We start from the raw sequence: 288,358 nt of genomic DNA on the forward strand, positions 1-288,358 counted from the left end.
TATCTCAGTCTTTTTTGAATGGAATCAAGGAAACAAACTCTGATGCTTATTAAAAACTAGGCTGAAAATAGAAATAAACTATCACTTGTTAATTTCTTTTATGTAACACCACCTGATGTTGGTCCCCAAACCTGGCAAAAAGTATTAGTTTAGTTCTATTTTAGATAATCAGTCAATTATTGATTTAACTGGTCATTAAAAGCATTTTTTTTATTTATTTACACAGCAATTTGTACAAGTCAATTTTAACAGTAATTTTGAGGAAATGGGTCAGGAAAGAGCAAACACATTAAGACGACAAGCTGATCTCATCTAAGATCACACAGATAAACAAACGATAGCACAAAAGCGAAAAAAACAAACAAAAAACTAAAGACAGCGTTGTCGAAATGAAATTCAGTGTTTGTTAATCATATAAAGAGCATACAAATATCAGAAACAGTCCCTGAGGTGTTCATTGACAAAGACCAGAGAATGCTTAAACGTTTATCCCAGATTAGGTGTTTCAAAGTTTGCCCACTGAATAAAGGAACTGGTTAAAAAATAAACACAGATTTCAGTCAAACATTATAAAAACGACTCTGAGAGGGACAGTCACAGGCTGAAGGCGCACTCCATAAGATCTGAGTGGAAAAATCTATAAACCACATATACCTGAAGGATAAGACGATTCTCACCTTAACATGACTGATGGATTTTGTAAAATCCTTTCAGCCATAACCTCCTCTCAGGTTCTGACCTTTGCTGCTTTGTAGATGGGGTCAGCATTAAAGTAAAACCAATACTTTTAAATGTCTTATTCTGGGAACTAGCTGAGCAACGACAGTCTCATCGACTCATAAATTTAAAAACAAAAACACAAGTAGTTAGGGGCAGGCTACTGTTAAGTGCAGCAGTATTCATTATTTCTATTTTCAGCTTGGTCTTCCCGTTGCATACTCAGTATACAAATATGACTTCTCTCTAAAGTGAGGCATTCATCATTCCCAACAATTAACATCATCCAGGAATTCTTGACAATCTCATGATGTTCTTAACAATTTCTCCCAGTACCGGAGCCTTTTTCATTTTTACTTCTCAGGGCCAAGGAAATTCTGGACATTGCTCAAAAACATGATAAAGAAAATCAAAACCCGCAGAATAAAGCCTGGGCCATAAGATGATCACATGGGCAGGAAATGAAAAAAAGATTGTATATGAGAGAAGATGTCTAAAAGGTAAAGAACAAAAAATATGAACCTAAAGCTTAAAACGAGTTGCACTACTGAGGGAAAAACAAAGTCATTAAAAATGCTCCATGGTGGATGTTGGATGATGGTCTTTGTTCACTTGTAAATACAGAATCACAAGACAAGGTTGTAGGTGAGTAATTGGGGCAGGGTGATGATTGTGCTCGATGGAGCCCTCAGCTGTCAATCATGTCTGACAGTTCCTGTAACAGGTCGTCCTCTCCGATACCAGGGTCCACATCTTCCTCCAGATGGTCATCAGTGAACTCGTTTATCAGGTCCTCAAAGTCGTCCACAGCCGAGGTGGAGGGAGCAGCGCTGGAGGTGGAGGTGGTGCGGCTCACAACCGCGCTCTGTCTCCGTGCCTTTGGCTGAGTGGGAGACTTCAGGATTGGGCTGACATACGCAAAGAGACTTGTTATTTATTTAGTGACTGACAATGCTGGATTTATGTCACATGCAAAAAAAGAAAAAGGAACCACAAAAAAAGATCACACCGGAACAACTTCCATCATCTTTTACTGGGATTATCCTTTGTAAAGTCTGACATTACCAATAAGTCAGTGTTCATGTCTAAATTTTATGTTTAAGTTTTAAACTATCTGTTGACCTTTACCTTTGGGGGACAGCACAGGCCTCTCTGGAAGTAGCAACACTGATGGTCGGCTTGGTTTCCTGGCTCAGACTCTGTTTAAAGACAGGGACAGTCTGGAGCTCCTCTCTCAGTGGGCTAGAGCTGGAGCTTGAGTCCATTAGGGTGCTGGGACTGCAGGGAACAGCAGAGCTCAGCTGAGCCTCTGCACTGGAGGATGGGAACACCTGAAATCAAAAGTCATTGAAAGTCATTTACAGTACTAGATTGTTTAGAATCTCCACCAGACTTTGCTGCTTTTGCATTTTGCTTAAATTGACATGACAATTCAATTAAGTGTAGGCTGATAAAAAAGGGACCAGATACATCGGGGAACAGGATAAAAAAACAGGGGTACACACAGGATAAAGGAGTGTATTAAAAAAATTTCACCAAAAATGTCAACATTAAGTACTTGTTGAGTAGAAATGTGTAAACAGAATGTTAAGAATACAAAAAAAATTAAAAAAAACAAAAAAAAAACAAACTACAAACCCTATAAAGGTGAACATAAAGATGAATGAAGAAATGGTCTTGGCTTCTGTTCTGGACAGAGATTAAAAATTTCACCACTACTGGCCCAGAGTGTCCTGCCTACCTGTCCATCTCTGCATACTGTCTCCTGCAGTGGCTCTTCCAAGTCTGTGGAGGTGCTGTTCAGAGGTTTCACAGCAGCAACAGCAGATCGCTCTGTTCCCCTCCTCTTCTGTCCTGGTTTCACCTGCACTGCAGGCTTCATGACAGATGGCTTCACATTCAGTTTGGGCCTCACTGAAAGGGAAGCAAAGTTTTAAGGATATGGAATGAAGAGAATGAGTGCTTCATCTTTCCTGTGCTGAGGACTCGATACAAACTTCAAAGAAACCTTGTTTGAATCCCAGTTATGTCTATACACAGCCAATCAGCTTTCTCTAAATCCCATGCCCCAAAAAAGGAAAACTGAGTTTCTCATTTACATGACACTTAAGACATCATGTGTCTGCAGTATGCTAACAATTGTAAGGTCACTCAAGTGCATGTAAATGCAGAGATGGTACTATGTGGAATAAGCGCTAAGTATTCCCTGCTTACCTGAGGCCAAGGTGGGTTGCCTTAGCACTCAGATAGAAATGTGGGTTGCAAAATGAACTATGTATTACAAGCATTAGAGGTGAGGTACCTTTGGTGTCTGTAGTGTGTTCTGGAGATTTCTTCTGATTATTGTTCAGTGTTTTATCAGCAGTAGGAGCCTCTTCAGTGGGACCCTGAGGAGCTGCTCTGGACTGCTTGGCTGGTGACAGTGCAGTGGAGTTTCTTGTGTTTTTGTCTGGGACCTCACTGGAGCTGCTGGCACTCTGTGAGTGGGACTCAGTTTCACCTTCACTTTGAGAAGAGCTCTGCTTCACAGGAACTGAGGTCACAGCTGTAATGGCAGCAACTGTTGTACCGGGAGTAGTAGTGCTGTTCAGAGATGAAGCAGCCTTGGAATTGAGGGGGATCAGTTTACGAACAGAGAGCTTTTGAGTGTCAGGGGTCAGAGTGGTGGAGGAAGGTGATGAAGAGCCTGGTGATGTAAGACTGTCTTTAGCAGGAGCCTTCCTGTTCAGGGTCCAATCAGCAGTCTGTTTCTGAGAAGGGTCTGCTTCAGCTGAGGTTTTATCCTGCTCCTCCATTTCCTGCTTGCGAAGGCGTTTCTCACGCATGATCTCCTCGAACGTTTTGACCTTGACATTGTTACTTGTGGCAGGGCTGGTCTAAAAAGACACAGGAAAATTACCATCACCTATAGTCAACAGAAGAACAAGCGACAACGGCCAATACTGCGGTGTATTCAGGGCCATACCCCAGGAGCAGCACTTTGAGTTTTCAGTGGCTTCGCTGTCACTTCAGCACTCTTCTCTGTTGTGACGTTGCCTGCTGCAGTCAACATAAAATGTATATTTTAAACTCTAAAACATTGTATGTAAGATGAGGATTAGCAAATTCAAAACCGTTTTACATTCTTAGTGGACATTTACAACAGTAGAGCTAACAAAAATTCTGCACACATTCCTTGTGTCAACACACAGGGACCTACATAAATTATAATGCTGTCTTACTTTGTGAAGCCAATTTGTTGATGCGCAGTAGGCGAGGCTTCTTAGCACCATTCTCTTCAGTATCAGAGCTCTTCTTGTTTTCAGGCTCCAAGGTCTGTTGAGCCTGTATCCTCGCTGCCTTCTCCTTGCGGATCTCCTCCAGGGTCTTTACTCTAACCTTCCCCACATTTTTGGTGTCAGGAACAGGCTCCACCATGATGGAATCTGCTTGGCTCTTGTCTGGAGCTTTCTCCACAGTGTGTTTCATCTTTTTAGGGCTGGGGTTCCACTCCTGCTGCTCTTCCTGCCCTTTCTTCTTGGCTCGAAGAATCTCAGAGAAGTTTTTGACGTGGCCAATTGAGTCATCTCTGACAGCGATGGCTTGCTTATCACCCTTGGTGGCTTTAGTGGTGATGGCTTTTGTGCTTTCTGGACACACAACCGAAAGGCCATCATTTTCGCTCTGAGACTTTGCTGCCTTCTCCTGTCTGATCTCCTCTAGAGTTTTGATGCGGATCTGCTCATGAGCTTTCTTTGACTCCATTTTTGTCTCAGCTATTCAGAAAGTAGGGGCACAACAATAAACAATATTTTACTAAATGTGCATGATTATTCTTTCCAGACGAAATAATGGACAATGTCAAGGTAACCTCTCATATTTTTCAGGCGTCTTACCTGGTTGAGTGGGTGCAACATGAACAGCAGGCAATCCGAGTCTTTCCTTAATAGGCTTCAAAACTAAAGAAGCAGAAGAAAGAAACAGTTCAGACATATTAATTCTAGACTTCTATGACCAGCATGATTTTGACTAAAAGGCGGCAGATGATGCATGGTGAATACCTGTGAGCTAGTTTTGATATTTCACAATGCTCACCTTTCTGGGGGGGTGTTAATGGCTCCTGCTCATCCACAACTCTGCCCAGACGCTCAGCCAGTCTCCTTTTTAGCTGGAAACCTTTCCCACTTTTTACATCTATAGCAAGGATAAGTCATTAGCTTCTGTACTGTTACCATTATTATAATGATTATCATTATTATTATGATTCCTGCCATAACGGTCCTTTGGGGTGTTCTTTCTCGAGATCACAGCACTGCCAAGGGAATCAAGACAATGAAAAGCATTTTTCTAGAGGCAGTGAATAGACACTTTAGCCAGGTTGAGGCCGAGCCACTTTACTGCATTGCCAATTTAGTGGATCCCAGATACAAAGACAGGGAAGTTAAGTAAATGTACCTTTTAAATGCTATGATATATTTTGCGTTATAATTAATTGAATGTAAGTCACCAGTATCAATCATTTAAGCTAATTTCCTTTTTTATTCATAGTTATTTTTAATGTAGATTTAGTTATGTTAATGATTGGATGATGTTTTAAATTAAGTACACATTATTTATCTATTTTTTAGCCAGGACAACTGGTGTGAGAGCAGCACCAACACTTTGCTGGTATAGAACCAAGAACTGTGCTTATGCTGTGTTTTCCCTGCCGTTCCCTCTAGAAGGGGCTTAGACCCTCCCCACACTTATGGAGCGAAGCGGAGCAGAGGAGAGACAGTTTGATGGTTAAAGCTTTCCAACAAGTGTTATAAATCTCTTTACAATCAAAGATGGACAGATGTCAACCACAAACATCTGAAAGACAGGCCAAAATATCAGTCTTTCTGAAACACGCATCTGGCATCAGTGGAGAGGATGCCTGCAGCTCTGCTGCTGATGGCAGGGAAACTACTCCTGCTAGTCCTGGCCAGAGTACCCTGCTTGGCTCCAGCGGTGTTGGGAAAGCGGAGACGTATAAAGACGTTAACCATGACAAAGCTCTATGGTGGCTCTCTAGCCCGTGGAAAAGCAAACTGCTTCTTGGAAGGTTCGCAAGTTGAAGGAACTCCGGATCAGCACTAGCACCAGCCCAGAACTAGCAGTAGGTTTTCGTTCGTGGAGAGAAGGTATGCGAGCACCTCGCAGTTACCTCACAGTGCAAACCATCCCAACATCAGATAATCCACAACAGTACTGGAGGGCACATGCTACACAATTTCCCTCACTGGCTGTTACTGCAACTAAGTTTCTTTGTGCCCCCTACACAAGTGTGGACAACAAGAGACTCTTAAGTGCAGTCTCAAATGTCATTGATGAGAAGAGGAGCCAGGTTTCCCCTAACACAGCAAATACGCCAATTTTCCTAAAAAGAACCTTCACTTCATTTTTAAGTGAGACTAATAGTTTATATGAATGAATGAACTGAATGAGAGAGAGGAAAAACCCCTGTAGCAGCACTAATAAAAGCACTTTAAGAACTGGAATTCCTTGACAACAAAAGAGTGCCTTGCCATTTTATTATTTTGATATTCAGGTTTTGCTGTAATGCTGCTTCTACAATAGGTAAAAAAACTGATTTTTTTTTTTTTTTTTAAACCATGTTCAAGTTAAGCTGCTACATGACTTAAGTGGAATTCGAGATTTCTGTTGTTCATTTTTAGTATATTAGTTTCACTATAATGCTGCACTATTGTGATTTTGTGTGAATTGTGATTTTTATTTGTTATGAGTGTGAATGTTAAAAGTTAAGTTGTTACACAACTTCCAAGTGGAATTGTGATATGAGCCGTACAAAAAATATTTTTAGTTTGTTTACTTTGTTATTTTGTAAAATAAATAAATAAATAAATAAATAAACATTAAGAGCTTGGATGCAGGCATTTTTTCTTCTTAATGCATTGCAGAGCTATTCAATTGTCAAGAATATACATTGGATTACTTTTAATAACTTTAATGTGATTGAAGTGTGCAATGTGCTACTGTAGGAAAATACAAGTATCGGATCATGACTCATATCAGCAGATACTCAGTATTAAATGACTCAGATCAGGATCAGAGGTAAAAAAAAAAAGAAAAAAGAAGAAAAAAAAAAAAAGCCACTTGATCGGGACATACCCAATTAAAATGAATGTTGTGGTGTAACAAGAGTGGAAATTTACCAGTGTTGGGCATTTTCCTTCCAAGCCTTTCAGTCACACTGCCTCTTGGTCTCCCAGTTTCTTCAAAGACAAGTGCGCCTAGGTTCAAAGAGGAACCACATACTGGTTGAGAACAGGATAATAATGATTTTACTTCTCTTTTATGAGTGAACCACATACTGGTTGAGAACAGGATAATAATGATTTTACTTCTCTTTTATGAGTGAAAGTAATGATTACTATGCTATCTATTATTTTTTAAATTTTTTATAAGTTAAATTTTAACATTCATGTTTTGTTTTCAAGCAGGGAACATCCACACCAGATATCTTTGCTTGTAAACCCATCTTTCACCTCATCATCTGATGGGAAACAGCAATTTAAGATTCTGCTTCCAAGATTTTTAGGCACTGACATTTCGTCAGTCATACATGCAATGTTTATGATAGCATTATTTATTTTGGGCAAATTCATCAATTGACAAAATTTCTCAAAATCAAATTCCATCAGACCAAAAGATATGTGAAATTAGTAAATAAGCAGAAATTGGGAGGAATGATACAGGCTTGTGTATCCGATTCCCGAAATTCAAACCCTCAGAAGTTCTTGCTTTTTACCATCTCTGGCCTCAGATAGGCCTGGTCGAAAAAATGACTGGATATTTTCTTTCTCTCCGTTGGCCGAGGTATCAGCACTCTGGATGGGGTAACCAGCTCTCTTCATGCTGGCCTTCAGTGCCTTCCTCAGCCGGATCTCCTCCAGGGTGCTCACTCCAAAATTCAGTGAGTCATCTGCCGAGACACAACATTATCCCATTATCCCACAGTCAATCCATAAAGGTCACGCAGAATTTGGAATTATAACAGCTTTGGCCACAAATTATGACAAATTTTTATTCAAATGTTCCGTGTCTGGCTCCAGTCTCACCTGATTTGGGTAGCTTTCTAGGAGAAGGACCAACCTTGCCATCCTCTCCCTCCTCTGAGAACTGGTCTGGAAACATAAAGACACAACTGGTAAAGACCTCAGGGTATAATGTGTTTCAATTTGAGGCAGGGATATTTAAACAATATTTTAAGAAGAGAGAGAAAGGTTAGAAGACACAAATAAGTAATTTTGAGATAAACTCCAGCTCACCATCTTCATCCTCATCATCATCTGCTGGATTAATTACCACTGGTGGGTGCGTGGGGCTTGGTACTGGCTCCTGAGTTTCTGTCTTAATGACCCCTCTGAGCTGGGGATTGGCTGCAGTGGGGAGAGGGGCAGTTGTTGGGGGAGCTGGCTCCTCAAGTAGCTGTTCCTCATTCTTGCTCAGACCTGGGAGAATTACAGTGATTATCATTACAGCCTTTCACAAGTGAATGTAAAATGGTCTTAAACTACATTTCAGTTTTCTACATTTGTGCAAACAAAGTCCACTCACTTTTATCAGGTGGGACGAAGATGCCATCAATGTGGCGGCCCTTTTCATGGAGAAAGGCACAGTGTGGCTTCTGGCAGCCAGCTGGCTGGTTTTCCCAATAACAAGGTATCTCCTTTCGGTTTTTCTGTTTTGATGCACAGGGTAAACAACATGTAACAGCATGAATGGTGGAGATGGCCTGATCACATCTCAATCAGATCTATGTCCATAAAATCTGCCATAATACATCCACGCCGTATAAATTTCTGTTTTCACTCTTGCTTACAAATCACGTTATAGTTTTTCCTGGCAAGATATAGCATGATGACTGAACAGAAAATATTGAAGTCTCATATTAATGCGGACCTGTATGAACGGTGTTCATCGTAATGCAGCGTACTGATAGGCTTGCTGTGCGATTGCCGTTTACAGTGCATTAAGTGTTCCTCCCAACAGCTCCAGAGGCAGGAGTGGAACTCCGATTGAGCAAACTTTGAAGGAGCTTTCGAAACTTCCTTCAGTTTAAAACTAAAGCTGAAATTTTGCTTACTGTGATTTCCATGTGACGAAACTTGCAGATGGTCCGAAAGCAGCGTCCTTCCTGCCACAGGTTGCAGACTGTCTCATTGCCCATTGCTGCTTCACAGTGTCTGAATGGGCAGCTATCTCCCTGCAGAATAAATGAAAAGCAATAAGACCATACTCTTCCTTCTGGTCACCAGTCACTATCCGTCTGGTTACATTTTGCATGTATGTGGGAGCTTTGTGCTCAGACTTTGCTTACTTTAGTGCAGGTGGAATAGTAAAAGAAGTAGCAGTCATCTCCATGGTTGGTCATGGTAATGCTGGTATATGCCTTGAGTGGCGGAGGTGATGAGGCTACGAACTTTAAACCCAGCCGATGGTTCTCTTCAGGACCAACAGGAATCTCCCTGAAAACACAGAACACAGCCATATATCAAAAAGAAAAACCTTATTCCGTTAAATCAATTCTCGATGAAATCAAACATGTCTGCACACATAAAGTTATTAGAAGAGGCCTGTGTTTTTTTCTACACAGAATAGGCTGATATGTAAACATGACTTGCTCCAATTTGTACATTTGGGATTATTAATCAAATTAAGTATAATCTTGTATCACACAAGAACAAGAGAAGCCACTGAGTTTTTAAAACAAGTTTTACAGTAATCTGATTAAAAAAACTGAACTATTTCTGTGACTTGAATGCAATCATCAGTACAAAAGTCTCATAAAAACAATGGTGTGACTTAATGTCTGTTTGTTTGATGACACACAGCACCAGATTGTGGAACTTGCAAATCACTAGTAGCATCATATGCTTTATTTGACAGGCACTTGCCTGTATTTATATGTGGAGGAGCAAAAATATTGGTGAGAGAATCTTATTTTGTTGCTTTTTTTGTCAGATGACTTTAAGTTAAATATTTCTTTCAGCACAGTCCTTATTTTTTAAAGTCCGTCCTATCAAATAGTAAAAATCTCTATACTTCAGAAAGTCTTACTTAATAGTAAGATTCAACTGAAAAATAAGTAGAGAGAAAGAAAAAAATGTCTGAAATGAGATGTAAACAAAGAAATAAAACAGGGAAATGTGTTGACCTATCAGTGATGGTATTTTTCTTTGAATTAAATACACACTTCAAGAAATTTCCATTCAGATGGCCCGTAAGATTTCAGGTCTTAAACCAGGTAGTTTCACCTGTACTACCAAACTATTAAGCAATGTTTTAGCATAACTCCACCTTTACCTGAGGTGGCTGTGTTGTCGTCTCCCTCTTGAGCGCACTGCTGGTAGGGTGTCTCCGTGGTGGTATGGAGTCCTGAAGGAACACTTGATCCATGAGATAAGAAGAAAAGGGGGCTGGGTCGCCCAGAGACACTTGTCTTCCTACGACATCCCTTCTCTGAGACATCTTTATCTCCGCCAGACTGCTAAATATTACTGATGGTGGATGCAATCAAGTCCTTTGGGGATATTTTTTTTAACATAGTTTTTTTATTAATCGGTGTAACTAATGAAAGAATAAAGAAGGGAACATAAACAGCCACAAAATAAAAAATAGATCCAAAAAAGCTTAAACTGATGTGGCAAAAAGGGGAGAAATGTGGGTAGGTAGAAAAAATCCTCAGCTTCTTCTTGGGCTTGGTAGCATTTTCACCACTTGGTGACATTTGGGGTGATGGCAGTAGAAAAAAATGGGCAGGATATTCAAGCTTCTAGAGATTTTCAGCTGTTGATTACCAATGCTTAAGAGAAAAAAAATCTTCTGCCAATGTATTCTCATGGGGGGCAAGCTATCCGTATCCAGGTATCCCACAAAGGGCCAAGAGGATGATTTTAAACCTACAAACCAATCAAAAACACTCCCCAGGGAACTGAAAAAGGGGTTATTAAGAAACAGACAATTGTGCACAAATACAAAGGAGACAATGGGACATTTCCATACAGAGGTACAGCATCACGATACAAATATGCTTCCAATAATGACTCTGGGCCAAACTGGAATTTGGTTTTAACAAGGATCCAGTTTGTTGGACAGACTCGCTGTCCCTACTCTGCATTATCAATCCGTGTTTCAAGTAACTAATCCAGAATAAAGTACAGCTAAAACTGGAATAACCCGGAGTCCATACCCGTTGGGTTGTTTATTTACTCTTGGCATGGAGGCCCTTGTTCGAGTATGACGATCAGCTTGAGGAACAACTCTGCCGTCCATCTTAAGTAACAGGAAAAATGCAGTCTAAAGTTACAAAATAGCACTGACACGGAAATAAAAAGATAGAACGGCTCACAAACTTACTAACCCTCATTACAAGTAAAACAAACACTTTAATGTGGCCTCAACCACAACTGTCGTTATTATTAGCGCAAGTTTCAGGTAACATGTCAGAAGGAACTAACTACATTCGACGTTTCCTGGCCAATAACACAACTCACTGGTCACCTTCTGTGTTGGTTCAAAATATGTATGGTCAAGAATTAAAAACCAAGACAGTCAAGAAAACAATCACATACTTACTCTTGAATAATAAATAGTAGCCAAACGCTAGCTGGGACGAACTACGACCGATTCCCAGCAGTGATGGAAAGATACTACTCGGGAAACGTTAGAAAAATGTTGATGTGACTCTAGATTTTTTTTAGTTAGCCTGGCTATCTAGTTTCAATTGCCAGAATGCTGTAACAATCTATTTAGTGTTTCATTCTCAACTCCAGGCACACTACGCTCGTGCGGTTTAGGGTTATTTAAGATTATGCTAAACAACAGAGGCCTACCTAAACCACCAATTTCTCCCGACCTTACCGTTAGCATTAGCTCAATGTTAAAACGGCTAATATTTTGTAATTACCCTAATATTCGCCTTTGTATTTTAACACTACAATACAGCTATATATATTGTGTAAACAAAGTATGCGGTGTTAATTACCAGTTTTAGATTTTAAAAGATTATAACAATTGTGTAATGTAGGAAAAACCTCGTTCCACTTCGTTGACTGCCGCAGCCGGACTCGGACTAAGGCAAAATGGCGGCAGCAGGATAAAAATCGACGAGGGTGGGCCACCCAGTTTGCTGCGTTTGGGTCGAATCAAAAGATTGTAATTTCTAGTACTCTACTGTGCTTCAAATAGAGAGCTCCCGTGATGACTTGCTTACTACTCTACTACAATTCAGAGATAATATTGTATTTTTTAATTTAAGTCAACCAACTACAATATGATACTTAAACATTATTGCATCAATAATAATAATCCATCAATATAATATATCGTGTTATACCACGCTATCTGGTGTCTCTTTTCTGCATGATTAATACCTTTACTTTTAATAGGCTACTTGAAGTACAAATTGCTAATGAAAATTCATACGTTTACACAAATGAGATGCTGGATGCAAGAGTCTATGAATATTTCTTCCACTGCTGGTTTTGTTTTGTTATTAGAGTTTGTTGGTTCAATTAAGCGAACTAATTATGAACAATGAGAGTTAAACCGTTGCCTTAAATCAACTCATAAATAATAATCCCGCAGGAGAGCAGTGTGAGCCTCTTTTTTATGTTGCTGACATGTCTGAATGACACTTTTCATGTGATGTGGAAATGATGTGTAGTTTACTTATATGGAGAAGCCTTGTTTACGTATAAGCCTCGATGGTTGAAATTATTGGTATAATTTATCAGTTACCGTGGCACTCTGGAAGATTTCAGTCCTGGTTGATTTGGCGACACCTGTAGTTACTGGTGGTAACAGCAAATGCTGTGCTACAGATCACATAATTCCGAGCGTCGCAAAACAAACCATTGTCGGTTGAATAAAGTAGTCAGGGGATAATTGTCCTTTTTCCATCACTCTGTGAGCAACCGTGATCTGATTTTCTCCTGCACACGGCCCGAGTGTGACTGAGACGTTGGAGGTGTGCAGCCTGTCGCCTGCAGCTCTTCACTTAACTGATTACTATGGTTACTCCTTCTTGTTCCATTACTCCCGGCAATATTTCAAACTGATCCACTGTCCATAAAAGGCTTAAATTGACCCTTGTTTTGTTTTGTAGATGCAGTCTTGATGAATGATAGCGATAATGGCTTAGCTCACTAACAAACACACTGCATTTGCTGTGAGTACTTTTTAATAAAAGTCAACTCGTGTTTCACCAGTTAAATGCTTTTAATGCGAAGCTTTAGCAGTTGGAAATGTTCAGTTTGCATTAGCAGTAACTTAATACAACATTTTTAGGGGAATGTCGCCACAGACAACCAGTTAATAATACTGCAAATATGGGAATATTGCAGTACTTTCATCATTGGGCCATTGGCTCAATCACCATTGTGTTACCTCATTCGGCAACAGATAGTGACTTAACGGACATTTATTTGTAGGAGAATCCAGATTGCCACTTTAAAATTATGATTTAAAAAGTATGCTAAGTTAGGTCAGGCCAATCTCATTTATACTATAAAAAAAAGGTATAGAAACATTGATATTATTAATATTTACATCTATGATTATGAATCAGAACTATTAAGTAATGAGGGTTATTAGATGAAATACATTATCATCTTTCTGGTTGTCATAAAAACTAATAACCATATTTTCTCATCTAAACGAGAACTTGTTGGAAATTCAAAGAGGGAACAGTGCTTCCAACATATAATACAGCATTCACAATTCCCAGAAAGGGAAATGCAACTGTTTAAGCATATTCTCCACAACAAACACAGTTACCCTGTATTATCTTAACAAATCTTTAAAATTAGTGGGATAAAAAAAATGCAATAAGGTGACATCCTTTATTGATCAAAATTGCGTGATAACAATAACAACAGAAATAAGAATAATACATTCAATAATAATCGTACCTCCAATAGTCGCCCACACACTGTCTCGCTTACTGCTGGTATACAAATTTCATAATTAATTTTCTTTTTAAAAATGATGTTGAAAGACGTGCTTTCCACCTGTTACATATTCAGATGTGCTGACAAAACAGATGTTTTTTTTGTATTTATTTTAATTTTGTTTTGTTTTCATTTTTGAAGCTGTTACAGTAAACATAACGTGATAACTTGGGGCAGTAAATCCGATATGAAGAGCGCACAGACTGTTCTGTTATTCACCGCGCTGACAGGTAGATGAGACCTATTACATCCAGATGGACTAAATCTAAACAAATAAAAGAAGTAATTTTCTCTGGTTGAAATGAACCAACTGAAGTTTCATGTGTCCATGAATACACACGTTCATTATTCTAAAAGTAACCGGAAGTGTTATTTATTTTATTTTGGTGAGTTTGACAGGGGTTCAGTTGTACAGGCTTTGACAGTAAGCTTAAGAGTTACTTGCCTGGCTGTTGCTCTGCCGCCTGCTGACAGTCAGTAGCCGTTGTATCGCATGCCACCGTTCGAATGTAAACGGAGTGTCTTTAAGTTAGCTTTACAACCAAACTGACAACTTCAGGAGTGACAACAAACTACTTTTCAACTATTTCACGTCTCAATGGATTCTATTCAGGTATGTTAGTTAAGCTAAATACCTAGGTTGACGTGAGTTAGCGTTAGCATGTCGCTAGCTGGGGTGGGTTACCATGGGCAGGGCTAGTTAGCCGCAAGGTGACAAACAGGTAACGATAGTTGTTTGGGTGCTATTATTAACGTTAATTCGTTTACAACTGGCTACTGTTATGTTTGTGTATCTTTGTTTGTCTTTTTTACACACCTTGTTTGTTATACCCAGAAATGGGTGTCTGGATTCTCTCTGGATCTGGGACCACTGAAAGAACCTCTTGGATTTATTCGTGTCCTAGAATGGGTGAGTAAAGCATTTAAAATGTCTCAGAATTAGATACGAAATAAGGCTAACGTTAGCGATAAGTTATCCATATCTGCGTACAGCCACCATATCTACTCAGCACTCTTCTCATTTGATCCTCGTGATCTTAATGTTTCCTTCTCCAGAAGTCCATTTCACAAATTCCGCCTACCGGACACTGTTTGCCGTGTTGTACACGGTCTTGTACATAGACTGAAGTGTGAAGGCCGAAGAGAACTTTAACAACTGTTGCAGGTTCCTCTGTCTCTGCTTTGTTCTTTTGTAACTTTGAAGTCCTCTCTTTTGACCTGAATTAAATAAATTATATTATGCCATATCTTGTGGATTTACGGATTTACTTGGAGCTAATGATTTCCCAAATGAAATGTTAACCTACATGAGGATGTCAAGTTTCTGCTAAAAACCCTTACACTTTTTCCATACTAAAACCTAATTAGGTGTTGCAGTGGACCAAACTGGAAGTTCCAGAAAATTCCCAGACATTGCGACTTTTCTATTGAAATAGTCCAGCTAAGATAACAGTTGTTGCATAAATTAATACAATTAAGCAGTACCACTCAGAACAGGATTTTTGTTGATGCCATGTTTTACTGCAGAAAAAAAACATTCACAGTAAAGCAGATGATTATTTGAGTTTTGTAAAATGGAAAGCAGCATCTGATTTTGTGTGCCTGTGAACCAGCTCAACAGTGGCATGAAAAAGTTTGGGTACCCCTGGTGAAAAATTTCTGTTGCTGTGAATAGCTAAGTGAGAAAAAAAGACCTGATTTCCCAAAGGAAATCCATCTTCTAAAATTTCAAAACAACAAAAAAGGAAAAGGGCCCGAAACAAAGGTTTGGACACCCTACATGGTCAGTCCTTAGTAACACCCCTTTTGGTAAGTATCACAGCTTGTAAATGCTTTTTTGAGCAGCTAAGAGTCTTTCAGTTCTTGTTTGGGGGGTTTTTCATCCATTCTTCCTTGCAAAGGGCTTCTACTTCTGTGAGATTTTTCGTGCCACTATATGTGCCTGTTGTGAGGAATGCCAGCTGTTGAGAATCAAATAGGTTGGATATATGTGCTACTGCTCAGTAGAACATGCTCTGAAATATTACTACCCTGTGAGTCTGTGCAATTAACTTCATAATGAGTAATCTGAATGGACTGTGTACTAAAAAAGAAAACGGTTCAGAAATGACCCCTCTATGTGGCTACTGTGCAAACTGCTATATTACAGTAGGTAGTGCTGTGTGTATTTAAGGCGTAAGCTTGTGGAGGAGGCATGTCCTGTTGGCAATTAACATATACAGCAGATATTATCTGTTCTACTGTGGAGTTTCACACCAGGAAGGCAAGTTTAAAAAGTCTGGCTTTATTGCACAATTTTTACTGTCCGGGTTGGATATCAAACTGCAATACTTCAATACTGAAGCGTATTATTTTCTTAGTTTTGCACTGTTCTTCAGCAGTCATTGTTGTTCTGACTGTGAACCTTGTTATTTCCAATTTCTAAAGGCAGTTCAGCAAGTTAAATTTGTTACTCCAGTCTTCTCCAGTTTCAAGGCTGAAATAGACAGACTTCTTCCAGAGTGAGGCCATCCAGCTCTGGGCGAAACAGCTTGCTCCCTCTTCTACATACTCTGGGAAGATGTTTATGATTGATATTAGTGAATGTCAAAGAGGTCTGAATGCCACAGCCTGCAAACATGGACATTAGCCAGTAACAGCAGTTTTTCACAGCTTCGGAGGGTGTTCATCGCTATTGGAGGCAGTGGTCTGGCTATTTTTGCAAACATGATCCGCTGGGTCTGTTTTTGGCTCATTATTGCCTTATGTTCACCTAATGTGATACATACAAATACAGGTTGTTGTATAAAATGTTAAATTGCAAGATTCAGAACCTTGTGACTGGCTGCTGTCTCTTATTTGTTCTGCCGCTCCCTGACCAGGAGAGGAAGTGACGAATGCTTCATTTGGTCTGTGGGAGGCTCAGTGGGCACTGGAGTTTGGACAGGGAATCCACGCTCTGTCTGAAGGGTTTATTTGGGGTACTGGCAGATTGGGCTGGGTGGGTCAAATAGGGCTGAGATGAAAGCTGAGAAATGTTGTGGAGATCCAGAGATTCCTGAAAGATGAAACCCACTTCTGAAAATCCTCACTGGGCCTGAAGCTTGCTAAATACTGCACTCAGTTTCTCTGTGTGTTTCTGTTGTTTATCTCTCTGTCTTTACTACACTCCTACAGCCTGCAGGCTGTTCCCCTCAGTGTTTTGTCCTGTGCTTTGGCCCACTGTATACAACTATTAAGTAGTTGAAAAGGTTTGGGAATGTGCTTTGGTAGATGTGGGTGTAAATGAACAAATGACATTATTCTTGAGAGAAAGTATTGAAGCAAGAATTACATGCCTTAATCAGAAGCTTTTCATCGTACGAAGGATCTCCTGGGAGGGGGAGAGATGTGTGGATGTGTTTCTAGATACTGCAGTGTTCACTCATACATACTTTACACAATTATCACTGCAACACTGCCATTTGGTTATGAGAATAGAGCTTTTTTTTTTTTTTTTGTTGGCATTTTTATCTTATCATAGATATGCTGTATAAGCATATATGTTGGCTGATAATTTATAAGAGATTGCAGTACAAGATATGTTTGAAGTAATTTAGTGACAAGGGTTTGTTTTGTTGTTGTTTTCAACTGTAAAATGTAGAGCTGCAATGATTAATCATTAAGTCAATCGACAGAAAGTTAATCGGCAACTATTTTGATAATTGATAAATTGTCTCAGTCATTATTCTCTGGTTTCAGAGTAAGTATTTAAACATTTTATAGATGTAACAATAAATTGATTAATCAAGAAATTGATTAATCATTACTTGCAGCCCTAATAAAATGTACTATTCAGTACATGTCTTGGTCACAATTTTTTAAGAACCAAATTCAGCAGATCCTTATCAAAATTGTTTTTCTGTGTTATTTGTTTCTTTGACATGCAATGAGTAGGGCTGGATATCAGCTCTGATCTCCCAATTTGATTTGATTTCCTTTCACAAAGTCCAGGATTGACTCATTTTGATATGATTTGACTCTTGATGATTCAGTTAAATCAGATAAATATCAATGTTTATTAAAGAATTAATCTCAGAATTCATCAATTTTTCCTTGAATATGAAATTTTGTGAAGTACACATTATAGGCTCAACTATAAACATTTATAACCATTATTGTGGTTGTACAATTGTGGACCAAGGACTTATTTTTCCTAGCAAATGCAAAACCACTAAAACATGATCCATCTATATTATTTTAGGTCTACGTGTGCAAAACAAATGAGCAAGAATTTAAAAACAAAGCCTACACCCACTTACAAGGGCATCTTTAGACCAATGTGCAATCTTTTTCAGTCAATCCCTCTGTAAAATGTGATCCTCAGTCCCGTAAACTGCGGCAGGTCCGCATACACTGTGATTATTCACGTCAAAGTTGCCAAGATTGTAGTGACTAGAGGCAGCTCATATAGCAGCTATCATCTACATTACTTATGAATTCAAACTCTATTAACTTGTAATAACTCGATTTTCAAAAAGTAAACATTTTATACATCATGCAGCTGTAACTGAACCCCTTATAACAAGTAACCACTGCATACACATAACATTTAATTCAGATGTACAGTAAATGTTAAATGAGAGAGGGTACAAATGCAAAGATCGAACATGCGATTTTAAGAAATGACATTGGATCAATCAAATAAAAATCGCAATTAATCGAAAAATCAATTTTTTTCCTCCGGCCTTAGCAGTGAACCGGCAAGATCGCAGCTATCATACCTCTACATACAGCTACATCTTACAGCCACACTGGGCTGACATACTATATTGACCTGAGTAACTTTTAATTGTGCTTTATGTAAGCGGTGTAACAATGTAGAGAAAGCTTGCTACACTATCATGTTTTTTCCCAAAAAGTAGTCATTAGTGAATCCCAGCCTTAATGAAACACTTTACATATTTACATCATAACTTTCCACATATTAGTTACAGGGGTGGTATTAATATAATGTGTGCCAGTACTGGCTCTACGACAGAATGCTGCTGTATGAAATCCCACTCTACTCTGTTCCTAGTTTGCGTTTCTATTTTAACACTTTAATGTCTTGCATTTAAAAATAGGATGAAATGGCAGCAGTGAGGATCTCAACAACATTACAGTCGAGTAAGACAGATGTACTCTGCTTACTGCCTTAACAAGGTTTTTCCTGGCTCAGAATGGACCTCTGGTGCTACCCCACGGTGTAAGAGGTTTTTGAGGGGGCTTGGTTAACCTCTATCAATAGTATTTGTTCAGGGGTTTGTTTTATAAATCTTTTCGTACAATGCGGATTGCACAGTATCTGCACAGTTCCCAGAAGAGTGCTGCATGGGCCTAAAATTTTGGCCTGTCTGCTCCGTTCAGGTCAGAGCCCAGTCCAGGTCCTACAGCTAGCAACATTTTTTAGCCTGACCCAAATGTCAGCGTGGATTTAGTCATGCTGCAGATGAAGAGAAGCTGTTCAAATCTTGTCCATACGTTACAGCTTAATTCATGGCCCACCAGAGAAATTTGGCTGAAATTGATGCAAACTGGCCATATACTCGAGCCTGTTTTGCTACTAAACTGCAGTTACTGACTGCAGTTTATCATAATCATAGTTTTTCTGCACAGTCGGTTCATTTTAAAGGTTAGAGGAAATGGTCTGGGTTCACCTCTGCTTTCCATTGTTCCTGCTTGTGTCTGTTCTTTGTCAGTATAGTTGAAGATATCTTCTCCCTTGAGAAGAAACGTTTTGCTGACATTCATTCTTATATGAAAACAACTTCTACAGAGTTAAATATTCATTCACAACATTCAGTTAATGTACAGAATTTTTAAAATTTTCTTTATCCTTTGTTTTGCACAAGTATAGTGTTGACCTATCAGTGCTGCATAACACGTATGTTACACTTACAGCCAGGGTTTTCCCTACCATTATAAGATTTAGACACAGCGCCTAAGCATTTTTGTGCAACGCCTAAACCGAATGAACTAAAAAAACTATGCAGAGTTCTACTGCTCTGGAGAGAGAGGATACCATTTTGGTCCTAATATAAGAAAAGAAGAGACTTAGGTTTGAAAAAGTCGAGGTTGTCTTATACTTCAGGACTAGACAATTACGTGTTCATTTATTACAACAGATATTCTTTTTGAATGAAGAGAGTACCAGAGTAACTATGGTCTTTTACAGTGTTGCATTATGGGTTATTTGCACCCTTATTATATTGCTAGGATAGTGAGTGTTTTGGAGTCTGTCTATAGTGAGCCTTTGAGAGTTAAAGAACCTTAAAAGTGTTTGGTTAGTCCAATTTAACCTGCACAAGTTTCTGATGGCTGGTGTAACATGTTGTGCTGCCACAGAATTAAATAAATTCATGATGAATGAAAACGAGCTCTTCGCGTCTCCCGCCATCTTTACTGCAGAAATAAACCAGGGAGAAAATCTGTCTAGCAGCCAAGAATTAAGTTTGTCACAGATAATGAGCTCAAAAAGACTGAAGCCTGAACAACGCTAACTGCCAGAGAACATGATTCTGAGAGAGGAAACGACTTGCTACAGTAACTCAGATAGCTGACTATTTTCCACTGGGAGTGTGAGCTGTCTACAGACGTCCAACTAAACAAAAGTTTTGGTAGGGAGCCAAACGCTGTTAGATTGTCAGACGACCGTTCACTACAAGTTTTGTCTTACCAGTGTTATTTTGTAAAACAGTGTCATCACTCACAAAAATGTGAAGGATTACTTCAGGACATTTGCTTTGCTTTTTTTCTTGCTAATGTCTGAGTTACTGTGAAAAACAACAACCCGACTTGTGGTTTTATAATATTTTAATGATAATAGTCCAAAATGATGTGAAAATGCATATTTTAATAATAATGAACAATTCCAGGGCTGAATAAATATCAGGGCTTAAAATTCATTAAATTGGTTTTGATTTAATTTCAGTAAAAACTTTTATTCAGATTTAAATATTATTTCTTTTGGGCAGAATTACAGCAGCAGAGTCGGGTTTCATTTACTTTAAAATCAAAAGTCTGATAGCTTGAGGCACCTGTCAGTCAAACAAACCTGCCTCTCTTTTAAAACCTCTTACTCTCCCATATTTCTCTGCCACTACAGGTCTTCACCATCTTTGCCTTTGCCACCACTGGAGGTTACTCCGGGACAACCAACTTCAAAGTCAAATGTCAAGGAGCCCAGGAGATGAAGGATGTAAAGCCTATTTTTGGATACCCATTCAGGTACTGTAGAACAATATAGCGTTCCTTTGCTCTTTATTTCTTACTGAGTCAGTGTCCACATTACTGCCAATAAACTCTGAAATGCAGTTAACATGTGAAAGCTCTAGCTAACATTCTGAAAGTTTTCTACCCACACTAAACATTCTAAAATGCCAGGACAAAAACTTGTTTGATCCTTCTCCTCTTTCAGTGGGCAAAAAAACCGAATGGTGGATTACTGCCATCATTTGGCCATCCTCTTTCCCTTGCAACTTTCTCTTTACTTACTGTCAGGTGACTGCAGAGGCAGAAAATAACGATTTGATTGCAGGTCTGAATACTTCCAGGTAACTAGTCTCAACAGTATTTGCTGGACAGCTGCATTTAGATCCACTATCAAATAGGACTGGGCCATATTGTTGAACTCAATACCACAAAACAATACATCTTTCAAATAGCAATATACAGTATATGATGATATGAAAAATGTATGCAGAACCATGTAATTGATGTTTTCCAATATTATAAATAGATGAGGCAAATCTTATTACTCACGAAAAAACAAGTTCAGTCTCAATAGTTTTTATCACACCGAACAGCGATAGAGGAAATGGTACCAACATTAAATTTATCTGTGATTTAGTCGACTTCAAACAAGGTTGAAGAAACAGAATGTCTGTGGTGCTGCTTGTTACCCTCTCTTTTTCCATTACCTTTACTTTGCAATTAGGTCATTTTGAGACTTGGGGGTAAGGATTGCTGCCTTTTTTTTTTTTTTTTTTTTTTTAGGCGCTCCACAGTAAAATCATATTTTTTTTCTTATTAACTAAAGGACTGTACTGAGGTTTTGTAAAGGTAAAATAAAAAATGTAATGTCTAGGGAAAAGCACGTGTAGACCCTTGTGTAGCACATTTCATACATAAGGGCAATTAATAGTGCTTTACATAATGCATTAAAAACATAAAAAGGCATAAAAGCAGGAACAGCATAAAACTTTAAAATGCAAATTAAAAGAATAGAAACATTTTTAAGGAAAATTAAAAAATTTAAGAACAGAGACATAAATACAAGAAATGAGGGCAAGATGGTTCATTATTTTTTTGAGTATTTACACCTCACTCAAAGGCAGTGCATAAAAGTTTTTAACCTGGTTTAAAGATGGTCAAAGTTGGAGCAAGTCTAATCTCCTTTGGAAGTTTGTTCCAGTTCTGTGGTACACTAACTAAATGCTGCTTCTGCATGTTTAGTTTGTACTCTGGGTTAGGGTTAGCTAGGGTTAGGGTTATCTACCTGATGACCTGAGAGGTTGAGAGGGTTCATATGGTAAAAGACAGTCAGATGTATTTTGGTCTAAGCCATTAGGAGATATATAGACAAGCTACAGTACTTTAAACTTAATTCTCTGACACTCTGGGAAGGCAGTGCAGAGACCTGAGAACTGGTTTTATATGTTCACTTTTCTTGGTCTTTCTTAAGACTCTAACACCAGTATTCTGAATGAGCTGAAGTTGTCTGAAAGTTGTTTTTTGGGAGACCTGATAGAACACCATTAAAGTAATCTAACCTGAACATGAATCCTCTGACTCTTGTTTTTAAGCAGGTAGAATGCAGACTTTTTAATGGATTTGACATGGCTTTTAAAAATTAACGCTGAGTCAAAGATAACACCAAGATTTCCGACTTTGTTCTTGTTTTTCAAAGACAGAGAGTCAAGCTGATCACTAACTCTCCACCAAAGACATCTCAGTTTTGTCTGCATTTAGCTTGAGGAAGTTAAGGAACAGTATGACTTGAACCACTTACCAGTGTGCCTGAGAGTGCAACCTAGTTTTCCAGTCTGTCTGGTAGTATGGTCAACTGTGTCAAAGGCAGCACTTAGATCTGACAAAGCTAGCACTTAAATCTTGCCAGAATCAGTTTTTAAGTGAATATCATTCATAATTTTAATGAGAGCTGTCTCAGTAATGTGGTGGGGCCGAAATCCAAATTGAAGTAACATTTGAGGCAAAAAAAAATTACTGAGATGCTGATATAGAATTTATTAAAATCATTTTACTTAGATTCAAGGTTTGATATTGGTCTGTAGTTTGTCAAGACAGATGTATCCACACTAATCTTTTTGTAGGAGTGGCTTGAAGACTGCAGTTTTCATGGGGAAATAATCTGACTGGAAAGAGTTATGACTATCTGCAGTAAATCTCCCACCAAACAGCTGATAATTAATTATGTATTAATTCATCAGTTCAGAAAAAACATTATTTTAATGAGCAGAAAATAAAAAAATGTATTATAAAGTCACTTTATTGTAGATCTCTTTTCAGCACTATATATAAAGATTTTATTTGTAAGATTTTACCTTTCTGTGTCCCTTGGTGACATCTTGCTTGAATATGTGTTGTTTCTGACATTTATTGCTCATAGCAGTTCCAGTGCACTGTAGTTTGATTGAAACAGCCAGAAAAACTTAGGAAACAGGCTGTTTTTTTGTTTTTGTTTTTTTGTTTTTTTTTTCCCCCAGTCTGTTTTATAATGCAATAATCTAGTCAAACGGATATGAAATGACAAAACATACCACACTCATTTTTCATAGCTCCTTCAATTACATATAGCCAATATTCTAAAACTAAACAGTTTTAAGCCAGTGAGTTTTACCTCTCACTATTATGTGGTGCAGTGTGATTAATATCAGTTAGAAAATTAAAAAGGGGCTTTTCTTACCTAAAGAAACATTTTGATCTTCTGATATCAGGAACAGAGTCTTCTGCTTATAATCATAGCTAATAATATACGAAATGATTGGATGAATATATCAAAATAGCAATCTCTGTAAAATTGCTTTACAATGGAGCTGATCTACAATCATGCAGATCAGTTGAAGGTTTCTGTTTAGTTTGTGTAGTCTTTGTAAAATCTGTGAAGTCTCGCTTAATCCTTTCATATTCTCTCTTCTTGCATTCCTTGGATAAAAGAATAACGGAGGTGAGGACTTTTTTCTCTGAAATGACAGAGTAAAAAAACAAGTCATCAGAGCGACTGTTGAAAGTGAGTTCTCCCTCTGTACTTTTCTTCAGGTTGTCAGCTCACCCATATACGATACCGTTGTGTAACAGCAGTTCATTCAATGAGACCTACCTGCAGGGCGACTTCTCCTCCTCAGCAGAGTTCTTTGTGTGTGTCGGCGTATTTGGGTTTCTTTATTGCACCGCCACACTGATCCTCTACCTGGGCTACCAGAATGTCTACCGCCAGACCAGCCGCGGTCCCATTGTAGTGAGTACACATCCTCTTTTTTTTTTTTCTTTTTTTTTTTCCTTTTTTTTTTTTTTTTTTTTTTTAAATTATTATACCTACTAACCCTTTTTACACTTCAGGATTGTTGTGTGTAGTATGTACCCCACTCAAGTGGCTGCGTTGTTGGGGGCATGTTATTTGTCCAGTTAGGCATGTAATATCATAATACTGTGAGACAGGATTTTACAACTCTGGAAAGTTATCACAGCAGCAGTCATTTTTTCTTTCGTAGCGACAATTGCAGGTAGACAGGCTAAGAGATTGCCTAACGCAGCACCTCGCCAGAGAATGTCTTGGTCCAGTGTGAAAATGACTTGCATCCACACAGCATTTCCCGGTCATTTTTTGTTGATGTCTGCCAACAGGGAAACGCTCCAAAAACAAAACAACCCCAAATACCATCCTGGTGCTTCCCCTTGACTCCGATCTCTCCCTGCAGCATCACATGGAAAAGTGGAGAAACTTTCAGCTTTATGCAGATAATCTTTTAAGAAATGTCTGAAAAGCCAACCGTTGGAATTTTAAAACGATGTGTAGAAACACTTCGCTTGGGAAATAAACAGCCTCCTTAGTTAGTACAGTGGCAATTAGAGAAAATAACCGTAAAGCCAGAGTTGAGTATGAGAAAAGAGAGAGCCTGCTACATTGAATCTGCACACTCACTTAGCACTTTGTTAGGAATACCTGTACACCTGTTTATTCATGTATATATTCATGTGCATATCCATCCAATCAGGCAATCATGTGGCAGCAGTGCAGTGCATGGAATCCTGCAGATCCATGTCAGGAACTTCAGTTAATGTTCACATCAAACATCAGAATGGGGAAGAAATGCGATCTCAGTGACTTTTACCATGACATGATTGTTGGTGCCAGGCGGTCTGGTTTGAGTCTTTCTGAAACTGCTGATCTCCTGGGATTTTCACACATAAAAGTCTCTAGAGTTTTTACTCAGAATGGTGTCAAAAAGAAAATTATCCAGTGAGCAGCAGTTCTGTGGACGAAAAAGCCTTGTTGATAAGAGAGGTCAGAGGGGAATGGCCAGACTGTTTGGAGCTGACAGAAAGGCTTCAGTAACTCAGATAATCACTCTTTACAACTGTGGTGAGCAGAATGAACAACATGTCCAACCTTGAGGTGGATGGTCTACAACAGCAGGAGACCACGTCAGGTTCCAGTCCTCTCAGCCAAGAACAGAAATCTGATGCTGCAGCAGGCACAGGCTCACCAACACTGGACAGTTGAAGACTGGAAAAATGTAGCCTTGTCTGATGAATCTGGATTTGTGCTGAGGCAGCAGATGGTAGGGTCAGGATTTGGTATCAACAGCATGAATCCATGGATCCAACCTGCCTTGTGTCAAGAGTCCAGACTGGAGGTGGTGGTGTAATGGTATGGGGAATGTTTTCATGGCTCAATTTGGACCCCTTAATACCAGTCAAATGTGGTTTGAATGCCACAGCCTATATGAGTATTGTTGACCATGTGCATCCCTTTATGGCCACACTTTAACCACCTTCAAATGGCTACTTCCAGCAGGATAATGCTCCATGTCACAAAGCAAAAGTCTTCTCAAACTGGTTTCATGAACATAAAAATGAATTCAGTGAACTTCAGGTGCCCCCCCCCCCCCAAGTCCTTAGAGTGTACACACCTTTGGAATGTGTTAGAACAGGAGATTGGCAGATGAATGTGCATCTGACAAATCTGCTGAAATGATGTGATTCAGTCATGTCAACATGGAGCAGAATCTCAGAAGAAATTTTCCAAATTCTTGTTGAATCTATGTCAGGAAAAACAGAGGCTGTTTTGAGAGCAAAGGTAGGATTGACCCAGTGTTGTTAGTATGGTGTTCCTAATAAAGTGCTTGGTGACTGTATGTGTGAACAGCTTGTTATCACACATCTTTGTGGCATTATTTGGAACCACTTGATTTCAAATGGAATTCTTCCCATCTGGTCTAAGGTGAAGCAGGAGTGAACGGTCCTTGTTTAAGAAAAATACAGTACTCTAAACATACGTGTTGTGTGCATTTTCTTTGTATCTAAATATTTCTGAGATTTAATTCTTTGTCTCTGTTTTATTTTGTAGCATGTGCATAAAAAAAATCCAGGGACCATCATAAAAATGTTCAGATTTTATTTATGAAGGACTCTAGCTCCCGTGCAACCCTGCGGATCAGATCAGTAGCCTGGAGGAACAATATGGAGAATGGATGGATGGCAAGATCTAAAATCGTACACAGATTATCCAATACAGTTTTATTGTGAAATTATAAATTATATGATAATTTACGAATTATTAATGTAGCCTGCAGATGAAGGCAGCAAATATGAATTCCAAAAGGTTTGAAAACTGAACTTTGTTCTTGGTATGAGATCATACTAATTTTTTTTTTTTTAATATTTACATTTCGACAGGAACTAAGAACCTTTTTGAGTATTGATGTGGTATTGATGTGTATGTAAACAAGCTCGGTGTTTACTGTTTATTCCTTGACAGGACCTTTTGGTGACCGCTGCTTTTGCCTTCCTGTGGCTTGTGTCCTCCTCGGCCTGGGGCAAAGGCCTGACTGACGTCAAATGGGCCACTAACCCTGAGCACCTGGTGGAGTCATGCAAGGAAGTCTGTCAACCAGGAGAGTTTCCCTCCATGGGCCGCCTCAATGCCTCTGTGGTAAGTCATGTTAAAGCGGTGCATCTGCTGCAGACCTTATTACCTCCTTCTTAAGGGATCCAAAATTCTCAGTGGTCATATTGGTTTTACAAGGGAAAGAGTATTTTATCAGCGTTTATGACCTTAGAAAACTCATCCTATCTTCCTCAGGATTCAGAAGAGCTGCAAGCCATGCCAAACATACAAGATTGTTCATGAATAAATGCACCTGATGTTCTGGCCAAATAGTTTGACTGCACAGTCTACATAGACACACCCAGACCATGACAGCAGAGTCGACTGATATGGTTTTTCAGGGATAATGCTGAATATTAGTATTCAAGAGAATCAATAATTAATATTTGGAACCGATATACATTTGCAGTAAAAATTAAAATCTTGGTATCCAAATTTACAATCACACAAACTCCAGCACAAAACTCAATCGAAATGCCTTTAAGCATACACATATGGACAGTTTTTTGCAATTTTGTCTCTACACCGTAACAGTGGAATTGAAACAAAGCCATCAAGATGTGATTGAAGTATAGACTTTCAGCTTCAGGAATTACAGCCAGTTCTATACATAGTTCATCATTTTCAGAGGCTCAGAAGTAATTGGACAATTGACTGAGAGGCAGTTTCATGGACAGATGTTGTCTGTCCCCTCCTTATTTCAAGACAAATGAAGCAGATAAAAGGTCTGGATCTTATGTCAAGTGTTGAAATTGCATTTGGTAGCTGTGCATGGGAACTCTCAATATGTGGCCCAAAGAGGTGTCGATGCAAATGAAGGAGGCCATCATTAGGCTGAGAAAACAAAACAAACCTATGAGATGGCAGAAACTAAGAAGTGGCCAAATCAACAGTTTGGTACATTCTTAAAAAAGGAGGAATGCACTGGCGAGCTCAGATACAGAAAAAGGCCCGGAAGACCATGGAAGACAACTAAAGTGGATGATCACAGTATTCTTTCCTTGGTGAAGAAAAACCCGTCACAACATCAAGCCAGGTCAAGAACATTCTGGAGGATGTAGGTGTATCATTGTCAAAGACTACAATCAAGAAATGCCTTCATGAATGTAAATACAGAAGGTTCCCTGTTGGTTGAGTGTAATACTCCCATACTGCACTTCCAGACCTTTTCTTTAGTGTATCTGCAATGAGGGTTTACAGAAAGAGAGAGTTTTAAAAGTGCTTGACCGCTTCAGGACACACTTCGGAAACGTTTCTAGCAGTGGTGAGTTGAGATTGAGTGTATGACTGGCTCTGATAAGTGATAGGCTATAATCGTATTTCTTGCCCATCATTTTTTTTTTTTTTGCGAGTCCGCTGGATAAATTATAGATCAACAAATGAACTTGTTGACATTGACTCTCTCATCTGAGTTAGCTCTACAAGACTTAACATTAGCTTAAGTTTTTATGAGACTGCAAATGTGTTCCTTTGTGCCCGTCTGTGGTTTCAGCAGCCTTCAGTGTTTATAAGCTATTACTCGTGACGTGTAGCCCATCAGATAGTGCTGTATGCGGGAGATTGCTCAAGACCACAAACTGGTGACTACAGACAGAGAGAGGCAGCTGCATCAGAGCCAAAGTAGCGCATTTTTAAATTATTTTATTTTATCAGCAATCAGATAAAATAATGATTCAGATAATCATACAAATGCTGCATATCGGATCCGATATAGATCCGATATGCAGCTAGGCCAATAATTGGTCAACGCCCAATACAGTAAATACCAAATATAAACTAACTTGCTGGTATAAACCCTTCTTGAAAGATGATGCCACTTATGTTATATTATGTTTACTGCTTGGAATTGTGTATATCAACTTGTCAGTTGTTTTTAATAGGTTGAATCCAAAGCATAGCAACTGAAAGAAATCTAAAGGACATCATTAATTTCATTTTATTGTTACTTTAATGTTACTTTCTGATAGGAGAACTTTAGTTCATTGCTGATAGTGATGATGAGTGAGAGAGTACACGGTACAGCTGCCCCTTTGGGCAGACTTTACTGATGCCCACCTTTCAGCCAACATGCTTCACCCTGACTCTTTCGCCAACCTTTCAGAAGAGTCACAGTTATAAACTAACTACAGTTTGCATTTTGCAAAGGATTAACACTTACCACCTCCCTCAGTACCACTACGTTTTCCATTTTCAACACAGTATTTCACATACTACAGGAGGGTGGCTGTCTAATTATTGTTGTATATAAGCGCTCCAGTAGCAGAGAACTACCACTTCCACCTGGTGTTCAAAATAAAGAGACATTCCCTGCCAGTGTTGGGATTGCATCACTATTTGCAGCACCAGTGTAGAGTTAACTGTATGAAAATGTAGTTTTACAATAGCTTTTTTTATTTTCCATTTCTGGATGCAGTGTGTGAGTGAAAGCAAATTTGTTAATGCAATAATTGCTTGAATTTAAATATCCCACATTTATAGACAACAATGTAAGTCTTGATGTACAGGTCAAACTTATTTTGAAGCTTTACTTCAAGATCACCGTGATTGAAATTTCAGTGTGTTTACAACAAAACATTATAATGTGTTTCATGGTACAGTATCATGAATATAATGCAGTCCAGTGCAATTCCACCACAGACTGACCCCAGAAATTGCAAGTTTAAATGAGCACCACTTAAACACTTTTTCAACAAAAACTGAACAATATGAGCTTTACCAGCGGTAGACATTATTCATGTGTCACCAGTCATCTCTAATCATCACCAATCATCATCTGTTCTCCTGTCTTTCCACAGATTTTTGGCTTTTTGAACTTGATCCTGTGGGCAGGTAACTGCTGGTTCATTTACAAGGAGACCCCTTTCCATAAGGATCCCAACCCACCAGCCACCATGGAGGAAGGAGCGGCCCCTGGGCCCTAGCCACATCACTGAGGGTCCTCCAGCATAGCCCTGTACCCAGAGTAAAATGCTTTGTGCCCAACACTGGTCTTCAAGAAATAGGAAAGAAAAGCAGTTGTCCTAAATACCCCCCCCCCCCCGAAACATGTCAGAACTATTTTTCATTTACGGGTCTTTAACTGAAATTAACCCAGTCCCCAATGTATGAAAAACCCTTAATCTTTTTCTTTCTTTTTTTTTTTTTTTTTAAATCTGTCATCAACTCCCAGTTCCCATGTGCCTTGAAAACACTTAAGTGCAAATACAAACGAAAATACTTTAACAAGAAAACGAAAACTGTATGTATGTGGTGTTCAGAACAGCAGACCTGCAGTGCATTTGCTTCCACATTCGCACATTTTCCTGCCTTGATGTCTGCCCTTCAGGAAGCCTTCTAGTGATGAAATTGTGATGTAAGAAATCCAGAATCTCTGCTGGTCCTTAGCCAGAGAGAAAAGTAAAGGACTAACAGAAATTGAAATTAAAACCCTCACATCCACTAAAATCAATTGTTGCCCTAAAAAACAACATCCAGAAGCAAACGTTTAAAGGGGAGCTAATGGACACCTGGGCTTCTCTCTTGAGCAGGAGTCCAGTGGGCCATGCTCGTCCTCCATTAAGTAATCTGTAAGCGGAAGTGCTACAGTACAGTGTCCAAGTACTGTAGTTCTAAACATGTCAGTCACTTCAGTTTCAGTAGATGAGTAATATCCTGAAGGTCAAAATATGCTGAATGCTCATTTTCCTCCAGTTAAAGAAACAGCTGATAGCGCAGGCCTGGTATGTAATCAGACTAAGGCATGTGTTGACAGAAGGCTTTCTGAGGCATTAAACCAATGTAACGATCAAATTAACAGCCATACCATTCTCCCACCAATGTTCTAGTCCACTGAGAAACACTGTAATATATTACATAGCCACATGGCTGTTGCAGTTTCAACCCACTTTGGTTTTCTTGCACTTAACTATTTATGGCAAACAGAATACACAGTGTAAGAAAAAATAGAAATCACACTACAATCTACTGTACCTCAAGTGGGGAAGCAGTGACTTTAATTTTGTGTCATTTTCAGTGATGTTTCAGGTTCTGACAGCGTTTGCCACACTTGTTTATAGTTCAGCCTGTATCCAGACCAAGGAAGGCTCTCTACATGTTTACTCTAGTGGCTGTTTTACATGACCTCGCAGTAGAAGTGCCTGATGTCTAGTCAAAGCTTGTTTAGTTCCTGTTTGATCAAAATGTTACATTTAGACTACTCAATAACACTAAGACTCATCCTTGTTAGAACTCTTTTGCAAAATTTATTTATATACAGTTCATATGTATTTTTATCTACTTTAATTGGTCTTTTGCATATTTTTAAAACCAATGTTGGGTTTCTGTTTGTATTTCCCAATGGAAAATATGTCAGTGTGCAGCTTCTCTTTGATTTTTTTTTTTTTTGTTTTTTTTTTTTTAAATAATTTGTTTGTTTTAGGTTTTTTTTTTTTTTTTTTCTGGTAATGTCAAATTGTCAAGTTTATTGTACCACTGAGTAGCTTTATGTTTAATCTTTAGATGACAAATAGTTCAAGTCTCAAAAGGGGCAAAATGTGTTTGCCAGATTGATGTAATCCTGCTGTATTTCTTTGTTGCCTGCCCATAGTTTTGCTCTACATGTAACTTGACAGCAATGCCACACATTAGAATGTTTTGTATTGAATGCCTATAGTTGTTCTGAGTCACTGTTAATAGCTTTTTTCAACACACTGACATTGACTAGTTGCATTGCACTTGGAGGGATCTAATTATCTCTATGAAGTATACGTGCATTAATACATTGCCCAATCACTCAAATCAAAACAATCTGTGCAGCTGTTTTATTTCATTGCCATAGCCTAGGGAATGTATGAGGGACTGTTTGAGTCACTATAAGTAAAGTAATATATTTTCCACATCATATTGAAATTAGACATAAAGTATACTATAGGGTTGCTTTATCAATTTTAAAAGATAAATCTTAGTTTAAATAGAGCACAATGATATCTGGATGTTTATGTAATGGTTTATTGACATTGGACGTATTGTATTTTTTGCCTTATTTGTCCAAATGGAAAACAATTGTTTATCTGTATTGATGTGTAAAACATGAGAGCTGCAACTGCTGGATTCTGTTTCCTTTCTTAAACTCATTTTGCAACGTAATTATCAGTTAGTGCCTCTGTAGTTGTTGACCACCCACCAACTTGGTTTACATACATTTAAAGCCACTATGTGTAGAGTTTGATTATAGCGTCTTTCAAATTAGTGTAATAGCATATGATAATCCGTTTTAAAATTGATCCTATCTACATAGACTATGTGTTCCTTTCAGATCCAATCAGTGTTTTGGGGTCAGATCCCTGGGGTCAGGCAGGGCTGTCTGCCAAAGGGTCTTCTGTATACTAACACTGGGCAGCATCAAAATTCCTACTTTCTGCAGTTCCGTACATGGTGATTTACATTTCCCGACTGCATTATGAATCAATTTAAAGTACTAATCAGCCAGATGTGTACGGTGGTAAATTAAATCATCCAGCAAACCAGCCAACTGGGTTCCAATTAGCATAAAAAGTGCCAGTGTAATCCTTCCTTGCCCACCCCCACTCCTCTCTTCCAAAAGCTAGAAACTTGGATGGCATGAGGGAAGGACTGTTTAGAGTGGGTTGTAACCATGGTAAATACGCTGCAAACACCACAGAGAAGTCACCAACCTTGCTTGCTGGAGTAAGTTTTGTGATACTTTGCGGTTTTTACATTCACATGCAACTGCAATTTCAAAGCTGCCCTGGCCTTGCACATGAACCAGTTCATGGACTCTGTAGCAGCTGTACTTTTTTCAGAGAGGCCTGTAGAAGTGAAGTAGCCAACACTAACGTAAACAGACGGCTGTTCACTGTGACATAAAACACTAAAACAATGTGCGGCGATAGCTGTTAGCATTAGACGGCTAAGGAGCAGGTGGTGGTGTGTCGTAGTCTGTTTCTCCATTGGTATGTGGTTCCACATGTCCAAATCTGAAACTAACGTCATCGCTATCCCAAACCAGTTGTCTCTAATGAGGCTTAACCTTACCCCCACCTTACCTTAACCCATAGGTTCTATTTCGTACATGCTCCGCCGTCTAATGGACTTTGCTATTGTTAACCCCTTTGAAGCTCTGCCTCAGCACCCTGAGATAAATCCTCGCGCTCACCAAAACCCCAACGCATTTGCTGCTCGTCTCCCTTTTTTAATCAGCCACTCTGAAGATGGATTTTCTCCTGCAAAGATTTTGCCATTTTGCCATTCTGGTGTCATGGGATGTCTACAATGAGGACCTGCCTGGCCTGCGCCTTGCCACTGGCAACCTCTAATGGCCACAACGACTGGTTTTGCTGTTTCAGCTGGTGCTACCAGGCCAAAACTGACTCCTGTCTTGCCTTAACCACACACCATCGGGAGGAGTGCAAACAGCAGCAGCAGTTAACAGAGTCTCTCTGCTCCCTCCACACCAGCCCAGCTCAGGTGAAGGAGGCGGCAGCGGCCCTGGGATGTGTACGACAAGGAGGACCTACCAGCCCACCACTACCCCCTCAACAACCCTATCCCTGGCCCTGCCCAGGGGATGGACACTACTCTCCCTCCAACCCTGCCACAGAGAGCCCACCAAGATGGTTTGACTGCAGGACTTGACGCCCAGCAATGTGTCAGAGAGAGGCTGAGGGTGTCCCAATGAGTCCATACTTCAATATGCCAAGCGGGAGTGGGACACTCCTCTGTCTGCCATACTGCACCATCGACAGCTGACATGGGACAGGGGTGTCCCCATAATAGAGCATGCAGTCAGGGTCTGCCCACTCCCCTTGATATCCTTGTGGCCATTACACCCATCCGAGAGAGACAGAGTGATGGCCATCATGCTTGACCACTGCTACGCCGGCGCTGCACAGGTGGTGGTGCTGGCTAGTAATATGGCTTTCCTGACTGGCTCTCTGGACAAGCTCAACCACCAACGCACCAAGCTGTCAGCAGCAGAGGTTCTGGAGTTCCAAACGACACCAGCTGGAGACAGCAAAAAAGGCATCGGAATAGTTGAGTGCCCACCTTCACCCCCAGCAGCCTCCCCCTCAACAGCAGCAGCAGCCACGGTTCCCAGACCCCAAGCATTGACAGCGACTGGCTGCCCCCCCACGTCTCCTCTCCTGCCCCCTCCTAGAGCTGAGAGCCAGGGTGGCAGGGGCAATAGCCTTGTCCAAGCCTCCATCTCAGGCCAGCATCATGCCAAGTTTTTTACAGTCAGTAAAGGGCATTGCCCAAAACCTTTCATTTCCCCTAAGCAACATTCCTATCATGATTGCACTGCACAGGTATCAGATGCTAGCTTCATTACAGAGGAGAGGCACCCTGTCAGAGAATGGACGTCTCTCTCTTTTCCCAGCCTGCGTCGAACTGATGTTGAGGGAGTGGTGCATGAAAGCTGCTCGTCTCCACCCACCCCACATGCCGGCAATGCAAACATAACTGAGACAGGTAGGGCAGGAACGATGCATGTGCAGGTGCGTCCCCCACAGGAGGGTTAGGGCTTCGACTGCCCTTATTTGGGGCATGTCAGTGGATGATATCTGCTTGGCTGCGTCATGGTCTTCCACTTCCACCATTGTACAGTGAGAGAGATGACTACTGGTTCAGCAGTTACTAACAATTGGCTAAATGACACTGCAGAGGTTATCGGGGACATTAAACCTCATCACCCTGAACACGAAAACTACTACTACTACGAAATCTACTCACCAGTCCACCTTTACAGCCTTGTTGTTTTTATACTAGCACTCTTGCACACTATTACTAACTACTTGCTGAACAAAATGTACAAGTTTCAAAAACCTTTATCGTAAACTTTTGTTTGTCACAGATCATATTTTCTGCAACAATCGAAAAAACAATGGAAAAATCCCATTGTCTTTTTGTTGAGGGAACCACTGTGACGCTAACTTCTGGGTTTGGCCTACAAAAATACATCATCCCTGCAGCAGTCTATAGGGGGCTGCAGTGTGCAGTCTGACCCATTGATTGAGCAGTGCGATGATCTATCTCAGGGTGCCGAGGTGGAGCCTCGAAACAGTTAACCAATAGCAAAGCCCATTAGAGGGCTACGCACGTACTCATGGAACTGGAGTTATGTCCAGTAACCACTATTTACCACTGCCTACTCCTGATCCTTGGAATCTGATGTGTACCAAAACATGAAAACATTACCCCATAAATGAACAGTAAACACAGGCCTATATACAAGTTACAACACAGCAAAATGATGAAGATTTGGTGTTGCAGAGATAAAAAGTCTCGTGAAATGTCATTAAAGGTTACATCTACAGCAGGGCCACAGAAATTACCTGATTGCCTTTCATACCTACAGTAAGCACCAGTTACGTTAGTTTGTCATTGTGTCCCTCACCAACACCTTTTGCTGTGTTTCAGTCCTGTATGTGCACTTGAGTAATACGTCTGTCATGTCATTATTAGTGCCTCTGTAAACTACTAATTACAATTCTCTCTCAGTGTTGGACAAGATCCAGAATTACAAAGTCTTTGACATCTTCTCACAAGCTTGGTTATAGTTCCCGGCCCACTTATGAACTGGGGAAGACTGTATTTTGTTGTATGTACTTAACTACTTAAATGAGTAGACACTCATTCTTCTGAGGATCTTTAAACCTTTACTTATGATTTATATTTTTAATACATACCATTGTTTTAAGGATTGTTCATCTGTGTTTGTAACATTGTTATGTGTGACTGACTTGCCTTATCTATCTTGTGTATATGTAATGTGTTCTGAGTTCTGTCTGGCAAATAAAATATAATTTCTCTGTGTAACCAACTTCATGCTTCATTCAGCTTTATATAGACATGGATATATAAAACATGAGGAGTTTCTGAGGTCAAGAAATGTTGCAGAAGAAGATATAAACCAAATGGAAATGGACAAGGTAACTATTTCACTATATTGGAGAATTATTTTTGCAAACAAATAACTATTGCAGTCTATACTGAACACATTTTCAGTATATATATATATATATATATATATATACATATGTATGTGTGTATATATATATGTGTGTATATATATATATGTATATATATATATATATATGTATGTATATATATATATGTATATATACATATATATATATATATATATATATATGTATATATATGTATATATGTGTATATGTGTATATATGTATATATATATATGTATATATGTATATATATGTATATGTATATGTATATATGTATATATATGTATAACAAACCAAAGATTCACACATAGCATGCACAACAAACTGATTAAACTCAGTAAACATTGCATTATTATTGAATGTTCCTATATTTTGATATTATTGAATGGTTATAATGTAGCCTTTAAAATGGACTTGTAAAGTGGGTGTGTAGCACAGTTTAAATAAAAAGACATTAAAAATGTTCTTAACATGTATTGGTAGGATATTGTAGTTTAAATTTTTCCAACACAGTATCTACACCAAAGTATGCAGTGACAGTGTTAATGTATTTTCATAAATATTGTTTGAATGTTAACATTCTTGTTAAATGTTGCAACTAATGGTTTTTGCTCTGTTTTTTAATGCTCCCAGATGTAATGTCTGGACACACAAGGTAGGGACTCATAATGCACAACTCAGAGGCAGAATGAGGTTTCCAAACATCACAGCCTTTATTTAGCAAAATGGTTTGGTACACAGGTGATCAGGCAGAGAGGCAAGCAAATCCAAAAAGGGCTAGGCAGAGGCACGGTTAAAAAAACTATGAAAAAAGTCACACACACAAGAGAGCTAGATGCTAGGAAAAATGGCTGGAACACTTGTCACAGGGGAACAAAGATGAACTTGCACAGAGGGAAGGGAACATAGAGACTAAATACACTAGGAGAGGGGAGACAATGAGACAAAGGTTCAACACACCAAGGCGAGGCCAGACAATCACAAAGGTGGGAAACACACAAGGGCAGGATGTGGGGATCTGAAATGAGAGGGAAAGGTAAGTGACAGCGAAATAAAACAGGAAATACTGCAAACTGACAGAAAAAACAGAAAACATGACCTAGGATGTGACACGGGACATGACACCAGAAATGAATGTCACACTGGTCCATGAGCCTTCAACAGCTGGAGGTATTTCTCTTCCACTCTCTTCAGTAGAGGGATCGCATAATCCCAAAGAGACAAGGAATGGACACATTGGCTAAATTATGGTTGTGGATGATCATCTGGAAGTTTTCATGGACAGAACTGTGATGAATATGGAATAGGGGACAGCGCCCTCAATGGCAAGCACTGAGAAGGATTTGGGAAAAGGGACTCATAGACCATGGTGTGATCCCAGTGAGATTGTCAAAGGCTCATTTTGGTCTGTATCCTTGGTTTCGATTCAGTTGATAATGCAGTATTAATGTCATCTTTCTCACTGCTTGTCTGATGGTGAGCGGTTAACTGCTGCGAAGGCAATTCCGGGCACAATGGGGGAGAGTGAAAAAGATGACTTACTTACTTGACTTGTTCTCAAGAATGGACTCACATTGCCTCCCTTCAGAGCAAACCACAAAGGAAGTCATTAAAACAATGGCTCATAAAGCCGTATCGCAAGAACCCAGATACATAATAGACTGTTTTTCTCATAGCTTGAAAGATGTGCAGTTGAATCCTCCTCATAAAGCTAATGCGCTGTGTTTGTGTGAGCAGACAACATTGTTTCCCTTTTTTGGAAGTGATAGGCTGTCGTGGACACTGTCCACACAGAGAATCAACTCCTCACTGTGTGAGGCAGACTCAGATCACGGTAGCATTGGAAATAATGATGTTTTAGGTAATGATATTTTGCCAAACATTCTGAGAGCAGTTAAGACTGTGGGTCCTCCTTTGCCAGCTGAGGCTCCGGCTCCAGTAGAGGGGGTTTCTCAACCATCAGCTTCTGTTCCAGCAGCTGCAGACTGTTTGCAAATGCTTAGAAAGGCATGGATTAACCCTATCCATGCACCATAATTTAATGTTGATGTCACATATTGTGACAAGGTCACAATATGGTCCTGAGAATGGTTCTAGCAGATATGCCACCGGTCAAAAATAAAATGGTGGCCCGTAACGTCACTGGGCCCAGTTGACCCAGCCAAGGAACTAACTTTGTTAGAACAGTTTCATCTTGGTAGGTAGCTGGAAATGGTTTAGTTTTAGATGTTGTCAAAAGATTACTCCCTAACAGGCTGGGGTACAGTCTATGAAGACAGGATGGTGCAGGGTGTGTGGAATCCCCCTTGGAGTGGTGAGCATATCATTGTATTGGAGTTGAGAGGAGCCCACCTAGTCCTGGTGGAACTTGTCCCCTTCATCAAAGGCAGACATGTCCTGGTGAAAAAGGACAACTGTGTACTCTACTGTGTACCACATAAATCACCAGAGGGGCACCAGATTTCTATGTTCTCTCCAGGTAACCAGGAAGTTCTTGCTGTGGGCTTTTCCCCATCTAGCAGGGCAGTGTATATTCCAGGGGTGGAGGATCAAGCAGCAGATCTCGGGCCCCCTCCCAGGCGAATAAAGGCATCCAGGGCTTGTAGCTTTACTGGGCTCCCAATTCAACAGAACTCAAACCGATCTGTTTGCATCAGTGGAAACGACTCATTGCAAGAGCTGGTTTTCATTGAGAGCTAAGGGAACTTCCTTGGTCGTAGATGCGCTGTCTAAAAATGGCCAACAGGCTCGTTGTACGCTTTTCCTCCACTGCCTCTGATTTCCCATGTACTCCGAAGGATTGCCACAGGTCACTACAAGGTACTGTTAATACCTCCCAGGTTGACAGGGACGCACTATCTTCACAGCCCCTCCCTCAGTAGATCATATGTAGTGCTAAGGCTCCTTCCACATGAGCTAGCTACAGCCAGAAATGGAGGGTGTTCTCTGACTGGTCTCACAGTCAGCAGCTAGACCCAGCCACATGCTCTATTAACATAATTTTACGCTTCCTTCAGTCACTCCTGGACTCAGGAAGAGCATCTAGCACTTTTAAAGTGAATGCAGTTACCATCTTCTATTTCTACTTTCGTGGCAGTAGGAGGAGTGTCATTTAAGAGACACCCCTTTGTATGTCAGTTCATAACGGCGCATATCGACTGCGGCCAGGCAGCATTCTAAGAGCTCCATCATGGGATCTCCCATTGGTATTGCAATCACTGACTCAAGCCCCTTATGAGGCTATTGAGCATGCAGACCCTAGGTTCCTCTCTCATAAAATGTTGTTCCTCTTGGCGATGTGCTCAGACAAGAGAGTCAGTGAGTTGGACGATTTGTCTGTCAGTGAACAGTGTTTGAGATGGAAGGCTGATGACACTGGTGTGTCGCTATGGCCAAATCCCGCTTTCTTCCCTAAGGTAGTAAACTCCCAGACAGTTAACCAAGTGATGAAATCAGCTCATTTTAGCTGGAGTCTGCCTCTGCTGTGGGTGACAGAGACATGCAGACATTGTGTCAAGTAAGTGTGTTAAAGGCTTACTTGACACGCACTTAGTCCCTGAGATGCTCACGCTCAACGTTGTTTGTTTGTTATGGTGATGACAAATTTGGCTTTCCTGTATCTAAACAGTGTCTGTCATACTGGCTGGTCAATACCATTTCTCTTGGCTAAGACAGGCAGAACCTTCCTGTCCCTGGTATTGTTGTGGCACACTCTACTAGAAGTATGGCCACTTCCTGGGCTGCTTTAAAAGGGGTAAATACTGCAGAGATCTGTGCAGGCAGGCTTATAAATCCATAGTTATAGCCATAATTAACGTTCTCCATCGCTACATTCTCCAATTTTGACTTTGCCTGTTTAGTTGTGTTGTATGTATTTCTGTGTTGTCAAATTGATCAAGATGTTTTTATAATTTGCTTGTGTTTTTTCTATTTGCACGTTTTCTTAAGTTGCAGTGCAGTGAGCTCTCTCAGCCACTGTACTTTATAGTCATTTGTTGGCTGGACAGCAACAGAGGGGGCCAAACATGTAAATGCAAATGTCCAATACTGACTGACTGACTGACTGACTGAGTGCTGACGTTACACCATTGGTCGGCTGGCCGAATGTTGGCGTTTCCCTGCTGGTCGTTGCTCTTTCAAAATGAATAGGCGCAAACAGTTTCTGTTACGTCATCGGGGCGGTGTTTACAGGCAGTTTTGCTGACTTAGTGACTTTTAGCTACTTTCTGTAGAAGAAAGTCACTAGTATACAGTGCAGCAGGAATTAGTCCTAAAACCTGGAAATAAGTTACCATTTTTGCACTTTGTGAAGATTATCTTGCTGAACAAAATGTATAAGTATCATAATCTTGTGTTTGTCACATATCTTTTTTTCTGCAATAATCCAAAAGCCAAAGGAAACATCCCATCGTGTTTTTGTCGAGGGAACCACAATGATGCTAACTTCTTGGTTGGCCTGAAAAAATACATCATCCCTGCTGCAATCTCTTGCCCCCCGAGCACAAGGTTAGGCTTTCCCTCCGCGGGCACACCTCTCTATCCATCTCATTCAACTGACCACACAGCAGCTTACATGAATGAGCTTCTAACGCTCTCTGAGTGACCATTTTACAAGTAACTATAGCTAAAATCACAGCAAAGTCGTTGTCTTTAACATCTGTGTATGGTAATTTTGTCAGACGACGTTGTGGTTATAAAATCAGGATTTTAGCATTGCAGAGCAGCAGCTTGGAAATGGCTTGGAAGTGACTGCTGGCTAACATTTAGCCTCAATGGGCTGTGTTTCACACACTGATTCATACTTGTTCTGTTTTCTGACAACATAAAACAGAAAACATGTACAGTAAATGAGAACAGCTTTATTGGGAATTCAGCTGCATTAAATTACTGTATATGTGAGCACAGACAGTAGGAGAGAAGCAGACAGATAAAGAGCGGCCCAGCCACAGACTAGGTTTTGACCTAGTTTTGTTTCAGAGTGAGTCAGCCGAGAAAGTGTTTCGTTAGCCCAGTTCAACAGGCAAGAATTTCTGAAGGCTGGTGTAACGTCTTTTGCTGCCACGGAGGAGATAATTTCATAATGAGTGAAATAAGTTCAGGGTGAAATTAACTGGAGAGAAAATCTGTCAACCACCCAAGAATTCCAAATTTCACATAAGATGAGCTCAAAAAGACTGAAGTTTGAAAAAGGCTAACTGTAAGAAAAAATTACTAACATTCAACAGTGAAAAGAGACAGTGTGAGTCTGTGATTGATGGACAAGATACATTACTGTGGGTTTTTACATAATACTGTATTTCATGTGTCACTTATACAAGAGAAAAGGCTTCAAAATGACCAGGTCTCTACTCTTTCCCAACAGGACACATGTAAAAGTTTCCTGTCCTCACTAAGTCTTCTCTCAAAACAGGCATTAGAACAGGGGATTCAGGGTCATGTAATTTCCAATACGAAGTTAGTCACGGTCTCACCTTGTTCCATGATATTGTAAATATTGGTAATTGGCATTGCTATTAGACAAGCTGTCTCAGGATACTGGCCTCAGCTGTATCAGATGAAGTGGAACACTAGCAGTACAGGGATGAAGCAGTTGTGTGTTCTTCTAGTGTCAAAATGTCTTGGGCCTGGGTGAATGTGCAATATGCGGAGGCAAGGGAGGTGATGAGGAGGATGAGAACAAATGAGACTAAAGCAGGCTAGACAAAGCAGTTGAGTCAGGGTGTATGATAAAAAACCTTTAGTTAGGAAGTGCATATGTAAATAAAGTAGACATGAAACAACTCATCCACATAGCATACCATAAAGCAGGGAACTTAATGTTGAGTATAACAGTCTTTACTCTGGAGTTACTATGTTAACCGATCCATTATCACCGTGCAGCACTTTGAATTTGTTTTGTTGTTCATTTTCCAGGTTTACCTTACCCTGTTGACTAAAAATCATCTGCAAGATGGGGCTGCAGGCAGGAATGAAACAGATGAAGACAGTAATGGTACTTAATTCTACTACATTCACACACAAGCACACAAACACACCAGGTCAGTTCTAATACCAATGCTTGCGGTCCTTAGCACTAATATACGCGTGCTTATACAATGAGTATCCCCCGGACTTAAATATGCCAACACTCAGTAAATTTAAGCCACACTGGATCCACATTTCTAATACTGCTCTGAAGTGGCATTCAGAGCCAAGCGTACCCCATGGTCCGCCATGGTCTAACACTCCAAACTAGTCCAGTTGTTGGAGGTAGTGTGTGTATAAGCTCATTTAAACTTGATCAGTTGATATAAACAATCTGTTCTCCATAATGAGATTGATAAGACTGATCAACGATTTGACATGGTAAACATAAACATGAAAATCATATCTTTTTTTAATAATTCCTTTTATCAATCATTTTGAAACATTCCTTCCTTGAAAATTATATCAGACAGAAATAATTCAAAATAATATGTTTGTGTCCTTTTCATTTACCATGTGCCTACATGCTTGATCCTGTAATTTATAAATGAAACAAACAAAATCTCTCTGTGCCACCAAAAAAACAGCTGCTCTGCGTATCCCTGCCCCCGTCTCAGACTAGGAGCAATGACACTACCATTTCGGCAGGAAACTCAAACACAAACATCTGCAAGAACTTAAAGAAGTGATACCAAAGGTTTCCCATGGCTTCTAGGATGCACTGAAACCTGAGCAACTCTCTTTGCCTTCAGTATGACTTCTACACCAAGCGCAAACACATAACGCTCCCTTGTTCTTAGCATGTTTTCATAAGGACACGTCAGAACGGTGTCAGCGATACTGGCCTTTTTAGGAAGATCAGGGGAGATCAGATGTGACTGATGTACCTTAAATATAGTTTCTTTGTCCGTGTCATTATAAAATTCAGTGTTTCTGCTGTCAGGTACATTCATTCAGTCACGCCGAGCCACTGACTCAGTTTTTCACCACAGTATTTCTGGCCTTGTGTTACATTACATAAAAAAGATCCCAGTGAATTTGGGAAAAAAGGAAAACCGACACCAAATGGTTACTTCCACTTCCACAGTCTGTAAGGTTAGCTTTTTACTTATTATGGACCCTTTACCTTGCAGGTGAGATGCTAGTTTGATTCTACAAATGGGTAACTGGAGAACATATTACTTACTGTACCGCAAATGAGCTGCCTAATCGCGGTTAAGGGCAATATTTTGCGGTACGAGTTTGGAGACGTAGAAAGTAAAAACACTTACAGTACATTTATTGGGTGTAAACAATTATGTAATGTATTTTCATCAGCACTCAGCTGTGGATATCTTCTTAAATCAGAAAAAATTACTCAAAAATATACAATTTTTCCCCTCATCATTATTCATTAGCAACAGAGTTCCCCTCAGAATGATCTAAAAACCTAATTTCTTTCTTAATCTACACCTCCACATACTGTACGTTTGACTGTCTTTTCGAATACAACAATGTGTCAGGTATCCATTGTACTTTGAGTAACTCATAATGATTTTCATAATTTAATTCCTACTTCACTGATACACTTTGAATGAACTCAGGGATGGATGCCAGGGTACTCGTGATAACAAACCACTGCACAGTGTTAATGACAGACATTGTCCTTGCTGTGTGCCTGGTTAAGTTCTTGGGAGTCTGGAAATAAAGTCCAGATTTGTGGGAGTGAGCATCCAGCATAGTTTGTCGTCCTTACCTAATATAGAGCCAGCCATGCTCATGGAACAGATCAACTTATAAAATCTCAGTAGCATAGCATAACATCACACGCATTCACAGCACACATCAGGAGGGTAACAACAGAACTTGAAGCACAGCAGCCAGCATGTTGGTAGTCTAGTGGTCTATAATTTGGACTGGTGCCTGAGAGTGTCAGAAAAAGGGCTGTTCTTTACTTTGAATATTATAATCAAATATTCTGTCATATCAATTTATTTTTATTTTTACAAGATGAATAAGGAGAGATTGATATAAGCGATACAGTACCACTAACATTAATTAATTTACTTAATTTAGATTTTTAGATGATCTAATTTTGATCCCCATGTTTATTTAGCTTAATTTTGTTGTATCTTCTGATTCCAAAAGTAGTCACTTGATTTATATTTATTTTAATTTGAAAAAGAGAAATAAGGAAAAAAAACAGAGGACCTCCTTATTCCGTAGTGACAGACTTCACCTCAGTTTTGTTATGAAAATCAACGTCTTTTTTATACTGCCTTTCATCCACCGACAGTACATTTGACAGGTCAAGTTCCATGGGTTTTCCACACTTTGATGACTAGAGGGCACTCTGACACTTCAGTGTGATGATTCCTGCTGAGTTAAGATGATTACAAGTGATCTTGATGGGGTCCTTGCAAAGGAGAATGACAAGAGGTAATCTATGGACTGTTTTAGGAATTTATACTGCATGTTTAAAAGGAGGTTAATCTTTATTCTTGACTGGGTTTTGTAGTGTTTAGAGGGCTGAGAATTTTGCACAGTGCATTTGTAATAAAACTTCAGCCCAAATGTATTTCTTCGTGCAGCACACAGTATTGTAATAGCTTAATGCCATTTTGGTGACTCAGAGTTTAATCCCATCTTCAAATTATTATTTTGACAGGATCATGACCCCATGACGACTCATTCAGAAGCCACAATAACAGGGAAGCAAACAATATCAAACGGGGCAGGTGAGCAGGAAAATGGAAAAGCAGTCAATTCTTAGATTTAAAGCATTTTTTTTGCTCAATTTAGTCATAGTCATTGTTTAATTTTGTAAAGATGTACGAGAGTGTGCTGATGATGTGCCATTCAGGAACAACACTGAGTAGGAAGTGAGATTATGAAATAAAACATATTCACTCAAACCTAATGTGGACATCACACTGGCATCATCTTTTGTTTGCAATATGAAATATTACACTTGCAACTTAAAGATAAGATAATCAATACTTTGCACTGGTGGGAGATGTACTCAGATCCTTAAGTAAAAGTTTCCGCTATAGCAATGTAAAAATATTAATATTAATCAATATTGCTTAAATGTTACTTCAATCAATACTAAAGTCCTGCCTTCAAAACCCTACTTAACTAAAAATACAGTAGGATAATCAGCAAAGTATCAAAAGTAAAAATGCTTGCTCCGCAGTAAAACATCCCCTGTCAATGATATTAAAAGTGACATTATTAGATTGTTAATACTAATGCAACAATTCTTAAACAGCATTTTACTGTTTCAGGGTTTCATCAAGGTAGAGCTAGTTTATCTACCGTAGATATGGTCAATAATTTAGTCCAGTCGGGTCAAGGTGTCAAGAGATGATTTAATGGGAGAGAAAAATCAGTAAGGCTTCACTTTAAATCCCCCATTTAGCATTTATAGGGCATATCTACACATCTAATAAATGGTTAATAACACACTATGATGTAATTACAAGCAGATCTACGTGTTTATTCATTTTTTTTGTCAACAACTCTTACTCCTCCTGTGGACACACATTAGCGGAGGCTGCTGTATAAACTGATATTGAACAACAACATAGTAAAACACAGCTGGAATAATATATGTCCTCATGGGAGAGTTTATGTTATTGCTAATAAATGCTAAATAGGGGCACTTAAAGTAAAAAAATTTAAGTTCTGATACTGAAATCTGTTTTCCTTTTATCTCATCTTTTTTTTTTTTTTTTTAACTTTTTTGCTTTTTTGTGAAATGCTACCTAGTTGGAGCTCAAACAATTATTTAGATGAAAATGAGAAGAGCAGAAATGAGAAGAGCAGAAAACAACTCACAGACACCTGAAATGTGGCAAAGGGCCCCACTTAACAATTTGTTGTATTTTAAAAGTTTATATTACGTTTTTAAATGTAAAATCTTAATCTGTAAACTAACTAGTTCAATGTCTCTCAATTAATGAAGTGGAATAAAAATTACAATAGTCCCCAATGAAATGTAGTACTCCCCCAGTGAATAATAGTGTGTTTTTGAATTTACAAAAATAGGCTGAACCGCAATCAATGTCCCACCCTTTAATTGTGTCACTGATGATGAATGACATGAGTCACATGAAGGTAAATATCAGTCCACTGACTCACATCTGCTGTGTGCAGGAAAGGGCAGTAGGAAAGATTCTATCTGCACCAGGAAAGAAGCTTACATAGGACTATTTGGACATAAATGGTTTACTTGCAGTGTTGTTAAGTAACGACTAATAGCATCACAGCTGCATCCATGCTCACCGTACATCACATTTGTGATTTGTGAGTGTTGTATTTGGTTGCATTACTGTATCGAAAGAGGTATTTCAAGTGTTTTATCTACCCTCGTTAACAGACATGAAGGGGACAAAATATTAGAAACATCTTTAATTTTAGTGCAGTCCCAACACCAATACTGAGAAAAAAAAAGAGCCAGCAGCTCTAAAGGTGGTGAGCAGAAGAAGCCCTCAACGTCTTCAAATCTAGTTCTTCTGGAGGCTCCACATGAGGCAATTTCCCCAGGACCCCAGACACCCAGAGGCCCGAAAATCACAGTTTTACTGTTTGTCAGTTCATTTTCAATCTGATTATTAGCTTATGTTAAGGCCCTGTCTCGTGTCACAATTTGGTTTTAGGACCTTAAACATTTTATTTCATATTGTGCTCATGTTGTGCATACTCCTAAATAAGTTTGTGTTTTTATTCTAATTATTAAAAATGAACCAAAACACAGCAAATCCGCAGCCAGGAATGATTCCAGGTGACAGCATGTATTTTTCCTTGCATGGAGTGTTACAGAAGTATTAGGGACAAGACTTCATAGGTTCAGCAGGCTTTCATATTTAAACATGTTTACCTCAGCTCTGGTGACAGAGACAACGGAGGGATGATATGGGTTGGCGACAGAGACTCTAGGAAACTTGTCTGGACAAACTATGTTAAGTCCAGGATAGTTTGCAGTATCCATATATGGTGACACTAAGAAGACTAATGGAAAAAGAGCTGCTCTGCTAATGCTCTTTTACAGTATATATTCTTTGTCATATTGTCTTCTTGTTACTGGTTCTGTCTTTAGCATGAATGAACCAAGCTCGTCATTAAACGCGTACGAGATTGTTTGTGGCCATCTGAAGGTTTCTTCAGCTACACAGACCCTCATCACTGCCATCCCACAGTCACACCAGAACAGGAGTACTGGTTGGTTTCTGGGTCCCTAGGTATATACTGCACTTCACAGTTTCTGGTCTGTGGATTGCACTGTACTCAATGTGAACTTGGAACCAACAGGGTACATATGCACAGTAGGTAGGAGTTGTGGGGAGTTGTTTTCTCCCTTTTTTTTTTTTTTTTTTTTGCAATGGTCTAACAGGTTAATTTACTAAATTATTTTATTGTTTATAAAGGATGGTAAATCCCTGTTAATTGAAATGGACCCTGACACTAATTTAGCCTGTGTTCCTCTCACTGTTTTGGTATTCACCTTGCTTGTATTTGCAAGTGTGCTATTGATTGATTGTTTCCATCTTTAATAGTGTTTTAATTGTTGTCCTAAAGGGTTTGCCTTATTTAAAACACTTTGAATTGACTCTGAGTTTGAAATTTGATATACAGATGAACTTTCATTTCTTCTTCACATTTTAGTAATTTAAGACTCGGAAAGAACGCAATAATGTTCTGAATTGGTTCGAAAAGAACTCAATGACATAATTTAGAGTCTTTCTGTATCAATCCCCTGCCTCTGTGTGTGGGTGTCCCTAGAACGCGCTCGCAGGAAGTTCCTATCCTGTCGAGAGCGCGAGATATGACGTAAGTTGCTTGCCGCGCAGTGATGATGGCGTCGCGTGAACGCGCAGTAAAAGTAATGGCTGCTCTGGATCGGCGGGTGCCTAGCCTCGATGATTTCGTGGGTCAAAGCTGGACTGCCTGGGCCGAATGGGCCGGTGTGACAGCGGCGGATGGTAAGGAGACACCTTGACGCAAACACTGGCAGCTACGAAGCCATTTAACCAAAGCACCGGGGTTTATTTTCGTGGAAACCGAGGACAGAGCTAACCGTGTTACCCAAACAAAGACCCTGCCGGGTCCTAGTGCTGGGTGGGTAACATGTTGCTCTCTCCCCGGTCCCACTGAAAATGCTCTCTTCAAGAAAAAATAAGTTTTAGTTATTAAGATATAGCCATTACGCTGTGTGTTGTATGGCTGTGGCCATGAAACAAGCTGCCAGCGCTTAAGGGATGCGTTTCATTTTGGTAGAACCAGCCGGGCAGCGTTGGCATCAGAGCGGAAGGAGGCTAGTGTGGATGGTTGGTCGAGCAACTTCTCGCCGTTGAAAGCTAGACTAGCTAGCTAGCAAGAGAGCCAGACTAGTCGTTGACGACGAGGTAGTTAGCGTTAGCATGCTAATGGTAGCAGCAGGAGGATTGAGAGTAGACACCGGTGACGGAGGCGGAGTCTGATGCTGTTGCCACCATGTAAATGCTGGCCCAGCCTTTGATGTTAGCAAACGTTACTCTGTGTTCTTTTCGCTTCATTTTAATATTCCCTGGAATTGCCAGCAACACCGCCTCCATTTAACGGATGTGAACATTTCTGTATGCGACAGGAAATCCCATATGTGTGACTTATGCCCAAAAAGTGCTTTTGCCCTTCCCAGCTTTAAGTATGTGCGCTCACTCATTGTTTGGCATCCCACCAAGTGCTACTCAGTCCATAACTATCAAATAAAGTCCTCCTCCACCACACAATACCATTAGCTACTTACTGTTAGCAAACTGTGAAAAAATGACTAGTAAAAAATTGAACGGCAGTCAGGGGAGAAGCAGTTGACCTGCATATCAGTCCTTTATATAACAGCTTAAGAGCCTGTTCACGTGCAGAATTTGTGAAGTAAGGTTATTCTTTGTCCCAATGATGAACCTGACATGCAACTTATGGAAAAAAAATCTTACCTCCTAAGTGGCTTATCAAACATGTATTTAAAATTTGATGTTTTAGGGCCTGATGTGGACGACTGCAGCAAGAATGGCAAAAAGGCTGCAGAGGCCATGTCTCTCAGTAAGGAGGGTAAGTCTGCACACTATCATCTACAAAAAATAGTCAAGGCAGTTGTTGTTTCAATTTGAGGGTCTATGGACAGATGGTGTTGTATGCTGTACAGATTGTAAAGGCCCTTGAGGCAAATTTGTGATATTGGGCTATATAAATTAAGTTTGACTTGACATCTGAAAACAAGGAAGCATGATCTGATAATCTTACTTGTGTGAACTTGCATTACTGTGCATGTACATTGACTTGTAAAGTCTCTGTGAATTGTGTCTTAGCTTCTCTTTGGCCTCCACTCTTGCCCAGAGAGAGTGAGTAAATGGAGCTTTTGGTTTGAAGAAACCAGGGCGAGTATAGGTAGTGTTGTGCTTTGACCGCTTCTGGCACCTACCCTGGGTGTATGAAGCTGCAGGTGTCCGACAGACGCTCCCCCTCTGTGTGTTCTTGTTAAAGCATGACTTGATAAATCAAAAGGAGTACCTTTATATTATTTCTGTGTAGAAGAAGAAGAATTTGCTGGGGGTGTACACATTTGTTTTGATTTGAAATGTGTAATTTTTTGCTTTTTCTCACTTAATTTGCACCTGCTTAGGGATTTGTTTCAGCTCATGTTTTACAGAAATCCAAACATTTCCTGATCAATATCCATTCATTGAATCCATTATCTATACCCTTTCATTCTGTTCTGGGACATGGGGGTTGAAGTTTATCTCAGCTAACACTGGGTTGGCTTCCAGTCTATCACAGGCTGACACATATATATATATACACACACTGTCTATAGACAGGCAGCTTTTCGCAGTTTCGTGCAAATTTGAGTCACTAATTCACCTAGTCTGCAGGTCTTTTGCTCGTGGGAGGAAACTATAGTACCCAAAGGAAACTCACTCAGACAGCACGGGATCATCCAAACTCCAAGACACACCATGGACTGGATCAACAATGCTGTCCTTGGTGCTAGATCAAAATAAACACCATTAAGCCAGCGTAGAGTTGTGTCCAACCATTGCATTTTATAACTACTTAAAAGGGTTACATAATGAAAATATTCAATTAGCATATTTTTTAAAAAGTGACTATATCATTGTCTGTAAATAACAACTGGTATTTCTTAGTTTAGTCAGAATGACACTGTAGGTTACCAAATGGCATTTACTAGTTGAAACTGTTGAACAGTTTAAACATTATTTTCTACCAGTGCTGTCCAATTCTGATGGTATGTTTTCAGTGAGAAGATCTGTCATCTTTCCGTAATCCAGCATGATCCCCAGCTGACTCACAAAGTGGCATTGTGATGTTTCTTCTTCTGCAGCCTGATATCTGGGTATCCATTGTATTCCTTCACCTCATCACTCCTCCTCTCAACTCTCCTCCTAGACATGTCCATCTTTGGTCTTTACCCTGGCCATGATGACTTCTTCCTGGTGGTGTGCAGCCATTGTGGCCAAGTAGTGAAGCCGCAGGCATTTGAAAAACATTGCGAGCGGAGACACGGCCCTGTGGCCAAGCTGTACGCCCGACTGCGCTCTCCAACTCCTGCACCCCAGCCCCAGCAGAGGCCCCACCATGGCCACTCTCCTTCTCATGCGACCAATTCTGCCTCTGGTTCATCCTGGGAGGGTCGAAGCCAGGGGGTTGGGCAGATGCGGGCAGCCCCACCTTCGCCTTCTACCCCACCCCAGTACAGACACTCCAAGAACTCCAAGGACGGAGTACGGTAAGAACAGACTGGGGCAAGCTGGGGAGAAACCCTAACCAGAGCTCAGTGGTCACAGGCTGAGTTCGGGTTTGAACTGTCTACTTTCTTTTGTTACCAGGAACTAGACAGTTCTAACCAGTAGACAGTAGACTATTGGTTAGAACTGTCTAGTGGGCTGGGGATGCTTCTTCACTTTCTTGCTGACAATTAGATGAGAAGATCAATACCACTTTCACATTTGTCTGGTAAATATAGGACTCAACCAGCAGCCAAGAGTAAATGTCAAAAGTAAAAATGACAAATTGCTGTTTCACAGGGGGTTATTTGCTGGACTATTTCTTGACTGGGAGCACTAACTTCCTGAAGTCTTCTCATTTTAATGATATCTTTGGTTGTTTCAGTTTGCAATCAAACAATCACGTGTCACCATTTGTTTGTTGAATTGTGTACAATTGCAATTTTCAAGATTTTGTACTATTGAATATAATAAAGAGAATGACAACAGGAAATGAGGACAAGAGAAGTAGTAAAGTGATGTGGAGTGAAAAGTCAACTGGAGAGAAAATTGGTATCCAAACAGATCACGTTTGGTCAAGGATGGTGATCTTGCAAAGCACCCTGAAAATTAAATATGCATCAAATTAGAGTCCAACCTCAAACGGCTTCACATGTTTTAATGCACTAAATTGGAATAGGGACAAGCCTTTACTCTAACCAACCTTAGACACTAAACTAACAGGGAAACCCCTTTTAAGAAAACATACGAGGAAAAGAAGATTATATACTGTTAACATGAACAGAGTGCACTGAACGAACAATTATTTTACCATTTTATGCTTTCTATGATTATCTGAACGATAGCCAATCAGATCAAAGCCAAACAATTACTCTAAACAAGTACTTTATTTTTGTAGCTCTACATACTACACTGTAGCTGTTACTTTGCTCAACATGTGGTATGTGATTCTATACACACACAAAAAAACACCAGTTTGCCAGTTGTTAAAATGTTAGCCAAAAAGTTAACTTTGCACTTGCCCTTTCTATCCCATCATTCAGACATTCCCCACTGGAGAAGTCGTCCTCATACAGCAGCCACACAGAGTCATCAGTATTCAAGCAGCCGCCGCCTTTGGATCCTCCGATGAGCTCTCCACCTCCGTCACTCAGAGATCCCCCATGGCCACATGGAAGCACCCCACCTGGTAGGCCTTTGCCCAGTGACAGGCCCCCCTCTCAGAGCCAGAGGAAGGACTCCTCTCTGGCCACTGCAGTGCCAGGCCACCGGATCCCCAGACCCTACAACAAAGTGGCCTCCAGTGAGTAAAGACAGAGAGATTAGGGTAATATTGAGTAAGAAGTTGAGGGATGGACGGATATCATATAGTCTGTTCTACTGATTATGCTTACTTGCCTAATAATCATGGTCGTATTTCTTAGATCCATGTTTAAAGTCTTTAAGAGGAAGTTGTAATTATATAATACTGCATAATATCATAAGATTATTGGATAATATATATAGCAATTGAAATTCAGTTTATACCCTGGAGAGTACTTAACTCTGATTTGCCAGAGGTTGTGTATTATTTTCAGACAATGTGTAGCTCTGAAGTAGTATCCTCACCAGAATTCCAAAGTATAACTGAAAGACTACTGGTTTCATATGTTTACTGAGCTGTTTACACTTATACTGAACCACCTGGCTCAGTATGAGGCCAAGATCCACAGCACATGACAAGGTTTTGTTTACCTTGATCACGTGTGAGTTTGAGTGCCACCCAGCAAAATGGGCCTCCACCAGCTTGGCTTGCCAGGTGTTCAGACCAAAAACAGCACTGTGGGAGCTGTGTTGGTCATGTTGTAGAGGTGTATTGATGAAAAACAATCCAGAAAAGCTAATTTGAGTATAATATCCATGAGTTTGAGGTCTTATCATATGCCAAAACGACACACAGTACTGTGGGTGCACAGTAGTTTATAATACTATGAGACAGGATTTACCATTCTGAAAAGTTATCATGGCGACAATCTTATTTTCCACTGACTCTGCAATTACTAGGTGGGATTAAGCTGAATTGGCATGGGCATGTATTTAATTGGCACAAAAGTAGAGTCAGGTTCAACTGACTCTGCATTTCTTTGGGGTTTTTTGGAGACCTAGGCATCTACCCTGTGCCAATGTTGTGTCTTTCTGGGCCTTGCTAATATCTAAACACTGCCTTACACTGTGTGTATACAGGTTGTGTATACAGCGTAGGGAAAGCATGTTAGCAGGCTGCAGCAGCTTCAGACTACTGTCAGTATCTACATGGGATGCATTTAGGGAGAGTACTGCTGTGTAGTCACCCATGTTTTGGAAACTCTCAGAGCCCGAAAACACAATCATTGAAGTTCCATGCGTGAAATTGAAGAAAATAGACTTGAACCTAAAAAGACGCGTTGGGTTGTGGTTACGCACGTAAAGTGTGACTGAAATGCAAGCTGTTCTGCAGCCTGTGCAAGACTGTTGATTAAAATAGAAGCATATCTATTCTGTCAGACGTGTGTGAAACAGATGACTGAAAAATGTATCTAAAACACCTCCTGTGTAGACAGTGTCAAGTGGTCAGAAACACCCAGGTAGTTGGAATTCATTTGATTGTTTAACACATTTTGGTGAGACTGTGTTAAATTTGTTTTTTGTCATTTTTAACAAATGTTGACATGGTTTTAATTGTCCGTTGATTGTGTGATGATGTAGCTGAGTTGCTATTTTTGTGTATGTAGAGAGGGAATGTGACTTGGACAAACACTGCGGCGTCCTTGACCCTGACAGGAAGAAAGTCTGCACTCGCCTCCTGACATGCAATGTAAGTTTCAAACACGCTCAGCCTTACCAGACTAATACCCTACTTCTTTTGCCTCAGATTCTGATGCCTTAGCAATTTGTCTTTATCATTTCTGTCTTTTTCTTGTCTTAAAATTTAATTTGTTTTTTTTTCTTTGTTGTTCAGTAAAAGGTTGAGAGGCTTAATTTCAGCATCCAGTCTTTTCACCTTTTAGTTTTGATTCGTACTCGTACTCAGCAGGAAAGTATGTTGTGAGTTTGTGGTCTCTCTATCACTCTAACAACAGCCAACAATTCAGATAATATTTTTGGTTGTGTGCCATTATCAGATAGTTGACAGCAAACAGAAATATGGCTATGGTAGAGAATGGAGTTTGATGGAGGCACTTAACAACAAAGGGACACCCCTAAAGCTTTTTTAAAATACATAAAATGCAGATGCTAAATGGCTAACTGTAATATACTTAAATGGCAAGCAAGACAAATAGCAGTGTTGGAATATATTGATGACTGGCCCACAATTTAAATAAATAATTTGGAATTCATTTTTGATTACTTTCAGGTCTCATTTTTAATGAGAAAGTTACATTTTGGGTGGACTTTAGGGATTTGGAGTATGTTTGAAAAAGTAATTCTTTTTTATCATTTACATTGACAACTAGTGCCCGTTTATTTCCATGCTAATGTATTTATTATTGTTAATCGTGCTTGTTAAGCCTCAAGGAAATACTGTTAGTATTTCTTCTGGGGATAAAGTGATGATTTCTTTCTAGGTCAATATTTGATATTTTCACTCATAGTGATTTTTTTTTTTTTAGTTTAGTAAAAAATTATTTGTAGTCTGTAACTAATTTCATAGTTGTATTAGGGTATATACAAATGTGTGGCAGATAATGGGGAAAAAAAACAAAGTGTGTTGGTAAGGTGTTGTTTCACCATGAGCTGCCAGAACAGCTTCAATGCTCCCTGGCACTACTTCCAAAAGACATTCCCTCATTTGGTGTTTTGATGATGATGATGATGATGATGATGGTGGTGGTGGTGGTGGTGGAGAGTGCTGTCAAACACGTCAGTCAAAAATCTCCCATAGCTGTCTATAACATTTCACATCATTTTCATATTCATCATTATGTGTTTCCCCTCATTAAGGATTTAATTTTTAAATTTGTTGTATGCCTTTATGAACAGACAGAAGTAATTGGCAGATACATGTAGTATATGACAGTATTACAATCCAAGCCAAATATTTCCACATTAGCAGTTATTCACAGACAAAAAAGGAGCTTTGGAGTAATGTGATGATGGAACAAGTGGAGTCAATATCTTTGACTCCACTTGTTCTCTTGCCTCTGTGTTTTAATTTCCCTGTTTTGTTGTGCATTAGTTACTGCACTAGGTGGATTCGTATAAGGTAGAAGTTAATTGTTCTTTTGAAGAAGAATTGATTATCAGTATAGCATTTCATCATATATGCGTTGTATTTGTGGAAGTGTTTCCACGAGTTGGATTTATTACACGTTCTACATTTCAGTGAAAGTTGCTATTGCACATTGGATGACTTGATAGTTGACATTCAGCGAATCACTGGATTCTTGTGTACCAATTTGCACATAACGCAGTGTGATCCTATTGTTAAAATTTCTTTAATTTTTTTTTTATTATTTCAGTAAAACATTTCAAATCATAAGACAGGATAAAATTACAGTCCAACATAGAACAAAGGACTGTATAATCACCATTGAAAGAGCAAAGTAGAAAAGAGTGTGAGAACAGAGTAGATACTTTCAAATAAATACAGTGGCAGTCACAGCTCCTTTTTACTGATCACCACTGACTGATACTGAGCAGTAAAAATGGTTCCCAGTAGAGGAAGAGTACTTATATGGTGGCTGGTGTCTGTAAAAGAGGAAGTGTGTGTGAGAGACCACATCCAGCTGGGTAGAGACAGGATGACCTGATTAACAGGAAATGACAGGAGTAACGGGAAACGCATGCAGGAAAACAGCCTGCATCTTATACCTGTTGTAGGTGAACAGGCTCTGTTGTAGGTGGCTGTATTTTCTCTTCCACCCCTTACTAGGGAAGAAAAAATGTGGTGTAGTCATTTAATCTTTAAAAGTAAGAAATTATAAAAATTAAAAATAGAAAATGAAAAAAAGATTTTATTGTCATTAAATATAGAATAAATCAATGATCAGTGAAAAATTAATGTTCATTAAACAGGGATGTTTAAATGGTACAAGATCAAAATAATAAATCATGATTCATTTCTGACCCTTTGCTTCATGTACAGCTTCATGTGCTCTGTTCTTCTAATGATATGATTCGCTTTTTAATAGCAGAAATCCAACATAAATTTTACAAATAATTATGATTATACGATAACAAATGATGAATGATAATGATGGCCCAGCACCATTTCCCATTGTGTAAGAAGAGCCATGGCGGGGTTGAAGAGATTAGTGTGAAACTGAGGTTCATTTTGTCATTCTAACTATTAAAAACTAATTAAAAATAAAGTTTATCCATGACTAGGTTGTAAAAACCAACATCAGACAAAACATAAAACATCAAGACAAAAATATACAACATGTGAAATGTATGGATTTGCTCCAGTACCTTGAGAAAGTGAAACCTTACACCCTAAAATAAACGTGGGAGCAAAAGTAACAGTGGGAGCAACTAGCTGAAGTCATCACCATAGGGGGCTTGCAAAGCTGTAACATGAAATGATGCTCCATAATAAAACTCTTTTCACAGTTGGTCAGGAAAATTTCTCCAGCAAAGTAGAAGTTGCAATGGACTTTAATTTAAAAAAAAAAAAAAAGAAACCCCTTATGTCTCCTGAATTTATGCTAGTTTGGAAGTAAGATTTGTTTGAGGTGAGAAATTAGACACTAAATTCTCAATAATCCCCACCACCCCACTACTGCTGCCTGGAGTAAACTCAAACACTGGAATCAAGCCATCATTGGGTGTAAGTGGCTTTTTACCTAATTAGAATCAGGTTCTTCTCATGCGTTGTAATGAATCCCACTACAATTACCCTTACTCTTACACTTATCCTTAATGACACTTGACCTTCAAACAGTGTTTATGATACTAGTTAGCAAAATTTTCTATATTCATTTTGTCATATTGCTAACCATCTCCTCTATTTTAAGCTACAACCCACTAAAATTGGCTACGTGATGATGCAGGTCAATAGTAGGTAGCTGGTGGGCCTGGCTGCAGCCTGTTCAAAGCACAGAACACTGACATGGCTGGGTGACTGATGCAGTAGTAACCACTCATAGCTGACATGCGCCTCCTAAAAATGTACCAACCTAACTACATGTCAGGCATACAGCGTCAACAGAGATACCACATGGGGACTGCAAGAACTGTGATCGACTACTTTTGTTTTCCCTACATGTTCCTGATGCTAGTGGCTAGTTTGTTGAGAATGAAGACAATATTAAGGAAGTTAAAGAAAGACTCAGTAGTCTTCTCCTTTTCAATAACAACCAACTAACAAAGCGATTACAAACCTTCTGCTCACCATGATCACCGCTCTGTATGAATGACTGAATGTAAACAGTGATTGCAGAGCTTTAGTCTCCTATTCCATAGTGAGACACAGTGAAATAATTGCACAACTTACCAGGATGTAACTACAGTTCTATAAATCGGCTGTACGTGTGTAGCTCACTATTACTCTGTATCACAAAGTAAATGAAACAAAGAAAACCGTCTTGGGAATATGAAGCATGATAAGGCCTCATCATACATAACACATGCGTCTAGTGGTGCAGAGGTGATATCAATGTTGAAATCCAACTCTCAGCATTGATCAAAACTTACGCCGTACGTACCTAGATTGGGACGCCCGTTAACCCCTTGTTTCGACTATTAATCCAGTTTAACTGACCGTATCCTTTGTCCTGGTCCTCAGATCCACTCCATCCACCAGCGGAGGAAGGTCGTGGGCCGAAGCAAGAACTTTGACCAACTGGTAGCAGAACTCAAGACCAAGGTTCGGGAGAAAGGGACCCAATCACTGGAGGGAGGCTCCTCCAGCGGACGCTCCCCCAGCCCAGAGGCCCCCAGGGAGCAGGCTGGGGCTCCGCACTGCAGGAGACCTCTGGCCAGCCTCCCTGCCTTCAGGTTGGTGAGCTTTAAGGAAGTTTAGGCATACACAAGTGTGCATGGAGGCAGCTAGGGCATTTCTAGATATTATAAACCTTAAACTTGTTATAAATGCAATCAAATAATTGTAAAAGCACAAAGTATATAGCTGCCTGTATTTAGATTAAGGCATACTCTTTTCCTCAGTTTTCAAACAGCCACACAGTTATGTTCCACTCATAAACAGTAATAACAGTTTCCTGTAACTATCATAGCTGGTCAAACAGATAATGACCGTCTAGGTTAAACAGTTAAGCAGTTGTCAGCATTCACAAACTCCAGTCTTCAGTTCCAATCACGTCACCGTTGAACACAGATTTACAAGGAATAACATTACACCAAATATAGCTACTTTCAGTGTCAGTTTTCTCTAGTTCACACACACACACACACACTCTCACTCACTCACTCACTCACTCACTCACTCACTCACTCACTCACTCACTCACTCACTCACTCACTCACTCACTCACTCATACTGTACTGAGCTTTGTTTCTCTCTTGCTCTTCCTTTTTATCTCTCTCTGACTCCTATTCTAGGGTAGGTGAAATGTCATTATTATTAAAATAACTAGTCTACACCTGCCACATAGCAAAAGTGAAATTCCACAAGACCACATGTTGACCAATTCAGATTGACTGGTGAAACATGATTAACCTGCTTTATCTGTCTAAACTGGGTATAACATTACATGGTTGAAGATAAGTAATTGCACTGTTGGTTTAGTCTTCAAGAAGAATCTGGTAATAACAGATTGCTTATTTCAAAACCCTTGCAGGTACACAACAAATTAAAGACAAGAAAAGAGAAAATAAAAAAGAGAAAGAAAAAAAGAAGTCACACTGACAATGAGAAGAAACTTAAGTGTTTATATGGAGCAAGTTAATGTAGAGGGTCTAACACAGCTAGTCACTGTAGACAACTGAGCCGTGTCACGTTGTGAAACAGTCAGCATCAGTATATTATTGTATAGCTGAAACCAACAGTGGAATTTGTTTTGTTTTACAGTCGGTCTACTGGTGTGTCAGAGTGCACCCAAGAGGAGGAGAAGCAGCGGCAGGATGAGGGAAGTCTCCGAGCCCCATCTCCTCTTGTCCATGGACGAATCTCCAGTGATGAAAGTGAGGGAGAAGGACCTGAGGAGCCCTTAGAATTCCCATCTTCTGATGCACATCCCAGACCAATAGCGGTGAGGAGTTTACTTGGGGTTAACGGGGAAAATAGCACAAGAGAATTCCTATGAAAATTATTTATTTACATGCACATACAGTATGTTTGAAAGCTGACCAGATTTTTAAAAATAATATGTAGGCCTGAGGACTTTGAAGGCCATTGCAAATCTTGACTTTTTTTTTTTTTCTTCTATTTAAAACTGCATCTTTTCATCAAGTCTTTAAATTATACTCATGAATATGGCCCTGGCATACTATGATTGTGTGACCTTGTCATGGTTTTTTTTGTTGGAAAACAAATGGTTTCCCCAAACAGACGATGCTAGTAAAGCAAGTAAATCCCACTGAACTTGTGTTTATGTCTTACGATATGCAAAAACATATACAATAACACACTTCACTGTGTGAACACTGAGCTATCGTAGGCACATTTTATCTCTATCCATGTCCAAAATACACATTTTTAAAATCAGATATTAACCCCCACCCCCGTCCTTTTTTAGTCAAATGCTATGTTTGCAGGTTTTACTTTCCAAAGCTATCTAAATTTTGTCATCAGTCTATAGCTCTCTTGTTTCTGAAAAGCCTCTGGCTTATACGCGTTTGTTACACACTGAAGACATTGTCTCTTGTGATGAGATCACAGATAACCTTTCCTTGTGAGGACTGATCATTGGAAATCATGTTTGTGCAAGCAACGTGCTCAGTGGGACGATGAACCACTATTCCAGTGCCAGCTAAACTTTCATTCATGTCCTTAGCAGAAAAAAGGGTTATTTTGAGCTATTCTATCCTGACTACCACTTATAGCTCTATCAGAGATTTATCTTGGTCTTCCAGATCTTGTCTTTATTTTAACACATCCTCATTACTTCCCAATCAAAGTGAAGGTGTGGACAGTAGACATTTTAAACTGGTAACTTGATTTACTATATATCTTTTTGCAGCAGTCTATTGCTTAGTATCTTAATTTTCAGATGCCCAGCAAGTGGATAAAAATGTAATAAAATTGTGGGTTGGAGTTTTTTCTAGAGCCACCACTGACCACCACTGTTACAAGGTAACCATAGGAACACTTACTTGTAACAGATTTACAACGAGTCTTCTTTCTTTAGGTTTGTTCATTTGGCAGCCATGCGTTGGGTCATGGCATCTACACGTTTGACAGAAGACTTCACCACCTGAGGTCGGCTCTCAGCAGTATGTTGGAACAGCACATCAGCACCCATCTTTGGAAGTAAGAAACCTGAGCTCACATTCCTGCCTTTCTGGCAAAGCTACTCAATATATCCTTTTCTAAAAGCTACTCTTATTGTAGTTTTCCGCTGTGGGTGACTGAGAATAAATCTGAATGTTTTCAGAACGTTTGGTATTGGTACCATACAGTACTGAGGGTTACTACTGATACCTAAACAGGGCATTTTTTCCTACTTCTCTTTGTTAATTATGAATATGTTTTCTACACAAATCTACACCATTCAGCCACAACATTGAAACCGGCAACTGGTTTTAATGTTGTGATTGATCGTTGTGTTTATCAATTGAACAAAATAATTAAAAAGTAATGTCACAAGGTTACCAAAGGTTTTCAGTGGGGCAGAACTGGCTTTGCATTCTGTGTTTGAAAAGTGTAGTGAAATGGTTGTGACAGTGGAAATGAGTGCGCCAATGAGCTACAGCCAATCAGAGTGCACGAAACAGTGGGAGGGCAACCCGGGGAGTTGTACAGCATCAACAAGCATGACTACAGGGAAATCCATTCTCTTACCAATATTCTTTTCTTTTTCTTCCTTGTTTTTTCGCTGCAAATCAGTACACAAACAACTTGAATTGCTCGTTTGTTGTGGTTATCCATTTGGAAGGGAAAAAAAATCCTGTCTCATGCGTCATGTTATTGCGTCAATTCTCGTGTGTTTTTGTGATAAAACCTAGTGTGCAAACCACAACGATTTCAAGATTCTCGATTACAAAAAAGTTGTGGTGTGAACAGTACAGCAATCTGATGACTTTCAAAGTCATGTAGTGCTTACATGACATAAGGCACAGTCAGAGACTTGTTTATATTCATCTACTTTATGTATGTATAATAATAATAATAATAATAATTAATAATAATAATAGTAACAATAACAATAACTTTATTTGTATAGCACTTTTCAAAACATAGTTACAGAGTGCTTTATAGAACAAGATAGAATACACAGTCACAATACAAAACAATAACACTAATATTAATAATAATAATAATAAAAAATGGAGCAAGGTAAAAACAACAGACATAAATAAATAAATAAAAACCTAGAACATATGACCTAATAAAACTGTGTATAATAAAAACAAGTAAAAATAGATAAGCATCAGATTTACTGTAGAAAGGCCTTTCTGTAAAAGTAAGTTTTGAGAATTGATTTAAACTAAATTTGCTAACCTAATTTCCTCAGGTAGCGAGTTCCATAGCAGCGGGCTTCGAATAGAAAACGCACAGTTTCCTTTAGTAACAAGGTGGGCTGTGGGAACAGTAAGAAGGGTCCTACCTGAGGAACACAGGGAGCGGCTAGCCTCATAGGGTACAAGTAAATCTGTAACATAAGTAGGAGAAAGCCCATGTAGGAAAGTAATTAGTAAAAATTTAAAATGAATTCTATACGTAACAGGTAGCCAATGTAGTGTTGCAAGTATGTGTGTGATAGGGTCTTGCCTCTTAAAATTTGTTAAGTCTGGCAGCTGAGTTCTGAACCAGCTGGAAATGAGACATGGCTTTTTGTCTGAGCCCTGAGTACAGAGAGCTACAATAATCAAGACAGGATGAAATAATAGCATGGGTGACTTTTTTTAAGGTCCACTTGAGATAAAAAAAAGAAAAGTTGAACTTTTGCAATATTCCTAAATTGGAGGATGACTGGTGGGATGATTGCACTAGCTTTATGATTTGGGGAGAGAGGGGGGCCACATAAAGGTGTATACTAATAATAAGACTAATTATAATAACAGGGCTAATAATAAGACTAATAATAATAATCATAATAATAATAATAATAATAATAATAATAGAAGCAACTTTATTCAGGGGGTTTAACAGAAATATTGCATTAACTGAATTAAAGCCATTTTTATACATAGTCCCTAATTTTGGCTCACAAGTAATTGGAAGCCAGCATAATTATAAATATAAAGTTTATTTTTTAATGCTTGGATGAAAATCTTTTGCAGTCAATGACTGCCTGAAGTCTGGAACCCATGGATAAAAAAACCAAATGCTGAGTTTCCTCCCTTGAGATGCTTTGCCAGGCTTTTCATGCAGCTGCCTTCAGTTGATGCTTGTTTGTGGGTAGTTCTGCCCTCAGTTCTCTCTTTAGTAAGTGAAAAGCATGCTCAGTTGGGTTGAACCAGTGACCCAGTTCCATTGGCAGCCAGACATGCCCATGCCATAACACTACCTCCACCATGTTTGACACATCATGTGGTATGCTCTGGGTCATGAGCTGTATCTTTCCTTCTCTGTACTCATCTCCTCCCATCATTCTGGTACAAGTTAATTTTGGTTTCATCTGTTCAAAGAATCTTGTTCCAGAACTGGGCAGGCTTTTTAGATGTTTTCTGGCAAAGTCCAATGTGGCCTTTCTGTTCTTGAGTGTTACCAGCGCTTAGCACCTTGTGGAAAACCCTCTGTATTTACATTCATGAAGGCTTTTCTTGATTGTAGACTTTGACAATGGTACGCCTACCTCTTCGAGAATGTTCTTGACCTGGCTTGATGTTGTGACGGGTTTTTCTTCACCAAGAAAAGAATTCTGCGATCATCCACTTTAGTTGCCTTCCGTGGTCTTCCAAGCCTTTTGGTGTAGCTGAGCTCGCCAGTGCATTCCTTCTTCTTATGAATGTACCAAATTGTTAATTTGGCCACTGCTAAAATTTCTTGTATCTATCTGATAGGTTTGTTTTGTTCTTTAAGCCTAAGAATGGCCTTTCATTTGCATCGACACCTCTTTGGACCACATATTGAGAGTTCCCATGCACAGCTATCAAATGCAAATTCAACACTTGACATCAGCGCCAGACCTTTTATCTGCTTAATTTATCATGAAATAAGGAGGGAACAGACGACATCTGTCCATGAAGCTGATTGTCAGTCAATTGTCCAATTACTTTTGAGCCTCAAAAAATTAGGGGCTATGTATAAAAATGGCTGTAATTCCTAAATTGTTGATGCAATATTTTTGTTGAACCCCTTGAGTTAAAGCTGAAATTCTACACTTTAATCACATCTTGATGGCTTTGTTTCAAATCCATTGTGGTGGTGTACAGAGGCAGAATTATGAAAATTGTGTGTGTTTATGCATGCGTGTGTGTGTTTATGCATGCGTGTGTGTGTTAATGCGTGCGTGTGGGTTTGTGTGTGTTTATGCGTGCGTGTGTGATTGTGTGTGTTTATGCGTGTGTGTCTTTTTGTGTGTGTGTATTTGTGTATACGTGTATGGTTGTAATATGTGTTTGTGTGTGTGTGTATATATAGCCACACATATATACATGTATGTATTTATCCAATTGTTCACTTAGTATACAGCTTATTGTAGTACTACTACTACAATAACAAAATACAATTTTAAAAAAATCAATAATAATAAAACTGAATAATTTAATTTATTAATAATAAAATTGTAATAACTATTATCCATCAATCCATCTATTATCTTGGACCTTAAGAGGAAGCCGGAGTACCTGGAGGAAACCCATGCAGGAACGGAGAGAACATGCAAACTCCACACTTAAAGGTTCTGGCAAAACTGGGGTTGGAACCCAGAATGTTCTTGCTGTGAGGTGACAGTGCTTACCACTGCACAACCATGCCACCAATAATAATAACAACAATAATAACAATAACAACAACAACAACAACAACAATGGGACAGTTCATCGGTGATTTGTACAGGTGGACAGTGCCAGATTGCATGGATGTAATGGAAGTTCTTTGAAGTGTACTAAGCTGAGAGGCTCATTTATTTTATTTCATTGCACTTGATATGTGGTCTTTGGTTTACTTAATACTGAACTAGTTTTAGAGATTTGGTTTATTTGTCACTCAGAATTCATTTGTGCAGATTTTTGTCAGAAGTGTTTGATACGGAAATATCTTCTTTCCCTTTCACATTCGAGAGTGATATCGTCAGTATTACTGGAAATGGGATGTGGAGGGCTTTACAATTCCCGCGGCTAGGAAAGACAGCTGAAGATCAGTTTGTTTGAGATTTATTTTATTTCCTGTTGTAGATATTGGCGAGTTTTGTGTAATGTGTTGAAGCTGTGTGATATCGTTACACTTCCAAGATGTGAATTTTTTATTTATTTTTTTCCCCCCAAAGAATTTAGGGTTGTTCCATAGATGGATGTATGTACAAGGTTCTTTACATTGTTGTTGTTCATTCTCTATCCAGCGGTGACATTGTTCCATTTATGCATAATTTGTAATTGGTTAGCTAGGAAATAGTTAAGAAGATGGGGGTCTCAATATCTCATAGATTTTTCTTTTTTGTTAGGTGCACAGGTGGATTCTTAGCTTTTTTTTTTTTTTTTTTTTTTTTTTTTTAACAAAATTTTGTAATTATTGAATCAAGAGAGATAAACCTTGTAGGTTACGTTGAAAATTAACTTTGGGTAGTATTGTCAACGTTGTGACTGTAATTCTTCCAATTTATGAGATCGGCAGTTTCATCCATCTGTTGGTGTCTTCGACTTCTATTTTTCTAATGTGGGTTGAGGTTTAAAGGTAGCTATTGACGGCTAGATATCTTATATTGCCTGTGGAAAGAGGTATAGGAGATGATAGGACTGCCAGGATCCACCTCTTTGTGGAAAGTGGTGATACTGTTGAGTTGGACCAATTGATGGAGTGGTTTGAGATTTTAGGAAAAGATTTCTTGTAAAGAGGCTTTGGGGTTCTGCAGGTAAAGTAAGATGTTGTCTGCATATAGACTTATTATGTGGCTTAAATATGTGGATTGTATACCTCTAGAGAGAAGGAAAGTGGGCACCTTTGCCTTGTCCCCCTGTGCAACGTGAGACTTGTTGACATTAGCCTGTTAGTTGTGACTGTGGCCCTTCGTGTGTTGTACAACGCTTTTTCCCAATTAATAAATGATTCCCCAAACCCAAATTTTTGTAAGTTGGCAAAGAAGAAATTCCAGTTAACTCGATCAAAAGCTTTTTCTGCATCTGACAAGATAACTATTGTTTCTTGTTACTCTGAGTAACCTGGTGGATTACAATATGTTTAATAATCTTTTTGTGTTATTATATGCGTGTCTGCCTTTGAATTGTGTTAGATTTAAGTATGAGTATTATTTATGGTATGACACTACCTATTTTAGCTGATAGTGCCTTACTGATAATTTTAATGTCTGTAATGATGACAGACAAACAACAGTAGCTGGGAGGAAGGGCAGAGTCTTTATTGGGTTTCAGTATTACTGTAATGTTAGCTGTGTTCATATGAGGTGGAATTCTGCGAATTTCTCAGGGTCATTCTGAAAAATAAGTGATGTGATTTGCTAAAAGTCCAAAAAAAAAAAAAAAAACTCATCAAAACTTTATTAGTAAAGAATTTGTGTAAGGGCTCTGAGGAATTCATCCTGTGTAAAAGGTTCATCTAGTGATTCTACTTGGTTTTTTGTTAAAAAAAATAGTTGATGGGTCATTGTGCGATGGGTACATGGTTTATTGAAGAAATTTTGAAAGGTGTTATTTATCTAATGGTGAGGTGATGGTTTTCCCCGATGATTTTTTTGATAGCTGGGATAACAGTTCTGGATAATGGTGCAAGATATTTACCTGATTTATTACTATATTCAAAGTAATTTTACTGTCCTTGCTGAACTTACTTTTTTTGTTTTAATTAATTCCTCAGTTCTAATTTGTATTTCCTCAGTTTGTTGAGATTTTTCTCTTTGGAAGCCTTTGCAGATGTATTTTCTAAATTTTTGATTTCCAGTTTCATGTTGTTTTCATATTGTTTTCATATTTTTTCTCTTTTTTTCTTTTTGTAAAATGAAAATGAGAGGATAATTCTCCAAAGTACTGTTTTTGGAGTTTTGGTGAAGTTTTCAGAGAGTCATTTGTGTCCATAAAGGATGCCCACTCTCTCCTTAAGAACCTGTCAAATTCTGGATCTCTGAGAAGTGAAAGATTTAAGGACTATCTGGAATGTTTTGTAAAATTGCTTACTTTGAATCACTAAGGAGATCGGGGCATGGTTGCTTATTAGGATTGAATGGATTAATGTCCTTTTATGTCCTGTATAATTGAGTTACTAGTGAGGAAGTTGTCAGTGTGGTAGAATGAGTGGTGTGACTTTAAAATATATGAATATTCGCTGAAAAGTCCATGATGTTGGCAGTAAGATGGTGATTGATTTCCCTGAATATCATGATGATGTTGAGTGCATTTACATGCACGTAAGAAAAAACTCAAGGAAAGAAACTGGGTTCAACTACATCATGAGAATGCTGCAGTAACCAGGTTACTTGCAAATCAGCGTTTCAGCACAGCTGCCTAGTAATTAGATTTTTCTCCTGACTGCTACTATATTTTTGAAACAAGACTTGCATATTGTATCTAAATTGTATTAAGAATATCAGACATATTGGGTGAAAAGTGTAGAACTGGCAGCCTTTTTTGAATTAATTTTGAAATCTTTATTATTTGTAAATCAAGTAAAAGAGTAACAAATTGAACTTAAGAAAAAAATGAAAAGAATAAGTACAAATGGTATGGCTCTGACCTCCAACTAGCCACAGTAGAGACAGCTATTCAGCCAAACCAATGAAATAGAAAGGTATAATAAAACAGAAAAATACCGGGAGAGGAACTAATAAACCACATTTTATTTTACAGTACATATTATTATGTATTTTATATAGATGGGTGATACCAATACTGTATCAATACATCCTGGGTGTCCTTGAGAAGCCTTAATTAGGGCAGATGTATCATGTTTCAAGTTATCTTAATATAAAACAAGAACTTGGAGTAAGAAGCAGTAATGTACAATAAGGAGTTTTAATATATGAAGATAGTGGACAATTCAAAGGTGAAGTTTGCCATTCTTCTCTGCCTTGTGCATTCTTTACTTCAGCCAAGTCCATTATTGTCTGAGAGCAAAAGGGAAGCTGTGTTCAAATCACTAACCATTCATTAAAAATTTCAGTCAGTTAAACTCATGGTTCTATCAGAGTTATTTGGTAATGTTGCATCAAGCAGAAGTACCATTGCTGTGGTACATGCAGCTTAAATTACACTGTGCCATGATTTAGAACAGTGGTTAAACTGTTAACAGGTATTAGGCTGGACGCGAACACAACCATCAGATAAATTGTGTTTTATATAATAAATTCATTTTAAATAAAAATGTATATAAAAACATTATATAATTAACAATATTATGATTTGATTCAGAAATTATACTGTCTGATCAGAATAAGTTAACAAGACTGTGCACTCTACTGTACATGCTGCTATGAACACAATTCAGTTGGTAGTCAAAAAGAATAGGTGTCCCATGCTCAATTCTAATACTTAAGTAACTTCTTGCAAAAATTGTTACATTGAAAGTATATTTGCTAAATTTTGTTATAAAATATCGGATACTAAAAAGTTTCAATGTAGGAACTGTGTCTTGGATAAACTTTATCTGAAAATTTGCATTAAAACAAAGCCCATTTTTAAATGAAGGGTTAGTCTTTGAGGTTGAACCGACAGCTCAATTTTTTTTCTGATCAAGGTATCTGTTTGATATATTGATTTATGTATTTAACTTCTTTCAATCCAGGAAAATACCTCAAGCCACAGACCTTCAAGCTCCGCCTCCTTCAGCCAAGACCATCACTTCCTCAACTCCATCCTCCATAACCACCATGTCCTCCTCTTCATTACATTCTAAGGTCCGCACAGGAAGTCATATCAGCTCCTCCCTCAAAAGTGCATCATCCAGTTCCTCTTCTTCCAGTCGTGGTCCAGGGAGACCCCCGACAACCATACAATCAGAGAACTCCGGGGTCAGTGGCAGCAGCATTGGTGGCGGTCATCTGGTGTCTCCAGGTAAGACTGTGGCAGTGCGTCAGATGGGACCCGGGCGACCCAAGAACCCAGTGGGGCGACCAAGCAAGCAGATGCTGAAGCTGCGAGAGGAGGCTGCTGCTGCCGCTGCCCTCCGCAAACGCAAAGCCCCGTCCCAGGAAGGGGAGCATTCAGGCCCTGACAGGAACTGCATCATCTTCCAGGACCGGGGCCGCCCACCCTCAGCCACCTCTTCAACCTCCTCATCTTCCTCTTCTAAAGCCTCCATTCCCTCACCTCTCCCACACGGACAGACCAATGGCACGCTTTCCCCCAGCAGTAAACCCCGCCCCCAGCCCTCCCCCTCAGAATCCCATTCACCAGCCGCCAAGGCAGTCTGGACCTACAGACGGACACACCCTCCTCTCAGCCATTCATCACCCCCAGACCTTTCCTCTGCCACCAACAACTCCCACAGCAGGGGCGTGGGGGACTCAGGACTGCACGGGCAGGGAAGTGGGAGGGGCTTCGAACACCAGGGGCTTGTAAAGAAACGCAAGGGGGGAAGCATGGAAGAGCACTCGCCCTCCTCCAAACCCTCAGCGCACCGCCTGCCCTCCTCCTCCTCTTCAAGCTCTGCCACCACCTCCTCTCCGCGCTCTAACTTCTACCCCTGGAAGGACAGTAAAGGCGGGGGGCTGGCTGGGGGTGTGGAGAAGAAACTCGGCACACAGAAGGTGAGTTTGGAGGAGAGAAAAACAGGGAACTGAGCAGCACATAGGGTGACAGGAAAAATTATTTGGAAGTTAAAATTACAATATGCAGTTTTTCTCCTTGAGGATGAGGCATACTTGTCCCTAAGTGATAAAAAAATTCCCAGCCACACACTTAAATGGAAGATTTGCAATCAGTTGTATGGCTGATGCAACAGTCTGTGTAAAGCTTCTACAGGCCTTGAAGAGACAGACAGGGAATACTGCTAATCTTTTTACTTACCATCACTTTATGTGACATAATAAGGTGGCTGAACATAGATTTTCTGTGGACCATTATATTTATGTGAAAAAGATACTTGTAGTAATTGTAAATTACATCATGTTGACAAAATGTTGAAATCATACTGTATACAGTCAGGAAATTAAGTATTTGGACAGTGACACAATTTTTGTCATTTTACCTCTGTACACCACCACAATGGATTTGAAACTAAGCCATCAAGATGTTACTGAAGTCTAGACTTTCAGTTTTAATTCAGGGGGTTTAAAAAAATTAGGAATTACAGCCATTTTATATATATGTATATGTATGTATGTATGTGTGTGTGTATATACAAATACACACACACACACACACATGTGTGTATGTATATGTGTATATATGTATGTATGTGTGTGTGTGTGTATATAGAGCTCTGGAAAAAATTAAGAGACTGCAAAATTATCAGTTTCTCTCATTTTACTATTTATAGGTACGTGTTTGAGTAAAATCAAAATTTTTGTTTTATTCTATGAACTACTGATATTTCTCCCAAATTCCAAATAAAAATATTGTCCTTTAGAGCATTTATTTGCAGAAAATGACAAATGGTCAAAATAACAAAAAAGATGCAGTGTTTTCAGACCTCAAATAATGCAAAGAAAACAAGTTCATATTCATTTTTAAACAACAGAAGACTAATGTTTTAACTAAGGAAGAGTTCAGAAATCAATATTTGGTGGAATAACCCTTATTTTCAATCACAGCTTTCATGCGTCTTGGCATGCTCGCCACCAGTCTTTCACATTGCTGTTGGGTGACATTATGCCATTCCTGGCGCAAAAATTCAAGCAGCTCAGCTTTGTTTGATGGCTTGTGACCATCCATCTTCCTCTTGATCACATTCCAGAGGTTTTCAATGGGTTCCAGGGCTGTTCTTCATCCACACATTGATTGATTTAGCGGTGTGGCATGGAGCTTGTGCTGCTGGAAAAACCAATCGTCAGAGTTGGGGAAAATTGTCGAAACAGAAGGAAGCAAGTTTTCTTCCAGGATAACCTTGTACGTGGCTTGATTCCTGCGTCCTTCGCAAAGACGCATCTGCCCTATTCCAGCCTTGCTGAAGCAACCCCCAGATCATCACCGATCCTCCCACAAATTTCACAGTAGGTGCCAGACACTGTGGCTTGTAAGCCTCTCCAGGGCTCCGTCTAACCATTAGACGACCAGGTGTTGGGCAAAGCTGAAAATTGGACTCATCAGAGAAGATGACCTTACTCCAGTCCTCTATGGTCAAATTCTTATGGTTTTTTGCGAACCTCAGCCTAGCTCTTCTTTGCTTCTCGTTGATGAAAGGCTTTTTTCTAGCTTTACACGACTTGAGCCCTGCCCCTAGGAGCCTGTTTCAAACCGTTCTCGCTGTGCACTTCACCCCAGCTGCCATTTGCAATTCTTTTTGTAGGTAAGTTGATGTCATCCCACGGTTACTGAGTGACATTCGAATGAGTTGACGGTCATCCTGGTCAGCGGAGAGTCGTTTTCGCCCTCTGCCGGTCTGTAGTTTTGTTGTCCCCAATGTCTGCTGCTTGACCTTGTTCTTATGAACCGCTGTCTTAAAAATTTTAAGGATGGAAGCAACCTGACGCTCACTGTATCCCTCCGCCAGTAAAGCCAGAATTGAACACTTCTTTTCCTCACCCAAAACATTTCGTTTGGCAATGTCAATAGTTATTTTTTGATTCCAATTACATTTGAGGTACTACTAGCACTGTTTTTGCCTTCCAGCTGGTCCTATTGCAAGAGGATAGTGATGACCACAGCAGTGGTTTTTATACTTTTCATCGTTAAATAAGATTTGGTTCAGGTGATCACCTAATCAGTAAGGCATTAAGTAGAATGAGGTGTGGTGGTGTTGGAATTCAACAGACACTGGATTGGAATGGCTGTCATACATGTTGAGATGCTGATTTCAGAAAAATTTGCTATGGTCTCTTAATTTTTTCCAGAGCTGTAGGTGTATGTGTGTGTGTGTGTGTGTGTGTGTGTGTGTGTGTGTGTGTATGTGTATATGTATATATATATATATGTATATGTGTATATATATAAATATATAATATGTATGTATGTATGTGTATATGTATGTATGTATGTATGTATGTATGTGTATATATATATTTGTGTGCGTGTATGTATGTGTGTATGTACGTATATAATATAGTCCATCCATTTTCAGAGGCTCAAAAGTAATTGGACAAACTAACGTAATTATTAAAATGATTATTTTTAATACTTGGATGAAAATTCTTTGCTGTAACAATTGCCTGAAGTCTTGAACCCATGAAAATCACTAAATGCTGAGCTGCCTCCCTCGAGATGCTGGTACAAGTAAATCTTGGTTTTGTCCTTCTAAAGAATCTTGTTCCGCAACTGGGCAGGCTTTTTTAGATGTTTTTTGGCAGAGTCTAATCTGGCCTTTCTGTTCTTCAGTGTTTCCTGTGGTTTGCACCTTGTGGTAAACACTATGTATTTGCATTCGTGAAGGCATCTCTTAATTGTAGGGCTGCATGACTATAGGTAAAATGTAGATTACAATTTTTTTTGAATCAGAATCCAGATTACAAATCTCTCACGATTCTTGAGCAACACATTCTCTCTTTAGTATTATAATTGCATTACATGTTTTCTTTAAGAATATGGAAAAACAATATGATTATTACTGAAATGTTACTCATATAAACTTTGCACAGCCAGGGTACCCACTTCTCACAATGGAAACGGCAAATGTAAACAAAACACATACTGTGCTCTATGATCTAAAATGGCAGTGCAGATCAAGGACATTGTAAACCTCAATCATAATCCTTTTTCTGTAGCCAACTGTCTTTTATAAATCAACCTTTTGAGGCTGCAAACAGGAGCGGATGCGTGTTTATTAATTCCTCCCCCAGACTACAAATACTGTGGTTGAACCAACAATATGTCGACAGTAAAACTTGAGTGACAAACTGTCACTATAAATTGCACACAGCAGCAGCATATCATAATCTATCTGACTCATTTTGCATTTTATTTCACCATGACACAAATTACATTTATTTTCAGATCTTCCCCATGTACAGATGTGTACAGATCATCATGTGCTTGTTTTGAAGCAACAGAATTCTTGTCATGTAAAAATGAGATTGAAGAGGGGCATGAATTGAGATTGCGATTCAAAAACAATTAATCGTGCGGCCCTACTTGATTGTAGACTTTGACAATGATAGGCCTACATCCTCAAGTATTCTTGGGTAAATGTTGTAAAGGATTTTTCTTCAACAAGATCTGTGTGTTGCTGAGCTTGCAAATGAATTCCTTCTTTTTGACCACAACAGTTGGACCAGCCCTGTAAACAAGTGAGTGCATGACTGCGTGCGTGCTGAAGTTACCCCATGGGTCGGCCAGCCCAGTGTTGGATTTTCCCCATTGACTGTTGCTCTGTCAAATGAGTTGGCATGAACGATTTCTATTATGTCATCAGGGACGTTTACAGGCAGTATTGCCAACTTAGCGCCTTTGTCGCTAGGTTTCGCAACTTTTCCCACCTCTTTAGTGACTTGTCTTCACAAAAGCACTAAGTGACAAATCTCGCAATTTTTTTGGACAAACCTTTGCTACTTTCCATAGAAGAGAGTTGCCAGTATTGCCCTGTGGGCACAAGGTTAGGCTTTTCCTCTGCAGGCACACCTCTCTATGCATCTCATTCAATTAACCACATGGCAGCTGATAAAGACATGAATGCTCTAACGCTCTCTCTGAGTGATCATATTACAAGTAAATATAGCTGAAATCACAGCACAGGTGTTGTCTTTAGGTTATATAAATATGGTAATTTTGTCAGACGACGTCATGGTTATAAAATCAGGATTTTTAGCATTGCAGAGCTGCAGCTTGGAAATTGCTTGGAAGTGACTGCTGGTTAACATGTAGCCTTAATGGGCTGTGTTTCAGTCACTATTTCATACTTGTTCCCTTGTCTGACAACAGAAACAGAAAACATGTAAATGAGAAGAGCTTTATTGGGAATTCAGCTGGATTAGATTACTGTATATGTGAGCACAGGGAGTGGGAGAAAAGAAAACCGATAAGAGCAGTCCAGCCATATACTATAAAGATCTGACCTGTTATTGTTAAGAAGGTACCAAATTGTTGATTTAGCCACCCCAAAAGTTTCTTTCATGCCACTTGCAATAAAATCCCGTTGGACAGCTTATTGAGAGTTCCCATGCACAGCTACCAAATGCGAATTCAACACTTGGAATCAACTCCAGACCTTTTAACTACTTAATTTGTTGTGAAATAAGGAGGGAACAGACAACATCTGTCCATGAAGCTGGAGTACAGAGGCAAAAAAGACAAACTTAAAAACCAAAATGAAGTGTCTCAGTAAGGTGTTGGGACACCATGAGCAGCCAGAAAAGCTTCATTGTGCCTTGGCATTGATTCTACAAGTCTCTGAAACTCTGTTGGATGTATGGAACACCATTCTTCCAAAAGATGTTCCCTCATTTGGTGTTTTGATGATGATGATGTTGGAGAGGGCCTTCTAACACATTTGTCCATTGTAGGTGTTCAGTTGGGTTGAGATCTGGTGACTGTGAAGGCCATAGTATATATTGGGGCATTGTCATCCTGTTTCTCCACTTATTTTTCAGGTTTTTCCTTTTAATTTGTCACCAGTCTGTTTATATTCTAGGCATTCAGAAAGTATTCAGAACCATTCACTTTTTCACATTTTGTTTTGGGGCAGCTTTATGCTAAAATCTTTCAAATTCATTTCCACTGTATCAATCTATACTCAATACCCCATAATGACATAGGAAAAACAGAATTTTAGAAATTCTTGCAAATTTATTGAAAGGAAAAACTGAAATATCATATTGACATAAGTATTCAGACTCTTTGCTACGACACTTGAAATTTAGCTAAGGTGCCTACCGTGTCTCTTGATCATCTTTGAGATGTTTTCTAAGCCTTGATTGTAGTCCAACTGTGTTCAATTCAGTTGATTGGACATGGTTTGGAAAATGGAAGACATTTGAAACAACCAGGACTCTTCCTAGAGCTGGCTGCCCGGCCAAACTGAGTAATTCAGGGGAGAAGGGCCCTGTTAAGAGAGGTGACCAGGAAACCCGATGGTTGCTCTGGCTGAGCTCCAGAGATCCTGTGTGGACATTGGAGAAACTTCCAGAAGGACAACCATCACTGCAACACTGATCTGGGCTTTATGGCAGAGTGGCCGGACTGAAGCATCTCTTTCGTGAACGTTTGCAAAAAAGCACCTAAAGGACTCTCGCACTGTGAGAAACAAGATTCTCCAGTCTCACGAAACCGATATTAAACTGTTTGGCCTCAATTCTAAGCGTCATGCCTGGAGGAAACCAGGCACCACTCATCATTTTCCCAATTCCATCCCACGGTGAAGCATGGGTTGTGTGTTTTTCAACGGCAGAGACAGGTTGATTGGTTAGGGTTTAGGGAAAGTTGAATGGAGCAAAGTACAGAGATATCCTAAATGAAAACCTGGTCCAGAGCTCTCAGGACCTCAGACTTGGGCGAAGGTTCACCTTCCAACAGGACAACCACCCTAAGCACACAGCCAAGACAGCGTAGGAGTGGCTTAGGGACAAGTCTTTGAGTAGCCCACTTAGAGCCCTGACTTGAGCCCAATCGAACATCTCTGGAGAGCCTTGAAAATGGCTGTCCACCAATGGTCCCCATCCAACCTGACAGAGCTTGAGAGGATCTGAAGAGAAGAAAGGCAGAGACTCCCCAGATCCAGGTGTGCAAAGCTTGTCGCCTCGTACCCAAGAAGACTCGAGGCTTTACTCGCTGCCAAAGGTACTTCTATTAAATACTGAGTAAAGGGTCTGAATACTTCTGTCAATGTGATAATTCGCTTTTTCCATCTTCATAAATTTGCAAAAAGTTCTAAAATTCTGTTTTGGCATTGTCATTATGGGGTATTGACTGATGAGGGAGAAAATTAATTTAAACGATTTTAGCATAAATGTGAAGAAAATGAATGTCTGAATACTTTCAGAATGCACTTTATATATGTACACCGACTAGCAACAACATTAAAACTGATAACTGGTTTCAATGTTGTAGCTGATCTGTGTATCTGATTAAAGAGATTGGTGGAGTTAACAGACTTTAGAAGCTTAAAGTTGAAGCCTAATCAGCTTTGTATTTTAAATTGAAAAATACCAAGAACAACTTAGTCATATTTCAAGGTATACTATACAGGATTTATTTAAAAAAACAATTTATAGACTCGTAAAAAAGGAATTCCTCTCAGTCATCACTTATGACCCACTAATAGTGTGTGGCAGTGTCTTTATCTGCAGAGATCCTGCCCTCTGCCTGTATTTTCTTATTTTATTTTTATTTTTTGGTGTACGGGACGTTTCTGGCATCAACTTTTGGGCAGTGGGTGTGTAGCCCCCAGCCAATAACAGCACGCGGGGTGAGAGGGCGGAATTCTGGAAAAACGTAGCGACCAGGTTACATCGCTGTCTCCGTCTCTCTCCACTGCTCTCATTATGTGTCATGGATGTATAAAGAGCTGTGTGTCTGTTTTGACCAAGGGTGTGGCTGAGCCACACAGACACACAGGCAGAGCAGAGAGGCCACACGGGATGACAGGAAGAAGCATGCACTTTGGCTGCTTACACATAAAATCAGCAATGCGGCACCCTCCCGCAGGTCGTGCAAGGGTGTGGGTGTGTTTATTTTAGCATTTAGAACATAACCGGCAACAAACAGTCAGAAAATAACGTTTTATTTCTCTGATTCCCTGCTTTGTCCTCGCTGCCGCTCCCTCTCTTCTTTCACTCTCTAGCTCCCTCAACCGCTGCTGCTCTCTCTCACTCACTCCCTCTTGCTCGTGCTTCTTGAGCTGGAGAGGAGGGGCCAACTTTAAAAGGGTGTGTTTACAAACAGCATCCAACAAATCCTGCATATTATACCTTTAAAGACATACTCCTTGTTTTTGTACCATTCCCAGCAATGTCCCCAAATCCCCCAAAAACCTCTATTGAGGTATTGAAGGAAGGGTCTTATCCAGCCATCTGATTCTTACTTTTCTGACACTCTGTATATCAATTTTTTGTGTCCCATTTTGATGTTTTAAACTGAATATACAAATCAGTTGACAAAATGAAAGTATTAATTTCAAATGTTTCTTTTCTCCCACAGCCAAAACTGCACCATTAAGTGTGCCTGCCTTACAAGCCACTATGAGGGTGCCAGCTCTGCGGCCTCTGAGGCAACAGGACTCAAGTGTGTGTGTGCGTGTATGTGTGCGTCTGTCTTTTGTCTATTGAGCATATGCTGAAGTATGAGTGTGTCAGGTTGTTCGTATGTGCAGAGTTAGTGCAGTATGGTGAGAATTGCAGCTGGGTGTGTGGGTCTGTGTGTTTGCTGTTGTTTGGATGAATGTCTGAGGGAGAACTGGGAGTGGGAGGGTGGGATGAAATTCAGAGTATGGATTTAGAAATACCTCAAGACCATCCGGTTATGCTGCTAAATTAAATATGTTGGTTTATAAAAATGGATTAAAAATGTCCTTTACACTTGGTTTCTGTGACTTATTTTTTTAAGGCTATATATGCTGTATTAAAGCACTTGATTTTCCACTTGATCTTCCTCTGTAGAGTTTACTTAATGTAAATAAAATACATTAAGTAAACTACAGAGTATGACAGTATCCCATTAAGGTAGCTGCTTTTTTCAGCACTTCACTAAAACTATATGTTGCTCACAGTAAGTGCAATGTCTGGAGGATCATTTTATTTCAAGTGTCCCAAAAGTCAGTCTTTGAGTGGAGCAGCTGATTTCTTCAGCAAATGTCTAGGATGTTAGGGTAGTTACTGTATTACTGTTATATTACAGATCAGCCCAGAGGCTTTGATTTTGTAGATTAATTTATTTCCATTAAAATTGTCAAACTTTTTGGTACCATATATTCCCAAACTAGCTGGTAGATTTTTTATTTTTTTTAAACTAAAATTCAGTTACAGTGTCTGTATACAGTTTACTGTAAAGAGGGACTGCTTTGCTGTTTGTGAAAGGTGTCAAAAGGTGAATTTTTTTTTTTCAACCAAGATGGGCTCTTTAAACCATATTTATTACAGAAATGATAATTGATTAATGAATTAATGAATTACAAAAATGGTATTAGCTAAACAGATGAGCAATACAGAACTGCCCAGGTCATTGATAATTATAATATAAAGGAATATAATTTAAAATAAAGGAACAAAATTCATTGAAGGGGGTAATAAATGTGACATGGACCATTTTTATTAAAGTCTACAACAATTTTGACTTTAAAATACCCTTTACTTTCCACACAACTTGAAGATCAGTACACTTTTATTTGTGCCCACATAAATTTGTGTCTCCTCAGAATCCAAATTCGCTAAAGTGACGAGTTAACAGTGAGTTTTCTATTTCCCCAGCCCAACGGTTTTTGTTTTTTTTTGTTTTTTTTTGGGGGGGGGTCTACGTTAATTCTGGACTTTCCTCTATAGATTAAAATGTATCCGTGTTTCTGAGATGAAGCTAGGTACTTTCACAATTGTTGTACAGTGTTCAAGGAGTTATCACCTCCGCCAGGGAGGTTCTGTTTTTACCCGTGTCTGTCCGTTGCTTTGTCCGTTGCTTGCTTGTTTGTCAGCAGGATTTCGCCGAGAGAACTGAACTGATTTGCACCGAATTTGGTGGAGGGATGGGGCATGGCCCAGGGAAGAACCCTTTAAATTTAAATGCAGATTCAGGATTTTTTTTTTTTTAATCACTTACCTTAATATTGCGATATAGGGCAATTTCGACATTTTCGTCAGTATTCGGCCTATGTGCCCTGCTGAGTGCCATTATAGTTTTATTGTACTGTATTGGTATGGTGCCTCACCGGCAGTTCTCAGCGTGCTGCTATACTGTAGCCAGCGAGACTACGTTGAAAAGTGAAGTGAAGCATCTCATTTCTGACGTTCTCTTCGGTGTTGACAAAGACCCAAACCAGGAAGTCTAACCAAAAAACGAACCGCCAGCGGAGAAAGCTTGAGCTTCACAATCTTTATTTTTTGGTACCCAGTTGCAATATGTGGACGACTGCCTTATCAGACAGCTGAAACTTTGGTTTCCAAAGCTGCGGGAGCTACACGGGAGATGTTCAAATAACTAGCCTGCTGACAGTGAGAGAACCCGTGTAAAGCCTGAGTGGTAGTGAATGAAACCGGAGGAGACGCCGCACAGTTTCCACTCTTGACGGTGACGTTTTGGCATCTGATCCACTGGCCAACCTAGTTCTTTAATCCTTGGTTGGAAAGCATTTGGCTCGGAGGGATTACATCGTCAGCTTTATTTGTTTCGTGAAGTGGGCGAAAACTAGACTACGACTTGAAAGTTAATCGGTTTTGCCTTCAAACAATCCCTTTAAAACGAATACTTTAACGCCTTGGGTCTTCCTTTCAAAATGGGGGGAGATAAAGTGTGAAGATATGTGACTATCTGAGGATTGCCACAGGATCATAGAAACCACAGTCGAATATTTTTCAGATCCCATTTTCTTTGTTTTCTTTTATACCCATTGCACATTTATACAGTTTACGTTATTAAAATGCTTTAGCTGGACGCATAATTTTGAAAAACGATATACCGGAAGTAGCGTGTGTAGGAATTGTTGTGTAGCCGAGCCTGACTGAGGTCGTGTTTATCGGATCTCCTGTCGACCCTGTTCTTCGGGTTTGCCTGCTTCGTAACGACATGATTATGAATGTCACGCTGTGTCTCGGCAGCACACGCGCCGCGTGTTTCCGTTTCGACGCAACGTTTCCACGCGCCGGAGCCAGCGGGTAGCAGTTGGGTCAGCGGCATGCGGTCCGATGTGGAGTACAGCCCGGTAGGAGAGGGGCTGGGGATGCGCGACTTCTGGCTGTACGTGTGGCTGCGGAGGGCGGCGCTTTTAGCGGCTCATGTCACCGGCCTGGGCCTGACCCTCATCATCTCCCTGCTGTCCAGACCTGGAACCAGTGAGTGAATATATGGATGTTTGGACCGACTTTTTTCATTAGAAACTGCCATAGTTTTTGCTTTAAATATGCTTCTGTAGCAATTAACTACTTTATGTTTGGTTTATGGGTTATTAATCTGAATAAAATAATTAAATGTACTACATTTTATAATTAATTTCAAAAACCGTGAGCCCTTTCATATAGCCTAACGGTTTTTTCCAGAAACATGCACTTTTATTTCAAGTTCCTGTCTCCCAGAAACTAATGCACAAATGAATGTATTCTCCTCTTTTCATAAAAATACCTCAACAAATTGTAGGGATCACTGCTTATGCATTGAATGCTTTATAGGATATTTTTGAAAAGGCAAATAACGATTGTATTCATTATCAGTCAAACTATGGGTTTTTCAAACAGAACGATGTTTCATCTCTAAAATGTCTAATGATAAATGCCAACTGTCAAATTCACAGTGGGATTGGACAACTTCTGAAACTTCACATTTGTGAATGGTAGCACAATTAAAAAACAAAAACAAAAAAAACAACAAAAAACTGATCAGCAAAAGTGTCATCAAGTTCATTTCCGTCTCCCAATTAAGATGATCAGAGCACAAAGTGATATAGTGTGCTGTCAGTGTGAAACCTGCTCCCACTGATTCGAACATTGGAATTCGGTAATCACTTTAGTAATCAATTTGTATGCAGGCAGTAGAAGCTAGATAGAAACAAAGGTTAGAGGGAACCCACTGAGGCCCTATTAATATGGAAGCACAATTAGTTTTGTGACCAGTCAACAGTTTTGTCATTAATGAACTTCCAACTTCCATGAGCTTTCTGGTAGATAGTTTTGGACTATAAGATGCTTACTGGTGTTTCTCTGTGTTCCAGGTCTGTTTTCTTGGCATCCAGTGTGTATGTCTGTTGCAGTAAGTTTACACTCTATATATGACTTCACCTTCTCACCTCTCTCTCTCTGATACAAACACACACAGCGAAGTGTCCACTATTCTCTTCAGTAGTCTGATCTGATCATGAGTTCAGTTTGTGAAAGCTTGCAGGCTATTGACTGCCCCCTCATTCTTTACTTTGACTAAACCTGACAGTGTTTTGATGTTAGTGTGTAGCTTAAATCAGTCTCTCTTACAGTTCCCATTCAACCAAACACTTTGGGGCTGTGCACTTCTTTCCTGACAAGCTCCAGCCAACTTTGTAGTGTACTCTGCAGTACAGCATTATTTAAAAAAAAAAAAAAAACCCAAGTAGTAGCAAATACCATCATCACACTTAAGGAACATTCATTTGGTCATCTTGAGTACAGTGTCTTCAAATACTTTGTTTTTTAGGTAATTTACATAAATATAGTTCTTTGATACACCTTATGGTGCAAACTGGTCACATTGCCAGTGATGAACCCAGGGTCATCAGGTGTTTCGGGTTGTAACATCAGACAACCTCACCCGGGTGACCAAGCCAGGGGTTATCAAGCCCCGACTTGTGACCAGGTAGAGCATTACATCACGCGTCACCCCTTTTCATTCAGAGCCAATGGGAAGCCTATTCAGTGGCTTCCAAGATGTTTCTAATGACTCTTCTTCTTTGCAGCCCTAATATCCCCAAGAGTCCCAGGACCTGGTGCAGAGACTGTCCTGCAAATCCCCTGCAGCCCACTCCAACGAGCTCACAGCAGGTCTTCCACCAATTCCTCAGTAACTCAGCTACAAGATCTGCATACCTGGCTCTCCTCCTTTCTTGTGCCACCTCCATCAGCTCTTCCCCGGGAAAAGTTAGCTCTAGCAAAACCTCCTTGCTTGATTTCCCATAGAGATCAGGAACATTGTCTGGCCTGAGTATGGAACTGCAGCAGTGTCCGGGAACCTCAATTGTCTCCCTAGGTTGACCAGGAACTGCCAGTCTCTTGCTGTTGTGAGCAGCCCAGCCTGGGTCTTTCGCTGCAGCTGAGGCTTTTCCTCTGCTCGAACGAAGGTGATGGTGCACTTCGTTAGGTGCTGCAGCTAATTCAAGTGCAAATGGTGTCTGCTACTGCTCGCAGAACTTGGTCATGACACCAACAATACCGCCCCTCTCCAAAAGCCATTGAACAGCAGCCGAGGATTTGCTCCAAGGATCCCCTTTTCTGGCAGAGTTGGCAAACAGATGATTCTGCCCCCTGCTTGCACATACCCACCATTCTTCTGCAGCAAACTTCCTCCACCTCTGTGCGTACCCCCCTCCTGGATTAGCTATTGCCTCTCCTTTCCTCAGGCTTTACCGTAGCAAGGTCTTACCAGTTGTCACAGTACCCATCAGGATGCTGTGCTGCAACCTTGCCTCAGCTCACTCCACTGCCTCCTGCATGCACCACTTCCTTCCTGTCCTGACCTCGATACCCAAAGAGGAGACCTCGATGTCGGCAAATCATGGTAGAGCAGGTTTTCTCTGGCTGGGGTGACCTTGAACTCCTCTGCGAGACTGCTTAAAAGTAGCGGCCGGCCCAGCTACCTGTGCAGGAGCTGGCTGATCTCCTTTCGAAGCCCACCGCGATGGTGATTGGGACTTTGTAAATTAGCAGTGACCAGAGGAGTCAAGGCAGGTTTCCATGTTGTATATCCAGGCCTGGAATTTTCCAGGGAGCCATAATTTTCTTCTACTGTGGAGAGCCAAGTGTTTAGGTCAACTTTGCTTGCGTTCTCAGGCCTTCTGCATATCTCCACTGCTGAGGATATTTTTCCTCCCCTCCAGATCACCCTGTAGATCTTCCAAAGGCACTCCAGAAGGAACTTGTATTGCACTGCACTCGAGCCTGGGACTGAGGATGTTCTAGCCAACTTGATGACCTCCTTGACCTCTTTCAGTGTGGGTTTGTTGATGTTGAACAGGGGGCTGGGTTTGGGTGCGTATATAAGGGCTGCACAATGGCCAAGGTCTTGCTCCCTCATGCTGTCACTGTAGGTGTTTCTAATGTGGCAGTTTATCTCCTCCTGCCCCAGCGGCTTTTTCGTAAATCCAAATGGATTTACAATAAATGCACTGCGCTTGCAGGTCTTCTCCTTGCCCCTCTTCCTGTGCCACTCCGCATGCTGAAGGGGGATTAGCCTTCGGCATGTGAGGGGGATTAGCCTTTCCCTTACCGTACATCGAAGTTCTGCCAAGGCTGCCTTCTCTTCCTCACTCTCCTTTGAGTGGTGAATGGTAAATGGACTGCACCTATATAGCGTTTATTTAGTCATATCGACCACTCAAAGCGCTTTACACTACATGCTACATTCACCCATTCACACACACATTCATACAGCACTTTTCTATACATACAGCACTTTTATATACACACACACTCACACACCAATGATACATCGGGGGCAATTTTGGGGTCCACATCACTGGGCTGTTAGTTCAAGGACTGCAACCACATCTGTGTCGAACTGGCGCAACTCTGACTTTTTGAAGCAGGCCACAAAACCTGGCAACGTTCTGATGGTCTACTTTCGGGTAGAGATAGTGGTGCTTGGAAGTTCTGGGCACTGTGGGGTGTCGCCCCGCCTAGATCCTCCTCCGTCTCACCACGTGTTGTTATCAGGTACTGGCACAATGTGTTGAACCACTTGCTCTTTCCTCAAGCAGCCCATCTTGGTCCTGTGGATCTTAAGACCTCTTGGGTTTTTGCAGACTTTGCTGCATCTGCAGACTGCACTCATAGGTTTTGGTGTTACCAGTATGTCCTGTATATTCTTAAATATAGAATAATTAAAAATATATCTTAACGTCTTTATTATTAGTTTTTTTTTTTTTTCATACTCGTGAGAGAATCATGATAGAAAATACTTAACATCTGAAAATAAATTGTCAGGGATCTACACTAAATAAAGCTAATGCACACCTACAGGCAGGTCTTTCAGTAAGGATGTATATAAAGCTGATTCAATTTAGATTAGAAAGTAATCATGTGATATCCGGTCCTTTGTTTTAATATAAGCAAATCAAATGTAAACTAATAAAAGAATACAGTAAATGATTCCATTAATCTTTGGTCATCAGTTTAATATGACCTGCACTGTAGGTTCTCAACATACCTTTACCTTTACACCCTCTGGTCTTTGTGTTTCCATTTTCTTTCCACTGTGAATAATAGATAGGAAAGGTTGGGAGGAGGGAATGCTAACACTAACGACTGTGCTGCATCACTATGATCGACGTGTCTGGTTTTCTTCCACAGAAATGAATTCAAACCATATACAGTAGGAGCCTATTTGTGACTCATTGCTCACTTTGTTAACACAGAAACACACAAACACTGTGGGGTTAGACTAATTTATGATATATTGATCATTTATGAAAAAAATAAAAAGGATCATCAAAACCTAGTTTTGCTTAGTCTAATCTTTGACTGTCTGTATAATGTCTTGTCCGTAGGGATTATATTTTAAAAACATTTTTTATTCAACAGCTGCCCTTTTTAATATGAAGTTAGAATATGAAGTTTTTTTAAATTTGATATTCAAAGAGAACAACCACAGACTGTCGCTTTGTCAAGAAGTTATGCAGCAGTCAATTCTGAAACTGTGCAACCAATAAAACGGACCTAATGTATGTGAAACTAGTCGATATAGTTCAATGCTCAACTGTACCCCCAAAACCAAAAAAGGACAAGTTCAAACATTATATACAGTGGCATGAAAAAGTTTGGGCACCCCGGGACACAATATCTGTTACTGTGCATAGTAGAGAGAGTAAAATATGAACTGATCTCCAAAAGGCACATAAGTTAATTTAAAAAAAAAATTTTTAGGGGTTTGTTTTTGTGTTGTTTTGTGTTGTAAGCTTGGGCGGGAGGTAGAGTGGAGGTAGAGCGGGTCGTCCACTAACCGGAAAGGTGGTGGTTCGATCCCCAGCTCCTCTAGTCTGCGCATTGAAGTGTCCGTGGGCAAGGTACTGAACCCCAAATAGCCCCCGATGTATCATCAGTTTGTGTGTGTAGAAAGTGCAGTATGTATAGAAAAGAGTACTGTTTGAATGTGTGTGTGAATGGGTGAATGTGGCAGTAGTGTAAAGCGCCTTGAGTGGTCGATAAGACTAGAAAAGTCCTATATAAGTGCAGTCCATTTAGCATTTACTTTCTTCACTTTTCATGCCGTATTACAATTAAAGGACAATAGGGATTTATTACATCTTGTGTATTATTTAAGTTTGATACTTGTGTAGTATTTTAATTATGGCCATCATTTCTATCTAAAATGTTTTGATTGCTGAGCTCTGGAATGCAGCAGTATCACTGCATTTTAGTCTGACATGTCAGACTTTAAACAAACCTTCAGGTAAGACAAATTTATTTTGAAGAGAAAACAAAAGCAGGTGGTGAAATTATTACCCAAACTGTCTGTTTGAACCCTCTTGGTTTAACTCTGATCTTATGTATGTATCATAGTTGTGTGCAATCTGGGATTATTATTGACATTTCAGGTGAGTTCACCTTCGGTTTGACCCTCAAATAAAGTGGGGTAGATCGTTTGAATAAACAACATGTCTGATGGTCTCACTGCTTGTGTTTCTTGTGTTGTCAGACTTTGTTGCGACAATGTCACCCTGATCATTATTTTCCATGAGTGTTATCATAACCAATAGAAATGATGGCCAAAACAACAAAAACACGAGCTGAGTTGTAATAAACTGGAGTAATTCATAATTTCACACTAGTGAAACTAACCTTGTAACGAGCTTTAGGGACCACAAACAACAATATAAAAACGCATGATGATTTAAATACCTTTGTTCCTTTGGTAAGTGGCCGTGGTAGAAGACCCATAATGCACAGGAGATGTACTGACATGATGATCTCCACCTCATCCTTTATTTTCTTACATCAGAACACCTTTTTTTTTCTTACACACACGGTCTCTAGTTGTACTTGCTAAAGAAGAATGACACCCTTTATTAATGCAGTTCTTTCTTTTCTCTCCTCCTGCAGTACTGCCTGTGTATGACTGAAGGCATCCTCCTCTTCTCAGCCGAGGGATCTGCCTTCTGCTTCAAATCTCGGAAAAGTAAAGTCCGTCTACACTGGTTCTGTCAAGCTCTGGTCCTGATAGCTTCAGCCACTGGACTGGGCTTCATGGTGGCCAGCAAGAATGTCTCAGAGCGCCAACACCTCGTCACCTGGCACAGTCTGCTGGGCATCGGCACCCTGGCCGCCACTGTGCTCCAAGCGGCTTGCGGTATCTGCATAGTCTTCCCTAAGCTGCTTCGCCTCTCCCCCTCTCTGCCCAAACTGCAGCTGTACCATGCCACCTGTGGCCTGGTGGTCTACCTGCTGGCCACAGTGACTGTGGTGTTGGCCATGTTCTCAGACTGGTTCCAGGCCACAGTGAAAGGGGTGGCCTGGTGGGCCTTCCTCCTGCTGCCCCTCTTCCCTGCCCTGGTGGTGATGAACCAGATCACTAATGCCTTCCTGCCCCGCAAGAAGATCACCAGCTAGGAAGTGCAGAGGAAACAGATGAGAGATTCACTTTATTCACTCAGTGGCCGTATTGGATTGACATTGTGGTGGAATCATGAGTCTTCAGCCAAAACAGCCTTTGAAGATAAAACGGCTAAAGCAAAATACTTCAGATACTGGTAGTTGCATAGACAGTAAAAGAACATAAAAACATGGGTGACTGCCTTAAACCACAGGTTTCTGAAAGGTATTTTTGTTTGTTACTGGAGCTAGAAAATCCTCCTGAGGCAAAGGGGCAGAGGGAGGGTGGAGCTCAGATTAGACATAGAAATCTCAGACACCACATTTGATTTTGATCATTTGTGCTCATTAATGATGAATTTGTACTTTCCAATTGAGAATTTGTCTTCAGAAATTTGAAAGTACAAATTTCTGCACACAGATTATTCAATTTCTCCACTCAGTTGAATGTAGAAAGTCATTGTAGCAGTTGCAGTTTGTTGTGTCTACTGCAAAAATCAGAACGTTAGCAGCAGCTTTGCTTTAGTGTGGAGAGTTAACACTTTTATTCCATTTGCTAAATGAATTGAGTAATTAGTAGAATGAAAGAAGTAATTTTAGGGGAACAAAACAAATGTTTTGAGCAGAAGTTCTGACCTCAAGAGTATGGATATAGTGTGTGCACAGGTCTTTAGAAATGTTACCCCTACCCAGCTTACATGTTCCCGTACACCAGCTTAAAACAGTTCAACTTTGACACCTTCAGCTTCCTAAAGCTCTCTCTCCTGCTTCAAATAAGACACAGAGGAATTTTCAAAGAATTCAATGACACTATGCACAATATGTGGGGTTCCTTGCCAAATGTATACACACATGAAAGCCAGGACACCATAGAGGATGGTTATCCTGACACATTCCTGGAGGCGACCCCATAGCTGGAGCTGGTGAACCCCCTGAGCAACTTTTGTCCGTTGCCTCTTTAGAGGAATATTTGCACTACATATGCAGTGAAAGCAAAACTCTCAAAGACACTGTAGTGTATGTAGACTGGTTTCTGAAGGGATATGAAGCACCTGCTGCTGTTTGATTGAGCTAGAGTGATGAAGGTGCTGTGGATGATTCTATACCAGCCTGTAAATTCTATTTATTTATTCATTTATGATATTTTTTAATTGTGTCTGTTCTGGCTGCTTACAGGTGCTACATGAAGCATTTTAGCATTAAAGCTCCATCAATCAGTATTTGTTTATATACTTACACTGAATCGAATGATGACATAATGTGAAGCAGTCACTTGCAGCAACAAACCGGTAAAGAATGATCACCCAGCCCTGCAGCTTTACAAAGCCTCTTTTAGCTGATTGTTTTGATTTTATGACATGTCTACCGTTGGTTCAGTCTCACGGCTCTCATTAAGACAAAAAATAAAAAAAACGAACATAATTGAACATTTAACAGCTAAAGAGACAGATATTTTTCTCAGGAGTTGGTGGAGAGCAAACCACAGCTAAAAGAAGACTGAATATTGAACTAACAGTGCACTTTAAGTATTCAGACACCCTTGACTTTCTTCACATTTATGCTGAAATCCTTTAAATTAATTTTCTCCCTCATCAGTCAATACCCAATAATGACAAAGCCAAAACAGAATTTTAGAACTTTTTGCAAATTTATGAAGATGGAAAAAGCGAATTATCACATTGACAGAAGTATTCAGACCCTTAACTCAGTATTTAATTGAAGCACCTTTGGCAGCGAGTAAAGCCTCGAGTCTTCTTGGGTACGAGGCGACAAGCTTTGCACACCTGGATCTGGGGAGTCTCTGCCTTTCTTCTCTACAGATCCTCTCGAGCTCTGCCAGGTTGGATGGGGACCATTGGTGGACGGCCATTTTCAGGTCTCTCCAGAGATGTTTAATTCAATTTACTTTCTAAAGCACCGAATCATAACAGAGGTTATCTCAGGGCACTTTTCACATAGAGCAGGTCTAGACCTGTATAGTCATATTTACAGAGACCCAAACCCCACATGAGCAAGCACTTGGTGACAGCGGCAAGGAAAAACTCCCTTTTTACAGGTAGAAACCTTGAACAGAACCTGGCTCATGGTGAGGGCGGGGTCCACCGGGACTGGCTTGGTTGGGGGGGGCAGGAGGTTGGAAAGAGAACATAGCACCATACAGGTACTACATAAAGTGTATGTATAATAATACTGAGACTAATAATAAAACTAATAATTATAATTATAATAACAGGGCAGATAATCCTGTCTCTGAGCTCTACAAGCAGTTCCTTTAATCACCTGGCTTGGTTTTTGCTCTGATATGCATTGTCAGCTGTGGCACCTTATATAGACAGGTGTGTGACTTTCCAAACCATGTCCAATCAGTTGAATTTACTACAGGTGGACTCCAGTCAAAGTGTAGAAACATCTCAGAAACGATCGAGAGAAATGGGAGGCAGCTGAGCGAAATTTCAAGTGTCAGAACAAAGGGTCTGAATACTTATGTCAATGTGATATTTCAGTTTTTCCTTTGTAATACATTTGCAAAAGTTTCTAAAATTCTGTTTTCATTTTGTCATTAAGGTATATTGAGTGTAGATTGATGAGGGAAAAAATGAATTTAAACAATTTTTGCATGAGGCTGCGACATAACAAAATTAGGAACCAACAGGTTTGGGGCTGAGAGCTACACACAGAGTGGGGAAGTCAGAAAGTGTCGGGAGACAAACAAAAACATTGTTGGCTTTGGTCTTTTCATGGGTTTAGTTCAGAATAAGAAAAATATGAAATTATGCAAACTTCATGACTGGTTTGACCAAAACAAACAAAGGAACTGGACAAACACATCTCTTGGTCACCAACAGTGAATTGAGTTTGCTCAGTTGTGGTTGAAAGCTGAGAAAAAGCTAGTAAGAGTGTTTCCGCAGTCAGCAACGTTCACCCACTACTCATTGTCATTGTCTCCTGGGGGGTTGTTGTCTGCGGAGTGTAGATACTGAAATAAAAACAGACGAGGCAGCCTCAGAGGTCAGATATCTCTTTCTGCTTTTGTGTTTGCTGTTTGACTTTCCATGCTGATTGGGGGCGACCCTTATAAGCCAGCCTGGGGTTCTGTATGTAAAACTAAAGAGAAACACACATTTTACCACATTTATTTAAAACAGAAAAACAGCTGTACCGGAAAAAAAAAGGCTTTGGTGGACTAAACATGAACATACTACACATACAGTCCTTGGCCTTTCAATGTGTTGCAGTTGTGTTAATGATCAGAGGAGACAATAAAACCATAAATCTGCTCAGTGTCCAGAGTGATCCTCCAGCGGGCAAAGTTCATGGTAGAGAGTTAGGACCTGATGGTTTGTCTTCACAGATGAAGGTGACCGAGCTGTTCAGAAGGTCGTACATGTTGACCTCCACCACCTCTGCTGATGAGCCGCCCTCTCGTCCACCTGCCAGAGCCACGAAAACCTGCTGAGCAGCTGCCAGCTGTGCCTGCTCCTCAGAGACGACCGATTCCGCCCCCTCCTCACCTGCTGAAATCACCTGATTGGACAGAGGAGTTGTATATGAAATATTTGAAAAGGTAACACTGCACTGCTCTGTTGGTTGAAACTTTCAATGTTTCTGCTGTTTGGGGTGTGGCCAGCTGCTTGAAAGATTCAGTTACAGTTTTCTGCCCTGTTTGACTCAGGGCTGATTTAATATTTAAAAGAGCGCGGCACCAATCAGGCATTGCACTTCTACTCCAAAGGTTTCATATAAACTTTTTTCGCATATGCAGTAGTACTCCCCAACACCTGTAAAGAGACACTTCCCTATTCAGATTATTTTAAAAAGTCAGTTACTGTACCAACATAAACATGATTAAAGAACAGCCTCATTCCTGATGTAACAAGGAAATTATTTATCTGAAGGGAAATTATTGACCTGGAATGCCAGTTAGGAACCAGGTCTACCAGCTCCAGCTACCTAATTTGCATACTGTGATCTGATCAAAATGCGAGCAGAATGGATACAAGGCAAACACTTATTAATATAATGCGTAAATGCAAATGCCCCATCATCAGACGTCATCATCCAGATAACATAATCCAGCTCACATGTTAATACTGTGCGGATATGGGATATTACTCGACATGTACTTTAATTGGCGTCACACTCAAGGTCATATTTTGGACCAAGTCTAAGACTACACTGTCAACCACAGTCCAAAGGTTTCACTTTGGTTGTGCAGGTTCATGTACTCATTGGTGATGTGAAAAATTCAGGATTCTCTGTTTCCGAAGTGTGTTTTTAACATCTGTAATCAGGTAATTAACTCATCAATTCTGAGGTGACAATATTTTTCAGATTTAACAGCTGAGGGCTGACATGACAAGTGTGCTGGAAGTTGTGTGTACTTCATTTCCCATCCGACTTTGAGTACAGCAGCAGAACTGCTTACTGTGTGGGAGGTGGAGGCCTGCTCCTCCTCAGCCTCCTGCTCCTCCTGTGCCTCCATGTGGCAGGAGAGCAGGTGCTCCTGCAGCTCCAGCTGGGAGGTGCAAACCAGGGAGCAGAGGGGGCAGCTGAACACCTCGCTACTCTGGCTGATGTGCTGGCTGCTGATGTGCTCCTGCAACTCCTCCTCTCCGCCCAACACAGCTGGGCAGTACGGACACTGAACTGCAGACGCTGCTGAGCCTGGAGGATGCACAACCAGGATCAGTAAAGACAGCAAATCATGTAAAAAAAAAAAAAAAAAAAAATCAAAGAAAATCTTGACCCTTTGCTGTGCAGCTAGAACCAAGCTATACATTGCCCTCCTCTCTGAATACAACTACTCCGAAATACGAGGATAAGCCCCTTAGGATGAACAATCTTTTCTTAAAAATCTTCAAAAGCAGACACTTAGAAATGTTTTTCCTAATTTATAATTCATGTGGTGTGACCATGTGGTTATCAGCATTGATTCTACAGCTAGAGGATTAAAACTGAAAATAAAAACACTGGTATGTACAAAGAATCAGAAAAATCCCGTTGAAGGACCATAACAGTGTTTTTTAAAACTACATCACCAACAGAAACATGGACTTCAAATTGAGGAGACCTAAATCTTCAAGTTAGGCAACCAATCACAGTGAGCATTATGTCACTTTTAGTGTATAGCATTCATAATACAGCTGTAAATTCTAATTAGTTTGACGATGGATTTTCTAATTCACTACTTTAATTGCTGCAGTGACATGAACTGAAATCAGTTTTGGAAATTTTGGAATTGTTCTTTAAACACAAGACCACAACAAGACACTTAGTTTGCTCTTCACACTGGCCGCTGATTATTACAGCGGGTGACAGATTAAAGGAAAAACCGACATAAAGTGTCTCAGGAAGGTGTTAGGCTACCAGGAGCCTCCAGAGCAGCTTCAGTGCTCCTTGGCATAGATTCCAGAAGTCTCTGCTGGAGGGATGGACACCAGTCTTCCTAAAGATTTTCCCTCATTTGCTTTTTGATGATGGAGCGCCGTCTAACACATCGGTCCAAAATCTATCATTGGTGTTCAGTTGGGTTGAGATCAGGTGACTGTACATATTCATGTTATTGGTATTTAGATTGTTATGTCTACAGCTAAGTCCTGAAAGATATCTTGAAGTTGAGATGTAGCAAAAGATTTCTCTTGAGGCCAACTAATTTTGGTGGTTAGGGCCACATATTGGCCCAGGTGCCAATATCTACCTGACAATGTGAATCTGTGTAAAACCTTCTGTCCGGGCCTGTGTTGTTCTCACCTTGGTGCTCAGAAGCTTGATGTTTGGCCACACTGGCTGCACTGGGGAAGAACTTGAAGCAAACATCACACTGGACCAGGGTCTTGAGCTGCCGGGTGTGGTTAGCAAACACATCGGGGTGGTTGGTCCTGTTATGGTACCACAAGCCTGACAGTTGCTATGGCAACATAGAGAGACATACAGATGGTCACTAAGTACGTCACAGGGTTCCTCTAATATCCTTCAGGAACACACTGAATGACTGTGGCTGCGAACCTGAATACCATTGAAGCATTCAGACTGAACTGTGTCCATATCAGAGTACTGAAGAATAAAAACGTTCATGGCCCATGACCTCAAACTCAACATCACCTCAGAACTGTGAAGCTGTACAGGTTTGTCCTACCTGGTATGACTTGTTGCAGAGGTCACAGCTGAAGGGTTTGGCTCCGGTGTGTGTGCCCTTGTGTTTGTCCAGGAGGCCGGCGCTGGTGAACACTTTGTTGCAGGTGGGACACTTGTGGAACTCCTTTGGGTGGAACTCCTGGATGTGCTGCCGATGCTCCTCCAGCGAGGAGAAGCTGAGACAGCACTTCTGACAGTCATGGGGCTCTGACAAGTCTGACAGAGAGCAGCAGAAAGTACACAATATGATATCAAATCATATTCATTCATATAATATTATGGATGCTTTCATCACATCATTATTTATTCTACGAATGTGTGTCTGTTGCTATTAAAGTCTTCTTAAAATATGGAATTTATGGAAACTACAACATTTCTCCTCTAACTAAAGGGGACAGTACATGATGCATACTTGAATATTTCCCTTAAAATGCAGAGAGCCAACACCTTAATGAATATGACCGATTTCCTGGTGTACTCTTACTGTGGAAGGTGTGCAGGTGGACGGTGAGCCCACTGGCCTGGCTGTAGCCTTTGCCACATTCCCGGCACACATACGGACGATCACCGGTGTGTGTTCGCACATGACGTGTCAGTTCAATGGACTGGGCAAAGACAGCCTTGCAATACTGACACACATACATCTTCCCTAAACACAAAAGAGACAAAAGTGAATCTGCACAGACGGGACCAACCGGTCATACAAAGACACCACTGAGAAGAGACCATGATGCTCAATGCAGAGATTAGATTTTTATCTGAAGGGATGGACAATCAGAATAACTTTAGAGGCTGCGTCATCATCAGTGTATCGCTCCAACAACACAACAAGATTTGAAGACATCGAGCTTTTGTGTTTTCTGGTTAAGTACAGGACTTGCGCAATTCAAGATATAAATATTTTATTAACAGGGATGATGGATTGCAGTCACAAGATAACACAACAGTTCAGTAAGATCACTTACCGATTTTTAGTGGCATAACATCATAAAGATATGATCATATCATGTTTGTTTAAATTAATCATTACAAGCTAATTGTAATTAAAAGCTTAAAACAGATCACCAACAGGCCTTTATACATTTTCCTTTCTGCTACTACACAGGCGTGTGTGTGTGTGTGTGTATATGTGTGTTTTACCCTCTGAATGTTTCTTTTTGGTGTGATATGCGAGTGCAGCAGCCACGCTGAAGCTCATATCACAGTGTTTGCAGTGGTAGGGTTTCTCTCCTGTGTGCAGCCGCATGTGATTCTTCAGAGATGAGTTGGCACCGAACTTTGCGCCACATTCCTCACAGGCAAATGGCTTTTCTTCAAAGTGCTCTGTTCGTTTGTGGTAAATCATACCTGAAATATGACAAGAGGGAGCAGAACCACGACACAGTTTGAATCTCTTGAAGTTTGCCTAACATCAACAAAAATCATGTGTCTTTTATAATGGCGTTTACAGAGCGACCTGCAAGTAAATACCAAACCGAACCAAATATTAAACTATACACAATATGCAGCAAATCCCATTGCCTCAGGCAGAGGACGAGCCAGACAGTGACAATGATGACGATGATGAGGATGACAACGATTGCAGAGTAGGAGTAGGGCTGCCTTCATTTTAAGTATGAAGCCCTTCACTATGTATCAAACATAAACTGAATATAAAGATTTCCATCTTTATATTCAAGATTATATTTTTAGATTGCTTTTTTTAAAGATATTTATATACAGTCTATGGTTTCAAACCATAATGTCCATGCAAGTCATTACGCAATGAAGTTATTCTTACACATTCATCTACTTAACAAAGAAGCTGGTGACAGTTTTATTGTTATTGTACGTTTTATTTTCGGCATAATATACCACTTGCAATTTAAGCACTGTCATCTGCATTTTTATTTTCTTTCTTTTTAGTTGACTGAGCATTTCTTCATCTCTGGAAGAGGTGGGTCTTGTGCATGAACCCTCCATCACTGCACTTGGACCAGGGATGGACTGGGGAAGTCTGGGAGGACAAAAACATATTGCAGGGCATTAAAAATAAACATTTATAATCCCAGTTGTGATTTTCAATTTTAATTCAAAATCTTTTAACCGTCCAGCAGAATTATACATTACCCTTCTTCTAGCTCCATCAACTGTAGGAGTGGGACACCAAGGCCAGGGACACCAAAGATGGAAATATTTTTTGAGCTCCAGTTCTGATGCACACACTCTGCTACAATGCTCAATTGTTTGTGAGAAGGGCCACCTCCTGCACAGTTAGTATAAATCACAGGTAATAAAAAATTGCAGCATACATCAAAAATGACTGGAATGAATGGAAATAGGCATATTACATGAAATTAGTATACACACCTGTTTTTTCAGATTCTTTTCTATATGCAAAAATTTCCGTTCGGCACTTTATTAAAATGGCGTACCACCGTTTTTCACAGTCTTCAGGGATACGAATCGCAATCTGTCAGGATACGTTTATAGTGTCAGAGATTGCCTTCAACACATTCTTCTTATCTTGTGTTGTAGAGTAGGGCTAAATTTACCTTTAAGACATTTTCTTTTTGTTTTACAACCTCCTCAGAAAGTAAAAGGGTCTTCTCTTTTCTCCAGTTTGGTCTCCTTTACAAAGTCATTTTTAACATTATTGTCACAATGCACACACACCGCTCTATTATTGGGATTGTGAAAAATTTGATTGGATAGGGCCGAAGAGCAACACAGCTGAGTCACATTATAAGTGGCTTTCCAATAAACTAACAGCCTAAGCAAGGAAATAAGTGGTACCTAGCCTTTTACTAAAACTTAATAACTGTGATATCTGTTACCTAGGTTTTTATATATACGCATAAAGCCTTCATTTGAAAAGTGGCGGTGATGGCTACATAACCTACACTAACCTACCAGAAACTACAAACCTCAACTGCTGGAAAATCTACAACACGTCCCTATAATTTGTACTTTGCGGCTCTGAGTGTTATAAAACAGTGACATCACACTTTCCTAGGAGTAGTCCTAAGTTAACCTTCAGCGCGATTCCTAGGAGTGATTCTGAGGCGCTTCATACAGTGGATTCAGAAAGTATTCAGACCCCTTCTCTTTTTGCTCACTTTATTGTCTTTATCGAGCCCAGACTTGAACCTCCCAGAACATCGGTGGAGAGACCTGAAGATGGCAGTTCACAAACACTTCCCTTCCAGGAAGAATGGGATAAACTGCCCAAGAAGACTGGAAGCTGCAACGGCTGGCAAAGGGGCTTCAACAAAGTACTGGTTTAAGGGTCTGAATGCTGATTTTTAATACATTTGCAAAAGTTTCTAAAAACATGTTTTCACTTTGTCATTGTTGGTTACTGATTGTAGATGATGGGCAAAATGTCAATTTCATCCATTTAAAATGAAATCTACAACGTAATAAAGTGTGCGAAAAATGAAGGGGTCTGAATGTTTTCTGAAGCCACTGTAAGTATGGGCCCATGTCAAGTTATTTGAAGTAGCGCTCTGCACTACCTGCCCGTCTCTCGCTGGCAGCTATTCCATTGTGCTCCTTACCAGGGATTTGAATGCAAGGTTTCACCTCTTTACCGTGACAGCGAGAGGTGTCGGGCTATAAAGGCCAGCTTTTACACCTATATATAAGTATGACTAGATATTAATAGTCACCTAGTAGCCAAGCAACCACTGATGGTGAAGCATGGATGAAGCACCTGTTGCCAATCAGCAATCAGCATGAATTTAGCGCTCTTACTGAGCTAACGCTATGCTCCATTAACAATTTATGGGCCATAGTGTGAATGCAACATAAAACCTAAAGTAAAGCAAACATGCAGCTTTTTACGCAAAGTTTTCAGTTTGTTTGTTGAGTTTGAAAATGTGTCAGTTGAAACTGTCTGTAGAATCATCTCATTCATCCAGGTACTACAATGTCAAGCTGAAACGAGCCTTTCCACTCGACAATTGTTGTAGAATGGAAAAGCTTTCCTGCCTCATCCAGTAGCTTTCCCTGTTCATACTGGCTGGCATTTCTCATCAGCTATTAGAGCCAATGAAACTTAATAATAATAATGGCAAAATGTTTTCAACTGTGCAACAGCTTGACATCGCATGAAATTCTTGACACGACACCAGCATGACCCGGAAGTTAAGGTGTCCCATCTCCCTGGACCAGCCAATTCTCACCTGATGGGTGGGCAAAAGTCCGTCCACAGAGGTCACAGGCCACCTTCTTCTTGACACGTGTGGTGTTGCGGTGAGCTTCGGCCCGATGGCGCTGAAGGGCCCGCTGGTTTGCCAGCTTCTTGGGGCACTGTGGGCACTGCTGCTCACACTCTTGGGACATGGGGCAGCGCTTCACGTGGGCCAGCATTCGACACTTGTAGGCAAAACCCTTCTTACACCAGCGACAGCAGTAGGGCTTGGAGGGGGAGGAAGTGGAAGATGGGAGAGGGGAGGAGGAGTCTGTGGTAGCTTTTATATCTTTGTCATCATCTTCAGTCTCTTCCTTACTGTTTTCTTCATCTCCCTCTTCCCCCTCCTTTTCTTCACTTATGGTGCCGTTCTGCTCTTCTGAGTTAGCTGTAAGAGACAGAAAAAATGTTAAACAACTTATTTGAACAGTTACCATTTCCCCACCAACAGGAGATAAACATGATGGCAGTGTAATGAATATAAATGGTTTTATCGGCAGTTAAAAGGTCAACTGAAGTCACAAAGTGCTTTAGTACTTCTTTACCTTTAGTTTGTCCTATGTTTGGCTCCTGTGTGTTCCTCTCTACCTCCTCCAGCAGAGAGACCAGTGATGGAGGGAAGGAGGAAGAAGCTTTATGTTGGACAGTCTGGAGCAGCCTGAAGAGCACTCCCTCACTGAGCTGCCCCTCCTTCACCCTGCTCATCAGTTTCTCCAACGCTGAGCTTGGATCTGCTTCCTCACAGCACTGACACACAACCTGGTAGGAGGAGAAATGTATCTTTATTCACCTCAACTGCAGAGAGAACCGGGCTTTAATTTGAAAAAAAGGCTTATATAGGAGATAGGCCTTTATTCCAATTTTATGTTTTATAAGAATATTTATCATATTTTAGTAAGATGTCTTCCTGTTTTTAGATCTGCTGTTTTAATTTGCCATTTTTCCTTTGAAGCAAACACTTCCTCGATGTTGTCACTAATTCTATCAGTACAACAGTCATTTACACACTCAACATACTGGTGCTCTGAATTTCTTTTTACAACAGATATACTGTTTACATTTACAATTTATTTTCAGTTACTTCCACATTTGTTTGTTTTTTTCGTTCAGTGTTGTTAAATTAAACACAATAATCCCTGCAGATTTTTCAAAATTAAAAGGCTTCCAGTCGTTTGAATCATTGCCAGCCAGTTTTTACTAGATCAGCTTTGCGAGCCAGCCGCTGTGTACTGTCTACTCAGGGTTAAAGCCTTTGGCTTACTTCACTGAACCGCTTGCTGGTTCATCCCTGTAGTGAACAGAAATTTGGTTTTGTTGATAACTGGCCTTCTTTCTGGGGCAGTCCTGACCTGCTGAAATTGGACGGCCTTCATTCTACTGGAAAAAGTGCTGCTATCATATCTAGGAATATAGACAGGTGTTTAAGTCAGGTTTGGCACTAAGGGGCTTGGCAGGTGATTAGAGACTCTGCTAGGTTTATAAGTAGTGTGGGTTTGGAGTCCACCAGCTTAATTCATATGTCCAGCCAGGGAAATCCTCACAGTGCAGACTATCAGCCTTATAGCCAGGTCTACAACATTGAGAATATATATGAATTAATATAAATCACAAAGAAGTAATTATCTTCCCCACCACTGGTGGTAGTGAAGTGTACCACAAATGTGTTTAAAGGGCTACGTCTCCCACAAAGTTCTTTTTATATTGATGTAAACCTCTTGAAATTAAAGCTGAGACTTGGCATCTAAATGTAGTATCTATTATTTAGTTGAAATGAAATAATAAATACCGCAAAAGAAAAAATACAAACACAAAATGTATCCCTGACACAATTATTGGCACCCCTCACTGATATTTGGTTGCCGAACCTTTGGCAACAATCACAGCCTCTAAACGTTTCTTGTAGCCATCTAGAAACTTCTTGCACCTGTCTGCTTGTAGTTTCTGCCATTCCACCATTGCTATGCATTTTTTTAAGTTTGTCCTTTTTTTAATGGCAGTTTTCAGCTCTCTCCAAAGGTTTTCAGTGGGATTTAGGTCAGGACTCATTGCTGGCCAGTTTAAAACAGTCCATCTTTTCCATTCTTTTGTGCTGCTGGATGTTTGCTTTGGGTTGTTGTCCTGCCAAAAGACCCAAGACTTTCGCCTCAAACCCAGTTTTCTGACACAGTGTAACACATTTCTTTCTAAAATGCCTTGGTAATCTTCTGACTTCATCCTTCCTTTGATACATTAAATGGCTCCAGTACCAGAGGCAGCAAAGCAGCTCCACAGCTCCACAGCATGGTAGAACCTCCACCATGTTTTACTCTAGGTGGGGTTGTCTTTTCCTTATGGGCTTCGTTTTGTTGCCTAAAATACACTGCATTCCCAAAGAACTCTACTTTGATTTCATCTGTCCATAGAACATTATCCCAGAAAGACTGTGGCTTTTCTGTGAAAGTTTTTGCAAACATTAGTCTTGTCTTTTTGTGACTTTCTCTCAATAGTGGTGTCCTACTTGGCCTTCACCACTCCAGATTGCTTCAGGTCAGCCCGAAGCTCTTTAGATGCCTTGCGTGGTGTTTTTTCCACAATCCACACCAACCTTCACAGATTTCTGTCACTGAGTTTCTTCTTAGCGTCACGTCCTGGAAGCGTCTCAACATTTTAATGACTGTGAAACTTCTTTACGACATTACGAACTGTTGAAACAGGGATATCAAGATCTTTGGCGATTGCCTTGTAGTCTTTGGAATTGTTATGTTTTTTGATAATAGCATTTCTGATGTTCTCAGACAGCTCTCGTCTTCTCCATGGTGAAAAAGAAACTAGAAACAATCGGCCCCCTTTTTATGCAATAAAACCATCATTCATTGTTTAATTCAGGCCATGTGAACACTGAAAATTAATAGCATTTATTACTTAAGGTATTCTAAATTCTGTACTTAAAATTCAGGGATGGCAATAATTTCAACTAGGACTGTATACATATATATGTATATATACAGTTAGGTCCATAAGTATTTGGACAGTGACAGAATTTTCATAATTTTGCCTCTATGCACCACCACAATGGATTTGAAACAAAGCCATCAAGATGTGAATAAAGTGTAGACTTTCAGCTTTAACTAAAAGGGGTTCAACAAAAATATTGCATTAACAATTTAGGAATTACTGCTATTTTTATACCTAGTCCCTAATTTTCAGAGGCTCAAAAGTAATTGGACAATTGAAATTGATCAGTTTCATGTCCAAGTGTGGCTTGTTCCCTCATTATTTCATGACAAGTTAAGCAGATAAAAGGTCTGGATTTGAAACCAATTGTTGAATTTGCACTTGGTAGCTGTACATGGGAACTCTCAATATGCGGTCCAAAGAGGTGTCGATGCAAATGAAGGAGGCCATCATCAGAATGAAAGAGGTTAAAAGGCCTGGAGGACGACGGAAGACAACTAAAGTGGATGATCACAGAATTCTTAACAACATCAAGCCAGGTCAAGAACATTCTCGAGGAAGTAGGCGTACCATTGTCAAAGTCTACAATCAAGAAAAGCCTTCATGTGTGTAAATACAGAGGGTTTTTCCAAAAGGTGCTAAGCGCTGGTAACACTCAAGAACAGAAAGGCCAGATTAGACTTTGTCAGAAAACCTAAAAAAGATTGTTTGGAAAGATGAAACCAAGATGAATTTGGATTAACTGGGTCACTGGTGTTTATTGATGATGTGACTGCTGATAGATGTAGCAGGATGAATTCTGAAGTATATAGTTCTATACTATCTGCTCAGATTCAGCCAAATGCTGCAAAACTGACAGGACGGTGTTCACAGTACAGATGGATAATGAACCAAAACATACTGCAAAAGCAACCCAAGATCTTCTCAATGCAAAGCAATGGAATATTCTTCAATGGCCAAGTCAGTCACCTGACCTCACCTCAACGGAACATGCCTTTCACTTACTGAAGACCAAACTGAGGGTGGAAAGACCCACAAACAAGCAGCAACTGAAGGTGACTGCATTAAAGGCCTGGCAAAGCATCTCAATGGAGAACACAGCATTTGGTGATGTCCATGGGTTCCAGACTTCAGGCAGTCATTGACTGCAAAGGATTTTCATCCAAGTATTAAAAATAATCCTTTTATTTGTAATTATGTTTGTCCAATTACTTTTGTGCCTCTATAAATCAGGGGCTATGTATGAAAATGGCTGTAATTCATTCTACAATCACATCTTGATGGCTTCGTTTCAGATCCACTGTGGTGGTGTACAGAGGCAAAATTACAAAAATTGTGTCACTTTTAAATACTTATTTATCTAACTGTGTCCCTCTCCTCTGGTCTCTCCAGTCCCTAACCTTAGTTGCACACTAATATTTCTCTTCTCTGGCCTTTCACAGCCCTCTAGCCTTCATCGCAAGCTAACATACATCTCTCTGATGCCGCCTTCAATGGCCCCTAGCCTTTGTCACACATTAACATCTATCTCTCTCCTGTGGCCTGTGATGGCTTGTAGCCTTCATTGCACGCTAACATCTATGTCTGTCCTCTAACCTTCATCAAAAACTAACTTGTCTCTCCTGTGGTCTGCTACAGCTTCTAGCCTACATTGCACAGCAACTCTCTTTCGCTGGTATTCAAGAGCCTCTAGCCATCTATCCTTCTCTGCCCCTTTTGCATCACACATCCCAATAAGTGGTTCCCATATAGGTGAAATGACTCCTTATTGCTCATTATGATTACTGTTTGATTTTCCTGTACATTATGTTTCACAATATGCTATTGTATCTCCTCTCAGAGATTAATGACCCATGCCACAGTAAGAATCATTTTATTTATTTTGAGGGATCCTTTCAAACCTTCTATCTTCATATGGGCCTACACTTAATGAAGATGCTTCACATCGATGGAGTATAATCTTAAAACCCTGTCGCTTACCTAAATAAACTTTGTTATTCACTTTCATTTGATATCTCCTTATATAACTCTTTGTAGGTAATAAAACCATCTCTATTAGCTGTGAATTGCTTTGTCCGGAACAACTGAGACCATTCCAACTTGTAGTACTCTACAGACCACCTGGTTCTTACTCACAATTTTTAGAAGAATTTGGAGAATTTATCTGAGACCTTTATAGTCATTCTGATGAGATTCTAATTATAGGTGATTTCAAGATTGAATAAACACGAATAAGGTATCTGATCCTCTAAGTAAGCCTTTCTGGAACTGGTTTCACTCAGTTTGCACATGAAGCTAATCACTACAGTGGTATCACCCTTGACCCGATTCTATCTCAGTGGTTTCTGATCTGAGTGTCTCTCCATCGCATCCATTGTGTCAGATCACTACCTTCTACAATCAGGAGCGATATTAGCCAGTCCCTGTATTGTTGGTGCGGATGTATTTACGACTCGATACACTGGTCCATCAACTTTTCACTGCTCTTGATGAGCTATGACCGGTGATCCTGGCTCCTTTCACTGCAGTGACAGGCCCTGTTGAAAATTGTACCAGTGACTTAAACACTGCTTTTTCTAGTCTCCTGGATTCAGTTGCACCTCTTACTACCAAAACTAGACGGTCAAAGGAGTCTACAGCCCGAGTTTACTGAAGAAACACATACCCTTAAGCAGGCCTGCAGGAGATGGGCCTGCAGGCCTTGAGCGCCCTTGAGCGTTATGTTGAATCCCACATAGTTTCTGTTTTCATGAAGTTTGAGACTGCATCTCTGGAATCATTGTCTCAGTTGACCCTCTACCAGCTAAACTTTCCAAAGACCTCTGGACAGTTTTCAGACCTACAATCCTAAATATTGTTAATTTATCACTTACATCAGGCACTGTCCCCAGTAACTTTAAAACTGCCGTGGTTAAAGCTTTACTTAAGAAACCACACCTCGATCCAGGGTCTCTTAACAATTGTCGACCAGTCTGTAATCTTCTAATCTTTTCAAAGGTACTAGAAAGAGTTGTGTCTCAGCAGCTTTCAGTCCATATATCTAACATTAATCTTTTTGAACCATCTGAATTTTCTTTTACGGCCTGTCAATCAACTGAAACTGCACTTGCTAAAGTGGTAAATGATGTTCTGCTAACACCTCTGTGCTTTTCTTACTTGATCTCAGTGCAGCTTTCCATACCATAGATCACAGCATACTCCTAGACTGACTAGAAAACCAATTTGGTGTCCTTGTCCTGCCTCTCACATGGTTGAAGTCTTACTTAACCTGAGTGTTTCCAAGATTAAATGTGTTTCCTACAATAATACTACATCAATATTTTCTGATGTGAAATATGGAGTAACCCCAGGGCTCTGTCCTTGGCCCTCTGCTTCTCTCTCTTTATATTTCTCCTCTTGGCCAAATTATACATAGTCACAGAATTTTCACTGTTACGCTGATAATACTCAACTGTATGTGCCTGTTAAAGTGGATGACACTTGTCAAATTATCATATTAGAGGCCTGCTTGTCTGCTGTGAAAGGCTGGATGTCACAAAATTCCCTGCTCCTAAATCCAGATAAAACTGAAATGCTGGTCACTGACCTGGCCCGACACAGACACCAGTTTGAACAAGTAACAGTAACCCTTTCTCAAAGCATGACAGACAAGAACCTTGGTGTTATGTTTCATCCTACCCTCTCTTTTGATCAGCACATTAAAGACATCACCAAGACCACCATTTTTCACCACGCAACATAGGTAAAATTTGGTCTCTTCTGTCCATGGCAGATGCTGAAACCCTGATTCATGCCTTTGTCTCGTCCAGACTAGATTATTGTAATGCTTTGTTTTCAGGACCGTCACGTGCTCGTAAAAAAAGTCTTGAAATGGTTAAGAATGCTGCAGCTACAATTTTAACTAAATAGAGAAAATCTGACCACAGTTTTAGCTTCCCTTCATTGTTTCCCTACCCATGTCAGATCAGACTTTAAGGTGCTTCTAATGACATATGAAATCCTAAATGGGCAGGCGTCTTCATACCTGTCTGATCTCCGAAAACCTTATATTAATTACCATGCACCTCGCTCTCAGGATACAGCATCCCCTCCTGCTGACATCAGACTGTCTGACTCTGTTGAGGCCTTTCGATCCAAACTTTAAGCTCGTCTTTATGCCTTAACTTTCAGTTGGTGGCTTATTCTTTGATTAACTCAGGTTTGGTACCTGTCATTCTCCTGCTGGTGGTTCGGTTTCAGTTTCAATTAATTCATTAAACCTAGTACGTAGAGTTGGTCGTGCTGAAGAGATTATTTTCTGAAAACCACTGCATTCCTCTGACCATCTGTTTGTTTATTCCGTCGAGCACTTGAGTGTCCAGGCTCTGAGCCTCTGTCTCTCTCCCTATTTTCTCTCCCTGTTCTCTCATTTCAGTCAGGCTCTCTGGACCATGAGCCATCCTGGGACCTCTCTCTCCTGGCTGTCGGTGCCTCATCTCAGATGTTTTGGATGTGTATCTTTGGCCTCCAGGATTCCGACCTCCTTCTTGTATCTGACGTGTGACTGATGAGCTTGGTTTTGCCTTTTGTGTGTTTGTGTAGTCTGTCCTCTTTCCAGTTCTTTCATGGGGGAGAGGAAGTAACGTGGCTCAGGTCCAATCTGTTTGTAGCACCTGGAAGCTGCACGATGTCCTCCCAGATCATATTCTTCATTAATGTTATAATCTATAATGTTGGCATAATGAGTTTTTCCTTATCCAATTCAAGGGTCAAAGGACAGAGGGCGTTGTATGCTTTACAGATTGTTAAGGCCCTTTCGGCAAATTTGTCATTTGTAATATTGGGCGATGCAAATAAAATCTGACTTGACTTGACCATAAGACTGCCTTTTCCTGGCAACTTTTATTTGGAATATCTGCAGTAAGTGTATTTACAATATGCTAAGTTCATTATGTGAACTATTATTAGTACAGGTAGTGCCATCCTGCCTCAATTGCTTTTATTTATCTGTTTTAAATATCAGTCTTTATTTGACTACGAGGGCTGTCGTACTGTAGCACAGTCTCTGTCTCATTATTTCTTTCTTCTAACTCTACCACTGTTGGCCTGGTGACGGTGTAGACATATGCGTCACATTATTGTTTTCATCCACTGTTCCATCCATGAAAGTGAAATTTATAGTATGGATTAATTGAAAAGCCACAGTGGAACAGAAAACATTTCTGAGATGAAACACCAGAGGGATATTTGTTTTAAATATAGCACCACGCAGGATTTTTTTCCTTTTTAAAACTTTTTTGTCACTTACCCTTACAAAAGTTTTTGCATCCACTACTATTTTTTCAAAATGTCTTAATGTTTTTTGGTTCAGTGCAAAAGATTTTGCTCTCCTTACAACATTTATGTATTACCACCATTACTTTTTGTATGTCTTCTAATTCATACTTCCGTGAATCACAATTTACCGAGTACTAACCTTTCCCACATTACAATAAAATCTACTCAAATTATCCTACTTTTAAAATAAGTACTGGAGTTAATTGGATGTGGTTAATCTGATCATGAATGGAGATGGAGCAGAAAGGCAGACACTAGGCAACTTCAGGGGAATACATAATTAGTTTAGAGGAGGTGTAAAAAACAACCTGAAAGAAACTAGAAAAGGTTAAAAAAGAAAAACTATTGTTTGAAAAAATGCTTTCTTGGAAAACCATGTTGAAGATATTTTAAGATTTAAGTTTTAACTGTAGGTAGAAAAACTTTTTCTGAGGCGACCTGTTCTACCTGTCTCTCCTGCTCATCCAGGCTGCTCTGTGCTGCCTGGCTCAGTAGCTTCAGGACAGAAGACATGTTGGTGAGGAGCTCCACAAGCTGAGAGGAATGTTCCAGAAGACCAATGGCAGACTCACTGGATACCTTGGCTGCCATGGTGTTGTTTTCCTCCACTACACTTTCTGAGATTTTGGCCTCTTCAGGCCCTGTATACACACATATGAAAACATGGAGTCCAGTCATAAAGTGCAGTCACGGAGTGTTAGGACAGTAATACATTGTTGTCGCGCTGTTTATTGTAAGGATGTTACATTGGATTGCATCAGGTTGTAAATTTGTGACTAATAAACTGCTAACTCAGCCTTCAACATGTTTGAACATTTTTCAAATCCTGACTTTGACACGGTAAGCAGCTGAAACTGACCTGAGGACTCAGCGAGCTTCACACAGACCCTTTTACATGGTAGTTCCTCTGCATCATCACTATCACCCTGACGATCTTCCTTCTTTAGCTCTGTCTTTAGCTCTGTCTTGTCTGAAGTAGAGTCATCCTTGTTGGATGAGGCTGAACCTTCAGGGTTCACGCTTTGGTCTTTGTGGATCGTGCTGAGGTTTGATGTCTGTGTTGAAAGCACTGGGACCGGGGGCTGCTGGTTCACAAGGCTGGTGAGGACATTTTTAAAGCCGACAGCCACGTCGAACATCTGCAGGTTGTCTGCAGCAGCGACGATGCGACTGACGTTGTGTTTTCCCAGAGGCAGCTTGCCGGTGTAGACCATGTCCAGCAGACAGCCAAACTCCTGCGAGGAAACCACGGCCGTGTCGATGGAGATGGTGTCGGAGCCATCCAGGAGAGACCTGACAGAGATGAAAACAATTTTATTTCTGTTTTAATCTCCAGTTAACATGAGTCAACAGTTCCATGGTGACTCTCCCACTTTAAAAAAAAATTATATCCCACTATTTTTTTTCTTTTTTATTGCAAGCATTTTGAAGATGATAATCTAGACTCTCACTCAGTCTCACTTACTGAGAAAATATTTGGCAAATAAATTAGTAATGAAAATAATCATTAGTAGCAGGCCTACATGAGGTTTGTTTGAACAAGGCTTGAGACTTGCTTTGACAAGACATATTCCAATTCACATTAAAACAGAAAAACAAGGGTCTTGTGCTGCACGTTGGTTGGTGCAGTATTTACCAGCATTTAACCACAACGGTCTGCGCATTGCAGGTCCCAGTTGAGCAAGTTTCAACTTTCATCGTACCCCCACTCCGCGCTGCACACCATAGAAGTGTGCAAAGCCCTCGCAACACACTATGTTGATAGTAATGGAGCAGGCACACACAAAAGCTGTTTTTCAGTGATAATGTGAATATCCCCTAAGACTTGCCCTAAAACACTACTACTACAGACAGCATGGAGATGCTAATTTAAACCTTTATATTGTTTTTTAAGTCTGGATTTTATAGCTAACGTACAAAGGGCTGGATAAAAAACAAGACAGTTTTGATAACTGCACCATATATTAAATATAAAAAGTCAAGTGAAAGGGATTATCAAAGGAATACTCTCATATTTTGTGAGAATTATTTTTATATTGTTAGATGAAAAAAAGATCAATGCCACTTTGATTACTGTGCAACATATTTAACCAGGCTTAGCAAGGGGGGCTGTGATCCTTCATTGGTTAGAAAAGGTCAAAATGGATGTCTTATTTACACATTCTATCTTGTAAGCTAGCAAGCTAATCAACAATACACCTTAGTGTCTGTTGGGTTCTGTTCAGAGTTCTCTATGCATGGACTTACTGTGTTTATACTGTGTCAATGAATGATAAAGTTTTATATGACGGATGATTTGAAAGTGTGTAACGCACACACTATTACGAGGTTACTGGTGTGATTTTGTACCAAAGTAAGATATAAAAGTTAAAAGAAACAACAAAAAATACTTGCATACAAAAAATTTCGTGATACAACAAGTGCTGTTATAGGTTTGGTCACCATTCAGTCACTTGAGAGACTTGCATATTGACTTGCAACTTGTTTATGAAGACATGAAACCCAATATCTTGCCTTCAAGTATTTATGAACTGACTTTGAACTTTGAGAAAATATTAACTTGAGGTCCACTTACCGTATTAGCTTTTTCTGGAGTTATCTACCGCATCCTACTGTCTTCATATGGGGCTGAAAACTCCAGAAAATAGCTAGTGAGTGAACCTTTAATTAAGATTTGACTATTTTGTTTCCAAGTTCAAGAATCATCTTTCATGCTCGACTTGAGACTTGCCTCTTATAGCTTTAGACCACACTTAAATCTATCTTGAATGACATAAAACCTGAGTTCCAACCCATCAAATATTTCACTTTAAGAAATCACCTGCAAACCAAATTTTACAGATCATCTTTTAAAGTCCATGCTCACACTACCTGAAGAGCATGCTGGAGGCAGCCAGCACCAGCTTATGTGCACGGTGAGGGCTGTCTCCCACCAGGATGGTGCAGTCACAGAAGTGGCCCTCCTTCCTCAGGGCCCATAGCTGCTGCATTAGTTGGCTGCTGTAGTTGGGTAGCTCCATCATTTTTGTTTGATGGTCTGGAGGGGCAGAATGTTCTGCTCTTTCTTTTATGGAGAGAACATAATGACTAACTCAGTTCAGAATTTGGCAGTTTTTTAATGTTCAGCAATCAGCAAACATGTACAGTATTGAAAGTAGCCAGAATACTGAGCTTACCATTATTTGGATGTACTGTTAGAATGGACGAAACACAGAGCAGCATATACTGCATTTATTAAAAAGTTCAGCGTTGTGAATTGGTTTAGGATGGTTCATGCTACCGGCCTCCGTATTCTATGGCTGATTATGGGAACAGGGAGGAAACAAAGTGCTTCAGTTGGAACTGTACTTGTGTAATGCGGACATTGAGTTATGTGCTTGTAACTACAGGCAATCCCGCGTCCATTTTTTTTATTGTAATGGAACTAGGCATATGAAAATGTGTCATGCCAGATACCATCTTGTAAGCTATTGTGTTTTCGCAGCGTTATAAAGTAAGTGGTTGACATTTCATTAGCAGCCGGCTGTTTGCTAAGGTTAACGTACACGTTTAGGATACTGATGTTCACTGGGTCTTCAGTCAATATTTACAAATAATACACAAGCTAGCCAGCTCTAGCAGGATATCCATCACTAGCTTTAGCTACGCGTGCTAATGTCATCTAGACAAGATAACTAATGTTAAGTCAGTGAAACTCTTTGGTATAAAAGAGCAGTTAAACTCTGAATAAACCCCTAACGGCCATCCGACATGCAGCTTCCAGTCAGTGGATGTCTTTACCTTGAGTAATTCAAACGATCCGTCTCTTTATTTAAACTTCTTTGCTGAACAAATCTGGTGTGCGCAATAAAGCTTAGCCGTTTTGAAAATGGCGACTAGCGGTACGGCGACTAAATGGGGACGGTTCCGGTTTCGGATCAGTCTGCCGTCATACCAAGGCGTTTGCTTTTTATTCTGTCCTAAAATAAATCTGTCCAGTGAAACTGTCACATTGATTAATTCGAGGTACATTAGGGAAATTACGCTATCTTGATTAACTTTATTCTAGCAATGACGGCAGACACTGGGTTCAACCAACACGTTGCCGTCACTGGTTCCTTAAGTGGTTGAGTATAATAATACAGCAGCTAATGGTAATTTTGCTATCTAAAAAATTCTCCAAAGCAAATATTAAAAACCTGTTCATACATATTTTAAAATAACAGAAAATCAATGTAGTCAAATTGAAGTACAAAAGTGTTATGTGTAGGTTGTCATATGACAAAATAAAACCAAACCAAATATGAGGTTCGAGACATAACAAATGAACACCTTAAGCTTAATGAAGAACTTCCTATTCATGTTGTCACTAATTTTCTCAGTGTTGGATGTCCTATAGACAATTTTATTGCAATTTGGAATTTAAAATATTTCAGGTAAACGTCAAAAATGACAACTGATCGTACTGTATCTACAGTAAACACCTTAGGGTCAGCAGATGGTACTAGGTAAGGAGAGAATTTCGATTGCACAGCTGTGCCTTTCCTTGTTGTTTGAAGAGGATGACAGTTATGCGTTTGGTTTGATTTTATCAAAACTACCAGCCTTTCCGGTCCTTTATCTAGACAGCTTAATACATGAAAATTAGTTTCAGCAAAGTCTGTTGTCACAGTGACTACTTCATGACTAAACCAAAAAAAGGCAACTAATCTTCACTAGATGTTGCATAAGGTTTTGATTTTCAAGTGACTGAAATAATCCTAACTCCAGTGAGTTACTCTAATAAACAATATACCACCAATCCCACATTTCAACTGGCAATTAGTTGAATCTATTAATTACAAGTATGTTAGGACAGTGTTTTGAAAATAACTTTATTGTCCATAAGAAATCACTGTGAAAAGAACAGGACATTACACTGCTTGCATTCTGTTTCTCACTTCCAACTCACAAGGTTTGCACTGCTGAAACGCCTGCAGGAGTCAGCCTCTATACATACCGTGTAGCTATGTATCTCTAAATGCCACATGGAGTATTATGGATATAGATTTGCTGTAGAGGTAATAAATGTTCTAACATTAAAGAGCAGTTATATTTGTAATACTTAACAGTTACTCGTGCATTCTTTTGACAAACCTGAAAAACTGTGCAGTGAGAACACAAGCTTCCACATAATGGAAAGAGAGAATGTTTTCTTTAATTTTTCTTCTGCCATAATTTAAAATAGTCAAAAACAAAGCCCGTTTTCATAAGTAACAGTAGGATTTAACTGAAGACAAGCCTCAGAATACAATAGATCCACTTAGCTTTCTCAATATGTTTCTATTAGTCAGGCAGAAGCACTACCACAGAGTCCTTCAGAATGATTAGGAACTTTAAATATCAAAGGCCAGCTAACCTTATGCAGAGAAAAACAGTGGCTTTGCAACATAGTCACAGTTTTATTAAAGAAAGCCTACTCAAAATGTAAAAAAAACAAAAACAAAAAAAAAAAACAAAAAACAAATTAAAGCACTTATTTATATATGGACACTTGACAAATTCAAGCTTTTTTTTTTTTTTTTAAATTTCTGTCATCTGTCCATTTCAAGCATAGCTGCAGCACAGCTTTCTTCAGTGCCCGAGAAGCCCAGTGCCTGCGGAGTGACACAAATTATTAGACTGAATCAGAAGTAAAACACGCTTACCACCAAAAAATAAAAAAAACGAAAACAAACAAAATAACAAAAAAAAATCAAAACAAAAAAATCCCCAACAAAGTGAAAAAAGATGGCCACCCAATACACTATCAAAACTCTGATTTACAGTTAGGTCCATATGTATTTGGAGAGTGACACAATTTGTGTAATTTTGCCTCTGTACACCACCACGATGGATTTGAAACAAAGCCATCGAGATGTGGTTGAAGTGTAGACTTTCAGCTCTAATTCAAGGGGTTTAACAAAAATATTGTATTAACAATTTAGGAATTACAGCCATTTTTATACATAGTCCCTCATTTTCAGAGGCTCAGAAGTAATTGGACAAACCAACATAATTATAAATATAGGGATTATTTTTAATACTTGGATGAAAGTCCTTCATAGGCAATACTTTGTTCTCCATTGAGATGCTTTGCCAGGCCTTTACTGCAGGTGCCCTCAGTTGCTGCTTGTTTGTGGGTCGTTCTGCACTCAGTTTTGTCTTCAGTAAGTGAAAGGCGTGTTCAGTTGGGTTGAGGTCAGGTGAGTGACTTGGCCATTGAAGAATATTCCATTGCTTTGCCTTGAGAATCTCTTGGGTTGCTTTTGCAGTATGTTTTGGGTCATTATCCATCTGTACTGTGCTTTTTTAGATGTTTTCTGGCAAAGTCTACTCTGGCCTTTCTGTTCTCGAGTGTTACCAGCAGTTAGCACCTGTTGGAAACCCTCTGTATTTACATTCATGAAGGCTTTTCTTGATTGTAGACTTTGACAATGGTACGCCTACCTCTTCGAGAATGTTCTTGACCTGGCTTGATGTTGTTGTGATGTTTTCTTCAACAAGGAAAGAATACTGTTATCATCCGCTGTAGTTGTCTTCCGTGGTCTTCTAGGCCTTTTGGTGTAGCTGAGCTCGCCAGTGCATTCCTTCTTTTTTTTTGTTTTGTTTTTTCAGCCTAATGATGGCCTCCTTCATTTGCATCGACACCTCTTTGGGCCGCATATTGAGAGTTCCCATGCACAGCTACCGAATGCATATTCAACACTTGGAATCAACTCCAGACCTTTTATCTGCTTAATTTGTCATGAAATAACGAGCGAACAGGCCACACCTGACCACTTAACTGATCAATGTCAATTGTCCAGTTACTTTTGAGCCTCTGAAAATGAGGGAATATGTATAAAAATGGCTGTAATTCCTAAACAGTTGATAAAGAAAAAGTAAACAAGATAGCAGTCTGGTCAAGCATTTGGTCTACTTTCAGTGCTTAACAGTTGTCAAAACTCAGCTATACCGACACAGTTCAGTCAGTACCCAAAAAGTATGTATCTTCAATACTAAGCTTTAAAAATAAAGTCAAATAAATGTAAGTGTTCATTGGAAATTTTACAATGATGCAAGATGCGTGTAACAATGCTATGCTAAAGGTGTAGTGCTCATTAGTTTCCTGCATTCTGTGTCCTAATTCCCGGTTCTCAGTTCTTTCACACATCGCTGTAGACATTTAAGAGATGTTTACTTCCTACATAATAAAGAAAATAAAATTCTTTTCAAAACAAATGAAGAAAAAGTCTACTCACCTTTAAATCCCTCTTCAGGCATTCTCACTTTGAAAGAAGGAGATGAGTCCATATAAGAACAGCATTATCATAATTTGGCTTTTTTAAATCAAGGTAAATTTAGCAGCTATAGTGGAGGGGAAGATAATGCCACTTACCCTGATAGACATCATCCATTGCAGCATAGTCTGCTATTGGCTCATCAGCCTGTGAGGAAACAATTGAATGAATGTTATGTATAATAAGGAAAATGCCTGTAATTACCATCAAGATGAATTCATGAGAAGTCAAGATTAAAGCTACTGTATGTAAGATTTCTATGCACAGATCCAGCCACCAGGACATCAAAGTAGGATGTACCTTTAGACAGATGATGCTCTCTGGAATGACGCCCAGACTGCCGAGTGTGGCTGAGTCGTCTGTCAGACTTTTTCCATCAATGGAAAGGTTCTGGTCAAAAGGAGCCACAGAGAAGGCGTGCATAATCTACAGGGTCACAAACACAGTGAAGTTAGTTTTATGTATACAGATTACTTATTACGTGCAGCATTTTATATTGCAATTTGGAGCCCTCACCTGTATTTTCAGCTCTTTAAGTGTCTGATTAGCTGAAACAATGAGTGCTTTCTCTCCTCTGAGTTTTCTGTGCCGGGTACTTCTCCTGATTCCACCTAATTTGGTCATGTTGGTCACGGAAACAGCAGCTGCTGATGCTGCGCTGTTGTCACACAGCTTTAGTCGCTTTGCACCATCTTGTGACTGAAAGAAAGCAATGTGATTATTTGCTGCTATGGCTATCAACAGATGATACCGCTATTCCTCAACTTTGCCAACACCAATAGGTGCCTAACTTTCATGGGTTAGCTAAAATCAATAATGACTGAACATCAAGGTAATTAGGGATGGGAATGAAGAACCGGTTCCAGCTGAGAACCAGTTCCAAATTGTCTGAACCATCGGGATCGTATGCCTCCAAGCTTATCAAATCCTTTTATCGATGCCAACATGTTTTTTTCTGACTGTCAGAGCCAGGTGGCCCTATACGCTCACAACACAATTTGCGTATGGGCCCGCAAAGGCCCTGCCTCCCCCTCATGTGAAACTGGGTGTCAAAGAGAGAAAAAGGCACCATGAGAGTGAACTACGGGAACAGCAATCAGGTAAACTTGTGTTCTCTCCTCTCAAGGTTTGATGTCAGCAAATAACAGTAACATTAAGTTGATGTGCTAGCTTGCAGTGCATCTCTCTCTAGTCTGTCTGTCTCGCTAACCTCGCTGGGCAGAGCATCTCCTGGTCTGTCTGTGTCTTGCTTGCTTGACAGCCACTTCCATGGCTGTGTTCTGGTACTTTGTGCCTGTCAAAAGTGAGAGTGAAATACAACTATTTATTACGTTTGATAAACGCCAACGGGCAAAGGTGTTTATACACTGCAGCTCAGAAAAGATAACTGCGTTGCGCATGAACATGCATTCATATGCATGAAATGAAACTCTCACCTTCCAGCGGCAACCTCTGTGGGGAGCAGTCCAGACACTATATGGGCATGATGGCACTCCTCATAGGCTTACATAATTTTAAAACAAGACAATGATTTTCTAGTCTCTCAGTCAAGGTTCAGTTACAACTCTTGACTAATACAAGATGGAAAGTAATGGATGGACATTGACCATTGGTTAAATACTGAATTTAAAATGTTTAGCTGGGCATATACTGGGCAATATGGATGCACATCTCTCAGTAAATAATAACCATGAAGTATTCAGCCAAGCATTAGTATAAATAGTATTTTATAGTATATTTGAAAATGTGTAAAAGGAAATCTGGGGGAGCCAGTTTGAATGTAGCTAATTAATAATAAAGCCATAGTCTCTGGGTTTATGCTTACATTGTATAGCTAAAGCTAATTGTATAATATTATAAGGACTGGATTAATTACCAGGTAGCAGAGCCAAACCTCAGTTTTATAATTAGTATTTTCTACATTTCATATTTTCTACAATTTCTTATTTATATTAATGTTAATATTCACTTATCTTAAGATTGTATAGAAAATATTCTTCAATAAATATTGTTTGTTTAAATCTCAATCTGTTCTGTATAGGTCTACTTATTCTTAAACCAACAGATGGACCAAACTGTTTTTAAAGGAGCGAGGATTGTAGTGTGAGCACTGGGTGTTCATTTAACGAAGAAAGATGACAGCAGTGCTAGTTGTAAAGTCTATAAAATGGTAATTTTTAATAAGGGCAGAAACATCAGCAATATGCTGAAACATCTGTCTATGCAACATGGGCTTAAATTCCAGGAATGCCATGTATGTGACCCTCTACGCACAAGCACCACTGCTTCCCAACCCAGAGGCACGTCCATTACCAAGGGTGAATATCTTAGGTTATAATAACATTAGCACCCCGCAGGCAGGCTTAGCACATTTTTCCTTTGACTAAGAAAACCTAAATGAATACAAATGCTGTACAAATGTTCTCTCATTTCATCCATTTTAGATGATGACAGACTCAGAGATAATAAAACTGTTGCGCTGACACTGAAAACCTGTGTAGGCCTACTTTTTTCCCCACACAGAAAATTGATGGGGAATCATTAAATGAACTGATAAAGAATCGGACCGATAAGCAGTATCGATGATGGCATTGGTAACAATAAAATCTTATCAATTCCCATCCCTAAAGGTAACTTTGGTGTACTGCTACTTTTCTTTTTTCTACCGCTTTTACTGTCTACTGGTAATCTTACTGTTAATGGACTACTGATACTCATCAGTCCTGCAAGTATTATTATTACTTAGCTTTGTTTTCATTTATTCACACTGCACACGTTAGCACATAAATGTAACCAAAGGAAACTACAAAAATTGTGATGAGAGAAAAAACAATGGCTGAAGTAAAACAGCAACAAAGATAGATGGAGAACATTGATGATTTAAGTTCTTTCACTCTATGTACTTCCAAAAAATATGTAAACAAAGGAAGTTAACCAGCAAGGAAAAGCAGATATTTCTCTGCGGAGCAACACAATCACTCATGTGATATTTTAGATAAATCACAGATAACCACATGGTGAACAGTCCCTGGACCCTCTACAGGGCTCAGTGTCTAGGTTTGATTTTCTTACAGGGAGTATTTGGGTGCCTTAACTACTGTTACAGTACCTCGCTCTGGTGCTCCTGTTAAAACTGCTGGTTGCAGTCAGTGGATACTGTCTGTGCGGTGTCACCCTTTAATTTACTGCCACAGCATGGTGAACTTACCTGGCTGAAGTCTGGGTCTTTCTCTCCATCCACCTTCAAATGTTCTTCTTTCTCCTCCTCTGCCTCGGAGCTGCTGGCATTCATCTCCGGAGCTGCCTCCTTTATCATCTATGCGGAGGACAATGTGAAAACACAAAGTTAAAGACAATGCCAACAACGAACAATCTGTGAATCACATTTTGACATTATGTGACAAATACAGTTGTCCTTTTTGTCATACCCTCTTGTCTTCGATGACTTTGCGGATATAGATGGTCGCTTGGGTATATTCTCTGAGGTCCCTCTGCTGCTGGAAAAGGAAGCTCTCTCTGCACTCCCAACATAAATCTGAACACATAAACACACGCCCACATTAATATCAAATGAATCAAGGGTGTTAAGAAGCCAAAGTAGGTCAACACAACATTCTATCCAATATTTTTGTAGTATCAAACCGTAGGAGTGTTACAAAGTGGCTTTAAAACTTCAAAACGCCCACATAAATTTATCAAACAATTCAACCTGTATAAATCAATTTATTCAAGTTCTATGGATATTTTGATACTTTCTGTCAATGTAAAACAGTCACTATTTGAATCCTTTATAAAAGCTGTTAATCCAAGGTCACTATAGCTGCTGGCCTTCACAAAGAAAGAGGAGACAAACTTTTTAAAGCCACCATTTAAGCCTACAGGAAGTGAGTGTTCTATTTTTTTTTTTTTTAAAGTGATTAAGACTGGAATATTACTTTTAAGTATATTAAAAAAGTGCATTGCAATATACATTGTAAAACTGAGCTGTAAATATTTGAGTTGAACCTTTTTTGATAACTTTGCAGTCTTACCAGGCTGAGTGGTGTACTGGGTGGTGGGACCACTTGGTGTGGTTTGTTTGAAGCAGTGGATGGAGATTGGCTGGTCCACAATGAAGAGTCTGCTGATCACTTCCCATTCGTTGGGCCAAAGCAGAGCTATACTGTGCAGGAAAAACAGCACAACATGAGACCACAGCAGCATCCAATCAGTAAGACTTCTGGTCAGGTCTTCATATAAATTCAATTTATTAATGCAACTTCCCTAGTTAAATTAAAAGCTGCTAATCTTTTTTCATTCAGATTTGACTTGACCATTGCTAAATTAACACAACAGCTGAGTTAGTCTGGTTGTTCCGATATGCGCAAGAGTAGCTAAAGAAAGTAAATGAATGGACTAAGTGTATGCATGAAGCATGAACACAAGGCCAATACTGCCTCACTGAGTTTAGGGTTTAGTATTAGTATTGGCAGTAATGGACAGAAGTATTTAACTGCTGTTCCAGTTTTTTCTTCCTGTCATAAGTGTAATGTGATGGCAAAATAATTTATCTAAAATGTTCTGGGGATTTTTTGAGGGTTAAAAACACATGCTTGTCACTTAAAGGGGCCCTGTGGAGTTTTGACCTCTAGTAGCGCTATGAAGCTGTTTTTCTATGAGTGAGTCCTTGTTTTGCTTTTCTTGAACATACGCACGAGGATGCTCATGCACGTGCACATACATGTGGGTGACACGATACACATTCCTGCCAATGGTTTGACACTACTCCAATGGGTAAGCTAGTACACATTGATGTGATAAATGAAGTATTTAAAATACATTTTAAAAATGGCATTGCAGATGTTTTATGAGGAAGTGAGTAACATGGACTGTATACATAACTTTTGTTTGTTTACAAGAAAACTCCACAAGGCACCTTTAAATAAGCCGAACTCACTGTTGTGCATCTCCATTGATCAGGGAGTCGTAGGTGAACATGAAGCCTCCATGGGGGCAGAGCAGCAGAGTGTTGCCCACATTAGACACTGGAGAGGATTTTGTGGGCCTCCTGGAAAACACACAAATGGGAGAAAAAAAATACCATTTGATGTATTGACATGCAATTTTACGGGCAGTCCTATTCAATATGATTAGGGACTGGCCAACTCAGAAATGAAAGGGTCAACCTTAAATGCAAACTATATAAATTACAATCAGTTTTAGTCATTACTAATGACGCACATCTAATATTCAGGGAAACTCTTTTTTTTATTACGGCTGCCCCTGTTCTTTAGTGCATAAATTCAGATTTTATTCTCATAATTTGATAACAAACACAGGAATATCATTTTGCTCATTTCACTGTTGAAACAAACATACCTGATGAATTTTCTCCACTCATCCACAAAAAACAGAGGGACTATGTAAAGTACATCTGTTCCCTAGAGAGACAAACCAGAGAAGATTTACTGTATTCACCCACCAGAATCATAGTGCTTTATTATCTGTCATGACAGCTTATTACACACACACACACACACACACACACACACACACACACACACACACACACACACACACACACACACACACACACACACACACACACACACTTTCTAGTTACTGAACCGTATTTGTTCCATTCTTTATGGAAATTCTGATGAATGTCATTTCCATTTTGCAGCTGCTGAATTACAACTTTCCCACAGGTATCATTCTCATCTAGTTTTTTTTCAATAAAGTTATTGATATGAGGAGGTTACTTGACTCGGGCAGATGACAATTTCGTGCTTGTCCTTGTGTCTACCTGAGGCCACTTGGTGAGTGTTGGCCGATTCTTCTCATGGAAGAGGTTGAGAAGCTGGTTCTTCTGGTCCAGTGCCATCATCTTACTGACCGCTTCATTGTCCTTTTCCTCCTGCTCTAAAGTCTAAACACAACAAGGAAATGTTTTAATTCAACAACTTACCACGTGGTTCAAATTAATTCAACATAGCAACTAACTGTGGATGCCATGACCCATTAGTGTGTCTTTTCGCTGTATGACTACAACTTTCAGTTCCACGTTACATCCATATTTAGGGCTTAAAGTGTAGCAAAAGAGCCTAAATACCTGTTGTAGTTAACCTAAAATAATGCAGATGAAGGGGTAATAACAAAAAAGAAAATTAAAAATGAAAGATCGTAAGCAATGGATCAGTTTAGTGCACCACTGGATAGTTTGTCAATGTCCACTCACCAGGCACTGCTGACAGGGTTCTTGGTTTTGGGTGAATTCTGGGGCTTTGGAGAAGTATGCCCTTAGCTTGGTCCAAACTTCAGAGGATACCAGCTTCCGTTCAGTCTCCAGAATACTCAGACCCCCTACAGCAGGAACAAACATAAATATTTAGACCAAGCGTATCAAAGATTGAACTATGGGTGCCTATGTAATGGCAATGGTAACAGTAAACATTAGCTTGTATAAAAATGATACAATGTCATTGTCAAAGGTTTTGCTCAGATCACTGTAGATGCTGATGAGTGGAAAGTACCATGACTGCAGACAATGTCTTCATTGAAAGTCTTCATCTCGTCCTCGTTGCCCTCTGAGAGCTCTGGGCCGAACTCTAAAATCAAAAAATTCACCAAGATGTTAACACTCAGGAGTTGTTTGTTAAATTTATAACTAAAATACAAGAACGCCAACCAGATTGATTCAGTGGGGCATAATGTTAAATCAGCTAGTGTCTGAATATCCTTAATAATATGAGAGATATGCACTCATGGAGCAATTTATTAGGAACACCTGTATACCTGTTTATTCATGCAATTAATCAATCAGCCAATCATTTGGCAGCAATGCAATGCATAAAATCCTGCAGATACAGGCCAGGAGCTTTAGTTAAAAGTTCACATCAAACATCAGAATAGGGGGAAAAACTGTAATCTCAGTAACTTTGACCGTGGCACGATTATTGGTGCCAGATGAGCTGGTTTGAGTGTTTCTGAAACTGCTGATCTCCTGGGATTTTCACACACACAACAGTATCTAGAGTTTACTCAGAATGATGTCGAAAACAAAAAACATCCAGTGAGCAACAGTTCTGCAGTCGGAAACGTCTTGTTGATAAGAGAGGTCAGAGGTGAATGGCCAGACTGGTTGGAGCTGACAGATAGACTACGGTAACTCAGAAACCACTCTTTACAACTGTGGTTAGCAAAAAAAGCATTTCAGAAAAAACAACTCGTCCGACCTTGAGACGGGTGGGCTACAACTGCAGAAGACCATGTCGGGTTCCACTCCTATCATCCAAGAACAGAAATCTGAGGCTGCAGCAGGCACAGGCTCACCAACACTGGACAGTTGAAGACTGGAAAAATGTAGCCTGGTCTGATGTATCTGGATTTATGCTGAGGCAGCAGATGGTAAGGACAGAATTTGGTATCATCAGCATGAATCCATGGATCCAGCCTGCCTTGTGTCAAGAGTCCAGACTGGTGTTGGTGGTGTAATGGTGTGGGGAATGTTTTCTTGACAAACTGTTGCCCTCTTAATACCAATCAATCATGGTTTGTCTGCCCCAGCCTATCTGAGTATTGTTGACCATGTGCATCCCTTTATGTCCACGATTTAACCACCTTCTATTAGCTACTTCCAGCAGGATAATGTACCATGTCTCAAAGCAAAACTCTTCTCAAACTAGTTTTATTATTGTATAATTGAATTTAGAATATTGTTTGACAGTCTTAGTAAAGACTAGAACAATATTCAATATGGCCACGACAACTTAGCTTAAAAAGAATGTGTCAAACAAAGATTTACTTATCAAAAAAAAAAAAAAAAGAAAACTTATTTCAGAAGCATATGTATTTGAATTGTTTTGTTGTTGTTGTTGTCGAACCTATTCTTCACTGTCTCCTTCACAGTCTCCTCCACATTGACACAGAGCTGTGTACCTTAAGGAGATGATTTTTCATTTGTAATGCCCCTGGCAGCCTTTCTTGCAGCCAGAAAACTTAGGAGTTCAATGATGGACTGGCTTGCCTGTGGAAGAGTTGTTGGCTTGCCTGTGGTCTCCAATTGCTGCGGTCCAACCAACCCCAGTCACTTTTGAAGTGCTGCACCAGTGCATCCTTAGTTGGTGGGATTTGCTCCATTCCTCTTCCTTTCTTTGTGAACAACTTAAGACGAGCTTGATCAATAGTGGATTGGCTTTTGGTACAATTGTAGAGGAGAACTGTGAAGCGCTCCGCAACAGAAATGATCTCTGGAATGCTTTTCGGAGTCTTTGGGAGAGCCATGAAGGCCTCTGTTGCCATGTCATCAGCATTCCATGCCGTCTTCTTGCTTGTTTGCAAATACAGATACTGTGTCAGTATCTGTAGTTCTTGCCAGTTCCAAATGCCACCCACAGCTCCTTAATGTCCAGCTCTGACACGTGTGCAATGGCTAGGACCACAACATCTGTGTGTACTGGGTGATCTTTTTAAATCCCTTTCCTTCAACATCCACCACATGTAGTATCATCCTTGTAATTGCCTCTTCGTGTGTGCTAGGGGCAATATGTTTCAAGTTATGCATTTCAAGTTTCTCTTTGCTATAAGGTGTGAAGATCTTGGCGGAAAAGTCACTGTTTAAGCTGCGCCTGGTTTCAGCATGTTGATGACTGCTGACTCATCTAGTATTTGCATCTCACTGTCTGGGGCACTGCTTATACTGTTTTCTAGGCAACTTAATAGATCAGCATTGTTTCCCAAGCATAGTCCACCATGAAGGGAGAGTGATTGGGGGTAGGCCTGATTTTTGTGTTTGAAGAAGTGTTCACCATTCCCATCATGGGTTTGACAAGCAACATGGAGTATGGAAAACAGTGCAGTGTCCATGTTTCAATGATTTTTCAGTAGGTTTTGTCTTGGACAGTCCTTTCATTGTAGCTTTTTCCTCTTTAAAAGGGGCAGTGATGGGTTCCGTGCCCTGCATCCTCTCTGCAAAAAAAAGAGTTTGTACTGCTCTTGGCCCATCCTCTCTGAGGATGCTATCCTGTTGCTGTCCTCTGTGAAAGGGTTGCCCATTTCCTTAATCACATCAACTAAAGCACATCACCAGTGGCAGTGTTGATAGTATGACGAATGTTAACTGACAATGCACGCTGCCCTCGAAGCTGTGGTGAATTCCATCTTTGTTAAAAAAGGACGTGCACCACCAGAAGGGGTTAAAATTTTCAATAAACACAAAGTTCTGTGAAGTGCAGGCTGACTGGAGCATGGAGACTGAGCAGTCGGCTAAAACGCCCAATGCCTCTGTTAAAAGAAGGGAGGGGACCAGAGATAAAACACACTTCCCAGAGTTTTTGAGTGAGTTCAGAAGACAGATAAAATCGGGTTTTAAAATTTCTGACTGTTTGAGTGAGGTGTCATTCATACCAACGTGAGTAATTTCTTTTTAGACATGATCGTAGGTTGTAAAAACACCCAGTAATTTTTCGAAATAATTAGAAACCTTGGCCCAACAGTCAAAAACAATGACAAATGCCCATTGTAAGTTACCAGTTTTTTGTTTTTTCCTAACCAATATTTCCAAAGCCTAATAAATTCAATTTACAATGATGCAATGAAAAGCAGAAAATCTCTTGTACACAATTTGTACATTTCCAGTTTTGTTGAAAGATAAGAACTGCAAGAGCCACCATGGCTTAACAGACACAGAAGGAGAAACAAAATTAGGTCCATTCCTCCTACCTTTGCTGTTGTTGATGTGTGGTCCCTGTCCATTGGTCTGGCCATTGCTGTATTTCGTTTCATGTTCATCCTCCTCCAGCTGTTCCAAAGCCAACTGCCTCCAGCTACGCAGAGATGCTTTGCCCACCCAGTAGCCCTCACCACTGAGACACACACATACATGTGCACACACAAAGTGATAAATACCCATAATTACATTAGAGTACAATTGTGTATCGCCCCCTTGAGGGCTTAGGTTTTGTCTTATAGAGGAAAATTGGTTCTGACAAACCCCTAATTTACTTTGTTCATATTTATATACCTATTTCTCTTTGCTGTATCATTAATCACTATTGGCAGCTGCAACACAAAAGAATGGCATAATTAAAATATCATTTGATCTAAACTTGACTTGACGCACAACACTATAATCCATTAACCTAACCTAACACTTATCCTGAGTGTATATACCTGAGAGTGCGTTTGACCAGGTTGGAGACTTCCTTGTAGTCTTCATTGAGCTGGTTCTTCAGCCGCAGCACTCTGCATCGCTGGCTAACACACTCCCTACACAAAGAGGAGTCTGAACAAATACACAAAACTGCGATATGTAAAAATGTAGGGGACAAACATTGTGGTTTTAGGAGCAGTTATGAAAAGAGACATTTCTAGAGAGTGAGATGTACTTCGAGCACAAAGTTTCTCATCTAACTTCAAACAAGTCTATTTACTTAAATGCCAGAAATAATGGCAAGTAAATCCAACCATGGTTTGCATTCATTATATTCCAGTAAACTGATGAATGCTTTTTCAGTGACTGATTAATTCACAGTTAAGAAATTGATCAATCAAGATCATCAAAAATTTGTTTTTCAACTAACCAGTTCAGTTTGCTGTGGCTGCTCCTTCTTTAACCATTCCTCCCTCTCAGTTTAACATAATTTTTGCATAATTTAGCAGCCAACCTTCTTATCGGGTTATAGTATAAATGAACCCCTAATACTTCACTGTTGTCAGAAGATCAAGCAGCCTGATTTATTTTCTAAAATGACAAAGAGCTTTGATAAAAAAATTGGACAGGCTGTGGATATTCCCTGACATGTTTTGGTTTGGTTTAGTTTATGTCCTGATTGCTTAAAGCTATGCAAAGTTGAGTACATGAGCACATATTTCATTTGATGATTTTCAGAATTCTTTTTAGTATTTTAAAATAGTAAATTGATAATTGTGGTACATACTGTACTTCCATGTAAGTATTGAATTAGACGTACTAAAATTCAGTTTTGCCCATGATCTGAGAAGAAACCACACCCTTTATAAGACTTACTGTCCAGTCTCGGTCCTCCGCTGTAGCGCTCATAGAGGAGCTGTGCAGCTTGCAGAGAAACCCTCTTGGAATCTCCCACCTTGTCTGGGTGTAGTTTGCCGTGAGAACATAGGAAAAGGGAGTTGTCGATTTCTTTTGTGGCAGTGGAGTCATCCAGCCACTTCTTCAGCCAGTCCAGGGGGATAAACTCATACGGCTCGCCTGAAGAGAGAAAGCAGAGGAGCGCATCAAACACAGAGAGACACAGGACCTCTGACTTTTATTCCTTAAATCACAGCTTCCCCTGTGATTAACAACTGACTCTCTGGATATTATCCCTTATACACCCATGTAAAAATGCATGTTAAGTATGGAAATGAATGAAACATAGCTACTAATTTCCAATTAACAAGTAACTCTTTTTGTAGCTGGAAACTGTTAATATCATTCTAACAGACAACATCGAGATACAGTATTTGCATTGCAAAAATCACAAATCCTTCTGGTTTGGTAGAGTGTTGTGGAGCACTAGCAGTAATACTACAGGCAGGGAATCTGTTGTACAAGTTAAGCAATGCCCTCCATAACTTTGACTGGCCCTTTATTACACTGTCTATAGTGTGAGTAAACCTTTTTAGTGTTTTGCACTGAAGGTGACAACAAACATTTAAACTCTTTAGTGTTTCTGTTAAGACTGTGGGTGATTAGAGAATGTTTTTACTGACCATCTTTTGTGGGTAAAAGCTTGTAGAGTTCTTTCACCTCCTCATGCTTGGCCTTGCCCTTATCCACGCTCTGTTTTCTCATGTCTGCCATTTCACTACACCACTCCTCAAATTTATGGTTGTCTTGGTCCACCAACCTCTGAAGGAAGGCTGGGAGCAAGGATAGAGATAAAAGAAACCATTAGACAAGGCAACACGGATGTAGGTAGGGCTGGGCGATAAATTCAATTAATTTGAGTGATTCCAATTTGCTTTTGCGCAATGTATAAAATGTTTACATCATGAAAATCAAGTTATTACAATTTGCACAAAAAGGTTACTTTTAGTCAAAAAGTAATATAGATGATAGCTGGCTACATTAACTGTTGTGAGTCACAACAGTCCCGTAAACTGTGACATGCTGCAGCCTATGGCACTATTGTGACTTCAGGTGCCTCCTGACTTCAGGTGGCTAGCTGCCTCTGACTATCTCATGAATTTAATGTTTGCATCTGTGAGTAAGACAGACTGAAAAATGATTCTTCGCACTAATGTTCACTCTTGGTTTGTGTTTGTTAACAAGGTATTGAGGTATGAAAAGCTTGGAGATTCTACTTTGTTCAGTCTGCCCCTACCTGACTATTAAAGTGGAGAATGGTGGTCTATAATTGTATGGGATAACCTGTATTTTTTTAAAATGCATAATGATGACAACTTTGCAAATGGTTCAGGTCATTTATTATCCTTGCTCAACTATAATGCACACCAAGTCCTAAAAAACAAATATATAGGATGTTTCAAATATGTTTTGGTCTTGCATGTCCCAAGCTTAATAAAAAATAATCTAGATTTTATTTTTTGACCGTATGGCCCAGCCCGTAGCAGTAGGTTGTGTTTTAATGATTAAAAGACTTTTCTCAAGGCATTCTTAATTCCTTGATGCATACAAATAATTGATTGGGTCAAGGAATTATGACACACAGCACACTTGTGAGATGTGGAATTACTTAAAATTCCACTACTCACCTGGCACCTCGACATTGGTCCTTGAGGGATCTGAGCTCTCCTCTTCCTGGACCTTATACACCAGCATGTAAGCATTTCTGGAGCAGTGGTAACCTTTACTGCACTTTGGCTTTCGTGTCTGGGACTTCACTGTCTCAGCTAGGGACCAAGAAGACCAAGAAGGAAGAGCAACAACTTTTAGAAAGTGTATATGTTTACAGACATGACTATCTGGTCATTTCCTTCTCAAAAATGAAGAAAAAAGAAAAAATATTCTACATTACAAGTAATACTGGATAACAATAAGACTGTTACCTACAACATAACACTACATAAAAAGGTATCCATGGATTTCAGGAAGGTGCAACCGTTCAGTGTAGATTCAGTACTACTTACCAATGTCCTCCTCTATTCCAAGCTGCAGCTTCTTGCCTTCCATTTTCTCAATTTCTTCATCATTGAATTTGTACCAGTCGCCAGTACGAGCATCCTTCACGTGGGCAATGTAGTGGCCTGAGTAAGCACTGATACCCCGATGGATGAGCACTGCATTCAGTTCATAAACACACCTCTGGTCTGGAGAAACAGTCGGTCCAAACATGCATCAATATCAACATGTTTAGTTTTTAAAGCCATCAACAAAAAATGTCAGATTTAGCAAGCAGTGAACTTGATATAATCCATCACCTATATGAGGGTACCCTGCTTTGACACTATTGACCATGTCTGCTTTTTTTTTTTTTTTACTCAAAGGACCATTGCAAATTTCTTTCTTGCTCTCTGAATTCAAATTATTTGGTTTTAGCCCTTTAAATTGAAATCGATAAAAAGGGGACTATATGTATTTTTATTTCTTCTATATAGCTGACATATACCAGTGTGCAATGATTGGCATGGGAGAGTGCAGAATGTGTGTGTCACAGAGATGCATACTACTAATACCTGGTTTTCCTTCCAGGAAAGGCCCCATGTCCAGCTGCTCTGGAAAACTGATAAAAGTGTTCAACTTCTTCTTGTGGCCTGTTTGTCTGCAGAAGACAGCACAGTTCACTAAAGCCTCTGCTCTCAAACTAACATAAACCTAGTACTTGAACTAAAACCAGCAAAATAAATTGCTTTTAGTCTTTGAACTTTAATTTAATAAGAAAAAAATACTGTCTTTCCAAAGTGATATAATGTATTTTATTAATGCAACGTGTTTTTACACAGTGCACTACAAAGTGATGGCTGACCTATCGAAGACAAAGCGCATGAGCTGCAGGTTGAGGGTTGGAGGAAGGCTGTGCAGTTTTATCCTACGGGTGGCACTTTGTTTACTCTGACAGCTCTCACAGAAGTAGCGGTTCTCCCCATCCAGCTTCTCCTCCTGCAAGGTGGAGAAGGGATAACGTTTTTGAAAAGAACACGCACAAATACATGTCAAGACATTATCATAAGCAGTAACAAAAAAATATATATTTTCCATTCAGAACTCAGTTCACAATTTTCTCCTACAATTCTTAGGGAAAAAGCAATATAATCAATATACCCTTAAAAAAGAAAAAAAAACAAACAAACAAAAAAAAAAAACAGGCAGCTCATATACAACTGCATAAAATGCTAAATTCAAGATTTATCAACTACACGTGTTTTCTGCCATGATAAAGTCTTTACTGATAAAACAAGGCCTATGTATGATTCCAAGGTTCAGCTTGATCATAAATCTGCAGTGGCCTTAAATGATGCATTTTTCACATTTCTGCCTAGGCTGCATCTTAACATTTAAAATTACAACATGAAACAGACTGTTTTTGTCAGAGCACGGGACATATAAATGTATTAGTTTTTCCTCACCGTCACTGGGTTAATAGAACTAACATATTTTAGTTTTTTCTAAAGAGCATTTTCTTTCACCGCATTTTACTTTGCTGCCTCTCATTACACAGGACAGGTTTATTTACATCATTGTCATTCCCCCCTCTTGCTTTACACAGTTTCTCACGAGGAATTAAGCACATTTGTTAAAGAGAAATTAGGTGCGTTTGTCTGAATGCAATGGATCTGCTCACTAATGCCAACATGGCACGATTGTCATAACATAAACATGAGATCGCTTAAAGGCCAGAAGCGAGATCCTGATTGTATTTCGATTAATCCTGCAGCTCTGCTGATCCAAATAACTTTTTAGCAAAAAATCCCTTTCCGTTCATGACAACTTTTTTCTCACATTATCTCAAAACACATTATTATTTGGCAGGCTTTCTAAACAGACACAAGTTCTATTTGTGTGTGGATTAATGTTTTATGTGTCCAATGCTGCACGTTTCTCCTTTATTGTGATATTAAGTGTTCACAAACTCAACGTTTCAAAATACACATATCCCAAATATGATTTACTGTAGTAGATATGAAGACATTCAGTGTGGTAGCGAATAAAAGTTACCTTCAGGAACTCTGTGACGCACTCGGTGAGGTTCTTGTGGCCCTGGATGTTCAGCTCCAGCTCATAGAATCGGGATGGCAGAGCAGATGATCGTCCACACTCGTTACACCTGGAGAACAGCCAAACCAAGACAACAGATTCTACCACAGCACTCTAGAAAATGGCTCTTTGTATGGTCTAAAATGATTTTGTGAATGGAGTCATTTTTGCATTACTGATGAGTTATCTAACACAATGCCAATTTGATTGATTTCAATGTAATATGTGTAGAGTCCTTAACTTCCACTTTTTCCGGCTTAATACTAAAAGTCATTCCCACTCTTCTTATAAAATTCAAGTCAGCCAAAAAAATATCAGTGTGCCGCTGCAAGATTCTGGTCCCAATCCAAATGATGACTGATAAAAAACATGAACTTTACATTCGCTAAAGCAAGCCTTATAAAAATGCCTGGTATCTAGCTTGCTTCATTAACATGACAACAACAAGGCTTCCATCTGTCTCAAGAATGTTAAGTAAATGGCTGTTAAACCTAATCTCACCTGTGACTGGCACAACATCCGATAAAAGTGTTACAGCCCCAGGCCGCATGACTTTTTAAAAATGTCCTTAAGAAAGAAAAACAGTCATCTCTCTGAGCAACCACAAAACTTCACCTCTGCAAAAGCCTATGTTCCTGTATTTGACATTATTGCATTCTCTGACATAACAAATCAATTATATGACTAAGGACGTTCCTATCGACTAATTTCCCTATCGGGAATTTAAATTTAGACTATTTGACTAGTCGAGTGTGTGTGTGTGTGTGTGTGTGTGTGTGTGTGTGTGTGCGTGCGTGCGTGCGTGCGCGCTCCTGACGGTCCAGCGGCCCACCGATGCGGTGGGATATCTTTGCTGGCCAACCCAACTATGACACATGGTCCGTTGTCAATGTGTTTGTGAAAGAGAGAGAGAGAGAGCGAGGCAAGGAGAGGCTGAGTGAATCAATGCGCTGCATACAGCTCGACAATGAACCAATGGCGTAAAACATTAGGTTAACGATGTTTTATGTTATTATGAGAAGTGTAAAGATATTTCCCGTTCATTATGAAACTGTGGACACTGCATGTCATATTGGTTTGCCAAGTGTGGCTAACGTTAGCAGTGCTAGCACCAGCAGCCTTCTTTCTTAACCTCCACATGCCTGTGCTGAATTTGGTTGTGCATAGCTCAGGTCGAGTGGTTATATGCCAGTTTATTCTGACACATCCTACATACAACCTTATTTTTATTTTCTAGATCAAAATACTGCCAAACCGCGACATCTGTTTTTACGAGATGTCTTCTGCCCCACTTTCCACCTTGCATGTTTACTACATCCGGGCACAAGAATGAGGAGAGGGGGGTTGCTGTCTGTTGGGGCTGCAGCCCCAGCTAGTGGCAGGCGGCTGCATAACAGCTTTGATGCAATAGTTGTACATTGTACATTAATAAAATATTAATAATTAGTTTAACTGACTAGTATTTCTCGTGCCAACTAGCGAGGGTAGCAGCATTTAATCATTTAGTCGACTAATCACGTACATCCCTATATATGACAGTTTAAAAAGGAACTTGTAACACATTCAAAAGTAAATGTCCTTTATCCAAAGAATTGTTTACTTATTTTTATGTGTAACAGGAAGGCTAACCAATACTGTTGTCACAGTTATGTGCCAAGGTCAGACACTGCACTCACAACTGAAGTTCAGCTTGTATTCTTTTGAGGAGGCCAAGGAGATAGACTAGGGTCTAATTTATACACCAGCAAAGAAGAGTTCTACATGACATGGACAAAACACACAGAAGATAGTTTTGACATAGATCCAGCACAGTAGATTAGACTTCACAGACAAAAACTTGGAAGAATTCACAGGGTGATCGCAGAATAATCTGAAACATCCTTCCACACTTATTGATAGCACAGTTAATGAAATACAAATCGTGACATTTTGAGGAATTCTCATGTCCAGCACTTTATCATATGACAGTTTTTCACTGAAATACAAACTTTTGTCAGGTTTGAGTATTGAGTGGTCTTACACAGTAACGTAGGAGAACTGTCCACAGAACTGCCGCTGGATGACATTCTGCAGGTTAGGGTTCTTTTGCTTGGACAGCGTGTCCTCCAGTAGAGACAAGAAAAGCTTTGAAAACTCCTGGGCATCCTGAAAATTAAAGGTTTGAATTTAGTGGTCTGTAAAGAAACCAAATCGCCACTACCTAACCATTATAAACATGCTGGCACTCCTAGTCTGTGTGTTAATTCTGCTGCGTAATCCTGTAACTAAAAGTTGATTAATCGCCTTAACAGAATCAACAGATCAACAGAAAATTTAACAAAAAAATTCTAATAATTTGACAGTTGGTCAAATTTCTTTGTATAACTTTGGTTTCTGGGAACTTTTGTTGGTTATTATTTTCAGAGTACGTACGGAGGTGATTTAATGCACAGCTCTACAGAGACCTGAGTGAGAAAATTCTGAACACAATTCTCACAATGAGGGAAAACCCACAAAATGGGACCTTTGTAAAATACATATTCACAATCATCTTTTTCAAACTATGATACTAGCCATATATTTCTTAGTTAAAGTTTTGATAATTTGGCAGGTTTCATGTAGGGATTTACCTGCTGCTGTCCTGTGTCCAGGCCCAGTGCTTTAACAAGCCCTGAAGGATCGATGTACTTTCTGTTGCTGTTCTGCAGGAGTGCAAACAGATACTGCAGATGCTCACAGATGGACTGAGGCTCGTAATCTGAAAAAGACAGAGACGTCTGTCTGAAGGGATGAAATGTGTTCATCTTTTATTAAAAGATAAAAACCTACAGAGCAATCAAAGTACAAGTTTACAGTTTGATGATGGCCTCAGTCATGCTTGAACACTAGTCGACATGTAAATGGGCCTTCTCTTCTGTCAGATCATTTTAAACAACAATAAAGGTAAATTATATCAGAAAATATTAAAAATTTCCAGTTCCCCTGTGCAAACAAATTAATTAAAGATTAACAACATGGCGATGTTTAGTTTATTGTTATTACTTTCAACAAGACAGTAATTATTGCCCCTGTTAATTTGCTAGCCCAGTTTAGTTTTTAGTTGTACCAGACTCAATGTTGTGTTCCTGTGCTCGGGAATTGAGGCACTGATAAAGGCTCCTACGCAGCTCCAGGTTGTGGAACCACACTTGCAGGAATGTGTTGACGTAACATGTTGCACCCAGGTTGGTCAGGCCAACAAATGTGTTCTGGAGACAGAGAGAGAGATACAATCACCTGCCTCATTACATATTCTTCTAGCTCCGGTCTTATGATAACATCCTAAGGACTTCAGCTGTCCACCAACAATAGATTGGTGATCAAAGGAAAAAAAGACTCGTGAGTAAACAATTTGCAGTATGTGCACCCAATGAAAGAAATACCTTGTCTCGACGCTCTGAATTTGGGTCATCGATATTGTGGAAAGCATTTTCATCTATCTCCCCCAGCCACGCCTGTTCACCAATACCCACAAGACAGTTGGGATTCCCTTTGCAGTTCCTCCTGCAAAAGGAAGTCATGATCATTAACCTTGCTGTCCCGCTTCCAACTTCAGAAGTAACATCCAACTGCAAACACTCACTATTAAGTGGAAACAAAAGTAAAACCAAAACCCATGTATGAATCGATGATCTATTTTCAAAGCTACAAACCCTTTGGATTTAGCCTTAAATATGCAGCTAGAAGGCACAGAGCAAATATAAAGTTCAGTAACATCTAGCTGCTGGAATTAGTGCTCACTGGGATGCCTACTGCCTACCATCCTGTATATTAGAGCTATTTTGCGGTATGTCGAATTGAAGAGTGAATAGAATCATCGTGATTTTTCATACAAAGTCAACAGAGCAGTTTTAAAAACTATGAAAACTTGTCCACAAGCAAGGAAACAAATCAGACTTTGATGCACATTAGCATCTATCTGCTTGGCTAGCCATTAAGCCCTCAATTTTAAAATCAAATTTAACTTCTGCTAATGGTATTTTACTGGTAAACGCTAGCACAACAGAGACATGTTTTTCAGAAATATTAACATCGTACCTGCAGGCTCCTCTCTTGCAGGCCAGTAGATTGACGCGATATGCTAGCTCAATATGCTCCTGTCTGATTTCTTCTGGTTTCACCGTTTCCACCCAACGCCAAGCCGCTTTCTCCAGTTGTATGCGGGGCGCCATAATCCTACGATGTAACGTTAACCACACAGTCAGATATATATGTCGATGAAGGAAGAATGCAATGGCCCAAGGTTAGCAAAACTGTTTCTAGGAATGCTAACATAGCCGGCTAACGGGAGCTAAATAAGTTCCTGCAGGTCATAGCTTGGTTCTTACGAAGCAACCTCCCGTTAGCTATGTGTTGCTACTTAACCTAGCCAATTAATATTAGCTTAGTAGCCCCCCACTACTCTACTGAACTTGAAAAGTGAGCCTATCACACCACATCTAAACAACACATAGAGCAATGAAATACAATGTATACCGACAAACAGTATTTGCAGGGTAACGTCAGAAGTAAGGACTACCCTTGTGCTAACGTTAGCTAGCTAGCTAAAATGTAGCTAGCTCGACCGGCAGTGTTAGCAAGTCATTTTCCCTGCACTTTCCATTAAACGCTACCTGGCGCTAACGTAACGACTTTATTGTGTTAAGGTCAAATATTATCTAACCTTTCATGCGTGCAGCTGTTCAGCAAAATATTTATGTATTTTCACATTTTATTCACGGTTTATTTTAGATTTAGCGCCCTTGCGTCAGTTTATAAATATATTATTTCTCCGCTCAAAATCAACACGACGTCAACAAGTGACGTAGACTACGTCTCTTTGTTGTGACTGGGGGGGATGTACGGATATACTGTATGCCTCTTAAATACATCGGTGATATGTGCGGGCACTGCCTTCAAAGGCTTCTTTAACGTCCCGATTAACGTTAATGACATTTCAAAGCCTTCTGTGGTTTTAAGAAGGAAATTATTGTTATTACATTAAATATGTTTTTCCACAAATTTATTTCTTTTCATTTACTTTTATTATGAAAAGTTCTATTCAAGTCTTGTCTGTATGTTAATACTACCTATGTCTTTAGTATCAAACCTGACTGAAAAATCACAGTTCATATTAAATCCTGCTTAACCTGAAGTGGAGCTGTCCAGTTTCAGTAAGCTGTTTATGTATAATTCTAGAGAAAGCCAAAGTTTAAGTTTGTATGGGTCATGATAAAATTTGATAAAAGTCAAAGAACGTGGGATGCTCCTTTCAAAGTTAGTGACTATGTTGTTGAATATTAATGATTCATGGTGTAACACAGATATCTAGCCAGAAGCTGTATAATAAACAGGACATGAGCACATTAAAATATGAAGTTAGGTTCCTCACTTTATTTTAATTCAAGTGATGCTTTGTAACATGTATTTATTTTAATAATTCAAATAATTTTTTTCTCTAAATTTTAATGGTCAGTGTATACATTTGCATAAAATAGTATCCGTCCTTAACAAAGAGGAAGGTGGTTTAACAACTTTTGCTTTTGGTCCCAAAAAGATTTGGGCCTGCCCTGTTAACACACAACTGTTTCATTAGTGTACCCCAATACCATCTATGTTTGAACAAAAGCAAACTCCTGTCTCTGATATTCACATTCAAAAATGTTTTGCTTATTCCCTGGTCTGTTCGCACATGCAGTTTGTATAAATATTAATCTATTTATGACAACTAATGCAGTGGCCTATTAGGCATCTGTTGCATTAGCTGATGAAATATATATAATCAGCCCAGCTGTGCTATCAATACCCTGCTATTGAGGAACATGTCTTGTGCTGTGCAGGCTGCACAGACTTCTGAAGTAAGGCGTGACCCAGTAGAATGTTGAAAATACAACAATAAATCTTGAAATTCACATCATTACCATGTCAAAGATTTTACTGGTATCAGAAAATGTTACAGCCAAAGTGGAACTGTCTGCACATTTTAAGATTGTGTGTAAAACTGCAGACACGGCAGATTGCAAGGATGGTGAACAACTGACCCCCAGAGACAACTGCAGAGAAGAAACCAAGGCACCCACTCATACAGATGGTTTGTCATGACACAACTCCATCATTAGCACGGGTTGTACCCAGAGAGCTAATGGTGATACGTTTACGTGATGTGATCGTTATGGCAGATACACTGAGCGTATGTGTATGAGATAATCACACGCAATATTATCATTGTGCTGTTTCCGTGGCTGCCGTTGTTCACTGGTATGCAGCATGTGTCTCTGTGCAGAGTTGGACGTGCCCATAAGACTCTGCATGGTAGGAGTGAATGAATGTCGTATGTCGTCTGACTGAGCAGAGACCGAGCAGACACGGGGACGAGGCTCCGCCCCCCGCCTGCGAAGAGCTGCAGCCTGCTGAGAACGGTCAGGTACATCCACGGATACCTCAGCTCGGCCGTCTCAGCACCGCTCCTCAGGTACAAACCATCTTTATTACTCTCTTGTGACTAGAATAAGTCGTTTTATTGGCATCTTTAGGTTGTATGGATAAGATAAAGTCGTATTTGTTCAGAAATATGCCGTGTGCTCCCATCCCGAGTTCTATAATGGATGTTTAAACTTGAACCATTAGAGATATCAAACTAGCTGATTTCGGACACAAATTGGCTCGAGTTTCCCGCTGATCATTTCTATATTCTCATTACGCCAAACTCCGATTAATAATCTATGAAAATGATATTTTGAATAGGAGGAAAAATCGAACATTAAAGGCTTCATAAAAAAAACTTAGGGTTTTTTTTAATGAAACTTTGGCTTAGATAAACAGTACTTATTTCAACAAGCTGTCAGTTTTAGATACACTTTATACTGCTACAGTAGTGTGTGTTTGGTTTTTGTAATCACTAAGGGACAAAACAGCTAAAACTATCTTAAGTATACCTTTTCCATCTAGTGACGTTAAATTATGGGTTCCCTAAATTGCTTACTTTTATGCCCCAGTCTTTCCTTACTAAGCGGGTTCAAGGGGTTTCTTTTCCTCTGTGAGTAACCGGAGCGTAAATGAAAGAACTTCATGCAAAATTCAAATTCTCCTGTAATATCTTTCATTTAGCATACAGAATTCCTGACGAAAAATCAGGTATACAAAGTGGTTGTGAAATATTGTGTTTTTGAATTTTTTTTAGTTTTCTACATAACGAGAAAGTAATCTAAAAACTGTGACAGTAATTATTTGAGATAGTAACTTTTGTTAATTTCATAATTAAGCATATAAAATGTAGGATGTACAACTTAATATTGGATCATTTCCCCAGATATTTTTGGAAGGTCAGAATTCATTGGCCTATTAAGGCTGGGATTAGAAAACAGCCCAGTTTTTGTCCTGTCAGGGAATCAGCCACTAATCTGTTCGCACAAGAGGCACATGGAAGGAATACAGGAGATGAGATGGAGGGAAGAGAGGAGGGATGACTGGGAAGATTAACTAACCACTGCTATTCACCTCTCTAATCCTATGTCTTTTTGAATCCCTTTGTAACTGATAGGTGCAAATGGGCTTTACTCGGTGAGAACTGACCTCAGTCATGCAACTGTTTATGTAACCAGGAGACAGGGAGAAGGTGGGGTGGCATCTTGAATGGTTATGAAACAGGCAGGGGTTAGGGTCAGGGAAGGACTTATTTATTTCCCAGTATGAGGGTACTGTAAAAAACATGCATTTTCCCAACTTTTCATGACAATATGACCAACTAACAACAAACTCAATTCAGTATTCAATTTCATTGATAATAACAGAAACATGAAGTGAATTGTCACATTTGAACAAGCAAATGATTTGTATTTTTACTGGATAAATGACTTCAAATTATTAATTGATTATTAAATGTTTACCATCTGCTAATCAATCGTTCCACTACAAATTACCAACAAGTCCTCATATCTAAATAAAAAAAAAGTTAATCTGTCAGTGTCTCCCAAAACAATATTTATTACGGTTCCAAAAAGAACTCATGCAAGTGTTTTCTGATTTGCCACCCCTATGGACAGGACACATCCTGCAATCTCAGGTGTTGAAGTCATATGACCTCTTGGTCTCACCTCAAAAATGTCTGTTCTACTTTGATAACATCATGGTCTACCCAAGCATAGTGTACTTGAAAATATAAAAAACATGGTGCCTGAAGTTATGCCAGTAAAAAATCCCATAGAAATAGAGAGCGAGACAAGACGTATGGAACATGCGAGGGATAGTAACAATGGCGTTTCAGGTGCAGATGGCATGGCATCTGAGGTAGCAAGGATTCATCAACTGCTGAAGCAGATGGTGGCAGACCACAAAATTGCTTTAGCTGAAATTTAACTAACAACCTCAGCTGTTGAAGAGAAATTTGCTATTTTAGCTTGCTTAGACAATAGAGCATTAAGCAAAGGCAAAGTAGGATATTTGTTGGAAGTCTAATTAGGTTTTACGATTCTTTTTGTGTTCTTGGTGTTTGTCAATTTGTCCTTTGTTAGCACTCTAGGACTGACTCCTTTCTGATATCTCAGCTTCTCGTATCTCTTATGTAGAATCATGTGATATAAGGCCTGTTTTCAACATTCAGCAGGGAGTCTGTCTATGGACTTGTACAGAAACACTCCTAAGTCGAGTTGGTGGCGACTAAACTCATGGTTATTACAGGAAGAACATTTTAGACTCCTACTACCAGAACAGATAAATATTTTTAAAGAAACCAATAGTCCTTCAGTACCATATCTCGGGATGGCCTTGGCCCTTTTTAAGTTGTTTATTATTCAGTACTCTGTAAGAAAAAAGCAAATGCACTTGGCCTTGTTATCTTGAAGAATGAACTGAAAGAAAATTAGCATAATTTTAAAGCTAGAATGTTTGACAGTAATTTTCAAAAACTTTTTCAGCTCAGGGCTCAAATATAAATACAGTATTTTCTTATCTCAGAAAGTGGAATTCTCCCTGATAAGGATACACCAGTTCTTTTTTGAAGAGGCCAGGCACATGCTAGCTAACTACATTAAGCAGCGGTTCACAGTACTAGGCATACATAGGCGTATTATATACAAATACAGGAAGAATTGTATAGATTTCAAATGGAGGCTGGGAAAATTGGCAATTAAACAGTTTCTTCAGAACTTACATCTACCCGCTTTCCACTTACACTGGAAAGTCGTATAACACTGGGAGCGTTATTGCAAATTTTCCTATCGGGAAAGCTGTTCGTCCTGACAGCTTCAGCTCCAAGTTTTATAAGCATTTTACTCTGGTGTGCTCCACTGATGTTGGATATGTTTACTGACTTGCTCTAGAGGGCCATCAACACTTTCCCAGGCCCTAATTACTCTTATTCTTTAGAAAGAGCTGACTGAGCGCTGCAGCTATAGACCTATCTCTTTCACTAACTATGGCAGTCATAGGTAAATAAGGTTGTGCCCTCATTGATCCACCCGGACCAGGTCAAGTTTATACAGTGCCATCACGCTACAGAAAATTTGCAATGTTTGATTAATAAATTGTGGTCTGTCAGAAAATGATTGTGTTCTGTAGCTGGTTTCACCTGATTTGTAACAAACCTACTGCAGCCAGGATAACAATTAGTCTTGTTTCCCTCTACTTTAGACTATGTAAAGGCAATAGAACCCAACTCCACTGCTATCTTTGCTCTTGCCCTGGAGCCATTTGCTTCGGCTATTCAGTCAGGCTGTAAATTTCCAGGAATAGGGTCTGCACTGCATTAATTAATGCTTTATGCAGAGGATATTTTAACTTTAATTATGACCCCAGAAACCTCAATTTCATCATTATTTTGTCCGCGCTTATCGGTTTGGTTATTCGGTTATTTTCCACATGAAAAATGAAATATAGAAAATTAGAAAATTGAATTGAATATTTTACTTGTCAGATCGTTGTACAATCAATGTATAATTAAGATTTTAGACTCGCCTCACTTGTGGTTGCAATGTAGGGAAAAGGATGCACAAGAGAAGACTTTTTGCCATTTTTTTTGTTTTACCAACCTTTTTCCTCAGAATTTTGACATAAACATGTCAGTTAGATTTAATTCGAGTTTTCCTTGCAAAATGAGCAATTCTAAGACTACCAGACAAATTACCAGCACTCAAACCCAGCTAAACGTGCTGCTACAAGGCAGCAGGGAAGCTAACATCGTTTGCAGCTAACAACACTCTGATGATGACAAAAACTAATCACAGACAACAATGCAATCTTTACTGAACTTCCGTACCTCTGAACAGTCTGCAGCTGGTAATAAGTTTGAACGTTTAACAGCAGTGGAATCCACGATCAGAATGTTCCAAACCCAAAACCAACCCCTTTTGGACCGGGTCAATGACCTTGAATACTGATCACGGAGAACCAATCTACATATACTGAATATTCCTGAACTGGAGATAGCCCACCAGACCCCGACCTTTAATGTTCCTGGTTTGTTTTTCTTCATTCCAGCAGAAGTAGTCTGCATTGCACTGGACCAGGAACCACAAGGTGACGTACCAGGGAGCCAGTATAAGGGTCTATCAAGACAGCATAGCACAGCAGTTGCTAAAAAGCGGGCTGCGTTTAATGGTATAAATCAAGCCTTGTACCAAAAGACTGTCCGGTTCCACTAGTTGTTGTTGCATTGCTCAACCGTTGCTTTTTTATTGATTTATTTACTATATTTATTTATTATACATATATCATAAGTCACTGGGAGTGTTCAGCCTGGAGCTTGCCTCAAAGAGAGGAAGAAAAGTATAGGCTTACATTTAGCTTTTTGTGCTCCTTGGAGAGGTTATCCATGAAGCTGTGCATTTTGTCATGACCACTTCTATACTTTATTACTATTATCACTGTTACTCTAACCTTTTTGGTGAAACAAGGAAAAAAAAAACGAATGCAAGAAAGTCTGATGTATGCGTTACTAGCCGAAATGTAAAAGAATTAAACAGGCCTGTGAAAAGAGCTAGAATATTTAATCATCTAAAATCATTAAAAATGTGAATCTGCATTTCTCCAAGAAAATCACCTTTTGGTAAAATATTACGTCAGACTTGAGACAGAAAAACTTGGATGGGCCATGTGTCCCATTCAAATTTTAACTTGTCATTTTGGGGAATGTATATGCCCCAATTGGGTATGATACATTTATAAGAAAAATGATCTCTTTAATACCAGATTTGTAATCAGAGAGATTATATCATATTCAGCTAAAAATTAATGAGATGTGAAGACGTAAACAAGATCTGCTCATTAAATTAATAAATACAGCGGACGCTCAGTACTGTTTCTCTCCTTCCCCTGAACTCTATAAAAGGAAGCTTGACCTCCAAATTCAGACAAATTTGTTATCAGCTGAAAAGACAGAGCAACTCTTATTAACTTAAGTGCCACTCAGTTGCTCAACAAATCCCACAAATAAGGAAACCAAATGGTGAATTAACTATTGACCCAGGAGCAATTAATAAATAAAAAATAAATAAATTAATATTTTACTCAAACCTGCATATGTCTGAAATAACAAATGACAGTACTGACATGGAACATTTCTTCAACAATCGCCTTCAATATAGCTCCTTCTACAAACACAATTCATGGGACTAAGACCAAACTCCCATTACAACATACAGAAATCATGAATGCGATAATGGCAATGCAAAGTGGTAAGGCGCCTGGTCCAGATGGCTACCCTATTGAATTCTTTAAAAAAAATTTCTAACAAGATCTCTATAACTTTACTTGACATGTATAATGATACTCTGTCCCGTGGCTCGCTGCCACAAGCATTGACTGAAGCTTCAATCATCCTCGTGCTTAAGCCAGGTAAAGATAACAAGAAAGAAGAATGTGATTCATATTGATCCATGTCTCCCCTAAACAGTGATGTGGAGATGTTAACCAAAGCTGTTGCCCTATGCCTAGAACCCACAATGCATGATGTGATATCTGTCAACCGAATGGGTTTCATTTTGGGACGACATTCATTTACAAATATCCATCAGCTGGTAAATATTATTCACTCTCCTGCATCCAGTGGGGTACTAGAAGTGGTCATCTTGCTGGATGCAGAGAAAGCTTTTGACAGGATTGAATGGGGATATTTACTTACATGTTTAAAAAAAAATTTGGTATGGTCCTAATTTCATTTCATGGATTAGACCCTTATACATCTCACCCAAAGCTTTTGTAGTTACCAATGGTAAGCAATCACAGTATTTCCTGTTACCTGTCAGGAATGCCCAATCAGCCCACTGCTATTGGCCTTAGCCATAGAGCCCTTGTCCATCATATTCATATCATGGTGTTGGGTCAGGGGGTAGAGCGGCTCATCCACAAAGAGATGGTTCGATCCCCGGCTCCTCCAGTCCACATGTCGAAGTGCCCTAGGGCAAGATACTGAACCCCAAATTGCTTAAGATTTATCATCGGTGTGTGAATGTGTGTGTGTGTGTGTGTGTGTGTTTGTGTGTGTGTTTGTCTTTAGAAAAAGAGCTGTATGAATGTGTGTTTGAATGGGTGAATGTGGCAGTAGTGTAAGACTAGAAAAGCGCTATATAAGTGCAGTCCATTTACATTGCCATCAGTAAGTGGTATTCATAGAGGAGGAAAAGAAGATAGATTTTCTCTATATGTGGATGATTTATAAATATATGTATCTGAGCCTATTCTATGTATACCTAATATTATCCGTGCTTTGAGGAGATATGGTACAAATGTCTAAAAATGGCTAAATACTTGGGCATTAATATCTCAAGAGATACACAGAGCCTTTATCAGGAAAACTTTTCTCTTCTATTTGAAAATGTGAAACTAGATCTGAAGAAGTGGAAAACAGTTAACTTGTCCCTGGCAGGAAAAGTTAATTGTATCTGTATCTGTCTCTATGTATCTCACTTAATCTTTATGTATCACTTTTTCTTCCTAAATCTTTCTTCAAATCTATTGATAAAGTTTTAATTCATTGATATGCAACAGTATGAGCCCCAGAGTACATGTAGAACTACTACAGAGGCCTAAACTACAGGGAGGGTTAGCTCTTCCAAATATTTGCTACTATTATTGGGCTGAAATGTTCAAAAAATTCTTTACTGGCTTCAAAATACAGACTGGTGCCACTTTGAAGCCACGTCTTGCATTTCCACATCTCTCACAGCCCTGGTTACTTCCAGTCTTCCCCTTTCTATTTTTACTGCTGCCAGGGAGATTATGTGATCACCAGTGACTGTTTTTGTTTGTCAGCAGGATTACGCAAAAATTACTGAACCGGTGTATATTGTGTGACATTGGCCTTCGCGGAGGTCTGTGCTCTACTGAGTGCATTTTCTAGTACTAACAATCCAATCGTCATCAAAATGTGTATTTGCAAGCTTTGACGACCTATCACACAAATTTGGCCTTTCTTGGTCTAGTTTATTTTGTTATTTCCAAGATTGCCACTTCCTTGAGCACTGAGACCCCAACATTAAAAACATATCTTCAGTTGCAGGATTAGATAATATGCTAGAGATCCCTTTTAATTCAAAAATGATAATTTCAAGAATAAATGATTGTATAGCTTCTCTTAAAAAACATAACCCTCCTAAAGATTCAGGTATACATTGGGGGCGAGCAAGGGGAGGACATGGAAGAGGACATTTGGAACTGGGCTTTACATGGAGTGAATGACAATATTTCTTGTGCAAAACTAATAATAATACATAATACAATTCAGTGCTCTATATCAAACTCATTTTTCCAAAGCAAGACTAGCTATAATATATCCTAATTTAGATGCAAGTATCGACAGGTGTCGTGATGCCCCTGCCAACTTTAGCTATGTTTTGGTCATGTCCTGCTCTGGCAACTTACTGGTCTTTGATATTTAAAACACTATCGGAGGAACTTAATATTGATTTCCAATCCAATGCAACAGCTGCCATATTTGATATCACAGATAGAAAAAATTCTGCATTAAGGAAAAGACATAAAAACAGCATTACTGTTACAACACCGCTTGCATACAGAAGAATATTATTACATTGGCATACAACAAATCCACCGAAAGCATCTTTCAGGTTCAGTGACCTGATGCAATTGATACAGTTAGAGAAGATAAAATACTCATTTAGGTTGCCAAGGAAAAATTCTTCTCCATCATTAAAACTTTACCTGATACCCCTTAGCAGTCTTTCAATTTAGGATATTTAGTCATGTAGACCACAGCATATGACTTCTTAGATTTATTTATTTAGTCATATATTTGTATCTGTGTCTATATTTATCATTATTAGTTTTGTCCAGGGTGGCATAGTGGTGCAGCAGTTAGCACTGCTGCCTCACAGCAAGAAAGTTCTAGGTTTGAAAGGCCAGTGCCACACAGACCCACAGAGAAAGAAGTTTGCATGTTCTCCCTGTGCCTACATGGGTTTCCTCGGGGTACTCCGGCTTCCTCCCACAGTCCAAAGACATGCATGTTAGGTATGAATTTGAGCCTGATATATATATATATATATGTGTGTGTGTGTGTGTGTGTGTGTGTCTGTGTGTGGGTGTGTGTGTGTGTGTGTGTGTGTGCATGTGTGTATGTCAGCCCTGTGAATGACTGCTGACCCTGTCCAGGGTGTACTCCACCTCTTGCCCAATGTCCGTGTCCAGAGTGTTTGGTCTGCTGGGTTTGACTCTAGACTCCAGACCCCCCACGACCCCCAAAAGGATAAGGAGTATATGTTGCTGGACAGCCAGACAGTTTTTGTCCATTTGTGTGTACAATAGGGCTCGGATAAGGAATAGTTTGGTGCTCTGTTTCTCGTCACATGCCACTCCAAATGTTAAAATAGCTTAGTGTGACGTTGTTCATACTTTTTAAATCTTTTTTTTCTTTCTGCTCTTCTAAGTGAGTGTATCCAGTGTTCAGATAGGTGGGGCGGGTGGGTGAATAGGTTGTTTGTTGTATATATAAAAAACCAAATGGAAATATTAGTATAAGCACATGTTTACTGTATTTTTTGCAATATCTCCAAATTAAAAAAAAAAAAGATTTTGGACTCATTTGTTTTTCAGTTGCTTTTGTTTTTCATCTGACATAATTTTTCAAGAAATTATGTTAGACGTGTTTTTTTTATAGTTATTAATATTTCTCTGTGTAGAATTATTTATTTCATGTGTAATATTTATGTCATGCATATGTCTTATAGACAGGCTTCTGTAACTTCTCAACGACTGACTTAAACCCAAATTAGTCAGCATAGTAATCACTAATCACAGTCACTTGCACGTGGTAATTGTGCACAGCATGCACCGCTCCACTGTTCTCTGGTTGAGCATGGATGGACAGATGTGGCACCTCTAGTGTTTTTGTGGGAGTTTTTCAGCTGAGTGCTTCTATTTCTGGACAAACCACGGACTTTTGAAGCATTCCTCAGCTTTTGGAATTCATGGCACGTCTTTCTTTTTCTACAGCTGTGTCCATAACAGCTGAATGCCAGAGTTTTCCAGGAGCAGGAAAGTGCGCGTCTGTGAGATTTTCTGGCTTCCCAAGTTGGAAATTTGCCCAGGAAAATTACTTGCATGTTTATAGTAGCAGGATGGAGGCAGCTGAAGTAACTATTCCCTCATCTGTCCTACCTTCTGTTGGGACCGCTACCTGGACTTATCTTGACCATTGTGCCATTCAGAGCGTTCTGAATGACTCTGAAAGTAGTTTGAGAATACTGGAGTGTTAACTGCATTGAATGAAGCAAATTTGATTGGGTTTAATACCTGGTCGCTAAAGATGGTATGGATTTAAGGGGTTAAATTGGCAAAACTCTAAACAAATACGGCGATTAAATGCAATATACACATTAATGCACCAATAATAATTACTGTATGCCCTTCAAACCCATTCATTGAACACTTTTCTATACATACATCACTTTTCTATATATACACAAACACACACTCACACACGATACATCGGGGGCAATTTTTGATTCAGTATCATGCCTGAGGACACTTCGACATGCGGACTGGAGGAGAGGATCAAACGACCCGCTCTACCTCCTGAGCCATAGGTGCCCAGTGGAGACACAATTCCACTCTGTGCTGAAACAAAGGCTGTAGTTTCATGTGATGCAGTCTTCGCAAATTTTAAATTTGAACTGATCAAAGTAGTCCCACAGATGTTGTGACAATTGTTTTCAATTATTGCCTCATTAAAAAAATCTAATAAAGGGACAAAGGACAGGTTGTCTTTGTAGCTATGTGTAACTACTATACACCGATGTCAGTTTCCTGTCAGTGTCTTCCAACATGACACACTGTTTGTTACTGTATAACACTGTCAAACACAGTTAGACGATGTTGAGGATGGACAAAACTTTACTGAAACATGTTTATAACAAGTCTAATGCTGAGTGCCGATGTCCGGGGGTTCAGATAGGAGGATCAGCATTTTCAATGAGCAACACAGGAGACACGTATGGGAAAATAGAGATTTGGATTTAAACATCTAAGGTAATAAATCAGCTGCTGGAGCATTTAATAGAGCATTCAAAAACATTTCATTAGACATTTATAACACAAATTCTTTATCAGTGTATTAACTTGAGCATACACAGTCTTTCATGGGAGTTGGTGACGATGCCCAAAGTGCATTTAGTGCATTCAGGCCAATCAGATGCAAGTTTAGCTGGGCGCTTTGACCCGCCCTCTCAAGCAACACAAGGCATTAATAGAAATAAAAGTAGGCCACTCAGATTTTTTCTTTTGTGTATTTTTCTATCCTATATTCCATTAATAGAAAAATGAAGACACAACTATAAAATCTTAATTATACATTGATCTGACAAATGAAAAATACAGTTTTAGAAATTTGAATTTTTATTTGGAAAATCGAACTGATACGTGCTACACAGACCATTATTGTCCGTTATGAACATTTTCTCAAAATTGTCTGGATACAAAGTAAACTGGTCCAAATCTGAGGCCATACCTTTAAAATCCTATTGTTCTAAAAATGTATTTGAATAAGGAAATTTAGATAGATGAGTACCACTTCATCTCTCACTTTAATCTAAAGCCAGCATAATAAAGATGATATCAATAGCAAAGTTCAGTTATATTTTACAAGCACTTCCGGTGACAGTTCCATTTAAGTATTTTTGCAGTTTTAATAATTTATGTAGAGTTTTTATGGCACAGTAAGAGAGCCAAAAAAAAGCTGTAAAACAGGGTAGACCAGGGAGGGTATACCGTGTTGTTATATCACTATGCCTTCTGGTATTGACAATTAGCACAGTGGTCTCTCCCTCCAGATTGTGCTCCCCCCCAGTGCTGGGTACAGGGATGCTACTACCAGTGTAATGCTGTCTCTTTTTCTGGTACCAGTTAGGAGTAGAGTGAGTTGCATTAATCTAGCCTTGAGGAGACTAAAGTGGTGGTAACAGTCTTCATATTGTTAAAAGGGGGATGGACTTGTGTTTAGCAATGTTCTGCAGCTGAAAACAGCCATCTTTCACCACAGAATTGACCTGTTATTGTCAAATTCTCGTGCAGAGTCAAAAATGATACCAAGAATCCTGGCATGGGCATGGGGTATGGGGGGGGTAAAAAACAATCAGTTATTGTCTTATTGTTGTGGTCTTGTTGTCATTCAGCTGAAGACAGTATTTTGCCATCCAGGAATTCACATCTTGGAGGCAATCAAGGATGGATGTGATATGGGGAAAAAGAATTGGACATAGTAATTTTAGAGCAGGAGTGGGCCAACATTTTACTGAACTTAAAGTACCTACCTGCTAGAGATGAAGAGAGAAGGGTACACCATTTCATGTGTTATGTAAATGTCTTAAAAGTCAGGAATCCTGGCCCTTCATACATAATTGTATTTGTTAATCGTCAACCCTACCGCCCACAGTTATTCATGTTAGGAGATTCTTTCACTAAAATTCCTTCAATGCTCTGTGAATGGATACAGACATTATGCCGACATGCTGGGCTGGAGACTGCTGTCAGTGTGTGCCCCATCGCTTACAGACTGGCATATCCTGCTAATTAGAGTAGCTGCATATGAAAAGGTATCCTTTACCCTTTTATCCCTTATGCCCTTATATCACACAGCATTTTGTATCCTTTTCTTTTTTTAGTGTCCATATGTATTTATTCATTTATTTTTATTTCTCTACGTTTTTTTCAGTCTATTTTTTGTTTTTTCTTTATTTATTTATTTTTGGGTTTTATTATAGCACTTGGTGGTGTAATGTAATGTACACACCTGGAACTCTCAAATGGTACTTTGAGTATTTGTTCTTGCCTGTGTGTGTAAGCATAGCACATACTTTCAGAAGCTAGCAACAGACACATCCATGTCTAAGTTTGTATATATATTTATGTTTGTTTATTAACCTTTGTTTTGGTAAAACATATGTTTGAAAATCAATAAAATGTAAATTACAAAAAAAGTTGCACTTGAAGATGTGCTCTGAGGTTATCTATCCTGCGAATAACTGTTTTCCTGCAGTGGGAGGTCACTGGAGCTAAATGAATTTAAAAGAAAAACCATGGTTTAATCCACCACAGATTCAGTCATAATTAGTTAAACACATCTAAATTATTACACCAAGATGCTTGCTTTTACAGATTGAGATTTAATGAGGGCCAAACTAGCTAAATTTGTTTATATTTGAGGGACAAGACAAGTGTGCCCTGTACCCTGTAAAAGAATTCTGTTGAGAAAAGACACATATTTATGTGATACTGATTAAACTGCAATATTCCAAGGTTTTTAAATCAACAATGGTGGCTTTCCAACCATAACTTGATGCATGATGATGTCTTAGTGTTTTTTAACCCATAAGAAATGCAAATAATTTATATCATCTGTGCTTCAGGAGTCTACGGCTACGTCAGAGCCAAGATGGGGCGGAAGGAGATCATCTGCAGCTGGAAGAAGAACACCAGTAACATCAAGGATGTCTTTGACTTCAAGGGGAAAATGGGATCGTAAGTATTGCTGTTGAAAATAAAGACAGTCGAGAAAGAAAATGTGATTGCTCTGTGTGTACCTGAAGTACTTGCAGCAGCTTGCAAGTTTTTTTGTTATTTAGAAAGGGAATTTTAGAGACATTGCAAATAGCAAAAAAAGATTATGATTAAAATCATCAATTCACCAATAATGGGCATTTAGGGCAAAAATGTTCATTGGCTGTTGAACAAATTTGTAAAGAATTTAATTTGGTTTTGTGTGATTTCATTTTCGTTCATGGGGAAGTATGTGTTGACTGCCTCAGTTTGCAAGAACTACCAATTTAACCATTACATTAAAAGTATTGCATGGGTTCCTGCCACTTGCTTTTACAAGCAATGGGGTGGGGATAATGGGACCCACAGCAGATCTAGTTTTCTGCTTTTTGACAGCAGTTTGTAAATCATTGCTGATCTCTTTCCCACACATGAAAGGCATTTAATGGAATCTTATTGGAACCAGGACTCAAAATACCGTTTAGTGATGGCAAGTGGCACAGACGTCAGACAGGAGTCAGGCTAGGTACAATGGTTCATGAGAATGACCGGATGTGTTAAAAAATCCTGCAGATGCAGGCTGATGAAGTACAGAAAGCAGCAGAAGCATTGCGTGTGTTTTTAAAAAAAGATATGACACAGTCCAAATTACAACATGAGTGAAAATGGCTGGTGCAGTTGTACTCAAAAAAGCATCCTTTGTGCTTTGTGTAGCTTTAACTTTTGATTCAGCTGTCCTTGGAGGTGGAGATTTTTACCCCGGGGAAAATGCTTGACTCCAGATTAGTGTAATGAGTAATTATTATGAACCACCATCATGGATGCGATGTATATCTTTATTGCAGCCACTATCCTGATTTCAGCTAATGTTTTACAGTAATGTTAAACATTTTTGCCAAAGTTCAGAGGGCTCTGACTAGACTCTGGGAATTGAAGGGCAGACTGCTGTGAACTGCCCAGTGACCAGGCTCAGATTAGCCTACAGGCATTACCTCCAGGAGAGCTTGTTTTTGTCAATGGAGCCTCTTATACCGTCTGTGTAATCTACTCACAGCTGAACCTATCAGCGGAGGATTTAACATTGATAACCTGTTAGGAGACAGTAGGGCCGCACAATTAACCATATAATGAACATGATCATAACTCCTCATTTGATTAAACTTGATCACGTTGTGACACTAATATTGACATTTTGTGCAGCCTTTGCTGCTTCAATCTTAACTGATTGAAGCAGCATCTTTATCTTTATATAATCTGTCTCTCACCAGTCCTACAGCTTAATGGAAGTGCACTATTAAATAACTGGATTATCCCCTTAAAAAAATAAGATAAACTATGCAAATTTATTAATGCTTATGTCCTCACACAAGCATCTTTACATCAACTCTGACTAAATTAAATACAGTATAAAATTAAGACTTAAATCATGAAAAGTTTAATCAAATAATAATAAGTGAACAAGATTGAACAAGCATTCTAATAATGTTGAGGTTCCACACTCTGGCACATATGTGATTTGTAGTAGTATTTGCAAGAGGACTGGTTTATAAATTTGGTTAAGGTAAGTGATCAACAAGCAAACTCAATGCCTATCCTGTCCTGCACAGAAAGAGTTATTTGCTTCATAAGGATAATTTCCAGAGATTTATTGAGATGAGGTTGGCGTGATATCACTGGTCAGTACAATTATCTGTAACAAATGGTTTATAAGCTAACCGAAAGTATTACTTCCTCAGAGCTGTCCTGCACTCTCAAAGCTGCTTAAAGCGCTCCCTCCTCGACTGGCTGTGAATGAGTCAGGCTTCTGTGTGTGTGTGTGTGTGTGTGTGTGTGTGTGTGTGTGTGTGTGTGTGTATGTGTGTTGGTTTGTGTCTGATGTTCCTGAGCACTGACGTCAGAATGGCAGTGCAGGAACATCCTAGCACTACTTCATTATAGGATTAAGTAACTATATTGGTGTATGAGTGTACTGAATGTATATGAAGGGAGGTGGTATAAACAGGTGCAGGTGTGTGTTCATGCGACATGAGACCAAAACTTGTGGGAGTCAACACACATTACTTTGCAGATCCATTAGAGTTTGACTTTGCAAAGGTGCATTAAGTTAATTAAAGTAGTAAATAAACTGATTTTTGTGCCATTTTTAATATCGCCATGGTTTTCACATTAAGTGATGATTTTTTTCTTCCAAAAATACGCTCTCATTTCAAGGTCGAGAACACTTGCGAATATATTCACAGGACAGCCAAATTCTCCACTGAAAACTAGTTAAAGACTAATTAAAGTTATGGGATGGGCTACTGTGATTCTCCTAGGTTATGAAAGTTGATAAAAAGGATTTTATCATGCCTAAATGTAGAAATTCAATCAAATATGCTCCATTATGAGAATTTTGGATAAAAAAGGATTAATTGCCTGCTCTAAAGAATTGAGAGTATCAGTATGAGTCTAACCCTAACTTGGAACAGAGTGCATTACAAAAATATCATAACTGCAGATCAAGGGTGTAACAGTGCATTTATAACCTGCATACTCAAGTCTCCCTTACTGGGTTTGAGTCATTTTGGGTCAGAACTGCAATATCACTGGTACAAATGCTTGACTCAGTGGCCAAAAATGTAGGATTACACCCCGGGTTCCATCTGACTGTGAGCCAAAATAAAGACATTTCATGCTGATACCCATCCAGTCTTATCTTGGCCTATCCGGATTACATGATACTAATATCATGGTGGCCGGGGTAGACTGCTTTAACACTAAATGATAACTGCAGTCTTAATCCGATTTAAGTTATGCATTTTTCTTTAACTGAAGGTCGGTAGGTATCTACATGAGACCTATACTGTTTTCCTTGATCAACGACACACTCAGTTACGAGCACACTCAGTTAACACACTCACTCAATCAGGTCAGTCAAGTACACTTACCTGTACACAGCAGGGGTCCTGCTTTGTGATTTTTGTCACTTGCAAAATATTAAAAGCACTGATAGATAACTCTAAATGACACTTGTTATTTCTGTCGTTAAAAATCATTGCTAGAGCTGTAGCATAATAATATTGCAGATTAGTTCATCATTCTATAATATATGCAGCCTATGGAATCTTTCAAAACTGCATTATTGTTTATCGGTTATTGTTTCTTTATATATCAAACTGCAAACATACCTTAATTCTGCCATATGAGTCTTGTAGGACTTTGTGCCTTCTACACAGATAAATTTGAATAATCACGCAGTTGTTTCAGAGTCATGGAAGTACTAGGGTCACATGTAGGGCGGCTGTGGCTCAGGAGGTAGAGCGGCTTGTCCAATAACCGGAAGGGTGGGGGTTCGATCCCTGGCTCCTCCAATCTGCATGTCGATGTGTCCTCAGGCAACATAGTGAACCCCAAATTGACTCCGATGTATCATTTGTGTGTGTGTGTTTGTGTGTGTAGAAAAGTGCTGTGTGAATGTGGCAGTAGTGTAAAGCGCTTTGAGTGGTCAATAAGACTAGAAAAGCGCCATGTAAGTGCAGTCCATTTACATATTCATACCATACAATTGCATAGAAAATGTTGTAATTTAATTAGTGAATACGCCACAGAATATTTAGCAGAAATATTGAGATGAAATTACGATAAAACACCAGAATAATTAGTACTTAGCACTAAAAAAGGGGGCAAAATATAACAAGGGCAAATCGTCATGTAAGTGCCGTTAAAAGTACAACAAATAGAGCAATGCCTCTTTAAGCCAGAAGGGGGCAGACAGGCTAGCCATGAGTCAACAAACAATTCATGGGTCCATGAAGGGATCTACTTCTGAAAACACTTATGTAAGGACCAAGAATAGATCTGATGCTTTAAAACTCTGAATCTCTGGCGTTTCTTTTATTTTATAGGCCTATGTGACATGCAATTGATCTTACAAAAATAAATACATTTTTAACTAAATTTTTTCTGATGCTGGGCAGGCAGCATGACACTGAGTAATTTATAGAATAGAATAGACTTGTTTTTCATTTAGGAAAAATGTCCCTTAAAAGATGTAAAATCTGCATTAGTTATTTTAAACTGCCAACATGGTAGCACTGAAAACAATTTCTGTGATGTAAAGAAAATTTGTGGAAGAAAGGGGAGAGAATGCACTCTGTGTCACATTTGGAAATTACTGTAGCTTCCTAGCTCCCCACAGAGTGAGACATCTTCCTTCCTTACTTCCTTGCATTAGGTCACTATTCTGCTACACAAAAAGATGCAATCATGCTATGTTTACTTGTTGTTCATATCAAGAATCACAGAGTCAATGCTCAATAAGCTGATGTCCATATATAGGCCTTTTTGTGTAAGATATGTTGTGCTTGATCCAGCTTTTGTATCAGGCCCCTTTGCCAAGTTTATCTAAATGAATGATGATGACACCGGTGTGTAACAGCTGGCCTTTGTGCGTGTATCAAAGTTGGTGTTCAAAAATAAAAACAAAAAATCTTTAAGCCAAAAAAATATATAAAACACATGAACTTTGGTGACCCCAGATTTACAAACCAATGGGAAGAAGTAGGGTCCCAATGGAGGAGGCGCATCACCTCCTTTTGAGGTTCTCAGTAGTCAGGTGCATCACTTCTGCCTCAAAAGTATACCGGCAAATGGGCCTTTTTTTATAGTTAATTGAACTCTTTTGGGTTCCTCTGTGTAAAAATCTGCTATAGGTAAAATAGAAAATCCAAGAAAGGAAAACAGAGGGAAATGTTCATGTATTACTAAGCAGATGTAACTTTATCATCAGTCTTAACTCTGTGTGTTAATGTTTGTAACTAACCTTAGCATTTTAATATGAGCAAAGCGGGGGAAAAAAGAGCAGGATCTAATTTAATACTGACATTAAACCTTAGTCAGCTGATGTGCTGATGTTGTATTTGGGGATTTTGTGTTTGTCAATTAAGTAACCATACTTTTATGTTTTTTCCTAAGTGGAAAGACTTTAAAAATACGGGAAAATATGTTTTCTAATTTCTATAGTTTATGTAGACATTTATAAGGCAGTATGAATTTAGGTTACCTTTTCAGTTTGATTCCAGACTAGATATATTACATGGTTTCACATGGTTTTATGGGGTTAACATTAATAGTAGTGTTTCCGACAGGCTAACATCAGCTGCACTATATGAAACATAACCCAGGTTGTATTTTTACGTAATTTAGTATAATGTTTTCTTAACACCAAGCACACAACAAGAAAGAATCTTTAGCTAGTTTTTTTTTTTTTTTTTTTTTTTTACGTTAATGGTAAAGTCTTCAGCAGAGAAACCTGGTGAACATTTTCAAATCTGCTTAAATTAAAAAAAAAAAAAAAAAAAAAAAAAAAAAAGAAAAGACCAAAAATGGAAGCGATGCATCACACATCTAGGATATTGGCCTATTGGCCTGCAAAGATAGTTTTGGCTCTTGTTTCAAGAGCTTATGTTTTAATAGCACATGCTGGGCTGACTGGATTATTGTTTATTGAAAAGTATTTGCGGATAACCGACCATGATTCTGGAAGCCTTCATGTCGCTGTCTTGTTGAGAAGTGAGATTACTGCAAAAAAGTAAAGAAATATTAAACCAGAATAAAAACTAGTGCTTGTTTGAGTATTTCCATAGACTTATTTCGCTCCATTAACTCCCATGTCTTGAATTCTTGTCTCTTTCTCTGCTGTGGTGAAGGGGGTCTTTTTCAGAGGTTTTTATGGTGAGAGAAAAGAAAACGGGGAAACTATATGCCCTGAAATGTCTGAAGAAAAAACACCTTGCTCGTAGCAACCTGGAAAATGAGGTCAACGTACTAAGAAGGTAAAACACATATTTATACACACACACATTCATGCAGGTGATTTCCATCAAGTTCTAGCCAACAGAGAGCAACTCAGCAGCAGTGTTCTGTTCCACGTGAAGTCAACGTTGAATAATTCTTTAAATGTATTGAATTATATATGTAGCGCCTTCTTACCTTTGCCTGTAAACAATCAATTCTGTGAGAGTGAGATGTTAACTAGGATAACAGCCAGCATGTGTAACACTGTAAACATGTAACATTTGCCACTGAAGGCAGCAGTGATACGTCAATCTCTTCCTTACTCTTTCAGGATAAAACATGAAAATGTGGTGGGACTGGAGGATTTCTATGAGAGTCGAACACACTATTACCTGGTCATGCAACTGTAAGTTGACTCATTATTATCACATTTTTTGCAAATTATTACCTTAGTAAAACACAACATTGGCAATGGGCCTCATATTGAGTGTAATCAAATCTGACAATGAAGACGCTAGTATATGGTATATGTGCTTCTTTTTATATATATTACCACCTTTTTGATGTCCATCAATCTGACCGTCAATCCCATTCTCATGAATGCGATATCTCAGGAATGCCCTGAGGGAATTTCTTCAAATTTGGCACCAATGTCCACTTGGACTGAAGGATGAACTGATTAGATTTTGGTGGTGAAAGGTCAAGGTCACTGTGCCCTCAAAAAAAATGGTTTTTGGCCACTTAATACCTTTTGTTAAAGTCTTCACTCTATATATAATATGAGTCTAGACATACAAAAATCACCAAAAAACCAAACTGACAGAATTACATACATGTATATTGTGCATCTGCTTGTTCCATAATGCCTTAAACCAATTAACACACAGCTTTCCCCTTTCCGTAAAAAATGTTATTTCATACTATCTTATTTCATACTATCTGACAGTATTGTACACTGTATATTCTGTATCAGCTCATTCCAGCTCTTCATTGAAGCTGAGTGAAATATTCAAGCCTGAAGTTCTGTTTTTTATGGCTGCACTATCTCATCAAAAGAGTTATTCTAAATGTCATGTGCATCATTTTATACACGTTGTCCCAAAATTCCACCTAACATATTTAAAATATTTGGAAACCTCAACAAATTTTTTTTTTGTCCAACAGAATCCAAGTGGCAGGTCAAAGGGGTTGAAAATAAATATGGAAACACTGATGATTTTCTTTGTGTGTATGTCTGTGTGTGTGTGTGTGTGTGTGTGTGTGTGTGTGTATGTGTGTGTACAGTGTGTCAGGCGGGGAGCTATTTGATCGCATTTTAGACAAGGGAGTTTACACCGAGAAGGATGCTAGCACAGTGATCAAACAGGTGTTGCAGGCCGTCAGCTACCTGCACGAAAACAGCATTGTACACAGGGACCTTAAGGTAAGAAACATGCACAAATACACACACACACACACACACACACACACACACGCATGCACGGTCATATAGAAAATAAGTTCACCCAGAAAGAGAATTATATGCAAGTTATTAGAATGACTGAAACACATTTCTACACGTTATACTACAACAAACTGAGATGTTTTGTGAATTTTTTTTTAACTGAAGTAGTGTATGTTATCAAGATGGTACATACGGTATCACGAGACCCTTTGCCAAGATAATCCCACCGTAAAAGTTTAATGACACACACCTACTTAATCAGGCGGTTTGAGATCATCTAGCACAGTGACCAAACAGGTCACCCTTGAAAACCTACTGTACTATAACACAGATGAAAATGAGATCATGGTCATGGGCTTCGGTCTGTCTAAGACGTTGGAGTATGGTGGTGTGATGTCCACAGTTTGTGTTCCACCAGGATATGTTGGTCGTGAGTCATGTATGTCATCATCATGCTATTCCCAAATTTTTATGGGAAATAAAATCATAAATCGATATTATCTAGACAGGAGTTGATGACAATTCTCCACACCTCTACATCTACACACATGTACATAAATTTTCTCTCTTTCCCCCTTTTTTACAATTCTACCTTTATCTCTCTCTTTCTCTGAGCAGCCTGAGAACCTGCTGTACTATAACACAGATGAGAATGCTAAGATCATGGTCAGTGACTTCGGTCTGTCTAAGACATTGGAGCATGGTGTGATGTCCACAGCTTGTGGTACACCTGGATATGTTGGTGAGTTATCAGGGAGGGGTATACATATCATGGACATGGTGCACATATACCTCACACTGTGTAAAATGTCCTCAACTAATTGTCCTTTTTATGCAGTCTTTCCCTGCTATCCTGATATAAAACTTCAAATTTAAATAATGAACCTGAAAAGGATATTTTTTCACTCAGTATAATTCAAGGATAAAATTACAATCCATTGTGATTTACATGGTATAAATATGGTGATGGCTCAAAGAAAAACAAATCATGAAAGTTAAGGAATACATCATACTTTGTGAGCAAATGTATCAAATGCTTAAATGTATGCAGCTAAAATGTACACATTGTCAACCTGCAACATTAAGATGTTGCATATTTAAACTGTATCAGAACTAGTAGTTCTTGCAGTTGAAATGATTAATAATGATTAATATCTATGATTTAAAAATTTGAAGGAATAAAAATTAGTGGGATTTATACAAGTGCAGAAATGATCATATTCAAGACTAAATCATCTAGTAGTTTCCAAAAACTTTGAACCCAATGTCATTTCAGTTTTCAGTTAAATTCAAACATTCATGTTTGAATTTACATTTTCACAGTGTAAACATGGCATTACATTTTTACACTTTATAATGGCATTTTAAATCCTATAGTCCTGGTTAAAATTATGGACACCCCTGATTGTAAAGTACAGAATTTAGAATATCTACAGAAATAAATGCAAATTAACCAATTTTGTATAACCAGGATATTTAAAGAAAGTTCCAAAGACACTGAACAAAATAAAAAAATACACACACAAAATGTACCCTAGACAATTGTTGGCACCACTCACTATTATTTGTTTGCAGAACCTTTGGCAACAATGACAGCCTTTAAATGTTTCTTGTAGCCATCTAGAAGCTTCATGCAACTGTCTGCCACTCTTCCATTGCTATGTGTTCAAGCTCTTTTAAGTTTGCAGTTCTTTTTGCAATGGCAGATTTCAGCTCTCTCAAAGGTTTTCAGTGGGATTTAGGTCAGGACCTATTGCTGGCCAGTTTGAAACAGTCCATCTTTTCCTTTTCAACCATTCTTTTGTGCTGCTGGATGTTTGCTTTGGGTTGTTGTCCTACTGAAAGACCCAAAACCTTCACCTCAAACCCAGTTTTCTGAACCTGGGTAACACATTTTGCTCTAAAATGCCTTGGTAATCTTCGGATTTCATCCTTCCTTTGATACATTCAATGCCTCCAGTACCAGAGGCAGCAAAGCAGCTCCACAGCTCCATATCATGATAGAACCTCCACCATGTTTTACTGTTGTTAGGGTGTTCTTTTCCTTATGGGCTTCATTTCGTCACCTAACAAACTGATGCACTACATTTCCAAGGAGATCTACTTTGGTCTCACCTGTCCATAGAACATTATCCCAGAAAAACTGTGGCTTATCTATGAAAGCTTGTCTTTTTGTGACTTTCTTCAAATAGTGTTGTCCTCCTTGGCCTTTGCCCATGGAGCCCTACTTGGGTTAGTGAGCGGTGTATGGTATGGGCTGAAACCACCACTCCAGATTGGTCCAGGTCAGCCTGAAGCTCTTTAGATGTCTTGCGTGGTGTTTTTTCCACAATCCACACCAACCTTCACAGACTTCTCTCATCTAGTCTCTTCTTAGCATCACATCCTGGAAGCCTCTCAACAGTTTAATGACTGTGAAACTTCTTGATGACATTACGAACTGTTGAAACAGTGACATCAATATCTTTGGCGATTGCCTTGTAGCCTTTGGAATTGTTAAGTTTTTTAACAATAGCATTTCCAATGCTCTCGGACAGCTCTTGTCTTCTCCATGGTGAAAAAGAAAAAGAAAAAGAAACTGCATTCATTGGTTAATTCAGGTCATGTGAACACTGAAAATTAAGCACAGGTGAGTCTTATTTGTTTTTTATTTTATTTGAGGAAGTAATATAAATTCATCAAGAAGGTGCCGATAATTGTGTAAAGCATACATTATATGTCTGTATTTTTATTTCACTATATGAAAGCATTTTTTGTTGTTGTTGTTTAGTAACCTTGGACATTTTATTAAAATATTCTGATTATACAAAATTGATTAATCTGTATTATTATTTTAAATTCTGTACTTAAAAATCAGGGTTGCCAGTAATTTCCACAAGGACTGTAACAACACAGCTCAACTGAATGGTTAATGCAAAAAAAACTAAAATATTAGAGGACATTCACATTAAAAATAATGAATTTTGATAAGTGCTTCTTATTCCGCTGTTACTTGCATAACACTCACTGTTGTGTGTTTTTCTACAGCCCCTGAGGTTTTGGCCCAGAAACCCTACAGCAAAGCAGTTGACTGCTGGTCCATTGGAGTTATTACTTACATCCTGTAAGTACATTTACATAGCACATTGTATGCCTGTTCATAAATAGTCATCACAGACTGGAGGCATTGAGAGGATCCATTAGTCGTGGAGATTTTTTCCCAATGTAAACTTAAATTTGAAAGTTTACATTCAACAATAACCTAAATATCAGACCCACGTCACCTGGTTAACTTATGGATACTATGTTATGGCGAGAGGTTATCCAGTTATTCATAATTTTTCCATGAATTTGGTATGTGGAATGGTGATATGTACTATAGTAGCTATGAGCCTCAGTGTCTGTTTGTGTGGAGACAACTCCCACCTGAAACCAGTGTGAAACCCGAGTTATATATTATTTAAAACGTTTAGTTGCTGTGTGTTCCAGGCTCTGCGGCTACCCTCCATTCTTTGAAGAGAACGAAACTCGTCTGTTTTCAAAGATCATGAGAGCTGAGTATGCCTTTCATTCACCATTCTGGGACAACATTTCTGAGTCAGGTATGAAAACAGCAGAGAGAAGTTGACCTGCACTTTCTTTTTTACAACTAAATTCAATTTTTTACAGCAATTTGACACTGTTTAGCTAAATGACTATGACTTAGTCTTGGACCTGAGTTAGACTTAAAGGACACAGATTTGATTTGAAATTTGAATTGGACTTGACTGTCTTAAGATTCAGCTTGAATTGAGATGTGACAGCTTGATGAGTTAAAACTTTAAAAAAACAGAGGGTGCTCATGCCAGGTTGTAGGTTTGGTTTCAGAAGTAGGGGGACATGTGAAGTCAGAGGTTCTTCAAAAAAGTAAATTTGTGAATGCTATTTCCTGCATTTATATATTCATATCATAGCCAAAGAGCAGACTCAGACTATTTTTTCAATTACATACTGCGATGGTGTCAGATCATTTGATACCAAAACTATTAATTAAGAACTTGCATTATTTTATTCCAATTTATATAAGTCAGATCAGCCTGATAATGTCCTAGCCCTTATGCACTGATTTTTCTTGGACCAGAGACTCCCAAAGGCTATAGAAGCACAAAAACTACAGTTAAATGCCATGATTAAAAGGGAGGACGCATTGCTTGTTTTGAAATAAGTTTTATAAGGAGTTTTATAATTCTCTCTTAGACACATTGCTGGCTATGTTTAACAATTCTTTTGAAAATGGGATGCTACCTCAGTCAGACAATGAGGCCAATAGCTCTCTTATCCTTAAAAAAGGAATGTACCCTGACAGTTGCTCCTATAAGCCAATATCCATCCTAAACTCTGACCAAAAGCTGCTCCCCAAAATACTAGTCATGTTTTTGGAAAAAGTACAACCTAATATTATTAAAGAGGACGAGACCGGTTTTATTAAGGGTCGGAACTCCTGTGATAATATTAGATATCATAATGTCATGATATAATATTATTCAGCTATCCCAGTGCTGCAAGGACCCTGCAACTTTGTCGCTTGGGTCAGGTTCCTACTCCAACTACTCTACTCCTACACTACTCCAATGGCAGCAGTGACTAATGGGATGAGATCTAGCAATTTTCCCCTTCACCGTGGGAATAGTTAGGGCGACCCTCTTAACCCGTTGTTGATGTTACTATCGAGCCACTGGCTCAAGCAATAAGGCAGAATGTTCTAATATCTGGAATCCTCGTTGAATTGAGTCAGCATAAAACTACCCTTTATGCAGATGACATGTTGATATTTTTCTTCACCTTTTCTGCATCCTCACCACAACATTCAGAGTCAGAGTTTTGCAAAGGAACATCTAAACAAGCCTGTTGTATCTTGGAAACAAGTGCTGTGGATTGATGAAGTTAAAATAGAAAATTTTGGCTGCAATAAGCAAAGGTATGTTTGGAGAAAAAAGGGTGCAGAATTACATTAAAAGAACACCTCTCCAACTGTTAAGCACGAGGTGGAAGAATTAATTCAATTAATTACCAGCAAATTCTGAAAACATCACAGAGTCTGTAAAAAAAAGCTGAAGATGAAAAAAGCAGGGCTTCTACAGCAGTATAACGATCCTAACGCCACCTCAAAATCCAGAAATCCAGAGCTGAAGGTTTTGCCATGGCCCTCACAGTCCCCCAACCTAAACATCATGGAAAATCTGTGGGTAGATCTCGTAAGAGCAGTGCATGCAAGACGGCCCAATAATCTCACAGAAGTAGAAGCCTTTTGCAAGAAATAATGGGAGAAAATCCCCCAAACAAGAACTGAAAGAGTCTAGGCTGCTACAAAAGGGGTGTTACTAAGTACTGACCATGCAAGGTGCCCAAACTTTTGTTTCAGGCTCTTTTCCTTTTTTGCTATTTTGCAACTTTAAAAGATGGAAATAAAAAAGTAATCTTGCTTGAAATGTGTCATATTTAACTGCATGCCTTTAGGAAATCAGGTCATCTTTTACTCGCTTAGCTATTCACAGTAACAGAAATGTTTACCGTGGTGCCCAAATTTTGTCATGCTGCTGTAACACAGGCTCTCAAAAACAAGATGGATGCTAATGTGTAGCTCTGAGATTGCCAATTACATTCACTGCTTCTGGGCATGTGTGGAGATAGAAAGCTACCGTTCTGGTATTGTTGATGAACTGTGTGTTATTTTTGGTGTTCCAATAGAGTTGTATCTTATGTGCCTCCTTCTTGGTCTTCCAGATGGTCATATTATTAAAATCAAACATAAGAGGCTATTCAATCTATCGACTTTTGCCACTAGGAAGTATATTGTGCTCTTTGGATCGTTGCTCCAACAAAAAAGTTGAGGCACAGTCTTATAATGGAGTGTATTCCCAGCGAATACATCTAATGTATGCTTCACTCCTCAGTGGACACTTCTTAAAGTTTGGGACCCTTACCTAAAACATATTGGACCTATGCTGTCTTTGTCCATAATACTAGGGTTTCCTAAACTGGCCTAGCGTTTCTGTACTGCAAAACCACTTTCAAAAACAGTAACCTTGCTATTTGTTAACATATTTATTTATTTGATGTTGCCTTTCTTTGTTGTAGAAAGTGGTCAAGGTTGGAGATGGAGATAATGCCCATCATTTTTATTTTTATTCCTTATTCTCACCTATCCGTTTTGTCGCGTCCTATCTGAGCTGTTCTGTTCTATGTCTTATACGAAAAATCGAATAAATACAATATATTCTTTCCTAAGTTTTCCTTACCTGATACTTTGTGATAGATAAATATTGTATTTGCTTCTGTCATCTACTGCCCTATCTTTGACTGATGTTCAACATTTTGTTTTGGGGAGGATTTTTTTTTTCTATACCGGAAAAACATGCATAGGAGTAGGTACTGTTCTACACCTATAGCTCAGAGTAGTGTCTGCAGGTCTTCTTCTCAGGCTGCAGGTATAACCTTCACCAACTAGAGGGTAAAGCAGTAGCCTGTATGTAGCCTGGAAAGCAAAACCTGTGGCTAGAAAAGTGTGCCAATCTCTCTGTTTTGAAAGCAGTGAATGAATTCAATGTAATAAGTGACCTATTTTTATCAATTCCTCTCTTCTCTTGTACTTGTAGACAGTACAAAAATTTTATAGAGGTTTAGAGAAATTTTAGGGACTAAATCAAACTGAATTTCCTGATGGTATAAGTGGTGGGTGGCTGATTGGGGGGCAAAAAAAGAATTTTGAAAAGTGCGGGAGAAATTATGCCGTTGGGCACATTAACACCTTAAATATATTTTTCAAAATTCTGAGCTCCGTAATCATCTTTGTAACATCTATTACGTTAATGTATAAGTAACTAGTTTTCTGTTTGCTCTGTTACTTCGTATCACATTTTTATAAGTTCCATGAAAGTGCATTGCACTATTGAAGTCTTTAAAAAGGGAATGTTGAGAGCAGTGATAGCATGCATCTGGACTTGCAGTGACAGGGTGCATCTGGACTTGCAGTTTTCTTGTAAAGTTTTAAGACTTGGGGTGTACCTTGCCTCGAAAGACTTAAACCAGCTTTGGCTGATTCATGGAATGTGACAAAAATAGTGCCATTATTATGGTTGACTTTACTGTTAGCTAAGTATAGGTCAGGATTTGTTCATATAACCTTAGAGGTTAACCTAATATAGACCAGCATGCCTACTGACATCATCTCCTGAGGACAGCTATAGTGGTTTGACCTGTTTGGATTAGGTCAGATATAAGTAGTCTAAATACTAAATGGGCAAGGACGGTTCTAGTCTGCTTGAGGATTAAATTAGCTGACTTTAAGAGACATGTCAACCATCCTCCTTACCTAAAGAAAAGATGTAAGATAGACTTCTATGAAGGATGCAGAAAAAAAAGAGTACGATGTCATCCACCTGATTTATGTCCAGCATGAATTTGCACATGAAAAAAAACAGAAAAGTGAACAGAAAGATGAAGACGAAATGTTTGAATTCTGACTCAAATTGATATTTTGAGGAAAAAATCTTACATTGTAGGACCTGCTTTCGCCTCTTTTGTTTCCAGTTGCAATAGCTGCAGCGTCGGCATAGTGCTGCCACTCACTGTCAGAGTGCCTTCACTCCAACACAAAGATGAAAACATAAAAGGTAGCCATAGCAGGAAACACTGGAACAGTAAAAACATGTATTTTTAAAAAAACAAAACTAAATGCCGTATGAGATTTGATGAAGCAATAAAATGGAATAATGTATCAGGGAAGAGGCGACAGACAGGTTTTGCTTGTCTTAATATGATGATCAATCTGAGCATTGAATTGTGGTGGAATGCAAGACTTTTGTAAAAACTTTAAACTGAAGAAAAATGCCAGAAAACTATAATTGACTACAAAGCATCATGTCATCCATTTAAAGGTCAAGGATAAGACACATAATGCTTTATTAAACTGTTTATATAGATTTTATTGAATGAGTTTGTAATTCTGTATCTTGTACTGCCATAGTGGGCTTGCTCTAGTAAACAAAAATAGGTTGAATAAAAATAGGCTGTCCTTGGACGTTCTGATTACCTGCTCCAGAAAATAAAGTCAATAAAGTCTCCTTTTTACCAGCTGTTATTGAAGGCTCAGCCTCCTTCAAACACACAAGCATAAGGTTTTCTGTCAATGGACTTCATTCTGCACAGGAATTTACTTTGTACTTTACATCATGTCTTTGTCCTCTTTCTGTGTTTTCAGCTGATTGGAGTATCTCTGCCTTTTGCTCTCATTTGAGCTCTTAATAGCTCAGTTTATAAATTTATAAAGTGATTTACAGTATAAGCCATTTTTATTACTGTTTTATGGATGCTTATTTGTGTTTGGTGATCTTGATTGCGGGGTTCTAAAGAAATTACTTTCAGAATAATAAAGTTGAAAGTTAAAAGTGGAGTTGTGGAAGAGTCATAGGTGCTTTATTGTTTGTTAGTTTGTAAGCCCGAAAATTCAAATCAGAACATTCACATAAACGCAGTGAATGGAAACACATGTTCATCTGTTACTCAGACGATTTTCGTATACAATTTGTGTAACCTTTGGATGGTAACATACATAACGTCATTATGGGTGACCTAATGCATATTATTGTACTGTATGCTTGCAGCAGGTCAGAGTACTGATTTCTAATCAGAAGCTAACATCTGTCCACACCATGTCTCAACAGCAAAAGACTTTATCAGGAATATGATGGAGAAAAACCCTATGAAACGCTTCACCACCGAACAGGCACTCAGACACCCCTGGTTAGTCTTTCTCGTTGTCACACACACAGAAACACACACACACACACACACACACACAAACAGGCAATGTTTTTTTCCCCAAATTAATTGTCATTGGCTTGACTGCAGGATTGCTGGAGACACAGCTAAAGACTTGGACATTTATCAGTCTGTCTGTGAACAGATGGAGAGAAATTTTGCCAAATCCAAATGGAAGGTAAGTGCTGCTAGCTCATGGACTACTTTTTATTATCTCTTCACATGCACACAAGAATCCAGATTATACCTGGGTAAAGGCAAAAAAAAAATGAAGGAAGTTTTATACAACAATAACATTTGGTATACATGAAAACAACAAACAGAATTCAAACTGACCGTAGTTTTTGACCATAGCTCCCAACATTTAACATACACTTTTCTGAGTATTTCATATCAAATTATGACAATGTCTTGGTTTCGAAGCTTCATGAAGATTTATTTAATAGGTAGTATAAAAAACCACGAATTGCTTCAAAAGCACTGTATTAACACTTTTAAAGACTTTCAGTGTTGTTCCACTGTCTGTCTGTCCTCTTTTTGACACTTCAGAGTGTGATAACTTCAGTCTAAACCTTTACATGAGGTCTGGAAAATTATTCATGATCATTTGTCATTGGACATATCACAACAGGCTTGATATAAAAAGCTTGCCATGGAATAACAACAGGGTGTCCTTTGGCTATTGTTATTATGTTGAGAAATCTGTTGAACAACTGAATGACACTTAATGACAATGGCAATTAACATTCATAAAGTATAGTTCATCTTCATATCAAGTGTGTTCATATGGGGTCACAGGATACCGCTGTCTAATAAAAGCTTCTTAGATACGAGGATTGGCTGCTTTTCTATTTCATATCATTACAAATTGTTCTACAGACAAAATAAGCAGTGGGAAGATGTCCTTTTGGGCTTTGGGAACCGGTGATGGACATTTGTCTTTATTTTTGACATTTCATAAACTAAAATTACAAAACATTGACACATTAGTGAATTATGAAGATACAGAAACTGTTAGTTGCAGCCCTATGTATTATTAGTGGTTGTATTTTAAGAATAACAAGTAGAAACCAGCAAAATATCTTGTTTCCATGAATCTAATCATTTCAAGTCAAAGACTTCTCTAGGAGAAACCCTTTAGTGTTCAACATTTATCATAAACATACTGCATAACCTTTGATATCGGATGTCGGAAGTATAACTCTTGTGTTTGTATTTCCAACAGCAAGCCTTCAATGCAGCCTCAGTAATCCATCACATGAAGAAACTGCAGCTGTCCAACAGTGAGCCCTCCCCTTCACCCCTTTCCCTGCCCAATATCACAGTCCAGTCCTCCTCCCAGAATGAACTAGAGGTGCTGGGACCCTGCTACGATCAGGCTGCTGCCCTCGACCCCAACGGGAATCCTCTTCATGCTGCCAATCATCTATCCTGCACTAATCCTGAGTCGGGCAGAGGTCTCTGTCCAGTATTGAGAGCCAGTCACAGTGAGCCCGGTCACGCCCTCACTGCTGATGAGTCAAGAGAAGTCCATGCATTTCATTCAGAGAGCGACGCTCCTTTCAGGGCATCCAAGAGGTGAGAGCTGCTGTCCTGTTCCAGCTGCTAGAAAATTGGGCATGTCAAATTTACCAGAAAAGTAAGAAAAAAGTTGATATGATATTACAGTAACTTAGATATGGATAGATAATGCTGTCAATTGGCAGAAGTTGAGATGAATTTGTTGGGTGTGAATTTTTTTTTAACTATCCCAAGATATCTCTTTTAACAATAAAATCAGTTTGGCTCTTCCATGAGTTCATCATCAAATTGCATCACTAAGAATTTAGTGGAGTTGGCTTTTCTTAATTCCTATACCTTCGAAAAACATCAAGCAAAACTTGATTTTAAACTGTTCCACATATTTTCGCAGTATTCAGTTTTTGCTGAATTGGCAAAGTATATTTTAATTGTTCCAATGCTTTAAAAGTTTTTAAAAATATATATTTTTAGACTGGGGGAAGCCAGTTTTCCTTTGGGATTTTTTTTTTAATCCTTCAAGAATCTATTCTTGAAGGATTATTATTTTCTAACGAGAAAAACTGGATAGAGGAAGAAATAAGTTCAAATTTAAATGTATTGTAAAAGCAAGAAGCTCATTTTCTGTGTAAGGTGCGGGGTTGCTTACTCCCTCGGTCCTGTCTTGTTTTATACCTGGGACATTTGGAAGGAACTGTGCGTGTAGGAGACCAATACTCGGTCAAGATTCTCTTCGCAGCCAGAAAGAAAGCCATCACTAACAACTGGCTCAAGACTGATGCACCAATACAATTTTCAGATTTACAATGCTGATGTCCTTGTTATATACCAAAATAAAAATAAAAATTGCATTGAAAAAGAAAGGAAAGAAGAAGAAGGGGAAAAAAACCTGTTCATTACTTACGAGAGGCATAATTAAGATTTTCTTTGCTATTAACATGTTTTTGCTAAGACTACAAAATTGTCACTTGTATTCCCTATGACATTCCCTGTTTTTACATTGTGGATACGTCAGCTGTTGTATTATTTCACTGTTGTGTCATTCTAATGAATCTTGGTTATGTGATGTGTTGCAGCATGGATGCTGTGGCTCAGAGGAAGGCCCAGACGCTCCAGTCCGGAGTTTGTTCTGTCATGTGATTGGCTGGTGAACCTGAGATAAATCTCTTGAGACAACAGCTCTCAGTGGCATCCTTCTCGGTGTGAAGGTGTTAACACATCTGCTGCTCAGCTTTTTCATGTCTGTTGTGGTTCTTTGCTGCAGAAAACACATTCCAACATTCCAACTTTAATGAACAAAAAACACTTAAATGTGGGATGACTGTCTTTATGCAGTGAACAACACATCAAAACAGAAATAAGCAGGAATTCATCATTTAGAATTTATACAAAGTCCTGTTACGCTGATGATATTTTTCTTAAAACAATTATTATCTATTGTATATTACCATCAACATGTTTCTAAATTCCATAAAAAATGTATTTCTTTGATTAGATTCAGATGACATATGCAATGTGAAAGCTAATGTATGATTCTCTGAGTTTTATTTGACTGACTGACACTGTACCTGAATTCCAAGGGCTTTTTAGATTTATAAAGCTGATTGGCTTTTTCAGACTCCAAAACTTCAGTCTTGTCATTTGAATGCTCTGTATGTCATTGCTAAGATAATTTAATATTTTCTGTTGGATACTGTAACGGAATTGGGGAATGTACCTTTAACTGTAGTGTTTGGACTGTTTTGAACGTTGCCAGCAGATTTTTGGACATGTATCATTATTTCGACATTTATGCTGAATTACATTTATGGACTATAAATCCAATTTCTACTCAACACAAAGACGATGCATGGAAAATGTTCTTCTTGTTAAAGAGATTAAACTTGATTTTGAAGTGGATGCATTGACACACAGCAACCAGGTGTTTGCTGTGATATGCACATAAGCTGCTCTCTCGTAAAATAACTGAACTTATCAAGTGCCACAAGCTGGTGTAAGCACTAGTGATGTCATTGATGATTCTGAATTCACAAATGTAGTGACACACGTTTCTTTTGTATTATTTTCTCAATAAATAATGTATTTAGCAACTACTCTTAGTGATTCTTATTGTGATGAATGAATAGCTGTACCATGCGGGCATCTCCCGTGAAGCTTTGAGACACAAATCAAAGTATTAACAACCTTTTTATTTAAATACTGTGGATTCTGCACAATCAACAGATACAACACAGACAATCCTTCTGAGGAATACAATAACTGTGGTGTGCAGTGTTCACAATGGAGTGTATTGCTCTTGCAGAGCTGCCAAAAAGTCAGAATGCTATTTCTAGATAAAATGCCATATGATGAAAATGATATTGACAAACTTAAATATCACAGTATTTCTGACCAAATATTGATCTGCACCAACATATACTGTGTTTCAGAATGTATTTACAAAACAAGACTGAAGATTGCTGATTGTGAATGGACCCCCCCCCCCCTCACACACACACACACCACTTCCCCGCCCTTACATTGGTCTTTAATGCTCAATATATTCCAGCAGTCATTTCAGAAAGAAGAGTAGTCATTTACATCTCCTTGAACTTGGGAGGAGTTCTCCTCTAAATTGAGACTGTTACTGGCAGTGGAAGGTGTGAATAGTGTGGAGTGCTGGTATGAAACGTTGTAGTGACAGCAGCTGCAGATGCTGCTCTGAGGGCAGCTCGGTAACTTTCAACCCTGGCAGATGGTGAGGTCGTGGGCTTTCTTTCGAAGGTTTGACAACAGGTTTGTAAGCTTGGCATCAAGTCCCTCAAGCTTTGTTGACTTTTGAACGATCTCATCCTGAAGTCTCCTGAGGGAATCTGCTTTACCTGGAAAGATAAGAGTAGAAGGAGAGTAACCCAGGGATCTAATAAAAACACTGCAGTCTAACTGATCATCACGTGACACGACCAGAGCCCTAAAGATCACCTCTTCTGTGGTTTTTCTCTGAATCTCGGGGTTTTAATGACCTGTGTCGATTTACATTCTACAACTGGATGTTGCATGTGACACATATTGCATCACTTAGATGCAATATCCTTGAATTATCTAATGACCAGAAAAAGTAATTTAAAGAAAGATTATTTCCCTACCAGATGATTATTTCTGGCATGTACAGAAAGGCAAAAGAAAAAAAAACAAAAGATTTATATCAGAATAATAGTCAAGTCAGAATCAGAGGGGAAAAAATAAGTTCAGCTGTATTAATCCAGAATTTCAGAATCACCTCCAGGAATCGCTCTGAAAGTTATAAGACTGAAAATCTTCCTTCTTCAGAGGATTTAACGACTTATTAATGAAGTGCTCTCATTTGAGAGTGGAAGGCATTTTACAATGACATTTACTCATTGAAACACATGGTGGTGTAGTTTTGCTGTATTACCTTCCAGAGCCTTCATCATGTTTTCAGTGGTGTTGGCCAGAGCTCCAGCATCGCGCTGCAGCCTCGCCAATCGATCCCCCACTGGCCCTGCCTCTCCAACAGCCCCACTGGCTGCAACCTGATCCTTAAGACGATCCAGCTGCTTCTCCAAAGACAGCATGTCCTAAACAGACACAAATTTGTATTAGTATATTTTTGAAGACATTCTGCTGCACATTCATTCTAATTTTAAATTTCCTCTGGATGCCTTTAACAATCGACTTTAATGGGGTTCCCAAATGTTTCACCATATCCTTTTCCATGAAATGACTTTAATCACTTACATTGAATGCATATATTTGCAACTGAAAGCCACTGCAAAAAGGCGATCAGTGACTTCCATTAGAATTACATAATATAACAAACATAACTTTCCATCTAACTGTTTCAGCTTGCAGCAACAAAAGCTATCCTCAACATTTCATCTTAAGACACTGAAAACTATCAATAGCTATAATCTTAGCCCTTAGCCCAAGTCCTGATTCTAAACAAATGTAAAAGTGAATTTTCATATTTCAAAACAAAAGAGCTACGGCAGGCTTCTCACCTCATTTGCAGCAGCTGCTTCATCCTCAGCTTTGTCTGCATTTTCCTGTGCATCTCGAGCCTGCTGGCTTCCTTTCTGTAGCAGGTCTTTGAGCTCGTCCAGTTCAGGTTTCATTGGCTTTATCAGTGTTGATACATCATCCAGAGATTTCTCTGCTGGGGTCAGCTTGTCCTTGGCCTGCATAAAGAGAACCACTCTAAAACTCAGTAACACTAGGCAAGCTGCTTTATTGCAATAAATGGCCACCATGCCATCCATTGTTGGATGTATCCATGCTTCCTACCTCATTCAGGTTGTTTTTCAGGTTGTCTATGATATCCATACTGTTCTGCAGTTTGTCCTCCAGGTCAGAGAGGGAGCCCTCCACCGAGCCCAAGCCCTTCAGCAGTCCGTCCACATCGGCCTTTACTCCCAGTGCTGTGTCCCTGTGAATGTGCGACCAGAGAAAACATCTTTTACATTCATGACATTTATTGTCACTACAGAGACGTAACAGAGCACAGACTCATCCTATAGACTTTCAGAAAGAACACAGTGTTTTTAGATTTGAGCTCAAAATCTATTTCTGTTCTCTAGACTATAATGACAAAAACTGCAAGAATCATTCTTATATGATTGATATATAAGTTATAGGAACAGGGTTTACCAAAAGGGGTCTGTTTATGAAGCCTTGTTGCATCAAGGCTCATTTTGGATTAAATGTAAAAACTGGCATTTTCAAAACCTGGTAAGTACAATTCTTGTCATTTTGGGATTTGCATTGGTTATCCTGATCCAGGAGCAGCCTCAGTTCTTCATGTCATGGATTCCACAAGATGTTGGAAACATTCCTTTCAGATTCTGCTCCATGTTAACGTGACTGCATCACATCATTTCAGCAGATTTATCTCAGATGCACATTCATCTCCTGTCCGGGGGGGGGGGGGGCTGAAGTTCACTGAACTCATTGTCATGTTCATGAAACCAGTTTGAGAAGGCTTTTGCTCTGTGACGTGGAGCATTATCCTGCTGGAAGTAGCCATTAGAAGGTGGTTAAATTGTGGCCATAAAGGGATACACATGGTCAACAATACTCAGATAGGCTGTGGAATTCACACCATGATTGATTGGTATTAAGGGGCACAAAGTGAGCCACGAAAACATTCCCCACACCCTTACACCACCACCTCCAGTCTGGAGTCTTGACACAAGGCAGGTTGGATCCATGGATTCATGCAGTTGATACCAAATCTTGACCCTACCATCTGCTGCCTCAGCACAAATCCAGATTCACCAGACCAGGCTACATTTTTCCAGTCTTCGACTGTCCAGTGTTGGTGAGCCTGTACCTGCTGCAGCCTCAGATTTCTGTTTTTGGCTGAGAGGACTGGAACCTGACGTGGTCTCCTGCTGTTGTAGATCATCCACCACAAGGTTTGACATGTTGTTCATCCTGAGATGCTAATCACTGGATGTTTTAGGTTTTTCACACCATTCTGAGTAAAAACTCTAGAGACATTTGTGTGTGAAAATCCCTGGAGATCAGCAGTTTCAGAAAGCGCCAACAACCATGTCATGGTCAAAGTCACTGAGATCACATTTCTTCCCCATTCTGATGTTTGATGTGAACATTAAGTGAAGCTCCTGACCTGGATCTGCAGGATTCCATGCATTGCACTGCTGCCACATGATTGGCTGATTGGTGTTCCTAATAAAGTGCTCAGTGAGTTTAAATCTCTACTTCCTACTACGTATAGATCATGCTCTTATGAATTGCTTTAATAAAAACACTATTTTTCCCATCTAGGGATATACAGTAGATTTGTTCCTATTTATTCCAGATCTTCCCCTTTAATTCCAATTTAAACAAATGAATGTGTAATAACAGTGTGTAGAAGATAATTAAAACAGGCCTTTTCTAAATCCTGTTTGAATGTGAAATGAATGTGCAAAGGTGAAAACTGTCTGAGAAGCATGAAAACAGCAACAGTATTGTGATCTTGGAGTGTGAAGGCCCACCTGGTGTCCTGGGCCTCCTGCAGCAGTTTCCTGGCTGTGTCCAGCTGTGGCTCAGCCTCCTTCAGCACGGCTGTGCTGTCTGGTAGATTGGCTGCCAGATTCTTCAGCTCCTCCAGCTTTCTCTTCAGAGCAGCCAGGTTGAGAGGCAGCTTGGCTTTCAGGATCCAGTCGCTCACCTCCTTGATATGGGTCAGGTTTGAGGATGGGTCTGAACACACAGAATTGGGCAAAATAGATTCAAAAATCAGTCATTATTACTGAAACCATGCGAACCTTAACCCTCCTTCCATATACCAATCCACTCATCCGTCTAAAACAATATTTACCTGACAGGAAGTCTTTGAGCTCTTTCACTACGTCACGTGTCTCTTTTAAGTCGTCTTCTAGCTCATCTCTGGTCTGCCTCATCTTACTGGACAGCTTCTCTGCCGACTGTCTCATCTGATTTGTTGTCTCCTGAGTTTCCTGGAGCTGTAAGGAAATTAAAATTAAATAATGATGTAGAATCTATACTCTAATGTTTAATAATATAGAAAAAAATTCCAGTTACAGTGATATGTCTGTGAAGCTAACAGAATCGAAATCTACACATCAGAGTGCATATGCACCTTCTCTGCAGCCTCTGTGATCTTCAAAGTGAGCTTGTACAGTCGGTCCTTCACATCCTTAGAATCAGCATTTGCCTTCTTGCTCAGAGGCAGGGCGCCCACACAAATTTTGCCCTTTTCACAAGTTGGGATTCTCTCCAGTGGACATAGATCTCCACCCTCACACTGGAGAGGGGTGCAGGGCTCTGAGCGAACAGTGCCACATACCTGAAAGACAAATGGACGGAACGAAAAGGCCAATATGAGCTCTGGTCCCATTTCACAAAATAGCCATTAGATAAAAGGAGTTGATACAACTCTCTATAGAAATTGTTGTCTGGAGAAGGATAGCTCAACAACTGCTGGCCAGATTGCCAGATTGAACATAAATGAACCTCAGAGAATAATCCCAAATGTCTTTTGGAACTCTCTGAACTACTCTAGTGCTTCTGTCACTGTCTGCTACTACTGTCCCATCAAATTTACTGAGCATTTTTATTCTCCCCAGATGATGAACTCTTTCCTTTCAGAACTGTTTATAACTAGTAACCTTTCCTCTAGTGCCACCTTCAGGAGATAAACCAACATTTTACTAACTTGCTTTTTCGAAAGAGAAGGAAAATTACAGGAGGTGCAGATGCATAAGAGAAATGAATTTGCTATAGATGGTACATAGTGTAAAGTGAAGACATGGTGGCTCAAGATGAAAATGTTTAAGCTTTACTTTCTGTCTTTTCCAATGATTTTCTTTACAAGTGACATATTTGGTAGATTTACACAGAATTCATATAATAGACTATCTCAAATACCAGAAATCAGCCGGCATTTGAAATTAAACGGTAGATCGAGGAGACGTTTGGTTCTGAAACACAATTCAAGGTGTTAGAATGGGTTAAAGCTGCAGTTTTCATCATGCTACAAAACACACTAATCTCAGTTGACCAGACCTTCCCTGTTTTCTGGGGACAGGACACTAAAAGTGGGGACTGTCCCTGGAAATGTCCTCGTTTTTAACTGTGGAGTAAAAACAGACCGGGCAGCAGAGCAGACGGGCAGACGTCTCGTGTTCTCCTTGTTTTTGCCAACTGAGGGGGCTGGCTGCTCACTATAGCAGCTTCATATCACTTTTCGTCTGCTACTAACCACTCGCACACCTAGTTTCAGAGAAAACTGCTCAAGCCAGGAGGTAACCCAGGGTTAGAATCAAGGGTGGGGTTACAGGATTTAGGAATCATACTACCAGGTGATAGGCAGCTGATATATATTTAATGCTATTTATTTATCAGGCAGCTATTTATTATTCTAAACAATAAATTACAAAAATGAGGCAAACAATGTTTACCATAGTATTCTATCTAATATTGTACTATTTATTATTAAAGACCATTTTATTTATTGAGTGTTCCATAGTTTACCATAGCTCACTCACCATGGTAGGCTACTGTATGATTATCCGACACGGTTTACAAAGTTAATTAGTTAGTACTCAATTTTATCAGTCGGAGTTCACCATAGTTTATTACAGTATAACAGTTACCATGGTCGAAATACATGAAACCAGACCTGTCCCCTTTTTTTTATTTCATTGATAAAAATGTTGTATATTTTAATTATATATTGACCACTGAACTGCAAATGTCCCTGGTTTTCTTTTCAGAATCTGGTCACCTAATACTAATCTAAGACTTTCTGTGCTAAATTAAATTTCACAGCATCATGCTGATGAAGTGAAGTCAGGTCCAGTAGTTACCTGTTTGGCAACAGGAGTGAGGTCAGGTCGGGAAGCCATATTGTGGTTCAGTTTGTCCAGATCTTTGGTGTTGGCTGGCTGTACTTGGTTTTGAAGATCCATAGTCTCTTCTCTGACATCATATGACTCCTTCACCGTGCTTCTGCTGGCATCTACTTTCTTAGCTGCATTTGTTGACTCATCGTAGGCATTCTTGATGATAGAAAATTGTCCTGAAGAAGACAGAAAAACTTAACATGAGTATATTTTATACACTTGCCACTGTATCAGTGTGTATGTTTGAGAAATTAAAAATGGTGAAGGCGGTGAGGAGGTTCAGTCAAACATTCTATTACAACAGACATTTTAGATTTGTATGTGCCATATTTACCAGCTGTGACAGACTGGCTGGTATTGTTTTCACCTTGTGAGTCTGTGTAGGTGTGTGTGTGTGTGTTTGTGTGTGTGTGTGTGTGTGTGTGTGTGTGTGTGTCATCATGGCAAAATGTGGTCGCGGAGACACCTACTGTAGTGGGAACTAACACGGTACTTTTGAGTACTTTGGCAGGTCTAGCTGTCTGTTTGTCTGTCTGTGGACAGATTTTGTCACCAAGATAGTGTCACAACTTTGCAAGATACAGTCACAAAACTTTACAGGTGTGTAGTTGAGATCAGAATTAATGCCAAGTTTGAAGATAGGTGTAGACCGAGCCTGGATGCTGGAAGTAAGGGGGTTGGGAAGTAGGGAAAGGGCCATTAGCTATTGACTACTGAGTACTCATGTGATAATGTAGTAGTGACTACTGAGTACTCATGTAATAATGTAGTGATGACTACTGAGTACTCATGTAATAATGTAGTAGTGACTACTGAGTACTCATTTAATAATGTAGTAGTGACTACTGCGTACTCATGTAATAATGTAGTGATGACTACTGAGTACTCTTTTAATAATGTAGTAGTGACTACTGCGTACTCATGTAATAATGTCGTGATGACTACTGAGTACTCAAGTAATAATGTAGTGATGACTACTGAGTACTCATGTAATAACGTAGTAGTGACTACTGAGTATTCATGTTATAATGTAGTCCTGACTACTGCGTACTCATGTAATAATGTAGTAGTGACTACTGCGTACTCATGTAATAATGTCGTGATGACTACTGAGTACTCATGTAATAATGTAGTAGTGACTACTGAGTATTCATGTTATAATGTAGTACTGACTACTGAGTACTCATGTAATAATGTAGTAGTGACTACTGAGTACTCATGTTATAATGTAGTACTGACTACTGAGTACTCATGGCTCCTGTGATCCCATCGGAAAATGGTCTCTAGTTTATTCTTTTATTAGAGGATTAAAAGTTTAAGTTAATAAGAACAGCTTGAGGATCCAGTTACTTTACTTATCCACCAATATAACACCTACAATCAGTGATCCCTCATTAAAACTGGGTGAGGCATTGATTAGTGTGTCTCTGTTTCTGACCTGCATTGCTGGGACTCATGGAGTTCTCTGTGGCAACTTTCTTGTCTTTGTAATACGCAGCGAGGTTGTCCAGCAGAGCCTCCAGGTTGTCAAGCTCTGAGTCTAGACCAGGAGCTCTTGCCAAGGGTGAAAGGTCATCATTAACCCTGTCCACCTGGTCCCTGTGAGACAACAATAAGATATGTTAAAGGAATAGGTGAGAAAAAAATCTAACTTTATGAGTCCATCCAAGAGTTAGAATATGGTGAAGAAATTACCTTCATGAATATCAGTATTTTAAAGAGGGGATTAGTGTATTTTAAATTTCTTAGAAAAATGTTTAATTCAAATTCATATTCAGGCTATGTTTTCCTCTTGAAAATCTCAGCAGTCCCTCACCTCAGCTTGTCCAGCTGGGACAAAGCATGATCAGTCTCTCTAGAAGTATTTGATGGAAGAAAGATGGAGTCCTGGATCAGTTTCAGACTGGCCTCCAGGGTCCGGATGCGAGGCCCGAAGTTTCCAGGATCAGCAGCACTTCCAGGAAAAGGGAAGCTGGGGGAAAGTCTCTCCAGAGCTAAGCTGAGGTTCTGTCTCTGTGCATCCAGGATGAAGAAGCAGGAGGGACACGTCTCGCAGGCAGGGAAGGAGTCACAGTGTCCTCGACTGCAGGAGTCACAGCGAGTCCCGGTGATGCCCGGGCGACACAGACAGGCTCCTGTCTGCTTGTCACAAACATCTGGAAGGGTTCCTTCAGTATCACACCGACATCCTATAAAAAAAAAAAAAATTGGAAAGTTGCTTCACTGCTGTACCCCAGTCATAAAGAAAGTCATAAAAAACAAGTTTAGGATTGTTGTAGAACTGAAATTTAGAAAATGTATATTCACTTGTTTTGATATAAAAACAATATAATACAAGTCTGTGAAGATTCTCAGACATCCAGGTCATGGTTGAATTAGGGCAGCTGGACTTGGTTGTAGATACTTGAAGACATTTCACTTCTCATCCAAGAGGCTTCTTCATTTCTGGCTGAAGTTTGTTTTAGAGTAGAACTCTAACAACTGTTGTTACAACAACCAGGAGCACTAACAGAACTAACAGTGGCCTTGATGATGACCCCACAGGTTCTCCCCTGGGACTCCCCACCAGTCAGTAAGTATGAAGAAGCCTCTCGGATGAGAGGTGAAATTTCTTCAAGTATCTACAACCAAGTCCAGTTGCCCACTTCTTGGATAACATAATAGAAGAATATAATAGATTATTTTGAAATATTATTGGAAAAAAATAAGAAAAACGCTGACTTACTGGAATAACCCTCTGTGAACTTACATTAGAGCAATGGTAAATATGTCCAAAGGCCAGGAATTTAACATGGGTATTGCACTGCCTATCATGGAGCCATTCATGTATGTCTAATGGTACTTTTGTTTGCTATATTTGGCACTTTTGTCCATCCTATTGCTCACTTTTTAAATGCTATTGAAATACCACTCCATACATACAAAACTGTATCAAAATGTTCCCATTTTATAACAAGAAGACAGCTAACAGCACTGACCACACCTATGCTTCCCAAAAAAACAGCAATTTATATTTTGAAGAAAAGAAGTAATTTTAGTAGTAACACTTTCGTATACATTTTGTTAATTTATGATTATTTCTCCATTGATCACTAATTCAGTTACCTAAAGTGAGAACCCCTTAAGAGGCATTATTAGGGATTAACCTGTGACTGAAATCTGGTATGAAGAGGTTTAATGTGGCTTCTTCAGCCTGTGTTAAACATGGGGTATGTGTGTAAACCTAGGGTATTTACAAGCCGGGTTTAATTTTAATTACTAGTGTGAAAGTGAGAAATCTACAAATAAAAAAAAAATTAAACAAGGTAATTCACCTTTTTTGGCATGGTTGAGACAGCAAACAAAACCACAGCTTCACAGGAATTATGACTGCATTGTCTGAATCAAAAAAATGGCTTCCCAACAACAAATAGTAGAGTAGAGAAGAGTAGTAAAAGATGGCAGACTCACGTTGGCAGCCTATGAGAGGATCTCCATATGCGTTCTGTGGGCACTCTGTACATGTTCGACCTCCGAAACCTGATCTGCACTGACACTGACCTGTTATCTGGAAAGAAGGAAACAGAATTGATAGTGTCATTAATAGTAAAGACAAATACAAACTTGGTATAAACTCTGGCTACAAATGCTTCTACTTATTCTCTGCTGATGTTCCAGGAAAATGATATCTGCAACTTCTGAGGACTAGCAGTAGTGGTAAGCAGATACAGTAGCATTACCAGCAGCAGCAGAAGCAGTGATGGTAACAGTCCTAATTCATTCTTATTGTCCAAACATGTAATTATAGTTTAATGTTGCAAAAAGCTGTGAATCATCCCTTCAACTGCACTTTTAAGAAATGAATTCATAAATGTTAATAAACCTATGCTACAGTAGGTGTATCTATAACAGACTTTAGATTTGCCTTACTTCTATTTGCTGCTACACCAACCCGGCATACAGGATCTTATAAATTATATAGAGGTCGTACCTGGTCACATGTATCACTGTATGACCTGGTGGGGTCACAGCCACAGGGTTCACAGCGTCCTGACAGGAATGGTTTCCAGTAGCCTTTTGAACACACTTCACAGGTTAGCCCGTGGAAGTGGGGATGACAGGGACACTGGCCGGTCACTGCGTCACAAACATCTGACAGTGACCCATCTGGGGAACAGGAACACTCTGGACAGAAGGGGTAACATCAGAGTTAGGAAAAAGGACTGGACACTTTGATTAGACCCCACAGAAGTAATAGCTGAGTTACAAGATGTAGAGCTGAAAAAAGAAGACCGGGCATTGCCAAATGTGAAGTGTACAGTTCGATGACTCACTGGTGCAGCCCAGAGGATTGGAGTCACTCAGACCGTAGTAGCCTCTCTTACACTGATCACAGCGGGGACCTTCAACGTTCACTTTACACTGACAAGAGCCCGTGATGTCGTCACACCGGCCCCCATTCACTGTCCCCTCAGCACTGCACATACAGCCTGGGAGCAACACAACAACACAGATATGAGCCACTCGTCATGGATCGTATCTACCTACAAATATTTTACACATTTCTGATGATTACATTTTGAACTTGGCCTCATCCTGAAGTCATTGTCGGATTTTTGATGTGTTGCACTTTCTACAATGTGTGTGATGGACCTAACAAACTAAGGTTCAGATTGATCATATCACTAATGAGCCACTTACGTATGCAGGCATCAGGACGGTCCATTCGGCTACGGGGGTTTGGTTGGTAGCCTGGGGCACACTGGTCACACTTTGGCCCTGTGGTGTGGTGCATACAACCCTCACACACACCTCCACTCCTCCGCCCACTGGCCTCGTACACTGCCTGGTCAAAACGACAGCGCTGGGCATGATTGTTGCACTCACAGCCTGAGGAGAGGACAAAGAGGTTAGTATACAGTATATACATCCACCCTTCCATTAGCTACACTTACTTTAAGCACTTTACACCCGCTTTAAGCGAGGTGGGGTAAACCCCAGATAAGTTGCCAGTCAGTCACACAAACAGGCATGAACAAGTAGCCTATATACAGTATGGGTAAATAATTAAAATAAAAATGATAATGTTAATGATTCGATTTAAAGTGACTTTCATGCATCCCAAGGATACCTTACATATAAAAATTAACCATTTAATACTCTCATTTAAAAAACGGACTAATATGTCGGACTACCAACATTTGGCGCGATGCTTTTTCCCAGAATTTCAGGTCTCAACACTTATTTCCACTTTTTGCAATGTGATTCATGGTAGCAAATTTGGGACGCATTATTGCATTGATTAGTTTAATTAGTTTAAGAATAAACAGCAGTTCATTCTGGTATGTATTTTGCTTGTGAGGTGTACGGTCATATATGTAGAATTTAAACTATGTGTGAAAATAGAGGTATGGCTCAGAGGCCATGGGTCAAAGGTCCTCAGAAGGGGCCTTGCAGTTCCCAAAGGAAGGTAATGCATTGTAACTAAAACCATATTTGAGGGACAGTTTTTAGGAAAACAACTGTCCTATTTAAGAGTCGGTGACCAAGGCTGAATTTCAGAGTGGTTCATCGGCTTACACCCTCTCACAAGCAGATCTGCAGATGCTTGACTTGACGCTGTTCTTCTTTGTAATAAACCTTTATATGCAATCAAGACAGTGTCAGCGGAGTCTCCTTCATCCTCTTCACATCATCAACACCATCAAATAAACTACGCTTGACTAACAGGTGTCTTTCCCATTCAGCTGTGGTGGTTGCCTTCAGAAACCTGGGTAACGTTACAGACGCTCAGTCCATGTTTCTCTGCAGTCTGTGGTGTGCCATGGCGCTATCATGCTGATGGCTCTTGTTTAAAGAGTTGTGCGACAGGAATATGTGATGTCTTACGTCTGCAGGTATGTGTGTTGCCCTCCTCTGCAGGTCTCCAGGGCAGATCGTTGTAGAGATCAGCACAACGTTCACAGTTCACACCTGCTGTGTTATGCTGGCAGTCACACTGAGGATTCACCTGCAGAGAGGCACAGGACAAAACGGTTCATGACGAGAAGTTTAGTTAAAGGCCAGCTAATTCACTCAGGCTGTGATCAACAGAGAACTGGTACCAGAAACATGCATATTAACATTAGCAGGCTTTTTCAAGTAAACTAGATCTTGATTATATCCCGCACCAAAACAATGAATGAAATTCTTGGTAGAATTCAGTTCAAAACAGCTGACGGATATGTTTTGATATGAAACTGATGATGATTTAGTGATGACTTTCTGCTTCTCTTTTGTTTCACGTCATTGAAATTTTTTGGGGGGGTTTTTGACTGTCGATCAGGCTAAATACGTACTGAAGATAGACACTACTGTGGTTTCTGGGAACTTGTGATTGTGCAAAACTGTTGCCAGCTCATCTAGCAAGGTCCATTTACTTATAGACAAAGTGGATAAATTATGGCAGAAAGCCATCATCATTGTTGCTTGACAAAGAGACAATGCATGTTAAATTAGTTTTAGTTTTTAAAATGCATTGTCACTCTCATGTAACCCTGGTGAAGGCTCTCCGCTGAATTTATCTTTGAATTTATGAATTTATTTATTTTCTTTGTGCCACATTTGAGCGTGCATGCGGATCAACGTCAGGGACGGGCCAAACATTTTTGGGGCCTTAAGCAGAAAATGACATCCTGGCCAAGAGGCCTAAATCAGCTACTTTTTTAATTTATGCTCTTTTCAATTTAGGCATTTTTGTTTCACCCTCATGGCAACGATTAAGCCAGCTTAGTTCAAGAACTGGAAGCAGGAGGAAACAGCTAACCATATGAAACAAAAAAAGTGTCTACCAACTACTCCACAGCTGTTATTTTCCCTCAAAACAGCTGCATACATACTTGTATGGTATTGGACAGTGGGTTGGTGTAGGTTTCTGGCAGGCATCGGTTGGCATGTCCATGGCACATACAGCTACCCATCACCCTCATCTCCTTCAGGGCATAAAACCTACTGAGCGCTCTGCCTGGTAGACGTGGCACATCACCCAGCTCTGTCAGCCTCACCCTCAGCCCCATTAACCCAGACACATCTGTGAATGAGACAGCTGGAAGTCAGTGGGCTAAAACCTATAACCAGGTTTATCGGCAATCTGGTCAAGGGAGTAATTTATGACATAGGAAGAAAGAAACAGTTACCTTCAATTTTTTGGCTGTTGGGAGCTGGGACATAAGCATACTGGCGCAAAGGACTGAACTCGATCTGGAGAAGAGAAATGCATCGTCAATAACCATGTGTTATGTGTGTGTCCCGACAGTATACATTATGTCTGGATTATCTCTTAAGGTGATAAATGATACATTAAACGTAAATAACTTCAGGTTGCATAAAAGAATAAATTTGAAAATCGTACAGTATATTGAGGATCAAATTGACACATGCAACATTCTAAAAATGAATGATTTGAGGACTAAACTGAAAGTTTGTTCACTAATTTTCACCTAAAAATACCTAGTTTTTTTAAAAGGAGCAGATCAGCTGAAATAAAATTTGGCCACAACTTATGATTGCAAGCAGCCAAAAATATTTGTTTTCTGCTGAAGAAAGACGCTGAAGTGGGGTTCTCTCGTGGTGAGGACATCTTAGACTACACTTCAAAAGAACAAGACAAATTTGGAGACAACTCAAGAATCAAAAAAGCTGCTGATTGTTTACCAGAGTCCTTCAAAGTAATAATAATAATAAGGAAAACTTAAATAGTATTAATGATAGAGCTTGTCCTACAATTAGTATTTTCCTAAACTAACAAAACTAAAAATGTTGAATAACTAGCCCCAACTGAAGATGAGGTAAAACAGCTGATTGTTTGTCCTCACAATGTGATCTTGGTATGGGTTGTCTCCAGTAGGGGGCAGTGTGTAGCAGTATGTATCATCCAAGGTGAGAGGCGTTCTTGTGGGGATCCCAGGAAAAGCTTTTTCACAATCTGTAGCCAAGTAGAGGGCAGGATCCCACGTCCTGCCGTTATTCAGCGTCCTCTCAATAACCAAGGCACTGGGACGAGGACCCTGCAAAGAAAAAAGATGAATAAAGTAAAGATTTGAGGTTTAAAATTCACAAGTTATGTATGAGGAATAAAAATAGTAAACAAAATATTTTAAAAATAATTTCAGAAACATAAAATCATAAATATGGTACGTCGTGAGTGAACATATTCACATAATCCAGCAATGCTTGTAGACTGTATCATACCTTGAAGGTCAGCAACAGGTGGTCAAGCTGGAACAAGTTGTCAAGGTCCAACTGGAGAGTGACAGGACTCACTTCTATAGGACAAACAAGCAGAACAGCATTTCTATCAGATGCACTCCACACGATGAAGAGTTATTGTTTTTGTTTTTTTTAAGTTCACAGAAAGATTTTGATTCGGTTTAAAATGATTTTCAGAGATTTCCATAGATTCAGTGTGCGGCCACAGGCCAACTCATCCATGGATTAATACCAAGTGTGCCTTGAAATATACCTTTCACTCCTGTCAACAGAAAAGTTCGCTCTTTATTTCTTTCTTTTTTCTTTCTTTCTTTCTTTCACTCTCTCTTTCTTTTTCTGTCTTTGTTTCTCCCACCTTTCCTAGACTGCCACCATCTATCTGGTCCAGAAGTGGACAGGACATCCTGGACAGTGTGGGCCAGCCGACCATTTGGGTTCCTGGAGTCACATGGACAACACTTCATCCTCCTCTAAGAAACAAAAAAATACAAACAAATCAGTACCAATGGACTTTCCTGCAGTTACATTGTAATATTTGGTGCATGGACTGTATGTTTGGAATTGTGACACTGTCATTGTAAAGTGAATTTCCTGAAACTGACCCATGGACATGAAACCAACTTCCAAATTTGTGTCTTTGCCCCCCTGGTATGCTCTGTAGATAAACTGGGTCACTGAGCAGGTCACAGAGGCAAGAGGGACAGAAAATGAGTATGCTGCCGATGGGAAGCCTGATGGCAGACAGTCTTAGTTTTAAATTGTGGTAAATGATGTTTTGATTGATTTGGTCAATAATGTGGAGCAAACTCTGCCCCAGTAAAAGATGAGGAAGGAACATGTGTATCCCTAGTCCAATTCTGACCATGTTTTGCATAAATAAAATTCTGTGGCACCAGTAGAACTTGACTTGGGATCCCAGGTAGAAACAAATTAATTAATTGTGAAATACAAAGCATTTCCTACATAATTTGTCCACCTGATGGAATTAGAATGAAATTGGTCAAATTTAGACTCTTTCCATCAACACAATTTCAGTCAACAATTATAGTCTTAGGTCCTGTATAGATTTGAAGAGATAATTAATCCATAAAACTACATTTTAGGTGATTGTCTACTGACCCCTAAATCAGTTCAAGCACCTGTGAAGTCTGCATGTACATGTGCAACAAACGTAAAAACTTTATCAAACTTTAGAGTTGAATTGAAGTGAGCAGATAATTCCAAAATTTCCATTTTCGGGGGAAATGTTCTTTTAACATTTACAGTAATGGGATGTTTTTTCACAGCTGATGAGCTACGTGAAGACATCCAGTATGTTTGTGAATGTATGTACTTGGGCAATTCCCCACACAAATGCTCACACCACTGACAGCTGGGCCATTGCTTCCACCAGCCAAGTCAATATTTAGTAGCTTGCACTCACTGCTGGATATTCTTGACATGGCTGCCACTCTGGCACACACACCATGGCTGCTTGCCCTGTAGGTAAAAGTTCCCTCAGGGTTGCTGATGTTACAGCATGAAGGCTTGACAATGTTTTCCCGTCCAGCTACGTGGCTTAACTCACTCACTCACATTAGAACGCAGATTTACTATCAAAACTGCTTAGATTTGTTTTACACTAAGGAAAGTGCTTTTTCCAACATTTCTTTCATTACACCCCCTCTAGCTCCACAACACCAGTTTGTAACACAGGCTTTGTGTTACAGATCTTTGGTCTCTATTCCAGCCCAAATAATACTTTTGTTTCCATATTCCAAAAAATTGATAAGAATAGCTCTGCTTGCATGACTGAGCCTGAATTATTTCCTCACCTACTTTACGAATGTAGTTGAGTGTCTAATTTCCTTAATTACTGCACATTCAAGAAATACTCAAACATTAAATTTCAAAGGTGTTATTTTTTTATTTACTTTTTAATTACCTATATGCAATTCTGACACATATGTCAGATTGTTTCACGTAATTTATTAATTTATTCTTTTTAACTTGGAGGTTACCTTAGATGCCAGATTTTCATGTCATCACTTTGTTGCCTTTGTTGGTTGTTGCCTCCACCACGGAGGTTATGATTTAACCTGTAACTGTTGGTTTGTTTTTGTGTCAGCAGGAACTGATTTGCACCCAACTTGGTGGAGGGAATTTGAATGTTTTTCCTCTGAAGTCTGGTATATGATGTTTGACACTGGCCTTGGCAGAGGTCTGCGCTCTATTTTCTAGTTTGTTATGAAGTGCTATAAATGTATGTAATGTAAAGTTCAATAGAAAGTCATTATACACGTTTTTCCACAGTCTAAGAGCAAAGTGGTCTTTTGAAAAAAAAAAACAAAAAAAAAACGGAGGAATGCCCCTTTATGGCTGACACATCTTTAGCACATCAAGTGCACAGTCAAGTTGAGCAAATTCAGCAAGGATCACATGGCTTCTTTTCTGTCCTGTTTAGAACATCACTGTAACAAATCATTCAGCTTGCATTCACCGACTGCATGAATTAATATAGTGTAAATAAATGGCAAATTAAATGTGCCTAAAAAACATTTAGTGACTGTGATATTAATAATAATACTTTACATCTCCGATTATCACTAATATAAGGAAACATTCACTGTATGGCCCTGTCCGAGGTGATATGACATAGACTAATAATGTGAAAGAAAGTTGGACAAAGAGAACAAAGTGATGTTCAACATCCGTGTTTAAGGACCAAACTGTGGTCACACAAGTTCAGCAAAATGACAACATCCCCATCAGAGTAAAAACCTGCACTGCCAGAGAAAAGTCTCCTTTCTGTCCAGACTAATAACTGGTTCAACACAGCATTAATGCATTCCCGCACACTGTGGCAACATGCCTAGACCCTATCCCAGAGATATGATTCAACACTAAGTGCCTATCATAACACAGTACTGAGGACCTTTGTGATGCTTTTGATGGCAGTGAAGTAATAATATTCAATGCTTTAATATAAATTACTTTTGCTATCATTCTCCTTCCAATGTACAAAACATTAAACCATGTTCAGGGGATTCTGAGAGCCTGCAGGTTGCAGATTTACGCTGTTTCTAGGCTGCAGCTTCACCTACTTGTTAGAAGTTATAAACAAAAACACCACACAAGTGACATTTTAAAAGTAATGCTTCAAAATATGAATAAACAATATTTATACCACTCTCATGTGGCCATGGATTAAGTGGGAATATCCATGTGTGTGGTTATGAAAAATAATGCATTAATACATCTATCATATGAACTTTGCATCAAATGTTATTTTTTACTTTTAATGGATTATACCTTAAACCTTGATACATATATGTAAATATGAATGATGTGTTTTTTGTCTGTTTGCCTTTTTGAAATGAAGCAAGTAGTTTCCTCCTGCTTAGGTCTTTAGGCTGAACTGGGCTAAACTAACTTGTTGCACAGTTATCAAACTGATATCAGTCATCTCATTTAGATGTGTCTGATCGGAAACAATAGCATTTACTAAAAGGTCAGCGTGTTTGTTTGATATACGAATCAGTCATACTTTCACTGTCTATGACTGTGCACATGGCTGAATAAGAGTGTTTTCCCCTGTGTGGTTCACGCTGTTGTAGGCCATGGCCATGGCTTCAACTGGCAGCTTGAGTTACATAAATGTGACACAGGATACTGCAAGTGTGAGTTTAACTAATTTTTCTCTGAATAAATGGTTCAGAAGGTGAAAGAAACTTTATCTTTGAATTATCATTGCCTTCTGTTTCTTTAATGAGGAGACATGTCAGTCAGATAAAGCCCAGCAGATAAATTCAAATTCAGTTCAAAGCACTGACCACCAAATCCTGCACAGACCCCAGCTATACAATATTTAACAACTGACATTTATTTATTATAGGGACACCATTCAGTAATGACCTTATTAGCTCACTTCAACTTTAATGACTTTAATTTGAATATGTGTAAATATTTTTTTTCTTACTGCAAAAGATTCAGTGTTATCTAATCTAAGTAAAGCGTGACAGGGAGATTCTTAACTTTGTTGTAGGTTAAAAGTGAAGCAGTGTGGAGACTTTTTTCCCAAGGTTTTTGGCTTTTGCAACAGTAGTGGCACCTTAAACATACACTGTTTGCATTTAGTCATTGCCAGCAGTCTGCATCAACTGAATGTGCCTTTTGATCCTCAGTTCGGGTGTAAAGTCCAAAGTATTCATTATGATAAAAATATTTAGCTACACTAAATAAGGCTTAGGTTACATTTTAACCTTGTGTTAACTGCGCTACTTCGTGGTAAACAGTGTGCAAAAAGACACCGGGAAAAAAATCACTGATGTCTGTTACAGACACGGGTGCATGATCACATTATCACTGTCTGACACTGATAGTATAGAAAGGAGGATTGATATCAGATATGCCTGGTTTATCAGGCTTATTTGGCTGTCAACCAGAAGGCCAGTGGATGGAAAGAGTGCTGCAGGAATTGTTACATGTTAAGAAAAATCTATTTTTGACACCCACTATAATTTGCTGCTAAAATAAGCTGAAAAAAACTGATCCTGGGTAGATTATAGATTTACCCAGTTCCTCAGTTTACAAAGTGCATGTACAGCAAATCTAACACAGGGCTTAAATGATTTGGTCCTCTGTCGAAATCCGATATGTATGTTTTTTATAGGACACATCAAAACTAGTAATAATTTTCCATTACCACAGATGTTATAGCAACCCTAATGAAAATGACTGCACAGTACTGCAAATAAATACATAAAGAAATAAAACATCTTAAGGGCTTTAAATGCAGTCTGCTCTAATGGGAGAACTACTGAGACAGTCTCAGAGATGGTTTCCCATCCCTCCAAATCTGCCAACAATTTATGTCCAGGTATACTCCAGCATGTACAAGTTAACCTAGGTCACTGCACAGGACCAGTGAGGTATCAACAATAGAAATTCTAAAATGTACCTACCAGTCTTATTCCCAGTAGGAATCAATAGGAATCTAAATACAAAATCTGATGTTTTCCAGGATATGTGGAAATGCTGTTAGCTCTTTCCTACCTTTGTTGCCACATTACTTTCATATATTCGAGGATGATAAATCACTAGACCATTCAACACTACAACAACTGTCAGCTGCTTTTTTATTTAATTGAAGTTAGCTAGCTAGCACCCAGATATTAGAGTATTTAATTTGATTATTAAACTTCACTATTTGTTACAAAGTCTTATACTTGCAGCGATGTGATGAAGCATACCCAACAAGATTTTTTTTTACGGTACGTGTGTGTTTATCTCTATGTGTCAGCTCTGGGATACAGCTGAGTCTTCCTGCCCCTCCCTGTCTGGACAAGGTGCGGCTCAGGTAAAAAAAACAAAGAGAAAACACTGTTCAATCAGAGAGAGTCTGCACCTAACACAGCTATCCATTGCCTGAGGCAGACGCCAACACTGCACACATACACTGTAACATGATCCTGTCTGTCTGTCAGTGCTGCTCTGTCTTTTAGGTTGAATTATAATGAAAATCACAGATTTAGCCATTGTAATACAACTTTTTTTAGAACATTGAATCTCCTAACTTGTACATCTGGTAACTTTTAAATATGTACTGTACTTAGTCACTTGTTATTTATTTTACTTTGCTGACTAATTTACTTATAACCAGCTTGGAAATATTTTACATTTAACATCAAGTACTACTTGTGGCACCTTGGACTGTATTAAGAACTGCTGTGCTACAGTCTAGCTTCTGACCTTTGCTGCCCTCACCCTCTATGTCGCACCATCTTTACATTATTTCAAAGCTAAAAGGTCTCTTTTAAGAAGTCTCTGTCTGGGGGAATTCTGACAGCAAAGCAGGTACAAAATACAAAATGTCAAATTTAATAAGATTAGATAGTCCCAAAGTAGTTAAGTGCAGCTTCATTTGTTTTAGTGGATTTTACAAAAATAAACTTTAGTAATATATATAATATGTGATGAGAGAAAAAAGTTGATCTGTATTGCAAACAAAGAATTTATCTCACTTTAGAGACACTTCTCTCCCTTTTTTGAGCAAAAATTAAAATTGCAACATTACAAGCTTGACTCTTGCTCACTGACTGTCCTTTGCTCTGGACAGTTAAAGTCTTATTTCAAAATCAGCATTTAAATCCAGTAATGGAAGGTTTGTGCTGAGCCAGCACATGGGCTGGTGAGTGGTTTGTAAGACCTCGGTCAAAGAGGACAGTTGCAACATGACGCTCTGGCACTGAAATCAGACTGTTTCACAAATAGACGCAGGCAGTCCAGTCAAAACTGCCACAGCCTCCGTCCTGCACGTTTGTCTGTTCACCATGACCTCTGCAGCACTTGCCTCCTGGCTGTGCAAACCCCACGTTGAGACCCATGCTTAGCCTGAGTGAACACAGCTGGCTGAGGCGGTGACTGATATGGGCCTTTATAAAGTCAAAATCAATATTTTAGGATTCAGGCTGCTATGTAATAATTGTTATCTCCCAACTGTTTGCTTTCTCTCTTTCTCCGTTTCACAAACTGTACTCTTTCTTTTGAATTCAGAAATCTTCTCTCCATATTTTTAGCTGAACAGGTCTTGCAACCAACCTTCATCTGCAGAGAAGTCTCCCTTGATCGAGATAATTTACTAAGATTTGATCACAGATAGTACAAATATAGTGCAAAAATGAGACAGAAACTTGTGCAGAGACATGAAATGTCCTTTAAGCACAGGACTGTGCTCCTACCAGTTGGTATGGGGTGCAGTAGACCTCGGAGCCGGTGAGGCCGCAGGTTGAGGAGGCATGGAGCTGGTGTGCCCTGCCCAGGAGCAGGTTATTGCTGGGTGGGTAACAAGCCCCTTGAGAGCAGTCAGTCTGGGCCTGTGATACTGCAGCTATGGCTGTAAGGAGGAAGGCAGTGCAACAATATTACAATGTGCTGTAACTATATGACCAATCATCATCAGTCATTAATAACGTCATTATTTCAGTTCACAATCAATGCTGACATTTATTATGACATACAGGCAGAGCTGATAACGTCGGGAAGAGCTGCTTTTTTACTTTATTAAAGTTAGCTAGCTAGATCTAGGGATGTTCCTAATCACTAATTTCCCTGTTGATTAAACAGGAATTTAAATTTAGACTATTTGACTAGTCGAGTGTGTGTGTGTGTGTGTGTGTGTGTGTGTGTGTGTGTGTGTGTGTGTGTGTGTGTGTGTGCGCGCGTGTGTGCTCCTGACGGTCCAGTGGCCCACCGATGCAGTGGGATATCTTCGGTGGCCAACCCAACTATGACACATGGTCCGTTGTCAATGTGTTTGTGAAAGAGAGAAAGAGAGCGAGGCAAGGAGAGGCTGAGTGAATCAATGCGCTGCATACAGCTTGACAATGAAGCAATGGCGTAAAACATTAGGTTAGCCATCTTTTATGTTATTATGAGAAGTGTAAAGATATTTCCCGTTCATTATGAAACTGTGGCAGGACAAATTAGACTGGTGGGCCGCCAAGTCGAGGTAATTAATGTAAAACACTGCATGTCGTATTGGTTTGCCAAATGTGGCCAACCTTAGTAGTGCTAGCATGCCATTAGCTGGGGCTGCTGGCTTAGATGCAACAGTTAACTGGCATTTTACATTACGTTCATATTAATAATATTAAAATGTTAATAATTAGTTTAACTGACTAGTATTTCTGGTGCTGACTAGCCAGGGTAGCAGCATTTAATCGTTTAGTCGACTAATCACGTACATCCCTAATTAGAACCCAGACATTAGGTGTAATGATCACTTGAGAACAGCGAGCAAATAAGTATTTATTGGTTACTGTACTAGTGAGTCCTGTCAGGAAGAAATATGTGTATTTCTGTCATTGCCCCATTCATCTCTAGTCATTTTTCAATACTGCAGTTGAACCCTAGCAACATCATTACAGTGTTATGATACAATGTACGCTAACAGGAATGTTTCTCGCCATCAATAGGTGGCTTTTTAAATATAAGATTAAATAATATTGTGACAGAAAAGTTACTTGTGTCCTAATTTACTTGTTGATTATAAAATGAAACCATATAGATATAGAACATATTTTATGCTCAAGCCTCACTCAAAAAAAATGAAATTATAAAAAAATGTTGGTTATTCTCATTTGGATTCTCATTTATATAAAAGTAAACTTAGTCATTTTTTATAGATGTAGCAGACACTGTACAGCCAGTTACCCCTTGAGCAGTTATGGGCAGAAACAGTTACTCCCAGATGATAACACTCAGCTAAATCACATGAAACCTTTACCAAACCATCTCTAAACTTAAACTAAACATTACCAGACTCAACTATATACTTAAAATAAACAATTTCAAGGCTTAAGCAGGCCTTGAAATGACAGTTTTTAGTCTTTTAAAAACAGCTTCTGCCCATCACCATGGTCAGAAGCTCACTGGTAGGATCCATAATTGAAATCCATAATTTTGCTGAACTTCTATTAGCCACTCACTTAGCTCATGTTAGAGAGGTTTTGCTCCTTGTCTGTCTCTTTGATGATGCTACATAGTTTCCTATTTCCAGCTAAAGACCACTTTCTTGTGCTTTAGAAACGTTTTAGTGTCTAGAACTGTGCATTTTTATAGAACATGTGATTTGAAGACTGATACTAACAAGCTGTTTTTGTCATATGCGTTTTTATTGAAGCACTGTCAAAATTGCTACATTTTGGTAGTATCAGTTTAGCAAGCTGTTGAGAAATATTTAGTCTTATTTGTATTTGAACACTTTTAGTGCAAGAAAAGGTATTTATAGAATATTTTAGCTATTTTCCCTAAAGTAATATCTTGGTCAGGGTGAAAGAGCCTCTGAAACAGACCCAGCCTAATGAAATCCTTTCAGGGTTAACAACTCTTTAAACATGTGCCATCACGACCGGAGAGTATGCAAGTTCTCATTCCAACCAATCGCTGCAGCAGTTTGTTTCAGATTAGTTCCTCCTCCCTGCTAGAAAATGGACCGATCAGTGTAATCAGCTGCTACAGTGTTTCGCTAAATGAAAAACCTGCATTCTGTCAACTCTGAACGATTTACGAATGTAAACATCTAGTGTGGAAAGTTTAAGGTGAAAAGATGCAGGACAGACTTGTGCACCACTTCAGAGAAAAAGTTAACTATTAAAGCAAAAAAAGAGGGTAAATCTTACCAGTTAGAAGTAAAAGTATTCTCATGGTGTGATCCTCCTATGAAAAAGTCTAGAGCAGGTGAAGAAACAAAAAAAGCAGAATATCATCAAAAGTCGGCAAACAGAAACAGAACCAAAGCCAGTTGATTATTATTCTGAATGTGAGACTCACCTGGCAGTCGTATTCTCTCAGCTCTGTTATGTGCTGTATTTAAGTATGTGTTGCTGCCTGGCTGCTGCTTTATAAACACTGTCTCACCTGGACAGTATGATACAGTGTGTGTCAGAGTCACACCCTTCAATACCACACCCTTCACTCTATGAATCAACACACACACATAGACACACAGGCAGACGTAGACACATAGTCAACACAAAGACAACAAGGAGCCACGAACAAACTTGAAAAATGACTAAATTAGATGTAATAAAACATTATGGTGACATGAAATAAAAAACTAAAACTGAGCTCAAATAATCTCTTCTACTCGTAGAACTATCTAAAAAAATATATTGTTGTTCCCTGTGCAGGCTTAAAAACAACCTCTACAAAATTCAGGGTCCCTGAGGATGAATCCTAAATTACTTTGGTGATCCCTAAACCTTTTATCTGGCATTATCATCAGGACAAATTTTTTGATTGGTCCAATACTTTGGTTTATGACCATATACCTGCACAACTAATGAAATTCCCAGCAGCCTCTAATACAGTACTAATTTGCAAATAATAGCATGCTAACACTAGATGGTTCAGCATGGTAAACATTATACCCCCTAAACATCAGCATCTTAGCATTGTCACTGTAAGCATTTTAGCATGCAAATATTAGCATACGGCTCAAAGCACTGCTGTGCCTAAGTATAGACTCACACTAGTCTTTTTCTAAACTGAAAGGTAAATGCAATATTAGACATGTTTACATTTTTAAAAATAATTTGTGATCGTGTCCATAACACAACACTTTTTGGGCATAAATAATAGAAAACAGCTTCTCTGTGCTTGTTTGTACCTTTAATAAGTACTGAATCCAAAGGAAGTGGTGTAAAATTTTGGCCAATAAAGGACTTATTCTGTTACATGTATAACAAGTCATACATAATTTGCCTTATAAACATTTCCATAGGGCTTCAGTAAGAAAGTCTCCCCACTAACAAAACTATGAAAACTACAATCAAAAGTACTGATCTGCAATTATTTCACTATTCATTTATTATAAAATATATGACATAACAATTTCATGGTCTTTTCCATCTTGAAAAGAAAAAAGATCTTGGAACAGGAAACACTTACACAGACAAACTCACTCATCCCTCTCCAGACACAATACATGCCCGGTAGGCAGTGGTTAAGCTTTGCCAGGCTATGTGGTAACTCTGCTGAGTCCTGCTGATCATCACCTGTGTATAAAGAAATAGTAGCCCGAGGGCCAGCTGAACATACGTTATGATTTTCTCCATTCTCCACAGGAACACTGAGTAAGTCCAGGGTGGGTCCTCTGACTCAACTAACAAGCACATAGGCCACCGTGCACATACAACTTCAGACAAGTACTGTCACGCCTTCAGTTGCTCTGGATGGTATTGCAGCTGTGAGTTATTTCTTGGAAACAGCCCGGTGTCTCCCGTCTTTCAACACCTGCCTTTGGTAACACTGAAATGGAACTGAGGCTGTATGTATTTTGTCAATGGTAACATGAGCTTGTAAACATCACTGCAGAAGCAAGAAACACCTAAAACAGCGGGAGAAATAAGCTAATCTGAACACAACTGAAATCATTTAATACCTCTAAATTTGGCTGCACTACAGGTTGTTAATGTAGATTGCCTTCAGTAGATATTCAAAGCCCTTCACTTTTTTCACACTGCATTGTGTTGTACATTTCTACACTCAATAATCCATAAAGACAAAATCAAAACATGTTTTACAATTTTTTGCAAATGTATTAAAAAACAAAGACTGAAATCTCTCATTTACAAAAGTATTCAGAATCTTTGCTGTGAAACTTCAGATTGTGGTCAGGTATATCCTGTTTGCTGAGACTGGACTGAGTCCAGAACTTCATTGGAGTCCACCTATTGCAAATTGAATTGATTGGACATAATTTAGAAAGGCCCACACGCATTTTTATATAAGGTACGAGAATTCACACTGCATGTCAGGACAAAAACCAAGCTATGAAATCCAAGGAACTCTCTGTAGACCTCTGTGATAAAATTGTGGAGAGGCAGGACAAGGGTACAAAACCATTTCTAAAGCTCTGAGTGTTCCCAGGACTATAGACATCAATAATTGTGAAATGGAAGAAGTTTGGAACCACCAGGAGTCTTCCTAGAATCGAACTGAGTAACCGCACAAGAAGGGCCTTAGTCTGGTAGGTGACCAAGAACCCAACGGTCACTCTAACAGAACTTCAGAAGTCCCTGCAGAGATGGGAGAACCTGCTGGTTGGGCGACCATCTCAGCAGCACTCCATCAATCAGGCCTTTATGGTAGAGTAGCTGGATAGAAGCCGCTTTGAATAAAGGGCATATGACAGCGTGCTTGGAGTTTGCCAAGCGGGCTTTGGTTTCTCAGTGGCAGATGCAGGGAGGCTGGCCAAAACTGAAGGAAGGGTGAATGCAATCAAATACAGAGAGATCCTTGAAGAAAACCTGCTCCAGAGTGGACATGACCTGAGACTGGGATGGTTAACCTTTCAGCACAACAATGACCCGAAGCATAAAGCCAAGACAACATTGGAGTGGCCTCAGGACAAGTCTCTGACTGTTGAGTGGTACAGCCAAACCCCAGACTTAAGCCCCATAGAACATCATTGAAGAGCTGGAAGATGGCAGTTCACAGAGTCTTCCCATCTAATCTGACAGAGCTTGAGAGGATTTGCCAGGAAGAAATAGATAAACTGCCCAAATCCAGGTGTCCATCGCTTATAGAGACTTACACAAGAAGGGGCTGCCAAAGGGGCTTTTACAAAGTATTAAATGAAGGGTCTGAATACTTTAGTAAATGAGAGATTTCAGTTTTTGATTTTTAATAAATTTGCAAAAATTTTTAAAAACATGTTTTTACTTTGTCATTGTTGATTGTAGATTAATAGACAAAAATGTCAATTTTATCCATTTAATATTAAATGTACAACACAAAGTAAGCAAAAAGTGAAGGGCTCTAAATACTTTATGAATCCACTGTAGGTATAAAATGTGGATTAAGTAAGATATGGATTGCAATTTTGCTGCTAGTAACCATCATACAACAACAAAGAAATTCTAAGATGTATATTCTCCCTGAAATCAATGACATGACTTTTTTTTCAAGTAGAGGCACATGAGCATCCTCTTACAGTTGGTTACTACAGCAAGGTACATACCCCAGTGTACACTTAACAATTGGGAAGAAGAAAAAGGTTGATGCTGAATGCAGTATATTTATTGTAACAAGTTGTACACTTCTAAACATTAGCCAGGGGTTTATAGCAAGTGGTTTTGTAAGTAACATATTGCTGTCTTCAAAAATTATCATTTCATTTGATACACAAATGTTGAATAACATGTCACAAGAAGAGAACATTTGCGCATCTTTGCAGTTGCAAAGTGGATCGAGGAGATAGTGGCAAATCTGGAGCAAAAGTTGTAAAGCACTGTACTTTTTCAATTTTCAATTATTCCCTTGATGCAAGATGTGATGTGTGTGACACAATCCAGCGATCTTTATAAGAGGAATAATGCAAAGATTTGAAGTAAGTGAAGAACTTGCTTCTGTACAACAACTCCTCAAATACACAACATGTAATTACTGGTACCTGTAGAACATGGACCCAAGAAACAGAATGTTGTTTATCTGATGACAGCCAAATGCCATGCAAAGGCTAAATATAGTTTCTTTTAGCATTTTAGGTGTGACACGCTCTACTGAGCAAGATTAACTAAGGCTAATTGTTACTGTGCTGACAAGTGTCCTCTGGAGAGTAGGTTGCACATTGGCCAATACACACTAGTACCTCCAATTTTATTATTTTATTCTATAAAGCCGACAAAAGAGAGTTGCTTTTCTAGTCGTGGGCATAGGCTGAGGTATGATTGCACCACTTTTTGTTACATTGTTTGGCCTCTGAGGATAATTTATGTTAGCATGATAAAAAAATAGAGCACATGGGGTTTAGCATAAGATCAGCCATATCAGTATGCATACTGACATCATTTACAAGAAATAACTACATATTGATCACACATACATTCAAATGAATTTATTCAGACATAATCATTTGTTTATTATGTCAATTTCAGTTACCAAATGTTTGTTGAATGTTCTCCTCTCTATTTTACCTTATGGTTTAAGGTCCAGATTGTCAAACAGGAAGTGGGAGATTCCAAGGGACTTCAAAGTCAGGGAAATTCTGACTATGTTATGTTGAGCTGAGCAAAGGTGTGTGTGTATGTGTGTGTGTGTGTGTGTGTGTGAGTCTGAAAGTGTGTGTGTGTGTGTGTGTGTAGTTGTTCTTCTATCTTTGTGAGGACCACACACACTTTCAGACTCCTAATGTAACCCTATTTCTATTTCTGTCCAACAGGGAACAATCTACACTAATGTAACCCCTAGGTCTAATTATTGAACCTCAAGGTAACTATATGGACCTATTTGATGGCCAAAAAGGTACAAATATGTTCTGAAGCGGTAAAATTTACATATATGTACAGCTTCTTCTAAATGTTAAGATATAGTATAAGGAGGCAGTCTGTGTTTGGCCAAATATAAAAAAGTTAGTTAAAAGTTAATTTTTACTCTTAGATTTGAAGGTTTTATTGTTTTCTTATTTATTTAAGGTAGAAATTTAACTTGTAGGTTATGGTTGTGTAGCCTTGAAATAAACAAAATTAATGAATGAAAATTTGAAAAAAATAAATAAAAATTGCTAAAACAATTATATAATCAACTTTGTAATTATGATATAGTATTGAATTTATAGTACTTGAATTCCCAATAAAGCTGTTCTCATTTCCTGTACATGTTTTCTGTTGTCAGACAATGGAACAAGTATGAAATAGTAATGAAACACAGCCCATTAAGACGATTCAACAGTCACTTCAAAGCCATTTCCAAGCTGCTGCTCTGCACTGCTAAAATCCTAATTTTATGACCACATCATCGTCTGACAAAATCACCATACACAGATGTTAAAGACAATGACTGTGCTGTGATTTTAGCTATATTTACTTGTAAAATGGTCACTCAGAGAGAAAGTTATAAGCTCATTCGTGTCTGTCTCAGCTGCTGTGTGGTCAATTGCATGAGACTTAAAGAGAGGTGTGCCTGTGGAAGGTAAGTCCGACCTTGCACTCGTGGGGCAATACTGGCGAATCTCTTTTATGGAAAGTAGTTAAGGTTTGTCCAAAAAGTCTCCAAAAATGGTGTGAAAAGTCGATAAATCTAGTGACAAAGGCACTAAGTCGGCAACACTGCCTGTAAACGCCCATCTAATGATGCAAATAGAAACTGTTTGCGCCAATTCATTTTGAAAGAGCAAAAGCCGATGGGGAAACTTCAACACTCGGCCAGTGTAACTTCAGCCCTCTGTCACATGGCAATCGCCTGACCAATGGTGTAACTTCACCACGCACTCACTCAGTCAGTCAGTCATGGATATTGCGGTCCAGCCAAAAATATGACTGAAGCAGGCATAGAGTTAACATAAGTTGAAGTCCAGAGAGTCAGACATAAGTGTAAATTTAAAGTGAAGTGCCATGTTAGTATACAAATTGTTACCATTAGATAATGTTAGCACACTAGGCTAACATTAGTTAACAGATCGTATTGGGTCGGTTATGCTTAATTACATATTACACATGCAGTATGCTCTCATGCACACCGTGAAAGACAGGCACTCTTAAGAGGGAGACCACAGACAAAAAATAGTCTTTTTCCTAATGGGAGCTGGTCATGCCACGCCGGATGTATACAACACGTTTGCCTTCATTGAAGAGGAAAAAGATTTCTTCTGCAGTGCTGGATAAGTTGAGAGCTATTGCATGTCAAGAAAATTTTTTTTTACGAAAGATATGTTTTCGGAAACGGCACGCAAAAGGACACTGAGTCACTAGAGTAGTACATGACTGAACTTAACTCGAGAGCCAACTGTGCAACCTCTGCACTTTGACTGATTCACTGATCATAGATCAGATTTTCATGGGAGTACAAGACAAAGGAGTGAGAATGCCCCTTTTTGAAGAATCTGATTTGACTCTGGAAAAGATACTCAAATAAGTACTGTGATAATGATAATAGAGCGCTGGCTGTAAAAGCTATGCAAACAAGCAAAAATCAAAGGAAAAAATAAGCAAAAAAACCAAAAAAGTTGCCGAGTATACACAATAATAGTTGTGGTTCTAAACACGCTCCTAGACTGTTGACTGTGGTGCAAAGAATCACTTTGCCAAATGTTGTTTCACTAAGAGTAAAGTCCAAGTAATCAGAAAAAAAAAAGAGGGAAAGTGACAGGGAGCCATTTTTTGTAGGAGCAGTCACACGTGGATATGGAAAGCAATGAGGATGAGGAGTTGTGAGTCTCCGGGTCAACTGAACAATTAAAAATTGATGCGACAACAAATCTACAGCCAATGAAAATACTACAAAAGGCGAACCAAGCAACAACTGAATGTTAAAGACTATTATAATCAGCCCATTCCCCACATCTGTGAGTCCATAGCCACTCTGTCTGGAGAAGGTCACTCCTTTTATACCAAGTTTATTCTGGTAGAGGAAGAAGACTGATAAAATTGGATTTATGTCATGAACAGTACTTTACTTAACTCCTAGTGGTACAAGGGAATGCTGACAGATTCTTCCAATGCTGAGATAGTAGAGAAATACAAGGACGTTCTACGGGGCATCCACTGCTTGCCAGGAGAGTACAAAATACAGCTACAGAAAAATGCTGTGCCAGTCATACACCCACCAAGGAAAGAACCTGTAACCTTTAAAATTAATGAGAAAAGAACAGAAAAATATAATTGAAAGAAGTATTGTGAAAAAAGGGGAGGAACCCACTGAATGGGTTAATTCCCTAAATCATACTTGAAAAAAAAAAAGGGGATTTACAACTGTGTATGGATCCATGAGATGAACAGATACATCAAGTGAGAAAACGTCTGTTCTACCAACAAAATTAGACTGGTTCTATGGCTGGAGCACAGTTCTTCTTGAAACTGGATACATCATCAGGATTTTACCAGATCAGATTGGACGAGGAAAGCACAAGGATGTGCACTTTAAACACATGCATGCATTTCTTCATTTGCCATTTTGAATAGCCTCAGCTATTCCAAATGGCAGCTCCTGTTCCTCAGGACAGTGGATGAGCTGTTTGAAGGTATCGAAGGTTTGGGAGTTTCTTTGGATGATCTAGTACTGCGGAGAACTACAAGATATGAACATGATGCTAGACTGAAGAAAGTGTTAGCACAAACCAGCAAATCAGGGCTGCAGCTGAACAGGATGTGAACTCACTTACAGTAGGTAACAAATTATCTGCAGCACGGGTAAAGCCTGACCCAAAGATTGAAGCCATGGTCTAAATACAATGTAACCAAAAAGCAAAACAGAGCTGCAATGAGCTCTAGGTTTAGTTAAGTACATGTGGAAATTCATTCTTAAAGGTAGAGTAAGTGATTCTGATCTAATACATTTTTGTTAGATTCAGCGAATATCTCCTCATGGTCCACTACCTGTCTGTTCTGTGTTTGTGCTGAAAAAAAATCCAATGTTACTACACAGCCCTGGCTCTGTAAATGGGATATAAACAAAGTGGAATGGACCGACAATTCCAGCGAATCGGCACCTTGGGTTGATCATACTCATGCACAGGAGGGGGAAGGGGATAAGAGGGGGCAGTTGGAGTGAGGGAGATGGTAATTCCAGTGCATGCTAACATGCTACACAACATAAGAGAAATGGCCGAGGAGGCCAACCTAGGAGGAGAAGGTCTTAGGAAACTCAGTTACAAACACAGGGTCCTCTCCTCTGTCACTGTAGTTTTATAAAAACAATCGAAACATCTAACACTTGCCAGTTTTTACTCCATTGTGTTTTGGATGCTGTGCTTCTGTGCATGTTGTTTGTTTGATGACATTTTATATTATAGGGTTTTTCCTTCAGCTGTGAAAAAGACGATCCAATTCCACGCTGAATAACACGCCTTGGATTCTGCCATTGTATTGCTTTTGCAATGCGTGTCCATGAATTTGGGGGGCAGAGCTTCTGAAGGAACACTGAAAGAGGGGTGTATTTGTTTTGCTGTTGAGTCCAAATATCAGTAGTCTTTCCCCAGAATCGTTTACTCCACCTTTTTTGTCATGATCTGCCCCTGTGAGTGACTTTATGACTGGACTCTCTTATTTCCTGTTTTATTTTGAAATCACTTTCCTTGTGCATCTGTTTGTTGTTTCATTTCCTGCCCTTGTGTGTTTCCCACCTTTGTGATTACCTGCCATTTTCCGTCCTCCCATCAGATTTTGCCAGATTTTTTTAATGTTCCACTTACTCACCTGTTTTCACTTGTAATCACATGGCTTGCCCTCCTACTACACACCTGCTCATTATCCCAGTCACTATTTAAACCTACTTTGGTCTCCTGCTCTTTGTCAGTTCGCCTGTGTATTATCTGTTTAATTCCTCATTTGCTGTTTTGTTCCTGTGTATCACCCTCTGTATCCTGTTGTTTGTTTCTGCTGGTTTGCCAAATCAACTCACCTACCAGTTCATCTATTCATCTGCCTGTAAGCCAGTTCATTCTCTCTTCCTTAAGGTATTTGTTCTGGATCAACCTGCCTCCGTGTAAGGTGTGGCTGTGTTTGGGTCCTCCCTGCCTGTGCCATGACACCTTTAACCTGTCAGCCAACACAAAAGGTCTGAATAGTCTGCTTGAAAATTATACTGTATGACAGTGGGAACACGAACCCATGGCTGAATGGGAAGCACTCAAGCACAGCTTACTCAAAGAGAGTGTTGAAGTTTTATGATCCAGCCAGACCACTGAAAGTGTCCACCGAGGCTTCAAAGGGTGGACTAGGTGCAGTTTTGCTGCAACAGCAAGACTGTGGCTGGTTCACATTAGTGTTTGCTTCCAGGGTGATGACAGTGGCTGAGCGTAACTAAGCTCAAATAGAGAAAGAAACATTACGTGTGGTTTTTGCTGTGAGAATTTCCATGAACACATATATGGGAGAGATGTGCGGATAGAGACTGGTTATTAATCAATAATTACTATAGCAACAAAACCACTGAAAGATGCTCCACTGTGAATGCAACGTCTGCTTCTGTGCCTCCAGAAGTACAGCCCAAAGTTTGAGTTCACACCAGGTAAACATATGGTCCTAGATGACACTTTAAGCAGAGCATTTTTACAGGACACAAATTCCAGCAGCACTGACCTGGATGTACAAATTAATCTGGATGGCATACAGAGACACCTGTCTCGACAGAGAAATGGTCCGAGATTTCCGGGGCAACTGATAATTTAAGCGAACTGCAGGCAGTGATAGCTTACATAGATACACCTGACCGGTGAGCAGAGGTTGGCCAATCTGCACAGCCGCTTTAAAGGAGGGACCACCTGTGGAGTCCTTCTCAAGGGACACAGGATTGTCATTCCTACATCCTTGCGTTCAGAGATAGTCATTATAACATTGCAAAAATCCGGCACATCCTGTCTCAAAAAGATGCAGAAAAACTAGTCCATACTTTTGTTACTTCTAGGCTGGATTATTGTAATTCCTTATCAGGCTGTCCCAACAAATCTTTAAATACTATCCAGGTGATCCAGAATGCTGCAGCATGAGTACTAACAGGAACTAGGAAAATAGATAATATTTCTTCTGTGTTAGCTTCTCTGCATGGGATCCATGTAAAATTCAGAATAGAATTTAAAATCCTCCTCCTCACCTACAAGGCCCTTAATGGTCAGGCACCATCATATCTGAAAGAGCTCATAGCACCCTATTACCCCACTAGAAGACTGTGCTCCCACAACTCAGGCTTGCTTGTGGTTCCTAGAGTCTCCAAAAGTAGAATGGGAGGCAGAGCCTTCAGTTGTCAGGCTCCTCTACTGTGGAACCACCTTCCAGTTTGGGTCCCGGAGGCAGACACCCTCTCCACGTTTGAGAGTAGGCTTAAAACCTTCCTTTTTGATAAAGCGTATAGTCAGGTTTGTCTTGAACCACTTCCTAGTTATGCTGCTATAGGCCTACACTGCCGGGGGACTTCCCATGATGCACCTCTCTCCTCTCTCCTCCTCTTCCTCTCCATCTGCACGTCTTCATATGGCATCAATGCTCGTTACTAACTTGACTTCTTCTCTCTCTCGTAGTTTTGTGCTTTCTCGTCCCTCTCCTCTCTCTTCATGTTGCTTCCTGCAGGTATTTCTGCCCCTGGTGCTAGAAAGTCTGGATCTATGACTGTAAACCACCTACTGCCCCTAATGATCCCGCTCAACACCCACTGCTTCAAATATTATGATTCTATTATTATATTTAGTTTTATTAGTATTATTATTCACCCTATTATTATAATTATTAGTTTTATTATTAGTCTCATTATTGTTACACATCTTTATGTTGTACATATACTGTGCTATGCTCCCCCCCACCTAGCCAGACGGGGCAGACGAGCCGGGTTTTGTTCAAGGTTTCTGCCTGTTTTTCCTTGCCGCTTTCGCCAGGTGCTTGCTCATGTGGGAATGTTGGGTCTCTGTAAATATAACTATAAAGAGTACGGTCCGGACCAGCTCTATATGAAAAGTGCCCTGAGATAACCACTGTTATGATTTGGCGCTTTATAAATAAAATTGGATTGAATTGAATTGAGTTCAACACCTTTGCAGACACCTGTGGAATTGAGCATATGATGTCAAGTCCTTTATTCCCCCAGTCCAACAGGATGGCAAAGAAGGAATTGCAGATTGTGAAACAGCTCCTTTTAAAAGAAGCAGACACCAGAGGAGATTCATAGAATAGAACACCTTTTATTGTCATTGCATACAGTCATACAATGAAATTTGCAGTGCAGCTCCTGAGAACAGTTCAAAAATGTATCCATACATGAGGTAGTTATACTTAGTGCTATTGTGTCTATGAGGTATAATTGCAAAGTGTATAGAGAACATAGCACAATGCAGGTTCAAGATAAAGATGTATATTAATAATAAGACTGATAATAAAACTAATAATAATTGGTCTAATAATAAGACCAATAATAACCTGACTAAATATTATAATAACAGTAATAATAACTATAACTATGAAGCTGTGTTTGTGTGTTGAGCAGGATCATAGGACTAATATCATGCAACAGGAGGAGAGAGGAGAAAGACAAGACATCACAAAACTACAGGAGAGAGAAGACGCCAAGTTAGTAACAAACATCCTTCAGGATGCTGATGTCTCTCCAGGGGCAGCGTGATCTGAAGATGCCTTCCAGTGAGGGCAGGGGGAGTTGAGTTGAGCCTTCTTGATCAGAGCAGTGGAGTTGATTTATCCATGTGAGGTCCTCAGAAATGTTGGTTCCCACAAAATTAAAACTGGAAGCACCTTTCCACTCTTTCTCCAGCTATGTTTAGGGGGGCAGGGGTCATGCCGGTGTCTCCGGAAGTCTATGATGAGCTCTCTTGTTTTTTTGATGTTAAGTGACAGGATGGTGCTATTATCAGAGCACCATTCAGCCAGTTTGCAGACCCTGTCTCTGTGTGTTGTCTCATCCCCATTTGAAATCAGTCCCGCCACTGTTGAGTCATCTGCAAATTTTATGATTGTGTTCGAGGAGTTTGTGGGAATGCAGTCATATGTATAAAGGGAGTTGAGGATAGGACTGGAGTACTCTCCCTGGGATCCCGTCCGGCCCTGCAGCCTTCTTGACATTCACTGTGCTGAGAATACACCTCACCTCCTGTGTATGTGTGTCTGTCTGTATGGTAATTACATGATTGATGGTAGCTCATTGGGTGTTGTTATATTGTTCGACCCTTTTGTTTCAAAGCGGCAAAGAAGCAGTTAAGCTCCTCTGGCAGTGAGGTGCTGTTGCCTGTAGGTTGGTCTCTGTTGCTCCTGTAGTTGGTGATGTGCTGTATTCCCTGCCACATGCTTGTTGGGTTCCTGTTGGTGAAGTGATCCTCAATCTTTTTATTATATTTAATGCGTTTCTTCAGGGTGTGCCTGGCAGCACTGTACCACTCTCTTTTACCAGATCTGAAGGCTCGGTTGAGGTCCTTCAGAAGGCACTGGAACTCCTTTGTCATCCATGGTTTCCTGTTTGGGAAAACACGGATGCGTTAGTCGATGGTCCCAGTTCATGTGTTGGAAAGAGTCCTGCAGTTGAAAAAACACAGCCTCGGGCCAGATATTAATAGTCCTGTTTGTAGGTTCCTGTTTTTTGATAATTGGCCTGTATACTGGGGTTAGGATAATAGCAGATTATTAGATTGTCCAAGGTGTGAGAGAGATGCGGCCCTATATCCTTTGGGGATTTTAAAGTAGACACAGTCCAGTGTGTTTTTCCCGCTGGTTGCACACTTAAAATGTTGGTCACATTTAGGCATGATTAAAATCTACAGCAACAATGCCTATCAGGGTATTTATTCTGTTGTTAATTTATGAGTGAGTGCAACATTAGCATTAGCATCTGGTGGTATGTACACAGCTGTGCTAATAACAACAGAAAATCCCACGTTAGAATAGAAGGGTCTGCATTTTACACCCAGATACTCCAAATCAGGTGGGCCGTGCTTGTCGATGATCGTAGTGTTTGTACACCAGTTGTTGTTTACATATATACACAGGCCACCTCCTCGGCTCTTACCAGAGTCCTTGTTACTGTAGCTGTGGTGGGTTAAGCAGCCTGCTACCTTGATAGCTGTGTCTGGGACTCCTGGGTATAGCCAAGGTTCTGTGATAATCATCACGCAGTTATTCGGAGTATGTGTCTGCGATGATAAACCAAGTCTCAGCTCATCCATTTTGTTGGAATGTGACCTGGCATTGGTGATGAAGAAGCTGGGTAGCGGAGGTCTGTGAGGGGCCTTCCTTAGCCTTGCTAATATCCCAGACCGGCATCCTCTCTTCTCCGCAATCTCCAACGCCTGCTGCTCGTTATGGTAATCTAGGGAGACCTATGCTCTGATCATCTCCGCTGGTATCAGATGGGAGTGCTGGAAGGCACTTGAAGTGACAGCTTGGCGCGATGTTCCAATCTGTAGAAAGTGTAGCCCACCTAAAACGGTCTACTTCTTCTTCTTCTTCTTCTTCTTCTTCTTCTTCTTCTTGTTAAATAAATAAATATTTGACCAAGTTGGCAAACTTGTAATTGCTAAAATTAGTCATACTTTTATTTGCATGTATTTTCTTCAAGTGTCCCTGAAACACTGACTTGAAAACTAATAATAACATCAAATATTAATAATAATCTTTAATAGACACTAAGGTGAAAACTTCATCACACTTTATTACTTTATTTATTTATATGGTTAGACTTATACATATCACATGTAGCTGCTGTAATGCTATATTGTCAAAATTTAGCATGTGGAAGGAAAGATGTCCCAAAATCCAACCCACACCTGCTGGCTCCCATATGTAAGCCTTGTGACAACCCATCAGCTGATTCATGCAGCCTAGACAAAGTGGATCATCTGATAACCCTGACAGAGATTTTGTATGTTTATGGTGGGTTTAAAAATAGTGAGACTGTATGAGTTTTACATTTTTTCCAACAAAGGACTCCACAGGACAAAGTCAGCCAGTCCGTGGCAGCTGGGGTCAAGCTAATCAGCCCCATCCAACATGAAATATTGTTTGAGTGTTGACTGGGGGTGGTAAAGTAAGAGTTGTTCTTATCTTTATGTTTTTTACCTTGCCCTGAAGGTGACTGTGCAACCACTTTATGGCTTACCTCATGCATTCTTTGTTCTGTCTATACAGTATGTGTGTATGTATGCAAGAGTGAATATGCATTTCAGACAATGACCTAAGGCTAAAGAACTTTTAAATTACCAGTATGTCACCTTTCAACTAGCATGAACTAAAACTTTCTGAAAAGCATGACAAAGACTCTTGTTGTACACAAACTAATAACCAACGGAATACCACTTTGCAAGCTCATTGGCTAAATGTCAGCCAAGGACTTAAGGTTGTACTTTCTCTGCTCTCAGAGGGACTCTAAAGCTCCTTCCAAACGACAAGATTAACATTAGAAGAGTTACTAATTCTCCACCACTTCTTACCTAGTTTCACTGCCTTACTGTTTTGAAAGACAAATCAGACATTCCTTTTGAACAAATCGGTCAAAACAGTTCAGGCGGCTGATGAAACAGACACAGTGATCTATGATCTGGGTGATAAACCGGCGTAAGGATTATAGATGAAACGAATGTTGCTAATGGGTACAGTGGATAAAAAGCTTTCCCCAGGTTCCTCATAGAACTATTCTTGATATTTGAGGGTAAAAGTAAATCCGACACAGATATATAAATCTATAATACTGTTACATCATTATACTTTTTAAATACAAATCAAAATCAAAGACTTTAGACAGGCAGTTTGATTTGTCATGCCAAGAAACACACAGGTGTGACTGATATTGATGATTATAATGGTGTGCAAACAAGCCATCCCAGTGAGAGTACATGCACAGAACGAGAGACCTGAAATATCCAGCAGCCATTTATTGATGTTATTAGTTACACCCGTGTCAATGAAAAAGGTCTCTTATGCATCTTAACAGCATTATGAACAGAAGCAATTGGATTGTCCCATTACACTAAAGGGCTAGGTTAAGACTAGATTAAAAGGTTCGAGTAAAAAACAAAAAATTTCTGTATCAAGAAAGAAAAGACTCTTTTCAGTTATAAATTTCACACCAGAACACTCAGGTTTATTTTATTTTTTAATTGTTTTAACAAGAATCTAATAACATCTTATTGTTAGTTTTTTTTTGTTTGTTTTTTTCTTACAGAAAAACTGAATTCAAAACCGATGTGCCAGCACTGGCACACAGAGAGAATTAGGGGATAGTGTTCCTCTAAAGACTGCAGATGCTGTGATTCAGAACAAACGTTTCTTCACTCACTGCACTGCTTCATGTTAATCACCATCAGTGTGTGTGGTACGTGTGGTCGACTCTGTGCACTATAGTGTACACTGTGACCATAGTTCACAGCAGCATTGTCAGTGTCGTAGCAGCATAAATGCTGCTGGGTAACAGGGTTTACTCAACCTTTCACCTGATTTGGTGACTGTTGATGTGGAAGATTCACATGGACTGCATCAGCTGATAGGAAACCCCCAAGTCACCTGTATGGCTTTGAGCAAGTCCCAGATTCCACCAAAATGACAAAAAACAAATATTATCTTGACCTTTGACTGAATAAAGTGGTTATTATTCTAATGCCATTCTCTTTCCCATACCATCATTTGTAGTAGTTGCTGAAACATATTTAGTAAACAATGAATAGTTGTCATAGTTATAGTTCTCCGAACACTTCATCAAGGCAGAAATAATGTCACTAATTGGAATTAATTAGAAATTATGGAGAGTATGGATATAACGTTATGGAGGAGTATTGACCAGTATCAACAAAGTCAACTATTACACGAGCTAAAATTGTTTATTTTAGTTTCAACATCCTGATTATTGCATAATTGTGATATTATTGGAGAAATTGGTTACACACCTTATAGCATTATCCCAGTAACTGTGACACAATTAAATTGAGCTCAGTACAATAGTCACTATACACTCACTTTTGCATACTACAGATATCCTAATGGTATATTAGTAAGAACATTAGTGTCAGTGATAATTGTGAAATAAGCCTGCAGACAACTGAGTCAAAGTTTCTGGCTTTTTTGGGTTTCCAGAGACAAGTCTCCATGTGTCATGAATATTCAGCAGCTGTCACAGTGAGGGTGGAGAAAGTGTGGCTATAAATGACCACAGTATCGAGTAAAGGTGTGTTCTTGCTGCAAACTGGAAACGGCGGTAGGGTATATGTGTGACCAGAACAAACAACAAACAACAGTCAGAGTAAGTTATTATTTTTTAATTTTTTAAATATGGTAAAAAGAGTTTGTACTGTATGTTAAGCACAGTAAAGGGTTATTATACTGCTGTTACTCTAGTGTGTTTTAGCTGCATATAGCCAACAACAAATTTATGTTAAGTTTTTTTGTGTTGAATTGTGTTTATCTTTTTTGTATTTTTATTCTTGACTGTAGGTCAAATTTGAATATATTCCATGTCAAATGTATTTTATATCATGTTTATATCATGTGTCCATTAAAGTGGTCAGTTTTTAATGCTGCTGCATTGTTGCTGCAAATCTCAGTTAAGCTGATATGTGATCTGGTCTAATGGCTGGTAACTGCAATCAGAACAAATACGTTCGTAGAACCCAAATTGATGTCTTAAATTGTTTTTTAAATTGCCAAAGGTATTGCGTTTACATTAGCATATCTGGACATTTGAAAATCTGGAACCACCTAATCTTTGGTAGTTTGCGGTGATATATGCATCAAATAATTATTTTCCCAGTTTTTTCATTGATAATTTGTTTTGTAAATTTTTAATAGGTCTACGTATAACTTCTGTCCCTCCCTTGTGTCTCAGCTGAAGCAGAGCCAGTGGAAATGGAAAACATGCAGGAGTTGATCCCCTTTGCCAAAGAGATGCTGAGTCAGAAACCCAGTTGGGGTCTGCTGAAGGTCTACATGGTGGGCTCTATGTTTGCAGTGCTGGGGACAGTCATTGGGTTGGTTGAAACCGCGTGTCATCCCTTCTCCTCTAGTGAGCCAATGGACACAGAGATGGTCCTCATGTTGGCCTGGAAGCAGAAAACTGAGACACAGCACAATGTGGGTGGCAAGGAGGAGGAAGAGCAGGAGGAGGAGAAGGCACTGGCTCATGAAAACGGGGCCACAACCCAGAGCATGACCCTTTCCAAGACTTGTAAACCCGGCCAACGAAGCATGGCCAACCGGCTGCACGCTTCTTAAAGCCAAAGGATCCAGAACTAAGTGACTTAAGATATTTAGGAGGGAACTGCTCCTGCCACACCGATGAATTGTGCAACATGCACACAGTTTGAAGCTTTATATGAGAAGTGTCTGAACTGCCTGCAATTCTGTGCTGTTTATTAATGATGCCTTCTTTTGCTAATGGAAATGTTTCTTAGAATGTCTTTATGCATTGGGCACACATGAAAGACCCCCTCAGAGGCCCCAGTTGGATCCTGGAAGAGTTGAGACTTTTTGACAGGACCACTTACTTTCATGAAAGCATAGAAATCATGTTAGTAATGCAGTATTCTATATAAGTGAAGTGCACATTAACTTGGTTGCAGCAATGGTTTTGTGGTTCCCTGGGGATCCTCCAGTAGGTTCCCCTGGGTCCCCAGCAAATGCAGGAATTGTTGATTGTCACAATAAATGAATTTTACTTGAAAAGTAGTCCTACTAGAAAAAAGATACATGCAAGTCATAGACAGCTGTGTACAGTTGTAAACTACATTAAGAACTAAAACTGTCAAATTTCTCCCATATTCCTCCCTGGAATAATGCCTTTACCAAACAGTGGTCTGCAGGTTAATAGGAATCTGGTCAAAGTCACAAGTGATAAATAAAACGCCTATAAAGTGAGCTCCATAAAACCTCTTTTATGTTCTGCGGCTACAACACTAAGTTTGGTTTCTAAAATAAAAAGGAAAACAACAGACACACAAACCTACCTTCTACAGAGAAGTACCTGAAGGCAACATGGTGTTGGGTCTGCTTTGCTGCATAAGCTGCTGTGTAGCACCACCTGTTGTCTGGTGGATGTGTCTGAACTGCCACTCCACCCACATACTATGTTCAAAGAGAGGAACATTTGTTCTAAATATTATGCAAAGTGCAAATACTGTAAATATACAATCTTTTTTCATACTAATAAAGTTCATTTTATTTATTTAGCCTGGTTTTCCTGGAGTTTGACTCCTTTAAATGTTTGCTGTACATGTTAAATAAATATCAGTCTTGTGTAATTTTGTACTTTACTAAGCATGGAAAATCTCATTTTCTCAAAAGAAACTTTTAAAATATCATCTAGTGAAATGAGATATAGTTTCATTTGTTGATTTTACAAAATAACTTTTTAAAATAACTTTCTAGAAGTGTATTTTTTTTTCTTGATAGTACAGGATTTATGTTGTGTGTTGTATCAAGGATAGTCCCTGAAAGAAGTTTTAAAAATATTTCCAATATTTAACCCATAAGGAGATTTGTTCACTCGTTATCAAATAATTATTTAACTCCATAGACAACAATTATTGTTAAGATAGATCTTTTTCCATATGTACTTCAGCAGATTTGACTGAAAAAAGTGGTCTTTTTACGTGTTATGTATGCGTGTGTGTGTGTGTGTGTGTGTGTGTGTGTGTGTGTGTGTGTGTGTGTGTGTGTGTGTGTTGAATCTGAGCTCAAAAATCAATAAACAATTAAATTATTTTTTTCAACAAAGTTTAATAATACATTAGTCTTCATTTAAATGTATACCGGTAAAGTACACAGAAAGAAACAAAGTATAATGTTGATATACATTTATAATGGATATCATAGATCTGTTTACATGTTATTATATACATACTGTGCATTTTTACATACAGTATTTGAGTTGAAGTTAAACCAAAATGTCGTCTACTCTTCCTTTGGGCTCACTAATGCATCATTACTGACTTTTACTCACAAGAAACATTTTCTCTTGTCGCACAGTTGTAGCTACTAACATGAATTGTGCTTTATTCCATTTAGATATACCATTAAGTCAGAAAGCATAACACCGGGACTCTGGTCGGGAACTGCAACACCTGCATACGTATAATGCAGACATTATCAATGTCACTACACCTGTGTTTGACAAGTCAGCGACAGGCCTGTACTGTTAAATGGACTCCTTTGTCTCTGTATTTTAATGGACACAAAATTGTGACAGCAACATACCTTATTCTACACCAGACACACACCTTTTATAGTGCCCATAAAATATTCAGAACTGTTGGAAGTTTCCTGTTTTATTGTTTTACAACATTGAATTATAGAAAATTTAGTGCGACATCAGGGAAAGACCCTTTAAGGTCAAAGTGAATACAGATCTCTACAAAGTGATGAATTACAAATAGTAAAAAATGGCTGCATTAGTATTCACCCAGTTTAATAGGACACACCTAAATCATCACTCTTGCAGCCAAATGGTTTTACAAATCACATAATTAGTTGAATGGAGATCACTTGTGCGCACTCAAGGGGTTTCAGTAAATTGTAGCAGAAATAAAGCTGTATCTGAAACGTTCAACCTTTGGTGAGACAGTGTTGTGGAAAACGTACACCAAGAAGACAAAGGAACAATCCAAGCAACTTTGCAAAGAGCTGATTGAAAAGCACAAGTCAGGGGATATAAGCACATTTCCTAGTCACTGAAAAAGCCCTACCATTGAAATCAATCATTAAAAAGGAAAGTGTATGACACATCTGTAAATCTACCAAGATTAGGCTGTACTCAAAAACTGAGTGACAAGTCAAGCTGAGTGAAGCTGATAGATACCGATCTACACAGACTGAAGGCTGTAACTGCTGCCAGAGAGCCATCAATTACGTACGTATGTACAGCCTGAGAAAAATATTGCGTTCTTACAGTTTTCACTCCAGCTTAGGTTTTTCTCACAGTCAGTAGCCTACATAAAAACCATGAACTGACCTTTTACGGAATGAGGATTAAATGCAGCATGCTCTACAAATGCTCGTCCATTATCAGTGAGCTGCAGTGTCTTGTTGGCTGACTGTAGGGTTTATAGGATTACAAGATGGTTCTGCTGAGAAACGAACATATCCAGCAGCATGACTCACTCAGATAGCACAATGCGACAATGGGACAAAGCAACCTGACACGTGGACACACGAGAAGGAGGCCAATATATTCCTGAGTCAACATGGTAATCTTTGGTTTAAGAATAGTTTGCAGATGGCCAATGTGAAGGCTGAAATGGATAACCTTACACAGTTGTATGTCACTGTGTGTGAATCAGCACTTCCTTCAAAGCAACAACGTCATTTAATGTAAATGGTAATGTTAATAATGTTAAATTATGATCTTGAGCTTATCAAAATAAAACCAGGGAAGATGATAGCATTTCAACTATTAGTATTCCTCCAATAAAACAGACACAGAGTTCCTTTAATCAGTGAATTATATAAACATACCTAAATTACATGTAAGTAGTTAACCCTTTTTCTAAGTGTTATATGAAGGCAACTGAACTTGGCTACTTGGAAATTAATTTTCTGACATTAATGTCCCTACAGAAAGGTTGCCTTGGGTCAACACATTTGATAAAATTATGAACCTTCTAGAGGCCCAACATACCAATTTAACTAGGGTCATTGGGTCAGTAACAGAAAATCAAATAAAAGTAACAGAAGGGTTGGGAAAGATTTTTTCTCTGTCTTTCATAGAAATGGGGATTTGACTTGAAAGGTTGCCAGTGGATACCAGAGGCAACACACAGTGTGAAGCTGCTGACTCTTTGCCAAGCCCTCCCCAGTGTCAACCAAGCAGCCTCTGAGTCAGATAAAGAGCGCCAGAGACTGCACTGTGCTGCAGACCAGGACGTGATTACATCCTGGTTTGAATTTGGAGCTTGGCTTTAAAACCACCATGTGAGGCATGAAGAGCCATTTTAGTTAGTTTTTTTTTGCCAGTTGAAAATGTACACAGTTTAATAGTGTTTAAAACTGATGATGATATGAAAATGACAGCTTATCCTTCTCTGAAACCCCTCATCAGTAGACAGTCGGAATTCATACACCAGCGGTAGTCACAAGATCCTGGGTAGGATGCCATACTGATATATTGAGGCTTTGAATTAGGCCAGTAGTCCTGTTGTTTTTCAACAGCTTTCAGCCAGTCCTCCAGTTCTCAGATTGTCGCCCTGATGGAAGCAGCATCCTTTAGGGTGCAGTCAAAGGTTTTTCCAAGGTTCTTCATGGGTTTCACTGTAATCGATGGGATCCGAGTACTTCCATGAATGAAGTGAAACCGGTCAACCCCCTTCTCTTTCTTCATTACCAAGGACCTGGATTTTGTCAGCTTCAAGCACATCTGAGCCCAAGTGGTTAGCCTCTACCGACCCAGCGGTATCAATCTGCTTCCTGGGACTGATGTTGTTGCTACTGTCAGGTCATCCATAAAAGCTGTGACTGTTGGCTGCCGGACTCCAGACTTGGCTTTTGGGCCTTTACACTTCACTGCAGCTGACTTGACCAGCATGTTCATGGCCAGGGAAAAAAGGGTCACTGAGATGGTGCATCCGGTGATGATCCTTTGCTCCAGACAGTGCTACTCTGATGTAACTGGCCCAGACGTGAACCTCAGCTTAAAGTTACTGTAGTCGTCCATGATGAAGTCCTTGATGTTACCAGGGATGTGTTGCTGTTCCACTGTTGTCTCCACCAGTTTGTGGGGTATGGAGCCATATGCATAGCATCCAGCCATTGTAATACCAGGTTCCCTTTTCCTTCCTTTGCCTCTTTGATCAGCTGTGTCACCACTCCGGTGTGTTCTAGGCATAGTGGAGCCCCTGGTATTCCCCCCTTCTGCACTGAGGAAACGATGTACTGGTTCCTCAGGGGCAACTCTTTCAGCCGTTGGGCAACCATACTAAAAAATATCTTTTTCTTCTCACTGCTTGACACTGAGCAGTGTGATGGTCCTAAATTGCTCGATGTTAGTTGAGTTCTCCTCCTTTGGCATCCATACACCTTCTGCAAATCTTCCTTGTTGGGCTACTTTGCCCCTCCTCCAGATCACCCTCAGGATCTTCCATAGTCAGTGCATGAGCTAAGGCACTCCACTCCAGGTGCTGAGTTGGCTCTGGCAGCCTTCACAACTGACTGGATTTCTTTCCAGCTGGGTTCTCTGATGGTAAAGTCAGTGGTTAATCCAGATGGATTGATCACGGCGCTGCATTCTCCCAGGTCTTTCCCCTTGTGCTGCATCACTGTAGGTGTTGTTAAGGTGGTTGTCAATCTCCTCTTTGAACATGTGAGTTGTCCACTGCTCTTCTGGCCTAGCCATTGTTTGGTAAACCCAAAGGGATTCGCTAGGAAGGCAGTGCATTTCTTGGTTCTCTCTTTAGTCCACCTCCTCTGCCACTCTTCTCTATGGAGAGTTATAAGTTTCTTCCTCAGGATGCTGCAGAGTTTTGCCAGCCCAGCTTTCTCATCCTCACTTGCCCCCTTGGACTGCCTCTTTAAAAGTCATAGTTCGTGTCTCAGCTGTGTGATCTTCTCTGCCCTGGGGTACTTGATTTACTACATCTATTGATGCGTGTGGATACATCATCAGTGACAGTATACAGTATTTCCATTTTGCAGCATTTTTTAAAACTTTACAATATGTTCATACAAGACTTACACTGAGACAAGTGCACTGTTAATCAAACTGTGAGCACTGAGTCGACAAAAGATAGAAAACAGAGTAGCCAATAATTTTTAAGGAAAGAAAACATTCTTTCTTATGTCAATAATACTTCAAGCAATTCTTCTTTCAATTTGCATCATGCTGCAGTTAGTTGAAAACACATATATGCTTTGCTTGTACAGAAAGTTTGATTAATTTCAGATGTAATGTGATAAATGTTATTCCTTTCAAACAAATTCAATCATTCTAATTCTTTAATTTGCATTTATTTAAAAATAAAATGAACCTGCTTTAAAGCTTCATTATATTTTGGCCATTGGCCATGAAACAAGTTGGAACAAACTGGAAACACAACAGGAGACATGTTTGTGTCCATCTGATGAATGTAAGATTTATATTCCCTCTCATTTTAGCTGTTTTTTTCCCCTAAAAACTCCTGGGGGAAATGTCTGGCTCTTTAGCTGCTAAATGTTCCACTATGTTAACCAGCTGGTCTCTTACTGAGTTTGTCTGCTGTTTGCTGTGAGATAATTTTGACACTGAGTTTATTACAGCTTGTTCACTGAAAACAGCTACCTGCTGCTCCTGGAAACCAAGTTGATAAGAGCTAGAAAACCAAAACAATGTGCCAAAAGATGCAAAAAAAAAAAAAAAAATGTAGAGGGGAGCTGCAAAATTGGTTGGTAATTCTTTGCGCATTTATCATTACAAGTGAACCCTTTCATTTTACACATTTAGCTATAGTTATTATAAAAATATTGATTGATGCAAAGGCCTGGATGACATTTCTTTGACAATTTGAACTTAAATCATGTTTGACTTGCACAGATTGTCACACTTTTTATTAACACGGATGCTATAAAACCAGCCTGTAACAGTGGAATTTATCAATAATAATTATCTGAGGAAATAGTTAAATGTTAAAAAACTTTAAGCTTTAAGACAAATATGAGAAAAGGCTTGCTGGCAGGAACATCCAGCTGGAGTACTGACCTTCTCCACAGATGGATGTCTGAGTGTGTGTGAGTGGAGTGGATGTGTACTGTACTTGGTGTGTGTGTTGTCTGATGGAGGTAAGGATGCATGCGCATTCCTGTACAGTATCAGCAGAAAGAGAGAAGTCTGCATACTTCAATGTACTGCAGCCTGGCAACCTGGAGGTCAGAAACACAGTGTTTGTTTAAGCATATGGCCTTATGCCTTACCAAGGATACAAGTCAAAATATCTAATAAGATAGTGCAGGGGTCTCTATGCAATGTGGTTACATGACACACAGTGGGGCAGAGTGAGGAAATGTTATGGAGCTACTCCATCTAGGGGATGCCACAAAGAAAGTTTGCCTGGTGGACACACGAACACGTTGCCCCTCACATGGAACTTCAATCTGAGTAAAAGGAGAAGACAGGGGGACTGAATCTACTGTACTGTTTACTGTACATGAGGCCTGGAGGGGAACAGAAGATTCTGCAAGAAAGACATAAAACACGCATTTTGATTGACTTCATGTCAAAAGATATACATCATCTCTTAGTTTGGTGTGTTTTTACCCTCATTTCCATTTCTTTTTGTGTACAGTTTTATGATTCACACAAAAACAAGTTATTACACTAAAATTATGTAGACACCCCTCTCCACATACGTATGTGTACTTTTGGTCTGGAGCTGTTTTTGCTGGCTTTGGCTAGGCCCCTTGGTTCCAGTGAAGTTAGATAAATTACACTACCTCATACAATGATTTTAGACAATAGTGTGCATCCAACTTGGTGGCAACAGTTTGTGTACGACCCTTTTCTGCTTCAACGTGTCAATGCCCCTGTGCACAAAGGCAGCTCCATAATAGTCTTCCCAGTTTGGTGTGGAAGAACTTTATTGGCCTGCAAAGAGCCCTGACCTCAACCATTTCTAATATCTTTGGGATGAATTGGAATGCCAACTGTGAAACAGGCCTCATGACCAAGCATCAGTGTTGGACCTCACTAATGCGAATGCGGCTGAATGGGAGCAAATCCCTGCAACCAGATTCAAAAATCTTTCAGAAAGCCCTAAAGGAAGAGTGGCGGCTGTTAGTTTGTGGAATGACATGTCCCAGTTGTCACATACGAGTGTAATGCTCATGTGCTCACATACCTTCATATGTGAGCACACGTATAATGTCCTGAGCTTTCACTATCACACAAGCTTTATACACTGGGGGAAAACAAACAGGCTAGTTCAGGAGATGACAACCATAGTTGGGCTTGAACACTCCAAGACATGGTAGTCCAGTTGTTTATGATTGACACATTGACCAATGCACATTTAAAGAAAATAAATGATCACACCACTGCAAAATCTCACTAAATAATCATTTCGTCAAATGATTGTTTTTTTGGATAATTTATATCTTCACATCAAGCTATGTTGTAATTAACAGTAATTATACTTTCTTCACTTTGTCTTTAAATTTAATGTGATTGCAAATTGTCTTTCCTGGTTTTTATTTTTATTTTATTTTTCAGTTTCCCTCCTCAAAAATGTGCCCACCACAACTCCCCTTCTAAAGTTTTATCTATACATTTGACCTGACAATCATTTATGGATTGAAGTTGATTAATTTGCATGAATTTCTGTTATAGCTTATACATGTTTATTTTGTGCACACAATAGCAATGTCAGAAGCTCATACTTATTTACCAAAAAGTTTCAACTGCTAGATACCGGATGACTTTTTTGCTCCATTGTCCAAACTTCACATTGCCTTATACAGTATGTGGAACAACAGTGCAGTGCTGGGGGGAGAGTTGAAAGTTTGAAGGAATTTCTCCTGGGGAGAACAGATGTTATCACCAGGTGGCTGACTTTGTAATTCTGGGGCTGTTTCCTTCTCATGTGTCCATGACGGACTGTTGGTCGAAGCTGTGGACTGGAAGTGTAGTTTCAGGGTGCAACTAAATTGTTACTTCTAGGATAGAGCAGAAAAGCACGTTTATAAGAAACAAACAAATATATGACTAGAAAATGTTCACACTAACAACTTTACACTCCATCATCTTTTCTGGCCATGTTTTAAAGGGTGCACTTCTCAAACTTCATAAAAGGTCTCTTTAACAGAATGTGCTTCCATCATTAATACATACATGTAAGAGAAAACTTCAAAACAGTTAAAGCATGCTGTGAACAACAATGTTTCTCAAGTGATTTCAAGAACCCTCAGTCCTGTCCTTTCAGATACATTCATACGTTCATACAATCCATAGTCATACAGTACCCTGCTTTACCTTCTTATGACAACATAAACACACCAGCGTTATCAGCTGCATCATCACATTTAAAAGACACAAACCACATTTTAACCAATACCCTTTAGCTCTGCTCATTCCAGTTCAACCTGAACTAAAAAGATTCTTGGTTATTTTAAACTGCCAATTGCAATAACTGTTCATGTTTACCACTGATTACAGCTCAGCATCAGTGTATCCATGTCTTTGTGTGTCAAAACTGATCAACCAGACAGTCCTTCTGCTCTAAACAGCCGCCGTGCTAACATTTTCATCAGCACTGTTATTGGTGGCTGCTGTGCCAGTCGGGGTGCCATTGACAGGTGTGTGTGGCGTGACTTTTGACAGTCGGTGCTCCTTGCTGTGGATGCAGCTGTGGGTGCAGAGCTGGCAGGAGGCGCAGGCGTAGTTGCAGCAGGGTAAGAAGCGACAGATGCTGACACGCCACAGGAACCAACCAGGTGACCAGCAGCACCAGCACAGCACCACGCCAACCGCCACCACAGCCAAGATGATGTAGAGAACCAACAGGGACAGGGAGGCAGGAGAGTCTGGAGGTAAGAGAGGTAAAATACAATTCTTCTAATCAATACGGCGAAATATTGAATACTATTATAATGCTGCTGGGAAACATTTACAGCAGTTCTTTAGATTTACTGTCTAAAGAACTGCACACATTTTTCCCCAGACTGAACTGGATTAACCAGAGTTTGAGCAGTTCAGACTGTACACTGCCATCAATACCTGGAAAAGCCTGAAGGCTCACACACGACTCACTGCTTGGCCTGATCAAAGTAATGGTTGTAATTTTTGGTATTGATATACAGTACAGTATGTTGTAGACTTCATTAATGATTGGAATGTTGCAGTGATTGTATTCAAAGCATCATGAAGCATGTTGTAGACATCCTCAAACTATGTTGGTGATAGAAGACAAAATATTTCTGAATTGCTAGTCTTTCCACTGGGGCTGTCTACTGTGTATTAAAAAATGACGATAAAATGACAACTTGCTGTGCCCAACTCTCCTTTTCATTACCACCACCCCATGATGGGTAAATGTGTCCTTTTCTGGGCTGATATGGTCTAGACTGATCCCGGCTTTAGTCAGAGTTTTCTGTGGAATTAAATGGGTGTCATATCTGCCAGGGATCAAATCTTTAAAGGACTTCCTCACCTCTATGTGTGCCCCACTTTGACTCCTTCTCTGCCTTCCTACTGTCTACATGATAATTTACAACATCATTCTCTAAAGAACCACGGTGGGACTGGCCTCAATAATAGCAGTGGTGGTCACCATCTTCAAACAAATGGAACTGTAATCAAATATGGAACTGCTATGGAACTGATACCATGCTGAAAATGGTTCCCAACAATGCATTAGTAACAGTGAGTAACATAAACTTACAGCGCCCAGTCTTACTTGCTTTTTATTTTCTTGAGGAACTAATTTAAAATCATCAAAGAGTTGCCAATAATTGTGTTGAGCATACATTTTATGTTGGTACTTTTTATTTTGCTATATGAAAGATTTTTTTTGTTGTTGTACAGTAACCTCGGACATTTTATTAAAATATCCTGGTTATACAAAATTGGTTCATTTGCTTTTATTTCTGAACATATTCTAAATGCTGTACTTAACATTCAGGGGTGCTGATAATTTCAACCAGGACCTTAAATACTACTGTAATGTGACCTAGGCCTAAGTGTTGGCACTGGTGGTCACCACCACCTATCAAAACAACTGATGGTGGTGATGTCCAGATAATTCAAATCAGAAACGTATTCTACAACTGCGGTAACTGTGAATGAAAACTGCCAGAGAGCCTCTAAGAACAATCCCAGGTGTGTCCAAATGCAACTGCCTATACTGTTTTACCAAGAGTCAGAAAAAACCTCAATATCAATTTAATCTGTGTGTCCACTAGAGATGCACTAGGTCCAAGTCCAGAGTTAAAGTTAAACTATTCCTTCTAGCACACCTAAAGCTGTTTAATCACCTTGTCACAGATGGTATATGTTTTGTAATATGTTTTATGTTTCTATAATTCCCAGTGAAATACTGATAGCCAGGATTTTTACTCTTAGAAGATAAAACAGGCAACAAATTGCCACTGAATAAGTCTGTCAGTTCACCAAGGCTGTGGTCCCTTACTGTGGGGAGACCAGGGTGTATTAAAATGAATCTCAGTCAATAAGCAGCGGCCAAACTGCATAGCAGGCAAATGTGAATCCCTTTCTCCCACTCTCAGTTGAACAATCAGAACAGAAGAATGGCTGTTTTCTTAGGCCAGACTTAACCGGACCTTAAAAGCAATCAGAAGCTGACAGGCTGGACCTAACAGTCTCTGTTTGCACCCCTGACGCTGGAATAGAGACAGATCCATCAAAAGACTGCTCTTTGTTGTGAGAATCCATCACCATCTATTGGTTTACAAGTCTTTAGCTGATATTTACAACTCAATGGCAACCTCCATGAGCTTTATGCCCAGTCATCAGGCCACTGCATCCAAATGGGCACTTAGTTAATTTGATGACCAACCAACTGACTGCAGGAAATAAGCGGAGTGCATTACACAGTGAGTAATTCTTGCCTAGAGTGGAAAGTTTTCCTACTGGTTGAATTAACAAAGATTTATTATAATACAATGCTCACTTACCTGTTGCTGACTCATGGCTGGGAGCACTGTCTGGCATGCCACAGTTCATATGTGTAGGAAGTGGCACTGTGGGTGGATTGACAAAAGGTGGGGGTGGGGTTGCCATTGGTGGTGGAGGTTCAGGAGGTAAAAGCTGACCTGCTGATGAAGGACAGATTTGCGTCAACTATTAAATGGTAGGAAATGTCATTTTGACCTAAAAAGGCCCTCCCCTATTTTTTGTTATGACGCTCCAAAATCCCAGAATTTCCTCCCTCCCTGACTCTACTGAGCCACAGAGCCGGATCAATGTCTGTGTAAAAGGACAGCCAGCATAGCAGGACAGATGCCAACGTTGTTGTGTTACACGTCACACCTCTGATTCTGGAACGCCGGCATACTTTCTAAAATCGCACAGTGGGGTGGCATTATGCCGGCTTGGTTTGGTTCAGTGTAAACAAGCAAAGCCGGCATATTGAGGGGTCTTCTTAGCGGCAATATACCAGGATCTCTGTTAAAAAGGGGCTCTGTGACATTTTGAGAGTGCTTTTAGATCAGGGAGTATATCTTTAAATATCAACATCACAAGTGCCACCTCATCATGTAACTGACCTTTGCAGCCGGTGGTCAGGTTTTCCTCCAGGTCACTTCCATCCCCACAGTTGTCAATGCCTTTATCATCACACACCAGACTGACAGGGATACACTTCCCATTCCTGCAGGTGAAGTAGGGCTCAGTGGTGCAGTCTGATTGGTTGAAACCTGAGGAGCAAGATGACAGTCAAGGAATCAGTGCAAAAGAGGGAGGATCTGAGTTCACCTGAGGTGGAGGTGGGGCGTTTGAAATGTAGACAGCAGCAGTGGCAGCAAGCAGCAGCCTAGCTGTGGGGTGAGCGGTGTGGCAGCAGGCATGCAAGAAAAGAATGAGCAGAACACTGATGGCTTAAATACACGGCCATGATTAAAAGGGCGTGTTGGACATGTGTGGCTGCGAAAGGAGTATGTGGTGTAGCAGCAGACTCAAGTTGGTCTGCCTGAACAAGCTTGCAGCCTTTGCGTCATTATATAGAGTTTTTTAAGCTTTTCTTTCTTTACCTTGGTGTTGGCTAACTTAAGATAGAGTCATCTTAATGTAAACTATCTGATATTAAAATTCTAAAAACAGGAGAGTGGAAGGTGGACAGATGGTCAACTAGGCGTGTGCCTTCTATGCAGGAGAGTGCTGTTCATGTGCTTTTCAAATCAGTAATGGTTTCTTTCTAAAATGAGCAAAATCCTTTCCTAACCTTAACCTGTGTCTTTCTTACCCAGTCTGAAGGAGGTGAAGTCCCCTACAAAGTCAACTCTGGGCTGAGTCCCCCGGGTCACCAGCCTCAGGGTAAGGTAGTTTCCTGTGGACAGCACTGGCCGGGGCGGGCTCTTCCCACAAAGAGGAGGCCCGAGGGGAGGGGAGCTCCTGTCCCGTCCATCATAGAACTGAACGTAAGAGCCGGCGTGACACGGGTCCGCCGGGCTTTCACCAGAGGTGGGCTCCAGTCTCGGGTTGAGGGAGGCAGGGTCACGAGGGGACTCTGGGAAGAGAGGCGCTGGGCTCAGAGGGGCTACTCGCAGCAAACTGTAGACCAGGAAGAATCGGAAGTGGAACTGGACTTTGTCTTTAGGAGAGCTGGCCTGCATGGTGAGGTGGCAGTCGGTCCCCATGGTCACAAAGTAGTACTTCTTGGATTCCTGGTGCGAGTTGACGATCATGCCGTCACCCCGGATCATCTGGCCACAGAAGTCCACCACATTCACTGACAAGGAAAATACACCTGAGACAGAATCCTCAGAGAAAAACTGATACACGGAGCATTTCTATAATGACATGAGCCTGTTTGTCAGTATGTTTTGGAAATGTCCAGGGGTCAGCAACATTTGGAGTCATGTTAACAGAATGGTAGCTGATCTTTTTCTAATCCTCATCCTTGTCTGTGTCTCCTTAATGATGATTAATGATGATATCAATCAAAAGCTGATACAACAAAGAGTGATATTTCCTGGGTTTATCATGGCTATGAAAACACTGATCTGCATTAGTTTTGTTTGACTGTACTCTTCCTTGAGGTCTCTTGCTTTCTATGGACCTTGTTATGTTTGTTGGTGTTGTGTATTGTCCTTCTGTTTGTTTCTATCTGATCCTTCTTGTTAATAAAAATGATCACAAAAAAAGAAAGAAATTATGATAGCTGTTGTAGTTTAAACCTGTTAAAGTAATAGTGCTGCAATTCTGACCTGAATAACCAGTTAGTCAAATGAAAGAAAGTTAAATATATACTATTTCTGAGATGACTCCAAATGAAGTCACTCAACCTCTGAACCCAGTATGAGTATTATGCTTTTTGCCAACTGGGGTGTTTGAACTGATGTCAGACAAGATCAACATATTATGCTTGGTGGTTTTAAACTTTAAAGACTAACTCAGAACATTTACTGCCTTTAAAACAGTTGTAAAATTAAACACAAATACAGGGACAAAACTACTAAAGGAACAAGTGAGAGGCAAGAATCAAGCATCTAAAGCCAGCTGCTCTTGACTCAGCAGATGTACCATAACGTGTTGACTGATAATCTTCACAGATCCCTAAATTTGTTGTTAAAGAAGGCAGCTAAATTAAAAATTTCAGTGATTGTACAGAAGAAGCTCAGAGTTATTTTTCCCAATTTGAGGAGCAGTTCACTGCTCATCCACAGGCAAGACCAGGACAGATGGGTGGGGAGATCTGGCTCCAGCAGCCCACATCCAGCCACCCACTGCCCACTGCCTCTGGGCGGCGGGCCAAATAATGAGAAAAAATTTACGACTACCCCCGAAGTTTATTAGCTCCGTTTCCTTGGGAGACAACTAGATCCTCCTGCACTGACCTCCAGGAATGTCCCAAAGCCTGGGAGCCCCTGTTGGTGGGAAGCAGCTCATTCCCTCTTCACCGCACAAGTAAATACAAAGCCTCCGGGGACACCGTTCAAAACATGGAGGACCAGCAGACACCGAGTCCCCACTTAACATTTTTACAGGCGGAAAATTCAACTCTTTTTAAACACTATCATTGTAAATGGAGTCCATTTCAGAGAACAAATCCGGAGGACGAGTGAGGATTGAGGTCCTGAGTGACACACTATAGTGAGAAATGTCTCCGAGACAGCATTGTGTGGAAAAAGGGCAGCAGCCTCACCTTCCATCCATGTATTATTCTAACACTGGTGCCTCACCATTTACTTTACACTTAAGTTGATTCAGTCCTCCTTTACGCCAAACAAAGTACATGAACAGTACAGTGAATAAATATGACTCAACTGGCCTAATGGAGCTAAAGCAGGGCTGGACCATTTACAAAAATATTGTATCACAGTCTTATGCAATTTTATATCACAATACTGATGTGTATATTTTCTGAAAATTTCTGAAACTGTAGACAGAAAGACGGGATTAATTAAACAATCATATAAATTCAGTTCTAGCATAAAACAATACAACTCATTTATTTGCAACATTTCCCACAATGTTTTCATACAAGATAGGTATGAAAGTGAGAACTACCACAATATAAACACTACAGAAACTCTGTGATAGTTCTTCATCCATGTTGATTGAACTCAGTCTCTAGTTTATTACTAAGTCATTGATCGAAACACTTGATCAATTACTGCAACATCACTTGATACTCTATCCCTAGATATAGTGTCTGTATAATAATAATAATAATAAAGTTTGAATATGTTTTATTTAACAAATAAATCAAGATACAGTAGGTTTAACTAGCAGCTTACGGGACCATACCAGTGGCTTTGCACATTTTGGCTCATTTACTACAAATCACTGAGACTTTACATCCATCTCCAAAACCATATTACTGTGTTTTACAATTTCAGATTATTTGGTCTATTGATCCTGGAATACTTTAGTTACCACGCATTTTGGAATGATGTGAAAACATATCAATAGACTCTCTAAATTTGTCTGAGTTTTGTGATCCATCGTAGTGAAAACAAACCACATTGAAATGCAGCGCAAAATTTTCCAAATCACTATGCATTCAAACTGCATTAACAATAATGAAACTTTAACAATCATCAATGCAGACTTGATAACTGAAGTCTGCTTTAATTTAGGTCACGTTGAATATTTGAGGTATTTAATGTGATGGTTTACACAACTCCAGCAAGTTTGAGTCAGCTGATTTTTATACAGAAAAGATGGTCGGCAAAAAATGTAGAGTTTACCTGATTTCTAATTAACCCACAATACGGTCCTTTAATCTTCAACAAAATAAGTCAGAACCACCAGCTCAAGAGTAGTGTACAAGCACAGAGTAATGTGTAGGTGTGTAACAGAAAAGAGGTTGATTTCGCTTCATATAAACAATACTTGCTTCACAACTGCCGCTGCTTTCTGTGTTTACTTCTCCACACTATCACTAGTGTACTACTTTATAGCTTTGACTGCTTTATTAAAGTAGTCATCAAAGCATTATGTCAATATCCTAATGTGACAATAGTCATTAGTACCAAATGTAGTTTTCTCTCTCACAAGACTTTTGTTGCTCTCTGGTAAACCATGGGCTGACGGCACCGATAATACACGATTCAAGTCCAGACTCCGGACGCAGAGGTAGCGGGCAAACCTTCGATACAGTTCCAGCCACTGCTGCAATTTGACGACTACTAAGCTACAACTGCTACTACTCTCTGCTGCTCACACATACACTCTCAGAACTCGGACGGGGTTCTACCACTCTGCTCAGAAGAGTCCACGAACGGAGATAGTTAACTGCTCACACTTGACACAAGTGCTTCGCCCTCAACACGCACCCGACCCTCGTCCCCCTTCACTGTCAGGGAGTCGGCGCGTCCGGTGGTCGACAGCCTTACCGGTCTCGATGGCCGAGCTGCGGAGAGTCAAGAAGTAGAGCAGGACGAGCAGCCTGAACAGGCGCCGCCAGCGGCTCTCCAACTCCATCATCCAGGCTGGGGACGAAGGCGCGCAAGGGAGAAAGTCCGATGGTCAGCTCACCGTCGGGATATCCTAGTCATTTGAACTTCACGGGGAACTTTTCATATCTCGTCACAGAAGAAGACCACTGTTTGAGTTGAGGCCAGCCGCTTTGCTCTCCATCATCAACACTCCTCGGCTTTAAGCCTGTTTCAGTTAAATCTCCTCTCAGCCTGCACACTTTTTTTCCCACCGAGAGTGGGCGAGGAGCCGCCCTACGATGCCTCTGATTGGCTCGGTTGGTTAGGTTTTGGCATGAGGAGTGGTGAACTGGTTAGGATTAGAGTAAAGTGCCAGGGTCAGAGCCAATCAGATGCAGGGTAGGGGCCGGTCTTCGCCCACCTCGGGTGGGGAAAAAAAAAAACGCTCTTAGCCCGCTCCGCTCCAGTGCCCTGTCATCTCCATGACAACACCCATCCAATCAGCATCCAACAAGCCTGCTGGAGAAAGCTCGTGTTTAAAATAAGTTACCCCATGTCAAATTCCACAGCTGTGCCATTTATTTTAATGGATTAAAATGTTCCTTCTTCCTGATTTGTGTGTGTTTTGTCTCCCGTAAGATTGAAGACTCAGTCAGTTTAATATAAACAAAATAATTCGCTTCTGAAAAATGCTTCTCAACTCATCACAATTAAAGGCCTTATTCATTCCTCTGTTTAAAACAGATGTGTTCTAAACAATTGTTTACGTGAGAAAACATGGGAAAAACCTTCATAATTTAGACCTGTCAGACCTGGGAGTAGTAGCAGGTTCCAGTTCCGAATCCTTGAGCTTCGACGGAAGGGTGACCAAGAATTGTACTTTCATTGAGCTCTACCTTGAGATGCAGGTTATAAATTCATACATTTGATATATAATATACCCTGAGTTAACCATAGAATTGATGCTATGCCCTAACCTTTTCTACTTGCAAAATGTCCCTTAAGTATGTGTGTATGTAAATACTGTATGTAATACAGTAGCATGTAATTATAGGTTCAGGACTTATAACATAGCTATTTAAATGCTAACTAAACTGGCTTCATAGCACAGTATAAAAAAAATACTGAAAACATCATTGTAAGCTTGATAGTTCGAAGTTCTTCATCTGCTAGCTCTCTTGTTTGGTCAAGTTTTTTGTCACTGAAAGATCCCAGTTTTTCGTATAGCCCCACTACAATTTTAAAGCTACACTAATCAATATTTTTATGTCAACAATGTTTCAAATCACTATGTGTAATGTTAAATGTGTCACTCCCAGTGATGATAGAGAGTTATCACCCATCTCTGTAGGCCCCCCTCAGCTCTGTGGATCTTTAATGCATCTTCTAGCTCATTATTGGTTTCCTGGCACATAAAAACTACACTCTAATCTCTAACAGCAGCAGGCAGCTGTTTCTATACTATCTGCTCAGCACCAAACACCAGACAGATGTTTTTCCCAGAGGTCCAGAGTTAAAAGAGAGTGAATACTGGACCGACTTCCAGTACATTCATCATGGACACAAACACAACTCCGAATGAATGATAATGTTGCTCTTTGTCTGCTGGATGTGTAACTAGGCCACTATTTAATAACACAGATGCCTCATCTACTTACTAATGCAAAGTCATATAATGTTGATGTTGTGTTCATAGTTTGTACCCATGTGGCGGGAAAAAAAAAAGAAAAGTTGTTAACACAGCTTTAACAACTGAGGCATTTGAGGAATTTAGTCCACTGTATTCACTGAAAAATCTTGAATTGAAATGTTTCCACAAAGCAAAGTAAGATATTTTAGTTTTGGTATGCACACTTAACACTGCCTTTTTTTCTCCTCTGAACAGAAGACAGTACCGCGGAGTAAAATATATCCAAAAATGTGAAAATATGAGAACAATCTGGAGAATAAGTACAAAGAGGGCCCCTACATTTTTCAGTGGGATGAGTCGCAAGGCCCTATAATCGACTCATTTGTTGGTCGACTCTCAGCAGATACTCTGCTGACAAAAAACTCTAAACTGGGTTTGAGAGATTTAAGGTGGCTTTGTGAGGCTATTACAGTGGATTGTACGCTGTGTCTTTGTTGGATTTGGAGGGAAATCTATGTTAATTACATTCTGGCACAGAACAGGAGCGCTGTGCTCTTCATCCAGCACACACAAAGTTGATGACAACAACAGATTAGTGCATCAATGATGAGAACAAATTATTTCCAAAAAAGTTTATTGTCTTTGATTAATGCAAGAACGCCACAGAACGTGTGTAGGCACAGGAAGCAATGGAATTTATATGAAATGTAGCTTAATTTTGAAACTTCAGTCAATTTAGACACTGATGACAAAGAGTTCAGGCTGGGACCAGCAGACCAGTGGATCACATCCGAGAGACTGTTTTCTTCTGTGTTTTCCAGAAAAAAAAGTGCCCCACAGACAAAGACACCTTCCAAGACAGGGGTTAGTGAGTCATTCTTATTAACAAATTCAACTAGAAGAGTCCTGGAGGGAACACATAACTGTGTCAGCTTCTGAAAGGTCTGGAATAATAATAGAAGAACTGCAGAATAATAGTTTGTGCAGTCCGGCAGCTAAATGTGCTCCCTAAACTGGAGAAGTTGAATCTATTAAGTGAAGAGCTTTTCATTAGATAATCACTCATGAGACCTTCATGTCACTGGCCAATATTTTCACTATGGGAAAAAAAAAAATCATGAACAAAATGTCTTTAAGCTTAATTGTGTGAATTAAATAATGATGGCTTATGCAGTGACCAATGTCTAAACTTCCTTTGTAAACATGACTTGTGAATGAATAGAGTCAATGGACATTTGTAGACATCAAGGTAAAATTCAACTTCAAAGTATCTTAGAAAAGCAGTGTAGACTGAAGTGTGATGAAAATATATTCTTACAAAAACAGCGGGTTTGATTGGAGAATTTTATCAGCTCACAGAGGAACATGTAATCAGTTTACCTGGAAATATCAATGCTGTCACCACTTGCAGATACACATTTTCAGAGGATGGCCATGAGCCAAGTGTCTATATGACGAGTTGTGAAAAACATTTGGCAATATACTGACATTCATAATTTCATATTGGGGTATTCCAAATGATCTTAGTTGAATTGACGTGCTAGAGGTGGAAAATGAGCCGCTGGGTGCCTATCAAGCCCCATTCCTTCCACTACCAGTGCAGTGTGTGCAGTTTTCTATGCAAGAGTACTAGCCGGCTCCAGACTTGCTGTGTGTTGATTTGACACACTGCCCCTCATCAAGACCTCATTTTGAGGCAATAAAGCAGGACACACCCTAAGGACCTTATCATGTCAGTTGTATCGGTGAATACTAGTATTCTGTTAAATCAGCCCAAACCATTTGACACACACAGAAAGCCAGGAGTTTTCAAGGCCCCTGTAGTTCTGGAGTCCCAAGGAGATTAGACTGCTTTTCTTGGTTGGTAAACCAGCTTTGCAAATGATGGTCAAAGTCAGTTAAAACCGGTTGAGAGTCTAAGCTATCTGCCTGTGATTTAGTTTTCGTTCTAGTGAAGCTCACCACACCTCTAGCCTGACACTTATCTAATGCAGCTAAACACAAATCTCAGCAGACATAATTTCTCTCTTACCTCTAGTGGTATCTAGCCATTAAGATAACTTTGACTCAATTGAATGACAATGAGATCTGTCTCTGAGATTTCTGCTTCCACCACAATATAAAAGAGGTGAATGAAATTGTGTTTGTGCTGCTCCCTGCACTGAACATTTAAGTTGTAAAAAATCAACTGCAACGTGTGTTTCAAGAAAGTGTCCCTGTTGCTCTGGATAATCTACTGGTCTTCACTGAACATTTTTGTGGGGGCCATATACAAATGCCAAAAATTCTACCCTTTTAAGACATGACTACATAAACCTCAGCTGCTCCTGCAATACTTAACACCTCATCAAAATGTTTTGTATCCTCATCTTGGTGCACAAAACCAAGCTTTGGTTGAATCTGCTTCCCTCTTGTGACTCAAAAGAAAAGTGCAACTATCATTTAGTGTAATACCCTGCCTTTATCTATGACTTAATACGCCTACATCGATCACATTAAAACCTGTTACCGGTTTCAATGTTGTGGCTGAATGGTATATACATACAGTATATACTGTATAGTTCCATACATTACTTAGTGTTTAGAGGCACGAGAAATACATGAGAAACAAATACAAATCCAATTTTTACACAAGAGCCTTAACAACTGTATACAAGACCAAACAAATCAACCTTTATACATGGAAGGGTCTAGTAGAGACTTAGTTTCCAAACGTTGCTTAACATAGGAGAGAACCAAAATCACTTTAGTGACATTTGCAAATTCAACAAACAAAGGGCAAGAATTGAATGTATTTCAGGTAAAGGGGTGAATTTATGGAAAATTTGAAGGTAGGGATTCATTACTGGTGGTGCACTTGGTAAGATTAGTAAAAAGGGTTAAAAATTGTTTAGTGAACAAATAATGAATGATAGCAAAATAGCAGCTTCTGGTAAGGTTTCTTATAACTTTTGTTTAGTGTGACTTTTAATGCAAAATAAATGATATATTGTAAGATGGGTAGGTTGTAACAAACTGTAGCTTCAGCCTTTTTTACACAGGCAAGAATGACAGAAAGCTCACTCTGGTGCAACGCATTTCCATAGGAAACATGTAAGTAACAGTTAAGCTGTGAAATTACTGTCCTTTTGGGGCTTAAATAAACTGACTTTAGCTCAAACAGAAAGGCACTGGACTGGATATATCTGTTCACCTGGCCCGCCCTTTATCACAGAAAAGCTAGGCTTAGCTAACTGATGGGGTGGGGCTAATATTTTCCTGTCTTTTCCAACACCCGGTGCCAAAACTACAAACAGAGCTGAAATTAACAAGAACTTCAATTTAGATTAAAATTCAAAGTAAAGCTAAGGCCATGCAGTTTCTCAATTTGCTTGAGGAATCATTCAGCCAAGAAACGTTTTTTTAGGTTTCTTACATTGGCGCTGAGATTTTGATCTTTACTACTGAGACCATCAGACAACCCCAACAGTGCATGGCAACTCTCTAAGAGGGCTGTAAAAAATGATGTGCAGAATTCCTCATCTGTCAAAATACCACTGAATACCTCACTTTGATTTAAATCTCCGCTATGCGGAAAAATTTTACAGTATGTTGTTAAAGCAACTTTCAAATTATTCTGATGGCATAAGCTTTTCTTTGCCATTCCAGTTAAAATGGTAGCAAGATACAATCCTGTCAGCCACACTGTCTTTCTGATACTATCACTAGGAATAGACAGTCAGAAATGTCTCTACTCTATACACAGCAGCTTTTAAGACTTTAAACACCCCATGAAAATCTTGCCCGTGCTGACCTCCGGTTGGTTTATGTCTCACCTTGCTGCAGTGATGTACAGGTGTACCCCAGGACCCCATGAAATCACTGTTGGGTGCAGTCACAGGTGCAACAGAGCACACTTCTATTCACACCCATCAGTGATGCTAGTTGTGGTCAGAGGTGAAACAAACTTTTAAAACTTTCAACCAGAGAGGGCAGCGAAACATTGCTGTTTGGTTACTCTTAAAATGATGAGTGGTAAGCCTCTGCGTGATGTGCTCACATGTATGAGTTCTATTTTTTTGGTCACTCAGTGTAGTAACATTCTCTCCCTCTCTAGTGTTATGGACAGCTTTTCAAGTGTAGTTGGTTTGCAGTTTAGCAAAGTAACAACCCAGTGTGAAGCTGTTTAAGGTTTTTTTTTTAATATTAGAAAAGGTCTGTTTTTGAAACAAAAAAAAAAATCAAATATGAAGAACATTTAAAATGTACAGATCAGTTAAAAGCAAATCAGTTTGAAAAGGATATTTACAAAATATACTTACAAACACCGATCAGCCACAACATTCAAACGAGTTACTGGTTTTGATGTCGTGGCTGATATATTTATATATATATATATGTGTGTGTGCGTGTTTGCTAAACTATCTATACGTTTTTGATTGAGGTAATAATGCCCCTTGTGTAGAGGTTGTAAATAAAGAAGGTTGAGTGAACACTGGCACATTAAGACTTATTGCTTCATCATAAAAGTGGTGGAATGCATCAGAGGCTTTATCTGTAGGAGAATATCAGTAAATTTAAAAAAAATTCCTTTAATGTTGATAAAAAAATGAAAAAACACCCCTGACTTTTAATAAAAGTTTTCCCCTACGTTCTCTTCACCAGTATCTTTATCATCTATGGCTGTGGAATTTCCCCAGTGCAGTATATTTTACCACATAATGCAGTCATTTTAGCTGTGAACAATTACATGCTAACTTTAAATTTAGTGAAGGCAATTTAATACCCGGTCTGTCTTCTAATGTTTATCTGCAAAAATAAACAAAGTATTAGTCAAAATCCAAACTGTATCAAACAGCAAAGGATACCAAAAAATTTTAAATAAAAAAAATCACTTTGTAGGTTGACAACAAAAAACTTGTGAAATAAGTTTGAGTTGTGTTTGAAGATGACATGCCCAGTTTCCTGCTGATAAAGTCCGAAGCATCATCACTGTATCATCAAATCAACTATATGTAATATGAGTGATGCATTATCTCAATATGAAAATGGTGTTAGCTTAATTACTAAAATATTAAAAATCCCGTGACCAAACTATTTTATATTCATTAAACTAATTCAAATGTTTATAATGTGTTTTAGAAGGTCAAAACCTCCAGAAAAGCCAATTTTACATACCATTTATTTAGGTGTGAGAACCGTAAGCCATTACACCTCAATAACAGAATTTTGTCGTAATCACTCAAGATACTGAAGAATTATACTGAATTATCTTGCCACCTTTAAACACATTGAAATTACACATGACAGAGGGTGCATCAATTCCGTGTGAACAGATGAGAGAGAGGTGCAATGTGCCTTTATAGCAGCACCACTGTTTTAATGGAATCCAGTCCAAAGGTCAGAAGGCAAAAAAAAGCAAACAAGCACTTACAGCACAGTGTGGTGTCTTACTACTATCAATAGGTGCCTACAGATACCTTTATTTCTCTGTAGACGATGACTACGTGAGCCATGTTCACTGCAGATTTCAGTATTTCAGGATACCATGTTTGTTGAATTTGTACATCAGTTATTGTTATATCATCCTTAATTATGCAATTCTCCGGGAGAAACAAATACTTTGCCCTATTATATCTTGCTGAAACAGAAGACATTAACAATTTTGGTAGTGTTTAAATGGAAACAGAAAAATGCGAATGTGTCTGTACCTTCATCAATTTCAGTTCAGAGAATACTTCAAAGTCACTATTTCCTTGGATTTACGGAAACTGAATTAGTCAAAATACCTCCTCAATCTTTGATTAAAAATCTTTGGATGAACTGCTCACAGATGCACAGAACCAGTGGTGAGGGGTCCCAGGTAGACACTCCTTCACTTAAAAGGGTCACAAACCATAACAGTCGGAAACCAGTGAATTAAACTAAAAATCTGGACATCAGCAGAATTTATCAGAAGACTTAATAATTAAGGAATATATGGAAAGTTTTCCAAAGTTTTCAATATCAATTTAACAATTATAAAATGAACAGTCATATGAATAAATAGTGTAAAACAAATAAATGAAACAAAAACTTGTGCAGTCCTTTAAGAAATCATTAAAACTCAGCTCATTATTACCTCCACTAAAGAGGTTATGTTTTTACCCGTGTCTTTTTGTTGGTGTGTTTGTCAACAGGATTACGCAAAAAGTACTGACTTTGCACCGAACTTGGTGGAGGGAGAGGGCATTGGCAAGGGAAGAACACATTAAATTTTGGGGCAGATCCAGATCATTTAATATGAATTTGAATTTTTTTCTCTGAAGTCTGGTGTATGTTGTTTGACATTGCCCTTGGTAGACGTCTCTGCTATCTGAATGACCTCTTAGTTTGTTTATTGTCAACAGGATTACACAAAAAATACTGAACAGATTTTCTAAAAACTTTGTGGAGGGATGAGGCATGGACCAGGGAAGAATCCACTAAATCTTACTGCAGATCTGGTTAAAGGGGCATATCCAGGAATATTTTATCACTTTCCTTAACATTGCAAGATGTTTGGAAGGCATTTTTTGCTTTGGCGAAGGTATGCGCTCTACTGAGCCCCATTCTAGTTATTAAATTTCATCACTTTTTATTTTCATTAAAAAAAATCACCTTTTCAAGTTTTTTATCATAATGTCACTTTTCATGACAGTGGTGTTGTCACCACCTCTCACCAGTCAGCCAATCACATGACCCCTGTCTCTTTGGCAAGCAAGCTCAGCAACTGCTACCAGAATTAACCAGTTATTTCCTGCTGGCAAGAGCTTAATCCTGAATCCATTACCTAACTGCTGCTGTAAATTATTATGGTAAACACACACAGATACAAAAATATCCTTTTATTTATGTGGTTGCTCAAGCCACCAGGAGCTAGCTAAAACTCCCAACACTGGCTCCTTGCTTCGATGCTGATTGATAATCTAAGTTAACAAGCTGGCCTAGCTAAAACAAAAAACTGGCTAGGTTGGTAGTATTAGCAGCCTTGTTAAGCGAAGGCTTAAAAAATAAAAGAGGTGCAATTACTGCCTGTGTAATTCTTATTTACAGCAGCAATCTGTAGTTGGTTGATTCACAACTACTTTGACATTGCTGTTGCCCTAACTAACAGGAGCTAACTGGCTACATTTGGTAGCAATGTTTTAGCTTGCTAGCTTAAGAGAGGATACATGAGGCAGGGGCTGTTAACACTATCACTGTCATAAAAAGGTCCATTATGAAATAAAATTGGTCTTTTAAAATATCAAATAAAATTTTTATTACAAAAAAGTACAATGAAATAGCATTTCATAATAATAACTTGATTTTCAATTTCTTATAATTTTACAAATTATTGGTTATTCATATGATTAATTATTTCATAATGTCTTTTTTATTTATTGAATATGTAATACTTTGGGTTTCCATAGAGTGTGCTTTGTGGGTCAATGACATCAGAAATCGTGACACAGAAGCAACAGGTATGGTTTCATAGATTTAGCTTTTTTGACCAAACTGGTATACACCACAGTCTGTTTTATTTATTTTGCAATACTGGCCAGTGTTATAATATCTTAATTTATATACTGTTCATGGTTTGTGTTTCCCTTTCATATCTGAAATCTGAAGAATTATATGATTGTTAGAGGCTGGATCTTAACTATGGATCTGCACAAGGAAAACGAAAACCCAGCTGTTATGAATCTATGTGACTGGTAACCTGTCAAAAAACAAAAGTAAACTAAGTGGCAGCAAGTTAAGCTGGAGCAATATACTGCTCTGCTGATAAAGGGAGATGACACTGACTTTAAGTGAAATATTGTGTATTAAGCACTCAGTGTAACCCATACCTGATGATGTACCACTGTTACAATGATCAGTAATACAGTTACTATTCATATTTTGTTATAGTTAATTTTAGTGTTTAAAAAGCTGAATAAAAGATTTTTCTACTCTAACAGAAAACTTAGAAAAAGAAATCAAATGGAAGCTTGGAATATTTGGAGGCTTAGGTAATTTTTGGCACGACAATTCACAGATATTACACACCAGCAATGAAAATATCTTCAAAGACATACTCCCTAATTTTGTTGTAGTGTTTAATAGCAACTGCAAATTCAGGAAGTCTATCTTTAAATTAAAAAAAAGGAAAAATTAAAAACTAACTTAGCTTATCATAATTGACCCTGAGCTTCAGTTCTGGGCATGGCCATTCCAGGACAAAGGAGTGTATTTTGTGCTGGCTGAGTTTTTGACCAGAAGAGAAAATAAAAGAAGCTAATCTACCTATTATCAATGGACTCCTCAGGATGATATGGCAGGGGTGGGGGTTTTGGGGGGGGGGGGGGTTGTGGTGGTGCTGGGAGTGCTTGGTGGTGACTGCTATGAGAAACAGCTTTTCACTCCCCTTGAACATGTTCAGTTTATACTCAGAAAGGTGCCTTTTTAAAACCCTGCAATCTTCATTCCAGTGTACCCTGTTAAACACTGAAGTACTGTATGCATGGTGAGAGACTTTGTGCTTGATCTAATGAATCCCATTGATGATATGATTGTGCAGCAGCTCTTGTTCGTGGTTGTGTAGAATGGGATTCAGCTCCTCGTCCCGCAGCCGAGCGTTCTTCCTGATCTCCTCCAGGGAGTAGTCCTGCAACAGGTTGCCGTTATCAAAAACAGTCACCAGCAGGTCCTGAAGAACACACAGATAAATCATTCAGTACAGGAGGAGGTGTAATTGTAAAATCATTTAACAAATTCAAACTGAGGGACAGAGAAAGAATTCGGGTAGTGACATGAAAATGCGGGACAATATTTTTTACAAAAAACTTCATGATTTAAAAAAACAACAACAACAACAATGGAAAAATCATTTTCATAAATTGAAATTAAGAGGTTAGGATTAGGGACAGCCATCTCCCATTTAAAGTACCCCATAAATTAAATATTATTTGGAGTGTCAATAGATAAAAGAAGGATCTTATTAAGCATCTACGATTTGCATACTTAAATGCTTTTTAAAATTGTTTTTGTTTGTGGGACAGCAGTTTGCACCAATTCAGTAGAATGGCCTGTGTGTGCGCGCATATATACATATATACATATATACATATACATATATATATATATATATATATATATACATATATACATATACATATATATATATATATATATACATATATATATATATATACATATATATATATATATATATATACATATATACATATACATATATATATATATATATATATATATATATATTTTCATTATAACCGGTAATGGTTTTAATGTTGTGGCTGATCGGTGTGTAAAACTTTTGACTAGGCCAGCTCCCTGCACATCGATGATTTGAATCATCTGTGGAGTAACCCCCCAAGCCGACCCGCCTTTTGCCCTTTCTTTAGCTGCATCATTGTAACCAAAGTAATGCAGGATAACAGCACAGTAGGCTGTAAGTCCTGTTTCCAAATGACCAAACTACAAAACTAACTTTGATGGAAACAGAGGGCTGAGCAAGGCAGAGCAGAGCCAAACTCTTAGCTCCACTGCTGAATATTTGTGAAGTTGGCTAAAGTACTTTTGCACGAGATGCTGGTACAACCTCCTGTCCTGCCGTCCAGTGTGACTGACTCTTCAGCTGACAGAATTGTCAACAGCCAATCAAGAGAGATGTTGTTTGCTGCACTAGGATTTTAAAACCGAACTGTGATCAGGCCACACAATTTTTATCTCTTTGACTGTGAAGATATCTTATATTATCACATCACAGATGATGAACAAAGAAGATACTGTAAAACGTGAGTCTTACAGGTAAAACATGAGACTAATGCAGGCTGTTATATGAGGTCAGTGTGGGGCGGCTGCTCTGTAGGTGTGCTGGACTGCCCTGTAACTAGGCAGAAATGAATATTATATTTCTCATAATTAAAGGTAAGGTGTGTTGAAGAAAAAACATCAGTAATAATGTTGAATATTTATGAAAACGATAAATTTATATACTTAAGAAAAAGCATGAACCATAAGCACATGACAAATTTAAGTAACCAAGTTGACACCCTCTTAGGTGTAATCTACTAAAGAAGAAAACCTAAACCTAATGTCAATAAGATGATGACTTGTTAATAAACAGTTTGACCAGTATAGAAAATAATGAGCTACTTACATCATTTTTGAATGATCAGTTTTTACCTATCAACCACATTATCGTCATACTAAAATAAACTTCAAAAAATATATAGTATGTGATAACATCTTAAGTCTCTGAGATGAGACTTAAAGATGAAATGCTGGGACTAACCTCCTCAGGCTTCCCTGCTCCTCTCTCTACTGTCTCTAAGAAGCCATCAGAGTTTCTCCTCAGTGATAATCGACCCCTCTTTGACCCCTTGGATGGGTCAGTCACCGGCTGCTTGTACACGTCCATCTGGAGGAGACATAAAACTAGTTTGAACACAACTAATTGGAATCATTTGGCTCACATAATCATGAGCAAATTTAAAGCCACTTTCTGTGAGGATTGCAGTGCCCATGACAAAGACAAGAAAGCACAATAACAGTTGAACCAGGATGCAGCTCTGCAAAGTCTACTTCATTAGGTCTGACAGAAGACCAAGTTTCAAATCTAAGTTCTTTCAAAGTTCGTAAAACTGCATTTAGGCAGATGCTAACCGCTGTTATTCAAGATACTGCAACCAATATTAACAATCAGTTAGCTGTGCTCAAAGAATCAAGTTAGCCTTATGAGAATTAAATGGTAAGTTCATATTTTTTTCAAGTCTGTCTTAAAATAATACTTAGGTGCCCATGTGTACGTTGAAAAAGGTTTTGCTTGCTGCAGTCATTCCTCCTGTTCATATTGTCCATTTATAGATAAATTCCTAACATCCTTCCAATGGAAGCAATTGAGGGACAAAATACAAAGTTTTTGTTCTGTGAAGAAATGTATTTCAATGTTTTTCCAAAGCCATCAAGTGGGTAACTTTCAAAATTTCAGTCTTTTTAGTACAATTCCCTCTTTTTGTTTCCCCAAACAGTTGTTCTCTGCTGAGCTGCAGCAGAGGATCAATAACACAAAGAGGGAATTTCATAAAAAGTCCGTAACTTTAGACAATACTCACCTGATTCGTCTGACTGAGACTGCTCAAGCTTCATATTAACCTCAGACATTTTTGCACAGACAGACTGTGGATTTTGTCCCCCCATCACTTCCATTGGAAGCATTTCAGGAAGGGATCTTTCAATGTCTAGTATGAACAGGATGAATTTAGTTAGCAAGTTCGACTGCGTTACAACACAGGATCGTGACAGACTGTGTTTGGGGGCTGTCTTCTGCCTTTAGGTTAAACTGTGGATTTGTCTAAACCTGTCTGATTGCCACACTGCTCATGTTGCTTGTCCTGATGATTTCCGATGTATGTGTGTGTTGAGTCCTTGTAATCCTCTCCTCAATAGTCCCTCTGATAAGTAAAATATTATCAGAACCAACAGGAATGATGGTTCCAATTATAAAAGCAAGATCCAGCTTAGAGGCCAAGTTGCTGCCTTTATTTAGTCTATGAAGGTAACTACAGTATTTGACCAGGAAGGTAATTTTATCAACAATAATCTGTTGATAATCACTTCAATAAATTAAATTTGAAAATCTGTTAACCAAGGCAGTGAAACAGCATCCAAATTAAGCCAGAAACCTTCCACTTACCCCCTTGCCATTAGTTTCCACATAGCTGCACTTGAAGGCACAGCTGAGTGTATCTCTGTTGAGTTTCTGAAGCAAAGAGCTACCACATCCAAAGAAGACGTTCTCAGCACTCCAGCCTTCATCACTCAGCTTCTGAAGAATCTTCAGAAAACAGAGAAAATAAAGCTTCAAACACAGTAAGACACACATCATCAGAATTTATATTTTGTGTTGAAGAAGAGTAATAACCATTTGCTTCAGGTCAGCTCAAGTGTAAGAGCTTTAACGCACGTGTATAAGAACCCTAGTTCTGGCAGTTAAACAAAAGAAATAAATATACAGTAAAAACATTTCAGAGCATTTTTCAGGAAAAACAAACTTCTAATTATAAATATTTTGAGGCAAGAGAGTGTGACTCTGACTTTCTTATAGTCAAGTAAAATTGCAAATCTGTTTTTAAAGGATAAGGCTGCCCTGGTAAGCAAACATTGATTTTAATCATTGTTTCCCGACCACGACAAACACACCAATATTTGGACATAGTGGCCTGGAACCGAACTTACAGCATGACAATGCAAACCGTTCAATGCATCTTTAAAAGGGAAATACATTACAACCTGGGTCTTATTGTCATAGTTTGCGCAGTCAGTCCTATGAGTTTCATTTTACCCATCAACTTCTTTGCTGAGATCTGGGGATGGTTACTGTGAGTCACAGTTTCACATTAGTGAGCAGACAGGTTTTACCAAGTCCACAGTTCTAAGGAATTCTCCATGTTATTTATTTGGAAATGACAGAAAGGTCAGTATGTTGTAATAGCCCTAGTTGTCCGTTGTTAAGTGTATATTGTAAAGAGTAACTGAAGGAACTACGTAAATTCACTTCCAAAAAGTGATTTAGATCAGTGGTTCAACCGGGAGGTCCTGACCCCATAAATTCCACGGGTTGCCAGATGGCTATGGAAACAAAATAAAATAACATATTAAAAATAGAATAACATATTTAGGTGCTACCTGGTGAAACTAAACAAAACTAAATAAAACAGTCTCAAACAAGGCATTAATTTATGCATTTATTCATTCATTATTCATTATTATTATTTTTTTTAACATTTATTAATAAACGCATTCAGAATATCGCTTAAAATCAGATAACCACTAGGTTAGAAAACTGGGTATATTCATTCAAAAACTTGTCTGATTGTTCAACTGCTTGGTCGTCTCTACAGTAAAGGTATGGCTACCAGTGTCATCGCACTGCCAAATCTCAGCACTTCATAACCAACAGGATTGATAGCAAAAACTACAAAAATAAAACCAACTTTGAAAAAACTTAAAGTCCCTATTAGTAGAATTTCTGTGCGATTGTAGCATTTTAAAACTTTTCTGATGCATTACATTTTTTTTTTGGAAAAGCCCACTAAAAATTGGTGTAGTTAATGTATTTGATATCACTGTGACTCCTGCCCACACAATAGGGGCTTGAATTTCCCTTTAATTTTAGTCGGGTAAGACAGTAGAATGGCACTGTGCTAGTGACAGAAAGGCAGTGAAGACATTTCTAATAGCAGAAGTAAGGATAAAATCAGGAAAACTGAATCTGTAACAGGAGAGAATACAAAAATATAACATACTAAATAAGATGTATAAAGAATAGCTAAGATAAAACTAGTACAACAAGCAAACTTGTTCTTACCTCATCCACTGAGCTGAGGTCAATGCCGTCTCCTTGAATAATTCGCAGGTAAGAAGGCAGAAGTTTAAATCCAACAGAGTTCAGAGAACAGCCAAAACACTCTTCTAAAATCTTGATGACCTATAAAACAACCATGGCATTTGAATGATTTTATTTTGGAGTTTGATTTATACATGTAGGTGTCAGCTGCATATGTTAACTAGGTGCAGTCTGAACATAAATTTCAGAAATGTACTTTAAGGCCACTATTCAGAACCAGTGTTTTGAGCATTTCTACAGCTTTAAGTCATGGATGTTGTTTCTGATGTATTTGCTGAGGATTCAGTACCTATCAAATCAATGAAACAAGCACCGGTGAGACAAAACCTTATATCCATAACCACCCTAACTGCCACTCCCTTGTCCTAAATTTCACTATCTGCCACCACCAAAATTAATCTAAAAAAATGAATAGGTTGAGTCAACTTGGTAAACTACCTAAAATATCTTATCCACTAACAATAAGTGTGACAAGTCAAAGAGACTTTTAGAAGTTCAGTTCTTAGAACATTTTATGTATAATTTGTACATGAAGAGTGGAACATTCAGAGTAAAACATACAAGAGTAAAATATTCAGTATGTTAGTCTTCTGAGGTCACTGGATACAGCTTGTTTTCCTGGGGTATATCTTAGGGGATAAAGAGGATGACTGTGAATAGGACCACCTCATTTTGTTAGTGTCCAAGACATGGAGATGACAGACTTTAGTTTTTTACTTAATTTTTTATCTTCTTTTTCTAGCAAAATACATGATACATCTAAGAAGCAACGTGATCTTTTTTGCATGTCGTGTCATTTTTCTGGTGTCAAACTGTGTTATTAGATGAAAGAGCAGATACTGACAAAAATCACGGATTATTCTCAACGGAAATAGTAGTTCACTGACCGGGGGGGGGTCGCGTAAATATGGATTTATTTTAATAACATAAAAATGTAAATTAAAATCGCTATTTAATGAGAAATTCAAAACTAATCCATCACAGCATGTTTTTATGCACATTTTGAAGTATCACATTAGAAAAGAAACGGAAACGGTAATATTAGAAAAAACTTCCTGAGTTGCGCAAAAAAGTTTTTATGCTTGCTTGAGGTGGTTTTTGCCTTTTTCGACAAAGTTAATGTGCTTAATGTGAGCTGGAAAAAACCTTTTCCGAATTTGTTCTGACATTACGAAAATTTAACTCACATCAATTATGTTTCCGCTTCTAGAGAAGAAGAAGACGAAGAAGAAGAAGGCGGAGAAAGAGGAGAAAAAGAAGTAGAAGAAAGAGAAGGAGAAGGAGAAGAAGAAGAAGCTGTTTCTGGCATCTTCCCGTGTCAGGACAGCATGAAACATGGCCAATCCTATCTAACATGAAAGAATAATTACAACCTGGCCCAATGAAAAAAAGCTCTCTCTCCATTTTCTCTAGTAGATGGCCCAGTTGTCTTGTTTTGTTTCTTCTTCTTAAAGGTCTTTTGGCGGTTGGCAAACAACTTTTTTTTTTTCTGGTTTTTGACCCCTACTTTTTCTACTTTGTTTATTACAACCATGCTTAACATACCCTATACCAGCAACTTCTGCTGACACTACCCAGCCTAGTTTATTCGCTCCACAATGCGCTTGACAATTATATAGAGACACGACTAGTGACAGATGGATGGTCTCTCATAAAGCTGGGTGAAAAAAAATTCTAACAGTAATGCCGAGTAACTACTGAGTAATTTTTGATAAATTTTTCTGTTGCATATTTGGGTCAACCCACATCTGCACAAAGACTCTTAGGTTACAGAAATAAGTTTTCGCAGCTCATTTTCTCAGTCCAAGCAATTCTTTTATGATGCATTTGTGTATTTCTTGAATGGTTTCATGTCTCAAATTTTCTTGAATAGCTTTTGGTAAGCATGGTCTGTAGATGATTCACACTGAATTTAAGAAGAATCTAACAAACAGTCTCGAACGAGTTGATAAAACTAGGTGTTTCAGAAGGATTGAAAAGGTAGGAAGATTAACTTGCAAAAATTAAATTTATGATACAAACAAAGACAAAAAAGAATTTAGAATTAGGTCAAATCCTTTCTGAGATACAGGTTTAAATGTAAATGTCTTTGTTGTAGTGCCACCTTGAGGCTGTTTGCTCCAAGGTTTTTGTACACTCCTTCTTAATGAAATCATAAACCTACATACCAGTTTTCATTTTGATTGGAGGTTAACTGTGGAAATTACAAGCTGCTGAATTTTGATCGGCTGCTGGCAGCCCCATTAAGTTATATTTAATTTAACGTTATGCTATGAGTCACTGCACCAAATTTGAACCTTTTCTGATAATTTCTCAATGGAATAAACAAGCAATTATTAGTTATAGGCCTAAAAGTCTAGTTGTATGAAACTTTGGGATTGTCCACAGAATGTCATAAAGACCTAAAGTTAAGTTTTGTGAAAATCAGACCTTGCATTGGTGTGATATAATACATCTACTGTACTTATTCATTGGCTTGTATCATCAAAACGGATTGACGTACTGAAATTTCTTTAACAAGTTAAGATCAGCAAAGTCCATAGAAAGTCTTGGTCAAGTTTTGTAATGATTGGTCCAAAGGTAGGTAACAAGATGTTGAAGGAAGGTATTTAAGATAATGGAGAAAAAGTTGCAAAATGTGACCTTTTTAGAGTAGTACACCAACGGGACAAAGATGCAGATGACTTGAGAGATTGATATGAAAGAATTTTGACTCTAGGCCACGCTGTTCTATGAGCCAAAACGCAAATTTGATTATTACAGCGCCACATATGGGTACAGTACCTCATATTTTGGAGCCTGAGTAGTGAGGGGAATTTGGGACTATGTCATGAAGTTTCATGTTTTTAGGTCTTATGGTTTTTGCTGCATAAACACTTTTAGTGGAGAAAAATACAGTGGCATGAAAAAGTTTGGGCACCCCTGGTCAAAATTTCTGTTACTGTGAATAGTTGAAAGAGCAAAAGATGAACTCATCTCCAAAAGGCACATAAGTTAAGGTTAACATTCTTTTCAACATTTTACGAAAGATTTGGGTATTATTTTGGTTTTGTACAATTTTAGGGTGAATAAAGTACAGGAGTACCATACAAAAGTTTGGGCCTCTTAAGAGATTTGAGCTCTCAGATAACGTTTACCAAGGACTCAGACCTTAACCCAGGCCTGTTACTGCTATGGCTTGTTCACAGTCATTGTTAGGAAATGCCAAGTGATGCAAATTCCAAAGCTTAATAAATTCTCTTACTCCTCAAACCTTGTCCCAACAATCAGCAGCCATGGGCTACTCTAAGCAGCTGCCTAGCACTCTAAAAATTAATATAATTGATGCCCACAAAGCAGGAGAAGGCTATACAGAGATAGCAAAGCATTTTCAGGTAGCCATTTCCTCAGTTTGTAATGTAATTAAGAAATGGCAGTTAACAGGAAAGGTGGAGGTCAAGTTGAGGTCTGGAAGAAAAAGAAAACTTTCAGAGAGGACTGCTAAAAGGATAGCAAATCAAAACCATAGTTTGAATGCAAAAGACCTTCAGGAACATTTAGCAGACTCTGGTGTGGAGGTGCACCGCTCTACTGTGAAGTGACAGCTGTACAAACATGACCTTCATGGAAGTGTCATCAGAAGAAAACCTTTCCTGTGTCCACACCACAAAATTCAGTTTCAGACGTTTGCAAAGGAACATCTAAACGAGCCTGATGCATTTTTGAAACAAGTCCTGTGGACTGATAAAGTTAAAATAAAAAATGTTATTCAATGAGCAACGATATGTTTGGAGAAAAGAGGGTTCAGAATTTCATGAAAAGAATGCCTCTCCAACTGTAAAGCACGGGGGTGGATCAATCGTGCACAGGCAACGGGAACATTTCACTGGTAGAGGGAAGAATGGACTCAATTAAATACCAGAAAATTCGGAAAGCAAACATCACACAATTCGTAAAAACCTGAAAATGAAAAGAGAATGGCCTCTACAACAGGATAATGATAATGATAATAAACACACACCTCAAAATCCACAATGGACTACCTCGAGAAGCCTCAAGCTAAAGGTTTTGCAAAAACCATGTCCCCCAACCTAAAATCTGTGGATAGATGTCAAAAGCATGCTGCCTTGCATGCCCAAGAATCTCACAGAACTAGAAGAATGGGCAAAAATCCCCCAAACAAGAATTGAAAGACTCTTAGCTGCTACAAAAAGCGTTTACAAGCTGTGATACTTACCAAAGAGGGTGTTACTAAGTACTGACCATGCAGGGTGTCCAAACCTTTGTTTCGGGCCCTTTTCCTTTTTTGTTATTTTGAAACTGGTAAAGAAGGAAATAAAAAAGTATTCCTCCTTAAAATATTACAGAAATGTGTCATCTTTAACATTATGCCTTTTAGAAATCAATTAATTTTTTACTCACTTAGCTATTCACAGTAACAGAAATTTTGACCAGGGGTGCCCTAACTTTTTCATGCTGCTGCACACAAAAAGATGGGCGCATCGTGACTTAACGCACCAGATGATCAAGTGTGCTTAAACTTGTCAACAAGACTCAGTAGCTATACAAACGTTCATTTGAACCTGAATACCATTAACGACTGAGTACTCTCCCAGAAACTTCATAGTTTCAGTCAAAGTTAAGTAGTTGGAAATGAACAGATCATTCCTGATGAGTGTAAGCTGCGCACAAAGACAATGGAGGGTGGCCAGATCTCCCTACAAACAGTATGGGATGCCATCCATAATATTAAGACTGACGTGCTGAACCATTTTGACTCAAAGGTGGCCTCCCCTTCATAGCAGTTTGTGTGACATTCAGTCTTCATTACAGACTTTGTCAGAACAAGTTTCTGAGCCGGAGCAAAGTGTTAGCTCAAATGTAGGATCTTCAGACCCAGCTTACCTGGTCGACAAAGTAGAGGACCTGGAGAATGGAAGCTGATCCTCAAACCTCCACTTTATACGGGTTCCTGAGTTGTTGGAGGAATGGAATGTCATCAGCTCCATGTCTGAGTTGATTCTGGAGCTCCTGGGGCGAGAGAGTTTCCCTGAGCCACTGGTCATCGAAAGGGCTTACTGCAGTCCTACCACTGGGCGAGATGACAGAACCCATCCTTGGCTCATCCTAATTAAACTCCTCAACTTCCAGGATAAAGTAAAACTTTTAGCCCTTTCCACAGAAAAGAAGGAATTGCTTTATAATGGAACTCGCATTCACATTTACCCAGACTTCAGTGCTGAATTGATGAAGAGGTGCTGCTACTTTGACACAGCCAAGGAAAGCTCTGTGAACTTAACTTAAAGAGCTTCCCCTCCATTATCCATGCACAATTTGTGTGGTTGCTGATGGCAAACTGACGCTTTTTCGCTGTCACAAAGAGGCCAAAGCTGCCTTCATGTCTTCCATGAACTCTCCATCTTTTATGAACCCGCAGTCGTAATGTGAACTTGAAGAGGTGTGTTCTATCTTTTTGTTTTCTCTTACTTTCTTCATCCAATCATTTCCCTGCTGGTAATGTTGATCTCTTGATGAGGCTTATAAAATTAAATTTGATGAATCACTGTGAGGAACGGGGTATGATATTTTTCTGTTTAAGATTTAGCGGTACTCTAAGTTATACTTCCTTTTTGGGTTATTTACATTTTACGGCCATAAATGACATAAAACCGTTTCTGTGACTTTTGAGATGCCCTGGCCTATTGGTTTTAGGTACCATGTTTGGCTGCAGTTTAATTTTATTGTATTTGTGATATGGTTTATATTCCTTTGTCTATTTGTTATTATTGTGTCTTATTTGTAAAATCATTTTATATATTTCCGTACAAACTATGGCTTTAACTTATGTTTGAACAGTGACAGTGCTAATTATTATCCAATTGAAAAGTAGATAATACTAAAGGATTAAAAATTATACTTATGAATATTAGGAGCCTGCCAAAAAAAATGTATTTAATCAGAGCAGGAGTTGCCTTCCACAAACCAGGTATCATTACACTCTCTGAAACTCGGCTGAATAGCAAAATTGCTAACAATGAAATCACACTACCAAATTATGTATTATATAGAGCTGACAGATGCAACATAGGTGGTGGTGTGGCTACATATGTATCATCAAAATGGGCCTCTGAACTAATAATACCTCATGTAGATCCAAAATACTTTGCGTGTCTTTTTGTTAGTGTAATTCTTCAAGAGAATATGGGAATGTATACAGACCATCATCTATTTTTTTGAGCTCAATCATTAATTCCATTGATTGTAGTAATGAAATTATTATTTCGTGTTACTCTTCACAAAAATTGGTCAGTTAGATAGGTCCTCTTGCTAAGATAAAACTGTGTTCTCTATCTTGAACCTAACACAACTAATTAACGAACCCACTAGAGTTACTCCCACCTCTCAGTCTTCACTTGACTAGATACTCGTCTCACATGCAAATAGAATTTCAATGCTGGTGTTTTGTCAGATTGCCTCAGGACAATTCCGTAATTTATTGTTTGGGGAAGATAAAAGTACCCAAATCCAACCAACAAAATTGGTTAAAATTAGACAGTATAAAAAAATATTGACCCAGATATGTTTATTCATGATTTAACTGCCATTAATTCTGAAAGATTCCAATAATACCATGTTGAAAATGCTTTGGATTTCTTGTATTCCGAATTCACTAAAGTAGTTGATAAACATGCCCCCTGGAAACTGTCAAAAGTTAAGTGCAGACGTTAAGCCTGCATCAATTCGGAACAAAAATTATTTCCACAAATTAATTATTATTAAAAGACATTTTCCATACATCAGATAAAAGTTGTGCCAGTCAATTTAGAGTTGCTCATGCAATAATGAACAATCCCTCACTAACTGCATTCACATTCAATCAGTGTTTTTCCACTGTCTGATATAATTTAATTCCAAAAAGTGCAGACAAGATGATGTCTTCAATGCCATTCGTTATTTGAAAGATAGCAGTGGTCCCGGACTTGATGGGATTGAAACTAGATTCATTAAATTAGCATCTCAGTCTTATCTATCCACTGACCTATCTGATTGAATATACATTTGAAATACCAACTATTTGAAAATCTGCACGCATTACTCCTCTCCACAAGGGTGGTGACACACTTGATCCAAATAATTGCAGACCTATCTCAATTAGTATTTGACAAAATTATTTATTTATCAATTTATCAATTATCACGGTACCTTAATAATAATATACTTTCTCAATATCAGTTTGGTTTCTTCGGTCTTTCCCAACATGCATTGCTGCCAACAATGCATTAATTTGTATCTTCACTACAGAAAGCAATGCGTTCTTTTAAGAGGGTGTATATCAGATTTGATTACTCAGTAGAGAGGTGTGCCTCAAAGTTCTACTTTAGAACCACCTTCTTTTCTCTGTTTTTATTAATGATCCCCTACTCTTTTTTCTGACTGATTTGCACAACTATATGCAGATGATACTAATATATATTTACATCAAAAGCTTCTATATCACAAATTCAAGAGGCCCGGCAATCTGACTGTGATATTTTGCAAACTTGGTTGTCAGCTAACAAATTGTTGCTCAATGAAAAAAAAAAAAAACCTACTCAGTTCTTCTTGGTGTGAGACAGAACCTCAATTCTCAAATCTCTCTTTAGTTCGAACTTTTAATGATGATCTCTTCAGAAAGTAGAGACAAGACTAGATCAAAACCTATTCATTCACAACAGGGAAACTCCAACACTTACTCATGCGACATTCGGCTGACCAGTGGTTTAACTTTATCACTTGCTCACTCACTCACTCACTTTCGCATTTATAGGGCTGGCCCCGCTGTTGCAGTCTAGCCAAAAATTAAATATCTAGGTGTATGGATTGACTCTGAACTTCCCCTTAAACCATACATCAATCATGTCATGAAAAAAAAGCAAATTCTGATGTTCTTCTCTATCATTCCAGACATTGTCTTACATTTAATGTTAGAAAGATAATTGTTTCACAACTTATACTACCGATTATGGACTATAATTGGTTCTAAAACTGATCTTCGTCCCTCAATGTTATATATAAGACTGTGCAGACCACTGTGCACAATGTTAGACAGACTCAAATGACTCCCTCTTGATAGAAGATGTAAATTTTTTGTTGCTTTTTGTTCTTCCCGTAAAAAAAAGCTGTGATCAGATCCTCTTCATAGTCCCCTTTGTATCTAAGGAAGTTGGTAAAAAGCTTTTATGTTTTATGTTGTTGTTTATATTTTGTCATTTTTGTTATATATCATTGTATCTTGTACTGTTCTGCTTACTATTTGCTTTCATGAGTGTTTGCTTGGACCCCTTGAAAACAAGATGATACATCTCAATGGGTTTATACTGATATAAGTTTCAAACAAAAATTTTGTTTCAACTTCTTTTGCTTTTTTGTTATTTTGAAACTGTAACAGATGGAAATAAAGTAATCTCGATAAAAATATTAAAGAAACGTGTCATCTTTAACATTCACGCCTTTTGGAAATCAATTAATCTTTTACTCGCTTAGCTATTCACGGTAACAGAAATTTGGACCAGGGATGCCATAACTTTTTCATGCCACCGTAAACAATAGCAATAATAATAAGAATAAGAACAAGAACAAGAAAAAGAACAAGAATAAGAACAAGAAGAAGAAGAGGAGTAAAAAGACCCATGCTGTTTGAAAAATGAGCGACCGTGAGGAGTCAAACATCCGCAAAAGATCAGGATATTTGGGCAACAGAGGTCACATAACTTCTGTGATTTAGAAAAGGTTTGGTTTCCTAAGGATGGACAAACAGCTGAGCGATATCTGCTGCAAGATATGCAGGCGACCTTTGCTGAGGAAGACAGAAAACCTAACAAACCTTTTCCACTATTTGAAAAGGTACCATCCCACCAAGTATACAGAAAACCAAAATTCCAAATTGCAGCACTGTAAGTTTCCTTACAGTTGACCGACACATCAACTGGGCAAATTTTGAGGTATCAAGACCGAAAGGTGAACTTAAAGACAGTGCAATGTGGCCTATAAAGTACACTCACACTCTCTCTCACTTTCTCTCTCACTTTCTTTCTCTCTCTCTCTCTCTCTCTCTCTCTCTCTCCCTCTGTAGTTACTGCCTACAAGACTACGTTTTCTCCAAAAGTCACACAATTCCACAGCAGACTCTTACGTGTTGGACTTAAGACGTAGCTGATAAGATCTATCCAGATTTTCATTTTCTAATCCTGATATCCAATTATAAATAACTGTGGGCTAGCAAACAGTGTGCATATGTTTTTCTACTAAAAATACTACTTGCTACTTTGAGTTGGACCCTGTCATGCTTACCTGCAAGTCTAGTTTAGATATCTGTTTTTGTTGCCAAGCACTGACTAATCCAGCCCTCTTATTTACCTCAATAAGAGTCTCTGCGGGATCTCCAGAGTCTGGCCGGATGACCAGACAGGAGTCCTGGCTGCGCTCCATGACTCGCTCCTTCAGTTTGTCTCCCCAGATGTGTTTACAGGCATTAAAGATGTCGTAGCTGTCACTGACCACTGAAACTGGTCCGGAGGAGAACTGGTCCAGGACTCGCTCAAATGCCTCCTTCTCCCTGCTCCTCCCCCAGGAGATGATGGTACTGGATGAAAGGAAAGAGGCAATCAACAGTCTAATGGTGCTGGAGATCTTAATACTTGCTCTAATATCCTAAAATATAACCCCTGATGGTGTTACAGTTTCCTTACAGTTGACTGACACATCAACTGGGCAAATTTTGAGGTATCAAGACCGAAAGGTGAACTTAAAGACAGGCCATGTATCTAATCTATGCAAGTACAAAAATGTTAATGCCAATACCTCACTTCCACATTGCAAGTACGTCACAAATTTAGAATCAAAATGCATTCTTACATAATTCTGAAGGGAAGTAAGGGATTCATTAAACTGGTCAAGCTGGGCTGCTATGCCAATTATGTACAATGTTTGAAACATCTACATTAGCATATTTATATAGGGTTAGTTTCAAATAAGCCCCAAACCTACCCAAGGTAAACATGCAAATGTGAATAAAGATAGAAGTTATATAAGATAGAGACTGACAGGTTATGAAATTCATTTCTCACTTTTTATGTAGACATTAGTAACATTTAATATACATTAAAAGCCAAATAAGTTAAGTTGCAAGTAGGATCTTTTCACATCGATTACGATGTTCTCAAAGACTACATTTATTGATGCATGCAGTCCATCCATGCTTTATATATATTTTTATGTGTCAGTACATGTGTGTGTTATACCTGTGCTCTGCTGCTGGAATGGAGAAGCCAGCCATCGGGCAGCCATAATATCTTTGAGCCATCAGCAGCCCAGCTACTGTGTCTGTACTGCAGAAATTAACCAAGTGAGCTGCTCCACCTAATGCTGCAGACTGGAGAGTAGAGGATGGAATTATCAATCACTTTGCTGTTTCAAATAGTGTCTTTGAGTTTAGTTCCAAACCAGGAACATTTTAAAAGGGTAATAACTCAGCTAGCACTAATATGAATCAGGGTTATTACATGACATCATGTAACTTGATCTTAATGCAGGTAGTCACATACAATATATGACAGCTCAGCTTAGCCCTGATCCAACACCTTCATACTATGTATAAGGGGGCATATTTAGTGAAAAAAAAATTGTGTCAGGTGGGTGTAAAGTGACAAAAAACATGATTTATTTCAACAGAGAGAGGGTGACTTGCATTATAGTCAATGCAAACCATTTTGGGTTACTTTAAATGATTTTCTTACACCTTATTAGTCACTAAGAAGATTGTTTTCTCTCCAGTAATTAGTATTTTCAACATTTTTCAACACATTTCTCAACAATTCTTACGAATAACTGAGTGACTGAAATATCTGGGTCCATCTGGTAGCTATCAAGATTAAGCTTAGCTGATAATGGCACTTTCAGACATCAAGTAGAGAAGCTCCAATGCAGAAAGCAAATGATTCTAGAAGGGAACTGATGATTCAGTACACTCAGTTCAGCTTGAAGATTGAGTGTTAAAGATTAGTTCCTTCACAGCTCTACTAGAGAGACAAACGCAGACATGAGTTTAAAACTGCAATGACACTATTCTGCCTTTATGTTATTATAAATAAACTGCTGCCTGGGTTAAAAATGTTGACATCAACCTCCCAATGGTAAGATGGACCTATGAGAATTTCACTTTAGAATCCTTTGGAATCTTAGAAAAAACACTATCACCAGTTCTGTGGCTCAGTTGTACAAGAGACTGATAACTGAATTTACATGCCGGTGTTATGCTTATTACGTAAGTCCTTCCCTCTGATTTTCATTGAGTTCTCTTAATCTAACCTTTGTGCCTGTAATCAGTGATGTTAACAGTACTTATATCATGCAATAATTTGATAACATCAGCATGACAAAGTCATATGCACAAAGCAGATATCACAAGATGATAATTTGCTGCATCGGCCATTTACATCAGGATTTTCTGTTAAAAAGGAATCCACTTACATCACACAATCTCTAGATAATAAGTGACACTAATGATGTAGAAATTTCACGTCATAGTGCAAGCATTTTTCCTGTAGATACACTACAACATAAATAGCAGCAAGGTGACAATATACAGAAATAAAATGAGAAACCCCATTCGATTTGCTTTTAAGATTTTCTCCACCTCCATGCTGTTTTTTCACAAAATGAATACAAGGAGTGAAAGTCTTCCTGACCTCCTGTGAGGAGACTCCTCTGTAGCCAAAGTCATGCAGTTTCAGGTCCAAGCCTTCCAGGCTTCCTGAGGTTGCCTTCAGGTGCTTGGCCAGGATCTTTTTGAACTCCCTGGATATGGTGGCTACTGTAATGGGATACCACATCTGGACCAGCATGGTCTAGAACCATCAAGAGGGAAGGGTGGATGGGTATGGAGAGAAAAAACAACAGTGTGATAATGAGTGATCAGTTGGTAAGAAAAATAAAACAGGTAGAAGAGGAGGGAGAGACCACACTTTGAGAGAGAGAAAGTTAAGATTAAATAATAATACTGAGGTTGTAGGGATAGAGATAGCAACTTCCCCGATAAAGATTCCAGCATTTTTTACCTCCAGTTAAATTAAAAAATGTAAATATTCCTGCAAGTTATAGTATTACTGTGCAAAGCTAATATTCTCAGTTACTGTTAGCCCATTTCCTCTTGGAAAGGAGCTCAGTGTGGCAGCACTGGAAGAAACCTTTGTTTCTTAATTCCTCAACCCAAGTTCAATATATTATTGCCTGCCTAAACATTAAGTGGACCAGAATTCATAGAATTCAAGAACATTTGAACCACATTAACTTAACTGGAAACTAAAAATAGCTTTTCCATACTCTTGTTGGTGTTTCTACCACATCTGAAGATTAAACAAATTAGACCAGTAATGGATTAAAAAATGATGGCAGTCTTCATCCTGTTGTTCTTTGTATACTGCTGTGTGACTTGGATATTTGAGTGGATGTAATGAATGGGTGAAAAGTAGACATGCAGAGGTGGAAAAAAAGACTGAAAACTCCACAGTGATGATCTGCTAAGTGTTTGATGATTTTTTAATTTCTGCTTTAGAGTGAAACTGATGAAACAACCAGCAAAAAAAGTTTTGTTTCTCTCCTTAATTAGCACTCTATCATTCTCTCTCTCTCTCGTTCACTCATGCTCTTAGTGCATTCACACTCTCTCTTAATATCTCGCTCTTTTTTAAACTGGTCAGGTATGTTTTTGATGTTTTGATGTCATAAACATCAACAAATGTCCATCACACATCCTAACAGTAATACTAGTGGTGTACAGTACTTCCTTGTTTTATGAATGAAACTGTGCCAAAGTACAGTTGCTGTGGTGTCTATATTTGTTAGTTAGTCTGCCACCATAGTTCCTGAAACTGAAAGGAGTTGTTGTGAGGATGACCTAAGTGTCCTGGGGCAGAATATGGAATCAAAAGATCAGTAATATATTGTGGAGCTAAACTATTAAGGAATTTATAAACAACCAGTAAGATTTTAAAATCAATTCTGTATTTCACTGGTAATCAATACAAGTGTGCCAGAACAGGAGTGATATGTTGTCTTTTTTTTGTACAAGTTAAAAGTCTGGCATCTGCATTTTGAATCATTTGTAGTCAAGAAAGGGTGGAATTTGTCAACCCCATATACAAGATAGCACCAAGGGGAAGCGTGTATAGTGAAAATAAAAGAGGCCCTAGAATTGTATATTGAGGGATGCCACATTTATTCGTAGTAGGGGATGAAGAACAGTTCCCTATTCTAACTGAAAAGGTTCTATCTCTCAGGTAAACTCAGGCCATTTCACACTGGGTCCAGTAGACCAAATTCGCTCTTCAGGCGTTTTAAAAGAATGTCATTGTCGACTGTGTCAAATGCTGCTGTGAGATTGAGTGGAACTAAAATGGCACGAGAACCAAAATCAACAGAGCGAAAGATGTCATTGTATACCTTTAACAGAGCAGATTCTGTACTGTGCAGAGCTCTAAAACCAGACTGGAATTTATCAAAAATGTTGAAAGTGTTCAAGTAGGAGGAACACTGGGAGAAGACAAAATGTTAGAAATAAATAGTAGCTTGGAAATGGGCTTGATGTTATTATGGTCATTGGGGTCTAGGCTAGATTTCTTTAATAGTGGTTGCCCAACTTCAAGTTTGAAATTGGACATGACAACTACTATTTGTTAAACAGCTATTAATTACAGCCAAATTAAGGGGACAAATTGTGATAAAAAATCTCCTTAAAGAGACATGATGGTATAATGTGTCAGGCACAGTAGGTGGAATTCATGTGCGAGACTCTCACATGTTTCAGTAGTAGAAGCAGGCATAGCAACAGCAGCAGCCGTAGGATTTATGATTGAGTTGATTGTGTTAAACAATATATTAGGTCTGTGGACATTTTTATTATACAGTTAAGAATAATATTGTGCATAACAGAGCTTTGGTAAAGCTTTAATCAATTTTTAAAAACTTTCTATGAGACCTGGAATTTGTCTTTTTGCCATTCACGCGCTGCTCTCCTACAAGCTTGTCTAAGAACATGGCTGGACTCATTCAACACAGAGTAACGACAGTGTTAGCCTTAGGTCTTTTTAGTTTTAATGGAGCTACAAAGTTCTGAGTTGAAAAGAGCAACTAGTTCCACAGTGTGTCAGTGCAGGTGGGAAGGGCTTCTAAAATACAAGGTCAGTAAGGGAGTATCAATGTGTTGGAGAAGTGTGTGGCAGTGGCAGAGTTTATAGATCATCTGATGGAGCGCGGCTGGGAAGGGGACACAACAATCAACATAATCATAAGATGGTCAGAAACACCAGTATCAACAATGTTAAAAGGTAGAGAAAGAGAGGCCAGATGATAACACAAAAACTAGTGTGTTCCCTTTCTAATGTGTTGGACCCAATAATGATTGAGTAAGATTAAAAGATTCCAAAAGCCATAAAAACTTTAATGACATTTAACTTTAAAAGTTGCAACTCAAAAGAAAAGTAGACATCGACTGGCATAAATCCGCATTTAAAACAATTTTTAAAAACAGTGGCTAAACCAACTCCACAACCAGTAGTCCTTGGGGAATTTAAAAGCTGCAGTGGGGAGAACAAAGATCACTAAGTGAGGTGAGACCAGCAACGTTAAGCTAGGTCTCAGTTACAAATAAGAAGTCCAACTTCATGAAATGTAAAACTGTCATTTAAAGCAAAGGTCTTGTTTGCTAGGGGCTGAGCGCTGATTAGGGCAAATTTGACTTGAGGGGAGACCAGTATTTGCTGTGCAGCCTGCTTTGACCAGTTATTTCTACAAAATTTTAATGGATGAAGATGTGCAGTATTTACTCCACGGCTCAAAACACCTGGTTTACCAGGGATACAGTGATGTGTCCAGTGTATCGGGATTTGGTAGCTGACAGAAAGGTTCACAAGTATTGTAGGAGGAAAGTTTGTAGACAGAGACAGGAGGTTGCCTAGAGAGGCAGCAGTAAACACTCATATCCACAAGGAGGAGCTAGCTGCAGCCGGGAGTGGAGGCTTAGAATGCGGCTAAAACGATTCATGCTGTGGATGAGTGGGGGGATGGGAAGGAAGGTAAAGATCTGTTTACCAAGGACAATGAAGGAATCCAGGAGTTTGCTGAGGTCACGTTTTAGAATTTCAGAGGTCTGACTGGAAATGTCATTGCAGCCGACATTGATGTCAACATCCTGGGCGAGTTGGTGTTCTGCCAGAATGCTAGGAATCTTTTCCATAATGTCAGACGTCTTAGAACCTGGAAAGAAAAAGTCGCTGCGGATTTTTTTTTCTTAATGTTGCTCACAATGGAATCTCCAATAATGAGAGTGGTAGGACGGGGAGTGGACGGTGGAGAAACTTACACCTTTGATGACAGACTGGACGGAGAAGAATGGACAGGGAGGAGAGTAAGTGCCCTCTACAGCGCTGGTATAAAGTGTGGCAGGGAGTGATGAGTCTTGGGGCAGAAGGAACGCCCGGGTACAGCTGGTGGAGGGTTAGGGGACAACAGTGAGTGGTTAGACCCATGTGAATGTAGGGGAGATGGAGGCAGAGCCAAAGGGGGGATATCATTAAGGCTGCAGATATTTAATCTATTTTCCAGCCTAACATCACAGTGAGGAGGTGTACTAAAGGAGCACCTCCCTTTTTTGCTACGAGCACCAACGGAGGACAAGGGCTCGTCGAGGGATGGAGAAGACCTGACGAGGACTTTACGTTTAGCCCTGAGCCAGAGCCAGGACTTATCAGGGACGATGACCGGAGGGGCAGGATCGGCAACAGGACAGGGAGGGGAGGCATCAGTCTCTCAGGCACAGATTGTGTTGGTGTCCACAAACTTCTCGGCTTCCTGGATCTGGTAGTGTGTGGAGATTCTTCCCACACACTACCAGCGTTGATACGCTTTTAGCAGAGGTAAGCAACAAAACTTACTGACACAGGCCCAGCAAGTGGACCTGCTATGGAACTTAAGCTTGGGTTGGTAGCTTGTAGTGTCTTGACACCCAGTGTGTGCATTCCTATTCAGCTAACTAGCAACCAAGCTAAAAACAAGCTGGGTTGTGCTGCAGTGAGTCCCCTTGCAGCAGGCAGCCATAGCCGGCAAACTTAAATCCTATAGCTAAAATCTTTTGCCTTGTTAAAACATATAGGTAAAACAACCAGGATCAAAAAGTGTTGCGTAAAATGTGGCTTAAAACTGGATAAAAAAGTTGATTTATAACATATTATGACAGACAGACGCAACCCCAACGCCTGTGCAGTCAGACCCTCTTGACATTCGTTCTACAACGGAAATACTGTCAGTAAGTTTGTCCCAACACTGTCGCAGAAGTTTCCACGAATGTATTACACTTATAGGTTGCGTAGCTTTCACCTTCTGTCCAGTTCAACCCAAACCAGCTCCATGGGGTTTAGGTCTGGAGACTGTGTTGGTCTTCTGTCATGTGAAACCATGGTCTAGTTTTTTTTCTTCTAATGTTTTGGGTCATGATCTTGCTGTACGATGAACCCAACCAGTTTGTCTTCCTTTTTCTCACCATTCTGATAGCAATATACAGTACTACTACCTGCAGTACAGTATTGTCCTCATAATGCACCAGAGGGTGTAGTAACAAAGTTTGTTCCAATACTACCTTTGTACAGAGGGTTTGTAAGTAAACAAACAAAATCTAGGGAACTTTTAGGAATTGTTTGCATTAACTTTCAAGGCTTCATTTACTTCCATTGCTGCAGGAAAGCTGTAAATTAACCAATCTTCATAATCCCTGGAAAAGGCTTCTATGAAATTTACATGATTTTTCAGTTTGTTCATGATTTTTCAGTGACACCTTGGGCAGTTTATTGGCTGGACTTGAGCTGCTTAAATTTCAATAAAAACTTAAAAAATGGGGGTGTTCTAAAACTTTTGACCGGCAGTGTATGTAATCTGACAAACATGCTAATTCGACTCGTTCATCATTTGAAAAGTCAAACATAACATTTTTGAGTTTACCTCAATGTAGTTGGTGAGCCAGTAGAAATTGGGATCTGTGTTTTCCACAGTGAAGAGCACATTGCCTCTTGGTATAATCCTGCCCTCAGGGACGGCTTTGATCCGGATAGGAAGACGGCCATCATGTTTCTGACAAAGTAACAAAAACATTTACTTCAAGTTATTTATGTGAGATGATGAATGCCTTCCTCTCTGTGAATCTGCCTAGACCAACTGACAGTTGAAAGCCTCTTTATATACCTCGAGGACTTTCCTCCAGCTTTCTTCATCAAACACTGCTTGTTTGAAGTGCATCTGGTAGAAGAGTTTGGCTTCCTGAATCTTCTCCTCCGTGACCACAGGGCCTGTTGAAAACAATCAAAGTTACTACAACATCGTTCAGATTCAGAAAATACACAGGACTGTCTCAACATCCAGAAAACTATCCAGCCGGCACTATGCACAAATACTAGTTAATCAATAGTCACTTTACATGAAACTGTATGAGTGTCGTTAACCTGTCTTGTTTCCAATAGTGTTGGATTTACCAAAAGCATTTTAGCTCCCACCTGTGAACTCTCCAAAGTACATTGTACTACTCTCTGCCATTGAAAGAGGAAGCATTTGCTTCTTTGCCTTGTGGTAAATCATGAGAAGATGCCCTTTCAACATTTTTACTAACACATATATAATACATATATTGGGCTATTTTAATGGTACATGGGACACACAGGAGTGTGTGTACACAGGAATGTTGCTGCATGGCAGTTTTATTACAAGGCACTCCTTTCAGGAGTGGTTAATTGGTCAATTTATTCCTACATCAAAAGAGAGGATGTGAATGTACCTGTGAGGTACTTCTTCAGCAGATACTGAAGACCGAAGAACACCACTTCACTAAACTGGGAACCTTTCTTTCTTCTGCATTCAAAGTAGGAGTAGATTTTGCTGACGTTTGGAGGATACTGTTTGTAGTGTGTGATCTGAAAGAAACAGATAGAAATCAAGCACAACCAGCTAGCAGGCAAAATCCGAAAAACAGAATAACTGAGTAAACATGTTACAATGTACAGTTTCCAAGACCACTTTCCCATTCCTGTAATTTCTAATAATAACTGGCAGTATCTGTAATGCTCATTCATCACTTCCTAATCTTATCACGCCAAACAGATTTGTATTGTGAAAAAGCATGAAATAAAACCCTAGTAAGTTCACTAATGATAAGCTGTAAACTGGAGGATTGTCTACTCAACGTGATGCTTGCGTGTATAGTAAGCATGTTTTCTGGATCAATGTGGGAAGGAATGATGACAGCTTAAAGCACAAGTCTCTCTTTATGCTCCTATAGCACTAATTGAATAATCAACAGCAATGACCAGTCACTTGAAGAAATGGCTCCAAGAAACATTTACTCTGCATTCTTCTATCTCCTCCTGCCTCCTATTTAAGTTATCTCTCCTATCATCCTTCTCTAACTTCAGGAGAACCCAGAATCACCGAAGTTACTAAACATGGAAAACTCGCACACAAGCACGGTCTTTACTGGAAGCAGTTTTAAGATTAGTGCTCCAAGTAGGTTCAAGTAAAAAAAAGTAGTGAAGGCTAGAGAAGTAGTATTTCATTCAAAATTAAGTGAATGAAGAGAAAGCGTATTTTACTTTACTTTATCTACAGGCTTATAGTATTGTCACTACATGTCTTAGCTAGACATGTCACATGTTGTAATTTTCAGAATGTTAGGTTACTCAGTGATGCCATGCATCTCAGTGGTACCATACATGTCCTTGGACAGCTTTTACTAAAAACAAAAGATTAACATAATGTGAAGTACTATGGATGTACAGTAAGAACCACATTGATGGGACGTTCTGAACCTCAATTCTGTCAAAAATATATTGCTAAAGTAAAACAACTTTTAAAAAGTTTATTTTCCATTCATTTTTGTTTAACAGTTAGGTACATAAGTATTTGGACAGTGACACAATTTTTGTAATTATGCCTCTGTACATCACCACAATGGATTTGAAACAAAGTCATCCAGAAGTGATTGAAGTGTAAACTTTCAGCTTTTATTCAAGGGGTTTAACCAAAATATCCCATTAACTGTTTATGAATTACAGCCATTTTTATACATAGTCCCTCATTTTCAGAGGTTCAACAGTAATTGGACAAACCAACATAATTATAAATATAAGGATTATTAACAGAAACTTTAGGAATGGCCAAATCAACAATTTGGGACATTCTTAAAAAAGAAGCAACGCACTGGTGAGCTCAGCAACACCAAATGGCTTGGAAGACCTCAAAAGACAACTAAAGTGGTAGATCACAGAATTCTTTCCTTGGTAAAGAAAAACCCCTTAACAACATTTTGCAAGGTCAAGAACCCTCTCAAGGAGGCAATCAAGAGACGCCTTCAGAGGGTTTAACACAAGGTGCAAACCACTGGTAACACTCAAGAACAGAAAAACCAGTTTAGACTTTACCAGAAAACATCAGAAAAGCTTGCCCAATTCTGGAACAAGATTCTTTGAACAGATGAAACCAAGATGAACTTGTAGCAGAAAGATGGAAAGATAATAAAGAAGGAAAGGAACGGCTCATGATCCAAAGCCACCACATCATTTGTCAAACATGGTGGAGGCAGTGTTTTGGCATGGGCATGTATGGCTGCCAGTGGAACTGGGTCACTGGTGTTTATTGATGATGTGACTGTTGATAGATGTAGCAGGATGAATTCTGAGGTGTATAGGACTATACTATCTACTCAGATTCAGCCAAATGCCGCAAAGCAAATAGGATGGTGCTTCATAGTACTAGACCTAACTGTATGTGTATGACATCTGTGTTCTGGTTTGACTGAATTATGACTGGGCTATGGTTCAAGAGAGAGTATTTATATCAAACATCACACTGAAGTGACTTGGTGCATTATCACGCTAGAACTAGCCATTAGACGAAGGTAAATTGTGGCCATAAAGGGATGCACATGGTCAGCAACAATACTCAGATAGGGTGAGTATTGTTGCCATGATTGATTGGTATTAAGGGGGCCAAACTGTTGTAAGAAAACAATCCCCACACCATTACAGCACCACCACCAGCCTGGACTGTTGACACAAGGCAGGTTGGGTCCATGGACTCGTGCTGTCGATACGACATTCTGACCCTACCATTTTGTGTGCCTCAGCAGAAATCCAGTTTCATCATATCAGGCTATGTTTTTCAAGTCTTCAACTGTCAAGTTTTGGTGAACCTGTGTGCATCGCAGCTTCAGATTTCTGATCTTGGCTGACAGCCCGACCAGCCCATCTAGCACCAACGACCATGCCATGGTCGAAGTCAATGAGATATAGATATATATCGCTTGAATGAAATTAAAATTGATTTCAAAATTACTAACAGTACAGTGTTCATTACTTAGTACATAAGTTATTTAATGATTTGCATTTCTCCCGGTGTAGGTACTTGTTACAATTGAAGAGACTAGCATAAGCATCAGTATACCTGAACAAAACCTGAACGAATGAGGGCCTTTTATTGTAGGGTATATTCATATTAGTCTATAACTACCTTTGTTTAATTTAATGGAAATATTATATTAATATTGGTATCTGAAAGTCAGAAAAATTACAACAAGATATGATATCAGCTATTACAGTAGTTGGAGTAGCCTGTGGTACTGTTTCACTCTAATCCATGTCTTCCATAATTAATAATTCACTACTACAAATATTTAATATTACAAACATCGGTCATTGATTTACAATACACAGAATTAGTTTGCAAGGCTGTGCAAGTCATCAAACATTCTTGTTTGCTGGTAAATCCTGTTTTTCCCAATTGAACACAATAGATCGGAATCACATGCTTGGAACTATTCTAAGCAACATGAGTCACGTGATCTGTTGTTTTTCACCCCTGGCTGTCATAACTCTTTCATCTCAAGGGCTCTGTTTGAGGGTATGTGTGGTGTATTCAAGTGCTGATGGAAAGTTTTGGACATCTGAAAATATTGGCTGTAGAATTGCATTTAAGCAAACACCATCTACCTGTCATAAAATCAAACCCAAAACAAAGAAATAGTTAACAAACATGATTTCGCTAAAATAGTGTCACGTGGATCCACTGTGTAAATCGCTGATATCCATTAATCTGTGCAAAGCTGAGGAAGAGGAGGATGTCTGCATCTTAAAGTTTTGAGCTTAAAGTGTTCAGGGAAACATAAATCAAACGGTAATATTTATGTTTAATATTGTACTTAGTGCTTACAAATAAAAAGGAAGAGCTTACCATTGATCTATTTAAAATTAAATCTACAACACAATAAAGTGTTAAGCCAGAGTATCTTTGCAATATGCTAATATCGGCTGATACATCAGCCTGGCCAAGTCTAGCTCGTTGGGCTGTAACTTTTTAGTCGAAATTCATACGTTCGAATGTGTGGGGAAAAGCTACTATTCGAACTGTAATGACCTGCTCAATTTCAAAATTTACGGTCTATAAGCGCAACAGACCATTTGAAATAGTTTGCCTCATGATCCAGCAGAGGGTGCTCTAAAACTTCAGCATCAGCTTGACCTATGGATATCCTATTGACAGTAAACTATGTTAGTAATGTTATGTTGTTTGCTAAGACAACAGAGGACAGTAGTGAGCAAAGCCATCTTAAGCAGACAATTGAGACATAAAAGCATGTGTGAAGCAGTGCATGTAAGTATTTTGGGTTCTACACTGGGGATGGCATAGTAACTTACAAAGTCTGTTTGTCGACTTTGTACAAAGCAGCTGTCTTACACTACAATGACAAATGACATGGCAGCGGAGGCACCATAGACAAACGGGGAAATGTCAAGTGTACAACCTAATCTGACTGCCTTTTAAAAAAAACTGAAAACAGAAAAAAACTGAAAAACTGACAGCCCTACTAGTTCTATTTTGGACCAAAGTGGTGGACCGACCTGCTGATGGAACCTGCCATCCATAGAACCATGCTGCTAGGGAATCTTAAATGTATGGATACCCCACAGATACTTCACAATTGTAACATAACTTCATGCACATCCAGTTTACCTCCCATGTGAAAATCCGTTATAAACTGATACTGTCACAGAAATGAGACACTATTGACAGGGCATCCTGCAGCTCATTACAGAGGAGGCACAGACCCTCACCTGACATACAGAACGTCTATACTGATGTCAGAAAAAATACTAAATTTTTCTGAAACAAAATATTAACCTAACAAGCAGATCTGCTACATCAGGCAGCAAGGGCCACATATTTAATGAGTGAAGCAATTATCTAAACTGTCAACTGGTAACTAAAGTGATCAATACCATTGAACATTGGTGTTTTGAATTTCTACAAACCAATTTTCGTGGGAAATTGGTTGACATGAACAAGGACACACAGTCAATGATGTAAAGAACCAGCTTATAGTTGTGCTTGTGGTCACCTTTAAAACCCAAACATCCACTGTACTGTACTGTACTGCACTGTACTGTATATGTGGCTGAAATGTTGGGCACATTTAAATGAATATTTCTAGATGAGTTAATGAGGATTTTCATAGTTCAAACGTGGTAGCTCCTCTGTTTTTGGTCTGAATGCCCGATGCAGTATGTGTTCTTGCTGTTGACAACAGTGTCTCATGTCTGTGTCTAAAATGCAAATGTCTGGAAAAATAAAATAAAAATGATGATTACATGGGAGGCAGAGAGGCAGTTTGGGGGGGTTGTCATATTATGCTGCTGGGGCAGTAAAAAGACTAATTATTAATTTTTATATTAGTAGTCATTTATATTAGTATTTACTTTTTTTTTTTTTTTTAATCATGTAAAGTCCTGTGCTTTAAGCCTGGTAACCTCAGTGGACTTTCAGATGAGCTCATCATGTTCCAAATCAGTTTCTATTATGTGATTGTGATGACAGACACATTGGAGGAATCCTCTTGGCTGTGCTGCTGCTTTGGACTGGTTTGCAGGGGTTGTTGAAACTAATAAAAAGGCCAGTTGGTCATCATCCAGACCTTTGCCATCTGGCTGCAGTGCAAACCTTTGAATGACATCTGACATTTAACTCTACCGAGCTGAGCATATGCCATTCTATATATGCCAGCACAGCCTGCTCAAGCAATGGAGTGACTCACATCTGAAATTTAGGTTTGACTGACAAGAAACACTGAAACAACATTGGTTTCACTTAAATGAAACTGAAAGCAAAATAGTCAATGGAGGGTTGGGCTCTGTGATACAACTACATTAGACAAAGAGAGTGAGCATTACTGGCTATGCATTATAATTAAATTAATCCAACCATGACTTGCCCTTCAGAATTTATGTCTTTGTTCATCAAACTGGAGTCCTGGGCCTCCTGGGACTCCTGAAATGTCCTTGTCTTTCATAGTTTTCAGCAAAAAAGAAATGTTACATTCTTTCTGTCATACCATTCCCCTGAGGTTAGCACTTTGAGACAAATTAATAGTGACTGTTTCAACTTTTAACACTGTTTTCTTATTTCTACAAAGATTTTCTGTAATCTCATTAGCAGCATATCTATCTATCTATCTATCTATCAGAACTAAGTCAAAGGCAAGTGTGGGCCCCTGCTGCAGTGTTGACACATTTAGGATAATTTGAAATTACTGAGCCCCTGAGTGCGCACGTGGTAGATCTGGCCATGTCTGTAGCACCAAAATCTGTACTGTACTTAAGATTTCTCGGTCAATCGTAGCCTTGTTTATGAATTCTCTGAGCAATGTTACTTCATTAAAACTAGCCTGTATTTTTTCATTTTGACACTCACAATAAGATAAAGCTAGGAAAAATGGTCTGAATAAAAATGTTTATAAAAACGCGCTTTTACTAAGTAAAGGAGGACGTGAATAATGGTTTTGGTAAAGTGGTAACGAAACTCAGGCATTACATCATGACCAGTAAAGATGTCCACAGATGGCCCTTCCTCGTCAAGTCATACCTTCTCAGATAAGGTTTCATGGATTCAGTTTTTTATTACTTGTCTACAGATGGAACCTTATCTAACCCTAGCCCCTGTAAGCTCTGTCTCTGGTTCTAAAAAACTGTAGGGTGCGCTATTAACTACTGCATGCACACAGATAAGTGTAAATAATTAATGATGGTGCCTTACAATCGGTTTTACACAATGTCACCTGCTACAACGTTGTATCACAGTCAAAACATTATTTTAACCAAAAATGCAACAGCTGACCTTATTTGGTATGTGCTGTTATACGTAGTTAGATACTGGGCGGAATTTGTGTCTAAATGTATCCCAAAATAAATTGAATGTAGTTAAATTCACTCGAAAGAAGCCCGCAAAAGGACACAAAAGGGGACAACCAAGAGTAACGGGTCCACTCACCTTGTAGGAATCCGTCGCAAGCAAGAAATTAAAATCCTGCGCTGCCATTGTCGTTGTGGATGAATGAATTTACGTTAACGTAGCTAAATGTCACTTCAGTCTCGGTGCCCTCGTACCAACTTAACAAGAGAGCGACACAGGACCCAGACCAAGTAGCTAATGTTAGACCGGGCTAGGAAAGACTAAAGCACAGGCAGCAGGGAAAATAAGCCTTCAGCGACGAATTATTGTGATTTTAACCCCTGTGTTTCTCCAGTGAATCGAGATTTCGACGTTACAGCGCTGGTAAACGAATCAGGGAAGTATTCATATCGCAAATTGGGGGGTTGTGGGGAAAGGGGCGGGTTTCAGTACGCCTGGCCGAGCGCACGTCCTCTCACCGCCTTTCTGACCTGGTACGTCATGCTGCATTCAAATACATGAAGTTTTTTTTTGCAACGAAATTAAAGGAATACTCCGATATTTTGGACAGTGAGCTCGGTGTATCTATCGTTTGTCTTTCAACTTATCCTGAATTGTATATTGACTCGGATTGCTTACTAACACTATTTTTTTTAAATACTTTTGCTGAATTCAAATAGATGGGCTTGTTAAGTTTGGTTAAAAAAACCCCCCAAACTCCTCAAATTTATACTGGACAATTACCTCTGCACTGCAGTCCCTTGTTATTTTGCATCCCCCTATGGTGGCCTGGAGAGAGCAGACACAAAATGAGGTCCACCAAGAAGACGTAATGCCTGGGAAGTTCACACTACTCCCCCCATCCTACTCCAACTGTGCAGACACCATACCCAACCAGAGGGAAGATGAAGACATCAACATGCATTACACTGCCAGTTGTGTTCACTGGAGTGCCTGGCGAAAACTGAAAAACTTCTTTTAAACTTCTTTCACTCTGTACTGATTTCTTATCGGCCACAAGTCCCCACCAAATTTTTTCCAAAGCTGACACTGCATTAGCATTATGTTTACCAAAAATCCTTTAAGGCCAACATCTTGTTACATATTAGATTTTTGTGGTCGTGTTTTTACTCCGTAATATTCTTGAAATCACAAAATGAAGTATACACAGGAATTCCATGATGACAAAATTAGTACATGACCATTCCAACACTGACTCATGTTGTGCTACTTCCAGTATTAATGTTTAGGCATGTAGAACTACTTGGTTACAGTTAGGGAAACATTGGTCAAAAGAAACAAATGCTGACTGTTGGAGTGAGACAGGACGTGAGCTGTGGTGTCCCATGTCAAAGTAATCTGCTTTGTTGACTCAACAATCCTTCAGACCTCCAAACATGTTTTGCACCAGTGTGATTTGCTGTTTTCGTGTTTTCTACATACAGAAAACAATAATTACTGTCACAAACACAAGAGGTTGCTTTCTGGCAAAATGTAAGACCAGAGGTTGTTAAGTGTTCTGACAGATAATTGATGCTGTCATTCTGTTTTTTCTGTGATGGTAGTGTGAACATAGAATACAGTCATTTTATATAAGCCATTCCTTTTATGGAGGAAAGATGGAGAAGTTTTCTGTCTACCAACACTGCAGTCCAAAGCAACGTGACTTTCATTCTGATCAATGAGGAGCTCCTTTAGTGGAAACTGGACCAGTATGAAATTCTGACTTGGACTGAACCCAAACATTGTTTTTATAGATAGTGACATACTGGTCAGGGGGAACTGGCACCTGTCTGATGGCGGTGCAACATTTACTTTTTTAAGCTGTTGAGTCAAAGTAGGTAAACCAAGTTATTGCAAGTTATTGTGCCATCACATAGCAAACAATTGTACACAGTGCTTGCTATGTACACACAGCTTAATAGAAACATATTGACTCGTCTTGCAAACTTTTCTTATTTATAGCTCCACTTACTTCCTTTCCAATGTTTTAATTTTGCTGTGAATTGTTGTATAGTCCCTCAAGCAAAGCCTTCAGAATTGTGGACTTAAAGAGTGTATTTAATCTGCAGGATTGAAGCCTTACAGAAAGTGTGCTTGTAGCGCTTTAAAATAAAGCACACAAGTGGTCCCTCAAGCATATGTCAATTTTACCATGGGACAACCACGAGCCCTCACACTTGAGTGCGTGAGTCTAGAAGGGCAAATATTGGGAGAGGACCAAATTGAATTCTTTTTTCACTAATTATCACTGGGTATGGAACAAAGGACAATGATGCAGGTGTCAACGCAATAATGGTGATTTTATCCCTGCTACACTTGTCTCTTTGTACATACAAAGTGAATCAAATGTGTGTTAAAGAAAACAAAAGTGAGTAAATGTTTATTATAAAACAAAATTTAACACATTACAGGTGATGAGACAGAATTAGTTATGCAACAAGACTAAGGGTCTACATTCAAGCTAGTGGCTCTGTGGGGGTGCACTTAGACACAGCAGTGCTCTGCACAAAATGATAATGTCAGCATGCTAAAATAATCACAACAACAATGCTATGTGATGTTTAATTTGTAAAATGTTTACCATCTTAGTTGTCTTATCTTAGCACCATAATTATTACTGGACAAATTGTTTTGACCTGTTTTGACCTGATGATGGCACTCAATAAAAAGTCAGGGGATCTCCAGTTATTACAGTTCATCTCAAGGTTGTCTCGATTTTCTGTACCACATATCATGGCAATCCATCTCATAGTTCTCTCAAATTCAGTCTTGTGGTGGTGCAACAAGAAAAGTCAGAGTATCAATAAATCTGTTGATATTTCACAGGATACCTGAAAATTTGACCTGCTGGCTGCCTTAGGGGAAAAGTCAGAGTACCATCAAAGTCACTAGGAGTCATCCTCTGGGGGCTGTGAATGTCTGTATGAAATGCCATGGTAACTGATTTATTTATCACTTAAAAACCACACAGATCACAATTTGGACAATGATCAGGGATTCTAACTTTGTTTATTGAATCAAGTGAGATGAATACGTTTTCTTTTTGAAGTGGTTACGCTGTAACTATGGAACCTATTCACACAGTCACTATAGCTGTGCCATATAAGCTATGCCATAGCTGCTGCGCCTCCTCAAAAATGTAGCTACAGTAATCATCAGGGCTATGGAGGCTATGGAAATACCATGTGGGGACCAAGATAACTGTGATTGGTCAGCATGGGCTGCTCGTATTTTTGATGCTGGTGGAGATTGTTGAGGAAATTGATCAAAATCTCAGTAATATTCTCCTTATTAGTAACACACATCTAGCAAAGCCATCTCCCACTGTGAACCGTCTACTTAATGAGTGTGTTTACATGCACACTAGTATCCTGGTCATGTTTTGCAAATGTAAACAGCTTGTCCAACATTCAGGAACCCGGATAAGGTTTTGAGAAACCTGGATATACTCCCTTGAGTACTCCGATAGAAACCAGGATACTGTGGCATGTAATCTCCTTATCCAGGTTTCTGAACCATCTCATAGTGGCTGAGGTGGTGAGAAATCAAGACACACTTGCAGTCACATGATCAGAAACCTGGATACTGTTGATCATGTAACAGGGATATGAATAACCAGGTTTTTCATGTTCAATGTAAATGCCATATCCCGAATATAATTGAAAACAGGATAAGGCTCAAAACCAGGATACTAATTCATATGTAAACGCATTAGTATCCTGCTACTCAGGTAGTGGAACTCACTGGCAATATGGCCTTCCTTGCTGGCTCCCCTCGACAGGCTCACCCACCAGCACACCGAACTCTTCGGTGGAAGAGATTGTGGAGGTCCAGACAACAGCTGCAGTGTTTCTTCGCATGTCTCAAGCCTTTGCTGTTGTCGTTGGTTCCTTCATGTGTGCAATGCAAGTGGGTCAGATGCACCTCTGTCTGGTCCCCTCCACTCTGAGAGAAGCTGCACATTGCCAGCTGCTGAACCTGTCACTCTCCACCAAGTCCCTCTTCTGCCCGGACTTCCAACAAATGATCGATTGGCTGGAAACGGCGAGGAAGGTGTCCGAGCAGCTGAGCATCCACCTTTGCCCCCAGCAGCTTCCCCTCGACAGCAGCAGCAGTAGCAGTGTCTCTCCTGGAGCCCAACCTTTGGAGGCTGTTGGCCACCTCACCACATCTCCACTCCCTGAGCTGAGCACCAGGGGGACGGGGGCATTGGACCTGTGTGTGCCTCTGTCTCGGGCAGGTGGCATGGAAAATCTTTTACTGTGAATAAAGGGCATCGCCCTGATCCTCACATTTCCCCTAAAGAGCTATGTTCCAATAATACTTGCACTGCAGAGGTATTAGATGCTTGGCTCATGAGGGAGAGTTGCCTTGTCAGAGAAGGGATGCCTCTCTCTCCTCCTGCCCAATGCAGGGCTGACGGTGGAATGGGGGAAAGGGAATAGTGTGCAAAGGTCGTTCCTCCTTGCTCACCCCACATGGCGAAAATGGAGACATGAGTTAAACAGGTGGGACAGAGACTGTATGCTCAGCATTTTTTCCCTCACCTGCCTCGCACGACACTTATGCCAGCTTGGCTACCAACTCGCTCGTTGATGCAACCAGCATGACAGTGGAGAAGCCTCATACCTCATCAGCTAACGCCTTGTTTATGGCCCATTGGCGGAGCAGATGCCGTCTTAAGGTACTGCAGATGCCGTCTTAAGGTACTGTCATTAAGGACTTAAGGTACATGCCCAGGTTGGCACCTGGGCATGCAGAGGAAAAATGCAGTTTTTTCCACAGCAAGGCAGGATAACGAACCCACGCCTCCACTGGGGCACAGCATCCAAGTTCTGACCACACTTGACTGATTCTTCGAGGAATCAGCCAAAGAGTAAGGTGTTTTTCTCTTATAAACTCAGCGACAGTCACTCCTCTGATGTTGCGGCTGTTTCCGTATTTACTCGTGACGTCAAAGATGACACAACGCCGGGACATGCACGTTGCCACACACACAAAGAATAAGTTTCAATCGCACTCTCAGCTGCTTCACTATTGAAAAACCCTAGGAACAAGGAGACTATCCACCATTTTCTCGGTGATAGTCTGTTCCATGTTGACCGTCCTCAGCGCATGGGCACCCGCATGGCTCTCTGAGACTCTCTCAAGATTCCAGTATGACCAAGACAAGGCAACAGGGCTGGGCGAGGCAACTAGACCACCGGACTGGAAAAGTGAGTCTGTTCTCTCATTTAATACGAGCGGCACGGCCCAGCAGCAACCCCGGCAGAGCTTGCTGGGTTGGACTTGGTTGTCTTACACTCAGGCAGTTGATGGAATGCATCCGACCAGGCAACTGGATGGCATCCAAAAATCTGATGGACACATATTTTTACAGCCCCTCCTTTTGAGACGCTCGACCCGGTGGGCCTGGAGTTGGTGTCAATTAAGACTGCGCTGCTGTTGGCGCAAGCCTCTACTAAGATGGCTGGCGATCCTCGTGCTCTGTTGGTGCACCTCTCCCACATGTCTGTCAGCCAGGACAGGGGTGCAGTGGAACTGACCTAATCCTGCTCATAGCTCTTTCAGATTGCATCGCGTAGGTGAAAAAAGGTGGTCTTGGTGATTTCTTTAATGTGCTGGTCAAAAGAGGGAGTAGGATCAAACATAACACCAAGTTTCTTGTCTGTCATACTTTGAGAAATCACACAGTTGTCGAGTGTTACTGTTACTTGTTCAAACTGGTGTCTCTGCCTGGCTGGGTCAGGCATAGACACCAGCAGACTAGCAGGCCCGTAATATGATAATTCGACAAGGGTCATCCACTTTTACAGACACATACAGTTGAGTATTATCAGCATAACAGTGGAAATTAATTCGATGTGTATAATTTTGCGAAGAGGTGAAATATAAAGAGAGAAAAGTAAAGGGCCAAGAACAGAGCCCTGAGTTTACTCCATATTTTAGTGTAGCAAACATACTGTGTTCTTTCAGATAAGTAAGACTTTAACCACGTGAGAGCCAGGCCAGAGATACAAAATTAGTTATCCAAGCTCTCTAGGAGTATGCAGTGATCTATGGTATCAAAAGCTGCATTGAGATTGAGTAAGAGAACAGGTGACAGGCCCTGAAAGTGGATTCAAACTGTTCAAAAAGATTACTGTTAGATATATGGACTGTAAGCTGCTGTGGCACAACTATTTTTTAATATTTTAGAAAAGAATGGAAGGAGAGAGACTGGCTGATAATTATTAAGAGACCTTGGATCAGGGTGTGGTTTCTTAAGCCTGTCTGTCTCTAACTTTAGTCCCATGAGATAGGGTGTCAAGCGTTCACATGCCCATGCAGCTGCCAAAGCTTCCTTCTCAATCTGCACATAATATTTTTTGGCCTTGGACATGGAAGCTGATGAACACGATCGGCTTCCATGTTCCATCTGTCTATTGTTGGCTCTGGACGCCCCCAAGGCCAAAGGATGAGGCATCAGCAGATGTGGTGCTCCCCAGCACCACTTGTTCTTCTCACTGAACAGATCTTTGAGTGGGCAGGTGTATGATGCAAGGTGGGGTATTAACCTGCCCAGATAATTAGCCATTCCCATCACTCTCCTCACACCTTTAACCCCGGCTGATTTAGGCATCTCCAGGATAGACCTGAATTTGACTGGATACGGTGTCATGCTGTGACATGGTGGCCCACGAACATGATACTGTTCTTGGCAAATTCAAATTTCTCGTTCAGTGTCAAGCCTTCTTCTTTCAGCGTCTTCAAGACTCGATGTAGTCTGTCTTTAAGTTGCTGCATATCCTCCCTTTACACAACTATGTTGTCAGCATTACACACTACTCCTTCACAACCCTCCAACATATGTGACATACGACACTGGAAATGCTCCATCCTGAATGATAGGCGATTGAATGCATATTGGACAAACGGGGTGATGAATGTCAGATGATTGAGCTCTCCTCTGACAGTGGGATTTGCCAGAAGCCGGAAGTTGCAGCCAGCTTTGTGAACACCTTTGACCCAGCCAGCAAGGCTAGTGTGTGGTCTACTGCTGGGTAGTTGTCTCTCTTTGCACTCATTTGTTTAAGTGTGTTAGGTCCATGCACAGCCATATCTTCTCAGGCTGAACCTTTGGCACCACAACCATGCCAGCACACCATGGTGTGGGTTGGGTCACTTTATAAATCACCCCCATGTCTTCCATACATTTCAGTTTGCTTGCACCTTGTCGCGCAAGGCAGGGGCACAAGGGGGCGAGATGACAGTGCATATGGGATGGCACCTAGCTCCAACTCATTTTAGGGCTTCTTAAATTTATTTAAACTAGAAAATAATGTGGGGTACTTGGCTTTGAAATCCCCCTGATGGCCTAGATCTGTGTGGACACTCTTTATTAATATGAGAGCTTTAATTGAAGGGAGACCTAGTAGGGGCTTAGACAGTCCACCAACGACATAAATGTTTGGTTTAGTTGTTCTTTTTTCAAAGCTAAGCTTTCCTTTAAAGTGTCCCAGTGTCCAGTTTGAAAACAGTCTCTTCTCCATTCAAATGCAACAGTTCATTCCACTCCTTGGTCCCCTCAGATTACATTTCTCCTAAGACAGAAAACACCTCCTTCCCTTTACTCTCTATTTGTGCCTCTGTAATGCCATGGACTCCACCGGTTGACCAGCATTTCTTTGCAATGTGTCCCTTTTTGTGAGATCTCCTACACCCAGCATCACGAGCGGGGCAATATTTCCAGAGGTGTTCCCTCAAATGTCCGCATCAGCTGAATCCAGATGACTGGATGTCTAATTTATCTTTCCTTGTCTTCAGCCCCCTGGTGTTCTTTTTGTGTATCGCCTCAACATACCTGTTGCCTGCTCCATCCCTCATAGCACTGGCTGCTGCTTTTTCACTGCTGCCCCGTCTCACTCTCATCGTTGCTTTTTCTAATGTCAAGTCAGCATCCAACTCTAAGCTTTCTAATAGTTAAGCATCTCGTATGCTGACCACAATTTGGTCCCTTATTAGCTGTTTTCTCAGGGCTCCGAATCCACAATGTTCACCATGTGTGTGCACTGCTGTTATAAACGACTCTACACTCTCACCTGGCTCTTAATTCTGGCTCTTGAAGCGAGCCCTTTCAAAGATAACGTTCCACTTGCTAACACAGTGTGCAGTGAAGGTCTCCGTCCGTGACTGATTTATATGATTTTTTTCTGCTCTTCTGTCAGGGGCAATACATTTATTATATCTGCAACTTCATTGCCACCCGCATACATGAAAGCATTCACCTGAAACGACTGTGATTACTTTTCCAATCCTGTTGCTATTCTGCAGCATTCAAAGCACTTCAACCATCTTGGCCATTCAGTAACATTGGTGAAGTCGAATTGGCCTGGTGGTGCTAACTGTGGTGCAGTTGCTTCTCTGTCCATAGTCCCTCTCTTTTTCCACCGTTGTTTTGTGTAATCAGGTTTAGTTTGTCTTTACTGGTATTCTACTTTTCCTTTTTTCTTCTGACACCATGTTACATTAACAAAAAGGCTGTGCCAGGGTTAACAATGAAGAGATGGAGAACCGAGTGTACATTGGAGGAACGTTTTTTTGTTTTCTAACAGGAAGTTGTTCCTCACAATAAGGCTGGTGTGACAACAACAGCGTAGCTCAGCTGTTATCCCCTTTTACAGAGCAGTTACGACAGATGGTTTTACTGTTATTTTGACATAATTTTGATTGCTAATGTATGTGCAGGATATGCCAAACTTTTGGAATGACACTGAAATACATAAGGGTCAATACCTGACTATACCTGGTTCATAAGGCCAGTTTATACACATGCGTAGAATCGACGGCATAGCTATGCCGTAGCCATGCACCCTACGCCATAATCTATGCAGTAACATGATGTGCACAATGTAACTACATGTCGTGGCAACGCAGACTGCAACAACTGTGATTGGTCCGCTTTGTCGTCAATGTCTCTCAGTGGCTGGACACTCACAGAAAATTCACCCTCCTTCTGCCTCACTTGGTTTGATGGTCATAAACACCATCTCCATCAACATCTGCTCTTTTCTGCATTGCAGTAATTTCAGTTAAATTAACTGTGTTTCAACATTTATTAGCTCCAACTCCAACATGATCCAGTCGCCATTGTTTGAAGTACACAAAGAAACTCAACACAGTGGCATGGAAAACCCACCGCCAAGTAGTGCTTTGGTGGTGTAATTGCAGAGTGACACAGACACATCAGCACACAAGTATAAATGCTCACAGCGGTGTAGGCTCTGCGTTTACCCTATGCAGAAGTATGAACCAGCCTTTACATCTGCATTACCCATTACACTCGAGAACATACAAACTTGGAGGGTATTATCCCACTTAGGCTATACCATGACCACTTGCCAACAAAATGCCATACGTAATCAAACTAAAAATATCAGTCGTTAATATACACTATACAACTATATAAATACACTATAAATATACACACACACACACACACACACACACACACACACACACACATACACACATACACACATATATATATACATATATATATATATATATATATATATATATATATATATGTGTGTGTGGCTAAATCAGCCACAACATTAAAACAGTTAACTGGTTTTGGCTGATCGTTGTGTGCATTAGCCTATCTTAAGGCACTTTGCAGAGTAAGGTCAAGACCTTACAGTATTACAGAGAGAAACCCAACTGTTCCCAGCATGAGCAAACACTTGGCAACAGTGGAGAGGAAAAACTCTGTTTTAACAGGAAGAAACCTCCGATCAGAGGAATGGGGGAGAGAGGAGAAAAAGGTGGGAGAAGGGGAGAGAACAGCTGTATATACTATCTAGGTTATTATTTTGTAAAAGGCCTGTTGTAAATAATTTGATGTGCACGTGCTGAGATAGAAATTGATGGTAGGGGTTGATTTCCAACAAAACCAACATCATAGCACTTGTCAATACATAGTTTTGGAGGCCTTTTCTTGATGTTTTTATTTTTTATCATATTATATTACTTATATTACTTATTACTTATTCGATTGTTTAAAATAAGTAGTGAAGCTTTTATTGTGAAAGCCGAACCCTTTGATTCCGGTGGGTGATGTCTAAACCTGTACTCTTTCGACTCAGCTGGATCATCAGGTGGCCGTTCATCTATTGTGCTCGCAGCATGATCAGACTGATCCCAGAGCAGCCGGGGATCGGCTTTCAGCACCGCGGCCAGCTCCGAGTCCTGCCTCTTCCTCCCCCGAGCAGCTGAGCATCAACACATCACCGTTTACTCCTGTTTTCTCTCCCTGCGACCCCTCCCCCTTTATATCTGTTCTCATGATAAATCCCTCCTATGTGCCTCTGACTAGCAGAGTTGAATGGCTCGGAAATCACGCAACCAACTAGACACCAACACTTTCGTTTTTCTTGCTGAGACTGACTCGTCTGACGGCAGTTTTTTTTTTTGTATTTGTTTTATTGAGAAGCAACAGTCTGAGTCGCTCATCGGTCAGGTTTTGTGTCTCTACAGCGGCTTCAATTGGATCTCTCCCTCTGTGGCTGTCTCTTAGACTGATCGGCACCTTTTTTTTCTACTTTTGCAGTTTTACTTTTGCTGCAGGTGTAGTCTCCATCTCAACAGCCTCAGCAGCATGTTGGACCCGTCTTCCAGCGAGGAGGAAGGGGATGAGATACTGGAAGTGGAACGCAAAGAGGTGGCGGCCCCGAAGTGCCTCGGAGGAGCTCGATTGTCACCGGGCCGAGCCGCCGACGGCCACGGTGGCGGAGGGCTTCAGCCCCGGGGCCGCGGGAGCGGCGGTGGCCGACCCTCCAGCCCCAGCCCGTCGGTGGGCAGCGACAAGGAGAAGGAAGACATGGAAAAGATGCAGAGGGAAGAGGAAGAGAGGAAAAAGAGACTCCAGCTGTATGTGTTTGTGATGCGCTGCATCGCCTATCCGTTCAACGCAAAGCAACCTACTGATATGGCAAGGAGGCAGCAGAAGGTAAGATCAGTGTAAAAAAAAAAAGAGAAAAAGCCCAAACCTAACTTCAAAGCTGTCATTGAAATACGTCTCTCGCTTCTAGAAGGCTTCTCCAAGATACATGACACCAACTGTTGCTTCCGTAGTCGCACCATGTCGCTGGATGCCTTTTGGTCGAATATTGAAGAATGCAAAAATATATTTCGGCTTATTCAACCTTATAGTCTGAGACGAATCTTCATCACATACTTAATTCATAGCAAACCGCATGATACTTTTACTGGAAAAGCTGGTTGATCGACTGTGATGGAGGAGATGATAGTTAGACACAGAGAGAATCTACCACGGGCATGGCAGTTACTCTACAAGAGCAAACGTCGACTAGATATCGCCTTTTGATTGAAAATATTTTCTTTGGTCCCTTCACACAACATCTTGGGATGATGATGATAAAGCTTAATTGTTAAAGGGTTAAAAAGGCTTCAGAAGCAATGAAATGTGTTAATCCAAACTAACCACAGACAGGGTTGGCAACAAAAGGAGAGGCAAAAAGATGACATGTGAGAGAGAGAGAGAGAGTATGTTAATTCATGTTGTTACCACCCACTGTAGTAGCTCTTGCATACGTGAATTGCCTCTAAGCATGGAAGCATCCTTGATGTTCCCTCCTCCCACCAGTCTAAAGCCGAGTAGGAAAATCTATTGCATGTGAGAAATGGCTTCTCTTTACCACTCACCAGAATGGCATCTTGTGTCTAGGAGTAATTTTGTACATTTTAAAGATACCCTCTGTACCTTTGCTGCCACTAGGGGGCTGCAGACCCCTAGTGGTCTGTACTGGAACTGCAGGCAGGATGGTGTCAGTATACTTGAAATGAACTAGTTCGTACACTGTGTTGTCTGATCACATCAGAGGCAAAGGTGTTGTTACAAATGGTCACATCTGAAGGTAGGGTTTACACCTTGTCTACACCAGTTGCATAGTGAAAGTAACACGTAAGCAGAAGCAGCTGCTGTCCTTCATCTGCGTCTTCACTCAACGATCCGTTGAGACACAGTGCTGCTGTGGAGTACTCAGACGAGTTCTGACAGCACTCTGCTCAATACACAGTCACAGAAGGTACTAGAAATGTGGCTAAATCACATCTCTGCCATGTATCAATGTGCACTGGAAGCATTTTACAAATAGTCATAGTCAAACATCTTCAAGCAGAATGAACCTCAGAGGTCAGATTTTGTGGTATTTTGTTAATTTTCGCTTGGGCTTCACATATGACTTTATCAAATTGCTTCTCAGTGTCTTTTTCTTTCTCCTATCCTTCTCATTACAAGCAATAATGTCCTCCTAAGTGACCCCCCATGCCCCATTCAAGGAGGTCTTGAAGATTTGCAGCCTCTACTGGCTTCAACACTGTGCTTTACACTGGCTGCCCTAACAGGCAGTAAGTAATATGACTAAGTGCAGCTTCAGAAGTAAGCTGGTTTAAAAAATGTCAAACCAGGATTCTTTTACCAGAGTAACAGACTTAGAGAATCTATGTTAACACCAGTAGAACCCTAACCCTAAGAGTGCACATTCCTGTGACAAAGACCCAAGACCAGGAAGCATCACTGTCTGGTAGCCACTTAATGAAATGAAAGAAAAATCACTGTTTGTGCTTGTGTGTCATTCTGTCAAAAATAATTCAGTCCAAAGTTTGAGTTAAATCAAAGAACTCTTAATTCTGGTGTAAAGTTGAATCAATAATTAAAAATTAATTAAGTTTCCACAGCTCAGCAGAAAATGGTTTTGTAAAAAATTTAAAAACTCGAAAAGAAAGAAAAAATTGTGTACTCGCCCACTAAAATCCTGTCATCTGATTGCAGTATCAAATGTCACAAGGAATTTTTAAAGTAGAAAGCTACAAATTCAGTACAGGAGCAAATTAGCAGGTTTCTCAAATAACATTAAAGTTGGATCAATCCGTTTTTGGTCCCTAGGGGGCCAGAAAAACACCAGAGAACACCAAAACCAAAAACAGCCACCATCATGTCCTCCTATTTTACAGTTTTTAGGGGTTTTAGAGTACCCACAGTGTTGTAATTGATGTAAATGATTGTTATTGTTTTATAGGAATGCAATTAACAAAATGTTTTTGTGTGAACCTGCAGAGGAAAAGTACTAGCACTAATCTTACTAAAAAATGAATTTGCTGCTTTCTCCTCCTTGTTTATTTTTTTTCAGTTTTATATCAGATTATATTATACCAGAGTATTATATTAATTAACCAATTTTAATACAATGCATATTTATTTGAGACATTATCTATTTTGTGGATAATGAATGGGCTGCAACATCAGACCTTATGGTGAGATGGTGATATTTTGATATGATATGAACCAGTATTAACTGTAGGTGCGGCATGAGGTAACTATAGTGTCTCATTGCGATTATCCCTCATTTCCTTATATTCATCCAAGGGTGTGTTATAAGAAGTGGAAACTGGACTCCAGTATTCCTTTCAGACAGAAAACAAGCATATATGCGGGTTGACTTGATACATGTGTAACCTGTGTTGAGAGCTGATAGACTGATAAACCAAGATTCGAATTACTGAACTGATTTACATCAAATAATCTACAGATAAAATTTAAGTTTCAGTTTCATATTCGCGCTCACTCTCGCTTGATCGACAATGTGTGTGTGCTCTCTAGATTACTTTCTCTTTCTCTCTCTTGCTCTCCTGCTATCCTTCTCTCTCTTTGTATCTCTTTTGTGGCTAAATGGAATATAAACGTCAGTATAATTGAATTAATTTCCATTCTCGTTGGATATGTTACTTCACCAAAGCTGAGTGGAATCCAAACCACGTCTGGTCCTGGTCAGGAGTGGTGTCGTGACAGAGGGTCAGATGGCGTACGTTGACCCATTTAAGTAGACCCCAGACACAGGCTTGAGCCGCATCACTATGTCTTTCTGAATGGGGTATAAGATGACAACCAAAATGAAAATTATTCACCCAGTACATGAGTCAGAAACATTTTTTGGACCCCAGAGGATTGTTACAGTAGCGCAGTTGGCCACTGTAACAAATTGGAGGCAAGGCAGATTCACAATACTAGATCCATGGATTTATCGCAGTGACTGCTTGGAATCTTGACATCACTGTCAGCTTGCTAGGCAATCAGCCAAGACTTAAGGAAATCACTACGACTGGCTGCTGTTTGCCAAGAAATACTTCCAGCATGTAAATCCACCATTTGTCATGCTTACATTTCTGGTTGATATACAGTGTGTTAATTAATAGAGTTTTAGTGGTGCCTGTAGGTGTGTTTTTCAACTTTGGACAGAGCCAGGCTAACCGTTTCTTCCTGCTCCTAGTTTTAATGGTAAACCAAGCTAACCATCTTCTGGCCCCAGCTCCAACATACAGACACGAGAGTGGTATTGATCTTGTCATAAAACTCTTGGCAAGTAAGTAAATAAACATATTTCCCCAAATTCCATTAATATCACGAAAATCTGTAAGAAAAAATAAAATAAATAAATTAGTGATGGCTAACTATGAGTTGTTAATTACATGGAGCTTGATCATTTTAATGAGGATGGACAGTCAGTTGCTTGATCACCTACAGTATATATAGATGTAGTCACTGACTGGTTTGTACTATAAATATAACCCAACTAGCGAATACAGCATTCTCTGCCACCATGGAATTAATAACATTATGTTTGCATAATGGTCCATAATTTCTATCATCGTGTAATGAAACTGTGCTTTCAAAAGCACAAAATGATACAATAGAAAGTTAATGGAAAAATCTTCCTGTATCTGTAATATGGCACAACACAGAAAGCTCACTGAGTGAGTGAGGTGCTGGTATAAATCACACAAACTGAGATGTCAACCTGACTTGTGATTCAACCATCAATGGAGGGAACAGGCAGCAACCATTAAGATAGATACCACTTTATCTGTTACTGGCTGTGAACAGACTGCTTTGTCTCTATCAGAGGTCATTTTTTTCGAGAATCCTGTTGGTCTCGGGAATCAATTTCACAATTCATCACTTGACCAGGACAGGACAGGAAAAAGTTGATGGTAGCGGGCGGGACGGGAATCTTAAGGCCATTAGGTCAGTTTTTAAATATAAACATGCAGTTCAAATATGAATAAACACTATTTTCTTTATTTTGAACATAATGCTAGTCGTTCTGTTATCTTTTTTATTCTTTTTTTTATACCCTCCTGTCTGCTCTGGTAGTTGGTTGTTGATTGGTTGCAGGCAGCCAACCGGGGCAGTGCATGACGTGTATGGATTGATGACTCATGGTGCAGCCACCAAAAAAATGCCATTGTCAACAATGGAGTCTGAGTCAGATGGGGGGAAGACAGCGCTGCAACGCAGTGTAAAGGACAACGAGCCGTGTATGATAAAGCTTCCGTGCAAGTCTAAAGTTTTAAAGAAGTTAAAAGAGTCCAGAGTCAGGGTATTACACTCTGTACGCTGTTTGTAAGATGTGTTTGTAAAGTAGCTATCAAATACACAATTGATTCAGGGACGAGCAGCCTTCAGAGACACACTTGCTCTGCTGCTAGGGCACAAGCTGAGGTTGATCAAGCCTCAGCTTGTGCCCTAGCAGCATTCTCCCACAGATCCGCTCTCTTAATCCAGAGCTACCTAGAGGCCTTCTCTGCAGCCTCTGTGCTGTTGTAGATGGCCCTCCTTCTCCTCTTGCCTGTGATGCTGATTGTAGTGTAAGCCCTTCTGAGAAACTGCCCTGCAAAGCCTCTGCACCCAACCTCCACAGGCAAGCACCTTGCCTTCCAGCCTTGTCTGTGGCAGTCATTGACTAGCCCCTCGTACTTCTCCCTCTTCCGCTCAAAAGCCTCCTACATCTGCTCTTCCAATGGCTGAGCTCTAGCATGACAATGTTCTTTTTTGCCTCTGACATCAGAATGATGTCAGGTCTGAGGGAGGTCTTGCGACATGCTGAGGGAACTTGAGTTTCCTGCCTAAATCCACCTTCAGCTGCCAGTCCTGAGCAGTGTTGAGAGGCACAGATGTTGTTTTAATTGTTGCTCCTAATATTTGCATTACTGCAGTGAATGGAAACACATATTCATTTGCATTTTCTTTTTGGAAATTTGGTAAAAATATTTGGATGCAAGTGTCAGATGTCATTGGACATTGTTGAAAGTGACGACAACGTTAAGCAGGTTGAAGAAAGGCTCAGTAATCTGCTCCTTTTCAGTAACACACATCTAGATAGCCACTACAAACCTTCTGTTCACCGCAGTCCCTGCTCTCTGTCACAGTGAATGAATGAAAGTAACTATGGTGACCGCATGGCTCTAGGCTTCTATTTAGTGAAGAGACTAGGCAAAACTTCCCACTTTGCTTCATATCACAAAGTGAATCAAGTGAAAACACATTTACTGTAGAGATCATAATGAAAGCACAATATGGCCTGGTCATTCACAATAAACACATTTAGTATTGAAGTAGTTCTATCACGGAGTGAAATTTGACACTGAACTATAAATCAATAACTACAGTATGCCTCATTTGAACAGTGTATATTGTCAGGGAAAGATCATCCTCATGTTTATTCAATTTTTCACACAATGGGTGCTGATGAGAGCAGATCACCCCTACAGTGCTCACTAAAGGTCTTGTTATTTTCCATCTTTGCAGAACAAGTTATTTTTCTGTCATCGTGTTACATTGTATCCACTTTATTGTCCCCACAAGACTCCCCCACCTGGGACGTGAATGATGAAAGACAATTTGGTTTCATGTGTAGTGAGGTACTTTCCTCACCATCCTCATATATGATATATATGTGTGGAATGGCTCATTAACTGGCTGTGCTTACTAGTCTATTCGTAGACTACACTCGCTTGCAATCTAGTCTGATAAAAAGCAATATGCAATGTAAAACCTTGGTGAGTGAATCTGAATTCAAATGGCATTTCAAAATCAATGGCAGTGGTGGAAAGTAAGTACATTTACTCAAGTACTGTACTTGAATACTATTTTTAGATACTTGTACATCATGACCTCATTAAATATGATGCATTTATTGATTAAACTACCCAACAGTATTTAAAGTAGGTAAAACTAGCTTCACTTAAAGCAGCACCAACATTGCAGGCAATTAACATTAAATTTTTAATGCAGCAATAATAGTAATCCAATAACATAAAATATATAAGAATTAAACCCTTTAAATACAGCAATTCTGCAGAGTGAGTACTTTTACTTTACTTTTGATACTTTAAGCACATTTTGTTTGGAATACTTCTGTAATTTTGATCAGGATATTTCTTCCACCACTGAAGAGTGGTCACTTAAATTTCTGTGTGAAATCAACAATCCCTTCAGCTACACCACAGAAACACAACTGATAGGGCAGAGATTTCAATTAGGAATATTTCCAACCAAACATGGCTTCAAACCTTAAGCAAAAGTTTTGCCAGATTCAACTTCTTTGATTAACATTTTATGCATTTTTTTTCATTTTTCATTTTTTTTTAAATGTCTGAGCCCTCTTCAGTGATAGGGACCCCTGTTGTGCCAAAGCAGTGGGCTCAGAAATTAATTGGGTTGTGCACTGAGAGCTTTTTAATTTTTTTAATTCTTAATTTTAACATCAGCGGCAAAAAATTCTTGCTTTCAGCCTATGGCCACTATGAAATGGTTATGGTTATGGCAAAAACTGTTCAAGGTATGGTTAGGATTAGGCAACCAAAACACTTGGTTAAGGCTAGGAAAAGAGTGTGGTTACAGTTAATAAAATGTAATTGCAGGACACACACTCTGGTCTGGTCTACTGCAAGCCCATCCACTATCCCAGCCTCTACACCCGTATTTCAGCCTTGCCAAATAAAGGGAACATTACTTCCTGCGTTGTCATTGATTCTTACGCCTCTGTACTGGCGACAGCTGTGGTGGAGGCATTATGTTTTTGGGTTGTCCGTCCATCCCATTCTTGTCAACGTGATATCTCATGAATGCCTTGAGGGCATTTCTAAAAAATTTAGCACAATCGTTCACTTGGACGCAAGGATGAACTGATTAGAATTTTGTGGTCAAAGGTCACTGTGACCTCATTTTTGGCCTCATAACTCAAGAATTCATGTGCTATCATGTCAAAACACACTAAATACCTTTTATTGAATTCCTTCAAAGTCTTCACTTACATACAGTATATTATATGACTGGTTGGCGGAGGCATACAACTGCGAGGCAGTAAATCTAGTTTCACAGGATGTAAATTGTGAGGTGTGGAGTTGTCCAGTATGGACTTAATTCCTAGGAATACTGGACTGGTATTAGTAGGTGTTTAGATCAAAATGAAGAAAAAGTAAGTGGCTGTGTAGGTGGGGTGTGTTGCTAGGTACAGGTGAGAAGATAAAAACCATCCAGGAAGTCTAGTCTGAGCAATACATGCATGAGTTTGAATGCTGTACAGCAGTTTATAATACTGAGGAACTGATACTGAGGAGGATTTTACAACTCTGGATTTGTGCTTGTGTGTCTGTGATTGGCCAACAGTGTATTGCTCGATGTTGCTGCCTTGTGAGGAGGCTGCATTTTTGTGTGTTTTTGTGTGTGTGAGCCAGTGTCAGTCTTAGCACATTTTACTCTTCTGTATCTCTAGAACATCATAGCATTGTATTGCTTTTTTGCAAGTAATATGACATGTATGTTTACAAGTTAATTTGTCCACCATGTGCTGTTTTTCCCAACCATATTTCACACTTTATTTATTGTAACCAGGACATCCACTGATATTTAGAACGTACAAGAGTAAAGTACTCCTTTTTTGGAGTTCAGGAAGCAGTGATGATACAAACGTTGCACATCAGTAGCTTTTGATTCATTCATCACTAACAAAAGAGGAAATGGACTGATCATGATTTTAGAAAGTGAAAAGAGGTTGGATTTTCATCATCAGTTCAAACAACTTCTCTGTGTTAAAAGGTTCTTGAATGCAAGCCATTCAAAAACACATCAGTATCACGGTTCAGACACAATGTCAGAATCAGTCTATGTGTTACTAGATGATATCTAGAACCAGAAGGAGAATGATTGTCTAATTTGACATTCTGTTTAGATCACATTTTGGAACTCACACTCCTTCTCAAACACATTTGCCAGTCAGCTGGGAAGTGGGTGGTACTGCACTGGACTTGAGATTCTGTGGGTTGAAAAGAGAAAAAGCCATTTCTGTTCCTTGTTTTAAAGGTTTCTTTAATGTTCAAGTTTTAGATGTTCAAACATTTGTTGCAGGTAGAGCTGCTTTGAAGGCAGAAATGATCTCAGTGTCTTGTTAAACTTACGTGGGTAGGGCCAAACAACAATGAACACAACACCGACATATTATTACCTAATAAAGTTGTTAAGGGGAGTGTATTAGCGCACAATTCCCTTTTTGAACATCTAGCAGACACAGAACAGCCATTGGAGTTGTGTTCGTGTCCACTTGTTGAATGTGAGTCCAATGTTCGCTCTCCTTTAGCTCTATTTTTGTCTCTACCAACTCCCAGGGGAAATATCTGGCTCTCTAGCTGCTAAATGCTCCACTATGTTCACCAGTTAGTTGCTAAATTTTCATTGAAAACATCTGCCTGCTGCGTTTGGAAATGAGGTTGATGAAGCTGGGCTTTAAATTAAAACAGTAAGCTGAACGAGGCTCAAATACTCTGTAGGGTAGCTGCAGAGTCGGGACAGTTCTCTGTGTGTTTGTCACAGTGAGGGTCAGCTTTTACATTACACATCCATTGTTTATATGCTAATACCGATTGATGCAGCCTTAAACTTGAAGTATGAGTTTAGCCAGATGGAGCCAATTCAGATTTCTTGGTTCAAGAACACTTTTGAAAATTAAGTTTAATCGGTCTCAGATAAATTGTACTCTTTCAGTGGACTTCAAAAGCAATTATCAGTTGAACTGTCAGAAGATGTGATTCCATATGACTTTATTTTGAAGTTTACAGGCATGTGAACCCTATAGAAGTTTAGATGCCAACCTGATTGTTTTTTTGTTACACATGAAAGAAGTAAAAAAAAAAATTGGTAAGTCATGCTTCTAAAATGAGATTAGAAATTTGATTGCAGGCCTGTTGCACGTATACACTGATAACAGTAACAAGGTTATAACAGTGCATGTCAACAAATTGCCCGATTACCTGTGTAACCACACGCCTCTACCATGAAGCGAGATTAGCGAGTTAGCCGGGGATCTTATTATGAAATTCACACTTAAGATGGAAAGAGAGGCTGTATCTGATCTTTACTCTGCTGTCTTAAAAAAAAAAAAAAAAAAATCAGACTTCATTCGTGAGAGATTTAACAGTAGTAAAACCAGTCATTACACCTAAGAAAATGGAAATGGTACTAGTATCAGTCTCTTAATTGTGCATGGCAAAGGGAGGTCCATCTTTAAACTGAATTAAGTGACTGAGCAGTTTAAATTTTCTTGCTAAAGCTTTATTTGTACAGGACTAGTGTAGTTTTTTGATGAAAGTACTGCAATATTCCCATATTTGCAGTATTATTAAATGGGATCTGTGATGATATTCCTGGAAAAAAAATGCTTTATTAAGTTACTGCTAATGCAAACGGAACATTTCCAACTGCTGAAGCTTCGCATTAAAAGCATTTCACTTGTGAAACACGAGTTGACTTTTATATAAAGTACTCACAGTAAATGCAGTGTGTTTGTTAGTGAGCTAAGCCCTTACTGCTATCATTCATTAAGACTGCATCTACAAAACAAAACAAGGGTCATTTTAAGCCTTTTATGGACAGTGGATCAGTTTGAAATATTGCAGGGAGTAATGGAACAAGAAGGAGCAACCATAGTGATCCGTTAGATGAAGAGCTGCAGGCGAAAGGCTGCACAACTCCAACGTATCAGCCAGGTAACCAGCTCCTTTCACTGTGCCCTGCTGTTTAACAACTGTAACCAGAGGACAAGGATTCAGATGCACGACTCAGAGACAAAAAGGGTTCCAAAAAAACCTTATGGTCTTTACTAGAAGAATGGTTCCATACTCAGGCAGGCAATCAGGAACAGGTAGAAAAATCGAGAGGGCTAGGCTAAGGCGAGGTCAAACTAGAAAGAAGTCATACGGAGAATGCTAACACAAGGAAAAGGCTGAAACACTTATCACAGAGAATAAAGACCAACTGGCACAGGTGGAAAGGAGCACAGAGACTGAATACACTAGGAGTAGGGAGACGATGAGACACAGGTGAAACAAATCAGGGGCGTGGCAGACAATCACAGTAGTGGGAGACACAAAAGGGCAGGAAGTGGGGATCTGAAACGAGAGGAAAAAGGTAAGTGACACAAAATAGAACAGGAAATGCACACAACTGAATGGAACGAAGAAACATGGCCTAGGAAATAGAGCTGGACAATGTTCGCACACTCAGGCTGTGTGGAGCATTAGATCAGAGAGTGACAGGAGTCTTTATTTACCTTGACTGCAGAAGGCCTTTGTTTCTAATTCTCTCTGTTTGATAAGTATAATTGGTCATATTTTAGTCCAAAGCCTTGTTTTAATCTGCTTCCGTTTGCCCTGTTAAAGTTACTGCATTATGCTGTTATTACAAACTCAAAACTTCCTTATGTAATAGTATAATATTATAATCTGTTTCAAATTAAACTAGTGTTTCAGTGGACAGAAACCCTTCATTTCTTAACAAGGCATTATCGTGAAACATTTGCAGGGACATGTTGTGGAAGACGCAATGACTTGCAAGGTTACAGTATGACGCTTGGAATGTACCTATTGCCATCTATTGGCACCTGTTTGTTTCCACAAACTACAGTTTGAATGCGACAAATTAACACATGGGTGATGTGAACACACATACACGCATAGTGACTGAAACAGGACAAAAACACTAAAGTAATCCAGAACAACAAAGTGTTGAAAATAGAATGATTATATAGTTGAATTTATTAAATTAAAGCAGTAGAAATGTTCAATGCTTAACTGGCACCAGGGGTTTATCCACCCTCGTTTTTTTCCGCGGCCTGTATTTGTTTACGTCGACTACATCCCCGGCCATTATCGAATTGACTACCTGTTTTTATTTGAGGAAATACAGTAGTTTGCTTAACTGCCCTCAGAATACTGTGACCTGTAATGGCTTTTGCTGTTACCACCAGTAACTAAAAGATGTTGCCAAATAGACCAGGACTGAAATCTTCAAAATATTTTAACATTGAGTGTATGTTGGGATAGCTTGGATTCAGTCATTATGCCCATCAGCCAAACACAAAATATTGGTACATCGATTCCCTCCAGGACTTTGGTTTCCCTTAAACTCGATGTTTGCACTCTTGGAGTCACTTAGGTGGGCCTTTCACCAATGATGGAACTTTTCATCACTTTCCTATCAAGACTTCTCTCAAACTTTTTTATTACCTTGTGCAACAAATTCAAAAAATAAATTAAACCCTTAAAAGAGTTGCATAAATGCACAAGTTAAAATAATTGTTAGAATTAAAAAAAATTCAATTCAAGTTAATTATATCTCACTGTGTCCGTACAGTGCCATATTATATCTTCCCCCCTGCATGAGACATAGTGTAAGAGATGCGCCTTGAAACAATTGGTTTTCACCAAGCCTGTTAATGGTATTGGTCTTTACAGTTTCAGAACGCACGCTTAGATTTAACTGCTTGAATGAGGTAAAAGGTAAAAGGTAATAGGTAATGGTAAAAGGTTCCCTGAATGACTTTTTAAATCTCCAGAACTCTGTCCCCTCAAAGGTCAGCAATCAAAAGAGTTTGTAGTCATTCAATGGTGTAAATTTGTGCAGCACCAAAGTTGAACTCTACGCAAAAACTCTAAAGTTTCACTTTGCCTTAGCAAGGCAGTTCACTATTCACAGCGATTTCACTTAGCTATGATTAGTGAAGTAATTAGTGAATCACAGCAATGCACTTCCCATGCCTGGTCTGCCAGAAATTTAAAGAAGTAGAAGGAATAAAAACAGTACAGACTGGGTCTATTCCTTGGTGTGTTCTAGACAAAGATGTCTTACATACTTGTAATTTATCTCTATGGGCTTTTTGAAAAAGGTCAAACGTTATGTACAAAGCAAGCTTACGCAATTTGTACAACTTGTATTTGTTTGCGTACATCCGCTTATGCAGAGGACATCAGTTGAGTGGATCATCCTTCGGTGTGGCCCAGGACACATTTGTGTACACACTGCTATAAGAACTTGGCTATATGTGGCCTACAGTACCTCCAAATGTGGTCTGAGCAATTGGATCTTAATGTGTCTTGGATGCATTCACACCTGTCCACTTGTGATCCTATCAAGTGAGATGCGTGTTAATGCCAGGTCTGAACAGGGCCATAGAAAAACGGAGAGTAAACTCAGTATCATTTAGTCACAGAAGCAAGTGGAACAGTAGCTGACCCATAGGTGGAGCCAGGACTATGGCTATTTATAGACTGTGTAGATTCATACTGTGATAAAGGATCAGAGGTTTTCAAGTGTAGCATCAATAAGCAATGATAGTGATCTTTTAGGAGGTCCTTTTTGAGCTCCAGTAAAGCTGTATTGCTACTCCTACTTAAATTCTGTCTGATGAAAACATCTCCTTAATTAAACATGGCCCCAATGAGGCCTCTGCTTCACTGTGTAATAAACTACCTCCAGGTGATTGTCTTTACCATACCAATTATGTAAGACCTGGGAGCATGATGGTGCCAAAGATAAACCTTATTACTGCATTGTGCATACACATTTACAAATGAAAATTGTGCATTTCCAAATGATTGGAACATAGTATGAAAATAACTTCATACTATTTTTAAATAACTTGCATTCAGATTTTTAAGATTTTTGTGTCTATAGGTAATTTCCAGAATATTTTAGGGTTCTGTCTGCAAATTATGTACACTACATAATAAAATGGGTCTTCTCTGACATCACACAATCATACTTCTCACACCACCTATCTTCTTCCCTAGTAATCAGAGGAGTAATACTAGAATACTGGTTCTTAATTGGACAACTAATGATCTGTAGTTTAATGCTTTCTTGTTCTCTTTGGTTTTTTATTTACGTTGCTTTTCTCTGCTAATCAGGTCATGTGGGATTAGTATGCGCAGGTGAGACTTGCGATGCAGTAGCACAATGAGGCCATCTGTTTGCTTGTTTTCTGCACCACAATAGTGGCTCTGTTGAATATACTCATCTTTCCTATCCTGCTTTGCTGCTTACCACCTCTTCTTCCTTCACTTCTCATGCTGGTTTTGTCATTTTCCCAAAAATAGGCATGGCCTTAAAGGGGAATTTACCTGATTTTACACGTCAAAGTCTGGTCCAGGTGTTGGGGAATACTACTGCGTATTTGAAAGAAGTTGTATCAGGCCTTTTGTGTCTCCAGAGGGAGCTGTGTGAAGTCTTATAAATGTCCTCAAAGGATGTCATTTGAGTCAGCGTGTGTTTTGGCCTGAAGTGAGGAAAGTAGAAAAATCGGGGGTTGTGGAGTTAGGAAGAAGTGAGCTCACCAGACCTCTGTAGCCCCCCCCCCCATCTCTGCTGAAGGTTAGATGCTCCAGGATACATTAGCAGTTACTAGCACAACACACCCAAATTTACGGCCAAACAGTCATTGGATGAGTTGCATTGTGGGTAATGTAGGCACCAGGTTTTGAAAAGGAAGAAGAATGTGTGGAATAAATAAGCTGATATTTCTGGTTCTGCTTCTTCAATTACACTACTGTTTAAAAACCTCCTTTGAGAGTGTGACTGCGATTTCTGAGCTGAAGGAGTTCAGATAGTGATGACCTATCTCTTCATTGGGCACACAGAAGAAACTGATATTAATCTCCCCCGCTGACTCTGGGTAAGACAACAAATGAGAATATACTGTGTCAAGATACATTTGCATCCCTGAATAGTCAAAGGAATAAGCGCAAAACTTTCTAATTAGTAATGAATTTAACTAATTCTGCCTTTGGATTTACAAAAGAGCTTTTCTGCATTATCATTATTGTATGGGAACTTGGCTCTCACCTGTGTCTAGTCATGCAGAAAAGGGCACAGACTGGAGCATGCCATAAAAAACACACCTGAAACAATAAAGATATCCCTGAACTCAAGCTTTTCCCCCAAAACTAACAAGTTCTCACTGCTTTCAGTATCAGTACACCTGGCAACACAAAACCAGGCAGTTAAAGAAAGGTAAACCTTTCTGAATATGCCATCAAAGGTTCACAGCGCATTTGTGTGTGTGTTAGTGTTTGTGGTTGTGTGTGTGTGTGTGTTGTAGAAACAGTTTAATAATATCTGCATAATTCATGAGGACAGCATGTAGGCTGCTAATGATGATGAAAGCCTTGTCAGATGGCCTGCTGTGTTCATGTACAAACACACACCCACACGGCTACACACACACAAACACCACACACATGAACATACACCACATGCTTCAGTGTAAGGTGGTCCTTTGACACATCCACTTATAGAAAGCAATGAGTGTGGTGTAATTAGGCTGGGGGTGAGTCATCATACTGTTCTAATCTATTGAGACTGCAATGTGATACTCATCATCACAGTTTGGTGGGCCACGGGGCAATTACCATGGCCTTCTGGACTGTCGTCCATAACTTTCTCCAAAACCTTTCCTTCACCAGTGAGGTCAAAACAAGAACAATGGATGAAAGGATTAGCCTACCAGGAAATTTACATTCAGCATAAATACAACCACTTTTGTACATAATCTGTAATGAGTATGTAAATCATATGCACGTTATATGTCATTAAAAACAGCAACTGTTCTCAAGTCTAAACAAACCCCAAGTAAATTGTACTCCAACTGTTTGGGGTTGAGAATAAACCTATTTAACATCCACACTGTGTGTTATTTATCGATATGACAACTTGGCTTTTTGTTCCATATGGCACAGCAGTGCTTTACAGGGGAAGCTCTGAAATATGTATGTACATTAATATAAAACATAGCAGAAGAAATGTTGCTCGAATATGACAAAAATAGAAAAAAGAGTCGGCGCTCGTGATGCAGCCACAACTCAGTGGAAATATCCACCAGATGACACATCAGAGTAGTCCCATCAGTAGTTTTAAAGGCAAATTAAAAAGTAGCCTAAAGGCCACCTGACTCAGTAACCACTAACTCTACCGTTTAGATTGTACACACCCTCTGCCCTTGGTTTTTTCATTTCCCTAACATGCATTTCACGTTGATACAGTGTACAACATGAAAACATACGCTGCCACATGTACTGTAAATTCTCAAATGAAAGCTACTACTGAGTTGTATGGTCATATATGTAGAATATAAACCATGTGTGAAAATAGAGGTATGGCTCAGAGGCCATAGGTCAAAGGCCCTCAGAAGGGGTCTTGCAGTTCCCAAAGGCAGGTAATGCTTTGTAACTAAAACCATATGTGCGGGACAGTTTTTAGGTAAACAACTGTCCTATTTAAGAGTCGGTGACCAAGGCTGAATTTCAGAGTGGTTCATTGGCTTCACACCCTCTCACAAGCAGATCCACAGATGCTTGACTTGACGCTGTTCTTCTTTGTAATAAACCTTTATATGCAATCAAGACAGTGTCAGCGGAGTCTCCTTCATCCTCTTCACATCATCAACACCATCAAATAAACTACAAGACTACTTAAATAAAAAAAAATATATATAGAGGTTGGTGGAATGACCTGTACTATAATAGCCTAATGGGAATTATGCAACATAATGTACATTTCCAGGGCAGTAATTCCATCGGTGCAACACCAGAGTCATGCCATATTCACCGCTCTGGTGCTCTGAGTTTTTTTTTTTTTTAAAGAAAAACTGTTTTCATTCATTAATGGATTACAATCATTTCTACTTTGCTGTTTTCGATTGCTGTTGTGAAGCATCTCTGCATGAAAGCCATCGGTCATCAGCGCAGCAGCTTATTATGAACCATAGTTAGATTTTACTGTTAGGTGACCTCTAGCTGCCGTAGTCATAATGACAGGGGCAAAGGAGGATGTTAGATGATGTAGTATTAAGTACGACAAAGTCAGTGTAAGGAGGAGGTCCGGGTGGGTGGATGTATTGACAAAACACAGGACTTTGACACAGGAGACCGCTGTTCATTTCCTGTCCGAAATCGATCATGACCACCAACCATGATGATGAAAGGTCCGCTAACCTTAAGGAAGTACTTATTTTAACCCAAACCGCAATGTTTTCCTACGCGTAACCAAGTAGTTTTTTTGCCTAAATCAATGGGAGTCAGTATGTGAATCCTGGGCTCTGCTTTCTTTGTTCAAAAAATTAAAAAGTTTTTATTCATAT

At 39.5% G+C, this 288,358-nt stretch overlaps 12 protein-coding genes and 2 long non-coding RNA genes across 35 annotated transcripts in view; 7 read left to right on the forward strand and 7 right to left on the reverse strand.

The window, feature by feature from the left end:
• Positions 1–213: 213 nt before the first annotated feature.
• Positions 214–11,845, reverse strand: zc3h11a (zinc finger CCCH-type containing 11A). 7 transcript variants are annotated; one of them, XM_040159330.1, is made up of 19 exons: positions 11,729–11,837; positions 11,320–11,393; positions 10,934–11,016; positions 10,048–10,119; positions 9,062–9,209; positions 8,828–8,947; positions 8,299–8,422; positions 8,010–8,192; positions 7,800–7,865; positions 7,490–7,663; positions 6,894–6,971; positions 4,792–4,890; positions 4,593–4,655; positions 3,939–4,472; positions 3,683–3,756; positions 3,020–3,593; positions 2,459–2,631; positions 1,846–2,048; positions 214–1,625 (listed from the first exon to the last, which is right to left on the reverse strand). In XM_040159330.1, the coding sequence occupies exons 3-19, from the start codon at positions 11,014–11,016 to the stop codon at positions 1,406–1,408; spliced, it is 2,988 nt and encodes a 995-aa protein (XP_040015264.1). In that variant the 5' UTR covers positions 11,320–11,393; positions 11,729–11,837; the 3' UTR covers positions 214–1,405. The 7 variants fall into 7 exon arrangements, with proteins under 7 accessions (XP_040015264.1, XP_040015263.1, XP_040015268.1 ...); XM_040159329.1 differs by lacking the exon at positions 11,320–11,393 and having other exon boundaries at positions 11,729–11,845; XM_040159334.1 differs by lacking the exon at positions 10,934–11,016.
• Positions 11,846–14,116: 2,271 nt separating this feature from the next.
• On the forward strand, positions 14,117–31,133 carry sypl2a (synaptophysin-like 2a). The gene is made up of 6 exons (XM_040158541.1): positions 14,117–14,307; positions 14,530–14,604; positions 20,800–20,921; positions 23,973–24,171; positions 26,695–26,868; positions 29,619–31,133. Exons 1-6 carry the CDS (start codon positions 14,293–14,295, stop codon positions 29,742–29,744), a joined length of 711 nt encoding a protein of 236 aa, XP_040014475.1. The 5' UTR covers positions 14,117–14,292; the 3' UTR covers positions 29,745–31,133.
• A 16,387-nt stretch (positions 31,134–47,520) lies between these two features.
• Positions 47,521–76,249, forward strand: atxn7l2a (ataxin 7-like 2a). Of its 2 annotated transcripts, XM_040116180.1 has the most exons (10): positions 47,521–47,716; positions 48,753–48,821; positions 50,178–50,517; positions 51,559–51,818; positions 53,266–53,348; positions 57,261–57,472; positions 58,503–58,683; positions 59,782–59,903; positions 67,488–68,451; positions 75,929–76,249. In XM_040116180.1, the coding sequence occupies exons 1-10, from the start codon at positions 47,587–47,589 to the stop codon at positions 75,944–75,946; spliced, it is 2,379 nt and encodes a 792-aa protein (XP_039972114.1). In that variant the 5' UTR covers positions 47,521–47,586; the 3' UTR covers positions 75,947–76,249. The 2 variants fall into 2 exon arrangements, with proteins under 2 accessions (XP_039972114.1, XP_039972115.1); XM_040116181.1 differs by lacking the exon at positions 48,753–48,821.
• Positions 76,250–77,752: 1,503 nt separating this feature from the next.
• LOC120807333 (cytochrome b561 domain-containing protein 1) lies at positions 77,753–86,913 on the forward strand. 2 transcript variants are annotated; one of them, XM_040159162.1, is made up of 4 exons: positions 77,753–78,004; positions 78,532–78,765; positions 79,638–79,675; positions 84,709–86,913. In XM_040159162.1, the coding sequence occupies exons 2-4, from the start codon at positions 78,609–78,611 to the stop codon at positions 85,213–85,215; spliced, it is 702 nt and encodes a 233-aa protein (XP_040015096.1). In that variant the 5' UTR covers positions 77,753–78,004; positions 78,532–78,608; the 3' UTR covers positions 85,216–86,913. The 2 variants fall into 2 exon arrangements, with proteins under 2 accessions (XP_040015096.1, XP_040015095.1); XM_040159161.1 differs by having other exon boundaries at positions 77,753–78,765.
• LOC120807335 lies at positions 85,100–87,364 on the reverse strand. The gene is made up of 3 exons (XR_005709801.1): positions 87,274–87,364; positions 86,923–87,106; positions 85,100–85,211 (listed from the first exon to the last, which is right to left on the reverse strand). It is a non-coding gene; the product is annotated as an uncharacterized LOC120807335 (long non-coding RNA).
• Positions 87,365–87,511: 147 nt separating this feature from the next.
• LOC120807336 lies at positions 87,512–93,348 on the forward strand. The gene is made up of 3 exons (XR_005709802.1): positions 87,512–87,669; positions 88,550–88,762; positions 93,238–93,348. It is a non-coding gene; the product is annotated as an uncharacterized LOC120807336 (long non-coding RNA).
• zbtb40 (zinc finger and BTB domain containing 40) lies at positions 87,766–107,689 on the reverse strand. Of its 4 annotated transcripts, none has more exons than XM_040159157.1 (13): positions 107,537–107,688; positions 106,933–107,055; positions 106,628–106,820; positions 104,616–105,049; positions 104,204–104,397; positions 96,052–96,265; positions 95,499–95,894; positions 92,473–92,679; positions 91,817–91,981; positions 91,334–91,548; positions 90,949–91,105; positions 89,624–89,862; positions 87,767–88,722 (listed from the first exon to the last, which is right to left on the reverse strand). In XM_040159157.1, the coding sequence occupies exons 2-13, from the start codon at positions 106,985–106,987 to the stop codon at positions 88,510–88,512; spliced, it is 2,682 nt and encodes an 893-aa protein (XP_040015091.1). In that variant the 5' UTR covers positions 106,988–107,055; positions 107,537–107,688; the 3' UTR covers positions 87,767–88,509. The 4 variants fall into 4 exon arrangements, with proteins under 4 accessions (XP_040015094.1, XP_040015091.1, XP_040015092.1 ...); XM_040159158.1 differs by lacking the exon at positions 107,537–107,688 and adding an exon at positions 107,302–107,523; XM_040159159.1 differs by lacking the exon at positions 106,933–107,055.
• Positions 107,690–108,608: 919 nt separating this feature from the next.
• usp48 (ubiquitin specific peptidase 48) lies at positions 108,609–131,012 on the reverse strand. Of its 5 annotated transcripts, none has more exons than XM_040115987.1 (29): positions 130,872–131,012; positions 130,247–130,384; positions 129,592–129,712; positions 129,276–129,417; positions 128,800–128,927; positions 128,211–128,335; positions 126,152–126,260; positions 124,962–125,095; positions 124,672–124,757; positions 124,126–124,305; positions 123,751–123,888; positions 122,746–122,895; positions 122,042–122,242; positions 121,186–121,297; positions 120,736–120,878; positions 117,549–117,623; positions 117,254–117,378; positions 116,822–116,944; positions 116,395–116,456; positions 115,973–116,083; positions 115,068–115,198; positions 114,465–114,571; positions 114,245–114,352; positions 112,247–112,330; positions 111,553–111,735; positions 111,337–111,462; positions 111,135–111,183; positions 110,998–111,024; positions 108,609–109,371 (listed from the first exon to the last, which is right to left on the reverse strand). In XM_040115987.1, the coding sequence occupies exons 2-29, from the start codon at positions 130,378–130,380 to the stop codon at positions 109,349–109,351; spliced, it is 3,237 nt and encodes a 1,078-aa protein (XP_039971921.1). In that variant the 5' UTR covers positions 130,381–130,384; positions 130,872–131,012; the 3' UTR covers positions 108,609–109,348. The 5 variants fall into 5 exon arrangements, with proteins under 5 accessions (XP_039971921.1, XP_039971922.1, XP_039971923.1 ...); XM_040115988.1 differs by lacking the exon at positions 130,872–131,012 and adding an exon at positions 130,685–130,812; XM_040115989.1 differs by lacking the exons at positions 112,247–112,330; positions 130,872–131,012 and having other exon boundaries at positions 130,247–130,674.
• A 1,543-nt stretch (positions 131,013–132,555) lies between these two features.
• On the forward strand, positions 132,556–163,836 carry camk1ga (calcium/calmodulin-dependent protein kinase IGa). The gene is made up of 12 exons (XM_040115620.1): positions 132,556–132,659; positions 145,042–145,153; positions 150,859–150,984; positions 151,278–151,352; positions 152,231–152,369; positions 153,009–153,132; positions 155,418–155,493; positions 155,859–155,971; positions 161,072–161,150; positions 161,259–161,346; positions 162,394–162,746; positions 163,763–163,836. The coding sequence occupies exons 2-12, from the start codon at positions 145,068–145,070 to the stop codon at positions 163,824–163,826; spliced, it is 1,323 nt and encodes a 440-aa protein (XP_039971554.1). The 5' UTR covers positions 132,556–132,659; positions 145,042–145,067; the 3' UTR covers positions 163,827–163,836.
• A 979-nt stretch (positions 163,837–164,815) lies between these two features.
• Positions 164,816–188,687, reverse strand: LOC120807079 (laminin subunit beta-3-like). The gene is made up of 23 exons (XM_040158733.1): positions 188,597–188,687; positions 188,446–188,494; positions 186,004–186,158; positions 179,640–179,754; positions 179,267–179,340; positions 178,891–179,082; positions 178,213–178,276; positions 177,916–178,106; positions 176,927–177,047; positions 175,739–175,927; positions 175,372–175,527; positions 175,029–175,222; positions 174,509–174,605; positions 172,875–173,247; positions 172,497–172,657; positions 171,023–171,234; positions 169,294–169,500; positions 169,012–169,156; positions 168,686–168,893; positions 166,971–167,112; positions 166,688–166,864; positions 166,102–166,264; positions 164,816–165,547 (listed from the first exon to the last, which is right to left on the reverse strand). Exons 2-23 carry the CDS (start codon positions 188,468–188,470, stop codon positions 165,408–165,410), a joined length of 3,501 nt encoding a protein of 1,166 aa, XP_040014667.1. The 5' UTR covers positions 188,471–188,494; positions 188,597–188,687; the 3' UTR covers positions 164,816–165,407.
• An 8,394-nt stretch (positions 188,688–197,081) lies between these two features.
• Positions 197,082–206,864, forward strand: LOC120807077 (G0/G1 switch protein 2-like). 3 transcript variants are annotated; one of them, XM_040158731.1, is made up of 3 exons: positions 197,082–197,190; positions 204,319–204,484; positions 205,030–206,864. In XM_040158731.1, exon 3 carries the CDS (start codon positions 205,087–205,089, stop codon positions 205,450–205,452), a length of 366 nt encoding a protein of 121 aa, XP_040014665.1. In that variant the 5' UTR covers positions 197,082–197,190; positions 204,319–204,484; positions 205,030–205,086; the 3' UTR covers positions 205,453–206,864. The 3 variants fall into 3 exon arrangements, with proteins under 3 accessions (XP_040014665.1, XP_040014663.1, XP_040014664.1); XM_040158729.1 differs by having other exon boundaries at positions 205,067–206,864; XM_040158730.1 differs by having other exon boundaries at positions 204,319–206,864.
• Positions 206,865–213,437: 6,573 nt separating this feature from the next.
• On the reverse strand, positions 213,438–221,965 carry ldlrad2 (low density lipoprotein receptor class A domain containing 2). 2 transcript variants are annotated; one of them, XM_040158709.1, is made up of 5 exons: positions 221,710–221,965; positions 218,112–218,597; positions 217,417–217,566; positions 216,826–216,963; positions 213,438–214,716 (listed from the first exon to the last, which is right to left on the reverse strand). In XM_040158709.1, exons 1-5 carry the CDS (start codon positions 221,798–221,800, stop codon positions 214,412–214,414), a joined length of 1,170 nt encoding a protein of 389 aa, XP_040014643.1. In that variant the 5' UTR covers positions 221,801–221,965; the 3' UTR covers positions 213,438–214,411. The 2 variants fall into 2 exon arrangements, with proteins under 2 accessions (XP_040014643.1, XP_040014642.1); XM_040158708.1 differs by having other exon boundaries at positions 216,826–216,966.
• Positions 221,966–227,583: 5,618 nt separating this feature from the next.
• nampt2 (nicotinamide phosphoribosyltransferase 2) lies at positions 227,584–261,515 on the reverse strand. 2 transcript variants are annotated; one of them, XM_040159452.1, is made up of 11 exons: positions 261,147–261,515; positions 254,611–254,746; positions 254,025–254,128; positions 253,785–253,913; positions 248,483–248,641; positions 247,037–247,167; positions 246,153–246,378; positions 236,739–236,858; positions 235,065–235,205; positions 233,664–233,789; positions 227,584–232,052 (listed from the first exon to the last, which is right to left on the reverse strand). In XM_040159452.1, exons 1-11 carry the CDS (start codon positions 261,192–261,194, stop codon positions 231,891–231,893), a joined length of 1,482 nt encoding a protein of 493 aa, XP_040015386.1. In that variant the 5' UTR covers positions 261,195–261,515; the 3' UTR covers positions 227,584–231,890. The 2 variants fall into 2 exon arrangements, with proteins under 2 accessions (XP_040015386.1, XP_040015387.1); XM_040159453.1 differs by lacking the exon at positions 248,483–248,641.
• Positions 261,516–271,689: 10,174 nt separating this feature from the next.
• cadpsa (Ca2+-dependent activator protein for secretion a) overlaps positions 271,690–288,358 on the forward strand; it is a 215,638-nt gene continuing 198,969 nt past the window's right edge. For all 3 annotated transcript variants that reach the window (XM_040115542.1, XM_040115544.1, XM_040115543.1), the window contains exon 1: positions 271,690–272,040. In XM_040115542.1, the coding sequence (XP_039971476.1) occupies positions 271,690–272,040 (351 nt within the window). The remainder of the gene's footprint in view (positions 272,041–288,358) is intronic.

Source organism: Xiphias gladius, chromosome 21 (assembly GCF_016859285.1).
Source record: "Xiphias gladius isolate SHS-SW01 ecotype Sanya breed wild chromosome 21, ASM1685928v1, whole genome shotgun sequence".
NCBI classification, from domain to species: domain Eukaryota; kingdom Metazoa; phylum Chordata; class Actinopteri; order Istiophoriformes; family Xiphiidae; genus Xiphias; species Xiphias gladius.

Bases quoted from the DNA above. Each gene is read 5' to 3' on its own strand.
- zc3h11a (XM_040159329.1), bottom strand. From the start codon at position 11,016: ATGGACGGCAGAGTTGTTCCTCAAGCTGATCGTCATACTCGAACAAGG. The intron at 7,866-8,009 runs GTGAGCTGGAGT...TTATGTTTCCAG, and splicing joins TGATGATGAGGATGAAGATG to ACCAGTTCTCAGAGGAGGGA. The intron at 4,656-4,791 runs GTGAGCATTGTG...CTGCTTCTTTAG, and splicing joins ATTAACACCCCCCCAGAAAG to TTTTGAAGCCTATTAAGGAA.
- sypl2a (XM_040158541.1), top strand. The intron at 20,922-23,972 runs GTACTGTAGAAC...ACTTTTCTTCAG, and splicing joins ATTTTTGGATACCCATTCAG to GTTGTCAGCTCACCCATATA. The intron at 26,869-29,618 runs GTAAGTCATGTT...GTCTTTCCACAG, and splicing joins GCCGCCTCAATGCCTCTGTG to ATTTTTGGCTTTTTGAACTT.
- atxn7l2a (XM_040116180.1), top strand. From the start codon at position 47,587: ATGATGGCGTCGCGTGAACGCGCAGTAAAAGTAATGGCTGCTCTGGAT. The intron at 50,518-51,558 runs GTAAGAACAGAC...CCCATCATTCAG, and splicing joins AACTCCAAGGACGGAGTACG to ACATTCCCCACTGGAGAAGT. The intron at 57,473-58,502 runs GTTGGTGAGCTT...TTTGTTTTACAG, and splicing joins GCCAGCCTCCCTGCCTTCAG to TCGGTCTACTGGTGTGTCAG.
- LOC120807333 (XM_040159161.1), top strand. From the start codon at position 78,510: ATGTCACGCTGTGTCTCGGCAGCACACGCGCCGCGTGTTTCCGTTTCG. The intron at 78,766-79,637 runs GTGAGTGAATAT...TCTGTGTTCCAG, and splicing joins GCTGTCCAGACCTGGAACCA to GTCTGTTTTCTTGGCATCCA. The intron at 79,676-84,708 runs GTAAGTTTACAC...CTCCTCCTGCAG, and splicing joins CAGTGTGTATGTCTGTTGCA to TACTGCCTGTGTATGACTGA.
- zbtb40 (XM_040159157.1), bottom strand. From the start codon at position 106,987: ATGCAGTATATGCTGCTCTGTGTTTCGTCCATTCTAACAGTACATCCA. The intron at 92,680-95,498 runs GTGAGAATTGGC...GTCATATTTCAG, and splicing joins GACTTTTGCCCACCCATCAG to GTATGATTTACCACAAACGA. The intron at 88,723-89,623 runs GTAAGCAGTTCT...CTGTCCAATCAG, and splicing joins AGGCCTCCACCTCCCACACA to GTGATTTCAGCAGGTGAGGA.
- usp48 (XM_040115987.1), bottom strand. From the start codon at position 130,380: ATGGCGCCCCGCATACAACTGGAGAAAGCGGCTTGGCGTTGGGTGGAA. The intron at 128,336-128,799 runs GTAAATCCCTAC...TTTAATTTTCAG, and splicing joins TGGACACAGGACAGCAGCAG to GATGCCCAGGAGTTTTCAAA. The intron at 117,379-117,548 runs GTACTTTCCACT...TTCCTGCTGTAG, and splicing joins AGACATTGTCTGCAGTCATG to GGGGTCTGAGTATTCTGGAG.
- camk1ga (XM_040115620.1), top strand. From the start codon at position 145,068: ATGGGGCGGAAGGAGATCATCTGCAGCTGGAAGAAGAACACCAGTAAC. The intron at 152,370-153,008 runs GTAAGAAACATG...TTCTCTGAGCAG, and splicing joins TTGTACACAGGGACCTTAAG to CCTGAGAACCTGCTGTACTA. The intron at 161,347-162,393 runs GTAAGTGCTGCT...TATTTCCAACAG, and splicing joins TTGCCAAATCCAAATGGAAG to CAAGCCTTCAATGCAGCCTC.
- LOC120807079 (XM_040158733.1), bottom strand. From the start codon at position 188,470: ATGAGAATACTTTTACTTCTAACTG. The intron at 175,928-176,926 runs GTAAGACATCAC...TCCTCTCCTCAG, and splicing joins CAACACACATACCTGCAGAC to GCTGTGAGTGCAACAATCAT. The intron at 171,235-172,496 runs GTCAGAAACAGA...TGTCTTCTTCAG, and splicing joins CATGAGTCCCAGCAATGCAG to GACAATTTTCTATCATCAAG.
- LOC120807077 (XM_040158730.1), top strand. From the start codon at position 205,087: ATGGAAAACATGCAGGAGTTGATCCCCTTTGCCAAAGAGATGCTGAGT.
- ldlrad2 (XM_040158708.1), bottom strand. From the start codon at position 221,800: ATGATGGAGTTGGAGAGCCGCTGGCGGCGCCTGTTCAGGCTGCTCGTC. The intron at 217,567-218,111 runs GTAAGAAAGACA...CTTGCTCCTCAG, and splicing joins CTTCACCTCCTTCAGACTGG to GTTTCAACCAATCAGACTGC. The intron at 214,717-216,825 runs GTAAGTGAGCAT...TCTTACCTCCAG, and splicing joins CAGCCATGAGTCAGCAACAG to ACTCTCCTGCCTCCCTGTCC.
- nampt2 (XM_040159452.1), bottom strand. From the start codon at position 261,194: ATGGCAGCGCAGGATTTTAATTTCTTGCTTGCGACGGATTCCTACAAG. The intron at 235,206-236,738 runs GTAAGAACAAGT...TGTTTTCTGAAG, and splicing joins ACCTCAGCTCAGTGGATGAG to ATTCTTCAGAAGCTGAGTGA. The intron at 233,790-235,064 runs GTAAGTGGAAGG...TGTCTCCTCCAG, and splicing joins TGGAAACTAATGGCAAGGGG to ATGGACGTGTACAAGCAGCC.